This window comes from Ammospiza nelsoni, chromosome 4 (assembly GCF_027579445.1).
Source record: "Ammospiza nelsoni isolate bAmmNel1 chromosome 4, bAmmNel1.pri, whole genome shotgun sequence".
Lineage (NCBI taxonomy): Eukaryota > Metazoa > Chordata > Aves > Passeriformes > Passerellidae > Ammospiza > Ammospiza nelsoni.
In genome coordinates this window covers 32,196,028-32,432,578 of record NC_080636.1, presented here as the reverse complement: position 1 = coordinate 32,432,578, position 236,551 = coordinate 32,196,028, and the positions used below count along the sequence as shown (strand labels likewise).

Here is a 236,551-nt window from a genome sequence, read left to right as displayed (position 1 = left end):
TTGGAAGCAAAAGCAGCTGCCTTGATGCATTTGACTTTATTGCAAATTCCTCAGGATGAAGATTACCTGTCAGCCTTCTGCATATATATGATGTCAGCCACAAAGCTGAAGTCCACCGACATTGTCTTCATTTAGCTGCATTTATCCCCACTTTTGCAACATTACCGACATATTTCATCACATTCTTCCACTTGCACTCACTGTTGTCTAAAAAACACAACCTATGAAAACATGGTCTGTTATTCCCTATTTTTGGTCACTGGTCTGTGCTTCACTCACCTCCTCTGCCAATTATGTCCTCTACTGAAAACGCAATTGCAACTGAGTCTGTTTGAGGAAGCTGAGGCACACAGGGAAATGCACAATCAAAGACACCTAGATCTGCCTTTCTCTACACCTGCAGTCTTCAGACAAGAGTCAGAAGGAAATAGGAGAGAATCTGACACCCACCTTACCTTTAAATAGAATTGTTTGCAAATGGAGATAGAACAATGCCAGAATTCACTGCAGGGCAGAACATCTGCCTGTATCAATGGTGGAGGGAGATGCATTTAAGGCAGAGAAAAAAAACAGTGAGAGAAGAGGAGAAACAGGGAAAAGAGCAGAAAACCAGCATGGATTCCAGAGAGGAAGCAGAGACAGTCTTCAGGAGAGATATCAAGAGGAATGAGGTCCCTGAAAGAAAGGGTGTGACAGACACCATGATACAAACAAAATCTGATGATGGAGAAAGAAGAGCAGAGTGGGAAAAGGTGGATCATGTGCCATTTACTAGAAGAGAGCTTGCAGATAGGCAAATAAGAAAGCACAGGAAAAGACCATTTACAGATAAGAAAAACCCTAGGGATAGAAAATAAGGACATAAAAGTAGGTAAAAATAAGTAGCAGAAAAGCTAATAAAGGAAAGATAAACTTCAGATGGACACGATGAGCCAGAGACAGGAAAGAACACAGAAAGAGAAATAGAAGTCACTGGCATGCATTGGTAAACCTTGTTATTTATGGTCTCCTGTCCTGCAATCCTTCCCTGACAGAGCATCTCAGATCACTGTGGCTGCTCTTCCCTCTACATTTCAGTAATACAGTCTTTTAACTGCAGAGCAGCAAGACTGCAAGATCTGATAGCCCACCAGGACGTTCACAGCTCTCTGCCATGTGTAGGAAATTGGCCCATGTGGTATATTTAGAACCATCCCTAAGAGAAAGATCTCCATCTCCTGACAAATACAGCCCAGGCAAGCAGAAACTGGTTGACTGTACTTCTCACCCTAATGAAAAGCTTTGCGCCATTTAGGGATGGACCTGGATAAGGCATGCCTGAACTACTAACTGGTGAGTGAGCTGCTGTTCAAACTGATGGCAATAAAGAGCTGCAGGTTCATTCCCAAATGCCTCAGCTTTAAAGTTCTAATAAAAACTATTCTTGGACAGTAACACAGCATTGCTCTGACCTAGTCTTTCTACCTACCTCTCTGTTCTTCACATCACCTGTCATTTTTCTCTCCTATTCCTTGTAGCTAATCTCTCCTGTGAGTAGGAGAGCCTCCTTACTATCTGGCTTTCTGCCAGACCTTTTCTGTTCTATTGAAGCTTCACAAGGTTCAAATAACATCTGAAAAAGTAGCTCTTAAAATATTCCTTTTCCTTCTCCAACTTTTGTTTCCAATTTAACATTGTGACTATAGTATTTATTTTCCAAGACTGTTGGCAGCCAATTATTGTGAATAAAGGACCCTAAAGCTAAAAAATTAAGAAACAAATGAGGCTGTATTGAGGCTGGCTGACCTACAGATCCAGCAAGGAGTGCAGCAGGGCATAGAAACCCACTGGGTACTGTGTTGGGAGGCTATGTCTGACAACTGGGCAGGAATGAAAAATCTGTGTGTGAGAGAACAGAACACTCATCTCGTGCAGTTTGGATTTGAGGAGACTACAGGGGAAAGAAGGTTATTTTTAAAGGATGGGAGGCACCTCCTACATACAGTTTGGATTTGAGAAGACAACAGGGAAAAGAAAAGTTATTTTTAGAGGATGGGAGATTGAAGGGAACATAGAGGTTTGGAAAGGTGTTTTAACTTGTAGCTGACCTCTTGTCTTAGCTTCTTATCAGATGCAGCACTGAAAGGTGACAATCACCTTTTATCCCAGTCACTCCTGTCTGTTGTCACAAACTGTCTCTGAAATCAAGCCCAGGTTGCAGCTATCAGTGTAACTCTATAAATGATACAGCAAACTAAATGGGCATAGCTAACATGTATTTGCTCTGCAGTACAGAGAAAATTACATTTACTATTAGGTATACTAATAGGTATACTATTACACCTTTGTAGGTTTGAAACACGCCCAGCTCACTTTTCTGTAGGTGACACCATACTTCCCAATCAGCATCACCAAAAAGATGCAGCTTGTAAAAAGGCTGTGTGCAAGGCAAAATAACTTTTCTGCAGAGTCATATGGCTGTCACTTTTCACCCAAGTGACTAGGTGTCAGTGATCCTTAATGAAGCTGTCAGCTGGGACAATGGCTCACACAGTATTTTAGCACTCTAATTTCCTCTTCTTACAGAACAGCAATACATAAATTTGCCAAGGCAAGTCACTTAGGATTTTCAAAAACATTTCTTATGTAGTGCTCAATTTGAAAAGATGAAGTTTGGGAGAGGGTTTAACTACAGATTTCACTGACATTAGGGTATCTATTGAACACTTTTCAAACCCCATCCTACACAATTGGCATATATAATTTATTCCGACATGTACTGTATAAGGAATGAGCACAGTATAATATTCTTTCAAATACTGAAAGAGTCAGTTCCAGTTGTCTTACTCACAAGGCAAGAGTGACAACAAAATTCCACTGTAAGAGGCAAGGGATGAAAAGCATCATCATTAAAAATAAATCAAGAAAACTGAACTGGTCTAAACTTTTCCTTCTGTGAATATACTGTGAGAGGAAAGAGGTTGCAGGCAGAAACATTGTAACCAGTGCCTTAATTCTGCCATAACATCTCCTTTCTATTTAGTGTATGCAAACAGTGTGCTACCACAATAGTTAGAAATTTGTAGATGTGCAGTAGGAGCCAAGCTACTGAGGAACTGATGTACTGATGCACTACCCTTTCTGGGTAGTTTCCCTTTTGGAAAGGGAATGAGCAATAAATGCCCCTATAACATGGCTAATTAAAGTCTGAAGTATCCATGATTAATACCAGATGCACACATACTACAGCAGGAAGATAACCATGATATGGTCTGTGGACATCTCTTATTAGGTCAGCTGATAAAACCAGAGATAACAGAACAGCTTTGAGCACATACATCTGTTCTATTGTCTCAAAAATAATGTAGAGAATTCTCCCTCTTCCAAGAGACCTTGTCTCACTAATGGCTAATATCCCTGTGCCAAATTCTTAATAACTTTTTTCTTTATTAATCCTCTTACCATCCTTGCTAATATGAAATGCCATTACAGCATAACCAGTTAGATTTCACCATTCCTGCTATGCTAAACCTCTGTATAGTTTCTCTTTGATGGGGGACAAAAGTTCCCATATTATTCTTATTGTTTATATTCCCTCAGGCTCACAAACTATCTCCTACTTCTAGTCAATGCAATTCTTTAAGTATCCCAGTTTAAGCCCAGCCAGCATGTAAGCACCACCCCAGCCCACACCACATTAGGAGGCGGAGGAGAAAAATAAAGAAAAACCTGAGAGTTGAGATAAGAACAGTTTAATAACTGAAATAAAATAAAACTAACTTAATAACAATAAAATATCATTGCAGTGAAAAGGCAGACAACAAAAAGAGAGACAGAGGAATAAACCTTGCTTGCTGACCAACGCCCAGCCTGCCCCTGACTAGCCATCAGAAGCTCTCTGACAACTTCCCCCCAGTTTATCTCCTGAGCATGACACTCCATGTCATGGAATATCCCTCTGGCCAGTTCAGGTCAGCTGTCCTGTCCATTCTCACTCACAGCTCCTTGTACACTTCCTCACTGGCAGAGCCTGGGTGATGCCTTAGGATTTTAACTTGTATATTTTTAATATATTTGTAATCCTGTAATTCTTTAGTATATAGCTTTAAACTGCATACACAGTGCTAGCTACTCTCTTCACATTTTGGTCAGACAAAACAATTAGTCTCTAGTTTGGGTATCAAGGACACCTTACTGTCTCAGGCTCCAGAAATTGTAAACAAAAGTGAGTTGAGGCAGGGAGCAAACTTGGGGTAAAATTACTTCATTGCCTAAAGCTGTAATTGGAAGATTAATCCAAATATGCAAATGGACCAAACTTATAAAAGTGTGAAAACTCGTGCCTCATTGTCCATTTTGAGTGAAGTCCCTGGGGAGGCTTTGTCTGCCTGAAATGTACCTAAAGACCCTTCAGTAAATATACCCACTTTTTATTCCCTTTGTCTGGCCTCTGTTTTTAGGTAAGCCTGAAAGGCATCAGGGAAACTGTAAAGTCCCTGACTTGAGGTAAGCACTGCTTGGCAACAACCAAACTTCAGTGCGTTATGAACATCATTCTCATTCTGAATCCAAAACACAGCAGCACACCAGCTACTAGGAAACAAATTAACTCCATCCCAGCTGAAACTAGGACATTACGTTATCCTCTGGTTAGTGTTTATGGGACTGGGAATGAACACATGAGGCTGAGTCTCCTGTACAGTTATGATCTGTCTCAGTCCTACCTGGCTGGATAATGCATGAGGGAGACAGATGACTGTGGAAAAGAGAAAACCATCACAAGCCAATGCAGTGCCAGTTTCAGTCAGGTTTAGACCTTCAAGAATACTCCTTTCCAACCAAAGTAACATCATATTTGAAGACATAGAATGCATTTAATTTATAGCTCAATGAAGTTCCAATTAAAATGTAAAGTAAGGAAATGAAACTTCAATGCCATTCTAATGACAAATCATAGATTTCCTAAATGCTTCTTTTAACTTCTCTTTCTGTAGACATTACTTATAGATGAACGGGTACAAAAAAAAAAAAAAAAAAAAAAAGAAGCAAGATTTTTCCTTTCCTAAGAGAAGATGGGTGAGAAAGGTCCAGGGAAGTTAAAAACACTCTGAAATTATGTCTAAATTGAGACACCTAGGTGCAGGTCCAGACTCCTGGCTTGGCTGGGTACTGAGGTTACATCATATGTCAATAGTCTATCAATGCATCTCCTTCCTGCACACTGTGCTGTCAGCAGGAAGACCAGAAAGGAACCACAATATATTCCAGGCTCACACTTCACATGGAGAAACTGGAACTGTGACTCCAGGGCATGCTGAAACTCCTGCAAACTCTGTGATTTAGACGTGGCTTCAACTTACCTCAACGGAGGCTGCTTGATTTCTCTCCAGGTAAACTAGATGCCAAAACTCAGTTGAGAAGGAGCCCCCTCTCCACGTGTAGGCAGGCACACTCACAAGAATAACTCTGCAGGAGTGTGTGGTGGCTGTCTCTGGTCAGGTCCTCTCAGCCCATTAAGCAACAGAGCTTCAAGGACACAAATCAACTTGGCTACTGCAGATACATTCCTACCCTGCTGGTAGAACAGGCCCCTGCCCACCCTGAAGGGGAGAGCAGCCAATGGAAGCCAATGGAAGAAATCAGCAAGATGGTAGAAACAGCAGAGAGAAAACACTACATCCTAATCACAGCCTGCTCCCCACTGCACACTGCTCCAGTGGCTTCCTTGCTGAAGGAACTGACTGTAACTAGTGGTGGTTACAAAGAGAGGAGTCTGCACTGGAGGAGTGAAGTTGATCCTGGGAAAGGTATGGGAGAGAGTTATTTTCCCTATGAAACTGTAACTGATCTCCCTGTGTTTAGTTCAACCCACGAACTTTCTCTTTCCTATTCCTCCTACTTTCTCCTGGCATCCCACTGAGTGAGTGAGTGGTTGGATGAGAGTTTGGCTGCTGGCTGGGGCCAACCCATTTCATACAGCTGGGAATCTGAGACAGTGCCTGCAAGCAAGATTTGGGTTTATGGGAGGAAAAATGGGGGAGTGGCTGATGAAAGTGAAAATTAAATCTCAGTCCTACATTGCGTTCCCAGTTACATTCTAGTTTTGCACTAAACAAAATTGCTCCATATTAATATACAAGCAATCCAAGAGAAGCATCTGGCCTCTGGTTGTCATGATAAGACAAATGAAGGATTGCTAACTAAGCCATGCTATGAAGCCTATGGACACTCCCACTTAACCTGGGAAAAATTAGTTAATATATATAGTGCTATATAATTATTTGTTTGGATCACATTCAAGTACAGAATTATGCCACTGAAGGTCAAAAGATTCCTGTATAAACATTAACTACTTCTACACAACAGGTGTAAACTTGATTATGGTCTTTGAAATTGCAAGATTTAGTGAATTCTGAAGGTTGACTTCAGTCAAAAAAAGGTGCTATAAAGAAAGCATTTCACCAGTGAATGATCAGGTTCTATGCTGTCTATTGTGACAAAAGCCAGGCCATAACCTTAGTACCTAAAACCCCCTCCTCTCTTATTCTGAGTTTCTGATCTAACAGATTAATCTCTTTTTCCTGCAATTAAGATAGAGCACAGCTGAGTGCACAGCAAGAGGAAGGAGGTAGGGTCCAGTGTTGTGCATCTCTGTGTGTTTTATTTTTTATTCTTTCGATTTCTCAAAGGTTCGTGAGCTTTACCAGATGGCCTTTATCCTGTGTCTCTCCTCTTTACACCCTTACCATAGGACAATCAGAGAACACTCCTGGAGCTAAGACATGCCCCAGAAAATCATGCCCTACTGAACCCACAATAACCACTACCCAGTCAGAGTGCTATACTAAAGTAAAGAAATTGAGTGGAGGCATTGGCATAAAAGTAAGTGAGGAACAAGAGCCTGCCCAAACTCATTCAAGGGTTATTTGGAACACGTTTGGAGACCGCCTTGGAGAAGGCAGATTCAGAAGATCACTTATATCTCATTAATCCAAAGTCATCTCCAACTGCCTCATGTGCAAATGTGTGGACAGATGAATTCAGCCCCAAAGCTTCCTGAAGCAGGAAGACAAGGACAGAGGAAAAGAAAGAGTGAAGATGATTGACTGGAATGGGAAGGAAGATGCAATCTCATCAGGCCTGCAGTACTTAGCTGGTTTGCCACCCGAAATTCAGGAAGGTACCCCACATGGTTTCGGTACAGTGAACTCAGACTTCTAACTACCCTTGTGTGTGTGCAAACTAGATATACCCTTATCTACTAAATAACTCAGGACAGATAACTGAGCAGTCTAACCTCTATGTGCACATACAAATGTGTGAGAAAGTGCTCGAATTTCTTCTCTGGATTTCATGGGGAGAATGTCTTTCTCCAGTCCCAGATTCCACAAGTCTTTCATACATCCCAGAAATTATACTGGCTTCTGTCCTGTTATTGGCACGACAGCTTTGGGGATAGAGTTTTGATTTTTGGGTAACAATAGAATATCTTTATCTGGTCCAGTACTTTTTATTTTAATTAAACTAATTCACAGCTAGGCCTTGGAGGGGGTGTAGAGCTTCTATTAACAAATATCAGCATCTCAGAAGTATTTCAGACTATATATAGGGCATGTAAATGCTTCAAGTTCTCAAAGATATACTGAGTACATTTATTACCATTTTCTGGAAATAACTAGCTTCTATTTAGAAGTCTGACATATTTCCCAGCCTTCAGAAAACACAAAGGTTTGTTATATAACTTTGAAGTCTTTCTTCTAAAATATGTAAATAGCACGTAAAAAGCAACTAAATTACAAACAGCATACATCCACGACATCAGCTAATTTTAAATGTAAACAGCACATTCTGTGCAAGAAATATGTTATAAAGGAGCACAGTTAAGAAATGAGATTCAGTCTGGAAATGTTATGTGAGCCTTTTTGATTAAAAATAATTCTACTCACAAATGAGAAATAAAATGCATACGCTGCATACCAGGAATCAAACCTGAGCATGAACTGGGGGTATTTGACATTTCCATCTTCATCAAGGGGGATTCTGTCAAGTAGCAGCTCAAACTCTTCATCAGTAATCTCCACACCAAACCTGAAACAAACAGGAGTTAGCAGCACTTGCTTGCGGAGTTCACATTTGGGTCAACAGTACCCACAATATCCTGAGCATATGGCTGCCATTAACTCTTTGTTACTGCTTGGGCCCTCAAGATCAAGAGCACCACGTGAATATCAGAGGTTAATCAGGGTTTTGATCGCTTCAGCTTTCTCAAAGAAAGAAATTCTACCCTAGAATCCCGGCATTGGTGGGGCACAGAAATAGAAATACTAGCATATTGAACTGTGTGCAATTGTCTTCTATAAGAAGTTATTCATTACACTAAAACACTGGTATTGCTTTAACTAGTTAACTCTGAAAAGCTTTTCATTTGGACTGTTTAGCATGAAAGAAAATGTAGAGAAAAACTGTCTTTTTGGGAAACAGCTTCTTAGTGCTTTTGGAAAGCATTTCATAATGGCTTTAAAGACATTTTACATACAAATATTTAAAAGTGGCAGTGTTTATTCATCAGCAAGAAAGTGTTTTCACCTCTTCAGAACAATCAAAACATAATCCTTGAAATACTGGCATAAACAGGAATGACTTCAGCAATAATGAAGAACAAGGCACTCATTCATCATTTTGCAAAGCTGATAAACTCAGCTGACTTTTGGAGGGATATATTTTCTTTTTGACAAGGCAATTGAAATGTATAGAAAAAAAGTATTTATTTGTTGTTTTAGTTTCATCATCATGCTTTCCCATTTTACATAACGCAAGAAACCTTCCTGTGAGAGTGTAATTTGTCCTTAACTCCTCTTGGGGATTTCTGATTCAGAGGATTGGCACATGGAGAACAGCTCATTCTGTAGGATACTTTACTCTGCTTTATTTCTGAGGAAGTCTGCTGAGGAGGGCAGATACAACTGCTTTTGGATTTGCCCTCAGCTGACAGTATCTTATTTTACTAGCTTTCAACTTCACTGTCTGCAGACTCACTTATTATTTAGACACGTGCAATTAGAGAAGCTTTAGTTCAGCCAACACATATAAACCCACACAGAAATAATGCACACCTGCAGCATTTTTTACCTGTCGAAGAACATAAAACCTAATCTGGTCAGACAATGTTAGTGAGAACAATTTTCCAAGAATCCATAGCTATTTCAGGGTTACACCATTGCACAGGCCATTTGAAGACTAGCTATTTGCACATGTGATCAATGGGTAAAATCTATTTGCTTACATGATCAGTTAAACAAAATCTCAGATTGTTGCTATCTCCTAATCCTTCCCTTCATCACTTGCATCAAGGGGCATCATAACAGAAAGGAATTTAGGTTGTATATAAGGCATGAACAGTAGGAATCTATGTTGAAAACCAAGAAGTTAGGTAAATTGGCCCACTTCTAGCTCTGAAACTAGAGCAGATAGACTGTCTAGTCACTGTATTACTTCTCTCTATACACACTTGTCTGTGTGTAACCATAAAAAGGTTCTACATAAAGTAATACATGAGATCCACTGAAGAAAAAGAATAGAACTTACTGCAACATTTCAAGAAAATGCCTTTTCATATTCATCATTAGTGCCTATAAAAAGGAAGGGAAGCAACAAAGCCACAAACTGTTCAAAAAGCAAAATCAAGCTCTTTGAACAGTGTTCTGGATTTAAAGACAAAGAATTGCTGTGGTCTAAAGAATGGGAATAAGGAGAGGAACATAGGCTCATAAGATTTGAAGTTTGTCTTAATTTTTATTACCCAATTTGTCCTCTCTTAGAGTAAGACTACAAAATTCCAAAGGGAGACCCTATTTCTCTCACAATGTCATTTGCCTCACAACAACAATTTTTGTAAAGCATAGAAGCAGACAAGAAACAATATTTGAATCAGTCATTAGATTCAGTTATCTCCAGGCTCTGGCTTATACTAGTTTTTCCTCACCATAGAAAAAGATATGTCCTCTTATAGAAGTTCCAATATAAGTCTATGAAAAAAACCACAGAAACTGTAATTTTTAAATTTCTTTTTTTTTGTAAGCAAAAGAGATTCTTGATGCTAAATGAGAGAAAAATCTTCACTTCTGGTAACCAAATGAAAAAAACCCCAAACAACAAAGTGCCTTAACCTGTAAATGAGTAAGAATTTTCTTGGTGTTGGACCCAATATGACCACGATATGTTACTGAGAATAGTTCTTATTAACCTATAGAGGTTCAGTATAGCTCTGAGTAGCTGCTCATTCAATTTCACTTAAGGAAGTAATAATGATAATTCATTACTAGCTGGTAGCCTGAACTAGAGAGGCAGGTCTCTAACCTGTAGTGAACCAGGCCCCTGAACCAATCACAACAAGGGCTTCTGATCAGACTGCTTTCATAAGACGAAAAAACTGCTCTCCATATCCAGCCACATTAGGAGACCACAAAATAAAAGGTTTATCTATGTTTAATGCTCAAGAAAGTTAATGCACTGTAAACTACCAATATGGATAAATTTATACTCACTTCCTCTTTCCTGTAAATAATTTCTCATTCCCAGCATTAGCCTATAACTGTGATCTGTAATACTCAAGCAGGACAGCTGATCTGTGAAACTCCAGTCATGCACTTGACACTGTATAATAGATTTTATGAGGAAAATACTACAATCATTTAAAAATCTAATCAAATAATTTCTATAAGGAGGGTGGGTTAGAATCAAGTTCTCTTCAACACTTTGCTGTTCATCAGCCTTCAAATAGTTATAACTGAAGCATTGCCACTGACACACAACCCATCCCTGAAAGTGGCTGGGGAAAACAGCAGCCTGGAAAGAACTCAGTTTTTGGGGTGCCACATTCCTTCTTACAAGATGCCAGAAGAAATTTTAGTGTGGAAGGTCCCCAAGCTTCCCAAATGCATCCAGGAGACAGAAGCTGATCCTGAAGGTGTGGTCTGAAGAATGTCTGTATGTATTTACGTTTTTTTTAGGGTGGTCAATCCTACTGATATAGGAGAGGAATCAATGAACGGTCCTTGAGGGTTTTCTCTCCCTGCCATATACTGTGTCTGCAGGTCAGAAAATACATAGGCTGGCCTAAGCTAGTGAAGCTGGGGGAAGGGAGGAACAAGGCTGCACCAACTTTGCATACTGACATTTTCTCCATTATTAAAATTCCAAAGACCTATTTTACATTACTGATCTCGGGATTTCTGGAAACATGCTGTGACTACATTACATCCATCGTGCTCACTGGGGTGGAAACTGAAAAAGCATTGAATGAAGAGAGTGTATGGCCTATACCATTTGTTATCCCAAACACTGATATTATACCTCTCATTCTGAACTTCCCCTCAAGCTTTACAAACACTTCCATGATGTACAAAAGCAGTAAACAGGAGAATCAAGTGTTCCTGCACTCAAATGCAGCCACCTGAAACTAAGCAATGATTTAATCAAACAACAACAGCACACAACAGATGAATCACTGAGTTCTCCGGGGCACATTTTCAAAAGCAGGTGCAATAGGCAGGGCTTGAGAAAAAGATATCTATTAACTGGAGGGTTAAGCCTATTTAGACAGAAGCTGATGCAAAACACAAGGGACTGGTTAACAGCGAAGTTGAGAGAAAATGCTTTGGCAAGAAGCCCAGAACTCTGGCAGAGTGAACACCTGCAAAAAGTCACATGTGGTTTATTGTACCAATACCTATATTTGCACATGCAAACTAAGAAATTGTTATTCCCATTTTATCCTATGTTTAATATCGGCAATATCCCCAAATAGAAGTTCTTACCTCTCATATCTTACATCCAGGAGGCAGAGTAAGTTAAGGTACATTGGCTAATTCAGCAACTGTTTCAGTCAGTTACTGAAGTGTCTTTTTATTATCTACAAAGACACTACTACTGGGTACCTATGCAACAGCATGCTTTTAAAAGGTCATTATTGGAAAAGAGAAGATGCAAAAACATGTCCTCTATAAGAAAGCAACTGGGAAGAAGCACAGAAAGCAGAGGTGAAGAACTTAATAGGTGTCAAGACTAGCATGCTACAGGAGCAGAGATGGCAAGGCAAATAAGATTGCAGACCATGTCAGAGGGATAAGCAGTCTCAGACTGATGGGCATGTGAAGCAAGAATGAGGCATTTATAGTGATCTGATTGTAAAAAGAAGTAAGTGGGAGCAATTTTCAAACAGGGCATGATATACCCAGAAAGATAAGGTAAGGGTTTATTCCAGCAGTGTGACCTCAGATCTGTCCCAGGAACGAGGGCATAGCAGAGATACTTGCAGTTGATGAGAAACCACAGCAATGGCGGGGTGCACAACCCCACAGTTCCCATGCACAAACACATGCACAGGAACCCTGGTTCCTGCTGGCAGGCAGAGCATGAATTAACTACATGTTGCATTTGCTTACAAAAAACATGGCCTCTGTCAGTACCTCTTGTGCATTTTCTAAGGGATCACCTGGTATTTCACCTGTGAAAGCAACATTAACAAGTCAGTGTCACAAAGGAACCAGAAGCAATCTCTCCCATCTGGCAATTTTTAAGGAATCAGCAACGATTTGGGCAAGTACTTAAACATTTATAAAAAGCGATTTTAACAATGGACTTAAAAAAACTGGAATTATATCATATTGGCATAAATCACCAGTTCCACTTCCCTCCAGAAAACCTTTCTTTTTCCACCTCTCATGACATAAACACTGAAAGTATTGGTGAGCCCATATCTGTGGTATTAGATTTCTATTTGGCACTTCAATCCTCTCATAGATATCAAGGAAAACACCAAATGTAACTCACTGGTCTTCACCTGTCAGGCAACTTTCTTGAAGGGGAGACACCTCATATATAAAAACCAGGCTTGGAAAGCTGAACCACTGCAATCTCAGCGTAAAACAGTGGCTGGGAAAACTGACATGCAAGATTTAGAGGCAGGGAAAGGAAAATTAACCAGTTTGTTATTAATTCTTTGCTTATATACTGTTGCCCCTCTGGTTTGTAATGCTTCTAATAACCAGCTACTGCAATTCATCTCCAAGTCATGATTAGTTCCTGATATTGCAACAATATCTCTCTTGTAGGACATTTTTCCAACTAATCTCCAACATTTAACATTAAGCAGGCCTCTCCATTCTTGGCATTTATACTTACATACTGGAATGCTGTTTCAGAGCATGTTTAGTTCAAAAGTCAGATCCTTCAGCCCCTTAGGCAAGCAGCAGTACAACACAAATGTTCTCCCATTTAATCACAATCTCTCCATCAAAGCATCAGCCAGGATGATGCATACTTCAGCAGCAAGGCAGGGCTTAACCTACTGCTCCAGACAACATGGTGCTCCTATAGCCATGTCTTATCCTCCCATTCAGACCCAGCCAGGAGGTAACAATCTGCCAGGGTTGTTGGATCATGTCACAGGCTATTCAGAGCCTGATCTCCTAACTTGAGTGAGTTAGTTAAATGTCTTCCAAAATTTGGCCTGATAGTCTCTTGTTATTTAAATACAATCAAAGCAACAAAAATTTGTTCCATGAGGGCAGTGTGAAAAGGAAAGGTAGCACTAGGAGTGCCTGTCTCCCTTTTGTTTCCCTATAAAAGCCAAAGAGGTCAGTAAGCACACAGCAGAACCAGGGTGTTGATGGGAGGGGACAGAGTTTGGCCAGGGGGTTAACACAGACCACAATGCTTCAGGCTCTGGATCACTGGCAAGCCAAGATCCCCAGTGATCACTATCACTGCAGCTCTTATCCACCCTGTCACTAACACCTCAAGGAAAAGGCTCTCGTGTTGCTAATGTAAAAACCAAGAAGCAGAGAGAAAATAGTCCCCCTGTTATAATCCCCATATACATTGCAAGAAACTGTAAGCAAGTCCATACCATGCCAAACTGGATATTATTAAGGGCTAGCAATGCAGCATGTGGCATGAGTATTTTGTTGTATTGGCCAGTGTGTTGTGTGTCTTGCCCTCCTGTATCTTGGACTCTTCTATTCCTTATATACATTAACCAGGTTTCTCAGCATGCCTGGATGAGTTCTGTCATCCCCAACACCTGTGCCCTTCACAAACTGATGGACTTTATAGTTACTGACATCTGCCTGCCATAGAAGGGCCAAGGGATGCATTGTCCTGTGTCACACAATGGTAGGAAATAAAACCAGGTGTCATGAACTCTCATGCCATGCCTCTTAAACCACCCCTTAATACAACACCTTTCTACCCTTACCAAAGGAATCCCCCAGATCCCAGCTCCATGTGTCTTCCCCTCAGGCAAAGCTATTTCAATGATACCATATGTTTTTTGTGTTCCTGTAAAACTCACACTTAGAGGAGGCTTAAGCTAAGCAGTGGTTAAAAGGCTGCAAGCTGTCACCACCTATTGATACTAAATGTGCCACAGCAGCATCTCCCTTGCTGCTGAGTTAGTAGTAGAAACAACAGGAAGTGGGAGAAAATTGAAAGGGAAAAAAGTAATTGTGCTAGACTACTAAATACCCTTCCATAGTAAAACAGACACCCATAACAGCATTGTAAGGATCTGCTGCTGCTGCAAGAATTTCTTATCAGTTATGGGAAGCACAAGGCCTTTGCACCTCCTTACCATTGCTTCAACAGCAGGTAAAAAGTGGAAAAATATCTTGAGAGGCCTCATGGAGATTTTGCCAGAACATCTGATCAAGCATTATCAGAGTTCTCTTTCTTTGGGTGCTAAGCTCAGAGACGGTGTCATAAAGAAGGAACACCATTCAGGACTATAAAGCATGGGTGAAAAATCCAGGCTGAGTAACAGGCTACTAGACAAAATAAAGGATTATTTCTCACTGAAACAGTCTTCTTTCAGAAGCAGATTCCAAATCCAAGAACTGCAGTGTTTGGTATCTGGGGGGTACAAAAGCTGCCAGCTCTGAAGTTCAAACACATGGAAATGTTACAGCAGATTTCTGAAGTGAAATGTAGACACAGCAAAAGGAAGACATTCAGACAGTGAAGGTGGCAAAAGAGAGTTTTTATTATTTAAAAACCAAACCAAAACAAACAAAAAAGGCCTTATATTTAAAAGAAGAAGAGCTTTTTACCCACACAGGATGTTTTCTCTCAAAAAGGGCTTTAAAAATAACTTGGAGGAATTTTTGCTATAGCAAGCCAGAAATCTTACATTATATGGAATAAAGCAGTTGCTTCTCCATTCATTTTAACTGAGGCTGCCTGGGCAATTCCACCAGGCACCTCTCAGCAAGAAGCAGTGTACCAGCTGCAGCTCTGCCAGCACAGCCTGCTCTCCTCACAGCTGGAATCTGCATACTGCAGCTGCTCCTGCATGCCCACAAGGATGCTAAAAATATAGCATCTCCTACTGGAGCACAAGAGATACCTCATGTCTGATACCCTGGAAAAACTCATGTTCAGCTCCAGTTCAGATATGATTAGAAGTCCACCAGTTAGGTCACCCTGCTCTGACTCTGCCCTTGGGAGCAGATAAGCCAGATAAAAAGACTAAGTGAAAGCCTAGTAGTGTAGGAATAGTATGTGTGCAATGCAGGTAGCCTCAAAAGAGAGATACTCTTGTATAACAGACTAGGAATACCTTTCTTCCTGTGAAAACAAATGCAGACTGTTGCAAACTGAATGTGGGCAAAACTTGGCAAAAAAATTTACTGTATTTCATTATAGCTAAAGGAGCCAAGTCATGATTCAACAGGATTAAGTGTCATTTGTAACAAAGCTTAGCCAGTGGCAAGTACTACAAGTAAGTAACTTCTGAAACTGTGATTAAAAAACTGCACAATATGTCACACCATACACCACCTGAAAATATATTTTGCACAAGTTGAAGGACTTTGCACAAGTGTCCTGTCTGAAACAGCTTTTCACAAAATATTTGTTTCCTTGAACTTATACTTTTCATTTTGTCAACCACATTCCTCTTATAATTTAATTAATTTAAAATATTTTTCACTTTAAAAAAAATAAAGTATAAAAAGTATTCCAGAAAAAAAAAGATCAATCCATTTCAAACACCACAAAATATAAACTTGAAAATGCTGTCATTTTTGTTAAATAGTCCACTTAGTTTTGAGGACCTTTGTTAAAAGGATCATATATCCTGATAAAGTCAATGTGAACTTGTCATTATACTTATTAAATGAGTCCACTAATTTAAAAATTAGCTATTTATCTACTAAAAAGATAAAAATTCAAAATTTTGAAAATTTCCCTACAAGTTTTCTAGATGTGTTAGTAAAGAAGTGTAATGCCACAAAAACCATGACAAAGCACCCAGTTTGGTGAATCTTTTACCTTCACCCCTCAATAGCTCACAGACTTGGTGATGTGGACCTGCTCTTAGTGCGGTCATTTCAATTTAGCAAGGTTCAGAATAGAGGGGTGTTACACACAACTTCCCCAGATACAGATTTATATTTGGGATAGTAAATGTGCACAAATTCCTCATATTAATGTTCTGAATACTGTAACAATTCTACTTTAAACATAAATATGCCTATGGTTTCTTAGCACCATTACACAAGTTTCATTCAGTTGAATTTATTAGATGAAGACCTAATCCAAGATGAAATTGGTGTGAAAGAGTGAAAATTAAAGTCCTTAACTTTTCTAAATGCTAACTGGATCCTCCACCTGCAGCAAACTGACAGTCTGAACTATTTAAAGCCAGATTCCAAGGGCACAACTTGGCTAGTCTCCTCTTTTGAATTCACTTCAAGGACTGGGTACTTCAGAACTTGGCACAGTAAAAACAGCACGTGCACAAGGGGCAGAGACTTCTCCAACATATTTACTAACATATGGTTTAATTGTGGTTAAATCCAGTTTTTCTTAATTATTTTCTTGTGTCAAGCTTGGTGGACTTCAATTAGGTCTCTGTTTTACTGGGGGAAATTTAAAAATGCACGTTAGTACTGTCAAAGGGCCATAACATAACTGGAGATCTCTCCAGAGCTGTAGGCACTCCTCACTCCAGCAAAACTCTTGATAATCTCAATAAGAGGTTTGGACACTGAGAGCAAATTAGTGTCCAACAGAGCCTAGTGCTTCCTTCATCCAAAGGGCACTCTGCCATCTAGTGGCCAGGACATTGCAAAAATACCACTCTGCTTTTTCAGCAGAGGGGCTTTATAGAGAAACCCTCCCACATATGTTAGACGTATTCCAGATTTAAAGAAAAAAAAAGTTAAAAAACATGGTAATACTCCATATCTATTCTAATGATCTGTGTAGAAATCCCCTAAGAAAAAACACATGAAGTTAAACATTAATCTTCTCTGTCTCTCACTGGCATACATAATGTATATGAGTGAATTTTATCTCTAATTCTATACCATACATTAAATATTATGTTTCTTTTTCTAGTTAACTGCTAATGAGAGATCCATGCATCATAGCTCCAGAGAACCAAGTCATTGGATCCTTTTTTGCATATAGAGTTTTCTCTAGCTAAATGCTCTGAAGCTGAAGTAGGAGCTCCATACCTCATAGTGAGAGCAGGCATTTAGAGGTGGGGGAGATTAGTTACGGGGGACCTAAGAATGAAGAAGTAAAACCACTGTATAGCAACCACACAGCTATGTCACAAACTGACACATCTATTCAGAAAGGTCACTTCTATCACTTTTCCCAGCTCCCTGCCTACGAAACAGCTTTGACTCACTATTGAGGATATACTGAAAACTCAGTTTTTGTAAGAGTGCACAATTGCTAGTGCAGACGTGAGAGGAGATGGGGAACATATGATAGGAAGGGAGAAAGAGTTGAGCTGTCATTGGGTCATCAGGATCCTTATGCCATCCACGAAACTCTCCTGATCTCCAATGAATTAGTGTAAAGAAGCTGTGTTCTACCATGTCTGGCTGGAATTGAGTTAACTTCATGAAAGCCCATATGTGTTTTGGATTTGTGACTAAAACAGTGTTGTTGATAACACACCAGTCTTGTGGCTATTGCTAAACAGTGCTTGCACAGCACAGCATGGAGGCTTTCTCTCTTTCTCACGCTGAACCCCTCCAGTGAATAGGCTGGGGAGGGCAGGCACAAGAATCATAGAATAGTTTGGGTTGGAAGAGGCTTAAAGATCCTCTAGTTCCAACCTCCCTGGCATGGGCAGGGACACCTGCCTCAATTCTAGATTGCTTAAAGCCCCTCCAACTTGGCCTTGAACAGTCCCAGGGATGGTGGAATCCACAATTTCTCTAGGCAACCTCTGCCAGTGCCTCACCACCCTCACAGAAATGAATTTCTTCCCAATATCTAATGTAAACCTGCTCTTTTTCAATTTAAAGCTATTATATCTTGTTCTCTCAAGAAAATGGGAGGGAACAGTGCCAGAACAGCTGACTCAAATGGGCCAAAGGATTATTCCATACCATGTCATGCTCAGTGTTAAAAATTGGGTGTGGGACTTTCTCCCAAGGTACAGCCATTGTAGCTGTTGCTCAGAGACAGCCTGTGGAAGGTGGTGAATGATCAGTTTTGCATCCTTTTGCATTTTTTCTTTCACTTAATAAAATCCTTGCTTGAACCCAAGTGTTTTATAGCTTTTGCTCTTCCTGTTCTCTCCCCTGTCCTGCCTGGGAATGACTGAGGGGCTGTGTGGATATTTAGATGCTGATCAGGGCTAACCCATCACATCCATCCAAGCAGCTTATCACAGGAGACACCAGACAGACATTTCAGACAGTCCACTGCCTGCTCTACTGATAATGCACCAGCGTACTAAAAAGGCACCTGCAAGACAAGCAGGTCTTTAAATACATCCAAAGGAAAAGTGAGGTAGAAGGAAGCAATGAAGAATTATAGCTACTGATGACAACCAAGACAGCTGTTATTTCCTTGTTGAAATGGACCGTAGGAGTTGCAGCAGAGCCTTCTGTTCCCAGCCTGGAATAAGCAATGCAAAAAAAAAGAAATCTATTTCCAGAGGTGAACCCAGAAGAAAGCTCTCTGTGAACACCAGTTTTTAAGTTGTGTGACAGGACAGCTTCACATCCCACAGTCTTGAAGAGACTTCAGTTATATCTGTGGTAGCAGGAAGTGCTACCTGTTACTTTCAACTCATAGTGACTCCCCTCTGCTCAGGACAACACCCAGAAGTGTCCACTAGTGAAGTGGGTGACATGCCTAAAGAATCTCACTCAGTGTGAGCCATCTGCAGGCATACCTGGCTACAAAAACCGGAAGATGGGTGCAGCTGGACTTCCAGCTGAAAGGATTAAGAGGATCCTGATGTAAAGCTATCTGTTGCTGTGAAAACACTGACAGCAATAACACCTTCCATATCTGAAAAAAATGCAACTGACAGGAAAGTCAGCTGAAAAAGAAGAAAATTTGTGCTGAAGCAATATCGACTGGTGACTAATAACCACCATGAAGCTGATGTCTCCACACGTTCAGACAGACTGCAATCAAAGCATAATGAGGAGCTGTCAAACTCATTCCTGCAGTGTTGAGAGCTCCCTCTTAGAGACAGATGGCAGAAACTGCTCTCTGAACTCAGAATGAAGCACAAACAAAACATGGTAATGCAATATTCCCCTTAAGCGTACAGGATATTTGAAGTTACAGCTATGACATCATCCTGAACAAAGGACAAGAATCTCCAGCATGACTGAACTAAGAATAATGAAAAGATTTTCAGGCTTTTAGTCTTCAGGTCATCAGTATGTTGGGCACACTGAGGGTAGCAAGGTAGCAGAGGATTGTTCATTTATGGTTTGAAAATGAAAAATTGACTGGAAAAAACCATTATTTCCCTGCCCCTTAAATAATCCAGTTATTTAACATAGTTTCCCTTATACAGAAACATAAATGCCCTGAATGCATTCAGCTGTAGGCACTATGAAAAAGGGTGCTGAAGGAAACACTCCTAGGAAGTTAAAATTCTATGTCCCCACAGAGAGATGGTTTTGGATAAAGAAAATCGTTCTTACCAGTGTTCAAGTGCTTTCTGAAATTTCTGCCCATGATTCATCTTTCTCTTTTTGTCAGTTATTCCTGAGAAAAATCTTAAAAAGACAAAACAATACTAAGAAAGCATACATTCATACACATTGAAAACAAATGAGGTCTAGGTTAGTGAAAAGATTTAACGACTTTAACCAGAGTCCACCTTCCACTTGGAGAAAGGGTCCAATTCCATTTCAAGAAAGTTACCCACCCTACATCGTAAGTGAAAATTTTCTCCCTTCCCCGTCCTGGCATACAAGTTCAGCCTACACTGTTCAGGAACAGCACAGGACTTAATGGAGTTTACAAAAATACTGCATTATATAAACAACATATCAGAGATCTCAAACAACCAACTGAGCACAGTAGGGAATTATTTAGGACACTTTGCTGGCATATATGAAAATGAAAAAATTATTTCTGAACTGGTCCTCTGTGGCCAGTACTCCTCCAGAACAAAGCACTGAGAAACACACAAGTCCAGGTGAGAAGCATAAAAAAAAAAAAAAAAAAAAAAGCCAGAGCAAAGACTAAGAATTTCTCCATTTGTCACTCCTTGTGGTTAGTGTGCCTCTGTAAGGGACTGAGAGCACTCTGGTGGAAGAGGGTCTGCGCAGCTACTGAAAGTAACAAGAAACAAACAAAAAAAAAGAGATCAATCCACCCTGGTATCCAAATACCTGGGAACCATAAAAGCCACCTAATAAAAGAAGGATGATGGTCTTTGCAAGTCTCTGCAATTGTCCCTTCCTGAAATGAACTTAGTGATGCTGCCACTTTCCAAGCAATGGAGCCCACAAATTCTCAGCAAATCTTTCACTGCAGGACTGGTGCAGGCTGGAATTTACCTGTTCCAATGCAGATATTCACAGAGCCTTTATCGACATGTCAACTCCCTAACTATAAAATGAAGAACACACAAATTTAATGCTTGATTTCTTGACACATCTCAGAAGGTGCTCACATGGTAGCATCAAATTGTGGATCCCTCTCTTCTATCACAGATAATTTTTCTGTGTTTCAACTTTCACAGACTTCTTTGACTTCTGCAACTTCAGCAGTTTACACTCACAAAGGAGTCACAAATTAAATGAAATAAATATGGACAAGAGTGAAATAAAATCAGGGTGAATCAAATTTGCCAACTTTGCTTCAACTGCAGTCACACCAGATGGTGGACTGATTGTCCCATCTCCCATTTCCTTGTGAAATCTATGAAAGAAAAGACACAATCAAATTTTACCTGTTCCCACTTTTTCCAAGCCATATCCTCAAGTTCTGAGACTACAAGTAAAACTGATCTGTTTATCTTCCATTAGAATTGTTTTCTGCTGTAAATGTTAATGTGATGGAATCAAACACCAACCAACCAAACACCTGGGCTCTGTAGAAAGCAACATGATCACTTCTACTCAACAAGGTCCTCCTGCCAACTTGGCTGAGCTCTGAATACTGCTTGCACAAATCAGCATCCCAGGCAAACAATGTCTTGCTCTTCTGCTATTGGGAGCCTGGGAAATGAAGCCAAATGATTGCAAAAATGAAGAGTAAACCAAGTGGAAGGTTAAACATCCTGGTTATACTGGTTCTCTGTCTTCCCCCACACAGGCCCAGAGCTATGGCCTCAATATGGTTTACAACACAGCAGAAAAGTCCTCACCTTTAAAGTTCAGTTTGAGGTTGCAGGCTTGAATGTTAGAAAATGTTTGCTCTAACAGAATTAAAAGTATTCACTGCTGAAGGCAGGGAATGCAATAAACAGCCTCACAGCTCTACTGCTACAGCCACTTCCCAAAGTGAAATCACACCTCTAAAAATCATTAATTAACTCACCTATTTTGAAAGAAGCTTTTGTTTATTTTATTATTCATTAACTGTCTGCATAAACAAGTCATCACAAGCCTCTGCACATTGTATAACAATTTATTGAGCTGACAGGATAAATGACTACAGTTGCTTTTATTTATCACTGTACAACACTAGCTGAGTCACAAGGTTCTGATCAGTTCTGCTTTTTTTTTCAATTTTCTAGATTTTTTTTATTAGTTGTAAAATGAGAAGTTTCTTTCCTTTGAAAGGGAGCCACAGGCACATTGATAGCTAAGTCAAAATGCCACACAGTCAGGATGGGATATTTGTGACAAAGAAATTGAAGGTAAGTGTTTTAAAATCAGTATCAAGAGGTGAAACGTGCATATCACATTTAAAGATACAAGCATTAAGATAGGATCAAAGCTTAACGTTAACACCTCCTTTGTGAAGCAAAGTAATGAGTTTCTGGAATCATACACCACAAGCTCATTTACTTCATTTGGGCCATGTAATCATCCCGGCTGTTATGTTCCAGAGCAGAACCCCAAACACAGCCTTTACAGCTGCTGGGACATCTGCAATGTGCAAGTGTTCAGGGCTACATAGGCTCCAAGTCTATCAGGAGTGTATTGCATCAGGGCCAGGAAATACCCCTTAATGGCAATTTCCTCTAGTTCTGATAACATATTTGGTTACTTCCATTTTGCTTCCATGCTGCCTGATGGATTAGCTATGGTAAAAAGGTCCTAGACACCTCCAGGTGTCACATATTTAGACCAGATGGCTGTAGCTTTCTACACAACTTTGTATCAAATATGTGTAAGTAGGGAATTTAATAATTCTACATAATAAAAAGTATAGCAAAGTTTTTAATATCTGAATTACTGATAGAAGTTTCTTACTCTGCATCTCCCCTGCACACTGAAACACAATCAAGCATGTCAAAAAGCATGATTTCTGTCACAAGTTGCTTTGCAGGGCCACAAGGGCCCTACCAGAAATAAAACTGGTAAGAAAACAATTAGCCATGTTCTGTTACTCTGAACGGAACTGCCAGTGAAGATACAAGGGCACATTTCAGCCGACTGAAGCACTGCCTGCAATGCGAGCGCTTGTTCACCTGCTACAGCTTTCCTAGTTATGCTTTGTTTCGGATTTGCGGGGTTTCAGCATTGACTCTCTTTTCTCCCCCATTGCAAACAGCAGAGGGCAGCACCACAGCCTGGTTCCGCCTGGCATCAGCCCTGGAATAAGGCTCCATACGGACTTCTCTGCTGTTTATCAGAAAGGTTATTCCAGGATACTTCTCCTGCACTGGGCATTGGCCCAGCCGTTATAGGCCCTGTCTACTTAGTAGGTATCTCTGCCTTCCTGAGTCACCCCAGCTATGAAAGGCCATGTTTCCTGGCTCTGCTCCAGCCTGACCTATTCAGGGGAAAATTAATCCTGCTTCAGAATGCCAATGCTAAAATAAACCCGTGCTTGCTGGAGAGTGGAGAGGTGGCAGGGAAAAGGAGACTATGTAAATGCATGCTTCTCATCCCTTGCTGTAATCAACCTCCTCCCATCCACATCAGTGCTGCTCAGAACTGAGAACAGCCTCCCCTGCTGAGCTGTGCCCAGTAGGAGAAAGTGCACGGCTTTAGGACAGCTTTCCCAAAACTACATCAATGGGCTCTCTTCTCCTCTCAAACTGAGGATGTTTCAGAAGTGGAGGAATAAGGGGAAGAGAAGTGCTCTGCTTATGGTGCTTTGGGTTTTTTAATCTTATTTTGCAGAGGTGAGGGGCAGAGCAGGAGGTACAAAAGTATAGAATAAGCTGCTGGGTTCCTGCAACACTGCTGTCTCACGATTTTTCACTCGTTTTGTGTTAGCCCTCTCTGTCTGTGGATTATAGCAGTGAACAAGAAAGCCTGCAACTTCAAGAACACCTCAAAAAATGAAGCATGGCACTGATGAAAATGTATGGAAGCCAGATAGATATTTTAAATTGCATAAAGATCTATTTTATTTCAACTGTTTCTTCTGACCCGAGTCACTGGTCTAGTTCTATGCAGAAACAAAGGGTGCCAACCTACAACCTGTAACATCTGAAAGGCAAATCACAAACAAGCAGCAGACTCACACAGCTTCTGGGGGACCCCCCATCCCTATGATCCTGGAAGTAACTGATAAGGTCCAGATAATTTATCCCTGGCTATTTCAAGACTGTTTCATGTCTGCACCATTGTTCCTAACTTCTCAGTTTTCCTCACTATATATACTCAGAACACCCCCTGTCTTCTATCCCTTTATAGCTGTCTGGAAAATAGAAAATAGCTCAATCTCAACTTCTTCCATTACTGTACATTACTACAAAGGAAAAGAAATTAAATAGAGCAATAGGACAATTCCTTTTACAGTGTTGAACTGCAAGCCAATTTCACAGCATATATTCATTCATACCTACCTATAACTGTACATACATATATACCAATTTGAAATAATACAGCAACATTTAAGAATGTAAGTTAATACAGTATCTTCATTTATTTCTTAAGATTTATAAGAAAGTATTAAACTGAATTCCCAGTGAATCAGAAACTGATAGTCATTCTCCAGGAATGAATGAAATACAGATTTTTTTTTTAATCAAGTTGAGGTAACATACCACATAATCTAATTGTTTCCTGACTTCTGCTTTTGTCCCCATAATTTGTTCCCTTTCATATCCTGTATATCAGCTCAAGTGGAAAAATTCAAATTCAAAGGAATTTTTGGACCTGGGACTCAAAGTAGATTTTTTTCCACAGTGAGTTCTGAAGCACTGAAATATCCCATGAAGGGACATGAGTTTTTATGCCATAAAACCCATAAACTCTGGCATTTAAAGACTTTCTCACTCAGTTTTCTCACTCTTTAGCAGGGCAGTTGTCATCTTCAATATCAGCATCCCACTTGCTGGGATTCTGGCTTTTCAGCACACCTTTTTTTTCTTCATGCATTTTAATAATGTATGGCATGGAACTGACCTTAATTTGCCATTTTCTTGCAAAATATAGAAAGACCAATATTCGAATTTATTGAAAATACATTTCTGGCATTGTAATCAATACAACTAGAATTATAACAGCAATGTAATAGTGGTCTATTCAACCAGGGTAGGGTGAGAAAAACTTGATAATTCATTCACTAAGTAATACAATTTATTTCTCACTTACTTGAAAATAAGCTTGAAATTCTATTAAAACTATTGTGCTAATAGCTATTGCAAGTATGTGTAAAAATTACATCTACATTTAATGCATGAGGTTGTTTCTGTATTATAAAATTATGACCTTGTTTTGCTATTGCAGTGCAGTTATCAGATCATGTGAAAAGCTGTGATTCCATTAAATACATTCTATTGTCAGAAATCATTTCAGTTTTTCCTACAACATACAAAAATAAAATTACTGTCAGCAAGAAAATTATGAACTATTATGAACTATTTCACAGAAGAAAGACTAATCCAGAGTAAAATCACAGCATGAGAAACTCTACAAAATATCTGAAAACAGAGGCAACAATTGAGCAAGTCTAACAATACTGAGACTTTTATTAAAAAGAAAATTATTGTATTATAACCAGATGTATTGTCAGAAATAGCAGATGGAAAACAAATAAATCACTTAAATAATTTACCAATTCAAATCTGTCTGCCTGAAACAATGCTTTTAAAAATACCTAGAACAGTAAAATCACACACAGAAACAACTTAGAAAATAGAAAACAGAAGATTAACAAACAAACATAAGATCAACTTAAATAATTTTAGATACTCCAAAAAACTGCAACATGAAGGATGATAAAAAGATGTATTTAAAAGAGCTAAGACCAACTTGAATTGAATAGAGCAAAGACTTTCATTATCCCATTAAGATTTATACTAAGACAACATTTAGAAGAATAAACTTGAACAAAATAGAAAATAAAACTCTACTTAAAATGCTACATGAGATTTCCTCATATACTCTGACTTGCACCAATGTTGTATGAATGACTGAAAATGCTAATTACTGGTTTATGTGGACCTAAGAAGAAAGACCAAGTCCCTACAACTCTAAGAAGAGGCAGGCAATTGAAAACTATGCAAGAGTCACTAGAGCTATGGAAAGCTGAACACAGGAGTCATCACACAGGGGATTGCACCAATGATGTAAAGAATGCTGCGCTACGCAAAGAGGGCTGGGTGTCACACCAGACATTCTTCCAACCCAGAAGATTTTCCTGAAGAAGGGCATGTTGTAAACTTCAGGTCAGAAAAGTCTATATTTATACTTTCACTTTTTAATGGCTTTGTTTTGCCAAGCTCAGAAAACAAACCAGACCTATTTCGAGGTCATGGAACTTAAGCAGGTGCATCTGAATTCTGCATTCACACCACCCAGCATTTCTCCAGTGTGGAAACAAACATTTTAAAAAACCCCACCAGGTAACCAGGAGAACTTGGTGAAGAACCTGATTTCCTGATCAGGACATAAAACACATTTGAAATGTTACTGCTAAGATGTGTTACTCAGTAGCAGCAAGAGAAAATTGTGTCTTATGGAAAATACAGAGGGCTTCAGCCATAGCTTGGCTTTGCTGTGATCACACAGCTGCCCAGGCGTTGCTGATACTGCTGGCAGCTGTCACACCTTCCAAGAGATCTGGTGAACACCATGACAAGCATATCCCTGGCAATGAACTGGAACAAGTAGAAAAGCAAAGCACAATGCTAATTATCTCTTAGCACAACTTCTATCTCAAAAAAAATTATAGCAAACAGAATATTTCAAGTAAGCAAGTAGGAAAATGAAGCTTCAAGTATCCATCAAACATAACAATTAAGACTTTTCTTGAGATGCAAACCTTACCCTGAAGGTCACAGTTTTTGCACAGAACACAACATTCTCCAGATCTCATTTCTTCCATGCAAAATTAGTTTAAACTATAATTTAAAAAGAATAATGAATATACAAACATCAGAGATCCTTTCAGCATGTATTTTTTTCCTGGAAGCACAAAACCTGAAAGTCACTGAATCCAAGAAGGGATATACATTCCATCATGTAATGAAACATGTTTAGAAATTACTAAAGAAATTATTTTCTGCAGAGATCTACACCAAAAGGAAAAGTACAACATTGTTTTCAGCTGCAAAGGAGGCTTTCAAATTTTGCTTTATGCTTGTTTTGAATAAGTTTTAATGGTATTACTGGAACAAATACAATCCTGACTTTTAATATAATGACATGTGCAAAAGAGATCTGGCAAAACTTGGAAAACTCTATTCATGCCTTGCTCTAGGACACACTGACAAAATGACCTTGACAAAGTCCTTCGCTTTTCTTTGTCTTTTGTTCCAAAATGCAGTCTGAGGATAACGAGTTATGCTTTCTATCAAAATATATTTACCAAAGAAGAACAAGTAAATAGTAAATTAATTATTATGGAGTCTAACAAGTAATTAATTTGCTTATATACATGGCTTGCAAACTGTCCACAATACCTGTATTTTATAAGTTTACCAAAATCTGTTATGTGTACTATTATGTTTATGTCATGACTGCATTAATAATCACACAATTAATAGATATTTTAGAGTACTGTAAATGGTTATGACAGCATGTATAATCCATTAATTATTCACTGTAATGCACAACTGTGACATTAAAGATGATTTTTGTTATCAAGGTATGTTGAGACCTATGAGGAAAATCCTCTGGAATTCTGAATCTTAGCAAGACTGTTAACTTAGCATACCAAGTGTTTACTGTATAGTCCTATAGAGAAGTGAAATTAATTCAGAGTAAAGACTGTGCCATCCTTATAAATTTTCTTCCTACTTTTCCAAGTTAAATTAAGCACTTTTCAAGTGCTCTCTTCCTGAATATCTTCTGCACAAATCCTTGCCAAAGGAAATATTAATATGCTCACTTCCTACAAGTTTATTCCTTGTGTCACAGGTTGGGTATTTTTTCCCTCCTACTTCTATGTGTCATGTTTGTCCCATTACAAAAGAACTCATGGTCTATTTCATATTAATTTTTATCCACTTCCTCAGTTTCCTTCCGAAATGTTGACCCTCCTCCAACTCCTCATCCTCACAGTACAGACATGCTCTAATAAACAAACACACCTTATGTTGACTCTTACTGCTATTTCCAGCACTAACACTTCTCAATGTGCTGCTTACACTTACTGTCCAATCTTCCCTCTTTCCAGCTCAATATAAGCTCCTAAGACAGGTGACACCCAGCTAAAATAACCCTCACTAACACCTGCCCAAAACAAACTCCAAGCTCACACTACTTCGTCCTTCTTGATCATCTTTGTCATCACCAACCTCATTATTTCTCTTCAACTCTTATTCTCAATTAGCTCTGTTCTGGCTCTCTTATTCTTCTCTTTCTGACTTCAAATATGCATCAATCTTAAAAATGAGAACTTACCACAGCTCCACAAATCGTTCCTGAAAAAACCCACATATTTCTTCTTGGCATCTTCCCAATACACTGTCCATTCACCTCTGTCGAGGCTGGGGGTCAGGATGTTCTGAGTGACTCCTTGTGCTCCCCCTTGTGTCTGCCATCAGGCTCGGACTGCTGACTTTCGATGAAAAGCTTTTTTATTTTGTGTCTGGCCTAGCCTCAGTGCTAAGGTTTCCAGTGTCTTGCATTTGTAAGTAAACAAGGGTATGCACTACTTTGGAAAAGTTGATCTCTACTTTGGAAAAGCAGTGTTTCAAGCCGGCTATTCACACACCAAAGCACAATGCAGTCAGTCACTAATCTCTCTCAAAAATGTAGATCTAGGTTATTTTTAGCTCAGAATTGTTAAGAACAAAATGCAGTCTTTATGCTATGTCAGCAGTGCAGAGCACACACAAGCTCAGCCTAGAAAAAAATAATCCATCCAAAGCTGAAAAAGATCTAAGGAAGATGAAGCTTGAAAGATTGCTTTCAATAATTCAGAGAGATTGCATTTTCAGAACTGTTTTAACCATTTCTCTAGGAAAGTATCAGAATACTGAATAACAAACACCAACTAACTGTATGAAAACCAAAGGTTCTTTAGCTTTTTTAAATTACATTTCCAGCTAGTTCTGGAAATGCTTATGCTCAAGGTAGAGTTAGCAGTAAATTCCTTACAGGATATGTTTGAACTTCTACACTAAGTAGCAAACTGCCCCTCATCATCAAACACAGGAAAGATCCAAATCAGGCATTTGGAGCAAAAATCAAACAAATTAAGAATAACTCTCAAAGTAGCCAACACATGTCCTGGGCCAGCCCTGCTTTTGTCAAAACTGTTTGGAAGCAAAGTCTCTCCTGGAAATAGATATGTGGGCTCAGAGAAGGGAGAGCAGAAGCAGAAAAAGCAGCAACTCACTAGTTATGCAGTCCTTTCTTTAAATACTGGCAGTTACGGGTAAACAATATTACTGCTACAGAAATATCAGATGAAACAATCTCTGTGGATGTGATGATGATATCTAACAATAACTTCAAAAACTAACTAGAATTCTGGTGATAAAGACTTTATTAAAATGTAATTTTAAAAGCCCCAACAATTTAAATAACCTAAAAAATAATTACAACCCCCCACCAATCTAAATCAAAGACGGTGGGGAAGGGACTGGCAAACAATCCTTTCAGGCTAGACCCCCACTCCAGGCTTACTTCAGATCCCTCACTGCCTTTCCTCCCCAGCAGCATCCTACCACCACTCCCATCTCCCACTCACCATACCCCAGTCAGCAGGGCTGACACCTGAGTGCACACCCTGAGGAGACCTTATCAGTCTGGGCAGGCAGGCAGCAGCTGTGGGCATCGCTGTCTCAGGGGTCTGTGTGCAACCAGCAGCAGAAGCCTCGAAATGTTAAAGGGGTGTTTGCTTTCCTGGGAAAAGAGGAGACACCAGACCTGGTGAGTGAAGTATGAGGGGAAAAAAAGGAAAGGTTAAAGGTAGCAGGCAGCCACATATATTAAATAAAGCTCCCTTCCACTCAGCCTAATTCTAGGGATCCTCTATGCTTCCCCTATGCACCTGCTTTTGGTCCTTGCTTGGGAGAACATCTCTTTTGGGGGTGGGGGAGCTCTCTTCCCCTTTCTTAGAATCTGGGAAAAGGCTTCATTTTCTCAGGAGGCCAAGGTACAAAGGGTGCTTCTGGAAATCACAGCTGGCACCCACTTCTCACACTTGAGGCTCGTGAGAAGAGACAGCAGACCTAAGAGCACCAGAGGGCAAGAGAGACAGGGGATCAAATGTACCATCCCATTGACTCATGCTAACAAACACACTGGTGAGAAGAGATGCACTGCCCTGTAAAGAATGTCTTTTTGTGGAACAGCCAAGGTTTTAGCATCTACACTAAGATGAATTCTATCTTCATTACTGATACTATATTACAAAATCAAGAGACCCTTAGGAGTTCCTTGGTATAGCATTTTTCTGTTTGATTAGCTCTGTAGGGCAAACTCCTCGGTATGCATCTATATACCTTCCTGCATTGCCTTTTACATAACTATTCCACACGACTAAGTCACTCAACAATTAATCATAAGCTCCTGTTTTCTTATGGGGGTCAGCCAGAAAGAACTGATGAAAAACAGATAAGGATAAGAAACTAATAGGGGAGTCATTTTATCTTCAGTTGAGACCCAAACATTTTTCTAAGAACCAGATGCTGCATAAAGGCAGAGCTTCACTACAGCCTTTACTCTTCTTTCACACTTGGTGCCAGTCAAGCAATTTCAGCCTGCCCGGGCCTGCGCTTCTCAGTCTCCTCCCTTCCCTCCGTCTGTCTCAGAAAAGGGGACTGCCCGTGGGTCTTGCGAGGGTCTGACCTTGCAGGGGTGAGAAGAGGGTGTAATGCACAAAGGCATGCTGTCTCCTCCTCGGGAAGGCCGAGGCCCGGAGCATGCCGGGCTATTTAAAGACCTCGCTCCTCGCTGCCTGCGAGCTCCACACAGTGCGTACAGCACGAAGCGGCTCTCCGGCCTTGACTCGAGAGAGGCGCAGCATCAGCCTGCTCGCTGATGCCTGTGAACACAGCACCGCCTTCCAGGCCGGCAGTGCATCCCCGGGCAGCTTTGCTGTTGGTCACGAACCCATGGCGCCCCTCTCTGAGGGAATCCAGGCGCATGAGGGCAAGGCTTGAAGCACTCCCAGACCGCTCCGGGCAGGCTTTCAGCCCTCAGCGCTGCCTCTCGCCTGCACGGACCGGTTAACGCAGCCTGAAGCGCTCCTGCCAGCTCCCCATCTCTCCTCCGGTGCCTCCCGGGAGCTATAAATACAGCGGGCACATGCTCTGACACCGCGTTCCCCAGCAGGCACCAGATAACTTTAATTTGCCCTTTAAACGTCCCGGGCCCCGCGTCCCTCGCGGCCGCCGCTGGGGGGAGCGTGGCGGGGCGGGCCCGGCGGGCCGCAGCCAATGGCCGCCGCCCGGGGGGCGCCTCCTCCTATCGCGAGAGGCCGCGGGCTATAAGCGGGGCGGCGCGGGCCGCGGGGACATTTGTCCGGCGGGGTGGGGAAGTGTCCGCTCGTTGCCTCTCTCCGGGCGGGGCTGTCGGACCGGCTCGCGGCATGGGTGACCAAGCGCTCAGCTTCGTCAAGGACTTTCTGGCCGGCGGGATCGCCGCCGCCGTCTCCAAGACGGCTGTCGCCCCCATCGAGAGAGTGAAGTTGCTGCTGCAGGTGAGGGGGCGACGGGGGGCGGCGGTGCCGCGCCACAGGTGGTGCCGGCTCGGCGGGCGCAGCCCGGCGTGACTAAATATGGGAAGGAGCTCGGCCGGCTCCGGTTACGCGGGAGCTGCCCGGGACATTCAGCACCGCCTGGCGGTGCCGGGGGCAGGGCCGGCCCCGTCCGTGCCCTTCAGCGTGCGGGGTCACCCTGCGGTGCCCGTCTCTCACCGTGCCGTCCTCCTCCTTCCTCCCCGTAGGTCCAGCATGCCAGCAAACAGATCACGGCCGATAAGCAGTACAAGGGCATCGTGGACTGCATAGTCCGCATCCCCAAGGAGCAGGGCATCGCCTCCTTCTGGAGAGGCAACTTGGCCAATGTCATCCGATACTTCCCCACCCAGGCCCTTAACTTCGCCTTCAAGGACAAGTACAAGCAGATCTTCCTGGGCGGAGTGGACAAGCACAAGCAGTTCTGGCGCTACTTCGCGGGAAACCTCGCGTCCGGGGGTGCCGCGGGAGCCACCTCCCTCTGCTTCGTCTACCCGCTGGATTTTGCCAGGACCCGACTGGCGGCTGATGTGGGCAAAGGAGCCACTGAGAGGGAGTTCTCTGGCCTGGGCGACTGCATTGTCAAGATCTTTAAGTCTGATGGCCTGAAGGGCTTGTACCAAGGATTTAGCGTGTCTGTCCAGGGCATCATCATCTACAGAGCAGCCTATTTTGGGGTATACGATACGGCCAAGGGTAAGAAGTGCATGGAGGAGTGACTGCAAGGGAAGATCCTTTCAGTAAAGGCATTCTAGAGCACTTGGCAATACAAGGACAAGCAGGGCTTGGCTCAGCACCAGTTGAGTGCGGGGCTAGAAGTGTGCACAGGTGTTTCTGACATGCTTTCCTGCCTCCCTTTACTTGCTGCTCTGAAATGCCTTGGGTTTGGATTGACTCCGGGGTTGGTGGGTGATTATTTCTTCCACAGCCCTTTCCCTCTGTACTGATTCTGTTCATTTGTTCTTGATGACAGGTATGTTGCCTGATCCAAAGAATGTGCACATCATAGTGAGCTGGATGATTGCCCAGAGTGTTACTGCAGTGGCAGGGCTGGTTTCTTATCCTTTTGATACTGTGCGACGTAGGATGATGATGCAGTCTGGCCGAAAGGGAGGTAAGAATAAGTGCTCCTCTTGTTCTGGCTGCAGAAAGTTTCTCTTCATCAGGATAAGATAAGAGATACTGGGTATTATTTTGCCTTAGAGAAAATTAATAACCTTCTCATTGGAGTCTTTAAAAAAATTATGGGGAACACATTGATGGTTATTTCTATCATGTCGATCTCAAGGACTGAGAAAGTAATTGATTTCCTATGGAGAATTAATTTTTCTTTATTGATTACTAAAGTTTAAATCCTTGCTGTACTTTGCTTATTCCTTGTTGTTTTAGAGATACAACAGTTGAAACATACTTGCTGTCTAACTTCAAGCCTTGTAACCTTTGTTTGTTTCCACAGCTGATATTATGTATAAGGGCACAATTGATTGCTGGAGGAAGATAGCTAAAGACGAAGGATCCAAAGCGTTCTTCAAGGGTGCCTGGTCGAATGTGTTGAGAGGCATGGGCGGAGCTTTTGTATTAGTACTTTATGATGAAATCAAGAAGTATGTCTAAGACATAACATCATAATGCAGTAGTTCAATTGTTCTCAATCAACTTTTTTAAAAATACGAACTTGTGATGTAATGGACAACAAAATATTTCCTAGGGAAACAGAATAAAATTTGAGTAATGTATGTGGCAGAGATAAGGACACATTAATTTAAAAATTGTTCACAACATCACAGTTACATTTTCTATGAGAATTCCTCCACCATTTGTATCGGAACCTGTGTATATATTATACTTCAAATTGCAGGTAATAGATTTTGTCTAAAGACAAAATGTAAGTGATCTATACCTAATCTAAAATCGAATATTGTAAATTCTTAATATTGTCATAAATATTTATTATACTAATCAATGTCTCTAGCTACCCAACACTGTGATGACATGACTTAAAATCATGTTTTCTTCTAAAGCTCTATTTTTAATATATTATTAAGTGAAAAGTATGTCTGAAATCATAAACTATATTAAAGCACTAGGCTGAGTTCTTAACTGTAGCCTCTTCCCTGACAAACTATACAGTAATATGCTTGAAACCGTAATCTGATTTTTCAGACATACTTTGTAAAACATGGAAATACAGTGTTCCAGAAGTACCCTGTATTGTCACAAAGGAAAAAGTTGTCTGCTCTGATGTTCAATTGAACTAAAACTGAAATGAAATAAATTAATATATTAATGAATTTTTTCCTGTTGTTTTCAGTACACTGAACACATTACAAGCATGTTCTCCAAGGTGATGTGCTAATCAGAACACTGTTAGTGGCTGTATCTTGAAAGTTATTTCAACAGAACTTTAGGTAGGTGAAGTTATTGAGGTTATTGATCATTCTACAATTGCAAAATCTAATGGATTCAGTTTAAGTGTCCAGAGATCTTAGAGATAAGCTTCCACCTAGTTTTAGCTGCTTGTATAATTTGTTTATATTACCTTTCACTTTAAAGCATCTCATTGAATAGTGAAGTCATTACTGCTTAATTTACTTGAAAAATTACTTTAGGATTGAATACTCGAGAGTTATTTTAATAACTACACATTGAACCATTATGAACACCTTGCACTATTAATTACCAGTGAGATCAGAACATGCTTAATACACTTTTTAAACTTTAGATGCTGCAGGGGTGTGAATGCATGGAAGAATGAGCTGTCTGATTGGGCAGAGGAGGGAAAGTGATGTGTGGCCATTGCAGTTGTTCAGTTAGACTACATATAGACAAGCATTTGCTATGTATCCACCTAGGACAAAAACCACAGAATCAGAGCATAGTTTGTGTTGGAAGAGACCTTTGAGTCCCTCTAGATCCAACACCCTTGCTGTGGGCAGGGACTGTCTGCTACACTCAGTTCCTGGCCTTGGACACTTCCATGATTTGGGTGTCCACAATTTCTCTGGGCAACAGGGTAAGACTAAGCAAATAATAATCAAATAAACTTTTATTGCACTTCATCTTTTTGTCCTTCATATATATGGCTTACAGTCATCCTTTTCCCATCTTTGAAATATTTTTCAGATGCAGGTAAGTCCTAGCTCACTGTCACTTGGCATGAGAGGCTCTGGTTGGCTGCCATAGATTCTGAGCAGCAGCTCTGTTTTCCCTGAAGACAGGCACCAGTCTGGAAGCAATACCCACTTGAAAAAAGGAAGCATTTGGGAAATACTGGCCAAAAAAATGGCAGACGGTTTTTAAATTAACCAAATACAGAATTTTTTTGTTTTTTGTCCCAGGACAAAACATGGCCTGATAGTTTCATCTTTCTTTTTCATGGTTGCTCTCTTTAAATACTTGCTTTTATAGATATCTGGTCTCTTTCCTATGGTTAATAAGCAGGGTTGCAATCTATCAAACCATAAGTTTATGAAGATATTTCTGCTGGTTTTCAAAGCATATTAGTTTTCCTTAAAAGCTCTGCCAGTTTCTGTTCCCTGTCTTCTTTTTCCTCTGCATTTTCCTCATGGCTCCTTATAAGAAGCTAGCACAATCCAGCTATCCAGGTCTCATTTAGCTCACTGATAAGGCTGCAAGTGGCATTTGGATGTGCTAGGGAAGATCTCAGTTGGCTAGAAAGAGACACTGTACTAAGCAGATGTACAAAAACTTGGGGGAAATGTATATCTGAAGAAGATAATTAGGAGGAAGCAAAGAAACTTCAAATAAGTAAATTAAAGAAGTTACATTCCAGAGAAAAAGGCAAAATAAAATAGAAAGGCTAAGGACTATTTAAAAAGAGAGTAAGGAGTATCAATGCAGGAAAATGCCACTGGCTAAGAAGAAAGTACATGAACTAAAGCACATGGGAAACACAGGTAAATGGCTCATTTCTGCTTAAAAGCCAATGCTCAGTGTGGGAGATTGCAGGCAGTGTTCTCCATAAAGATACCTGTGGTCAGATTTCAGAACTGTCAAGGAATAATCATTCTTCTGAAAGCAGCTCTGCCCTGAGTCAGTGGCACTCAGCACAACAATTGCTGAAATTGTAACCTAAAATGCAGCCATCAGCTCTGAGAGGTTGGAAATTAGAAGAGTTTGCAGATAGTCTGCAATTTCTACTTGAACTCCCATTGTCACAGTAAATTGATAATACTTCTTTTGTACCTTTGCAAGAGCTGCTCACAGGCAAACTAAAGCCAGTGACAAAACCATTATTCCCCTACATCTAACACTTGAACAATGGAAAACCTGCATTTTTCTATGTTTTTCCTACTTACCAAGCTATTCAGCCTTCTTTGCACCTTAATACCAATTATAAACATCAAAAAGAAGCCACTGCAATGGCAATTCATGTTAAATATTTTATTTCTTATGATTTACAAATGACATACAAAATTGACACTTTCATACCAAAGTTAAATAAGATGAAGCAATTAAAAGTAATCCATTGTGTGAGTTTCTTCACAGAAAAAATTATAATATGAACATTCAGAAGTATTTAAACTGTTTCTCTGATATTCACATTGAAGGACAAAAATCTTTAAATATAGAATCATTTTCATTAGCACAATAATAGAAATAAATACAGCAGCACTATACGAAGAAATTGTTAACAGTTCTTAACCATGAATAGTAATTGCAATACAAATCTGTTTGCCACAATGCTGCTTAAAGTTAAAAGTTCCAAGTATTGTCAAACAGCTAAATTTGATCTGCAGGTCACCAAGTGAAGAAGCTCTGCCAAACTATCACAAGGACCAAGTAAAAAGTGTGTTACAATGCAGAATACCTGAAAGCCTAAGCCCTCATGCAAGCACTAGCAAAGAATAATGCACTTTTCATGTCAAAGACCCAGCATTTCCAAATACAGCTTTTTTTCCTTATCCATAATGCAGCAATTTCCTTCCTGGGAAGAAGCTGGGGAAGCAAGCAAAGTTTCAGCAATATCCACAGATAGTGGCATCACAATTTGTACTCTTTATAAGGCTACAGTCGTACAAAACAAGCTCACTGAAAGTCTGCCTTTATGCATAGAAATAAACCACACCACCTACTAATGTGATTACCACTACCATTACATTTTACTCCTCTCGTAAATGGATGTTGCTATTGGAGCTTATCTGACATTACTACAAATATTAGATAAGAACATGACATTTAAAACAGGTCAAGAAAAGTAACAACACTTTGTTTTCTATTGTCTTTTTTTCCCTAAATCCTGGTTAGAAGTCACTCAAAATCAATGTTCAAGATGTTTTCTGCAGCTCAAGCTTACATCTCTGCACTGAGAAGAGCACACATCTGCAAAGCAGGGCTGTGAACTATTTCCCTTACTTAACTTAAGTATTCTCTAGTTTGAGAAGGAACCAGAACTTACTTGTTTACACTAAATCTGAAACTGCTTTTTACTTCAGTCCTTACTGTTGTTCAGATAACATCAGATGTTTCTTTCCTACATAAAGATCCCAGTACATCTTCCAAAGTCCAGTACAACTTCCAAAATCCTTTTGATCTGGAACAGATGCAGCCTTGCATACCAAACACTCCAGGTGCTGAACATTTAACAGTGGCAAAACGTTGTCTTCTGCACCTCAGTATTCTAGCTCATTATGGAGGAATACCTAATCTGCTTTTCACCTCTTCACACTGCTGTTAAAGATTCTTTCATTCACAAGAACATGACCCACAAAATTCAGAAGGCTGTTACATAAAGCCAGGATGTAAACCAAGGACAATCCAGGAATTAAGCAAATGCTTAGAATTGTAATGCATTATTTTAAAGTATTATTAATATTTTAAAAATTTTATTTACATTTTGCACTTCTAGTGCAGCAATTCTGTCCTTCCATGTTATGGATACAAATTCCACTTATGAGCTGAGTCTAACAGTTATATTTCTATTTAATGTGTCCATTTAAATACCTCCTTCTCTTTCATAACTTCTTCCTGTCATGGAAAACACTGACAGAAGCATTTTATACAATTTTAAGACCGTTTTATAAACAATTACTTGGAATGCAATGCATTTTAATCACCGAACAATGCAGAAAATATTTTTGCACATAGATTTTACAAAAGCACTAAAAATAGAAGTTCGAGTATCATCTCAGTATACAAGGCAAAGAACACACTTATAACCAGGCAGCACAAACATTAGTAGACTTAGGTCTCTGTAATGCCCCACTGGCTGAATCAGACGTGGGTTTTTCGTTCCTCTGGCTCAGTGCACTTTGTAGAGTGGATGATCTTGAAGTTCCTCCTGTTAACACACAAACACACACAGGGAGAATGCTTATGCTCAACACAACAGAAAACTTCATGCTATGTTAGTACTCCAACACTCGTTACCCTAGCTCTCAGAATAAACCAAATCAAATCACAGTAAATTGAATACAACTGCAAAAGAGTTGATGATGAGTTGTTCACACATGATCAGGAAAAAAATTCAAGCCTTTGGTTCTTAAACCTGAAGCACATGGTTCTACTGAGATGCGTTTTCTACTTCCCATCTTACACACTGAGTTTCTGAGAAAAACAAGGCTACTATCTAAATTTTCTGAATGATCTAAATTTTCTGAATGAGAATTTGAACATTCATTGATGTTATTTTGGGGTTTTTGTTTGGGTTTCTTTTTCCCTCCTTCTTCTTTAGATAAAGGGTACTGGCAAAATGAGAAATACTTTACTACTAGGATTTCTTTCTTCTTGGAAAACAGTATTGACAAGACCATTTATTAGAAATTTAGGATGGCAACAAAGCAATGCATATAGTAATCGCTTTTGGTGACTAGAAAAATAATTTTGATGACTTCCATTTGATAAACAATCAATCTAAAGATGACAAAGAACATATTTGCTATTCTTAACAAGTAAGTGCTTCACAATTCTGAATTATAAAAAGATATTGCAAAGAAATGCAATAATCTGCAACTTCAAAGTACTTACTTGGAGGACTAAGCTGGCCGAAAGGAGATCTAGCCCTTCTTAGAGAAGGTGAAGAAGCCAGGTAGCTCATCTGGCGGTGATAGTCCCTCAGCTGTTCAGAGCGCTTCATACCAGCTGTTGGTTTCACTGCTTCCAGTCTTTTCAGGAAAGCCTTCATATTGCAGAAAAATGTCATCAAGAAAGAGAAAAAATGAACAAGGTGCTGTAAAACAGTCACAAATTGACTACTTCTTTGAGCTGGAGAACACCCCAAAATTTTTAGCAGTACACAACAGGATCTCCTCCACTGGTGACCAGCATAGACTACTCTGCTATTCAGTTCTTTTCTCAGTGCTATGACACAAATTGTTACTATCCCTTGCACATCATCAGTCCTACTCTGAGTACATCTTTAGTACCTCACAGTTCTCTGTGCTCCATGGTGATATGAAGCAATACATTTATTTGGTGACTATCACCAAAGGTAGTGAAGAAATGGGCTCCACTATTCTAATCCTGCCTTTGGTTACTCCTCCCATCTAAATTTCTAGAAGAATGAGAAGTTTGGGGTTTTTTTAAATCTTTGCTTTGCAAACAGACCATTTTATATTGTTCTATAGGAAGCCCAGACAGGATTACTGACCTCAGTTCTGTGAAACTAATTTCAAAAGCAAAGCACAAACATCTACAGGACTTCATTTTATCCATAATCTAATTTTTAGAGATTCTATTTGAAATATTTGATACAGACATCATTTCCTCTTGTTGAAATTAGCCCTAGAAATCATGTGGCAAGTGATGCATTGGAGTAACTACTTACACAGTATTTTAAAGACACAATTTCCTATTCTGCATAATTATTTCTACTTGAAACAGAACTTATGGTTTAAGACATTTCAATAATCTAAAAAAAGGACCTGATAAGAGGACAAATTGGGAAATACCCAGCTACATGCAACTTCCAATTAACAATTTCACATTTTTAATATATTGCACTTTTAGCAGTTGCCTCACATAGATCTATTTATTTTCTCTTTTAACTAATTTAAATTCATTTGATGGCTTGCAAACATGAGGCAATGACACAACCTTTGCTGGTTGTGACATGCATCCTATCAACAAGAGAATGCAAACTGTGCTTACACAAAGTCTCCAAAGTACTAAAGATAACCCTCTTACCCTCTTCATAAGATGCATTGTCTAGATATATACTTGTATGGTCAAGAAACTATCACCATTAAACTTCACACTTAGTCATGTACTGATTTTTTTTCTTTTTAGTAAGAAATAAATTTACAAGAAGTGACTTAGGAAATAGTATAGTATTCAGGATGCCAGTTGTCATTGTCTAACTATAATAGGAATCTACAAACTCTTGGTAATTTATGCATGGGCACTGGAAACCTGCAGAGTGCACAAGAGAGAAAGGACAAGTTACTTTGGCTCAGATGTAACATGTCACAAGTGCTTGCATCAAGTGCCAGCCAGTTCATGGTAAGCAGGAATACCTAAGTAAGCAAAAGTCAAAGGAAGGACTTCAGCTAGAAATAGCTCTTCACTAAAGCCAGTTACAGAACATGAAATGGTAGACTTGTCTCTAAAAGTTATAGCAAACATTTTTCTCACAACTTCATCCACATCTCCTCATACAACTATAAATGTTTAGACTTGCAGAGATCACTTATTTTACCTTCAGTATTAAAAATGGAAGCTCTCAATACATTCAGTTCCATCACAAATAGATCAGGTAAACTGTAGAAGTGACTTTCCTGTGAGAGATGAGCATGTTTCAAGTCTGCACTCAATTGTAACAGACTCATAGAATTTGCATACCTTAACACTGCAGTAATTTCAAGCTTGATTCTGAATACACTAGCTTTTATATAGACATATATAAATATATATATGCCTACTTAATTCTAATTTAAATAAAATTGTCTGCTTTTGCTTTTATGCCTGTATTTTGAAAAATATTGAGTCGCCATTAATGAAGGGGAAAAAAAAACAAGCCACAGAAAAAGCAGCTACAGATTCTGTGGTGCAGCAGTGTCTGAAGGAAAGCCTTTCTAGAGAATGAGAAAAGAGCTCCTGTGGCTCCCTGCTTTCTGCTGTGGATTGTACCAAGGGCAGGTTAACATCCATGCTATTTTCAGTTGTGAATTTTGCCATTTGGAAAACAGCCTGCTGCAGGCAGAGACGAACGCATCGGCACAGTGAAACGGCAGCCCTGACCTACTGAATCTGTAACCCTGAACTAGTCTGATTCTTATGGTTTTACTACCGACCCTACAAGCTTGAGGTCCTTATCTGAGGAGTACCTTGAGCAAGTGTTGTTTTTCAGCCATATGTACAAATCTACTAATTCTTTTTGTTGTCCTTTTGAGAAACAAACTGAAGAAAGCTGATGCTTTCCTTGTTCTCCTAAAGTACTAAATCTCTGGAGCCTTAATCCTGCATCACTGAAGTAAATAGAAATTTCATCATTGATCTCAACAATCAAAGAATCAGATTACAGAACATAACTCAGGTGTTTAGAACCAAATATATGTTCTCAATTAAATTTTAAGGAATTAAAAAACAAAGAGGAACAGACACTAACAGCAGGAATGTTATTAGTTGCTCTAAATTACATTGTAGGTGCTCAGAGCTCTTGATTCAAGCTCAAAACAGATATAGTATCATTGTATGATTGTATCACTGATGACCTCTCATCTTGTCAAAAGACTTCCCTGGCTTATATTTCCCCCATCTTCTTTTACTTTAATACTGACTTTACAGTAAAAGTAGAATATTAAAAACAGTCAAGTCACAGAAGGTGTTCCTGGCATGACTACCTTCTAGGAACAGGATAATCCTTTATAAATCTAGGCATCTGGACATAGATTAGCATCTATAAAGATACTAAAATACATATTGTCAATGATGGAAATGTCAGAAATGCCAACAATTTGAGAACAAAGAAACCCAACATAACCAAAAAACTGCTGCTATATAGTGAGCCAAAAGAAAATCTGCTAATTCAATTTTGCACACATTAGGAGAGCACTGAAGGTAATTCTAAAGCTCTGTCAGAAAAAGAAAAAAACCCCAAGCATAAGTAGCACAGACTCTTCTGCAGCTATTTTGAAAAAGGAAGGAAAAAACCCACTGAAAATGTAACACTCAAACTGAGTTCAGAGAGAAGGTTAAAAATGTTACTTTTCCTTGGTTTACTTTGTTTTTTAAAAGTATGAAGGCTTCAGTTTCACCTCCTGTGAATCCTAATCAGCTGACCAGTGTGCCTTGACAGCTGTTCAAATTTATTTATATTACACCTCCTCTAATGTCACTGATGTTAGTGATCACACTGTCCCTTTGCAGAGTCTAGGGGGAAACAGATAACTGCATTCAAGGACAGCTTTCTGTTCTTATCAATACAAGTATTTGTAATCTTCTTTAATTGCCAGTTGCATTAACTAGCTCTAACCTGACAAACTCCTAACAGTCAGACAACTCTTTAAGGTGCTCAATTTACAGAAAAGTATTTTAAACTGAACAGCTATCAAGTTTATGTGTAGCTGGCAACACCACAAGGCAAGTAGGTTAAGAGTACAGAAAAGAAAATCCCACAAAATTAAGCACTTTGCAAAGTGTTCAAAATTTTCCTTGAACATGCCAATTAGTCAGTCTTTATTATAATTACCTTAGCAGTGCTAGTCTGGGTCAGGATCTGAAGACCATAAAAATCTGACCACAAAGAGCCTATAGCCTAAATACTATCATCACAGAATTATACTACATTTGTACTGTACTCTAGCATATTTTAGCCACGCACATCTGTGTGCCAATCCCACAGCCCGACAGCTTCCTGTTATGACAAGGCCATGGAACCTTTGGCATTGCATTTTTTCATCTCAGGAACGACCAACATTTTGTCTTTTGGATTGGCATACACCACCTTTGAACTCCGTAAATGAAAATATCATACAAGATTCTGTGTACTTGAGTTTCTGAGGAGTCATCAATACAACATGAGTATTTCTGAGTTCCTAAGACCACACATGAGACTACACTGTCTTTCACAACTGCATTTTGCACAGCTTTCTCCTCCTGACTGAGATCAGTGAGACTGAACACAACCATGTAAATGTGCAGTGTCCAAGGCCTGGTGATGCTCTCTAACTCTGGGGATAGTCCTTGGGGACAGGAAAAAGGGAAGGCAGAGAAAAAGCAGAATGGATTACTTCCAGGGAGAAAAGTACAATGTGCTCAGGTGCAACCCTGATAACCCAGTGGCCCTTCTCCTACTTCTTTCCATGCTGAGAAGTTATTTCCCTTCTTGCAGCACAACACAGTTGGCAGGGCAGGCACAGTGCAGCACAGGATCAAAGGAATATTCTGGTGTCAGCCAGGTAGGGATGGCCAAAAGCACTGTCCCTCCCTTGCCCTTGACTCCCCCACCCAACTATGACAGCACATCTGTACCATGAAATCAAATGGAGACAAATAAATACACATTCATTTCTGGCAGCACAATAAACGCATTTCTAAAGGAGATTCAGAATTTCCAGCAGGACAAAGCCAGCTCTGACTGCACGAGAAGGGAAAGTCGCCCTGAAGAATCCTTGTGCTGGTAGAGGCCACTGACTGCAACAAGTGGTGGCCAGAAGCAATAATAAATCTGCAGCACAGAGAACTCAGGAAACCAAGTAAGTGAAAAAGAAAGCCCTTGCAGAGAAACACAATAAATTATTTTGTTTAAATTTGTGTGGAAGGGCCATTATACTGGAACTGGAATCAGAGCTGGATCTATTAGGACTGAGGGTGCAGTTTGTGGGAATAAGATATAAGGGAATGAGGAACATGGAGTCTTATGTGCAGTGAGCCACAACAGCATAGGTACAGGAATGCATGGAAAGACCAAATATCCACAAAAAAGGAACACCCTTATCCCTCCTGATCTGAGGTTTGAGAACTGCCCCTACCAGAGCTGCTGAGATCTTCCAGCGAAATTCCTAGGTGAACTCAAAAGGTCACTGTTCCCTAGGAATTTGGCTGAACATAGCAGCTTGGCTCACTGAGATCATCTAACAGCTAAATCCTAGTCAGAATTAATAAAAATGATGAAAAACCCATCAGAAAACACAGAGATATGAATGTCTCCTAAGTTCTGATGAAGTGACTGAAGAACTATGTAATTACTGCAAATCAGTATTTCAAGGACCCCAAACACTTCCCTGTATAGGTCAAGCATTACATTAATAATAAACCAATAAAAAACCAACAATAAACCATTAAAAGTTTCAATGACATATAGTCTTCAGTATCTTATGTACAGTGGTGAAAATGATTACTGTATCAATACAAATAGACACACATATATGCAAGACATGGGAACAAAGCAACACATCAGTCACACTGAAGTTCCTTTCCACTGAAGAGGGATTGAAATTATTTTCAAACACAAGAGTAGAATGTTTTCTGAATCAACAGCATCCTCTATTGGCAAGAGACACACTCTGATCTTGCTAGCTCTGAAAAGCAACCAAAAGTAGGTTCCATTTATGAAAGCACAGTCAAAAGCACCAATTACAAAATTCTGGCATTAATTTTAGCAGTCATCTGTTTTTGCTAATTGTGCTTATTCCCATAAATTGCTACTCAGTACTTTAAAACTACTTTTCATCAGAGCAATGCATCTTGCTAATCTGTCATTGCTCTTTCTAACACAGTCTGTGAGAACAAGATATATTTCCTGTACCTCTTGGCACCCCTTTCCAAAGCTAGGGAGCACAAAAGCACTCAGATTCCTCTCTAATTTCCTAAAATTTTACTTACTTTCCTGCATCATTTCTGATATTAAATGCCTGCAAGAGAAATCAATCTTTCTGATAACTGTAAGTATGGACATTACTCCAAGAATGTTTTGGTGGAACAAATGAACATTTCCATAGCCAAGTTGTTAACCTCATGACAAAAAATTATAAAAGCTGAGCCAACACCAGCAAAAAATAATCTCTGCATCAAAATTCTTTAATCCCCTGCAGAGACTACTATTGTAGATTTCTATTATTGAATTATTTACAAAACTCTGCATCCTTCTCCAACAAACACTTTAAAAAGGTGTATCAAACACCACATCGTCTATGCAGTACCCTCAGGTCTTGTATAAAAACAAAGATTCCCAAGAAGTAAGAGAAAAAAGATTGATAGAAAAGTTCCACAGAATTCCACCAATTCCACCTCTTTAAATTTAAGAAGGTGAGGAAAGCTGCTGATCCGAAGAAAACAGGTTCATAAAGCACATACTTTTATCCATATAAAGACAAAAAACCAACATCAATGAGCAGGGTAGGGCTGCTCTTTCATTTACAGTTTCAGAGAGAAGTATGTGACACCTCTAATCTCAAAAGGTAGTGCTACAAAAATCAGTATGTTAAACCTGTGATGCTCTAGGGGTACATACACTTCAAACATAATAAAAATATTTAAAAAATTATAGCAAAGTTAAACAAAATGGAAGAGCTACACTGATGAATCACTGATCCAAAAAGAAGAACAGAATATATCATCCTGAGTTTGGGGAAAAGAATAAACCAAATGCTTTTATAGTCTGAACTAACACAATGTCCTAACATTAATTCTCATATCAAACATGTCCACTCACATTGCTGACAACAACAACTAAACTATAAATGAATAAGTAACTGAACAATACTATTTCTTAGGCAACCACCATTCATCTCTAATGTGTACTAAAGCAGCAATATGTGAAATGACTATGCGTTTATGTCTACTGCATTTTTGATTCAAAAGTTGCAAAGTCAAGACAGTCTTGAACCAACATTGCAATATATCATAAGAGAAAGGGGTTGTGGCTTTGAGTAAAAAGAAGTGTATTTTAAAATATCCTATACATTCATTTACTGTAATCATCAATTGTTATGCAGTACAGCATATAACTCTGATATCCTGAGGCACTGTGGCACAGCACTTCCTCCCCAACACCTAAGAACAATTTAACAAGGCTCATGTCGTAGAGCAAGACCCGTTTTCAACATTTGAAATAAACACCATCAACACCCTCCTACTGACCTAAACACATTTCTTTCCCAGCCAATGACAAATATTACACATCTATAACAAAATCTTGTGCTAAATTCCTTCAGACTTTAAAGTATAATGTAAACTGCAGTCTAGTGGAGCTGAGAAGAAAGTTTCCTAATTTGCAAAGTTTGTACAATCCAGATGTCTGAAAGGTGAAAGAATGAAAGCCTAACAGATTTTCCCAAATACAGTAATCAGTCTTTCTCCATGTTGAATTTGTATCTCTCTGTGTACAGAAAAGGAAATTGCAACCTATAGTTACACAGAAGCTAAAAAGTAATATATTACTTCCAGTATACATTTTCCAATTATTTAAACTATAATTGTATGGTTTTTTCAAACACACTGATAAATACATAAGAGATAATAAAATGCTATTACATGTATGTATTTCAATTCAATTACTAAGAGTATCTTATTCAAACCAGTTTTACTTCTATTATTTGAGGATTCTGGCAATATCCCTACAAATGTGTCTAAATTTTTGTTTTCCAGTAAAGAAGCTATTGTAATTGCCATTGCATTGTGGCAATCAGAGTGCAACAAATATTCGAAGACAGAGATAGCTATGAGTCAAAAACCAGAACTGACACTGACTTTGTATCCTCTGTATTTCAAATATAATGAGTTTGATGCTATCATATTAATTATTTTATTTTATGCAAGCCTGTTTTTGAGAAACTAGCAGTCAGAATGAAGCAGAATGAACAGTCAGACTGCTGTCCAGTGTTTTGAGTGTGTTAACAATAACAGTCATTCCTCTTACATTAAACGATACCAAAGTAGAGCAAATGCATATAAACTGAAATCTACTTCCATCTGAAAAAAACCCATCATTACTCCCACCTCTCTCCCAAAAATCCAAGAAACTCACCCATAGGAACAATTATTCCAACACCACAGTAATGGAAATTTATTGAAGACTTATTGCAGTAAATGTCCATGCGTTGCCTCATTTATCTTCTAAATATTTAGCAACAGCTCATCTGACAAGAGATAGCCCCTCTCAATTTACTGATCCACAACCACACTGAAAACTCACCAGGTTTTCTCTTTCAATCCTCTGCTGCTCTTTTTGCCTGTTGAGGGCACTGTGGTACAATCTGGCTGGTGGTACAGACACCTTCTTCAGCGTGCTGCTTCTCCTTGGCCTTGCAGACTGTCTGGACAGCTCCTTCAGCAACCTCTGGTTTTCCCGATCGATCTGTCTTACTTCTTCATTTGTGAAAGAGAAATTTTTCCTTACTCCTTTAGATGGCAGATCGATGGTTAGTTTTTGTTCTTTTTTATCCAACTGTAAGAAAGCTTTAAAATAGAAAAAGGTGAAATAAACAAGGAGATCAGAAAACACAGCTTCAGGAACCCAGGAGTAAACATAAACCAGAACCAAGAATTAAAACATAAATTAGTATTTAGATGTTTGCCATAAAAAAAAATTTAAACTCTGCTCCCAAGTTTATCTAAGGTATCCATCTCAGTTAAGAGGCGGAATAGATACAATGTTTCAGACAGAAAACTTACACTGGGGAAGCCTGACACAGAGGCACAAAGTGCATTTCCTGAAGTGATTTTGTTGAAACTTAACTCCTAAAGCAATTCATCGTGTTGGTGGAGGAAATGCAAAGGGAATGATGAAAAGTAAATTGAATGGATGGAGAGAAATGAATGAGCACATATAACAAAGAAAAATTACTGGGGCATGGAAATTTTAAACAGTAAGCAAACAACAATCAAATAATGACAATAAGGTATCAAGACAAAGAATGCACACTTAAAAATACACAGCAACTTGATGAGCACAATTGCAAGATAACTGGAAAAGTTCACTCTCAGCCAGAGCCAGCTATATTTATTACAGTTCCACTGGAGCTTTGCTGTTTCTAAGCCTTTGCTTTCTAAAGCTCTGCAGCAAGTCTTCTGGCAATTGCTGTGTGAGAGTTTTGCTGTCGTGGTGTTATCCCATCAAACCACTGCATTAGCTGTGGTACAGGAATGGCAGCACCTGGTTAGATTAGACAGATTCTTGGAGCTGAGACACAGACAAAAAAAGCCTTACTTGTGCCATTCCCCACACTCCTCCAATATCACAGCGCCTTCAGAAGACATCCCTCATTCTTACCCCTAGAAGTCCCACACAGGCAAAAAAAGCATTCAAAGCAGAAAGAAAAAAAAACAAACCCAGGCAGGCAGTAATATTTCCTCAGCAAACACTTCTGCATTAGCAATCTGTTCACAAGAGATGTCTGAGGCAGCCTAACAGTGAAGAAAACTCAAAGAATGAAGAGCATTTTCTCACTTCAAGATGAAATTAAATCTTTCTTGCAGTATCTCAACTGATTTTATTTCAGAATTGATGCAAGTAAATGTTGCTACTTTCTTTGAGAAATTTAAGAACGGTATTCAAAATGTAAAACTCAAACATTTACTAATTTCTAGATGAATGGTGAAATTCATTAAAGTTGCAGTATCAGCACACTAGCCAATATAGACAAGAACTGTCCCTAGGCAGCTCTAACTGTGAGGTTGCCCACAGCAGCAAATTCTGCTATTTCTTATCAAGAGAAGATGCAAATCACCTCAAAACCAGTGTAAACTAGCGCAGATCAAGTGTGCCAACCAACAGGTTAATACAATATAAATGTCTTGAGAAACATCTCTACAGTTTAGTAAGTTATTCTCAAGGTAAAACTAGTACAGCCATCAACACCATTGGAGGAGACAAACCTGGAATGAGACTCATCTGGATAAACCTACAAGGGACAAAGAAAAATGCAAAGAAAATAACTAGAGCTGCACAATTCACATCAAGCTGCAGCATACATCTCAGTAGAAAATATTACAGGATGCCTTTATTGGAACAGGCAAAATCAGCACTGCAGGACACCGCCAGATGACAGTAAATTGAACAACTATGTGAAGAAGATATCATGTCACATAATTGATAATTGTATTATTATGGAGCTTTTGCCTTATAGCCATAGCACCTCATGGGTTAAAGAGGACTGCATGTCATATGCAAAAGTGGAAATACAGTTGAGACAAAGAACAGTTGTTAAACTCAAGTTTTGACCTAGTCTTGTGGCATCAATGCTATTGATGATGAAGTCTATTACAGGAGACATTTAAATTTCTGAATGACCGTCAGCACAAATTTCCAACAATTATTTTGCCTCTCTGGAAGGTGCCAACTAGTCAAAATCAATTTAAAGCAATTGCATTCTGGATAAAGAATTTTTCAGGTACAAATACGTGTTCCATGCCTTCACTGGTCAGTGACTTTTAATTCACTATTAGATAGCAGGTTATACTTTGGCAGAGACTTTATATCCTTTGGGTGTAACTATGAACTGTAGCCAGTAAAGAGATTAAAAATGCTTCAAGGTAATTACTTACTACCTATTTTCTGACTTGTTCACTTTTCTGGTAAACTGCTGTCAGGTGTGATGAAAAAATAAAACCAGAGCAATGACATGGAACAAAGGGCTTTCCCTTTTACTCCAAAGCTGGTCAGTAAATGCTACTAGAAACAATGATTCAAGGAACCCTGGAGCAACTGCTACACACAGGGCTCGAGAAGCACTGCTTTACTTTGTCACTCAGATCTCCTGGGGATAGTGGTATGTAACTTCTGCAGCATTAAACACCCCCTATTTTATCAGAAGCTCTCAGGCAAATAGAGTGAATACATATCTATGTACATATCCATGCATTGCTCTACTGGGTACTACTTGTATACACAAGGACAAAATGTTGCTAACTTTACTCTCATCTTCCAGCTTCTTCAGCCACATCCCCCCTCAACACACAGACTTCTCCTTTTTTCATTCATCTCTTCTTCCTTCTTCCTTTTCTTAGCCTTTTTCCTTTAAATATATATCACTTCTAGAGTGCTTCATTCACACCTTTTATCACCTCACCACAAAGATAGCCTTTCCCACCTGTGTCAGCAGGAAGAGACTCCACCCCACTTTCTTCCATATGTTGTTCATTCTTAGCCTCATTATTATTTATTTATTCTTAATGTAGAAACTGGCTTTACTACTGCAAACAGCTTTCTGGCAACTTTTGAGGTTGAGAGCTTGCTAACAGTCATAATATTGAATTTATCACAACTCAAGAGAAATATATTAATACAGAGAAAGAATTAAGAACACCCCAAAGGTTCTGTTGTGAAGTTACTCAGTGAAGCCTTAGCAGACAACTGCCAAAACCCAGTAAATGATCTATTGACAGATGGCTAAATTACAGAAGACTCATTAATTTTGCATCAGAAGTTCAGACCCAGTGCAACACATACAGCAGCAAGTGTTTTTTCAAGGGGATGGAATGAAAATACCAATCTAAAACTCTCCAGTTCCTTAAATAATCTTTTTATTATTATCCTTCTATATGACCCAAGAACCCATTTGAAACTTCACAACTAGCTTTTTGCTGCAACACTGCTGCAATACACCAAAGCATTGGATCATATAACACAGTAAAAGTACCTGGTTTGTTGTTCTTCAAACTGTTAATTAATTGGAGTTATGTTTTACTTGGTTAAGATCTATGCTCAGGAAGAATTTAATCAGAAAACACCACAGCAAAGCATACCATAACTTACTGGACCCTACCCATAAATTGTCTTTTTTAAGCCACACAAATGCAACACTGATCTGCAAAGGAACTGTGTCACAGCAGAGTCTAAAGCTTAGTAGAAAAACAAGCCAACACAATGTATACTGTGTCATTTTTGTGAAAGAGCACCACTAATACTACAGCATACATATTCCTAACCAAATAGGCAGAAGAAATCACAACTCCTTAAATGATGTTCAAATAAGTCACAGAAGCAATATAGAAAGCAGCAGGGAAAAACTTCTGTAGGTCTCCCTGAAGCAGGGTGATTCTTTCCATGGTTCAGAAAGACGCTTCTGACCTCTGAATTTCAAAGCAGCAGTAATAGTTACCACTGCTTCCAATCACCAAACTGAAAATCTGTCCAACCTGCCTCTGCAAATCACCATTTATACAGCATCATATTCCTATTCTCCACACACTTGCTATGACAGAAAAATAGATAATCCACAGCAGGAATGTATGTCCATTATGCACTGAATGCATACTACCACTCATTGGCAACACTGCTTTCATGGCAAAGACAGTAGGTGTCAAAGTGAGGTCAGCACACACCCACAAAACCAGAGACAATTCACTATCAATAAGCAAATAAAATGTAAGATTCCAAATGCTATTAAATACTGAGAGCACAGTTCATGTTATATAAGTCAGGTGTTTGAGTTTCATAGTTATTTCAATGATTTATTCATCATTCACCCACACTACTCTTTAATCACAAAGCCCAAGTGTTTGAATAGTCTGACTATTTTTGCAGTGGCCACTGACAACATGAGATAACACTACAGTTCTAAGGTTATGATTTAAGCTTCTAAAGAGTTTGTAAGTCTTGGAACAATGAAATATGATTTACCTCTCATATATGTATTCTATCAGTGGGTAATTAGTAACTTAACTAAACCACTAGTTACTTTCATTGTCAGTCAGACCTTAAATATAATTTGGGGTAGATGATAAATAAGCAGCAACATTTGCATAACAACTTGCACAGTGTAGAGCCTAGTTCTCATTTGCTGGTAAGCAGGAAAAGAAAATTCCCTGGTATTCACAGGATTTCTATGAAAGCTGGTTTCCATGGAGAGATACCTGACTTTTTTTTAAGCCATAAACAAGCTGTTTATTGCTTTCAACTTCTAAGCACTGAAATAACCTTCCAGAACGAAAAAGGCCGAACCTTATATAAAATATAATTAGCAAGTCAAATGCATTAGGACAGGATGATACAGCCATCCTAACAGAATTAAGGCTAAAATGAAAATCATGTATGTTTCAGTGTATCTTTTGCAATCCCAATATAAACTGCTTCAATGTTTACACTTGACTGGTATTTTATTTTATATTGCTACACTACCACATGTGCAAAAGGATTAAATAAATCACAGTTCTTCATCAATATCTAATAGTTTAACTATTTCCCTGTGGTATCTCTAAACAAATACTTCCTATAATATCCATTATTGCAGGCCACAGAGCCCTTTAAAAGGGATTTTGGAGAATTAAAGATTTGGAGGGTTTTTTTTAAGAAATGGACAATGTCCTTTTCAGGTACAAATTTCCCTATTTAAACATGCTTAAATAGGGCTGCTATTTATTTCTTGATATCATGAGAAAGATATCTTAGAGGTGTTGGACTTTTCCCCTCCATAATTACGAAGTTTCTCATGAATGTGGGGGAAGCCTGTATCTCTCCGTAATCTCGCAGATTTTCAATCTCTTCTGAAACTCTAAACATATGAACAAGCTAGCAATTGCTCTTCTACCTCAAAATGAGTTTCTAGGCCTGTGAAAACCCAGCATATGAATACACACAGATACAGAAAATTAGTTCAAACTCTGAACATACACACTAAAGAGAATTCCATAGAACAGCTATATATGCTTAGTTCAACTCTACAGTTTGGGTATGTGTATATTGCAGTCTACTTTAAATTTAGATACTGCTTAGCAGCTTTTCTACAAATACACTAGTTCAGCATGAATGAGCACACAGATAACATATCCCTGAAGAGAACAAAGTTTCAGTTATCAAAACTTGTTCTATTTCCTGAGTGACAAATTACATGGAAAAAAAAGTTGAAGTGATTGCTTCATGTTGAGTTGAAGTGGCTATTTAATTTTCTAAAATAGATTTTATTCAGAAACACAGAGCTTTTTACTTTTATAATCACAATATTTATATTATAGAGCTTTTCACAGAGGAACCTCTATTTTAAAAATCTAAGGCATAGTAGAGGCAAAAAGATTTATCAGCACAGAGGTCAGTGAGAGCTTCAAGGATAGAACTTCAGTCTGTGGCCAATTGCCCTACTTACCCCAGCACACCGCCTCCTCAAGTTAATAATAGCTAATACCATGGATTTACAGACTAATTCTCACAGACACTTCTGTAAAATAAGCAGGTATCAACCCCATTTTACAGAGAAGAAAACACAAAGTACTAAATTCTTTAGCACTGTATATACCTCGTGCTATCTCACTGTATTGATACCAAACAAATTTAGATAAAGAGATACAGAGCAATTTTAGCAGACAACTCTGTTCTGGACTACAGAAATCATGAGATCTGTCTAGAGACAGAGCAAATCTGTAGCAAAATGGGTTGAGATAGATGAGTGCTTAGTTCACACTCATATACTTAACCCATCTCTTTATCTGCATAATAATCAAGACATAGGATCAGGCAAAATCGCATCAGAAAATTTTCCAATTTATTTTATTCCCAGCTTTCTAACATGGTGATTTATAAAACTGCCTTCAAAGAAATAGATTGTAAAAGATTGTTTTTGCATTGTCATACTTAATTCCCTTTTTGTGTTCAGATTACTCAAGAGTACAGCAGAGGAAATAGCTCTGACATTTTTTATTAGTATAGGTTTAGAATATTTCTTTCAGTTATTACTTTTCTGAAGTATCTGTAAGGTTTATAGCAAAATGGAAACATCATGGAATCACAAAACAATTGCATACAAAGACATATATAACATCATGAAACAACAGAAAAACTGTACTTCTACCTGAAAATTTATAATCACACCTGCTATCAGCACTACCCATCTAAAAACAAAGTGCAATAAAGAGCAGGAAAACTATGAGATTTCCAACTAGAATTGTGTTGTGAGATTTTATCTTATTAAGAAATGTGTAATAGAAAATTTGGCTTTTATCAAGAACAAGCATAGCTTTAGGAGTTGTAAAGACATGACAAATATTTGTCCAATATAATTTCTTAAATGCTTACAAATGAATAATTTTCAATACGAAAACAAGTAGGTAAAGGAGACATAAAGCAAAAACTTTTTCAATTACTTTTAAATTTAACTGCAACAGTTTCTAAACGCTTCAAATTAATTCTGCTTTAAGATACAAACCACCTTGCTGCCTCTAATAACCAGACTCTTGTGCTAGTCCAAAACTTGTTCTTTGAACAAGTTTCTTTCTTGCAAAAAGAAATTTGTTCAAAGAAACAAATTTTTTGTTCTTGCAATTCTTTTTTTAATAGAAGAGATTCCAGAGCTCCCAAATGTATGCACTGATGATGTGAATAATCATACAAAATTCATTACTGTGTGCCCCATAGAAACAACATAGTAACAGATCACATGGAAATTTTTCCAAGTGTCTGGTGACTTTGGGAAATTAAACTTGTATAACTGCTGTAAATGCTTGGGTCCCGCTATATTACAAGAATATTTGAAAAAAAATTAAATAAAATGCTTCATCAGTATAAAGTACTGGAAGAATATTATGCTTTAAAACCAAATAAGGATTATTTAAGTTTTTTTCATGCACTCAGGTCTGGGCTTGCAGTGTTCTCACTTGAAGCAACATTTATGCCTATGCAGTTCTGATGAACATTTAATGGAGACTGGTGGGCGGGAGAAAATTATTTGCACTTGTTTCCCCCCTAATGTGTACAAAAAAATCTGCAAGCAATAACTCAGAATAAGATTAGCTCCTATTTTCCCAGACTAGTTACTTTCCACCATTAATAATTCTGCCCCATTTAAACTTCAAAATGCCCAAACTAATTAAGCTATGTTGTGCTTGCTGATTTAGAGAGGCACTTGGGAGTAATATACACATTAATCAGGAACATTAGCTGCTAGACCATATATGAACTCTACTCAGAACTGGTTTTCAGTTTTGATAAAAAACTGAAAACTCTGTTCCTCTCCCCAAAGGAGATTCATCTCTGAGAATACCTACTCTGAGCAATAATATCCATTTGTTTCAGGGATGAGATGAATCCATTGGTAATCACTGGTTATTAAATAGCTTCTTGCTAATGGGGAACAAATACGGACAAAGGACATCATAATTTCAATTGCCTAGCAACAATTCTTCTGACATCATGTTTTGACAACTGGTTGGAATTGTTTCTAGTATGAAAGAATGAAGCACAAGGACTGTCAGGGATGAGAAAAAGCTCTACCTTTCTTGATTGCTAGTGTTGCTTTTCTTATCATCAGAAGAATTTCCATACAAGTAAAATCCTCAGTTCTAACTCATAGGCAAGTTAAACTAAGTGTACAACACATTCTAAATCCTTCTTCACTAGAAGCTCAGTCTGGCAAGGTGCAAAGTGAAGAAACACAACACATGCAGTTGTAGTCGTGCCAGGCTTACTTCAACACAGCAAACCTGGCTTGGAATGTACCAGACCTAAACTGCAAGAGGCTTTCCTCACTTGAGATCAGAAGATTTCTTGATTCAAGCCTTTTTTATTCCACACATTTTAGTACTGAAAACTCTGAGGCATGAAAACAAATGCAAAAGCACCATGTAGACCTTAAAATGTGCACCTGAGATCATCCATAGCATTCTTAACCCACATAATAAAGGTTTGCAATGAGTGCAGGCAAAGAGATTGCAAATTTTCTTAGGCTTCATTATTAAGATTTTGAAAGTCTATTAGCCAGAAGCAACCACTCGAGTTTAAGTAAAGATTATCTGCTATTTTTCTTTTTAAAACACCTTTACTCAACCTATGGTATTTTAGAAGTCAGACACCTAGCTCAGAAAAGAACTTCAAATACTCCTGCTTAATTATCAAAAAGGTACTAGAAGTTTAAGTATATGAATACCATTTATAATGCAATGAAATTTTGATTGTCTTTCAGTCTTGGTGGATGATGATCCAGCCTTTCAACAGAAAGGCTGATGCTTTAATTTAGATATTAAATTGTGCCATAGTCCAGTACACCTTAAGACCCATGTGCAGTTTCATTGCCCAATTTATTAATATATCAGACCTTTTTTAGATTCGCCCTGTCTGTGTATCTTACATCTGGGTATATGCAAACCAATGCATGGTTCTTTTCTCTACTGCAGAATCAGTACTATTACACAGAGAAGAATTCCAAGAATTAGATCAACACCACTTAAACAGCAATCAGTTTTAAAAATACACATGGTGTATGAGAATCCCACTCTCTCTGTGTATTAGAACCCAGCTGTTCTCAACAAGTGGCAGATGCTGTATTTAGTAAAAATAAAATTTAAAAATCACCTTTCAGAAGCTGATTCAGGTCCATGGCATCATGCAATACTTTTCGACTATATCTGCGATCAAACTCGGAATCTAATGAAAAAAAATACAGATACAAGATTGAATTTGCCAGCCCCATAGGTTTTGCACACTTAGTGTTGTACTTAAATTCTCCAAATTACCATATAATTCTTGGTTCACATTTTCCTGTCTCTTTACTTTTAATTTCTTATCATTTGATGCTACAAATTCAAAGGACTGGATAGGACTGATGTCTGGAGTTGACAGAGGTGTTACGTCAGTCACTGTGTCTTCAGACTCCTCCAGGTCATCACCAAGCTTTGGTTTTCCCTCTGCTAATTTCATTGCTGACTTGAATTTTTGTTTTGGAGACAGAAGAGCATTTCTACAAGCATTCCTTTTTGGGGAAGAATGAGATAAATCTGATAAACAGCTATCAGAATCTGTGTCAGAACCATCTGTATCTGAGCTTGAGGATGATGATGATGAGGACGAGGAGGAGGAGGAAGAGGAGGAGGAGCTGATACTATATTTTTTGCTAGCCTTTTTTGTGTTTGGTTGCTTAGCTGACTTTGGTCTAACCTGTTTTTTGCCATCATCACTACTGTCTTCTTCATCTGTATAATAATCTTCTTCACCTTCTTTAACTATTTTAGGAATTCCAGCCGGAACAATCTCCTCTGCTCCTCTATTTGCTGCAGGTGTTGCTCCAGATGTACCTGCATTCTCTGCAAGTGGAGAAACTGTCAAAGAGGGAGCTTCTTCATCAGGACCGTTGCTATTTTCTGGGGACTGACCCCTTTGTAAATCTATCTGCTTTTCTTCACTTTCCTCCTCACAATACTTTTCATCCTTTGAATTAGAAACCAAATCAGTGTCTGCAAGAGCTGCCTTTGTACTTCCTTTCTCTACATGTTCACCATTTTCTTCAGCTTTCTTTTTCTCTTCCTCAAAGTCGCTGTCAAAGAAGGCATGATCCACTTCACCATCTGATATGTCTTCAAAATGGTCCATAACAAAATATGACGTGTCACCTGCAAGCATCAGAAAACATTTCCAATTATTTGTGCAAAAACAGACCCAAATACACTTTTAGTATAAGAGTTTTGCTCTTCACTCTTTTAGCTCTAGTAATCTATAATTCTGCAATTAATTTCATGAAGTTGCTAAAGATAATTTCATAGTGAGCTCAGTGAAAAAATTTAGTGCCACCTTATTGCACACAGCTCATATGTTAGACCAGACAGCTTTACTTTAGCCAACCCATCACAATTTCCAAACTATTACTTCTAAGCAAATTTGTCAAACACCCTTAGTGGCTAAAAAACCTTAACTATTACAAACAAGCAATTAACATGTCTTATTTTTTCCCTTTAAGGTAGAGCCATTTGAAGCTAGAGCCACTTAATGAGCTATCATTAGTTGGAATTTTATATTGTAAACCTTGTTAGTATGTCACCATCTTGGCTGACACAGCCATACACACTGCAGACGTTCAGTACTTAAAATTAGGAGAAATTTCAATTTACATTGAAAGATCCATGGCTCCAAGGTTAAATTGACAGATTGTGGGTGTGTGAGTGTTCATGTTTTAGTTTGGACAAGGAGCTTGCTTTGCTGCAACTCACACTCCACAGTACAGTAGGGAAACTTAATTCTTTCAAATGAACCTAGACTTTAAAAAGGGTGATCCAGGCATGAAACCAGCGCATTTAAAACAGAAGTTACCATTCAGGCCATGGGACCAGATCATGGCTAGTCCAAATACATAATATTGCAGACATCAGGACTTCAGTGTTAACCATTATGTTCTACAAATCTGCTCCTATTATGTCCTAGTTCTTACAGAATTTTATGGTGTGTGATCTTATGCATGTGGCAGGAGGATACAAAAGTTTCCACTCATTAGTAATACACATATAGTTAAAATAAAAAAATCTCAACACCCCACAACCAAACAAAATCAGCCAGTATCAAAGACTACCAGTCCCATCGAGCCAGAGGCACTTTTCTCCTACTCTTTACAACAGATTTCAGTGTTGAAATAATTTAGTAAGCTACAATCAATAAATATGTAACATTCTTTAAACCCAAGAAAATCAAACATGATGACAGTGGAAGCAACCATGCAAGGCCAGAGAACCAGAATATTTTACAGGATGGATGGTCTCCCTTAAACCACATATAGTTTGTTGCCATGGCAAACGAAGGTGGAAAAAAGGAATTTCCAGGAAAGGTTCTAGCTAAAATGTCTTCAAAATACAGAGTTTTTAAAGGTCACTCAGATATTCTGCCACTTCTCAAATAATACTGGCTTAGAGGAATTGAAAATACACTCCTCAAATCACAACATAAAACCAAAGTCTGCAATCTCCTATGGTTTTAAGAATCACAATGCCAAAGAACTGAAAAGAGACTTATTATAGTTAGATGTTGCATAAAACTGAAAACACTACTAGGCAACAGAAGCAGAGATCAATTTTCAGGACCACAAAGATAACTCTCTAAAGCACCTTACTCTTCAAAGAGCAACAAAACAAAGGAGTAAAACACTTCTGGGAATGCAGATATCCAGCAAGTTAAAGTCTCACACAAGAACAGGCACTAGCCACCATGAAACACCATCCTGCTGCTTACAGAATACTTCATCTGCCTCTCCATCCTGGCAGGGTGCTCCTTTACAGACACCCCTCGGACCGACTGCCTTACTGGCCCTGTCCCTGGCTCTCACTCACAGGCACTCAGCCATACCATCACTGTCCTTGAGCTCTACACAGCCGACACACCCCTAACACAGAGGGTCACCCCACCACCTCTCCTTCCCTGCATGTTCCTTCTGAGGAGCTTACAAGCATCCGTTGCACCACTGCAGCCATGACAATCACCCCACCACGTTTCCTGATGGCAACTACATCATGGTTTTCCCACAGCACCACAGCTTCTGGCTCCTCCTGGCTTTCACCCATCCTGTGTGCACTGGTGCGGGTGCACTACAGCTGGGCTATTGGTTCCACCCTTTGTGTCACTTCTTGTGACACCTGGCTTCAGGCAGCTTGTATAGCCTGACATGTGCAACTACCGTGTGAATTCCTGAAAGTTTTTCTCAAGCAGCTTCCTAAAAGGATAATACATGCTAATATATAAAACCATGCACAATAGAAAAATAAAAAACAATCAGAAGAGTAACACATTATTTAAATTTAATTTTCTACCTCATGTAATCTAAACCAGAAGGGAACACAACCTGTTAAGTATAGACCAAAAATATTTATTTAGCAAGTATTCTATGAAGAAAATTAGCCAATTCTATGAAGAAAATTAGGAAGCAGAATTTTAAAATAAAATAGTTTATTTTCCATTATGAAAGGCTTTTATTACTTAAGGAACTAGCATCTCTCCAGCTCATAACTAGAAATATTACAAGTGATTGGTAAAAGCAGGCATGTGGTGTACTTCACGTGTCTCAAACACAGATTTGAAATAATGTTAGTACTGTTGTATACATAAGGGCATAAGGGGCTAAGGCAAAAAGGTTTGCAGGTGGGTGCAGACAAACTAGGATAACTTAATATAGCTGAAAACTTTAGTATAGCCTAAAATACAACATTTTGTTGAGATGCAACCACATCCATGTATTTTTAGTTCATGTAATGCTATGCCTGCAAAGGAGACTGAACAAACAGTATCTCATCAGCTATAATGCCTAGTCACAGCACTTCTCAAATGACCCTTCTGAACAGCCTCTGATGTGAGGATGGGATTTAACTCAAGACAAAAGGGCAGTGTAGAGCTGGCAAAAGGTGATAAAAGATAGCAACAAGCTTGTACATTCCTTTCTATTAATGCCAGCCAGGGAGCACATATCTTCCCACTCTACATGATTCAGGAACAGCCCACCTGCCAGTGGGCTGTTTCCTAGGAAAACTGAGACACAACTGCTTTGCAGACAGCAACCACCAGGGCAGGAGAGATCGTTTAGCAGCCTGGCCCTGCCCAAGGAGCAGCAGTCATTCCACTGACAAATGCATATTCCACTCCTCTGGTGTAAGTCCCTACCAACTTTAGCCTTCATCTTAATGGAAAACCAACATGACATGTCTCTCACTGTCAATCATTCACAAACTTAAGACTAATTAATTTTTTAATTAATTTAATTGTTTAATTTAAAATAAAAACAAACAAGATGAAATAAACAAAGAGATAGTATTCTTAGATCCTATTCCACTCCTGCATCGAGAGTGTCTGCAACAGAGCTGGAATTTGCCAAGGTGATGCAATACAGAAGAGGTAACTTTGCTGATAAAGCTACTTAAATCAATAAATTGGTTCTGTTTACAATTTCACATTTATATACAACACAGAGTGTAATTTTACTTCAGTGAGAAATACAGAGTTCTGTTGTGTTGCCTGTTTTTAAAACACAGAGTCAAAAAGTGATACTCTGGAATCCCAAAAAAGCTGCCATTACAGCCAAATACTTACCATTAACTGCTAATTTTACTGACTGCTGTGTTTATTTACAAAAAAATAAAAAAGCCACATGCTTTTTGTGGCTTTCTGCCATGAAACTCTCTAACAACAAGCATGATCAACTCCAAAGAGCAGCCTGGCCATTAAATATTTGCCAGATTTTTTTTACTGTAATATTTCTTCTCCCTATGTAATTCTCTACCTCTCACCCATTTCCCTTGCAACAGTAACAATCACTCATTACCACAGCCAAGCCCACCCTTTTGTCTTTGTCTCTTCCTGACTGCAGCTCTTCCTAGTTTAGGAAGAACTAGCTTATACCACTTTTTAATCCCTTCAAGCTTGACCCATTTAAGATCAGAAAGCAGAGGCTAAGCAGCCAGGGTGAATGTGCAGTCTGACTTTCAGGGCTTTAGAGACCCACACTTTCCCACCAGAGGGCTGACACACAGAGTCTGACCACCTACCGAGAGCACACCCACACCCTCCCCAGTGAGAACAAAGACCACACGGCCCCTGCACGGGTCAGGAGCTGCTGTAGCCTGCTCTGCACTACCCAAGCAACAAGCAGCATTCTGACATCCTCCTCCATCTCAAAACACAGATCAAGACACTAATCACATAAAGCATATTGAGTGTTTTCCCCCTCCAGCTGCAAACCTGCCAACTACAGCGCTACCTGAAATATATTTGTAGGCAATGCCTAAGAGCAGCCCATTAGGATGACTGCAATTTGAAGTCTCTTCTACAAAGGTGGGATGGTACATGAAAAGTCATGAATTGAAGATACAGACTTAGATGTGGGTTTGTGTTTCAACATATCCTGCCTTTTGAAAACATTTTTCAATGTCAGAAACTAACACTTACAAAGTACATAAAGTACCCAGTGAAAGATTTGAGTTAAACTTGTTAAACCCTGAAGTTATCCACTAAATCTTCTTCACAGTCAATTGCCACCATAGTTAGAGCAAATGAAAGCACACAAGCACATAGCTGCTGGGCAAAGCCTTTCAAGTTGATGTACAAGGCAAGGAGGAGAGAGAACAGGCAGAAATGAGGGGGGAAAAAATAAAAAATATTTCCTCTTGAGCCAGAAATGAGCCATTCCTCTACTGTGAGAAGCTGCAATAATGTGGAGAGGTGTGTATCTGTAGCTCCAGACTTCGCTCATAGAAACACATTAAATATTTGCTCTTCAGGCTCTTCAGCAAAGGTCACCTTTTGACCTCTTGAGCAGAAAGGCTGGGTCAGAGAACACTGAAGTTAAATGATGGGAGTGATGATGGCCACCAGGTCTGTCCAAATAGACCATGGCTACTCACTCATTGCGGAGAATCCCAAGAAAATTACTTGCACACCCTCTAAACCCAGGCAGAAAAGAAGTAGCTTACAATTACAATCAAAAATGTAGACAACAAATCATATGTTGGTTGATAAAAGTAGCAATAGCTTCTGGAAGGTCTTCCACTTGTACAAGCACAAGTGACACCACCCACACTGAAGTCTCTTGGGGCTGCTGCCATACAATTTCTCGCTACCTGGAAGAGTCCCAACTCCAGCTACCTCAAAGACTAGCAGGCAGCAAGCTGCTAGGGAAAAACTGGTCATTGTTATTGATCTTTCCCAAAAGTGACCCATAATATATAGATAATAGAGATAATTGATAATAGAGAACAGGTACAAAAAGCCCAGAAAAGGACAGACTCTACTGCCAGGTATCAATGGTGAAGAGCAAAGTAAAGGTCCAGCTTTGTTTTCCCACTCCTTCTATACTGGTACATATCTATGAAGAGTATTTCTGTCTGATATCAAGATTTAAATTTGGGGGCCACATGTACTCAACCAGGATATCCACAACTGAAGGGTAAGAGTCTGGCACAGCAGCTCAAAACTGCATGCAAGAAAAAGGAAAACAACTGCTCTTATTAAAGCAAAGCTTCAGCATACCTGCCACGTAAGGGCTGGAGTTACATCTGCCAGTCCTGAAACAGATGGCAGGACCATAAAGGAATCAAGTACACCACAAACTACTGATGGAGGTAAACCACAGCAGATAAACCACTGCATATTTCTGAATGCCAGGCCATCTCTACCAAGTGGCACAACACGTGAACTGTCTCCCACAACAGAAATGCCCATTAAACTACAAATGTTTTCCATGCTTCTAACATTATAAATCTAGTGTGCTAAGTGACCTGACTAGACAAATAGGCGTGTCATTAGCATTTCCTTTAACTGTTTGCATAGATGTGCTTCAACACACATCAAACAGACCTGAGTTTCTGGAAGAATTTCCCTGCTAAGGCACTCCATCACAAGATGTGCTTATTATCACAGTTTAAAACACACATATCCAGTTTTATAGATGTAACAATTACATTCTCAACAACCACTGAAAATAAGATGCAATTTTTAATTTTCAGTGAATATATTTCTATATAAGAGGAACAAGCACTGCCTGGTACAGATGAGCAGGAGAAAACATAGAAATTCAGTCACTAAATCAGTATAGAAAGAGCAGCTTCAAAAAATATCACTTGGGAAGAGTCTAAATATACTTCTGTTTCCTCAGAATGCATGTAAGAGGCAAATGAGGTAAAAGCCTCTTGAGATAATCTCTTGCATTATATTTTTGTGACTTGCTCCTTTCTTCAGATGAGAAAATATCAAGCATGGAAAAGCAGGTAAGATGTTGAAACAGAGGGGTCTATTAAATTCAACATAATATGGGTTTCCTGGAATTCCAGTGTTTATTATTACAATGAAACACCTCAAGAATCAGAAATACTCATTACTGAATTGTGGCTTAAACATCAGTTGAAATTGTTGCATGGAAAATAACTCGGCCAAGGAACACAGATCATGTTTTACACCATGTCTTGGTCAAACATAACATCAGGAAGCAAAGAATAAAACAGCTGTAAGAAACAGCTCTGGTGGAAGCAGTAAGGTAACAGTCTGACTATCTCCCATGAATTTAGGGAGTACCTAGGCTCACCTAGGATTCACCTTGCTTTTGGATTCTTACATCTAAGCTTCAGGTGTAATATTGAGTCATCTGAAAGGACAGATGTTAAAAAGCTTGTAGATGATCCTGTTCCCTATGCCACAGATGGCCACACGCTACCCATCCTACAAAACTTGCACTTTTAGGTGTTCCTGGGTTGAGCCTTCCAATCAGCCAACTGCATTCCAAGTCTCAATGGGCTTAGCAGTCCTGATGGCCCTCTGAGCCCATGTAAGTCTTATGAACAAACACAGGACCTTCTGAATGCCATTCTAAAAGCAGGCAAGCACAAAATCAGAACAAAAATCCCAGTAGGTCATAACAGCTTTAAGTTCCAAAAAAAGGAATAGAATGTCCCCAAATTATTTGTCCTTTTCTCTGGTTGCTATCCTAAACCATTAGAGTATTATCTAGGTTTAGAAAACCAGAAGAACAACATATGCACTACAGAAAAAAAAAAAAAAACCAAAAAAAGCAGGAAGAAGTGTTGGAAGAACTTGAAGCATTCCAGAAGTAAGAGTCCAAAGCTCTGACATCTCTATTTTTAAATGCCAATTATTTCACAAACCCATTCTTAAGCTTACTTGTTTTTTAGCAACAACTTCATTTTAGTCTTCAATTAACTCCACTGAAGAATTTAACTTTGTGGAACTTTGTTCTCTCTCAACTGACAATTCCAGCAATTACTTTCTATCTAAAAAAAGAGAGATTAACTACTTTTTCAAAGAAGCAAAAATGTGTACAATGCATTCTATTCACTATATTGAGCACCTCACTACAGACAAAAGCAGGGATACAAAAGAAATTTAGCACTGCTATTGCTATTACATTCATTCCATCCCACATTTTTGTCCTGGTGTTTTTATGAATGCTGCATAGAAATTTTAACCACGCAATTTAAAAATATGTACATGTCCAAATGCAAACACTAGATTTTTTTTATTTCTATTATATAGTAAGACTATAAATGTGCAGGTTTTTGCATACTATAATTAAACAAGTTTTCAAAAAACTGTTTGGAAAGGAAAAACTTGCACCAGGCATAAATATTATATGTTAAAGATTATATGTTATAAATTAAGTTGTGCCATATGCCTTGCTGAACTACATTTTAAAATGCCATGAAAACCCCAGAAATGTCCAGTGTTTGACAAAGACAACATATATTGCATTTTGTTGCAGCATCTCACTGACTCTTTCAGATTAATTCAGTACTCCGCCCTGCTGCAGGAGCCCAGTTTCAGAACTACCTTATTTGTGATTTCCAACCTAATCCAGAGGGGCAAAGAGATTTGGTGGCTAGTTACCTTTCCAAACGCCAGCCCCACTTTGGGAGCCATTGCTGCAGAACACAGCCCTGTGCTGGGCAGGGGGAGTTACACGTGAGCTCTGAGGAAAATGTGGAAACGTGACTCTGGCGATGATTAACACGCTCGAGGCAAGCTATTTGCAATAATCATTCCAAATGACTTAATTCCCACCAATTAAGCCCAACCAAAACACCCCTCTGAACTCTATCTGGGCATCACTGCAACGCGTCTCCCAAAGTCCGGTAACTTCAAGGGCACCGTAACTCTCTCCCAAAGCCGACAACTGAGGCGACAACGAGGGCACCCGGTGTCTCAGAACGGAGTCGCCCACCTCTTTTCCGATCCCCCCGAGGAACACAGCGGGCAGGCACGGCACCGGTGGGGCGGAGCGCACGTCTGAGGGCGGCACGGCCAAACTCGGGCAGCTCAACGCCAGCCCAGCCCCGCACAGGCAGCGCGCACGACGCGCTCGGGGGACACCTACGTGCGCCTCGCTCGGGCAGGGGCGCGAGCAGGCACACAGCTAATTAAAACAAAATTATTTTTGAAATTATATAATGGTTAAAAATAATGCATATGTACACACGAACAAAACATGTCTCCCACCTTGTTTGGGGAAAAAATTACCGCAGACGGGGAAGGAACATGCCCGTCGTACCAAACCGCCCCCAACCGCCCTCCCGGCACCTTGCGTGGCGAGGAGGCACAGCAGGCCCCAGCACCCGGCCGGTACCCCCGGGAGGAAGCAGCAGCAGCAGCGGCCGCTGCCGTGTCTCCCCTGGCTCCCGGCTTTGTTGTGGTAACCGCGCAGGCAGCCGGGCAGATACTCACAGGCACGGGAAGAGAGAGCGAGGAGCGAGCCGGGGAGGCGGGAGCTGCGCAGCGCCGAGGCCGCTCCCTCGCTGCCGCCCCGCTCCTGCGCAGCGCCGGCCGGGCCCGCGCGCCGCCGGGCGGGGAGAGGCGGCGCCTCAGCGGGGCGGGAAGGAGCCGGGCGCCGGGACCTCCCGGGGGAGGGGCCCCTCAGACGCGGGCCCTCCACAGAATCACAGAAACCAGGAGGTTGGAGGGGATCTGTGAACCTCCAACCTCTGCCCGAACACCACCGTGTCAACCAGATCACGGCTCTAAGTGACGCGTCGAGTCTTTCCTGAAACACCTCCAGGGTCCGTGGGTCCACCACCTCCCTGACCAGCCTATTCCAGTGTCTGATCACCCTTTATGTGAAGAAATTCCTCCTCATGTCCAACCTAAGAGTCCCCTGGCGCAGTTTAAGACTGTGTCCTCACTGGCTGCCTGGGGGAAGAGGCCGATCCCCACCTGGGTACAGCCTCCTTTCAGGTTCTAGAGAGACGTAAGGTCTCTCCGGAATCTCCTCTTTTCCAGGCTAAACAACCCCAGCTGCCTCAGCTCTTCCTCTTAAGGCCAGTGCTCCAGACCTTTCACCAGCTTCATTTTCCCTTCTCTGAACTTGCTCCAGTGGTTCATGTCCTACCTGAATTGAGAGGTCCAGAACTGGACACAGTTCTCAGGTAGTGGCCTTACCAATGCCAAGTACAGGGGGAGAATTCCTTTCCTAGTCCTGCTGGCCAGGATGTCTGTATCAGATATTTCTGATGCAGACATCAGTCCCCTCCTGCCCTTATTTGTTCCGTGGGAATGAGGCAGAGAGCTGGGACTCTTACTAAGGCCTTAAGGCCCCAAGATGAGGTGACTGTGCCCCAAGTTGGGGTGATGGTCCCCAGGTTACAGCAAAGTTGCTCCAGGCTGGGGTGATGGATCTGTGTGCTCGGCTGATTGTGCCTCAAGCTGAGGCAGTGAGGTTCTGGGTTGAGACAATGGTATGCTGAGTGGAAGCAATGGGCCTCCAAGGTGATGGTGCTCCTAATTTAAGTCATGGTCTCCAGACTGAGATGCAGTGGGTCCCCAAGCTGAAGAAATAATGCCCTTAGTTGAGGTGATTGCCCCTAGATTTTGGTCATGAGGTTCCAGGGTGAGGGGACAGAATTACAGGTTGAGGTCATAGTGCCCCAGATTAAGGCAATGAAGCTCCATGCTGAGGTGACAGTTTCCCATGTTGGGATAAGTGTCCCATATCAAGTTGATGGTGCCCCAGATTGTGGTGGTGGTGCCTTGGGTTGGGATAATGGCGTTCCTGTTTGATGTGCTGGCAGTTTCCTTACTTCTGGCACTGAGTAGGTAACTGATGATTACCTGTGGTGATCTGCCCCTGAAAAGCAGTAGTTTCCTGAGTAAGGATGGGAAACTTCCAGCTCTTTCAAAGAGATCAGCTGCAATATCATATCTTAATAATAGCAAAGTTACTTTTTAAAAAAGAAGGAAAGAATTATGTGAAAATAAAGACTTCCAGATTACTGATCCACATATTCAAAATAAAAAATTCAGCTTTACTTTGGCCCCATTATTCAGCAGGAAAGAGATTTAATGACATGATCACATTTTTTGCTGAGCAAACTGAATTTTGAATTAAATCAGGGCTGTGCAGCCAAATCAACTATTGTGTCTCTTGTCCTATTCCTATTATATTTTATTTTCTTTTCACTTGGCACACACACAGAGGCACATATGTATGGATGTATGTGTGCATACACACACACACATTTTTATACATATATGTAGCAAATGTGTCAGAACACTACAAGAAAAGAAAGAACTCTCTCGAATAATACAACTGAACACGTCTAAGTTAACCAGAGTCAAGTCCTACTTGTGCTACACAGTGTTTAATGGAGGTTCTGCAAACTACATTGACTAAATTTTTATACTTGTCATGTGTTTCCCTCTTATTTTTCTGGCACCTCTCCCAGTTCACTGTTGAAATGTTGAATAATGACAACTGCAACTTAAATAAATGGAAAGCATACTTGGAAAACATGCTACAAAATGCTGAGCCTTTGCTGACCTCACCATGTGAGGTCTTAGGTTCCTTACATTGGACACTGAGTGGGTGCTTTTGTCATTTTTCTCCTGTGTGTCAAGTTCCTGACTGCGAATATGCAAAATACAACACCACTGTCTTAAAAGGTGTAGCAAAAATTTAAATCAGCTAATATTAGAGCAACTTACATATTTTGTACATTTAAGATACTGAGAAGTATAACGTCCAATTTCCATTTCTCTTGCTCTAGGATTCCTATGATTGCTTCTAACAGTGTTAGTTATGCAGGTTTTCCTGGTTTATCACCAGGTTTACAAGTTCACAAGCAGTTCTGGGTTTTGTGCTCTGAACATTAGAAATTTCTATAAACTTCTAGTATGACTGTAACTGCAATGCAGCACCACAGCAGTTACAAAAAAGCATGTAATTAATTCAAAATTGTAAGTATGCTAAAATATAAGCTACATAAGCACTATACAGACCTCTTTTTTTGCCTATAATGCAACTTTTTTATTTGTTTTAATTGAGACGTCATAACTTGTTTTAGTCCTTTTACAGCAATGGGAGAGCTAGAAAGGCTGACAAAACAGAAATCAAATGTGAAAAAGCCCACAGGAAAAGTATTTATTTTAATCTTGCCTAAATGTTTGAAAGTGCAAATTCATTGAAGTTTGCAGTACTGTGAAGGTGGAAGTTGAACAATTGTCACTAAAGGCTGCTGCAAAACTGTTCAAATCAGTGAGGTTTTTTCTAGGGTATGTTACAAAGATAAATGATACTTCTAGCTCAAAGGAAAATAGTGAAGATGCTGAATCCTCCCCCAAATCAGACATCATTTATCTTTTAAAATAAGTAATTGTCATATCTCTCTAAGAAAGATATTTGCAGTAATGCTTGGATAAGAAGAATTTGAGGAATTTGAATCTCTTATAAACTAGTTCTATGACTGAGTAAACAGTTACAGAAGGAGCCTATAGTAATCCCCAGTTCACAAAATTGACCTCATTGAAGTCCTTTTGTACAGAAAAGTAATTTTTAAAGTACAAAAGGGGAGGTTCAAATAACACTGAGGAAAACTTGAAAATTGCTATTAACTTCAGTAGAGCTAGGATATCATCCAAAATATTAGGAATTGTACCTTAGGTTGAAAAGTCATAGAAACTTACTAAGAGCTAAAAGAAAAAGAATCAAATCTTCTTCTAGCTCTATGGATACACACTTGAGTTTATTTAGACATATCTAATTCAGGATATGATGTGTAAATCCTAGCTAAAATAGGTGGGATTACTCATTCAGACAAAAAGTGGCTTTGTGCATAAGCACTGCAGGACTAAATTGTTATTGCAGGTAGGTTTGTTTTTTTTTATCTTCCTCTCCACTTCTGAGAATTAATACTGTAAGAAAATACTCTCTGTTTACACAGGACTATCAACACTGCATGCTTTGCTTCAGGTTAATTTAAAAATTCAATTGCCTTAAGTAGCTTTGACGGTGGCCCAGGCAGTTTCCTGAATGCATTTGCAGTAGGTCTCTGTCTGGTTTCTTGTGTGGATCTTTATTAAGATCCCAGAGTAGATCTTGAACTCAGTCCAAAGTCCTGGATATTCTGACATCTTTGATGAGTAAAGTGTGTGCTGGGAGATGGATATTTGTTTTCTATTTTCCACCTGATGAGAATAAAATAACTTTATAAGAAACCTTCTGGCATGTTGGGCCTTATCCAAAAGCTTTCAGACTCTGCAAAAATCTCTGCTGGTTTTAATGGTCTTATGTGTTGAAAAAAACCATGGTCCCAAAGCCCTTCAGTGCATCATCAGGATGTTTTACCACATAGTAATTCACATGGGAAAGGACTGCCATTGCAATAGCATTTTCACTATTATGATTTGATGATTTTTATCTTTAATCACATTAGACATGTTACTTAAATAATCAATTTTGGATACTCTGTGAATTGTCTGAACTAGCATTTAAAAGGATTTTGTGCAATTTAATATCCACTAAATAGAACAAACTGTAATAGAATTATATATTTTATCTTACTAAGAACTAAGTTACAGTAAGAATTTTGGATCAGATTAAGGATCAGTGTCTCCTCTCGCTCCAACAGGAGCCCTAAAATCACTTCATAACCACTTTTTGTGATTTTGAGAGGAAATACAAATGCAAACCTCTAATATGCAAACCTCTAATACACACAGGCAGGTATATATGGACACCAGCCCATCAGACACTGTGAGTTAGGTTAGAAAGGGCTTAGAAAATATTGTGATGGAGTAAAATATTTGTTGTAACCCAGAATCCTGACTAGCTCCATGCTGTTCTGTGCCCATTTCCATCACAGTCCTAAACCATGAGCTGACATGCAATTCCCTATTACAAGTGCTGCTCCAGGGCTATAACAGACTTTTGGACACCTGCACTCTTCATGCTTAGTTTCCTGCCTTGCTTAGCATTGCAGAAGCTCAGGGAAGTTTGGTGTCTGGTTTTATCAATGGTGCTTTATTGCACCGTAGAAGTTATGAGGAAATGTAAAAACTCACAAGATCAGAGCATTGATTGGCTAGTAGAGTTCATTTGACAGAAATAACTTTTTTAGAGAGCATGAATAAATAAATCACTACTCCAACCTCTGCAACAATAACTGTGTTTAAAAAGTAAAATTCAGGGCTTTGGGTTTTCCTTTTACACCTCAACGGACAGAACAGTGGGAATCTTACCAGCTGCTTACCAGTATACTTCTATCTCTAAACACTTCTATAGAGTTTACAGCTATCAGTTCTTAAAATGAAGCCCATTAGTAAATGCTTGTAAATCCACTTTGGTATAGTGTGGCTTCTGTAATGAAAGCATTGTCATTTACTCCTACTCTTGTAAAATGTGGAATATGTAAAAATTCTCTTAAGAAAGCATGCTCTTTTATGTTTATCTTTGTATACTTTCAAGACTAATCAAGAAGAAGGGAGATTTAATCCTTGAAAGAGATAGCAGCTAAAAAGCAAGCTATAAGTGATGTCCATGTGTTAGAAAAACAAATTACTTGTTGGTGGAATTGCATTATTAATGTTTAGGGCTTGATATGCTTCAGTGATCTCAGACCTAGCAGGAGGTAAACAAAGCCTGGAGAAAAGGATGTACCACTGATAGTGGACACAAAGAATGAAGAATTTATGGGGCACATGGACATTTAGCAGAACTCCCAAGGCAAGGAAGAAACCAATAAACCCAACTCAGCAATTGTGCTGAAATCAGTTCCAACTTGATAAAAGGTAATTCCTGCAAAGGGAGATCACAACCACCAATTCAAGGACCACTGACCCAAGAAATCCACCAAACTAAAAGAAGGCTGAGCATACAGACGGATTAGCATGGGAAACGAGACTCATTAGCCAATAGAGGATAAAATACTAATTAATAACAGAACTATGGAACTTGTAGACAAGGAACACTAATTCCTTTGTTTGCTAAGATATATAAATACTAATAAGTTTTGATATTTGGTGTGCTTGATTTGTTGAATACCACTGAGCACTCAGACTTGCACAACTCTGAAATAAGTAGTCAGTGTCTTTCTTGAGTGTGTAATTATTGGCTTGTTGCACACTGGGTAATGAAGCTGATTTTTGCAGACAACCCTCTGAAGAGATCAGGGCCTCCCAATTCAGCTGAGCTGACAAATTTGGTGGAGCTGTAGCTGTGCCGCACCTATAGCAAGATGAACACGCGTCCCAAGCACAGCTGAAATATGGCAAGCCTTGCACCCTCCCAGGAATTTGTTCTCAGATCTAACACAAACAGATATAAAATATACAACAGAGGGAGGGTACTGAGTGGAGGGCTGGCATGCTTCTGTTGGGGTGGTGAGGCTGTGTTTCTTTAGCATCACTGTTCAATCAACTTTTTATTTCTGAAGTCCAGTTATTTGTGACTTCCTCTGGCTGATCAGAGGGGAGCAGGCAGAGGGGTGCATAGCGCCCACACTCCGGATCTCCGAGATGCCGCTCGCCAAGGCTTTTGTCCCAAGCTCTGGTTAGGGCCTCGATGACCCGGTCTGATCATGCCGGGTCCCTCTGGGCCTAGCCCCCATGGCGGGGAGGCGTTCCGTGGCATTCCGCGCAGGCAAGCTCCGCAGTGCAGCCCGCGGGGATTGCCCTCGCTTCGTCCGAGCGTACCCGTTTCCTGACCAGCGCCCGGGGACGCCTCCAGCCCCGCCACGGCGGAGCTCCCTGACTCGCAACACGGTACCAGACGTTCCGGCCGGGCCCCGCCGTGGGGCGGTGCGGCAGGCGCACATGTCCCGGGCCCCCCCGCCCGGCAGGCACCGCCTCCGCCTCCGCCCCCTGCCCGGCCGGACACCGAGCGGCGCGGCGGGGCCTCCCTGGCTGCTGCCACGGCGCTCGCCTCCCGCCGCCCAGCGCGGGGCAGCGCTGCCGCCAGAAAGCGGCCCGGCCGCCGCGCACCCTCCTGCCGCTGGGCATGAGCTCCGGCTCCCCCGGCGGCCGCAGCGGTGCCAGTGGCGGCGGCGGGCGGCGAAGGAGGCGGCGGCGGCGGCGGAGGAGAGGGGGGGCCCCGGGAGCGGCGACCTTCGCAGGGGGCTGCCGCGGCGGGAGATGCGCTTGCTCCCAGCGGCGCCAGGAGCAGCATGTTCCCCGGTGCCGACAGCGCTAGCAGCACGGCCGGGCAGCCCGAGGCGGTGGGGGCCGCCCCCCCCGGCCCGCTGGGCTCGCACGGCCCCGGTGGCGAGGCGCGCCGCCGCAGCGCCCCGGCGGCCGCCGCTGTGGTCGGCGGCGGCGAGGAGGAGGCGGCGGAAGACGAGGAGGACGAGGATCCCGGATCATCCCGCTTCGTGCTGGCGGCGGGACTGGGGCTTCTGGCTGTGTCCGTCGTCCACCTGGGGCAGGAGCGGGCCGAGGCAGGGGGCGGCGGGCCGCCGTGCCTGGCGCTGCTGCTGCTCCGCCTCGCCCTCTACGTGGGTTGCGCCGCCGCTGCCGCCGCGCTGGGCACCCTGATCGTCCTGATGTGCCGCGGCCGCCGCCGCCTGCCGCCGCCGGACTTCGCCGCCGTGGCTCCGGTCCGGCCGGTCGCGGGGGTGAGTAGCGGGAGGGGAGCGGAGCGGGCGGTGGCCGCGGCCCTCGCTCCGCCGTGGAGCAGCGCGCCACCCGGACCCCTTGTCCTGCTGTCCTACCGCGGCCGCAGGAGCCTGCCCGCGCTCTGCCGCCCGGCGGGGCTTTAAATGGCCAAAGTTGTGTTGGACGGTAGCAGGCGCAGCGGAAAAATCAACACTTTGCTCCGGAGAGACCTCCGGATTGCGGGAATGCTCGCAAGGTGGTTCGCTGTGTTCGCTCCACAGTGGCTGTGTCTCAAATCCTTTTCTGCTCCTCCCATTGAAATGTCACTGGTAAAAGAGAGACTTGGTCGAAGAGGCAACTTAGTGTTCCTATAATGCGTTCTCTGAAGTCAGACCGCTTCAGATAGTGTTATCATAGTGCTATTTTGTACTCAAGCCGTTGCAGAGCTCTATGCAAAAGGGAAACAATTTCATTTTTTCTACATATTCCAAAATGTACTAGCGCACAAGCTCTTTGTAGATTACAGCTTAGTATTTTTCGGGTTCTTCTGAATGGGACTGATAGCACGAGGCATTTGGAAACTTTCCTCCCATCCACAGCCCTGTTCCCCATCATCCAGTGCTTGGGAGCTGATCCTAGATGAGCCTGCAAAAATACTGCTGAAATTTAGAATCTGCCCACAGTCCTGCTTTGCAGTGGGTCACAGGGATGTGCTGTTGAATGTTACAGCTGGCAGCTCCAGCCTGGAGCCCTTGGCCCCTCACGGTGACTTGTAGGTGTGTTAGCACTTGAGCTGCCGCAGCAATAAATAGACTGTACTGCGTAAGTGCTATTTCCCTTCAGTAATGTTGGGATACCTGAGAGCGCTCTGAGAAGGAAAAGGGAGGGAATTCGTGTCGCCTGGGTGTGCAGCCCGGCTGTTCTGGTAACCCAGTTTGTTACATTTGGTACACGCACCCTCCTCGGCAGTAAGTAAGTAGCGCTGTCACGTGTGCCTGGGGCTGCAGCCCGTGCCGCTGAGCTTGCAGAACACCCCGGGTGCCGGCAGGGCAGGAACCTAATACAGATCACTGGCTGAAACAGTTGTCTTTCTGTCTTTTCAGTCAAATTGCTAACAACCTGTAGTAATGGTTTATTCCTTCATTCTTTGACCTAGGGAGAGAAGCAGCCTGTGGTTGGGAGCAATGTGCTTTTCCTGTCTGCATTTAATGGAAGCCGGCAGAGTATTGTTGCCAGTAGGGATCATATGGCTGAGGGTTGTTGAATTCAGTGAATAATACAACTTGTGAAGGTGCATTCAGGATATGTGTGTGGCTCTGTCTGATACTCACTTTGTCTTATTGGTAGAATTTTTTAAACATCCTCTTTGCTTTGAACACTCAACATCATACTCAGCTTTCTGAAGGAAGGGAAGAACAAATAACGTGTATGAGCGTTACGGTGGGAAGTAAGAAGGTGTAACACACAAGTGGTAAGCAAAAGGTGGGTACAGCTAGAGATTGTTCAGGTGGTTTTTGTCAGAGGAGTGCTAGGTAACAAATGTGTGTTAGGTGCATAAGCACCTTCTAGTAAAGGACTATATGCTTTTGTTTTTAGCCATATAGCTATGTTACACCAAACAGAAAAAATATGTAAGTGGATCAATTGATTATCAAAACATCAATTCCTGTTGCTTTGAGATTTACAAGAATAGATGTTTCAGTGTCAATGCCATAGCTTCAGTGGCATTTATGTACTTCTGTACTTATCTGAGCATCAGGTGAGTTAGCTTACTTTTACATAGTACCAAACATATCTACATAAACTTAACAATCAAAATCTCCCTGCTGACACAATGAGGAGCAACATTCAGGTTTGTGAAACAGCCAATTTAATTGGGGAAGCCAAAATTTGAAGGAAAAAAAAAGATATTAATTTCTTTGTCTCCTCCTTTGTGAAAAATGTAAGCCTACTGAAAAACATAAGCCTACAGAACAGCAGTGGAAGTAGAACTGTCCAGAGACAAATAGCCACTTCTGCTACTGTACCATCTGCACTTTCTTTTTGTGATGTGTTACTGTGCATTTCTCTTGAAGATGTTTTGTTCATCTGTTGGATTTGTATGTATTAATAGTGCACACCTGCTGTTGTGTTATCTAATTTATAGCGTTTGCATTTATTGTAGCTCTATGCGATATGTTTGTTGTTTCAGAAGGGGATTGAAATTTGGTATTTAAAATTCACTGGTAAGGCACCAGTACCTGCTAGAACCCTTTTCCCGGGATTGTTTTGTTACCCTCTCCCTGACTCCATTCAATTTTTTCTTTCCTCCCTCTTTGCACTGTTCCCAAAAGTTTACTTACATGAAAGAGATGTTGAAAAAAGGAGTGAGTCATTTTACCCTATTTAGAAGATGTAATGCCAGACATCTTAATTGGGTTTCTCATACCTTCAATTTATAGTTTTATTGATTTCTTTCTGGTACCAAGTGGCTTCAGGACTGAAAAGCTTCTTGAAGAGTTTTTCTGAACATGATTTTGTATATGTGTAGCAGACTTTCTAATTGGAGTTTCAGCAAAATGTAGGTGAAGAAAATAAAATTGTCTAGATAGGCAGCCTATAGAAATGTAGGCCATTCACTAGAACTTCCTAATTTAGTCTTTTAATTTTACATCCTTTTGCATTTACGCTGCTTTTTTATCATTCATTTGTTACTCCCGTGCTTTTCATAGAGCCTTATGATCCTTTTGTCTTTTCTGGGAGCCAGTAGTAGTATGACAGTAAAGCTATAATTTTTTTCAACCTTGTGTTTTCTTTTCCTCAAGAATAAGGAAGAACTGCCTGTTGGTCTAATAATTGAAAAATGTAAGGTAAAAACCATATTATGACCGGCATATTGAAAAAATGTAAGGTAAAAACCTTATGATGACTGGCATCTAACTCTTCATGTGTTTTATGTACAAAATTTAGACAATTCAGTTTTCATTCTTTGTGTGATTTTTCACATTGGGGTTAACAAATGAGGAAACAGTAAGTATTCAGGAATAAATGTTTACTCTAGTTGTAGTCAGACTCAGCTCTTGGAAAGCTAGTGGGAGTACTCTTGACCAACTTCAAAGAGAGTTGAATGGAGTCCCTCCTGCTGAGCTGAATAAAAGGAGTTTTTTGTACATTCTCAATTCAGCAACCACTTAGCATGTGAGAGTTCAGTGCTGTTGATTTTCATGGACCTGTTTGTGCAAATAAGGAATATGAGTGAGGAAGGGCAGTGTTGCAGGTTTGGATTTCAGAAGAGCAAGGTACATATATTTTTCTTCCGTTTTGCCTGAAGTTCCAACTAGAGAAGCAATCTTCTCGAATGTAACGCTGTGCTTTGTCCATTTTTTGTGTAACTCCTTTGGGACTTGAAAGGTCAAGACTTCCTTCTGAAGTCAGGTATCTCAGAAAGAACACTTGAAATCTGCTGAGAATTGCAAAGCAAGCTGTGTGATTTATATCCCTATGATAAATTGTGCTTTCAATGTATTTTTTCTGTAGCTCTGTTCATAAAAACTATCTGGACAGTCTCCTGGCTTCCACATAAAAATCTCTCTTTTGTTGGAAGAGAGGTGTACAGGCAACTCATAATAATGTCTTACTTAATACTTTAAGTACTTCCAAGTACTGATAATATTAGTAAATAGTTTCTATTGATATTGAAATAATTGAAATGGAATGAGTCCTTGAAATTGTACATTATGTTATTGTCAGGTATTTTTCAGCACTTTGCAGGAGCTGTTTTAGGACAAGATGATTTGTGGTGGTGGAGAACAGCGAAATGCAAGGCTGCAATAAGGCATGATGACCCAATTGTATTTTAGTGAGAATGTCTGTTTTTTCTGTTTTAAACTTCACTTCTCAAGTACCAGTGGACTTGTTCATAGCAAAGATAGCCCTGGGTTAGAACATATGTAACCCTTTAAAATTCGAGTTTGCTTCCAAAACTCCTTTTACCTTGTGTGGTTGTAGAGGGAGATGACTTTGACTCACGTGAAGAGCCATGTTAACCAAGGTAGTGGGAAGGGAAACTTTTCCCACGTTCGTGTGAGTTGTTTCTCTGCCAAAAAAACTGGCAGAGATGGGGTTTTCTTTTCAGCATAATGTTTTGACTCTGATTCAAAGCAAAAGCTCCAAGTAACAGAGAGTTGGGTTATCAACTTCTTTTAAATAATGCAAAAAACTGATTAGTTTATTAGATTTAAGTACTGCATTTTAAATTCAGATTAAGTAGATGATACTCTGTATAGAGAAGGATCTACCTAATCTGTGCAGCCACTAACAGAAGGATAGTAAATGTGCTTTTTTTTCCTAATGAAAGGAGTACATGGATTTTAATGTCCTATATTTAGTTTCCTACAATTAACAGTTGTCAATTACTTTAAATTTCTTTAAAACTTGTCTCCTGACATATTTGGTCACTATTGTTTACTACAGTTTAATAGCTCTCAATTATAAGTGAGTAAAGTAACCCTCTCCCTTTCTGGCCCTAAAGCCAAATCACACTACATGTGATCATGTTTTATGTTCCTAAAGCCTTGTTCCATCCTTGAACGTGTATTTTTGTGAATTTGCCATTAGTGCAGGGGGCATGGGTAAAGGTTTTTTTCATTGGATCAGGTTGTCTTTAAAGTATCTGGATCCTGGAACATAGTACTGCTTTTTATCCAAGCTGTAGGAGGATGTATAGTGAAATGGAAATGGTCCCAATCTTTCAAATGTGATGGCAGCTTAACTGAGGTTGAGTATTTGTCATAGTAGCCAAGCTGAGTGCTTGGCCCTTTGTGAAGAACATAAGGGAAGCAGAGAGAAAGGACACAGAGTTTTATTTTCCTTCTCTGTTGGACTTTTGCCATGAGATGAAGCATGTGAAGGTAAGCTTGGAGGAGCCCCAGCAGCTGTGGAAGGTTTGCCATCTGTGGGCAAAAGTTTCCAGTGGGATGCAAAAGAATTCTTGAGGCAATAAGTAGTTTGGAGGGACTGTGAGGGAGAGGAGTTAAAATTTTGATCTGTATGCCTTAGTAAGACTTTAAAAGCATTTATGGGTTTTTCTAAATCTAAAGCCAAGCATCTTCTATGGTCTGTCTCATTCTCTGACTGCACAGGGGATATTTAGAGCTCTGATATTGCAGGATTTTTTTAAAAACAACAGCAATCTCTGGCTGTGGCACTTTTGTCACACTTTAGACTGTTTTGGGCTTGCAAGCAGATATTCTGATCTAGTGCCAGTCTTTTAATTGATGGGTTGTTTCTGGACGGAAAGGAGAAGATATGTTTAGTGTGTTTTTAACAGAAATCAGAGTCTCATGCATTTATTCTTAGTTCTGTCTCATTTATAGGCAGGTCAATAATGAGCCTTTGTTGATATGGTTGAGTTTACTACTAGGAAAGTCATGAAATCAAAATAATAAAAATATATTTTAGCAACTTCTACCAATTCCATGAATATTTTAAAATGTTAAGGGAACATTGCATGAATTGCCAGTGTTCTGCTATAGTTCAGCAAGGGCCTGTGGTTTGGACATTTCTGGTACAGTTTATTTTTAGGGATCTGTGGAACATCTGTTATAATTTGGGATTTATAAGGCTTTTCAGAATTGGAACTTTGTTAGGACTGCATATGTTGATTACCTGCAGGTGTAACTTTGGAATGATAACTTTATTACAGGAGACTGACCTCAGGAAATGAAATGTTTTTCAGACTCTGATACTCACTTCTTTGTCCCATAACTCCTTAGCAGTGAGCAGACTTAGTTTTCCACACATTTTTCATCATCATGTATGTTTAGAGATTTCTTTTATTCATCATGTATATTTAGAGATTTCTTGTTTTGTCATGCAGTCCTTTCTGATTCCTTTCATTGGATCCTTTTTTGTCAGCTCTGCTTTTTATTGTTCTTGACATTTAATTTTCTCAACTTTGTGTTGGATTGACATCTCATATTTTGCTGTGAATGGATTGTTTTTACCTTTGTAGGGACTGCTTCTCACATGAACAGTGTTCTATGATTCAAAACATAACTAGGGAGCTAGATCATCTCTCCTGATAACCAAGCTCTGCTGAGTTAATAAGGATGGATGGTGGGCTCCTAGAGATCTTACTGTCCAAGTCTCTTGCAGGGAGATCCTAAGGGTGGCTATAAAACCTCTGTAATAAGGTCAAGAGTGATGACATCCTGCATTCAAGGTATGCTTTGACATTGAAAATAGTGTAGGTGTGTACCAGAAATATTCTGAAAATCACATAAAGTTCTCTTGTATTGCCAAGTCTCGGTTTCTTGCTCTTTGCAAAGCACAGCAGCAGAAGTTACCTAAGGAAAAAGCCAGTTACATAGAATACTGTATCCTCTCCAAGCTGTTACTTCAAGTGGTAAAAAGATAAAGAAATCATGCAGCCATGAGGGGAACAGATTTGTGTTGTGTCTATAAGAGGTTTTTGTGACCAGTCATTCTATACCATTTTTCCCCTATTAAATATGCACAGTGAAACAGAACAAGTTAATGGTAATAAAATGAATGATGATGGTTCATGTGGCATGTTTTGTGGTGCTCTTGAAAACAGAACACCCTATAAAGTGTGTGTATGGTAAAAAGTCATGTACAGGGAGGGTGTAGCAATAGGCCTCTCAGGAGTTTCTCTCTGGCTGCTAAGCTGAGGCTCTGCAGCTCAAGCATGATTTTGTGCTGGCTTTTCTGGCGTGCCAGCAATTTAGTTTTCATGCCATATGGCTCTTTTGGCCTTGAAGTATAGACCATAGGTTCTTGTCATCTCTTTTTGCAGAGGAGGAGAGTGTGGAAATGTTCAGTAAATTGGGGCTATGCCTGTACCTTGAGAATTCATTTAAGGCTTTATTTTGATGGCAATATTTAAAATTCCAGCACAGGATAATGCTCCATTTCTTGCTGAGCAGTGATTTGAATGCTAACTTACCAATTATTTCTTAGCTGTACTGATAGAATGAAAGTAGTACCTGAGAAATGTTTCATTTTCATATTCTTATTCTTATCTGTCTGGTATTCTATGAAATCTCAAGTGAAGAAAGTTCTATCCTGATTACTAAGTTTTTACACTGCTGCAGTTTTACCAGTTTTAAACAGCTAAGATTGAAGATCCCCATATGATAAACAGAGTTTACATATTTCAGGAGCTACTACATTAGTAGAAATAATGAGATATAAAATAATTACCAAGATAATGATGCTTAAGATAATAGGATTAACATGCTTTAAGTATGTTGACTTTTAAATTGGTAGTTATGGTATCTGTTAATGCTGACTGTGACAGATACATATGTGCCTTGTAATCTTAAATAGACTATAAGTAAAGATTAAAAAATATCAACTCTTGTGAACATAAATTCGTTTTTGCATCATTAGTTGAAATAATGTTGGGATAATAACATCTATATGAAGTAATATGTGGATAAGAACACATCTATCCATATCTGTTAAATATGAATTTATGAAGAGTTCAGTGAAGTATTGTTTAAGGCTGTGACTCTTTGTTATCAAGGTCCAGTCTGATGTTAATGTATGTTTTACAAAGATAAGAGGAAAGTTAATAGGGCAACAGTGGGAGGAAAAAGTAACTATGAGTAACTGGTTGGTTTGTGTATGCTGAATTAGATGCAGCCTTTCCCTTTTAGATCCGTGATTAAACTGTCTCATCCACAATGCCCATTTATGTTGTGGCATCTGTTGTGATCTCTGCTCTAGTTTTGTTGTAATTGAGTTAATGTAATAGGAATAATTGTAAATTTTTCTCTGCTTCTGGCCTTAATTCCATGGCAGAGTAAGGCTGCATGTGGTGTGCCTGCAGCAGCTGCCTGGCTTTCTGCTGCTGTGTTTTAAAAATTGTATTCGATACAAAGTGTTGCAAATGAATTTCTTGATAGTGGAAGGTACTCCTGTGTTCTCTGTGCTTTGCCATTTATTGAGTATTGTTGCTGAAATAATTTCTTAATTCTTTTTCATTTAACATTTATTGTTGTCTTCAGAGCTAATTTAAAATTACTTATATAGTTTAAACAAATAAATGACATTTACTTAATTTTTGAATCTGTAGGAGACTGAACCTAGGACAAAATTTCAGGTTCAATGTCAGCCTTTTTTTTTCTTGACCAATTCAGACTGTTGTTTTCTTCATCATAAATAGTTTTCAAAAGTTTCAAACAATGAGTGTTGTTCAGAAATCTACAGGAAATGCACACATCCTTTTTTTTTTGGCCTCTAAGCAAAGTCAAAACTGAAGAAAACTTGAAGTGTTCCAGGAAACAGGCCTCCCTGTTTGTTAGCAACCTCATTCTTAGCATGTGTGTTCAAAATATTCTCCACCCCTACCCCTTCAAGTCCTTCTGTTAAGTTTTATTTATGTTTCAGTCTGATTTCTGTCATTACTTACCAATGAAATCTACAGACAGGAACCCAATTGTCTTGACACCAATTAAAAAAAGATAAATCATTGAGGGCTATGATAGTGCAAGTCAAGACTTAGAGGAACATACCAGGTTTTATTCTGCATAAAGGAGCATCTAAACTAGAGCTTTGACTGTGTTAAATCCATTTACAAATGTTTTTGGCTCAGTCAGGGTTATGCCAACTATTTCATGAAGCCTAGCACCGTTTTTCTTCAGATGAATGACATGAAGAAAAATGAGAAAACATTCAAATCTAAGCTTTCTAGCTGAAACTGTTTTCTACATATGCCCTCCATCTGACTTGAGTCAGGGGTGGGAAGAAAGCCTTTCAGTGAAATATGCTATATTTTTCATTTCTCAGCTGTTAGAGCTGAGCTTGGACTGTGAATTTTCTGAAATCCTTCTGTTACCGCAGATGTTGGTTATCAGCGTTACCAGGTTGTTACTGTTGTTTTTAAGGTGTTTGCTGCCATATGTCATCCAACTTGGGAGAGCCTGCTTATTTAATTTATTCATCACTTTTATTGTCACAGAAACAGTACTTTTTGAAAGCAAACCTAAACTAACAAGGCTTAAGTCTTGATCCTGCTAAATGCAAGTTCATAAAATGGGAAGAAAAAAGGAATTTGATCAGTTGTTTTAGACAAGGCACCTTTAGATCCGATATATTATTAATAATGAAATTAAATTAACAGCTCTCTGAAGGGTCATCAAGGATCATGAATAGTTCAGGTTGGAAGGAATATCTGGGGGACATCTAGTTCACTTTCTTGCTCAGAGTGAGGAAGATTGAGAGATGGAGACCCCATAGCCTGTCAGCACTCCTATTCTGATACTTGAGCAGCCTCATGATTAAAATAGTTTTGTCTTGTGATGGAAATTTCCTGTGTTGCAATGTTTCCTAATGTCCCGTGCATCTGCAAGAAGAGTCTGGCTCCCTTTTCTCTGTATCCTGTCATTCAGTAGATGGAGACAGCAGTAAGGTCTCCCTGAAGTTGAGTTCTTAAACCTGAAGTAACCCAACCAGAATCACAAGTTAATAGTGGAACAAGCTACTTCTTGCAACTATAGATCCCCTCTGAAGGTTGCTTTCTTTCTTTTTTTTTTTTTTTAACTTGTGTTTAAACTAGTTTTGAAAGGAATAATTTGGTGAGCACTGCATTTGAGCACTTACTGATGCTTTAGGCCATAAAAAAAATGCTTCCTGCAATGTATGTGATGCAACTGTAAGATGCCTAAGTTAGCTTGAGGTCAGTGACCTCCATGCAGGTAGGACTCAGTTCAGCAGAAGGATTAGCCTTGTAGGACACCTAAGCTGGCATGAGTGTTAAGGAAGATGGAGTGTGTTGAGCATGGATCTTGAGTCAGGATTGCTGGCTCATGTTTAGGAGTTCTTTCTTCACAGAAAGACCTGAGTGAGTTTGTTTAATTGGGTTTTCCCTTCCCCTAAGATACTTAGGGTATTTCACGTCTCTGTGAGTCTTCTCTTTTTAATTTTTTAAATAATGCATCTTCCTGCTGCAGATAAAGCAGAAAATAATTATGTGACTGGCATTAACATAGGTTTGAACAGTGTTGAGGAAGTGTGATAACGTTAGCAGCCAGAGATGATGTATTGGAGCCTTACAAATAGTGTTAGGTGACCTTACAAAGAGACAAAATACTTTTCCTTACTGTTTAGCTGGGTATGGCTGAAGCTTTTACCAGTGGTCACATCAAAAAGGGGCTTGGAAATCTATAGTGGTTCACTAAATACTCTGTTCTCACACCTCATTAACTATAGTCTTAATAGTAAGGGGGGACTGCAGATGGAGGCAAATGTGCTGAAGTCCTGCTGCCCCTGCCATTGGTAGTGTTGGGGAGGAGGGAAGAAATCAGCTGGAAGACCACAGTCATGGTCTCACAATAGTGATTGGAAGGACTCCAGGGAGTGTTGCTGCATTCATCCAAAAGGTGGAACAAATCAGCTGTGGTCAGGGGGGCACTAAAGGCATGGAAAGTACCTTTCCAAGTCACTTTGCTGTGTGATAGGTGTGAGTGAGCCTGAAAAGCTTTATTTTGCTGTTAAAAGTAGTGCATAGACTCCTTTATCTAGGTTCTATTAGATGAACTTTGTTAGACTCTCCATGCATGCATCTGAAGTAGACAAAAAACATTAAACCAAAATACAGATTATTAGCCTGCAAATTGGCTGAAATAACAGTATATTACTTTAAGAACATTAAACAGTGTTTTTACTTCACGTTTATGCTGCTGTCCTATTGTCTGTGTGGTGAATGTTGGACGGATGGGGATGTTTCTGCAGTGCTTTCCCCTTAGGAAGGAGAGTGAGCTCCAAGCTGATTGACAGTGGGAACAGTTTCTATTTCTGTTTTGAATTATACTCCTTTCTATATAAATGCATCATGAGTCACTGCTCTTTGTCTATACCCTGAAAAATGTTTCTCCATCCACCCACCTGTTTGGACACTGTGGGAGTGAATACTCCAATAAAGACAAATATTTGTGTAGAACAGCAGCTGAAAATGCAGAGGGCCAGAAGTATCTTTGAAGAAAGAAGCCCAAAAAATATGAACCAAAATTACAGTAGGAGATCTAAGGGCTTCTCTTTTGTTTTAAAAGTAGTTTACAAGGATAAATGAAGTCCATTGTCATAGCAGGCTATAAAAATGTTTTATTTGCTGTGAAAATACTGAATAAAAGAGTTCCAGTTGTTTTGTTACATGCATGTCCTATCCTCAGTGCACTGTCTTGCAAATGAATACAGCTCCTTTCTACCCAAAAAACTTCACTTAAGATAATTTTCCAAGTTGTACAATGTGTGATACATAAGTATTAATATGTGCTTAATGAACAATGTCTAATAACCTCATGGACAACTGACACTCCTCTTTTTTACCATATGAGGTGACAGTATTTGCATAAAGACCAAATGATACATTACTATTGCCTTGAATTCCAGTTTTATTCCTTCTGTAACTTTTAGTTTATTTCTTCCTCTTATGATGTATGTTCTGTTTTAATTTCAGAGTAATTGGTCTGGAAGCTCTCATGATTCAATCCAATCAAGGAGAGTGGTTATTTCTCACAATATGGATAAAGCACTGAAAGAAGGTGAGTCTTAGGAGCATTAAAGTCTGAATGTCTCTTGTCCTTTTAGCAAACCATAACTGCACAATGTTCCAAGACTTTAGAATATGACCCTGGTTTCTTCCATGATATAAAATGTAATGGCAAGGTCTTAGTCTTCTCAAGAAATCCACTGTGGTAGGTAATGTGATGTTGCTTTTGCTATTCAGCTGATATCTTGTCATTGTAGTGGCTGGTTTTTACAGAAGTAAATTGAAATACAGTCCTTAATACTTATGCACAAAGGGGTAACACTTAAAATATTCTTGACTGGGTTTTCCTGTACTGAGAAATCCTGTAGACTCTTGCGTACAGTCTTCCCATTTAGTGCAATTCTTGTCATTAAAACTGAATCTAAAATCAACATTTCTATTTCTGACTGATAGAGTATATCAATCTTTTGTAAATATTTTATCTAATTTTGAATACTTTTTCCTTTAAGATTTCTTTACGGCACTTTTTCCTGTATTTTTCATAAATTGAGAGTATCTTTGAAAATTATCATTGCTTTAAATGGGTTGGTTGTCTTGTGACACCTTATGTTTTTAAAGTTATTTTTATGAATAGCTATTACCAGGGTATGTAGAAAAATTATAAATTTAGAGCACTACCTACCTATGTCATTGAGATGGATGCATGAGGCCATCCCTACTCAGTAAGGCTGAAAGAAAGTTACTAATAATTAAATGATTCATTTTTCAGAGTTAAGTACCTTATGCTGTGACAGCTCATGCCTTTCTGCTATTTTTTTTTCAGAGCAGCTTTTACCCTCCATTCTCACACTGAATTTTGGAAAGCAAACTTGTCAGATTTTGTTTTATTTCTTCCAGGCCTAAGTGATGAAGCCAACTTCTCCGTTTTGCAGTTTGACAAAGATGAGGCTGTACTTTTTGCTCTGCCATACAAAATGTTTTTGGTTTGAAAGGTGACTGACTGAGTCATCTTCTGTTTGAGATACTGAATGCAATAATTTTGAAATACTGAATGCAATCCCAAAAGCGAGAGTTTATTTTTTATTAGCACAAAATGATCAGTCTCTATGAAAATAGACAGATCTTCTTGCCTGTGACAGTTCTGAAATTTGGAGTTGTCTTGATGTGAATGGTAGTTTTCTGTTGGGTTTTTTTTTCCCACACAAGTTTGTGGTTAAATAAAACTTTATTACTAGCAATATTAAAAATACCATCTGTATTTGTGTTTCCAATCTTGCAGTGATTAGGATTCAAGCATTTATAAATCCCAGGAATTTTGGACAACTTTTTACTGTCTAGGTGTAATGTGCTACTCAAGAAAATGCTTTAGAAAGCCTTCTTCATTTAGCTAGGAGACATTCAGTTGTAATGAAGTTTCAGTCTTGGGGACCAGTTTGGACTGTTAGTGCCTCTTGAGGTTTTGGGTTGTAGGATTTTTTGGTGTTTTTTTTTTCCCTTAACAGATTTTACTTCTTTTTATATTACCTTTGAGATGCATGGATGATGTAATCTGATTTCAGAAATGCTGTTGCTGGGTGTGAAGAGACAGCCCTTGGTTAATTCTGATTTCTTCAGCTCTGTTTCATCGTTGTAATTAAGTAATTAATCAGCTCTGTTTCATCGTAATTAAGTTGGCCTGGGGTTTACTGTTGGTTGCTAACTACCTTGCCCTGCTCCAGAACTGCTGTTGTCTCTTGGTCATGCTGTGCTTTTGCTGGTGTTATAGCCAGGCTCTGTGGTCTTTTCTCTCTGAGTGAAATGTCATTCACCTGAGGGTCTATGCCACTTCAAGCTACCCCTTGCTTTACTGTGTTTTTCCTGATGTTCCCATCACAGTCTGTTCATGTAGTTGGAAAGATCCTTGGTCATATCCTTGGTTTAACAGTAAAACAAGGTAAAACAAGGAGTCATCCATGTTTCTGTTCCCACCATCAGTCTTATTTCAATAACTAGTAGATGTTTAGATAGTTTTCCTGTGATAGTCACTGGCTGATAATAGTTGCCTGTGTCTTTTACAGCTTCTTGTCTTGCTGTACTAAAGTTGTTGGGAATCATCCTTTTACAGTGTGCCTCACACTAAACAACACCAAGAAGGAGCTCTGTATATGTTGGTTCACAGCTCTGCCCTAAATGCCTTTGTTATTTTCTATTAAGAGCAGAGCAGTGTAGCAGGTTGGTGCTTTAGAGTGCTGCTTCATTATGAATAATAGGATACTTGCTTAGCTGTAGATACAAGGTGGAGTAAAGCTGTAAATTAGCCCTGCCACAGTGTGTTGTGGTTTATGAAATCTAAGTGTTCAAAATTAGAACAAGTGCAAGGCTACAAAGAGAATTTCCTTGTTGAGTATGGCAGAAAGAAAAGGCCTTTAGTTGTCAACCCCAAGTCTCCTTTTCAGCTGAGTAGCACTTGAGTAACTAACATTGAAATATGTTTTTTTCAGTACTTTTCATGCTTTCTGTTGAGAGATTGATTTGATTTTTGTTTGACCTTCGTTTACCTTACAAAAAGAGAAGATAAGCCACTTGTACAAATGCCCTTTAGTGCTACCTGCTGCTTGTCTGGATTCCATGCACACAGTGGTGTGGTGAGAGGTCTCCTGAGAGAGGCTGTGCCCAGTCCCTCTGGTGCTGCTGTGCACACTGTGTACTGCTTGGGTTGAGGCTGCAGCTGCCAGGAGATTGATCTGCTGGGGGGTAGCTGGCCTCCCAGGAACTGAATTTCATTTTCTGCTTTTATTGCTCCAAGTCCTGCGGTCTTTTTGTTTTTCACAGTCATTGTCTCTACAGTTTTAGCAGTGCCAAGAAGAATGGTCTTCATATCACTTAGCTGCTTCACTGGGTCATTTTTGAGTAAGTAGAAAAGTACAGGCCACAGCTCAAATCCTGGCAGAGCTCTACTGGTAAAATTGTTCCGCTGTGAAAATTCACCCGTTTCTTAGATCTAAAAATATTTTCTGCTGGAGAGCCATCTCTTCTTTTGGAGTGGGTTGTCTTCCTTCAAGCCTGCCTTGAGGTGACCTTTTTGGAAATATTTTGGGTATTTAATTAGATATTTTTTATGGATTAGATCTTGCCTATCTGTGTTGACCCCTTAGGATGTAACTGTGTTGGGGATGTAAGGTTGTACTTCCTTTAGAGAAAGATTGGGAGAAATGATGTCTCATTTCCCAACTTAATATGTGCATATTGGTATTTAGAAAAAGAACTCCTGCTACTCTCTATTTGAAAAGCTAGTAGATTTTAAAAAAATTATTTATTTTAATTTTTTTAAGTTTTATTTTTTCAAAAAACAGCTTTCAAAACAATTTCTTTTTTGGCCACAATATCAGCAAACCAATTTGAATTTATGTTCTCTGTGCTGTTGGGATTCAAACATTTGAAGCTAAGAACTCTTGGCAAAAGGTGCATGTGAAAAATTATTTGGACATAAATTTGTCTGTTTTTATTTTACTACATTTCCTACATTTTTTCTCTATTGTTTATATATTTTTATGATTTTTTTCCTGCATAAAAAACCAGTAAAGACAGAAATGCCAGGAAAATTTTAATAAAAGTGGACCAAAGATTGGGGAACTGGGATACTGTCAGGGATTCCTTTTGCACAGGACCAATCCATCCATGCACAAAGATAGCATCTAGCCTACGAAACCTGTCAGTTTCATAGAATTTGAATATAGAAATAAACCAAGCAATGCTAGTGATTTTCAAAACAAAAACTTCAGAAGAGCACTGAAATCTTTAAACCACTATTGCTAGTTCACAGTCACTGAAATTTAGACATCATTTTGTCAGCCTTTTACACCATGGTCTAAGTAAAGATTTAGTAGCCATGAGAAACTTCAGTAAAGCTAATAAGCATAAAACCTCATCCTCTTGTATAGCTAAAACTTAATGAAATTTAAAATACAATAAGTGAAAAATGTCTTTCATCTCTTTCAATTTAAATCTTAGTGTCTTGGAAATTATAAAACTGAATATTCAGAGTATTTATTAGTAATTTTATTAGTAATTGTAAAGCTGCCTTTAATGTAGGGGTTTTAAATTTTCTTTCAGGTTTTTGTTGTCATTGTTCCTTGTTTTTGGGTTTTTCTTTTTTGGTCTGAATTGACTTTTGGCAGGGGCAAAAGGTAGTGGCTGTAAGAAGTAAATAAGCATTCAGCATTTACTTCTCTAGAACAGTACTTTGACAGGTACTTGGCTGTGGTATAGTCTGTCATTTTTTTCTGTTAGTTTTTTATTGAAGGTATTTTTCTAAAAGTATAGCTTATAACCCTATCATGCATGCTAGATCTAGGGTTGCAGTAGCACAGAATTCTGGTAATGATTCTTGGCTTTTTGAAGGTGGTTTCTTCCTGCAGGATCCTAACACAGTTCACATTACCATTGTATTTCTCCTTTATGAGTTGTAATGCTTGTTGCTCTAGAATAACTCAAGGCAGTGTTGTAGCTGTACCTTTTTTCATTTGTTCATACAGTCACAGGAGAGTTTTGGATTTAACTACAAATTAATGTAGTGGTTGTGGCTTCTCCAGGGTTTTCAGGAAAGGACTTTTACTTGTTGAAACTTGGGAGTCTGTCTGCATTTGCATAGAATATTTATGCTCTGTTTTTTAATACTGCTTTGAGAAAAAGAGTAGGCATTTAATCCTTGTTATTCAGATTTTTGTTATTTTTAATAAAGTTAGCAATGTAAAAACTGTCTAGTGTGAAGTTCTGCCAGTTGCAGATTTGAAACCAGTCTGACCTGCCTGGTGGTGCCACTGAACCTCTCAATGCGTGAGTGTGGAAAAAGGGATAGCAGTTACTGGAGGACATGTGCAGGAATGAGGGAAGGGTCTAGAGGGATGTCCTCACTGAACCTCCACACAAGCTTCTGGCTCTCTATGCCCAACATTGTTTTCGTTTACAGTGTTTAAAAAGAGTAGTTGAATAGGCTCAACTTCAATTTCAATGGGAATGGCATTTAATCACATTGTAATAACTTGGAACTTGGATCTTCTGAACTAATTTAGGAAACCCAGTGGAAATTTCTACAGTTTTGCACCAGACTCATTGTGGTCACTGCATTTGATTTGATCAGAAGAAATCTGTTTTATGATTGTAGTGGATGACTTAGTGGTAGCAAGGTTCTGTCCTGAATATGTTCTGCTTCTTTTTTTATTCCTTCCTTGTCTTCTGACTGTTGTTTTCAATGCTTTAGAGAACATGTAGTATAAAAATAATGAGAATAGATGCATGAGCAGATTTCTTCTCTGAAGGGAGCAAGCTGCTCTCCATAAATTTGTTATACTTGTTTTCTGTATTTCCTTAGAGTGCTGAAAAGGCACCAGCTGCATCAATGGGCATGAAATGAAAGCAGCAGCTGCACCCCAAGGCCAGGATGACACAAGGCAGTGTCTTACCCAGGCTTAAACTGGCTGCTGTCAGTGTCTGTGGCTGGTGTCCTGTTAAAATTGTATTTGTTTAAAAGCTGTCTCACTGCTCACTTGGACATACATGCTGGGCTCTAAAGAACCCTGAATTTTATAGAGAGCAGCACTGCTGTGATGCAGGAAGGGTGACAAGGAAACTACGGGAGTCATGTAAAGCCACAGAGTTGTAAAGCACAGGTGCAGAAAAATAGGGTTTAAAGCAGTGTAATCCTTTTAAGGTATTGAAAGTATGTAATTGGCAGAGTTAAACACAAATGAAATATTTCATAATTGCATGGTTGGTTTTTGATGATGATTCATGATCTTTTGTCTCTAGCTTGATATTGCCAATAGATTTTGTGGCTCTTTTGTATTGAATATGACAGAATTCATGAGTGGCTAAAAGGAACAAAAAGAATGTATTATGTAGTGTGCTGGAAACAGAGCTCATTTTGGAGTGGAGTTGCTTAAAAAGTAATAAATTATTTTATTAAGTTTATTGAATTATAATAATTCATATAATATAATATAAATTATATTATATGAATTATATAATATAAATTATATGTTATAGCTTATTTAAAAATTAATATATTAATGATCATTAGGACTAGCTTTTCTCTGAAAGACAATATGTCTGTAAGGGATCAGGATGCACATTCTGCTCTTGTGGTCTTGTTTTTTAGAGCTCTGTTGAATTGACTTCTGTAGGAGCCACTACTCCATACAATGGCTTGTCCTCTTGGGCAAAATATGCTGAAGAAAGAGCTGCTTTGCACCCTTGCAAAGGATAGAGGGGGTGTCTGTGAGAAAATCTGGATAGTCACTACCTGCCAGTGATGCTGATTAAAAAATACCACCGTGCAGTGTGCTGCAAGCACGCTTGAGAAATTATTAATCTCTTATGGATTAGATGAAAAGGAAGAATCTGTGCTGTGGTCAGCTTTCCACAGTGTTTCAGACCTTGCAACAGAAGAGGGTAACTAAGCTATAACAAAAAAGGTGGCTGCAGAAGGACATGGGGACAGCTGTGGAAAAATAGATTCTTAAAGTGTATTTTGTTGGAAGACTTGAGATAAGTAATAAAACTTCAGATTTTAAAATGCTATTTCCTCTGTTCTGTGGTGTTTTAACAGATTATTCCTCTCCTTGCTTATCAGAAGACCACTATTTTATAACTGTTTTTATCACTCTAGTATTTGTGGGTAGGAGTTTTCAGTGAAATATTTAATCTATTTTAGATGAAATATTTCACTGAAAATTTTAGAAAGGGATTTTGGAAGTTCCTATCCTGCTATTTGGCTCTGCATACTTTTTTCTCTCCTGGGTTAGGAAAAAAAATAATTAAACCTGTTATATATTTGTTTACAGAACTGTGGAATTTTTTCTGAATTATTAATTAAAAAGTCTTGAAATGACTTAGCAAAAGGCTTTTAATATTTCAGCATACTCATTGAAGTGATTCAGTTTCTTTATAAACTTGAGGAAGCTAGTTTGTGAAGCATTTGACTAGAAACTTTAATCAGTTTTAGCCATTTCTCTGGAAATGTTTTCATCAAGGTTATATTGGTCGAGGTTTGCTACTTTTGCTTGAAAAGGCAGGTGAAAATATTTAAGCTGTTGCCTATTAATATGCTATTAGTTCACTGTTGCCAGTTCCAGGGAGATTTTCATAATTTATATAATTTACCAAACAAACAGCTTCTATCAAAGTAGAAGGTAAGCAATTATGGAGTCTTATGATTACTTTGCACAGATGAGATGGGCTTTTGATATGAAAGTTTGAATCCAGATTGTTTAGTAAATAAGTTACTCAAATTACCAGGCCCATGACTTTATTCCCTCCTTTTTTATTATCTGGTAGATGCAAATTGACTCTTACAACCCCAGCTTTTCCCCCATCTTGTTGCAACTGCTAAATAGTTCATGTGTTCTCCCTGAACAGCTCCTGCTCTCTTAGACTTCCAGGGACATTTGCTGGAGTGAAACATCAGTAAAACTGGTGACACACAAATGCCAAAAAGCAAAGTCAGAATGGTAGAAGACAGTGTTGCCATGGTATTTGCAATTACAGTAATGTTGTTATTGCCTGTCAGTATGGTTTGGAATGCTTCGTCATTTTTAAGTTCATGGGGTCTCACTAATCCACTTGTTCTCTCTTAGCTCTTCTGATCCTATGATGTACTTTCTGTGGTGGTGTTCTGTGTTGTATATATCTTTGGAAATCCAAAAATATTACCATCTTCCCTTTCTAGCCATGACTTTGGAATGGAGACTGTTCAGTTCCTATGTAAAGAGAGCTGGCTTCAGCCTGCAACATTTTAGACACAGCCAAATTCATATGATAGTTCATATAACCAAAGGCACTGCTGAGAGACAGGTATTAGTCTGAGGTTTGTGTGTATCTGGTAACCTGATTGTCTCAGCAAATCCACTTTAAGGCTTTGCTTTGCAAAGTGACCTGCAGTAACCTGTTAGGTGCGGATTGCTGTAACCTTGCCAGCCTGACTTCCTTCGGTAAGAAGTGGATGTGAAGCCTGTTACCCATCCAGTGTTTGAGATGGGTCGAGGGTTACATTTTTCCTGCCTTGGTGTGCTTTGTCCTTTTGCAGTTTTTGCAATTTATTCTTTTGTTTCTCCTTTCAGTGTTTGACTACAGCTATAGAGATTACATCCTGTCCTGGTATGGGCATCTGAGCAGAGATGAGGGGCAGCTGTACCAGCTGCTCTCTGAAGACTTTTGGGAGATTGCCAAGCAGCTGCGACAGAGGCTGAGTCACATTGATGTAGTTAAAGTTGTCTGCAACGATGTAGTGAAAGCTTTACTCTCACACTTCTGTGACCTTAAAGGAGCCAATGCCAGGTAAAAACAAATTGCAGTTCTTTGGAATTTTCTGATTCTCTCTTCACTTACAAATGTACTAAATCAAAGTGATGAAGACTGTGTATAAAACTGATTAAATAGTTCAAGCTTATTACCAGTTTTAGAGATCAAGCAGGCTTCAGGATGTCTGTAAGGAAACACTTGGACTCCTTTTTCTAAGAGTTGGGATTCACTATTTTTTTCACTTTAATCCATGAATCCTTTGTTCACAGTAGGAGGTGGGCTGTGTGAGCAGTTCCTGCAAAGTGCTGTGAACATGCAATGGGAAGAAGGGCCACTGTTAGTGCAGTCAACAGACAAGATAGTTATTTGCACCTTTCCCAGAATAGCACCAGGAATAATTCCATTCAGTTTTCCATTTCTTCTAGCCCTGGGAGGCAAAGCCTCGTGATTTCTGTAGGTGGTCTGTCCTGCAGTAACAAGATTTTGCTAGTGGAAAAATTGTTGGCTGTATTTTCTTTCTCTGCTTAAGTTATCTTGCTAATTTCATAAATTTCCTGTTTGGCGAGGGTCTCTTTGTCCACTTGAAAAAGCCCTGAATACTAGAGTTCCACCCAAATTGTAATTGCAAATAGGAAATCTTAGCCTAAGCAGCTCCCACATCTGAATGCACAATTTGTCTAATTATGCATGGAACCTGGTTTTGTACCTGCACTTACCTGCATTTTGGTTATCCTAATTGGAATATGTTTTGGCCATTCAGATTTAGGCTCTACATTTTATTCTGTGAAGTTGTTTTACAGTTAGATCCACGTATTTTTGACACCCCCTCAGACAAAAAGAACAATTGTGTTCTGTCAGTGATCAATCTATTACCACTGGCACTTCTTTCTCTTCTGTATTAGAAGACACAGTTAATGTATTTGTGGTAGATCCTAGCTAATTTTTATGTAAGCTAATGCATAGATAAAGAAAAGACACTAAAGGGTGGTTACATTCAAGAAAAAAAGAAATTAAGGTGTATGTGCTTTGCAGTAGATCTTGTAGTGGGTTCTAGGTACTACTTTCTTTCAGCTCTGCAATGACGTAAAAATCTCTTAGATAAAACTCCTAAGTATGCTCCTTGATTTTTAAGTGTCATGCTTGCACTTGTCCTTGATCAGAATAAAGTGCTTGCTTTTGGGAAGAACTTGATTTAAACAGTTAAAGAATGAGGAAGTTGAATTATTTTTGTTGCTTGCTTTTTGCTTTTTTAAAATCTAAATGTTTTTCTCTTTGAAGCTGGGGATGTAGGACCTAGAATTGCAGAATTATTAAGTAGTATTAAAACTGATTGTTGGTGAGGTCTTTGTTGGATTGTTATTTCCACTATGTAGAACTAAAATTCTTTTGGTTATTTTCTGGTTAACTTTTCACTTGGAAGTAGTAAATGCATTTTAACTCTGGATAAAACTGCATTAGTATGGGAATGAAAAAAAGTCCTATCAAGATTTAGTGTAATAGCAGGTTAGAAAAAAGCCAAACAAACCAACCCAACAGCTCTAACTGAACAATTTATAGAGGCTGGAATTGGAATTAGTGACTATTTTTTGCAGACTGCATGACTGAATTCACAAGGAGAAAGGTCTGGTTTTAATGTGCTAGACAGATCAGCAGCATGATGCTGCATGATGCAAGTTGTAAAGCACTAGAATTTCCTCATGCTGCTCATCCAAACTTGTTCAGAAAGTCCAGGGAGCTGTATGGATATTGCACAGGGCTCACCATTTCTTAGCAGATGGAGAGACACCTTAAATGCTATGTACAGGCCAAGTCAGCAGAAAGGTGACATTGTGCTCATACACTACAGATGGTATTTGTGCTGCTGAGTGATGTGAGCATGCATATAATAAACCTGAAAGCACAGCAAATATTCAGATAGTGTTTTCTATTTGAGAATTTGTCATTTTAACAAGAATTTGAGTTTTGTACAAATTGCCTACTGCTATGGAGTTTACTGTGCTAGAACCTGCTGACATTTTAAGGTATAGACTGAGAACTAAAAAGTATGCTACTTCAAGCTTGGAAGCCTTTAATTATTTCCTGTATTGTCCTGATTTTCAACTGGGATAGAGTTGATTTTTGTCCTAGTAGCTGATATGGTGCTGTATTATGGATTTAGGTTGAGAGTAATGATGATAACACTGGTGTTCTAGTTGTTCCTAAGCAGTGTTATGCTAATTTAAGGACTTTAGCTTCTCATACTGCCCTGCCAGTGAGGAAGCTGAGGGGGTGGGCAACACAAGAAGCTGGCCAGTGACAGCCAGGAGAGCAGAGCCCAGCTGGCCAAAGGAATGGATATTCCATACCATATAGTGCCATGTTCAGTATATCAATTAGGTGAAAAGCTGTCTGGGATACTGCTTGGGCATCAGCCAGCAGGTGTTGAGCATTTTCATTGTGCATCACTTGGTTTATATATTCTAATTCTATTATTATTGTCATCATCATTATTATTAATTTCCTTGCCTTTTCTGTTCTATTAAACTCGCTTTGTCTCAAGTTGTAGAATGGTTTGGATGCGAAGAGACCTTAAAGGTCATGTAGTTCCAAACCCCTGCTGTGGGAAGGGGCACCATTCATTGGATCAGATTGCTCAATGCCCCATCCAGCCTGGCCTTGAGCAGTTCCAGGGATGGGACATCCATGACTTGTCTGGGGAACCTGTTCCAGTGCCTCACCACCCTCGCTGGGAAGCATTTCTTCCTAATATCTAATCTAAGCCTCCTCTCTGTTTGGAGCCATTGCCCCTTCTCCTGTCACTACAGGCTCTTGTAAATGGTCTCTCTTCACCTTTCTTTTTGGCTCCCTTGTACCTGAAGGCTGCAATTAGGTTACCCCAAAGTCAGGAATTTTACCTTTTTTTCCTATTCTCTCCCTCATCTCACTGTGGGAGGGTGAGGGAGTGAGTGAAAATCTGTGTGGTGTTCAACTGTCTACTGGGTTGAATCACAGTTGAATTGCCACAGTTCAAACACAAAAAAATTGTCTTCCTGAGGTAGGGAATGCAGATCTTCTTGATCTGCTTTGCTTTCTGTTAATGTTTTGAAGACAGTAATAAATGTAAATTGACATTCACATTTCCTTCTGTATCTCATAATGAATCCAGTTAGTTTTGGATGATAAATATAGTGGAACAGAGGCTGTAATTTAGAGAGAGGTATCTTTCCTGTTGTGATACCTCATGGAGTGCTCTATCATTTCTTGCCACTGAGTTTATACTGCAGCATGATGGCAAAGGGCATTTTGTCCATTGTGTGGCAGCTTATGAAGTTTTAAATACCTCTAATACTGTCTATGGAGAGGGTGCCACCTGAGCCACTTTGTCTTGGTTTTCCTATATAAGAGGTAATCCACTAGCACAGCAGAAAGGAGTCATCCATGCCCAGGAGGACAGATGTCCTGTTTTTTCAGAGTGAAGTTCATATGTTTTGTGACTAGGTGCATGTTGGACACAAAAATTCTTTACTTTTCTTCTTTCATTGATGAACTTCAATCTGTGATTAACCAGGATGTCTGAGGGGATGAAAATAGGCTGAGGCCCTTCAGAATGAGAAAGGGTGCTACAGTTGTTTTTTTTTGCTCCTGCTTTTCATCTGGCTTATCTGAACCATCTCAAACATTCACTTAGTAATAAACAGCTTAAGGTAAATAGCCAGTAGAGGCCAGAAATGAAGAAAAGTGCTGGCAGACCTTGTCTCCCTTCAAAGCATGGGGGAAGGCCAGGTTGGATGGGACTTTGGAGCAACCTGGTCTAGTGGAAGGTGTCCCTGTCCATGGCATGGGTTTGGGACTAGATGATCTTTAAGCCTCTTCCAGCCCAAACCATTTTATGACTCTTTGATAAGAGGAGAGGCCATTTCCATGGTGCCTGGTTGGAGACAGGTCACTGGGAGAAAGGAACCTTGTAGTGTTAGGTCTGTTTCCATTTCTTTATTCTATCCCCCGGCTTTCCATGACAGCAGCTGTCTTTCCTGTGAATGCCACACACATCCACGGAGTGAAATAAGGGCAGAGACACTTCTAGCCATGGGCAGAACTGTTTGGAGTGACGTGGAGCAATGCAAGCTGTAGGCAAGACAGTTCCCAAATTTTTTATCCTGTATGTGTCACTGGGGTGTACTTTGAGGTTCAGTTGGGATTTCAAAGGAAACTACCACTTTTCAGTGAGAAAATTTGTGGCATTTTGAATAATTTAGATAGGAAACCATTTAATTTCTAGTATTGGCTTGGTGTATAGAAATGGAATATGATAGTTTCCTGTGTCCAGCATTAGCTAGCTTATGAATTTGAGATATGGAGAAAAAGTCATACCTGGATTTATTTTTAGAAGCCACTGCTCTTTTCCCATATGTGCAGGATCAGGAACACATTTATAACAGGATTAGCCAAGTGCATCCTGCAAGGGTAAAGAGGTTAGTATTCAGTCATTCATGTTTCATAGCACCTTTTATTCCTTCATTCCTTCATATGTTGTTAAGAAGTCTTTGCTTGGTTACTTAAACTAGAATTTAAGCAAGCTGAATACTGGCAATACCATTTTATGCAATCAAGGATGGACAGTGAGCTCAGTAAGGTGGTGTATAATGATGGAAATGGTCATGTTGGTATGTGGGTGCAGTGTTGTCTGTGGTGGCAGTGTGCTTTTCAGGGGCTGAAATTATCTGCTCCCAGGAATTTAGTCTCCTTCTGGTAGCATGATATATTTGTTGAAAGCTAGAAGCAGCTATTCTTCTGGATGAAATCCTCAGTCAGTGCCAGAAGGACTTGAGCAAGATGCAGAGAAGTAGTGTCTTTCTGTGAAGCTGTCCACATGAAAGGGAGTTCCCTTTCCCTTTCTTTGGGCTGAGAATAACTGCTCTAAATAGTTACAGAACTATTGACATTTGATAAGTAAACCCCTATTTTTTGCTGGGTGCAACATAGGTAAAATAAGATTTGCCTGCATTATCTAAGTAGGTATCATGGTTTAACCTCAGCCAGCAATAGTCCCACACAAACCACTCACTCACTGCCCCACCAGCATGCTCAGATCTGGAAGTGTAAGTGCAGGAACTTGTGGGTTAAAAGTGAGAAAACTTGTGGCTTGAGATAAAGACAGTTTAATGGGTAAAGCAAAAGCTGCATACAGAGCAAAACAAGTAATTCATTGACCACTTTCCATGGGCAGGCAGGTGTTCAGCCATCTCCAGGAGAGCGGGGCCCCATCACATGTAACAGTGACTTGGGAAGGCCAACACCATCACTCCAAACATCCCCCCTTCCTCCTTCTTTCCCCAGCTTTACACACTGAGCATGATGGCCTGGAATATCCCTTTGGTCAGCTGGAGTCACCTGTCCTGGCTGTCTCTTTCCACCTCCCTGTGCACCCCCAGCAGTGGGTGATTCAGAAGCAGAAAAGGGCCTTGATGCTGTCTGAGTGCTGCTCAGCAATAGCAAAGCCATCTTTGTATTATTAACCTATGTTCAGCACCAACCAAAAAATATTTGGTCAATAGTCCAATACCATCCATTAGGAAGAAAATAATCTAAGAAAAAACAGCAGAGTAGGCAAGTGGGATTGGAAGGTAGTTAATCCTTGTGTCTTGAACCCCCTGACAAGCAGTGATTTTTTTGAACAAACACCAGCAAGAAGAGGTCAGATTACCCTGGATGATGATGATCATGATGATTATTATTATTCCCCTATATCTTTTGGTTTTGAGTGTTCTATCTTTAACATGCAGCTGGAGCACTTTTGACCCCAGAGACAGAGGAATAATTGATTTCTGCAAACATGAATATGTGGTATCACAGGCTGCTTCTGACCAGTTGTCTACTACACAACATCTGTTGGTATATGCTGAAGTGTTTTTATGTGTTTTTGTGCCCAGACTTGCAGCATAAGTTATGACTTAGCAAAATGAATGCTTGGGGTCTGCAGGCTGCTACCAGTGCTGATTCAGAACCTATAGTTAAGAGCTCAGTGCTCTTGGAAAGTGTTGTGGGGAAATGGGGAAATTGCTGCTTAAGTGATCACTATGGTAAGCTGTTTGGGGATTAAAGTTTGTATCATAACGTGTTTTGATAATATTCCTTTTGTTTTCTGTTATTACAGACAGGGTAAGGGGAGAAAATAGCTCTTAATTTTCTGTGCCCAGGTGAATACCTTGGCATGTATAGGGTATATAACTTCAATTTTTTGTGATTGCAATGTGTATTGTGATAAGATAGTGAAAAAAAAAAGAGGGCGATGTCACCACAAACTGATTAAGAGCAGACTGATACAAAGGGAGTTATAAACACTTGAGATTTAACTTGGTTAATTCTATAGATCCAAGTTATCTGGCAACTAAATGCCTCCCACAAGTCTTGTTTCTCTTTTATAATTCCATTTGCCAGAAACCAGAGATGCTAAGAGCTGGTTACCACAGTCAGCCTCTGGAAAGGTGTATCAAGGGGATTAGCATGAAGCTGTAGAGATTTGTTGCAATGGGAACAGCTGTGTATGAAAGTGCTGAGAGCAAATTAGTCATGAAAAACCAAGGCCTGAGCATGTTATTAAATTCAGCCCATAGCTAGCACCAGGTCTGAAGCTCACCATTTGTTTTCATGCTTCAGTGTGGGAAGTTAGGTTTCCTGTTAATGCTTGAGTATAACCTTGATACTAAATAAGCATTAAGACATCCTAGTGCTGATGTGGTCATACCACAATTTGTGAGCCATTCATAAGTTCTTTGCCTCAGTTACTAATATGGCTTTTTCCTGAAAGAGGTAACTGTGGCATGTATAAATGAGAGGTTTTATGCGCCATAAACATTAGTTGAAATGATTTATAAAACTTGCTGATTTATCTTGATAAAATAGCAGCTGTGGAAATTTTGGGTTTGGCTTTGTCTGCTGTTTCTATTTTTGTTGGGCTTTCTGAGGTTTATGTGATTTTCTTTTCATTGATTTTTTTTTTAAGTAGCTACTTTTTTCTAGTATATTTGTTATACTGGCTTGTAAAGGTCTAAATTTTTGTTTCTTTTATGTCTTAGAAAACTTGTATAGATCAAGCAGTTTTTACTTTGCTGTATTGTCAAGAAGCTTACAGCTCTGAGGGTGATACAGGTGAAGAGATGCAGCCTGCTTGTGGCTCTGGTGGTTCTCAGAGTCTGTTTAATGAAAATGCATGGTGAATGTTGAAAATACTGATGACACTTATTTAGAGTTGCACATCCACTTCTGCTCACAATTGTACTGATTGAGACTTAAATAGAGCTCTGCAAGGCTGTCTCTTGAAAGACTAAATAAAGAAATATTAAGGCTGAAGGAAACATTTCGTTATCCACCTATCCCTTAAGTAATTTCCTGTAGAGGAATTGTTAATTTTTTACATGGTTTTGTTGTTTGAGTTTTTTTTTTGTTTTTTTTTTTTTTTTTTGTGTTTTTCTTTTTTTTTTTTTTTTTTTTTTTTTGGGTTGTTGGCTGTTTTTTTGGGTGCATGGTTTGTGTTTTTTTGGGGGGGAGGGTATGTGTGTGTGTAAATTTGCTTCCTGCCTTAGTTTCAAAGCAAACTGACTTAGGTTTGTCAAAGATGCTTTGTGTCAGGTTCATGCATCCAACCACAAATACCAGTTTTTAATACTTCTGAGTCAGACGGTTACCAGATGATCCTTGTCAAAAATATGGATATCTAGAGTAGATTCTTGGGGAAAAAAGATTTCCATGAGGTTGCTGTATTGGGAAACGTGGAGTTCCAGGTGATAGTCTGGTCTTATGAAGTGGCCATAGGTCCTGCATTCCTGAGAAATGAGGTATTGTTGTTAAAAAGGTGTTGATATTGGCTCAGAGTTGCTTACTTATAGTATGGGAAGGAAATGATGATTCTTCTATAAGCCTGGTAATGTTTTAAGTGCTTCTCTTCAGGAATACTGCAGCAAATCTGGTCTTCTGCTTTCCTTTATGAAGTGCTGGATGAACTGTAGGCTCACAGCAGTAAGGGGTCAAGTCTTAGCCCTGCTGACACTCGGTGGGATACGCAGGCAGTAAACGCACAAAGCCACCTCCAAGCAGAGGATGGTTACAGTAGGTGTCACTTTGTTCCCAAAGAAAAGTGCAGCTTGGAACAGACCTGGTACAAAGGAACTCACTTGGGCAGGTCCTATCTATTCATCTATATTTGTACTCTGCTGCTTAATCTTCTAGTGCTTTGAGGTGCAACTGAAGGAAATCCCTTTGCTTTCTGGCACCATATAAAAGTATTGGATAGTGTTGAAAATTCAGGGAAGGCTCTTCGTAAAGTTACAGAAAAGGAATTTGGGCAAGGTTAAGGCTGGCTTTGTAGCTCATGGGGGAGAGAAGATGGGTATGATCTGTAAGAATGCTGTATAGAGCATATGTTCTGTCTACTGTTTTAAAAAAGTCACTTGCATCTTGACAGATAACTATTGTCACTATTGCTTCAGTCTTAATTGTTCAAGAAGACACAAATGAATTAAGTTGCCACTTGCCATTATTCAAATATCGTCTAAAGGAGATTAATGGAGCCTGGTTTACAGAGCTTGTATCATGCCTGTTTTGGAACTATTTTCTAGAATGCCACATTTATATTAGTTCACTGCACACAGTTGTGCTCAGAATTTATGGCTAATTGACTGGGCTTTTAAAGCTCTGTCTAAAAATATCTGCACACAGTTTTTGTTCAGTTTTCTGTGATTACCAAGGGACTGTTTGTTTGGAAAATCCAACCACACAGTGATAGATAGGAAAAGAAATAATGTCTGTGTTACTATTTGGGTTGTTTAATAGTGCTTAATAGCTTTATTGACACTGGAGAGATGTAGCAGCACTCTGCTTTGTGTACATGTTTATGGATTGCACTTACATTTCTGCTTTTCCTGTTGGTCTCTGCAAAATGAACAGTGCCACATTCTCACAGAATTGAAGATCTAGGTTTTATATTAAGCCTTAAGAATATGCCTGATCAGGACATCTTAGCTCTTGCTCCAAGGGAGTAAACAGACCTGGTTTGATGGCTGAGCAGTGGTTTAATACTTCTCTGGTTGCTCACTGCTCTCTCTTTAAATGTGTCTCAGTGGAGGGGAAGCCTGGGTTAAAAGGGCAGCTGTTTACTGGCCAGACCTCTAGTTGACACACAGTATTTCCCTGCAAGCTCATCAATGGTAATATTGAGACAAATAGAACTGCAATGCTTCCTGTATACATGCGAAGGAGGATATAAACCAGTATGTTTTGTCTTGTCTGATTTATCACTGTCATAGTGATTTATTCTTTAGCTGTTCAGCTTCCCCCGAGTTACTTCTCCTGCTTTCAGCCTTCCTTTTATTTCTCTTGCCCAACAGTGATGAATACTGCAGGATTTGTTGACAGAACTGTTTGGCACTGACAGGGAAGGCTTGTTTAGAGTTGAATTTCCTGAAGACTTTGTTTCTCTATTTTCATAAATATCTTCCCTTTTGCTTTTTAGACCACATGTAGGTACAGTTTGGCTAGGAAAACCTGTTCTAGAGAATTGTATCTTCTTAGGTAATGGAGACAACTCCAGGAAAAAATGAAGATATTCTTGAGCAGCCTGTAAACTGGAGAGTAGGCAACTCTGCTCCCCCCTTGCATTCCTGTAGGCAGGAACACATTAGACAAATTAGAAGGGTAAGAACCAAATATTTGCCTAAGTGCTTGTTTATTCTGTTCCATTTTCCATTTGTGTTCTCCTGACCGTGTGGCAGAAAAATCCTGGCATAGGTCCAGCTCAGCAAAGCTGTATGTGTTGGCTTTGACTGGGAATAAATTTTTGCAGTAGGGAGACAGTTCTCTTGCATGGGTGATACTATAGGTACTGTTAATGCTCCAGTGTGTTTGCAGTCCTAAACAGACTGGCATTCCTCAGGGGACTTGTAGATAGATATTGAAGACAAAGAAGACTAATCTCAGTTCAATGAAACTTTCTGTGCATTATGGCTCTGTTTTATGCTTTTCACGTGCTATGAAAGTATATCTTGATCTAATCACTATGCAAGATGTCTCAGAAATAAGGTGTCCAAAATAGATGGGGTTTGTTCATAGGCCAAAAAGCAGTCACCATTTGCATTTAGTTCTGTCTCTGTATTGTGGCTGTTAATACACAGGAATCATTTCCAGGGGTAGTTCTTGTACTTGGTGCTGGTGAGGCTGTATCTTGAATCCTGGGTTTAGTTTTGGGTCCTTCCCTGCAATAAAGGCATGGAAGTGCTGGGGCATGTCCAGAGGAGGGCAACAAAGCTGGAGAAAGGGTCAAGAGGATCAGCCTTATGAGGAGTGGCCAGGGGAGCTGGGATGTTTAGTGAGAGTCCTCTGGGGAAGGGGAGGCTCTTATTGCTCTCTACTGAGAGAACTGCCTTAAAGCAGGTTGTAGCCAAGTGGGGGTCTGTGTCCTTTCCCAGGTAACAAGCAACAGGACAAGAGGAAATGGTCTCAAGCTGTGCCAGGGGAAGTTTACATTGTTAGGAAAAATGTATTCACTGAAAAGATGGTCAAGCATTGAAATAGGCTGTCCAGGGAAGTGATAAAATTACTGTCCTGGGAAGTGTTAAAAATTCATGAAGGTGTGATACTTAAGGACATGGTTTAATGGTGGACTTGATGATCTAGAAGGATTTTTTTAACCTTAACTATTCTATGTTCCCTGTGAGTCACCTGTTAGCCAGCATTTTGCATATGCTTCTGGCTGTGTTTCTAAGTGGCTGACTTTAGGTGCACCAACCTGTCTGGAAGACTTTACTTCCACAATAAGAGGTGGCTGTAGGTAAATGACCCAGACTTTCTGTCAGTAATCTGCCTGGGACTTGTCTGGGTTTGGATAAATAATGAGTGCCTCTAAGGGACAACATGACAGGGGATGTTTGATGTGGTGTAGAGGAAGCTTCAGGATATGTCTGGAATAGGAAAGAAAAGTAGAAATGCACTGAGGAAAATAGCTATGCATTCAGCTGCCGCTGAGAAAAGATCCTACCAGGGCAAGATAAACAGCTTTGAGCTCAGTCAGCTGCACCACCTGGACTGGTTGATAATGGAGATTACACGTCATCTTCATAAACCACCACTCCTCAGAAAAGAGTGTTTGTATCCAAGATGTTCCAAGGGACTTGTTTTGAAATTTGTCTTGCATATAACAATTAAAACACCTTTCATGATCCATGTTTGCAAACAAAGCATTTGATTTGTGATTCAGTTAAAGGCATCAGTCAAATCAAACCCAAATGTCATCTTTACATTGGTTTTTCTGAAAATTAATTGTAAAACTATTTTTAGTCTCCTTAAGACAAATTATTGTATTACTAGAACAAAATCAGTTATTGTTACTATTCCAACTATTTTCATCCTCCTGAACTGACTAGCAAAAATTAGTTATTTTATAATCCTGCCTGTCACTATTGGCCTTATAGTGGTGTCTGACTGAAAACATTTGGTTTGACTGTATGCAGTTCTTGGTCACTTTTTCCACAAACACAGTGAGTAGCAGTCAGTTGACTAGGACAGCAACCTAACCTAGCCAGGTTGGCAGCCTCCAGCTCTGTGAAGAAAGTAGATGTTATGGAAAATAGGAGCAGGTACTGATATGAGACATGAGAGATACAAGCCTTTGTAGCCCCTTAGAGCCTTCTACTGATAACCAGTCTAGGGTGCCTCTGTAAGTTACTGTGGTGCCTCTCCAGTGACACTGTCTGTCTGTCTGGAACCACTGCCTCAGTCACCTTGTTGTTAAAGTGGATTGGAGCACATCAGGCATGTGGCCATAAATGAACTGCTAGGATACCTTGTCTCTGCTTCTGCAGCTGTTTTTGTATAAAGAAAAGGTACAGCTGTGACCTGCACTAAGGAGTTCAATCAAACATGTTCTGAAAAGTCCCGAAAACCGTTGGCACCTGCAAGGAGATAAACTAGATTGTATTGGGCACAGAATCCAGGTGAGGGAGATTTGCTCCCTGTTTCTTTCAGAGCTGTCATCCAAAAACTTGTTTGTGAGGAGTCTGCAAACAACCCAGTGTGCACCGTGGGCTTACTTACCCAGCAGCATGTTGCTGTGCACGTTCAGCACAGCTCCCACCCAGTGTCCATGCTGCAGCATTTTATCAATTAGCAACTGATGGTCATAGGTGACTTCTGATACAAGTGTATGTAAGTTCTCTAATCTGTATTCTTCTCTCTCTAGGCAGGAAGATCCACCAAGACCTTTTTTGCTGCACTCATGCTTGAGGAGCTCTGATGAAGAAGTAAGATTTCTGCAAAAATGTTCTCAAGTTCTGGTGTATTGTCTCCTACCCTCAAAGGATGTCCAGTCTGTCAGCTTGCGCATAGTCCTTGCAGAAATACTTGCAACAAAAGGTAGATCAAAGATAAGAGATGACTCACCATTTGTACATGTACAATAGTAGCAATTACGAAGTTTATTGTGTATAAGTATTGATGCTCTGCTTTTACATTCTGGAGTTTAATTTCTGTGATAGCCAGTAAGACACTATATTCACAAAATCAAGCATATACTTACTTAACTCTCATGATCTGTTGCCAGACTGTTTATCACATTTCAGGATGAAATGCAATTTGTCCTTTCTCATTCTGATTTTTTCACAGAGGAATACTTTTGAAGCTTTCTTTGGCATTATTTATAGGGATTATATGACTATTTCTGACCTTTTATATTACATTCAAATGAATAAACACATCCTTAAATCTGTGGATCCTATAACTGAATCATTATATTATATTGATGTACTTTGATTTATGCAGTGTGTTTTTTTAAATGGAGAGATTTCTACTTTGTTTTTATCAGCTACACTTTGTAAATACAGTACAAATTTTTTATGTCACTGTCAAACTCAGAAATTATGAAGTCCCAAGTATTACATGATTCAGTTTACTTTCATTTATACTGGCTATAATGTCATAGCCTTCAGAACACACAGCATAAAGAATGAAAACACTTGGAATTTTCCAGAAAGAGCTCAGCTTTGTCAATGTACATCAATTTCTCTAATAAAATAACCAGTTTTATCAAGAAAGTATATGCAATCTCAAATGTACTGTGTTGTCCAGAAGACTGGTTTTAGAATTTTTGATGTCTATAAACTTGGATATTTATTTCTGCCTTTCATCTGCAGTTTTAATTTGCAAGACAGCAGTTATTTTTCAACATAAGGATTTTGTTTTAAAATATTTTTTCTCTCCAGTACTGAAACCTGTGGTGGAACTGCTGAGTGATCCAGATTACATTAACCGGATGCTGCTCAGCCAGCTGGAGTACAGAGAACAGATGAATGAGCATCAGAAGAAAGACTACACATATGCTCCTTCTTATGAGGAGTTCATCAAGCTCATTAACAGCAGCTCTGATGTTGAGTTCCTGAAACAACTGAGGTATTTAACATTTCACTGTAGCTCATTCAAAACTAAACCTGCTTCTTTTCCAGCCCATTACTAAGATTTGAATGAATTGTGATTTTTCTTTTAAAATTTAATTTTAGATTTCTTTTTGTATGGTGAAGCAGAGATCGTAAGGATGATAAGCTACAACATTTGTTAGGTCTCTGATGTAATCAGCATTTTAGCTCAGTGGCAGAAAATGCATAAAAATTCTGCTTAGTAGTATACTGGAGATGATTTTACTGTTGAAAGAGATAAATGCTTGAAATGTGTGAAAGGCATACTAAACTCTTCTTCGCAACTTACCTCTGTGGAATTAGATGAAATATGTTGAATTTCCACTAGTGTGGATGGTTTTCTCCTCATTATCTTTATGAATTATGACTGGCCATGGTGGTCTGGTGACTGTGAACTACAGTGACCTTAGGGACACTGAGCATTCAGCTGTGGTGTGGAAAGAAGGGGTTGGAATTCCAGCACATTATACTACTGGATGAGAGGTTTTCCTGGACTATTGCAGGGAGGTGTTTCCCAATTGCATTCTTCTTAACTGTGTTAATGAACTCTACAGAGCTCGTTAAAAACATCACTGAGCTCCTACATCTCATGAGTTTGTTTGATGTTTGTTTGCCTGTTTTCTAATGCAAATGGCACCTGCTCACTTTGATACTAATTCCACTCCCTGTCTCATCTCTTTCTCCTTATATCTCTCCTCTTAATATGAGATATTGCCCGCACCTCCAGCTTGCTTGCCCAAGAACTGGTTGTTTATGCTTGTTTTTTCTTTGCAGCTGTTTCTCCTCTGATTTCTGATTTATGTGAAAGGTTAAGGAGCAACTGACTAGGAAGTGGGGAACAGAGAAGGTTCTGCTGTTATAGAAGCTCCCTAGATGTCCTTGAGTTGGTTTTGTTGAGCAGAGTAAAGCTTTGGAGGACTCCTGAAACTGTGTCTGGAGTGTTTGTCCTAAGCTCTCACCACCAGCCAGACCTGGCAAGTTTTCCTCTTCCCAACTGCCCCCTGTTGCTGCTGCAGGCCAGCTGTTTCTCTTCTCAAATGGCTGCAGAAACATCTGAAATACAAAACATGCATATTGATTACATTTGGTGCCATCTCTTGTGACCTTGAACTTCTGTTAGGCTTGGCCTGATCAGGCCAAGAGCTGGCTTATCGGGATGGAGTGTGCGGGCTGTGCAAATAATGTCATCCTTTCTCTGTTCTTCTCTTTGATTCTGAAACCACTTGCATTTCTGGGATAGGAAAATACATTTAGGTGATGGTGAAATGATTCTGTTGCTTGGCTACTTATTGTTTATCTGCTGTAAAATTTGCTCTTTACTCTAGGACAGCGTGCCTTTCCTGAGAGCAGAAATTAGTCTATATTAGACTCTGCCTAAAACCTAATTGATGTATTTATTAGCGTAATCACACTAATGGATCTGTTTGTTTCAAAAGCAGCCCAATTTTTATGTTGTTGTTGTTCAAGCACATTAATGCTCAGTGTGTTCTCTTTTTAGCTGATAGGTCACTTTAAATTGCGTTCTCTAATACCAGAGAGCAGATCTGCTTTATGAAATAATGTGGTTTTGGCTGCTCCTAGGTTTTTCCTTTCTAGTCCATGAATTCCAACTGCCGTCATCTTGAAATGTGTTCCTCTACACCCTATGAAATGTTGGTCAGTCTAACCTGATCAGTATTTTAATAGAAAATGTCTGAGAAAATGGATCGTCTTTTCAAAGAGAAATAGTATTTGATTTTGGAGGCAGTGTTCTTCCTTCCTCTGGTATAGTGATTAAAGAGCATTTCCTGTGGGAGGAGGCATTCCCATTCTCTGTCTTCTAGCACTTTGGGAGCACCCTGAGAGAGATGGGCCAACCTGCAGTCATCTCAACTTTGTGTAGTCTATTTGGCAAAGCTTTCATGATTAACGAGTGAAAGCTTGCAAATTTGTGTTAACAAACCAGAGAGTGGTCCCTATATGGATTGAAAAACAAACAAAACCAGGTGGTACTTAGCTGTAATTCACAACAGTGAACCACAGGACAAATCTATAGACAAGGAGTTAAATGGGAAGAAACAAATAAGCTGTTGAGCACTTATCCCTGAGAAGCACAGTGAGAGTCTGCTGGAGTGATGGGAGTGGGGCAAATGCTTCTCATTCTCTTACAATGAATAAATTACTGGCATGTTTTACTTAAACAGAGTTTTCCAGTTAGATGCTATTCTGGGTAATTATGCTCATCAAGAATTCCTGTTCTTGGTTTTATTTGGAAATAGTGTTTCAGTGTCTGTTCTAAGCCAGTGCATGGCATTCATGAACTCTAAGCTCCCTCCTGTTACTTACAATGTTGCCACATAACATCTTGGTAAAGAACATGTACAGGCAGTAGCAATTTTCACTGTAGGCTTAGCTTTGAGGGAAATTTATCTTAAGGTACTGCAGTTGCTGGGAGCTCATTATTTTGCATTAAACATTCCTGTCATGCTTATCTTTGCAGATTGATTATTATCTGTTTAATAAAATAAAGATAAAATACCTTGCTAAGTTCAAGAGGTTGTGGGACACTGATAAACATTTCCTCAGACTCCTGCCTGAGCACAGCCAAGCAGGCAGGGGCTCCTGGGTGTATGCACATGACAGTACAGGAGGGAGGGCTGCTGAGGCATCCTCCCAGACTAGTTTCATTTACAGAGTTTTGCTGGGCTTCCTTGTGGGTATAGCCAGGGATTCATGGTGGGGAAGGCAGGGAAAACCTCTGGCTGGTTCAGTGGAAACCTGTGGGTGAAAGGTGTGTGTTGCTCTCACACAGGAAGTCAGAAAAGGGAGAGGGAGGCTATCTGGGTCTCCTTGTAAGCAAGTGTAAAGCTCTCTGCTGTGCAAATAGCTCTCCCTGAAAGGATAATAATGGTGTTAGGATTTTCTAAATGTTGTTTCTCTCCTGGCTTAGAAGCACTACCTTAAGAAGAAATATTGTATTGATTTTCTGCATTGCTTTGATGGATTTTATTTTTGGAATGCCTTTGAATGGTGCAGTAACTACTTAATTTTGGAGAACTTTAGGATTCATAGTTTGTTGTATCTATAGTGAACCTCTAACATTTAGTCACTTAATCTCTTGGAACATAACTATTGTTTTTGTGGAAGTATTCCTTTAATTTTTGTAGGGAAATCATGGGAGGTGATATTTTCATTAAAAGGAATTTGCTGATTTCTGGGGAGCTACTTTGGGTTTGTTTGTTTTCCTATCGTACCTTTACCATCTGAAACGTTGAATTTACTGAGGGGAATGGGGTGAGAAAAACAAAGCAGCAAAGCTTTCACAGAAGGGACCATTGTATGGTTACACACTAATGTCCTTCAAACTCACTCTTTCTAATGTTTCATTTCTTTGATGTTTGTCATGAAGGGAGGCAAACTTTTATTACCAAGTTTTCACAAAGAGTGTTGTCCCTGTCTTTCAAAAAGAAATAGTGAAATTTCACCTTCATTTCCCCTCAGACTGAAGTTAGCATGGATTAATTGGAATTCTGCTACAAATAAGGAAGAAAAGATGAGTTCTTACACATCAGATGTGAAACATGCACCGTCTCTATCAGGAGAAGACTAAAGATAAAAGACCTGCTGGGTTAAAAACATAGTTGAGAGCAAATAATAAGGAAATAAGCTGGTGGATAGGTTTAATTCTGCTCTCAGGTTCAGCATTGTATTTATTCTGATATTTATCGTTACAGCAGCAAAAAGTCACAACACAGCTCACAGTAAGAAAGACCATTACTACTGGCTCTGTATCCTCTTTTACCTAAGAAATGAGAGGAGTGCAGGAATAGAACAGAGAATAGGGAAAGAGGAAGTAATATGGATGTGAAGCCATGAAGGGTCCAGTTTATCACTTCTTCAAAGTTAAATTAATACATCACATGTTAAATGTCCTTAGATGTTTAATCACCAGCACCACAGAATATCTATCAGCTGGAATATTTGGAACAGAGTTACAGGGAGAAAAGGGTCATCGTCTGGCAGTGTAGCAAGGGGTGTTTCTGCTGCAGGGTTGTACAGCACTCCCACTGAGTAGTTGCAGCAAGAGCCCAGTGCTTGGGAGGAACAGACAAAATAGCATCTTTGAGCATGTAACTCCAAGCATCTCCCATACTAAAGTAATACAAAGAACAGGAAAAAAGACATGCTGTGTTAAGTATTGGTAGTACAAACATGTGAAACTGGCAAAGTGAACAAATGGGAGGGAATCTGGATGGGAAAAAATTGCAAGATAAGCGGGAACTACCTTCCATGTGCAGTTGGTTGTCTGTACTTAGTTTGATAAATTCATGATTTCACAGTTAGCCTGCAACACCCGAGTAAGGTGAATGAATGTCGTTGCAGTGCATTTACAGATGTCATAATCAATGCATCAAAAGTCTAACTTAGTTGCCCTGAATAATTTGGGAAGTCTTTGTCTGAGTAGGGAATTAACTGTGGGACTTCCTATGCACCACAGCACCACCCTTACTATGGGGCTGTTCTTCCTCTGATGGACTGGGCAAGAATTGCTGGTGGGTGGAAACAATCAAAATACAGTAATGGCAGAAGGAAGTAGTGTTACAAAAATTACAGGTTTTCAAACAGGTTTTCAGGCTTGAATTTGATAACTGAAGAATTTGCTGCAGAAAAAAATCTGGAAATGTAGTTGAGTGTATGCTGTGTTATAAAACTGTGTATACAAAGAGCCAGAGACAATCAAAATCCTAAAAGAGTTTCAGGAGGCAAGAGAAATGGGGGGAATTGAGTGATGTTGGTGAAGAAAGTTGACATGAAAGAAGGGAAATATTTTGAGGATCACATGTTCTTTCTTAAATGGAGAATAAGTCATCACAGAAATAGCAGCCTTTCCAGGAGGCTTCAGCTTTCATCTAAGAGTTAACCTGATAGATAGCAAATTCACTGGAATACTTGCTTTCTTACCAATTAATTGCTACCAAAGTAAGTGCATTGAAAGGAATTTGAGTGTTATGACCTGGACTTTGACATTTATGAGACTTAAGTGACAGTCATTTTCTTTGCTGAGTGCATGGTATTTGTTAGTTGCAAAATCAGTTTTACTTAAAATTCAGTTTGCTAGCTGCTTAACTGTCTGCTATTGTTTAGTGTAGTTTTAGGTGATAAACATGTTTAATTATTCCTGGAGTGTAATAGTTTGGGGTTTTACATATTTCAGTGTAATTTGTTTCTTCTACAAATTTATATATGCTCCGTTTTGAGTGGATTAGCTGGAAGAACCTTACAGATGGCTCTTTTCTTTTAAACTGAACTACCATCCTGGTTTCCTATGAAAACTTATATTTAATGTTTGGAGTCTGACTTTATACTGTGACTTAATATAGTGTTGTGAATATTACCTGTCTGTGCAATGCCATCAGTTGAGAGAAGAGTGCAGCATTATTGTTAGTTGAATGTCTCATTTTCAAGATAATCTGTTTTCCCTGCTCCCTGTGCACACTGCTCCTTAGGTTTCAGGTATACTGTGAGATTATTCTGTTTCTATGTGAGGAGGAAGTAAAAGTATTTTGATTTTTATTAGTTCTTAAGTGTGCTGTATGAAGAACACATTGTAAAAAATTAATACCATGTTTTTTTCTTCTCCTCCCTCTCTTCACCCTTACTCCCTACTGTTTTTAAAATTAGGTATCAAATTGTAGTGGAAATAGTTCAGGCAACCACAATCAGCAATATTCCCCAAGTGAAGAGACAGAAAGGTAAGATTCCAACATCTGTTGTTTTCGTTTTGAAAAGCTGTTTGAACTCTTGCCATACATATGCAATCAGTGTGTGTGGGTTTTTTAGGCAGATTCTAGGAATGCTATGCCTTTAGTGTTTTGGTTCTGTTTCATTTGTCTGAATCTTCCAGAAGCTCACATGGTATGATTATCCCCCCTATCCTATGTTCATCTAAGCTGATGGATCATGAGAAAGGTCATATCTATGATACATTTATTTTCAGAACTTGCTGCAACTGGGAATTCTGACATTACAAATTCATATGCTGAGAATCATATTTCCACTTTCTTGTTCATACAATCTGTTCCTCAAAATCTCAGTCTGTCCTTTTTTCAAAACACAGAAGAAGGAATGATACAGCATAATTTGTCAGTCAGTTATTTTGACTTTTTAATGTATTACGTTTTTGAGTTGCAATAAAGAGTCCTCTTCATTTTCTGCAATGATTTGGCAATGGCTGCCTTTTAAAAAGCAGTGCATATTACAGTTGTACTTATATTTATTACATATACTACTTTTTATGGCTCTCAAAATATGTGAAAACTGAGGTATATCATCAGGAGATGATCTTAATGGCAAAATTATTGACTAAGCCATTGCATAGGGAGGTATACTTAAGTCGTATCAATGCGTAATAAAAAGGCAACAGATAGTAAAATTAATTTCTTTGTGAATAAATACAAAATATTTTAGGTTCTCATGTGATCTGAATCTCTCTAGGTTAAAAAAATCCTTTTCTAGTTCCTTATATCAAACTTTAAAAAGTATATTCAAGTGTACTGAAAAATGCAGAAACAGAAAATGAACATGCTGTGGGGTGGGGAAATTTTTGGCAATCTGAAGAGCTTGAGGTCCATGCTCAAGTTTTAGAAAGTATAAGGTTGTCAATACCAATTATACTTTTTGTTTACTCTCTAAAATAGGGCTAAATGTGCATTCCAGTAGGCTATCCTGCTTGTATTAAACCAAGATAAAAGGAAAAGTAGGCATTGGTTTTTATTCAAGTGTACATTATAGAAATAGATATTAATATTTTTCAGATAAAAGATAATTGAATGGAAAGTCTATTTCATAAAGTAATAAAATGAGGATACGGAATTTAACTCTGAGAGCACTATGAAAAATCAAATCTTGCTAAGCCTGTATTTCCATTTGTGCTACCATTGGTCTTTTTGAGACAATAATTGATTTGGGGAATATTTTGATACAGTTTATGTTCCTACAATGAATTCTTTATTAATTAATTCTCCTCTATCTCACTTGACTTTATCTGTTTAAATATCTACTGTTCTAAATCATGAACAGAAGATTTTTTTTTTTTGAAGCTACAATTGTCTGTTGCTGCAGAACAGATACAAAAATATAGAGTTGGTGGTATGTGATAAAGTTGATTCTGCATTTTTATGGGCTCTTGATTTCTACCTGTACTAAAAAAAAAAACCTAACAAATTTCACTAGGTGGTGCATTGACTTTTTTTATTATGATATGGACTTTTATTTTTGGTTTATTCCTGTGGTAACGTTTCATATAATTTAAGTGTTGATTACCACTGCTGGCTCTGTTAGCTATTGGGGCTAACCCTTTTGTTTATTAAATAGCCAGTGGTCATGCACATTGTCTGGAAAAGGTGATTTTTTTTTTTTTTCTTGACACATATGAAACAGTGTGCCCAACAGAGGCATGCCAATACAGTCTTTTTATAGTTCACACAAATTTAGGGCAGATTTTTAATTTCAGTTATTCCACTCAGGTTTTCATCTACCAAAATTTTTAAGGCTCTATGTATGCACAATAAATTCTTAAGAGGACTATCAAAATTGTAGAGGGGTAAAATTTAGTTCAGAAGACTGTTTTGTGCCTTATTTTTCCTAAAGGAGGTGGAGGCATTTTACCTAATGTGGTAATTAATATAATATGTTCCTGAATTTTAAAAACAAAAGGAAAAACTGTGATACCCTTCTTAGAACAAATGAAACCCAACAAAAAAACCCAGCACAGCTCACTGCGAACATAAAGATTGTTGAAATGTTGTAGAACAGACTGCCATGTTACTGCCATCATGTTTTGATGTTTACTTTTCTGGATGCTACAGTGTAATGCTACCCCTGGATTTAATGGTGAATAACTAAATGTAAGCTTTATGCAAAATCAAAGTGTGTCTGCACAATCTCATTCTGTCTTTCTCTTTTTAACCTTCTCCCCCAGCATGTGGTGCACACCTGCAGTGATGTGTGAGCATGGCAGCTGGATGAATAGGACAGTTCCTCCTTTGCTGCTAAATGAGCTCTTGGCTTTTGTGTCAAGGGCATCTCTTAGCTTTGACCCCACCCTGGCAAGAGAGAGTCTTACTGATAGCTATTTCCTTTTTCCTGTGGCAAAGTTGGGTCCTGAAAATGTAACTGCTTCTTTAGTGCCTGGCTGTTTAACTGGAGCAGCTGAGCTCTGGCTGGCCAGCATTCTGCTCTCAAGGTGTGAGAGTAGAGCAAGTGTAGATAGTATGTATGTGGATGTAGAATCATGGAATGGTTTGGGTTGGAAAAGGCCTTTAAAAATCCTCCACTCCAGCCCCTGTGCAATGAGCAGGTACATCTTCAACTGGACTGCTCAGAGTCCCATCCACCTGACCTTGAATGTTTCCAGGGATGGGACCACTTCTCTGGGCAGCCTGTTCCAGTGTTTTGACATCCGCATTGTAAAAGACACTCCTTTTATATAATCCAAATTGCCCGACTTTTGGTGTAAAACCATTGCCCCTTTGTCCTGTTGCAACAAGCCCTGCTACAAAGTCTGGCCCCATCTTTCTTACAGGCCTCTTTTAAGTACTGAGGGGCTGCAGTTGGGTGTCCCCAAAGCCTTCTCATCTCTGGGCTGAACAATCCCAGCTCTCTCAACCTTTCTTCTTGGGAGAGGTGTTTCATCCCTCTGATCATCTTCATGGCCCTCCTCTGTCTTTCCTGTGCTGAGGTCCCCAGAACTGGATGCAGTACTCAGCTGGGGTTCCACACAAGAGTGGTCTCAGCCTCCACCATTTGGAAATATGGGAGCTCTCCAAGGCAGTGTTTTCAATAGAAGAAGAAATAAACAAAAACCTGAGGAGCAGTTAGTGGAGCAGAGTGGCCAAAACTCTGCAGTAGTGAGTGCTTAGCTACTATTTATACTTTTAGCAAAAGAAGCGTTGTGCGACCACACCAGTTGCAATCAGTATTCCTGAGCAGGACTGTGGGCTTTTACTATTGGTTAAAGAGACATAATTAAGTCTCTAAAACTGACCAAAAATACTTATTTTTTCTAAAAAGATTAGGTGTCTATTATTAAAGGATGAATAGTCTGAGGACCAGATATCAGACTGATGACTTCTCATAGGAGCTACAGTTACCTGACCTTTTTACTATTTTGTTGGTGATGCCAAAGTATGCATTTAATGTTGGTGCCCAGTAAGGTTGGAGAGGAAGGCTTGTTGCTCAGTAAGGACAGGATTCTTTACGCTTTTAAACTAGTGCTGGTGCCACCTATTGGCAAAATATTTAGCTGTTAGGACCCTAATAAAATCAGAGAGTATTTTAAAGTACTTCTACACATGATTTTATTAAACCCTCTATAGTTAAACAATGGCATGTTGTAGGATTTATAACTTTTCAGATTTCTATGACTTGAATCTTCTGGTATGTGAACATAAGAGAGCAAACAAAAATGTACAGAAGCATCTGATTCGTGTTAAGCAGTGAGGTTTGCATTTGGCTCCCTGAGAGAGTCAAAGAGGTCAAAATGTTGGGACACAAAGTAATATGAGAGATTTGCAGTGTGATGCCAGCTGTGGGTGGATGGTGGAATTTCTGTGGCTGGGAGAATTGCTTTTGGCTGTTGCTGAAGTTGAATAAGAAAATTAACACAGCATTATTGTTTCTAGAGGGGTAGATAGTTTATTTTGGAGCACTGCAGGCCACTGTAAATAGAAGCCGTTTCCTTGCATTCTGACACTGCACTTCCCTCATTTACACTGGCACAAAAGCACAGAATCTGGTGTGTACATGTTCACTTTTCCAGCAGTATCTTCCTGTGTATCTTCTTCCAAAATGGTAATGATCACTCAAGCAGTGGCTGTAGGAGGCAGCTTGGTTTTGGTGGTAGTTTTGTTGTTGTTTTTCTTTGTTTGTTTAATTTGTTTGGTTTTTCTTCCTGTTGGTATTTTCAGATGGTACCTCTCTACAGTCACATGTGCTATGGTTCAAATAGTCACATCCTTCTACACCTTTAATTATAAACAACTCTCCTCATCTTGACTTTTGATACAGATTCATTCTAAATACTGAACCAAGTAAAATTTAAGCTACATTTTAACTATTTCAGTTGTTTGTTGGTTTGTTTTTATTTATTTTACAAAACCTATCTTATCTGCTGAAGATTTTGAAGGATTCTAACTGCTTATCTGAAAATGTTTACTGCATTTTGATCTATTAAAGCAGTTTGTAAGAGGACAAATACCTGGATTAGGCATTTTAGCATGAATGACAGATGATATGCAAGTTTCTAGAAGCAAGAATCTTAAATTTTTGTAAAGAAAAGGTATCGAAAACACCAATTGGGAAATAGCGACAAAAGTAAGTTGTTATATTAACTTGATATTTGCTGTAACATGAATAGGAAGCTGCTTAAATACACTGGTTCTAATTTTAACAGATACATTTGTTTCTTCTGATACTGATATTGTATTACAGGATCCTACCAGAATTTCAGCAAGGTTCTTTTACTAGCTGGTTTTGAAAACAAACCCCAAAAATGCAAAATGCACATACCTTGTCTTAGGGCAACACAGAGCAGGTCTCTCAATAGATTTTTTTTTTTAAGGATTTTTTTGTAAAGGGATTTGTTTGATTTGCCTTTTAATTTTCTATGCCCTCCACCTTACACATGACTTTACAGTATGAATAGAAACCACCCTTGGATGTGACTGGGTGGGGCTGTTTTGCAGACACTGCAGTGTAATCGACCCCAGGGCATCCCTGTTGAGAAAAGTGCTCGTTTTCAGGCAGGGATTGTGAGAGAGATCAAATAAGCAGCCATTTCTGTGTGGAGAGATCTGCTGCCTTGCAGCAGAAGATTTCTCCTGCTGAGCCTTCCCACTGTGTGTCTAGATATTTGCTTTTCTAAGCAAAGCTGACAAGTGGCACAGGAACAGGCCTGTCTGTGAGCAGGCCTCTCAGGTGCTGGGGTTCTGAAAGAGGCTTCAATGTTCAGCTGTAAAAAGGGACTTAAAAAAAAAAACCTGGGACTGTGGGCTAGCTTAGTTATGTGGGTTGTGATGTGTGGGTTTTGTCAAGATGATAATTTAAAGTGAAGTAAAATGGGTAATGGTTCCAGAAGATTACAGATGCCATGTAACTTAATTATGTCAAAACTCTATTATGATTCCTCCCCCTGACCTGCATCCTCCACACAGGAATAAACATTCCCACACAATTATTTTTGCACAGTTTTCTGGCAAGGCTTAAAGAGCTGACATTGTGCCTGCACGTCATGCTCAAGCAGTAAGTGTGCAGGGAATCCATGTGCTTGAGGGTAAAGACTGCAGAGTCTGTGGTACATTTATTTGCTTTTATTTGTGATTTGCAAATCAGCTTTGTAGGGGAAGTTTTTCTTTCTGTTCCCGGCATCCTTTGTGTCTGCTGGTGATGGTAATGGAGATGCTGTCCAGTGGAAGAGGGAGGGAAGAGGCTGACTGCTCAGATAGATGTGACCACAGGGGGTGCAAGGACCTGCAGACCGAGGCTCTCTGTGGTGGATTTTATTTTACTGTATGGCACATACTGACTCCCAGGCTCAGCTTTGCCTTGCTGCCACTGGAGGTTTTATTTTTCTCAGCTGTGGCTGTGAGTGGGAGGCTGTGTTGCATGACACACTGCTAATGATCAGAGCCTGACTTGTCCATGGTCTCCCTGCAAGCCCCTTTTCCCAGAGCTGTCTGTGGAAGTGGTTGGGATTTAACACTTCTTTTCCCCAGTCTTTTGTCAGACCAGAGGAGAGCTCCTCAAGGTCCTTTCCTTGGACCTTGGGCACTAGAACAACAGTGTGTGCTGTTCTTAAAGGTCATCCTGCTCTCACAGAATTGAACAAATGCTTTTCCAGGCCTATGTAGGCTTTTAAAACTTGTAATTCAAGGTTTCTAAGATATGAGGAGGTCCATAAAGACTTGTAAGTTATATATACGGTTCCAGTTACTGCTTACACAAAAATATGAAATTGATCTTCACTACTTAAATACTAAGCATGGCATTTAGGAGGCCCTGCATATCTTAACCTGGCTCTTGGAAAAAATCTTGCAAAAAAGCTTGTGATGGGGAGTATGTGTGTTGCTCCTTCAGTGACAGGTAGGGCTGGTCAGTGCTGTTGCATGTGCTGCCAGGTGTCATGGATCAGTAGTTACTGAAACTATAAAGGAACAAGAACTTGTATTCTCAGTTTTATTCATGCTTTTGCCATACATAACTTTGTAGGTAAAATGAGAAATCTCTGCCTTCTGCTAGCACTACTAAGAGGTCATGCATGTCTAAAATACCATTGTTTTTGCTTTAAGCAAATTTACATTGTTTTTGTTTATCCTCCAGTGTGCTTAAGTATAATAAAGGTTGTGTGACATTTTGTGGCATGACAATTTGGAAGGCCCCATATTCTGACTTAAAAATGGATGATGTGAATATGTACTTCAGTTTGATCTATTTAATAGATATAAACCTCCTCAAGTAGCAAAGCTGCCATAGGGGAAAAAAATAGAAGAGGAAAGAAAATTAGGTGTGAGAAATCACTTTTCAGAAATAATTTTGGTGGGTTAGGATATGCTTCTGGGAATATGCTTCTAGCTTAGCTCAAGTCAAGATAGTTATGAGTGATTTACAAGACAGCTTTGTCAGAAATCACTGCAGATATAAAAAAAATGCAGAGAATAAAACAATTTGCACAGGTAGCATAGCTTTGATTGCTTGGTAAGTTTGAGCTCATTTCAACTATTTATATTTTAATGTTGTTTGGTGCAAATTGAGTTATCTACAACTGTGGATTGATAAGCAGAGTTTGAAATTCAGCTTTTGGTACTAATTGCTTTGGGTTGCCTTTGCGAGAGCTGCACAGGACCCTTCTGGGATTTAAAATTCCTCCAAGGCAGTGCATGTCCTGTCAAAATTTCCCCAGATAAGGGGAATTATTTTGGAGGAAGTTAGTAAAAGACACTTTGCTCCTATGAAGATGGAAGCTCTGCTCAGTTGCTGTTGGTAAAGTGTATGCAGCTTGTGGGGAGGAAATCCCAAAGTAGCATCTTTCTTGTCTTGCTGATAAGGAGTGATTTTTGTTTGTTTTTAATAATATTTTTTTAGAGAAATACCCAAAGTGCAAAGTTGCTACTCTTGAAAAAAATATTACTCAAAGGATGCTTTTTTCCTCCTTGCATTGTGGTGAAAGTCTCTTAGTAGCAGAAATCTACTTCTTTTCTATTTATTGAAGCTTGCTGGAGGGTGTGTGAATACACGCAAGCCTTTCCTTCCATGCCTTTCTGGTTTTATTTGGTTTATGCAGTGATACCTGAATGTGAACATCATCTTTCCTGATGCTCAGAAATGGGGAGAATCACTCTTAATTCTGTCTCGGTATTTTGGTGATTATGGAATCAGACAAGAATATATTCAAAAGAGAAGTCTTTATAACTTACAATATTGTTTTGATAGTGCTTAATATGATAAGAGCAGAGCAGTTGAGGTCTGAAAATCTCTAAAATCTCAAAACACATTACGGTTTGGATGAAACCAGTGATCCACCTAACCTTCTCCAGTTGAGCTGAAAATGCTCCTCCTGATTTCTGCTAGTTTATCTTTCATAATTTGGAAGAGGAAAGTGTTAGTCCCCAGTTCCATGCTGTCTTTCCTGCCCTGTAGCACATCAGCCCCATCGTGTGCTGCTCTTGCTCTGCTTTTCAGCAGCCTCTTGTTTATGTGTGAAGGACGTCACTGGCCCTTTCACAGTGCCTAGTCCTGTTTACCCATGGAGCAGAAACAGCCTGGCAGCGCCAGCTTTGGAACTGCCCTGAGAGATGCTTGGCTGGAGTGGCTCCTTTTGGATATGAAGAGCTGAGGTAAATGTTTTTGAAGGGTCTCTGTTAAGACAGGGAATAATCACTGGAAATGGTGGGCTCATTAATCTCTCCTGGGGGCCTGCTGCAGTCACAGGATGATAAGATTTCAGGTGAAGTAGACATGCATGCTTTGAAAACCCTTCCAGAATGCCTTGTTCTCATCAAGAAGGGTACTTTTGTTTTAAGAAGACTGAATGATCATTGCATTGTACTGTTTGTGGGTTTTCAGGTATGCATTATGAGCCCAAAGCATTTAAACTATTGAAAGAATTGATAACTTGCAAAAATCATCTTAAAGTCAACTGCAGCAAGGAGAAGGTTGGGATTTAATCTTAAACTTTAAAGTTCTGTTCCTGTATTTGTAATAGCTGTAAATGTTTTGATTTGGGGGAGAGCATTGTTCTGTCCTTAAGGTCTTTTCCTTTCCTTTTCTCTCATTAATACTGGTACTTCTGTTTAGGGAACTGAAACACTAAATTAAAAGCTCTGTTGACTTCCCTGTGGAGATAACATGCCAGGAAAACAGATGGCTTTTTTTTTTTTTTTTTTTGGTAATTTTATCATTTGCTTCAGTGAGTATAATCTCTTTAGTTCACTATTATATGGCAGCTCAGATGCAAATGATACTCATCCGTTAAAATACTAAGAGTATTTGTATCAGGAACCATCCCTACCAACATAAAAACATAAAGGAAATCAAGTGAGATTAAAGATATGGGTGAAGATAATGGGAGACTATCTGGACTCAGTTATGTGTAGAACTTAAGGGAGCTCCATGTACCTTGAGTTGTCCTTCAGTATGCAAAAGACAACTTAGAGTTGCATCCAATGCTTACATGTGGCTTTAAGTTGGAAATATAAGGATAAAAACAGTTGTAAAAGGAGAAGTTGCCATAATGTATTGGAAACTTGCTTAAAATAGGGATTTTGAATAATTTCTGAGAGATTTCCTTTTTGCTGTTTTTGCAGTCACAAACCTATGTAGTTGTTTCTTAACAGCAACTCTTGTGAAAATCAAATGCTGTTTTTATCTAGATGATTTTGCTAGCATTTAATAGTTTGAAAACATAGTAGAATAGATCTTTACCATTTATCCCTGAGCAGTCAGATAATCCAGAGCCAAGTAAAAGCCAAGTACTTTGCTACTGAGTAATAGCTCCAGCCCAAAAAAGCATGGTTGTTATCATTGAGCAAGAGGAAAATAAAATCAGAGTATAAATGTAAATCAGTTGCATCCTGCAGATATTAAACATGATTTCTGCACAATGAGGTTTTATATCTGCTTTATCTGCTGCTCATTTTTTTAAACCCTGGTAATTAGCTGAAGGGGATGGAATGTAGAATGCACAACCATTACACTGGCTATTACTAAGTCTTATTCAGCTGACTGTCATCTTCACATTACTTTACTTTCTAACAGTACTGTGCAGTGTTGGCGTGGCATTATAAGATTTTTTTCTTAGTCATCTGACTATTGAGTGAACTTTGGTCAGTTGTCTGGAGGGGATATTGTATGATAGGCTGTTCACATCAGGCACAAGAGGTTTGGGCTTGCAAATAAGATATGTGGGAATGTGTCATGCTGGGCTGGGGGGAAGAGAGCCCAGTCCCTCGAGACTCCAGGCAGTCAATGCTGTGTTCAGTGAGGTATATTGGCCATCAGCTCCACATGTTATCATTTGCCATGGCTGTAGGTAATTTCCTTAATGCCATCTGATAAATGTACATCCTGTATAGACGTCTTGGGCTGTGTCCTCCAACAAACTATAAAGAGAGCTGGAGGGGTTGGGTTTTGCTATGCATTTGAATAAGGATTTTTTTCCTCAACTTTTTTTTCGTGTAAACCCTTGAGTTATCATTGCAGAATGTTTCAAAATCATCATCCTGTTTCAAATGCAAACTTGCCAGTATCTGTACTGATGAGCATAGCTGATTCATGGATGTCAGATGCTTTGATCAAACAGGTCACAGAAGCAGTGCTACAATATTTTCATGTCATAAAATACTGCCTCTGATTTGCTTTTCACAGAAGCAATGGTACAAGGATGTTTTCCTGTTGTAAAATACTGCCTCTGATTTGCTTTTCACAGAAGCAATGGTACAAGGATGTTTTCCTGTTGTAAAATACTGCCTCTGATTTGCTTTATTCTTAGATTCAAAAGGAAAAGAAACTGCAGCAATGAAAGCTGACCTCCTAAGGGCTCGCAATGTGAAGAGGTACATTAATCAGCTGACAGTGGCAAAGAAGCAATGTGAGAAGAGAATAAGGCTCCTGGGAGGGCCAGCTTATGATCAGCAGGAAGATGGCATTTCTGATGAAGGTGATGGCCCTCCAAGTCAGAAGGTACAAATGGTATTGTCTGAAGGTCCTTCTAAGTGTGTTACCACTGGATCGTGTTGCCTCACTGCCGTTAATCCCTCCCTTCCCCCAGGAGTCAAGTACAATTTAATTGCTGCTTGGTTTATTTACCTTGGGAAAAGGTTACTGAAGTACCTGAAAAGACACATTAATTGCTCAGCTTGGAGTATTGTGCAATGTGAAACTTCACAGAGGGCTGAGTGGCTTGTAAGCACGTGTGATTTTTCAGACATACCACCTGTAGGGAGTTAATAAGGACATGCAGCTTAGCAGCTTTTGTCAAAGTAGCAACTTGCTTTCAAATAAAAGGCTGCCAACATATGTGCAGTATGTCTTTGGCCCTCGTTATACTTACTTTAGGAAATATGTGTGGGTTTTGAAGATACTGAATTATTCAAAAGTAAACACTTATGGAAGGCAATTGACAAAACTCTGAGCAGTTGTTGCAGAAAGTCTTTGGCAAAGCTGTTGTGACTGAATGCTGGTTTTCAATACCACTGTAGTCTGGAATTAGAAGTAACTATTGTGTTGGCCAGCATCTACAAAAATAAAATAACTACTTAGTCTTGCAAATCTTTAAAAATTTTAGTGACTTTTGTAATCTGCTCTGTTCCCTTTGGGCAAAGCATAGTGGCTGATGTATTCAAATGTGAAAAGATTTTATGTTTTTCATGTAGGTAGGAAATAGCTTGTCTTTTCCAGCGGGATCTTTATTTTCATTATGGCCTTATAATAATTGTAACTTAGTAGCATATTAGAAGAAGTAGAATAATGGAGAAATAGTTCCTACTTTTTGTATTTTGTTTTTTCTTGAGTAAGGTCTGAAACACAATGATTCCTTATTCCCCACTTGTCCTTAAAGCATGATTTCAGATGGTGTGTCATAGGTTGTGCCAAGACAGTCCTATTCTCTTTCCTAAAGTTGAATGCAGGAAGTGGTGCCAAGAAGAAAAAGAGAGCTGGGAGCATGTGGCAGCACTGCATGAGCCAATGATGCCACTTTTGATGCCTGCTGAGATGTTACCAACTTTTCTGGATAGATACATGGGACATAAGATTGTTCAAGACTGGAGTCCAGCAGTGAAAGTGCACTTGATAGGGGCAGGGATTGGTCAGGAATATAATAAAATATAATATTGTAATTAAAATTAAAGGAATTCCTGAAATTCATGTTGCATGTTTCATGAACCAATAGGGTTTTTTAGTGGGAGTTGCTGGCCTGGGGTTACGTCCTGCAAATATACCAATGAGCAGTTCAATATTGATTTAATGGTACCATTAATAGAAATAATGACATCTTGCAGAAGCATTTGTTGTGGTGATGGTGTAAACAGTGGGATCTGAGGCAGTTTTACTTCTAAGCTTTTGGTGTTTCTGTGATGAAGCCCTAGAACTCCTCTAATGTCATGTCAGTATAGAAAATAGGAAAACTGCTTCCCCCTTCTCTTGTCCCTGATTCTCCATTGCCAGGAAAGAAGCTGTGGGAACCTGTTTGAGAGGTGGAGGCCATGCTGTCCCCTTTTGAGCACAAAAAAATGCTTATCTGAGGAATTAGTGTTCCTTCACTGTTGCTCCTTCTTATCCTCTCCTAGCACTGTGGTAGCTGCAGTCTGGGTACTTATTTCAGGGCAGCTGGTGTTATTTTGGATGTTGGCCCCTCCTATTTCGACAGTATTGACTGAACACTCGGGCTCTTTTCTAAGCAAAAGGGCAAGGCATTGTTTGGGATTTAGTAGGTAAGATACATTAGTAGGTTGCAGCTTGTGGCCCTTAGATATTAGAGTATGGTTGTGCTAACATTTCTGTTAAGGTAGCATCTGAATTGCAGAACTAGCTTTTGCAGAAGAAACTGCATGTTGGCCTTCCTTTCTTCAACTTGCATGAAATTGGTCAGAAATGGATATTTACTGATGGTGTTTTGAATTAATATTTTATATAAGTGTAGTGTAGAATCTTGAATGCATTATTAGCTTTGGGGAATTTTTGGTACTAGTTGAACAAAGAGCTGACTAGTGAATTAAACTTGTATTTTGATTTCACTTATGCATCCTATAGAAAGCTCCAAATAATCCATCTCCATATATAAGCTCATAATCAGAACATGCATAAAAGACTTTTTACCAGCAATGCCATTACTCCCCTACTACTGCAGTCAAGAAAAAGCTATCAGTGTTCTGTTTGATTATGTAGTCTTGTGATTTTTATTCATTTGATTTTGTACATGTTTCACTTACCTAATTTTCCTGAATCCAGGTTCTCTAGGGAAACCCTACATATGTGAATTCTAATCAAATGCTTATAAGCAAGCAAACAGACAAATAAACCACAGCTATTCTCTGAATCTGAGTTCTGTCATTACCTCTGATCCTGATTTAAACTCTGCCCACGGTGTTAGATTTTTTTTTGGAGAAAATGCAGTTTGACTAAGTGTAACATATAAAGCATGTCTTTATAGTCAGTGCTGTTTTAGTCCTTTTTCCTAGGAACTATGCCTGCACAGTACTGCAGTAATTAGTTGAATTTTTTGTCTGTGTTTATCCAGTGAATGAGGTTTTTTCCCCTCTGTTGTGCTGAGCATAACAGCCACCCCGCCTCATCTGTGAGATTTGACATATGGAGTCACAGCATCTTAGTGGAGCTGTTTTGTGGATCATGGGTTCTGGGAGGGGATCTGGGGATCTGACCCTGAACTAGCTGTGAAATAGCAAGGAAACCATCTGAGTGTATTTTGAGGTGGAATGAGCTTGTCTTCATAATTCAGCTGATGAGGACTAAGATGAAACTGCTGCAGAACATCTTCCACTGCATCTGTGGATAGATGTTGATTTAACTGGTGACTTAGCAGATTTTCACAGTGATTTCTGAGCTTCAGATTGTAAGATCATATTATGTCAGGATACATCATGGTACAGAATTTGGGGAATGTTAAGAAACCAAGCTTCAGTTGTTGTCACCTGTTTGCCTGGTGATGCGTTTTCTTATGACAGAAGTATGTTTGTGAACATGTGAGTCTCAAGGCAGGGGCTTTTACATTATTGTATGTGCAGTAAAGTAGTCAGGTACCTTATGTGGTTAGTATGTACTTTCTAATACTTATATAATCATTGCATTTAGTTCACATTGCTGTGACAGAGAGACTTTGATGACTTGTTTCTTTTTAAAGCATAACGAGATAAATATAGGCTTTAATTTTGGTCAGTATATGGAAAAAACATTAGTTAAGGGTTTTTTAAAATACAGCTTGGAAAAAGATATTTATGGTTTTTACATTTCACTTATTCCTGGCTTCTACCAATAGAAAAAAGGAAAAAATCCAAAGCAGCAACCAGTTCTGCAGTCTGACTGTATGTTGTTATCCCAGCAGAAAATTTCCTTTAGTGACCCAAATGCTGTTCATCCCAACCATCTGCAGTGCTGTTACCAGCTTTATTTGGGCTATTCATTATAGGTCAATGTGGTTGTAGTGAATGGGAATGTGGTGTGTTGCAAAGAAATACAGTACCATGCATCTAATCTGTGCCTAGTGCCTGTGCAGTCCTAAGTTACCTAGTAGTTCTCTGTTCCTGTCCAGAGGGAAGTTGTGACTGTCTTTAGGGATTTAACAAGACAAGTCTCTGCTCTGTAGGGCCAGGGACAAGTCTCCTCTGTGGGCACATGCTAGGGATGCTGGTTAAAGCATCCCACTTGAGAAAAAGAAATAGAAAAACCTAACCCTTTCCTAGTCTTAGGCAGAGTCTGTGACCAGCTGTGATATATGTTACATTCCTATTGAAGCAGGGAATTGATGTGGCAACACTAAAGCTTCTGGTTTTTCCAAACCCAGAAGCTGCTCTTGAGTTAACAGGATTTGAAGAGTTGCTGTGGAGGCTGATAATTCTGAGATTATATCTGCTAACTGGATATTAGATTTGAGTGTGTACAAATGCCCTAATGCCTGCCTATGTGCCAGCACAGCTTAGAGTTTTGTGCTCTAATCCATGGTGATACTGAATCATAAAATGATCTTTTGCTGAGGATTACAAATTACTGCAGAACTTCTTTAAATCATGAAAGGAAGTAAGATCCACAGAACAGTTGGGTACCAAAAAGGACTGTTGTGGTTTCTCCCCCTGGACCAGCCAAGCCCCATGCAGCCACTCGCTCGCTGCTCCACCAGCAGGACTGGGGAGAAGGGTAAAACCCAGAAAACTCATGGGGTTGATATAATGACAGTTTAATAGAGAAAGCAAAAGCCACACACACAAACAAAGCGAAACAAGGAATGAATTCACTGCTTCCCATGGGCAGGCAGCTGTTCAGCCATCCCCAGGAGAGCAGGGCCCCATCACATGTAACAGTGACTTGGGAGGACAAAGCCATCACTCGAAACATCCCCCCTGCACATACTGAGCAATTGGGGTCACCTGTCCTGGCTGTGTCTGCTCCCAGTCCCCCATACAGCCCCAGTCTGCTCTGCAGTGTGGCAGTACCCAAAGCAGAAAAGGCCTTGGCTCTGTGGAAGCTCTGCTTAGCATCAAAAAAGCATCTCTATGTTATCAGCCTTTTGTTTAGCACAAATCTAAAACATAGCCCCTGCCAGTCTCTTAAGAATGTTTAACTTTACCCCACCCAAAACCAGCAGATATGCGTTTATGATTTTTCACCTCAAAACTGAAACCCTCTTGTGTCTGTCATTGTTGGCGTTGCAGCTGTAACATAACGCTTTCAGTACAGGACTGGTAATATTTAATGATTCCAGAATACTCCTGACTTAAAGAAAAATCAAGAAGACATTTGAGAGGTCTCATTTCTGCAAGGGAGTAAGCTTTTCTGCCATTAATTTATTTGTTTCAGCTTGCAAGGCTATCTGTTAGGAGATTTGTGTAACCCTGTTGCTAGGCACCACTGCTTTGGTTACTGGGGGGCACTGGTGCAATGGGTCCTTTGTTAGGTGGGAGAGGTGTTTGCACTTGCCTTGCTGCCTGCAGCAGCACTTAGCCCCAGTTACTTCTGAGGGGGGTTTGTTTGTTTGTTTGCTGGTTACCCTCCTTGCTGGCAGCCAGAGTGGCATAGCTTGGGTCATGGAAGCATGGAGACCAGGGTGACCTCTCACTCAAGAAGGGACAGCACATGCCCCATGTTGTGGTTTATTAACTCTGCTATTCACAGAGCTGACAGTCCCTGAGATGGGGAAAACATCTGTTTGAGGGGCTGGAAGACCCTCTTACACTTGTATTGTAAATCATTGTCCCTGGTAGAAGGATTGAATAGAAAATATGATGATGCACAGTAATGAGGCTAAATCGCAGACTGGCCTTTAAATTGCCATGTCTGTGTTCTGTTTGACAGCCTGATCACCATTTCTGTATTAAGCTGAGCTTGAACAAGGTACTCTCTGCTTTTCAGTGAGGTTTATAGAGTAAGCTTTTAAGTGCAGATATTCATATATCTGAATAGTTTTAAACCCAAGAATAAAGTCATATCCAGAAGATATTGGGATGATAAAGAGAAGAATGGCACATGACTTTCACAGGGGAAATTTAAACATGTAAATGAGCATTTCATATGAGACAAATATAATTTGCTTAAACACTGCCCAAAATTTGGGGAAGCTGTTTCAGACAAAACACAGGGGACTGCAGTTGTTTAAGAACCATATTTAGCTTGCTTTTTAAAGGCACTGATTTTATGCCAATAATTGTGTATGTGGTTTCCTCATGTGTAGCTTGAGACAAGGAAAATGTTTTTCCTACCTATAACTTGGTTGCAGAGTTTCACAGGTGCTAGATTTAGGAAAAGGAGCAATGTTCCCAGAGAGGGAGGCATCCTGATGCTGACTAGAATTGTATCATTATTGTTAGATACAAGAAAACCCATATTACAGAAATTATTAATGCCTCAATCTCAGAGTTCACATCTTGCTCCATACCAAACAAACTTTGCTATAAAATGCAAAGTCATAGGAAGACTCATTAGTGCCTGAGGACCTTCTTTCTTTTCAAAGGGAAAAGTGTGAGTTGGTTGGTGCCTGTGAGAAACAAAGAAATTGAGACTACTCTGGGTAGTGTGTTTGGGTTCCTGGTGATAAAAGTAATGGCACTAAATAAGTGATATGAAAACTGGTTCAGCTGCAAGACTGGAGGGTTGGAGGGAAAAGGTTTCTTGGTTTTGATGAGGAAACATCAAAAAATGGTCCTATTTTTGGAAAATAGGAAAGACTTGGTCCTATTTTTCAGAGAAAAACAAGGTTATTAATTTTGTTCAGTATGGAAAGTTTTGCTCATTTTATCAGAGAAGCGTTTGTTTTCAGGTGTTTGTCTCAAAGAAAAGGCCTGGATTCACAAAAATAGTAGAGGATAAGGAAGTGATAATTGCTTTTTAATGCAACTTCTCAATGGCTGCAGCATCTACATGGGTACAGGAAGCCTGTGTTTCATTTCCTTTGCTGCCTGATGCAAACCCTCCTCATTCAGGAAAAGTCCTTAGCACTATATCACAGAACATACTCATTCCTGACTGTGTTTCTGATAGATGCTTTTCAATAACAGTGGGAACTGGGCACCAAATGCCCTGGCAGACAAGATATTACATCTTTCTCTGTGTCTCTGGGAATAATTGAGATACATCTCAAAGCTCTGTGGGCTGTGGTATGGAAACTGCCGGTGTTTGAAACAAGAACAGATTATTTAGCTTTCAGGCTCCTCTGCTTTGCAGGAGCATTGGAAGTTAAATTTTTGACAATAGCATTTCATGAGTGACTTGAAATGCGATCTTAGTCCTTTGAAATGTATCCTGATTAGAAAGATGTGGAGTATTTGCTATCTGATAGAAGCAAAGATGAATTTATCTTCCAAGTACTTAAAACTCTCTTTTTTTTAATGAAGCAAAACTATTACCGTAGGAGGTATGTGTAGTTGAATCTAAGACATGTTTGTGGGATGCATGATGAAAAGATTTTCCCTATAAGGAAAGGAGTTAGAATTAGGCACTTTTCCAGTTTTTATTCTTAGTTTTCCCTTCTTCAGATTCTTCAGTTTGAAGAGATTTTGGCCAATCCTTCATACCGAGAGCACTTCCGGATCTACATGGAGAGGATGGACAAGATGGCTTTGATTGGCTTCTGGGAGTCTGTGGAGAATCTCAAGAGTGCTAACAAGGTGGAAGAAGTTGCAAGCCTATATGGCTTTGTACATTGGTGACACTGTTTGTTGTGGTCTTGATGATAGGAAATGTCTTCATGTTTTTGAAGTATCAATAGCATAGGATGGGTTCTAAGCAATTTGGGTTTTTTTTTAGCTGCTTTGTGTCAATATTTGAGGTTAATATTGCAATTAAAATTTGTGGGCTGTTGTGATCATTTCTTGCTGGTTGGTGTAACAACATCTGTTAAAAGGAATACTTGATATGCAAAAGGAGTAGCCCCCTCCACCAGAGAAAAAACATGCAGTAAAACATGCAGGCTTATTTGTATTAATTCATATGAAATCTAGAAGAACGTTGCACTTGGATACTCTGTACATAAGTGTCTCATCTTGCCAATTACAGACAGCCCATTCCATCCAAAATAATGAAATCATGTGTATATACATTCTTAAAATCTTTTTGGAAGAGAGATGTTGCTTTAAAAGACCTCTCCCTAATCTGTAGCAGCTAAGTTTCTCCAGGAATGCCCCACTACTGATAGAGAGAAGAAACAATGCTATATCATAATTTTGGCTAAAATAAAGTAGGAGTTAGAACCCTGAAACAAAGATAGGGAACGTCACTTAAAGTTGCAACAAGCAATGGTGCCGAGGAAGAATTTGTAGAATACAAATTTGCTGTTTGTCACCAGTGTGGTGGATTTCTGGGGGAAGCAATTAAACCTTCAGGATTCATGCTAGCATGAAATACAGATTTGATTATTGATTATCAGTTAACTTTTTGTTCACTGTAATTTTATTGTTCTTACTCCAATCAATTGGAAAACAAAGCATCCTGTAAAGAGAGAGATAAATTGTAAGAGTATGAGTAGTGAACCATTAATACAGGCTGAAAAAATGACTACCAACCAACTCAAGCTAGAGAGTGTTGATAAAAATGGTTTGTCAGAGAGAAGAGAAGAGTTCTGTAAATCAGTGTTGACTTGCAAACTGCTCATGATTGGAAAAGGTACTATAAATCATTTAATGACTGCTCAGTTGTGATTTTTTGTCCTCCTGTTCAAAACAACATGCATGTACATATGGAAATGATATATCTGCCACTACAGGGCAGCTTGCACAGAGGTAGTGTCCTGCAGCCGTGTGGCTGTGGTGTTGTCAGATGAGGCAGGTAAGAACACTGTGCCATTCTGAGGGAGTGGATAAACCCTTTTTAATTCTGTCCAGTTTAGGGAGATGGTAATTTAGGGAGCTGATCATGGGCTCTGCTGCATTACTTTCTCTCTTTCCTGTTCATTAATGCAAAGTTCAATCCTGTGCACTTTACTGTGCTCAGTAAAAATACCCAGCCTCCTGTCCTGGTAAATGTCTCTTCAATTGTGCTTTTTTTCCTCTTGCATTTTTTTCTCTTTTCCTCTGCAAATGAATTATAATGATGTGTAAAGTGAATTGATTCTATTCAGCAGAAGACAGGAGAGCTGATCCAGCTGAGCTTTCCCATCTGAATTTAAAATGGTGACCACACTGTTGCTCTAGCATTTTCTTCCTTTTAATGCCAGCTTTTGGAACATGGATTTAAATGAGTGGGTGTGGAAGCTCTGGCAATTGTAGGGCACAGCTGTTCCTTCACTTAACAAACATCCATACTTAACTTGTAAAATGGATTGCTCAGCAGAGGTGCACAGGCAGGCAGCATGCTTGGGCTCAGTAAGAGGTTTACAGATGTCTTCTCATACATTTGGATGGGAAATTAGCTTGATTATGCTTCAAATTGTGCACCTGTGTCCTGAGTCATCTTGATATTTTCAGTATCTTTTCATTATTCTTTTCTCCCTCCCTCTCCCTTGCTTCCTAGGCTGAAATACCTCAACTGGTGAGTGAAATTTACCAGAATTTTTTTGTGGAAAGCAGAGAAATACCTGTGGAAAAATCCCTTTATAAGGAAATACAGCAAAGTCTTGTGGGAAATAAAGGCATTGAAGTATTCTACAGAATTCAGGCAGATGTTTATGAAACTCTAAAGGACAGATACTACCCCTCATTCATTGTCAGTGATTTATATGAGAGATCAGTCAAGCAGGAGGAAGAAAGAAGTTCTGCTCAGCTAACTCCTGAGGACAAAGATGAAGTGGTGAGTCACACAGACAATTTCTTTCACTGTTATTTAAAGTGATCTGAGAGACTGTCCTGAGAAAAGAATGTAGTAGCATCTTCTGTCCTTCAGCTTTGGACTACCCTTCTTTATTTTACTCATTTATTTATAAATATCATCACTCTTTTAGTTTCATCTGGTAAAACTTTTTGTTTACATGCTTTCAAATAAAATGGTACAAAATGACAGACTACTTAAATTTTAATTTAGTTGGAGTAGATAGTTCAGATTCCTAAGCCTTCTGTATTTCACATCTTTCGTTATGCTCCTTAGAAACAGAGAATGCAAAACACACTTTGTATAAGCTCAGCTGCTCTGCTTTTGAGTGAAAAAATTCTCACTGAAACATTGGTAGGTTTCTGTCCAGACACTGTCCCTGTCTTCCATCTATTTCCTAGATAGTAAATAGGTATTAAAATTGCACAAAAGAGAAGAAAAAGTAATGTAAAATATAACCTTAGTGGTTTTTATTGATTAATTGAATAAATTAATAGACCATGTTGGAAGATAAATCTGGCACAAGAACTCTAAGTACTGAAACAGAGCATTCTAAATGCCATAAGCAATAAGCCAATGGCAGCTCTTCTTAGGGCAGGTTTTTTCCTTGGGCTGTCTCAGTCAGTCATGTCAGGGGAACTTGTGTGTTGTGTTTATCCAAGAACAGTTTGACAAGAGCATGTCTCAGACTATTGAGTGCCTCTTTCAGTCAGGCTGCTGCTTCAGATCAGCATGCATGCCTTCATTTTACAGTGAACTTGCTCAGAACTAAATGAAATGTAACAGTTTGTCCAAAACCAGGTCTAAATAAATAAGTCCAAAAGTGCTGATCTACATTCTGCTATTTAGAAACAATTTTCTCAGAACCTGAAGCTTTTGTATTTACTCCTTAAAATGACTTTAATTTCTGTAGGTGAGGTGTTCTAGTCTTTGTAGTTTGTGTATCAGCAAATCTGCAGAGATGAATTGTTGTAAGTAAATTACTTGCAATATGTGCTTTTAGAGCTTGATGAATCTTTTCAATGTTTGCTTTCCCCTGTATGCTTTTCCTTGATAAAACATTCAAGATGTGTTTTTTAGTTTTCTCACTGCTAACTCAGCTCTGTGTTGAGAGTGGCAGGTACTTCAAAGGCTTTGTGTTCTTGTGCTTGCAGTCACTGAGGCTTTGCACAATGACTCTGAACAGTTTTGTTCAGAACTTCTTGAAGCATTAAGTGCTGTGCTTTCTAATTTCTTCATATGATTTATTCAAAGTCTTACACAGATAATGATTTCTCTGAGGAAACTGGCACAATACTTTAGGGCTAGCTGTACTGATAACATCTACTTTAGCTGCCAAAAAGTTTGATTTTTGACATCAGCGTCATCTGTCCTTCCTTTGAGTCCTTGGATATGCGTGGACCACATATGAAGTCTGTGTAAGCTGTGAAGCCTTAAAGACTAATATATTGCCAAGTCTGCTGATAACATTCAAAACAGTTTAAAAAAAATCTAACAACTAATTAAGTATGAAGTTGTATATACTGCTTGAGTATCTCTTGAATAGAGCAGTTCTTATGGTGCTGTGCCATGCTTCAGGGTTTTTGAGGTGAAAGCAAATTATAAGAGTCTTTCTGAAACTTCCCATGTTCTTTCAAATTTTGGTGAAAATGCAGTACTGGCTAATAAGTTTGTGGGTTTTTTTCTCCCCATATATTGGAAATGACAGCTGAGATATTGGATGTTTCCGAAGGGGTACATATTGTTAGGAAATACAGATTGGTTTTGTTTAGTTTGGGTTTTGGGTCTATGTCCTCACTTCCTGGGGCACTGTGGGAATCACCTGTGTTCATTTTCTATAAATTTCACTGCTATAGCTGAGTAGATAAAAGCCATCTCATGCATCTCATGCACTGCTGTAGCTGAATAGATAAAAGCCATCTCATGCACTCAAGGAGAAGAGGACAAAAGGATGAGCCCTGATCAAATGTGAGAACATCAAGTCTCAAGACAGGAGTCTGGGAAGGGCCAGACTGCTGCTTCTGCTGCAGCTGGAACAACTCTTTCTTCTTCCCAGCCTGGTACCGCTTTCTGTTTCTGGGACAAACCTCCACAAACCTCCAAGTATTTCTGCTTGGGCAAATGTCACAGGTAGAGATACAGAAGCAGGGGCACTGGCATCCAGGACTTTGAGGAGAGGATCTGGTGATGGCATTGGTGCTGCATGTGTCAGATCACTAAAATAAGGCTGACAGCTGTGTTCTACGTCACTCACAGAAATGGAAGCCATTATCAGCTTACCAATGAGGGGAAGACAGTGCAATCCATTGTGATCTCAGCTTTGAGTGAACTGGTTGGTTGTTAAATTTGATATTTTGAATACAGCTTATTTGATCTTGTGATTCTGGCTTTTTTTTATGTGATAAACCTACTGATTTAGCAGTGTTTTTTTGGCTCTAAGTATCTGAAAAGTTAATGACAGAGAAATCATGTAGCCTGCTTCTGGGAGCACAGCCTCACTGACTTGTAATTTAATTTCAATTCTTTGATTGCTAGCATTGAACTTCCTATGAAAAGTCTTCTAATTCTTCTGTGTTGAAAATAGCATTTTTGATTCATTCTTTACCTCTGTGCTTCCCCAGAAGTGTAAGGTTTGGGGTTTTTTTATGGTTCTTTACATTAGCATTTTAAATAACACCCAATATTGTTAATTATTATTATTTGTGTTATTGTAGTGCCAGAAGACAACATTCTGAGCTGAGGTCTGTGCTCATGCTTGGAGACAAGTTTCTGACCCTAGGAGTTCATAGCCCATGCAGAATAGAGAGAAGAAAGGACAGGGCATGGAGCTAATGGGTTTTTTACTTAGCCACAGAGCAGGCAAATGCAGAGCTAGAAAAGGGCATGGATTTCTCAACCTAGAACTCCTGACTTTTGCATTATGTTCGAGGATGATGCTAAGGAGATTAGTTATTGTTGCTGTTGTTATCTCTTCTCAGATTTTCTTAAATAAGATAAAAGATGGAATTTACAACAGGATTGTCTCCTCTAAAACTCACAGAATTTACAAGATAATTAGAGTTCCTTCTGTTAACTTTTTCTTTATGATATAAGGATACAGTTTACTTAATTGGAATATCATTAAATAACACAAAACCCCTCTTCAAGAGAATAGACTCAGCTTCCCACAGACAAATTTAGATATACTCAGTCACAAACAGACCTCAAAGGTCTTTGAACATAGCAGCAGTAAAAGCTGAGTGCTGCTTGCTAGATCTCAAGGTCTTCATGTCTATTTGGGGAAGTACAGTAAGAAGGGGGAGGTTGAGCTATATGTCAGAAGATATTAAGGAAAATGTCACTGAAAGGTGTGAAGTTTTCTATTTTTTTGCAGCCTGTAGTACACAAGATGGAAAAAGCTATTGGTTTGTCTGAATGAATATATGAAAATGATTTATGAATTTAGGGTAAGGCATATGTGCTTTTAACACATTTTTATTAACACTTCTAAAAACAGCAGTAAAATCTGTGTAGAAAGCTAAAGGACTTGGTTTAAATTGTTGTGCAGGATGACAAATCTGTTTTGTGAAGTTTTGTGGGAGGCAGGTCTGTTTGTTAGAAATATGGATTTTTTTTTGTTGTTTTATTCCCGGCTGCCCCATCCTCATTACCTTTCAGCTCAGTGCTAAGTATTTACTTTTCTATCTGGCTCTGAATATTCATCATGACTACTAAGCTGTTTTTGCTTTTTAAACAAACTTTAACTCTACCTCTCATTAACACTAAAGCCTTAGCTTGAAGGTCATTTTTACACTGTTGCTGTGAGTTGACAAGGAACCATTCTAGAAGTGGTAATGAGGTTTTGTCTGTTGGGGTGTTTGGTTTTGGTTTGGCTTTTTACAACAGACTGACATTTCATGTTGGATCTGAAGGCTGGAATATCTGTTATTACCTACATTTTCATCTATATCAAGAAGCAAACAATAACTCACCTCCTGCCCCATCCCTGGCAGTGTTCAAGGCCAGGCTGGATGGGCTCTGACCAGTCTGGTCTAGTGGAAAGTGTTTATGCCAATGGCAGTGAGATCAGAACTGTGTGATCTTTAAGGTCCCTTCCAGCTGAAACCATTCTGTCATTCTGTGAATAACTGTCTCTTTTCTCATATTAATGTAGCAATTACCCCCACCCTCTATTCCTAGAGCCAAGGTTGTTGTGAAGAAGCTACTGAAGAATGCAGCACAAGAATTAATGAACAGGCCAGTTATGCTGTAAATAAACTTCGCCAGCTAAATGACAAGCTTGAGTATAAGAAACAGGCTCTAAATTCCATTTGTAATTCACCAAAACCCGACAAAAAGGTACGAAACTTTAGTGTCTTCAGTTCTTTTCTTTGATTTGATTTATTTTATTTTTGGCTAAGTGTAAGTTTGTGTAATATCCAGATGTCACTTTTTGGATGGGTCAGATAGTTATTTCAGTCAACTTGTAAAACAGAAGGTGAAATCAGAACTTAGTTTTAATTGTTTAGTTACAATGGCTTTTATATATGGGGAATAAACTTGTGAATGTGATATATATTGCTTTGTTGGCCATGGAGTAAGGATCACTCTCCCGTGCTGCCTTGTCGGTGGCAAGGGGTGTTTCTCCCTTGGCTCCCTGCCCTGCCTCGGGCATCTGGCACTGCCACTGCTGCCCGGGGGCTGCCTGGCCCCTGTGCCCTGTGCCCAGCCCCTGTGTCCAGCCCCTATGCCCCGTGCCCAGCCCCTGTGCTGCCCAGGGATGCACTGCTCTGCTCCTGTGCCCTGTGCCCAGGGGATGCTCAGCTCCTGTGCCCTCTGCCCAGCCCCTGTGCTGCCAGGGGCTGTGCGCTCTGCTCCTGTGCCTCTGCTGCCGCTCGGGGGCACAGCACAGCGCCCTCGGCTGCAGCGCCAGCTCGGACAGACTTCTTCGAGCAAAGCGATGAAAAACCCCAGACCTTTAGGAGTGGCTGATTCCTTTATTAGGAGCTAGGAGAAAACATGCTGTCATCAAAGGGAGAATTCAGAGTGATACGAAACTTTAACCTCTGGACTAGGGCAAACAAAAACCAGCCTTTTGTCTTTGCAAAGTGAAACAGGTAACTAATCTGAGAATATACTCAGGAGAAGCAAGGGGCTTGCACATGGCTTGGGCCAACTTACTTGTGTTGATTTTACAGGCCTGTTGTTCAGGTGCAGTTGGGCCTGTCTTGTCAGCTGTAATGGGATTTGGCTGCAATGGTAGATGGTGGGTAAGATGAGCAAGGAGCCAAGGTGTTTTCCTAAAATCCTGCTGCTAGCGATGGCAAAAATGTACCTGGGCATTAGTCATTGCTCTAAACCTGGCTGGCTTCTTTATACATTTTTCCTTCACTCAGGGTGAGTGTAAGATGCTTGTCTGAATAGGAGTTGACGCCCCAGCTCTGGGCATGGCCACCTCCAGGAGAAAGGTGTGGGCACTAGAGTTTGTGCCACCCTGGCTGGCTTCATTCCCTCTGTCCCTTCCACATCTTCCTTCTGCCAGAGGGTACTGCAGACAACTGAAAATGCTTGCAGCTGTTCTGGGGTGTCCCCCTTCCAGACCAAGCCCTTCTATGATTCTCTATAAATAAAACTTTATATAATGTTCCATTCACAAGAATATTCTATGTTCCTTTTGCATTCTTGAAACCATAACAGCTATATTCTTTCTGTACTTAGGCTTTTGGGGAGGCAGGGATTGCACCCCTACTGAAGTTGTGGGTTTTTCCCTGGATGTTTTGTTTCTAAAATGGGCTTGGAAAATAGCTACATCTCTGAAACAGAACAGTAAAATGGATCCAGTATTATTGTAATGTCTCAGTATTCAGTTTGTAAATGTAACAGCTGTTTATTTATGATAAAATATTACCAGTTGTTCTGTATTTATTGAATGTTCTGGATGCTGCTGGAGTGAATGTAAGGTGATTGTAAAGAAGCCTCAGCATTGATAGCAAATAAAATATAAAGTTATTCTGAAGGCGAGGTATTTGCTAGAAAATTGTTATATAGCTGTCCCATACATATTTTACATCTGACATGAGACAAAAATTCTGAACAAGACAGAATTCCTGTAGCTCTGTAGAATGTACTACTTGTGACAAGTGATAGAACTGATAAATTTGGCTAAGTGGTATATCATATTTAAAAATGGAAAAATGTCATTTGCTTTTGCTGTGTTTCTAATGTCACATCTTATGTATATTTCCACCTTCTCTTGTTATACTGTCTCCTGGCAGGATGTTTGGCTACTTTTTGTGCTTTCCACAATAACAAATCATTGCCTTCTCAAAACTAGAATGAAATAAGTGATAACTTTGAGTGTTTTCTAACTTAGCTAAATTCCTAGAAATGAAATCTATTCCCAGGTTCTTCAGTCACATGATGTGTACCTGAAAATGATAAAGATGCCTTCAGTAAGGTATATTTCATTAATGGCAATTTCAAATTCTTATAAAACATACTGTGTGTAATATATAATCCTATCTCAAGTGTCTTTTATGCCGGTAGTGTGATAGTAGTTGTACTTCTAACTTGTTTTTTTTTATTTTAATGTGAGGGTTGACCTTTAAGATTGCTGTGTGCTCTACAAGTTTGAGACATCATCGATTTTCTCACTTGTAATTTATTTTTTTTTAATCCACAGAAATTGTTCTCCCTGTGCTTTTGTACCTTTTCTTCTTTCAGAAGTGTTCCTAAAGACATAAATCTTGTGTGCTGCACAAGCTTTTCCCTACCAATTGTAATGAATAAACTTTTCTTGCAGATTGTTTCTAAGCTGAAGGATGAAATTACTCTGATGGAGAGAGAGCACAGTGACCTTCAGCTGCACATTGCAAGAACAGACTGGTGGTGTGAGAATCTTGGCATGTGGAAAGCCTTCATTGTCTCAGGAGAGGTAGGGCATTTTTTTTCTGCCTCTTGACCTGCTGGGTCTATTCAAACTTGAATGAAAAGCAGAAGAAAAATGTGTAGATGCTTTCCTTATACCTGTCTATACTTAAAATTTGCTTGTGCGGGAAAGAACCCTAACATCTTCTGAGCTCCTTTTCTGTTTCCCAGTGGCTACTGTGATGCATACACAGTTTCTGTTCCTCAGACACTGTTGTAATGGAGTTATAAAAATTACCTGCATGTACATAAACGAGTTTTGGCACTGGGTACAGTAATTTGCTATCTTAGGGGCACTGTTTTTCATAAGAACTGTGTCTTCCTATATTACCATGCTATTGCACTTGGGTGCAGTTGTGTCTCTGCTGTGTCTCAAAGATGCAGTGCTTATACTTTTTGGGTTTTGTATTTAATGGCTGTACAGTTTCAAGGGGCTTGAATGCCTGGAAAGAAAGTGCTTTATATCTGTAAGTTGAAGAAATTGTTACTCTTTTTTGATCTTGTTTTGCTGTTCCATTTGGGCATAGGCAGACAATTGTAGAATCCATGCCAAAAAATGTGATGAAAACAGAAAGTATTACCATCTTCTGGCTCTCTAGTAACACTTACCATGAAAGGAACTCAGTGAATGCTGGTTATTTAGTAAGTGTAGGCTGACATACATAAGTAATCTTCTTAAAAGTATCACTACGAAGATCTAAAGATTAATTGGGTCTCTACTGCCTTCCCTCTGTGTGCCACTAAGAAAATGTTCCTGAAAAAAATACAAATAGTTTTCTTGAGGTAACTCTTTGTTGGAGCAAAAAATTATGTGCTGTGGAGTTTATTTCGTTGTGTCTTAAGCTCTTGCAAGCCAGTGATAGGTCTGTCAACTGTTAAAGTCATTGTGAAAGAAATAAATCCAACAGGTCAAAAAATGTAAGGTGCCAGTTTTAAAACCAAATTCTCCATGTGTAAACATCTGGATTTGTTTTTGTTTTAATGCTGTTTGCAGGTGGCACTTTTGAGAACTGAAAAGTTCTTAAGTTGTCTTCTTAAGAGTTATTTGTAGCTTTTGAAACCTGGTGTTAAAATCTGGTAAACTCTGGGTGCAGAATGGCAGCTTTCTGCACAAACATACATATTTATATAACATACTATACACATATTTATATATCATATTTATATTTATGTAACCATATACAACTGTCCAGTGCCTCTCTACCAGAGGAGAAGGTGCTTTGGCTAAATTAGAGAGAAGTTAGAAAAGGCTTTTAATTGCTTGCTGCCTTAGCTATAATTTATGAGTAGTACTGTATTAGGAAATTAAATACAGGCTTGCATAAATTGTGCTGTTTGCAGCTCCATTCTTCAAAGGGTAGGCTGGAGAAAACATGGGTTTTGTAGTTATCTATGGCAATTAATTTCTTGGGAATATTCCAGCTGCAGTTGATGGTTTCAGGGGGCACGAGTAGACAACATAGTCTTTCTATCTGCAAAATATATTGTTGCCAATCCTAGAATATAGCTCTGTGATTTTAGAGAGAGAAAATCTTGGCCCTGTTGTTTAGCAGAAAACTTTAGTAAAAGTAATTTTTGCTATAGATCTTGAGCTGAAAGTGTAATGGCCAGCCATTTAGCTTTTAAACTGATCTACTAAATCAGTTAACAGAGAATGCACAAAAGAAAAAAATTACTTAAGTCTTGGGAAAAACCATGTCCACACTCTTGTTTGTAATCTCTTAGCTTGAATATTTCAGTCTTTGTAGTTTTGAGTAATTAAAATATACTAAGTCTGTGTGTGAACTATATATATATAAATCAGTGTAAATAATATAATCTCTAGGTGTCTTTTGGTAGCTCATATTTTTGAAAGAGACTCAGTGTTGAAAGAGACTCAGTGGCTGACTGATAGAGGTTGAAAAATACAATAGGAAGATGCAGAATGAGGGACCTATGCTAACAACTTGTGTAATTCCATAATTACATACCTCATTACAGGTATGTAACTTAGAGCTAAATTATCTAACTTGATCTGCTTGCTTTAATTGTTTTGGCCTTGTATCATTTAATGTTTTAACAGACATTCTGTCTTCCTTGTCCAAAGAATGACTGTTTCAGAGCATAACATCTTTTAAAAACTCTATTGCTTTCAGAAGGAATTGAGTTTGTAGATCCGAATAAGGTGAGCAAATTGCAGGTTTCTTGTGGTTAGCACACTACACACCTGCACAAGGGGTGGCTGAAAAGCTGCTCAGTGGACAGGAATTTGGGGCTGCTGGTTGACAGCTGTCTGAACATGAGCCAGGAGCATGCCCGGGTGGTCAAGGAGACCAAATGCAGCCTGGCCTGTACCAGAAATAGTGTGGCCAGCAGGAACAGGGAAGTGATTTTCCCCCAGTACTCAGCACTGCACAGACAGCACCTGACACAGAGTTAGGAAGGTTGGGAAAAAGCCAGATGGTTTTTTGGGCAGGAGCATTAGAAGTGCAGTCTCATGATGTGGCATGCAAGGTTTGTGTTCTGCAGGAGCTCTGGGCTTCAGCTCTGACCCCCTGAGCACCTCTTGGCTGGAAACAGTGGAGATGCTGGTGGCTTGGCAGATGTGCAGCTCGTCTTGAGTGGGCTGCAGGTCTGTCAAGGGGAAATGCAAGCCCTGAACACATTAGGAAGGAGTTTCCACTCAGGATGAGGAAGTGTTACCATCCAGTGCAGGTGCTGGGCCGTGTCCCTTGGGAAGGGGGGATTTGAATGAGGAACTTCTCCCATGAGAAGTGGTTCTGAAAGCATTTTCAAACTTCATTTGCTTAACTTAGCAAAAGGGAGAATCAGAGGAATATGGCTCTGTAGTTTGAACTAATGCCTGATAGCAATTGTATGAGGTGGTGCCTGCTAACAGCAGAGGATGAGATCTCCTGGTTTAGAAGACCTCCTAACATTCAATTTTTCTGTTTTCCAGTTTATTCATTAATTTGGAGAAACAAATTCACAAGCACCTAAGTTGATAAAAAAAAATTGGCATTCCTAAAAAGATCCTGAAAGTTTTCAGTATTTATTTGAGGGTACTTGGAAAAAAAAAAAAAAAAAGCTGTAATGTGTCTACATCTGGTAATTGGAATTTAGAGGATTCTGCACACAGCTTGAAGCTGGAGTACTAAGTCCTCCCGTTTTGAAAATGTGCTTTCAGAGGGTCTGTGCTCTCTCCTGACAATTACAGTTCCGCTGACCTTACACATGCAAACTCCTGCCCTGGGAAGAAATTTAGCATGGAAAATCATAGGCATGACTCCAATCACCAATTTCAGCACTCATCTCCCAGTGCTGAAAAGTGACAGCCAGGAGGTGTTTGTGGGTCACCTGCAAACTCTGATCCAGTGTAGCTCAGGGTAGACAGGGCAGGGACTGTCCCAGACAATCCCAGTTGTTCTGCACCATGTCTCTCTGACCTGCACCTTGGAGGCTGTCCAAGCATCTATTTCTGCAGGAGATAGGCACTTCTCCAAATAGCTGCACTGAGAACCAGGCACATTTGCAGGCATTCAGGCTGGTGCTTTGTATTCTGTCTGAGTGCTGCTGCAGCTTTTGGACAGAGATTTGTGAAATCTGAGCTTCAGACTTGGCTTCCCAGTGGTCCTTGTGCAGCTTTATGAGGAATGCATCACAGGGAATATTATCAATGTACAGCTCTGAATAGCTTAAAAATATGAAGGTACACTTCAGCCACATGGCTTTTACAAGGGTGATGTAGGTGCTTGTCAAATTATTCATCCACAGCATTGTGTTGTCTCTACAGGCTTCTCAGAAAAGGTGTCATAATTATATGAATTTTAACATTTATTCTTATTCTAATTAGATTCGTTAAATATTCTTTTTTTTTAAACTTTAAGGTTATAACTTTGCTAAAAAAGACTGGGAATGATATTTTATAATTACCTTATCGTTATTTGCATGTATATAAAGACACAAGCATTGTAGAGTGAAATATTTTATGCATTTCTGTTATTTGTATTTCATAATCAATCTGGGTGTCTCCTCAAAATAAGTAAAAAATTTGCTACCAATAGGACATAAGGATGAAATTCTTATGCCAATTCTTATATCAAATTAAGAAACAATGTGGTCACACTGCTGCTGTAATCTCAAGAAAAATTGTTTAACTTTGCTGTAGTTTTCCCACTTGCACAATGTGGTTAATTGCTTCTCCTTCTTCTGTCTGAGGACTGTCTTTGGATTTATCAGTATTTTTGTAAAATTGTGAGTTCCTCAGAAACAGTGCATGGATACCACAAACTGTGCAAGGAGAACAGCTCAAGTGAGCAGAGAAATCACTCCATAACAGCAGCAGCTGCTGCTAGACCCAGCTGCAGAGCTGCTGTGCCTGGTGTGTGGGTGAGCCTCAGCAGAAGCACTGGGAGGGAGGGAAATGAAGGAAGAACACTCAGGTAAATGAAGATAGGAGAGATGGAGCATTGATCAGCAATCACAAAGCTACAGGGTAGGTACCTTAAAAACCAAAATAATACACTCAGCTGTTTGAAGAGGACATGTCAGGGAGACGTGGCTGCTGGTGGACAGCATTGCAAACTGAAGGTAGGGTGTGATAGTGGTTAGCTGCAGGGCTGGTTCAGGGCTGGTACAGCACTTTGGGTGATGTTACTTCATTAAGGGAATTGCTCCATATGTAGCCTTCAAATCTTAAGAGAAGTGTGGGACTGATGACTGAGTTTGTAAGCCAGTCACCTGTTCACTGTTCAGATGTTCCTGTGTTCACAGTTAAATGTTCCACCGTTTACTTTCAACAGATATTACCTTATCTGTTTTTATTTCCCCCACAAGGTTTTAGAAGAGAATGGAGAACAAGTGCCCTGTTATTCTGTCATGGTGAGTTTACAAGAAGTTGGTGGAGCTGAAACTAAGAACTGGACTGTTCCCAGGAAGCTCAATGAGTTTCAGAACCTACACCGCAAACTCAGCGAGGTATGAATCCTGGTTACGGGAGGGAAAAGATACAAACTGACAAAATTTGTCAGAATGATAACAATTTAATGCTTCCAGTTTTAATGCCAGCCTTTTGGCTTTTAGCCCTTTAGAACTAGATTTCTATCTGCATACTTCTGGTCTCTGACAAATGATTATAAAACTTGTTTTTAATTTTTTCCCCTTAATAATGTTTTACTGGACTAATCCCATTTCAAAATGGTATATGCTCTGCACTGTCATACAAGAGCCTGCTGTAAGAGTGAGGTTTTATGTCTGGCTTCTGGGGAAGTATTAGAAATGACAGCTTTTGGGGAGAGAGAAGGTTGGGATTTTTTTCACAGTGCTTTAACCTTTCTGTCTGATAAGGAATAGATAATGGTGCTGTAAAGGGGAAGGGTTCAGATGTGTCAGCCCATAGTGGTAAAGGGAAGGTGTTTTCTTGAGAGGGGTGTGGAAGTGAGATGAGAGCAAAAAAGGAGTCTCTTCATTTCCATTCTGAACTACCTGTCTTTTTCTCTGCATACATCTTAACTGAGCTCTCCTTTCTCCTACACAGTGTTTTCCATCATTAAAGAAAGTTCAGTTGCCTTCTCTCAGCAAGCTGCCCTTCAAATCTGTAGACCAGAAATTCATGGAGAAATCCAAAAACCAGCTTAATAACTTTCTACAGGTAAGAAAATAAGGACAAAACCGACAGATATCTAAACAGGAGAATTGAGAGGCTGCTGCCTCTCTATTGCCTAAAGAAAGAGCCTAGAACAAATAGGTCAAATGTGAAATTTGACACTATAAATGTCAAAGTTGTACAAAATGTCAAAGTTGAGATGAGTTTGACTGATAGTAACCATTCCTCTAGTAGTAAGTTAATTTAAACTTCAATTAATTGAAGAATCATAACGAATCCTTTAATTGCCACTTTCAGCTAAAACTCCTTCATTCACAGCATTCACAACAAATTCCTTACACGTGAGAAATTGTTATAAAACAAGAAGGTTGTAAGACTAAAAGCTTTATTCTTACTAGTTCCAGTACTTTAGAAATAGTTTCTTAAAGTATCTTTGTGAGATAGGGATTTTTTTCTCACACTACCTCCGAGCTGCAATTTAATCAGTTTTATTGGATGCCTCAATACATCTTATTCCTTAACAAGAAACATTTAATTGATGTGTTGCTGTGTTGTGATGTGTCATTATTTTTGTTTCATAGAAATTACTCTCTGATGAAAGACTCTGCCAGAGTGAAGCACTTTATGCCTTCCTGAGCCCCTCCCCAGAGCACCTCAAAGTTATTGATGTGCAAGGCAAGAAGTCATCGTTTTCACTCTCCTCATTTCTAGAACGACTTCCTGGTGATTTGTTTTCTCATCAGGAGGTAAGTGGTAGAAAAGTAATCTTCCCAAATTTAATTACTTATCCTAAGTAAGCAGCGAGAGTCATTAGTATTTGAGTGGCAGGCAATATTTCCAAAGGTCATTTGTAATTTACCGTAAGTGAACAAAGAGAAGAAAGAGCCACCTATGAATTTAAAAGATGTTTATTAATAAAACAGGTTTCCTGCCTTTTGGTACATGCATATAGGCAAATGTGTAAGCTATCACAAATAAACAAATTGCAGTTCATGTGGGATTGTTTATTTTTTTACAGCAGAATTTTCCACTTTTTGAGTTCTGGACATGCGTATTTCAGAGAGGTTTTGGCAGGTAAAAATACACTTGGAAATATTCTCTTGGCAAGAAAGAACAGCTGTGTATCCCTAATTTCAGGACAACTTCATAAGCAGAGCTAGTTTTGACAAAAAACTGTTGGCAAATAGTACAGGCTTACTGAGGGAATTTGCAAGTGCAGGCAGGAGTCTATGTAGGCAAACCAGATGGAGAATTTGTTATTAAGCCATAAAAACCCATTGTTTATCAAAATCCAATGAATAATAGATTAGTGACCAAAATAGCTCATTGACTAAATTGACCATAATTCCATGGCACTCTGTTCTGTGTTGTTCATGTTCAGATAATGCAACATTCAAGGAGATGTTTATATTCCCCCTTTTAGTTACATGTTATACAAAATTCATTTAAAACAGGTAATCTCTGACATGCTGTAGTTGTCTGGAGCGGATGGGTCTTATGCAGGACAATTTGAGATTGGGGAGCATGTATACTTCTAGGCTTTTATAGGGAGAAAGGTGGTCTTGCATCTCAGAAATAAGAAAATCCTATATACGTACCTTGCAAAAGAGTGTTGTGTTTGCATCTAGATGCTGAATGCATGTGCCTCATTTCAGAGTAAAAAATATAAAGGAAGTTTGAGAAACTAGTTTTACTTTGATAGAAGTACTGGAGTTATACAATCCAAAGTGCTTTCACTAAAATGACTAATGATAGGTAGAAGTAGCATAAGAGTATTGAAGTGTGAAGCTATTTATATTTTGCTATTTAATTGAAAAACATCCTCAAGACATTGTATTATGGGAGATAGATATTGTATTATGGGAGTGTGTAGGAGGAAAAAGTTGGGAAATACAGGAGAAGGAAAAAGAATTTTTAATACCAGTGTGTGAAAGGAGAAAGAACAAATAAACAAAGCAGAAATTATGCAGCTGTTACTGCTTCACATTTCTCTCTCTTCTCCCTTCTTTCCTTAAGCTTACACGTAACAGAATACAGATGGTGGGAACTCTTAGACCCTATGAATGAGTATGTCAAACAATTGCCCTAAAGTGAAAGTAATAAAATAAAATGGAGGAAGACAGACTGGGAGGCAGTCTGGGACTAGCTCTGCTGTTTCCTGGACTCCCATGTCTTTCAGAAAGAGCTTTGGATCAGCTCAGTCTTGCCCCACTGATAGCATCTTGGATACTTTCCTAAAGCAGTTAAACTGGGCTTAAATCATTTGGTACAAGGTCATAAATGAAGTTGGTTGTGTTTAAACCACACGTAAAGCTGGTATAATTGTGTTCTTTTTGTAACTGAGACTTCCTGGTTTAGTTTGTGTTTTGAACTTTGTAGTATAGAATGCTCTCAGATTCAGCTCTCTTTGCCCTTAATCTCATCTCACATTTTTCAAATATATGTCAGAGCAATAATATTACCTCTTGAGTGTTGTGTTCAGGATTAGATACTGCAGCAATTTCTTTATATATATAACTCCTTGGACAGGGTTAGCTTTAGAATGTATTTTTTAGCTCTCTAGACCAAAACCAAATCAGAGCAAAAATGCAGTTGATATCATCTAGAAAGAAGGGCTTTTAGGTTTATAAATCTACTGGATAGAAAATGCACTGTAGTGTAAGAACTTACAATTCTTGTTGCATTTTCTAAATGACAGGAGATTCACTGAATAGCAGAAAAATAAACCAATTATAGATGATTGAATGATGAGGAAGAAAGGAAGAGATGATTGATATCTTTGAAAACCAGGCTGAAGAAGAAAATTTGCACATTATTGTGACCATTTCTGATCCAGAGACTGGGGCATCACACCAGCCTCAGTGGAGGTCAGGTCTGCCTGTCTTTAGCTTTGCTGGAAGCAAAGGCGGGCAGGGCAAGATCCAGGAAAGCAAAGGGATGTGTTGGCTGCCATGAGCAGTGACAGGAGTTGTAGTCCTGATCCTGAAGCAATCTTCATGATAGTGAGAAACAACCTGCTGTCTGCCCTTCACTCTGAAATAGATGGTACTGCCAGAATGGAGGTGGTTCAACCCAGTCATCTTCTGGGAGTCTGTCTGAATAGCTCTTCTCCCTTTGGTGCCCTGAGCTGGGGTATCCTCAGGCTCTGGTCACTAACTATCACAATTTGTGTTTCTGGCTAGTTCCCTTTCCACTGCTGGCTTTGGCTCCCAGCTTACTTCAAGGACAACTGGTTAGGGCTTAATCCCACTGAGGGGCTTCAGCTGTGAAGGCACTGTCTGTTCTCCTGGGGAACCAGCTACCTGCTTTTCCTGGTGCAAAACCAGATTTCCCCCCTTTCTTCCCAGCTGTTTGCGTGGCAAAGAGCTCCAGCTGTCTAGCTCCCCATCCTGAATGTTTTTTATGGGTGTTGTGTCAGAGGGAGCTTTGCAATCACAAACACTGCTGAGTGCCATCTCCTGCTTACAGCTGTCACCTGTTTCCCAGCAGTACACGACTCCCACATCACCTGCTTTCTTTCATCCAGCTGGTGTTGATGGGGCAATAGAGGCAGCATTGAGGTGCTTACTGGGGCAAGGCTGCAAGCAGAAGATACAGCAGTGATGATAATTCCAGCAGTGCAGTGTCCTCATCACTTTAGTCCAATGGGAAGTTTTCAAGATCCCTAGTGAGATTCCTCTTGGCCAGATCCTGCCAGCAGCAGTGTTTGGCTCTGTTTTTTGAGAGGACTGGCTGTGCTCCTTCTGCAGAGCATGGCAGTAACTAAATCCATTCTGGAAGAAGGCTGGGGAACAGCAGCACCCACCCATGTTGTCCCTCTCTTCCTAGGAAGAAACAGAAGAGGACAGTGACCTGTCAGACTACGGAGAGGAGGTGGATGGGAAGAAGGACTCTCTTGCTGAGCCGTGTTTCATGCTGATTGGAGAGATTTTTGAACTGCGAGGAAGTAAGATGTAAACCTGCTCAGTTGCTAATGGAATCTCTTGGCTCTGGAGGGCACTTCAGAATTCAGTTTTTTTGCTGTTTCAATAAGTGCAATCTATATTGCACCTAATCTTCATTCTTCAATCTCTATGGCCAGTTTGGGACCAAGCTATTGTTCAGTAGTCATAACTTTGGAGCTTTCATTCAAAAGTGAAATTACAATATAAAATGACAATAAAAATGTAACTGGTAGGGGAGAGCATTTACACTTAATATTATTAAATTTTTCATGAAAAGATTAGAAAAAAAGGACAGTAGTATTCTCTTTGTAAATAGGCTGTTCATTAGATTGTAGGAATTCTTGAGTAAGGAAAGATGACTTTATTATAGAACATGTCTCTGACAAAGAAATATAATTTTAATATCAATTTAAAGTAAATTATATATGCATTTTAGTTCTGCAACTTCTATGACGAAAATTATACTAGAATTGTGGTATATTTAAATACTGGATTTCCCCCCCCTTTATGTAACTGAATGATCATAATAAAGTTATTTTTGTTTCTGTTTCAATGTGCAGCCACACATGATGCTCTATAAAATTATTTACAGGGTAACTATTGCAAAATGTGTCACCTTCCAAAAATGGTAGATATATCTCCCTAATATAGACTTTATTGTGATGTTGAACAGTAGGAAAGGAAGGTTTGCCAGTAATTACTAGGAAGCACTCAGTTTTGTTTCATTTATTTGTAATGGAAAGCTGACTTCTTGGTTTGAGTGAAAATGTTTTCAGAATTTTAATGGTGCTGCTGCATGTACTTTATACTAATAGTTATGAAAAAGGTGGGAAGTTTGAAAATATTTGTGTTTTTTTTTTTTTTAGTAGAAAAAGGGTTTTGAGTAGTTGTATTGCTCAATAAATTTGAAATATTCCTATATATAAAAATTTACGGTATAACCTAGAATGCATTTTATATGCATGGTTATATAATCTGCAGGGCTTAAAAACCATACAGCAAACAGTACAGGGAATGTGATCAAGAAAAGTGAAACCTCTGTACAATTAATGGAATCTTAGAAAGGGTTATAACAATGTGTTTACTGTAGGGTGGGTTGTTTGGGTTTGGTTTGGTGGGAGGTTAGGGGAAGTTTTTGTACATGGTCATGGGTTCTGTAATGTTATTAACTTTTTGGTCATTATTTTTTATAATTTTTTGTTGTTCTAGTGTTCAAGTGGGTCAGAAAAACATTAATTGCACTAGTACAAGTCACTTTTGGAAGAACCATCAACAAGTAAGTAGCTGTTGCTTTAACTGAACTTTCATCATCATTCTGTTAAAAAAAGGCTGACAGAAGAACTGTTAAAATAATCTGAACATCCTGTTGGATATGGTAATCTGCATTTGTTTTCCATAGCTCAATTTACAGCTATGTTATATTTATTAGAGAAAACACAGATATGTGAATTATCTTTATGCTTCCAGGTGAGGCCTGCCTGAGGCTATGAGCATACCTGTCTGTAAACACCTTCATATGGAAAGCTGTATCTCTGGTCAGAAACAAATTTTAGAAGTATTCTATCACCACAGCAGGCTTTTTTTTGTCCAATCAGTGACTAAATTTTGCACTTGCCAGCATGGCTTTTAAAACCTCTGATGTGTATTACGTAGCAGTAAATTGGACTGGTCTCAGACAGTATCCACTCACTGAGTTTTAAATTAATTGGTTCATTTGTTCATACCCTGCTGATAACTGGAAAATGCCTGAAGGAGGACAGAGAGGCAGAGAATTTCTGAGCATAGCTTGCATGCAAAGTTCCTGTGTAGCTTTTACATGTAGGTTGACTTTATTGATTTTAAGGGATTTGGCTGTGTGGCAAGAGCACTGACTGGAGCCTGCTCTACCTTAGACTCCTGGTGCTGAAGGCTGCACTGAGGGGTGCAGCCACAGGAAGAGGCTGCTATCTGTCTGTAATCCCTTCAGTAATGTGCTTTGCTATCTGTGAAGGAACTTACTGTGCTTCTATCAAAACTGTCTGTTTTTATCCTAGCAGGCACATCTCCACAGGCAACTAGTTTGGAATTTGCTACTATTAGTGACCTGATTTTCCTGACTTTTCCTGGTGGAGCATTTGTAGTGCTTGTCCTTGAAATGTAGCTTTGATGTATATTTCAATGTAGTACTTGTAATTTGAAATGGATGTTTGTGGATTACCTTGAAAAGCAGCCTTCTCCAGATCTAAGTGATGTATCAGGAGTGACCTAGATCCTAGAGCACCCAGACCTGAATATGACCTGCTGTTATACCAATGAAATCAACTCAGGCATACTGGCAAAATTACGTGAAAAAGAACATCTCTTGCACTACTTTGAGGAGTAAAAAAGAATAAATATGGATAAAACATGAGACTAGCTCTGATGGGCTCCCTTCTCCACTTCTTTACAGGCAGATCCGTGACACTGTACACTGGATGTTCAGTGAGCCAATGCTTGTTTACTACATTGGGGTGTTTCGAGATGCCTTCTGGCCAAATGGAAAGTTAGCTCCAGCACCGAGAGCCAAGAGCGATGAACAAAAGCAGGAGACAAAACAGAGAGCACAGCAAAAACTACTTGAAAACATTCCAGGTGAGTTCACTTTGATTCTGCTTAATCACAGAGCTAATAACTAATAAGGAAACTGGTTAATCAAATTATTTTCATGTAGACTTTTAAGTTATGATTATTTGCATAAACAAGGATTATTTTGGTGTTAGTCTTTGCCTCTCCTGCCTGTCTGGTAAAACGCATGGATTCAGATATTACTGGTGGATGCAAAATCAGAATTGCTGTATTTTTGTGCATAATGTTCATCAAGGAATCTCAGTCGAGTCTCTCTTTGCTGGTTCCCTGTGAGCAAATTTGTGGTTCTGCTACTTGGAATTACTTGTCAAACAGGGACAGTGGCACCACCCCAATTCCTCCTATATTTTGAAGTTGGAGAGCGAGGGATCTACGCATGCCATCAGTGTTGTGTGTTGTCTCTTTCTGTTAAGAGGTCTCAGGGCATGGAACATTAGAGTGACCTGCAGCCCAGGCAGAAGAAGCTCCTAGATGGAGTGGTTTTATCAGTACTTTCCTTCACCTGCCCTTATCTCCCAAGCCTGGGCAGCTGCTTTTTCAGCCAGAATGTTTTTGGGGCACTATTCTGAGATGCTCCATGCTGTCCCACTCACAGGACAGGAAATGCAGTTACAAATTTCTGACTTCTCAGAGATCATGTAAACCCAAAGGCACCTAACTGAAAAGAATCAAAATCATTACCACTAGCACTTGGAAATGCACGTCAGCATAGCTTGAATGCTTTTTCTCTGCTCTGTGTGAAGAGAATGTGCTATTTTATGGCCTCACTTAGATATCTCATATACCACCATGCATTAGGCAGTTTAATCAACTTTTGCAGCACAAAAGGAGTAGGTATGCATGGAAAATATTTGTCTTTTGATGTGTAAACAACCCTTCCATTTACTGCCTGTGTTGTATACTCATCTACTTACTTAAATAGCCTTCCATAGTTGGTTTGTGGTATTGTTTGATTTCCTGTTTGTTTCTGAGCTTGGAGCCATATGTCAAGACATAGCTAAATGCACCTTAGATTAATGATGGAACACTGAATCACTATTTATTCTCTAATTTAATCCAAAGTGTAAATAATTGACTTAGAATTCTAACTGCCTTCTTGTGGGAAGTATTCTCTGTGACAATTGAGTGGCAATTAAAGTGCTAAATTTATTTTAAATGCTGTAGAAGTTGTGTCTTTGGCTTAAGGTGTATTTAAGTGAGAAATTTAATGATGTGTGAGATGAGACTTGACTCAGTGAGGTGAACTACTGAAAAGGCATTTGATGCATCATGTTAGAACACTTAAAATGTTCTGAGATGCACACACTATTATCTAGTGGGTAACTGGAGAATAAGGGTACCTTTTCAAGCTGTGTTTTTAAAAGGTTGTTGAGTAGGGACTCTGTGTATCATGTAGTCAAGGGCCAATGAAGTGCAGTGGCTTTTTCCCCCTCCTTTTTGAGTCTTTATGGTTGAACTAGATGATCTTGAAGGTCTCTTCCAACCTTTATGATTGTGATTATGGGTAGTAAATTGATGATTCTGGCTGGAGGTTTTGCCTAGCATGAGTGAAACAACATAAACTGAAGTAATGTTTGTTGCAGATACTTTGCAGAATCTCGTTGGACAACAAAATGCCCGTCATGGTGTAGTGAAAGTGTTCAATGCATTGCAAGAGAGAAAGGCTAATAAGCATCTACTTTATGTGAGTAATCAGAAAAGTACCTTTTTAACTTCATAATCCTGTAAGTTACTGAGCTCCACTCACTCCGTATTGAAGCCTAGGGGATGTGGTTTTGCAGAGATTCATTTATTACTACAATAAGTCAGTTGCTCCATGTTTGATCACTTGACTAAGTTTAAATAACAAAAGACTGTTTAACAGCGGCGTTGTTTTTGTCTAAAAGAGATCTTCTACCACATACAATGTGCCTGACTTCCTAAGGTACAAACTAATTTCTTCATACAGCTTAGAAAAACAAACATACCTTGGAGAATCCTAGAGAAGAACTCCAGAACTGGTTCATAGTTAGGATATGATAGCCTTCCAGAAGTTCCACTCCTCAGCTGTTGGGAATAGTTGGACCATGCAGCTGGATCTAAGTATGACACCTTCACAGTCAGTCAGTCTCTTCTGGCACATTCCAGACAGCAGCCTGTCACACAATGCTGCCCCAGCACCAGAGAGAAAAGGTGCATGCCCTGCTGCTTGCTTAGGATGCTGTGGAGTCTTTGACACAACAGCACCGGTTTATACTGGGTGGGAAATCCCCATCTGAATGGAGCTGCCCTCAACACTTGCCTCCCTTCAGCCTTAAGACATTTCCCATGTAATCTGTAGGGCATGTGCTAACTTGTGGATGAAAGAAAAGTATGAATATAATCAAACCTATGTGCTTCTGTTACTTATGGTTATCTAAAAATGACAAAAAGGAAGAGGAATTTGGTTGGCACCTGCATCATTTGAACTCTTTTCTGTTTTTCAGGTTTTGCTGGAACTGCTGCTAACTGAACTGTGTCCTGAGCTGAGAGCTCATTTAGAGCAGCTTAATGCCACTTAGGTTTGAATCTGCACAATTGGACCACTAGAGAAATGTCTATGTTCAAGAATAGACATGAAACTTATTTTCCTCTTTTCCATAGAGGGCTGAGGACTATGATTATTTTTAGCATTTTTCTTTCCTCTTGAGTTTTTTGTGAAGTACAGACTTGAAAAGATCTGATGCTGTTGTAGGGTAGACAAAAAAATGCTGTATAGCTGCCAATTTTTATTTAAATTGTTCTATTTGACTACTCCTCTGTTTCAAATATAGATTAAAAAATAAATGTTCATATATGCTGAAAGAAACCAGAAGATATTTTAAACATTTATGGAAAGAAATTTTGCTTATAGTGGTAAACTAATGAATGTTGTACAGTTCTAATCTCCTCACTGAGGATCTGAGCATTCCTTTTTTTTTCTTGTGTATTGAAAAAGCCTTGTTGTGAAATACTACATGTAAAGCTATTGTGAAAATCTTATCAATTTTGGTTTTACCAAAGATTTCCTGTGGTTTGAAGCATTTGTAAGCAATAAATATCACAACTGGATTGCAGCACTTGATATGAGGCTGTACTGACAACGGATCAATGGGTTTGACAGCACTAGTTTCATAAGAAGTATCTACATTGCTTTGAAGTTTGTGTCAAAATTATGTATTGTAAACTGGTATGTCCTAACAGAATGCCTGTGTTCAATGTTAGTTCAAAGATTTGTGCTTATGAATTGCTTCTATGAATGATCAAGTAGACATTTAATTAAACCATTCTGATAACTTCCCTGATATTACTCAGGGCTGTTTTATTCAAATGCCCCAATTTCAAATAACCTTCAAATCTTTCTCTTATTTTATACAAGGAAAGAAAACTGTCTTCAGTGGTTGTTTTTTTTTTAATTTATGTAAAAATATGTAAATATGATGTTAATGCACATCTAAATAATTAAACATCATCAAAAATCCCTAGCTGACACTCATTACTGTCTTCTCAATTCAGTACAGTTGTGCTCTTAGAAAAACTGCTTGCAGTTATGACTGGCTGTATTGTAAGCTATATACAATCTGCATAATCTATATAAATCAACATTTTTAGTAACATCTAATGTTCTGTTCTAACAGTTTCAGAAGAGTTTGCAAGTCGTGGCACAGTACTAAGAAGCAAGGCAAATTCTACACTTACAAAGCTTCATAAGTAAACAGGCATTTAGAAATGTGCAAGCTGACCACAGCAATCAGTAAGTTTTCCTAGTGGTTAATCAAAGTGTCTTTTCATAAACGATCCAGCTTGACATTGCTCAGACATAAATACTCCTAGCCAAAAGATTTCCAACTATTTCTAATACAGAGGCAGTGTGAATGCAATATGGAGAATTGAGAAAAACAGGCCTTGTCTTGGGGAGGTATATTCAATATTTCCACACTAATGTTTGGGGCTTTTTTCCCACAGTTCTGTAAGTAGTGTTTATTAGTTTTAGAAGCTGGTATGGTTTGAATTGTAAAGCTTAGGGTTCTGCTGGACAGTTTCCAACTCTGAGTCTCTGCAATCCAAAAGAAATATGTATAAAGACTTTTAAGTAACTCTAGATGCTTTAGAAAGTATGTGGAAGAAAATATAAGCATCACTACATTAAAAGCATAAGTGTAAGCACCAATAACATCAAAAATGGCCGTGGCCTGTGTGTGAAAATGAGACAAGTTTGGGTTCAAGCTTTTCAGAATATTAAAATTTAAATACTATATATGCAGAGAGGAAACAAGCATCTTTCTTTTACTTTGTTTTGATTCATGTGCTATGTAGCAATATGACATGAAGAAAATACATCTGTCCCGTGAAATGTCCTTAATAAACCTTTAAATCTTCAATATTATTTTTTAAAAATCTGTCTTGGCTTATCTCGGCTTATGAGTTAGAGAGCATGAGCTTTTTACTTTCTCTTCTAGATAAAATGAATCAGTGAGTTGCTTTAAATAATAATTTATAGAAAGTTGAAAAGCAAGCAGTAAGTGATGAACAGTCTATAATTGCTGGAGATTAATGATGGTTTATTGTAGGAAATATATTTATATACCAGTCACAGTTAAAAGAAACACTAAATTCTCCCAAGATTCGCTGCCAATTCAAGGTGAGAAGCAACAACAGGATCCAGATGGCATGCCTTTAAAAACAAAGAATATCAGAGTTCTAGTTTATAGCTACAATAAAACTGTATGTTATCAATATGACAAAATCTTTAAGTGTCAAAAAAAGGGAGAGAGTCAACTTGCTAAAGTATTGAAGAGTTAACATATTTGGATTTGAATCCTTTTTCTGATGCCACATTAAAAAAAATTAGTATTAAAAATTAGCATACTGGACTATAGTGTTAGTCTTGGCCTTATTTTTTAAAAATTCTGTATGTTGGCATGGCAGATGCAGCACCACAGTGGGAAAAATAAGTCTGCTTACAGACTGGATGAGTTTCACTCACATCCATCATCTACTGCAGGACCCTTAGGGATGCCCATGTTCTCTTTCTCATCTCTTAAAAAACTGACTCGGTCTAAGAATGGTAGGCCAAAACCAGAGCTGAGCAGTCAATTAAAACAAATATGACTTCAGATAAGTATAATTGTACAGTTAACATGAGAATTTTGCAGGTACAAAAAAACTGGACACCCCCACAATTCTTTTGAAGTTACTTTTTCAGGGAGTTTTCTTGTTTATTTTATGTTGCTTCTCTTCTGCTATTGATTTAGAGACACATGACACCAGTCATAGGAACCACCTCTTTATACTGAGACATCAGTGACACTCCTAGACCAGTCTCAGGTGTAGAGCAGGTGAATAATGAGTGAAAGCTGTGGTCTCCTTTCAGCTGTGGCAGTTTTACTACACTTCAGAAGACAGCGGGAAGAGCTACACTCCTGCAATGCCATGCAGCAATTTAATCCTGATGGACCTCTTCAATGCCTCAACTAGGAATGCTCATAATACCTCAGCTTATGTTCCTTTCCTGATTGCCTGCTCATCCTAGCCTGTATCCCATTTTTACAGAACAAAATATTTAGTGTCTGTATTCAGATCACCTGCTCTGCTAAGCCTTCTCTATCAGTGACTTCCCTGAGTAAAGAGCTACAAAATTTGCTTGCTCATTTATCATTTCCATAACTCTCCATTCATTTAGATTGCACCAAGATGGACACCACAGTATTCTACCTGCAGAAACAAATGGCCACTACATGCACAGAAACCACAGAGTCTCTGAAGCACAGATGCCAACTTGCTACATTCTCTTCAGCTGGTAAAGCTACCTTGCCTTGATGCCTTTAGGCATCACTGATATTACTCAACAGATTAATCTTCCAGAGGCCATTATTATTATTTTTCCTCAAGCTTATTTTCCATCAGTCTTACTCCAAATTTAGAACTTTGGAAAAAATTTAACTGATTTTTTTTCCCTGTATATATTGAACAGATAAAGCAGTAGATCCTCAACTATCATAGAAAATGTAAATATAAAAATAAGCATGAGAACCAGTTATGGCCAATTTAATAAAGGTTGTAATTGTTACAGGCTGTAAAGTATAAGGAGTAGTTACAATTTTTCAGTTGTGCGGCAATGACAGAAAGCAAATTAATTTGGGGTAAAATTATTCAAATTGTTTAACTAATTTATCTTGCAACTTACCAAGGTCTTTGCTGCATAGATTTGTTGTTGTTGGTTATATTACTTGCTTAAGCAAGTGGGCAGATAGCATCTTTTTAAGGCTATTTTTAGTAGTTTTCAGTACATTTCTATCAGTCTACATGTTCTTGCAAATATTTTTTTAACACAGTGTTGGAGTCCTTAATGAAATAACAAGTTTAGACTAGACTCAGATCCAAGGTATCTCTCCATTTCACAAGATAAAAACCAGTCTGTAAGACTTTCTCAACTTACTTTAGAATAGTACTTCTCAGCAGCCTGCTTGTTTTTCTCTGTGCCTCTGCCTAGCTGGAGGCATCTAGCCAAGTAGAAAGCAGCCATAGCAGCCCCCTTGGCTAAATAGGTTGGATGGCAATCATTTAGCTTGGCTAGCATGTTGATGTCATCATCTGCTGTAGCCCTGTTGTGGAATTTAGAGCAATATGTTAGATAAGGATAGTTCAAGCAATAATTAAAGTTGCCAAATATGACTTTGACAATGCCTCCTTTCTGTTTACATTATTATCCAAAATAAGCTGAAATTTACATGTATTTGGCATCTTATGAAGATTCTTCTATTTTATATTTGATTTTAAGTTAGTCTTATTTGAACATTGTGGTATTGAACAGCAAACAAGTATACAACTTTTGAAGTCACTTTCACTATAATTATATTAGTTATAAAAGGCAACATATTTTATGCTAATTGTTCCCTTTAAATTATTTCATGGAAATTGTATGTGGAAGAAAGGCAAAGCTCTTACTTCCTCTTATTTCACTACATGAGCAACCTCATGTATTGGAAAATGTCCCTGCCCACAGCACAGGGGCTGGAACTAGAAGATCTTTAAAGAGCCAACCCAAACCATTCAGTGATTCTAGGATTCTAAAATTTCCAGTTCTTACAAGGATATTGGCAAACCACAGTATTCTGAAAATCTTGGACATATTGGGAGCCTCTGGTTATAAAACTCTGTTAGGAAAAAACCACTTATCACTATCTCAGCTCAATGATTTCCTTTCTTCTGCATGCTTGCTGTCATCTTAGTTTCAGCATGTTTTTACTAAAAACCATTTTAAGAATCAGAGGGACAAAGTGAATGTTGTTTTAACTATCAAGCTATAATTATCTAGTATAATCACTGTAATATTAGAAAATGCTATACCTAAGTGGGAGTTTTTTTCTGTTGTCTTAAAACAGATACCCCCAAGCCCTATACCCTTTCCAGGTAGCAAACAGTAATAATGTGCTTCTTTATACATCATTTTACTGATGTCAAAGTCACAGACTTGACAGAAGAAGGAAAAGTGCAAGTAATTTCAGTTTATAGGTACTTCCTATAAATCAGTGTTTATGAAAGATTGTTCTCAAATAATCTTCTGCATGTCAGTGCCTGCTAGATCACCTGGAAGTGCTGGGAATGCTGTTCTTCCACCTAATTTGGTCCCATTAACAAATACAGTAACACAACTGTTCTTATTTAGCAAGAACATTGAAATAAAACAACAGTAACATATTACCTCTAGTTATTCCTGATGCGTAACATTTTCCCCTTCCTTTCTGAAAGATAATCTATAGAATGCTGATGCAAATAATGAAAGCCAGTCAATTCAGGCAAAAATTCTGTTTCAGTACAGCTGACTTCAAGAACATACCACAGCAATTGGCAAGGACAACTGTGTGGGATAACTGAATTTGAAGTGAAGTATCAGTAGGTATTGTAGACTCCAAATATTAAGCAAGGTTATACCGTACGTAGTCACATAATGTTTTATGCTTGTATCTAATGTAACAAATGTAGTTGCTATGAACACAGAAGGACAAATTTTAGCAGAAAAGGTATCAGTACTTGGTATTACTGGCTGAACTGCTACGATTTTTGCCTCAAGGCTGTCTTCAATTCTAATTAAGTGTAACTGTTTCAAGCATAGCTTCAGTGTTTTATTTCAGAAATGGTCACCTCTGACAGTACTGTGGGATTTCATTGCTATTTTCTGCAATTGGAATTGCAGCTGATGAGGTGCACTCTACTTGCCTGGATAATCTACCATGCAGCATTGACTGGAGGGGATTCATTCCCAGTGAGACAGGCTAGACCAGACTAAACAGTCATCACTCCAGTTTGACAGTGCAAAAGAAAGAAAAGCAGCAGTTAAGAGAGAAACAGTCCTTCTCAGCGTGGAGTAGAGCAAACAGCATCCATAGCTGAACTACTGATTTAACCAAGCTTCTGCTACTCAGTGGCATACAGTGCAGCTTCTGAAAGATGGTAAGGCATGACATGTTTGCTGCTGTGCAGCAGCAGCTATGTAGACACACCCCAAAATGCACACACGTGATCATGTGCCACTTGTGCAAATAGTCAGTCTATCTGCATCTTATTTCCAGCAAGTCAATAATCTGATTGACAGATTGAACTTTTATCAATACACTGGTAAATGGAGGTTTGTCACAGAAATGTGCTGTTTATCAGCCACAGAACATTGTGCCAATACTGCTCTTGAACCTGAAGTGGTTGCACTTGTGCCATGTTCCAACCAACTGGGGGATAAGCCAGGCCAACCAGAGCAGCAACAAATGTTCCTTAGCTGCTTCCCAGGTGAGGAGCAGAAAACTTCCACCCCGAGTGTTGGTGTGCAGTGCACACAGCCTGGGGACCAAACAGGAGGAACTGGAGCTCTGCAGCCACTCAACCATAAGTCATACAACCATAGGAATAACTGAAGCAAGGTGGAACAACTCACATGACAGGAGGATCGTGAGGGATAGCCATAGGCTGTTTTGTAAAGACAGAAAAAGGAGGAGTCATGAATTAAGGAGAACCTTGAATGTGGAGAAACAAATAGCAGCCTTATTGAATGTCCCTAGGTCAGGAACAGAGGGATCATCTCAAGAGGGACCTTACACTAAGCATCTGTTGTTTATCTCTGAATCAAGACAGTAAGACCAATGAGATAATACTTGGGTCACTTAAGTAAGCTCTGGGTAACAAAATCTGGATCTTTTGGGTGACTAGAACTACCCAGGCATTAGATGCAATAAGAATACAGCAACTCCTAGGACATTCATGGAGTTACTGGAATGGAGCAGTGGAGTGCTGCTGCCTCAACCAAATGTCAGATGTGCCAATCAGGAATGAGGCACTGCTTGACTTGCTACTCCCAAATCAAGAAAATCTACTTTGTAGGACCTCAGTGATAGCCTTGGGTGCAGTGATCACAATATTGAGGATCTGGGATCCCATTGAGCACTCTGATGGTTGGTACTAACACAAAGGTTTCAGATTTCAGAATAGTAAACTTCAGCTCACAGCACAGTTGGGAGGGTCTCCATAGGAAGCTTCCATGGAGAATAAAGGAGCTAGTAAGGAGCTGGGAATTTTTAAAGAATGCTCTTCTGGAAGCACAATGAACTGTTTGTTCATTCCCTTTAAAGGTAAGGAAAGTAGGTAGCAAGAGACCCGCTTGACTTAATTCCAAGTTTCTGAGCCTGCTCAAAACCAAAGGAGATGCACACCAAAGATGGAAAAGCAGTAAAAGGAAGTGGTGGATTCACTGACCTTGTACACTTTTAAGATTCAGCGGGACAGGGTGCTGGGCCATTGTGTCTAGACTGTGCTTTTGCCAAGAAAGGTTGGACCAGATGATCACTGAGATGCCTTCCAACCTTGGGGGTCTTTGGCACTATGACTGTAGGGCTTAAAGGGAATGGTGAAGGCAGGAACCCAGAGGAGATAGTGCACAAGGAAGGCAGGATTGCATCTAGGCATCTGCTTTGGTTTCTAGTTCAAGGCTATTTTGCTTCATTGGATCACAAGGAAAAGTTCAATCATACAGAGGAATTGAGAACCATATAGTATTAATTTTGTCATTGGCTATTCTGTTGTTAAAGATGTTTTGCAATTCATTATCTCTTACATTTCTTGAGTTTGAAAGACACAGGACCGTAATCTAATAATAATTTAAATCTGTTTTATGTGGTCTTGCATGAAGAACCTTAATGAAGCATAGAACAAAAATTACCTTTTGGCGAGTTCAGCGGCTTTTGAGTAAAATTTTCCAGTGTAGTAATATTCCACAAGATGGCCTTGAGCATAGATATTTCCAAGTTCCGTTGCTTTTCTCAAGCACTCCAAAGCAGCTTGGCTGTTTCGACGTGTACCTTGTCCATAGAGATACATAATGCCAAGTGCTGCCTTTGATTCCAGATTTCCATTTTGACATGCTTTTGAATGCCAGAAAAAGGCCTGAACAAGAGGCACAAAGTCAGGGTATGTATTTACTTTGCTGATTTTCTTGTATACTGTTTCCACCAAAGCTTTTACACCAAGCATCCTGTAAGAAGTGCTTATACATAAAAGAAAGAAGAATCCTTGTAAGGCTTTTAAACCTGCTTCATTTACAGTCAGAGCTGTCAGTCAGTGTTACCTGCTTGAATTATGAAGGTTACCAAAGCTGGCACAACTTTAATCCATTCTATCATTCTTTCTGATACTCTCACAAAAAAAAAACCAAAAAAACAAACAAACAAAAAAAAAAACCCACCAAAAAACCTTAGCTAGCAGTGTCAAGTGAGTCAAAATGAGGAATTCTGACTATCTGTTTACACCGGCTTAAATGGATGATAATGTCTAACTACTCAAAATACAATGTTCAGAGTCAAATATACCACTGTATTATTTCTCTGAAATTAAAAATTAGTCATGACCAAAAGGTAGGGCTTTACCTTCTTCATATCTTTTAGAATTGGCATAGAATAAAGCATTCCTAAAGTGCTCTGGGCCTTTACACTTGCTTTTGGATTTCCATTGTCTGCAGCAATAAGCCACAACCTAAGAAAATGGGGACAACAAAGTTTAAGAAACACACAATCTTATAATTTTTAGGAAAATCACAGACTGCCCTTACCTTTCAGCCTCTTCAACTGAATGTTTAACACCACATCCTTCATAATATGCCCTGCCAAGATTGTATGCAGCTGCAAACTTCAAGTGACTTGCTTCTGGGGAATCAGAGTTGAATATTTTATTCATGTATTCCACTCCCTTCTCCTAAAATTGTAGGAAATATAAGTTATATAAGTTGTATATAAGTTATTATGTTCAGACTGTGAAGAGGATGAAATATATAACCTGAGAATACACTAACTTCTGCCAGACAGGTAATTTTTTCCCCTTTGAAGCAAAGCTGAGGCATACTGGCAGGACAGCTTGGAGAACAGTGTCATACCAAAGCAGAACTGACCTTTGGTTACTAGACAGTCCCTAAATTTTTGACCCCAGCATATTTTTAGTGTGAAACATTTCCTCATAAATGTTCATTTGATAATATATTACTCTTCTTCACTGACAAATTTTTTCCCAAAAATATTATTGTGCTTATGTAAATGAATGTCACATCCTACACTTGTAACATTTTTAATTTCAGAATTCTGAGAGCTTTTTAATATTGCATATTGTATTTGAAATCATAAAACAATCTTAACAAGAAGGCAAAGTGATACATAGTACAATTTGAAGTCTCTGCAATTAAAACACCTTAGACTCATAAAGGACAAAATCTGATCATGTTAAATAAGCAGATGGATAACATTGCATATGAGCAACTGGGCCTCAGAATTACTTTAGAAATAAGATTTACACTGTTAGGATTTAGCATGGACACCCTGTATAAATACACTAGAAGCAGTCCTTTATAAAAGGTTTTGCTTTTATTTAGCTTTCATATTGTAATACACGAGAAAGAAAGTAACTTTGTTAAAATGTTTATTTGCAAGTAAACAAATGTGGTAATTATGCAGACATACAGAAAAAATAAACCACCTCCAAACCCCAATCAGAATGTTTTCAGTTCTGCTGACAATGCTGTAAGAACCAGACAGGAGTCCCAATTGTTAATATACTCATTGGTTCATTTTTTTGGCCTTCTGTCTTACAATTGACCCTTTTATTCCTAATGCTTGTGTTCATTCCTTATGCCACTCTTTAAGATCATCTTCACCAACAAATGAACTCTCCTTATTGTAGCAAAGCATTCCTTTGTCTTCCTTTTTTGCAATAGAATTCTTCAGTCTGAATTCTTCAAATGCTTGCAAATGTAATTTTTCATGTGTCTAACTTAAGAATAATACTGTCAACCATTGGTAGAAGCATAACCATCTCTGGCATCTGTGCTAAAAGAATAAGAAGTACCTTAAAAAATCTTTGTGCCAGAGATCTTATACTTTGAAATATAATTGTTTGATTTCCACTTTTACTCACTTTATTTTCATGTACATAATATGCTTATTAAAAAGTAAAAAAATTAAAGCAATTTAAAACGTAGCTTCCACATGAAGTCCAACCAAGCCCTTGAAAGTTAATTTTAAAATAGAAATTACTTTCTTTTATTCTTTTATTCCTATTTTATTATAACCATTTTTGAGAACCTCCTCAACCCAGAGCCTTCATTCTTTAATGATGCTCTGTAAACATCTGCACTTTATGAAACTAAATGAACAGGCTGTTAATTTTAAACTAAATAATCATGCTTACAAAGAAGCTCCTAGTAATTATCAGCTGATATTAGAAGAAAAATAAAAAGCGTCCAGCTAAATAACTCACAGGGTCTTTTTTAGTGCCAAGTCCATCATAATACATTACACCAAGCTGATACATTGCTTGAAAATCTGTATCCTTGATTTTTTCAAATCGCTTTAACGCTTGTTTGTACAACCCCTGAGAAAGAGAAAACAAACAATAACTCTCTCCTATATACATCCTTACTATTTTTCAATCTGGTGTATTTCTCTCATGAATGAAGAACAAGAAATTGCAACCACAGAACTGTCAGAAAACAGAGTAAATAAAGAACCAAGAAAGTTGGGTAACCAAAAGCCATTCTGACAAACAGTCTCCCCTCCCACAAACTGCCACAAATCTTTCCAATTTGAGCAGATAAAGTCTAGTTCAGAGTCCCTGCCCCCTTGATCTGACATCCTTTAACTTAGGTCAGCTGTTCTTACACCTTGAGTGTTTAACAGTCTGCTTTTACATGTCTGCTAAGGGCTGGTTTCACAAAGACTGGTTGATAACCAGATGTCTGAAGACTTTCATGGACCAGATGTCTGCCACACATACCTTATGGAGGTATCACCTGCAACAACAGAGGTGCTTTTATTCCTAAGAATGAATCTCTGAGAATATTTGCTTCTGCATTGTCTGAGAAGAAACCACACTTATAAATACAGTTAAACAACTGTAATACAACAGTTAACTGAGCCTGGTGTCCTCAGTTAACTGAAATACTTTTACACATGAACAGTAAGTAAAAACAATAGAGAAATTAAAATATTCTTATCTATATTTTTACTTCAAAATTTCTGTGCGTTTTGATAAAAAAAAAGAAGACTGCAAAAACTTAGAACTGAGCAACAGTTCAACACTCAGTCAAATGTCCTCACAATGACCAATCAACCCCTATTAATACTGACCAAGCTATTACCTTAATTGTCTTGGGAACTTAACCATTTTGATTGTGGGGCTTTGTATTTTTAAAGAACTCTGGAAAAAAAAAAAAAAACCAGTTTCTTTTTGCAACTAGCTGTCATGAATATCAGAAAAAGAAGTACAGGAGGCACATTTAATCTCACCTCTCCTGAGAATTTTGTGCTATGTGAAGGAGACAAAGGGCTGTGATTAGGAAGTGGTTTTTTTTTCCCCAGTATCTAAAAGTACAGTGCTGGGAGCATGTGCATTTTTAGGCACTACAGACATATATTAAAAAATCTGAAAATTAAAACCTGCTCAAAGAATAAATTTAGGGATGTACAGCAATATCTATCATGGACATCCAAGCCAGCTTGTCAAGAAACAGAGAGGAGTCTGTTCATTCAGCTCCATGGAATTGTCTCATGGAATTATTAATGAATTCATAATTCATTAATGAAAACATTAATTCATTAACGAAATCATTAAGGACAGGGCCCAGAATGCAGGAAGCCTGAGTGAGTTAATTCTGTTCCTGCTGCAAACCGTGAGACTGATTTACACTGTGCCACTGCTGCACTGTAAACAGTACTGCACCTGTGCATGTCACATCAGGAAGTATCTGACTCATTGTTTGTACTACATTCTTTTCTATCTTCTTGAACTAAGTTCTAATTGTCACAGGAAGCTGAGGTTTACATTCACTTGCCAGCCAGTCTTACCCTGTTCCCTGAGGATTTACTTTCCAAGACTTGGATGACCAATTTTAGCCAAACTAGGCAGGGACAGAGATCTTGAAGATTATACATTTCAACAAGTTCTAGTTCCCAGGTGGGAAACAAAGATCGAAAGCTGTGTCTTAGTCAGGGCTCACTCTCACTATAACTGAAATCAAAATGTGTTGTATTTGGGCAGTCAGCTGCCAAAAAACCCAACCTGGCCTGGAAGTTAGCTATAAGGATAGGCTGCTATTTACTTATCTGCCCCTTAGGAGACCTCTGAGGGAACTGGAAGATCTCACTAGATGTCTGGGCAAAGTGCAGCTTATTTAGGGGGAAGACCAGGCAATTTTAGTAGGAAGAAAACAGGCATAAGGAAATTCCCTCTTTTAGGTTTTTTAAGGTGTCTCTTTTTTCACGGAAAAGGTGTTGAAAGCTGTCTGCTTTACATTATTTACTTAAAAGAGGGAAAGCACCTGTTCATAGTATCGTTGTCCCTTCTGAAAAGGTGATGGAGGATCTCCACGTGCCTCACTCCTCACTGGCGACTCCTCCGATTTTGCCAAGAGTGCATCCCGGCAGTGGTTCTCTGATTAAAAACAGACACACGTTGGGTTTGTCCCCTAAGAGGTGAAACCTGCCTTAATACAGTAGAGGTCTGAAGTTGGCCGGGTCCCCTTTCTAATATGGTCTTCAAGAGACTAAGATGAAAGAGAAGGCTCTGTTATAGGACCGGAAAGCTGAGCGAAGACAGCCCGAAGGAAACGTTCAGTGAATGCAGCCTGACCGCCGAGTGCGTGAGCCCGCCGTGAAGCGCTCAAACCCGCCAGCCGGGCCGGGCCGGGCGGAACGCGGCGGCTCGGGCGGTACCTGGTGGGCCGGTCCGGGCAGTACTTGGCGGGCGGGGCTCCTGCGGCAGCCGCTCGCAGCGCAGCGCCAGCCAGCACCGCCGGCCCAGCTCCCCCGGCAGCCCCGCGCCCGAAGGCGGCTCGGGCGGGGCCTGCCGCGATGGGCAGTCCCGGGACCTGGAGCTGCCGGCCGTGGATCGGCCCTTGGTGCTGTGGCGGGGCCTGCCGCCGCCCTGCCAGGCCCGTGCCGGCTCCCGGCGCCGCTCCATAGCCGGGCGTGGGGCGGCACGGCCTCCGGCAGGGCAGGAGAGGGACGGATGGGTGGATGGGGACGGAACGATGGCTTTGCCGTTCGGGCTCGGCCCCGCCTCCGGCCGTTGTCCGGAGCGAGCTGTCAACAAGCGGCACGACGGGCTGCGGATCTTCCCTGCTGCCGCCCGTGCTGTCGGAAATTAACAGCAGAAGCCCAAAATGCTCCGCAGAACACTACAGGCAAAAAGAGCAGAAACTCTGAATGCAATTCAGAGAAAAAGGCACCAGGCCGTGACACTTCAGTCCAGCAGGCGGGACTTCACGCCGCTTCCAGTGATCAGAAACTGTTTGTTGTAATGTCGTTTGTTTTGCCCATATAGATATTAAAAAACTTTAAAAGGATAATTGAGGGAAGATGCTGTTCGAGGTTTCTCCTGAAATGTAAAACATTGTTTCCACTTCTGTTGATTGCTTCTGGCTGTCTATCTTACAAAAAGGAACTAATATCAAAATGCACGAGAGTGCTTTCAAAATAATCTTTAGCTGTGCTCCCAGCTTTTTCTTTTTTTTCCAGATGATTATCATCCTTCCACTTTTGGCAGTGCGATCTGTTTCTATAGCGACAGGGACAGAGGCAACAATCAAAACGGGAGAGTGATGCCTGCAGATTTGTGTGGTTAAAACCATGGGCTCAATGTAATGTTTCCCAGCAGTCCCAAGTGACTTTAAGACCAAAAAACTGCTAAAATTAATCCTGGTTCATTTTGTGTAGAGGATATAACCAAAGAAATCTACAGGAAAGGAAACTTTTTTTTTAAAGCATCAACCCATTACTTGATTGAACAGGCAGAGTGAAGAACAGTCTGTGAAAGCAGCAGTACCCTTCAGCAAAGACAACTAACAATGGATTGCAGGCTGCTTTTGATGCAGAAGGGTGTGAGATTCACCAGCACACCTTGGTTTATCTGACTGCTTACACATTCATTAGAGCTATTTTTCCAATTTAATTTTGTTGATACATAAGCAAGATGTGTGATCTGAGATACAAAGCACAGAAGACTTTTTGCTAAGTTATTTTCCAGAACAGCTGTAGCCAGGAAGCCTTGTCCTTACCTGGCACTTGGGGCTGCCCCATACGCAAAAGATGAGAATTGTTGCTCCTGTGTTTATACAAGTACAAATACCAGTTATTCAAAAGCAGAAGAGTTTTGCAGGCGCTAATGAGATGTGCAAAATGTGACCTGAAGCTCAAGAACTAATTAATACCAGGAATTTGAAGAGTTTTGGCTGGCCGGATGCAGATGTGTGTGTAGGTGGCTAGGCTGGAAAGATGAGATTCCTCAGGTGCAGCTTGAAACCTCTGAATTGCTGAGGTAATGTGGGGAGGAAAGATCTTTAAAAGAAAAATAAAACCAAAAGCACCAAAACACAACTTCTTGGGCAATGTAAAACTATTTAGCTTTAGCTAATTCTGGATATGTGTGTTTTCAAAAGAATCTTTAAAATTGCACAAAGGTATTTCATTCCCAACAAAGCATAGGTGGAAGTGTAGGAATTTTGTTTGTTAACTAATTAGCTTGGCTAGCTGTTCAGGGACAAACCCAATACAACATTTTGTAATTACACAAGTGTACTTCTTTCCATGTAAAAGAGAAGTGAAAACGGTCACTTACTGAAACAATTCTGCTGAATTGATCACAGCCTATCTATCTGGATTTCTGCACCTTTAAAAATTGTACTGCATATGCTCATATTATACCAAAATAATTTATATTAGCTTTCCCAAAGGAGAAGCAGAAGGTAGTTTCATCATGTTTGTGAATTAATTTCAGAACTATGTATGCCCTAAAGGAATACTGTTAGGCTTCTTTTCCCCATCTCTGTTTATTAAAACCGTGCCATTATTATTTGTTTTTTAAATATGTGACTTTCAATTATTTTTTTAAATGATGGTAGTGATTATGAGGAACTTCCATAACAAACATGTAGGTATTTGAGACAGAAGGAAATACCATAATGCTAAGGGAACAGAGTTGTGCACTTTGGACACTCATCCTCTAGAATGCTTCAAGCTCATGTAAGTGACAATCAAGGTTCTGCTTTTGCAAATGTGTTTTGAGCAGAGATGTGGCAGGGGGCTGTGCGCAGATCCAGCATTGCCGATTCTAGTCCCGCTCACACTGGTGATGCTGAACTTGCTGCAATGTCTGCGCTGAAGGGCAGAGCTGGGTCTCACAGCGTGACACGTCTGCCCAGTCTCCCTGGCCTAGTGGCAGAGCTTGGGCAGGACGATTGTAAGGATTTCTTTTCATTGACTTAAGCTTTGTTTTTTTGGTAAAAAAACTCTAATCCTCTATTGTTTTCTTTCCTAGATGCAAGTCTGCCTTGGTCTAGCATTCCCAAACCAGCGTTAAGGTCGGCTGGCAGAAGCGCTGTGGCGGCTGCGCCTGGCAGCAGCACAGCCCAGCGCACACCAGGCCGCGCTCAGGGCTCCCGGGGCAGCGGCGCTTCCAGCGAGCCCGCTCCCGGGCGGTGTAGCAGCGGGTGCCGGCCTGCCCGGGGCTCCGGAGGGCGCTGCCGCGGCTGGAGAGTGTGTGCGGGACGTGCCGGCCAGCCCCGCGCCACATGGCCGCCCCCGCCGCCAGCCCCGGCCCGGCCGCGGCCCCGCGGAGCCTCGCGGCGGCCATTGGGCGGCGGCTGCCGCTGCCTACGTGCGGCCGGCGGGGCGGGCGGGGCCGCGGGCCCGGCGCTCGCAGCCCGCCGGGGAGGCGGGCACGGACGGACCCGCGCCGCGCTCCCCGGCCCCGAGAGCCCGAGCCCCGACAGACCCGAGCCCCGACAGCCCCGCGGCCAGCAAGGGGAAGCGATGCTGATGCTGGACTGCAGCTCCGAGGTGAGGTTTGGAACGCTCTGGCTGCGGTTCTGTCTTGCCGGGAGCCCGGCTGCGGAAGTGAATGAGGGGCTGTTTGCCTGGAGCTGCTGCTGTTAATGCTGGGGCACTAACCCTGTCGATCGGTATTTCTGGTTAAGAGATTAAACGCCAACAAAATCTTTCTTGCACTGCTCTTTAAAAAAGAAAATATTTAGAAGGCAGTTGCAAGGAACATGAAGGTCCAATGATTTGCATGGGGAATGTTTTTTGCTATGATGCAGTATTCTGAGACCTGCCGTGGCTTACACTGGCAGTACCATTTCTTTTGCTATCCTGTTTCAGTCTGGTAGTTTCAGCAACCTGTTTGAGACGGGAACCGCTGTGAATGCACCTGCAGATGCCTCTGGTCAGTCTCCAGCTCACTTGGCTGCTTGTGGTGGTGAAGCTTTTTTCCTACTTTGGCAACTGCAGACAGGAGCAAATTTGAACCAACAGGTAAAAAACACTATGTTTTATTCCTTCCACTTCTAATCTGGCATGTCAGTAAATTCACTTAATATTATTGACACACTTTTTATCTAAGAGAGGGTTTTTTTAAACTCAGTTGTATTGGATGAGATATCTAGGGTGGCTTATTTTAGAGTAACTTCTAGCATGAACCAGAAATGCTGTCTATATTGCATTAGCAACTTCGCTTGCAATGTATAATTTAATTTTCACACTTAAGAGTGCTGCATGCAGATGTCCAAACAACTTAATTCTTTTACACAACTTGAGTATTTATTTTTCCTCCAAAAGTTTGTCCTTAACTTCGAGTAAATGAAAGGATTCTTACTCGAGTTGCTGAGTTGAATCTCTTATACCTCTGAGCTGGTAGCAAGCTGTTGGTCACAGCAATCCCTGAATGGTGCCAAGAGATGCTGTTAATCTTGTAGAGAGTATTCTGTGTAAGTTATCTTTTAGAAGGCAAATGTTAAACAATGAGTAGTGCAGGAGACAGCACTTCTGCTTTGTGATGATGAATACATTAGACATTTTATGGTAGTTACCATTACTATCCTAGCTATATTCCTTTATTCTCCCAGCTCACAACAGACTGGTGTATATAAACAGTCATTTGTGAGAACAAGACAGCTTTATCCTACTCCTCTTCTTGCAAATGACTGTTATATATAAATTGTGTTTTTAGGATTGCCTTGGAGAAGCCCCGATACATAAAGCAGCAAAAGCTGGGAGTCTGGAATGTCTTGCTCTCCTTGTTGCTGGTGATGCTAAAATTGAGTAAGTTGAATGACATTTAGTAACTTCAGTAAGAGCATCAAAGGATGTGCATTTTACAGAGTACCTTTAACTTGCTCAGAACACACATGCTGAGGCTGCAAATATAGCATGGCTATAGCCACAGGAGTATGAAAAACTGATATAAACACCAAAGGAGCACCGACCACATGCTCACATGCTGTTGTTTAGCTATATGCCTCTGTGATAACTGAGGAGAGTAAATCCTGATCATAATCTCACCCTCTCCTTGCCTTTCTGATAGGCTAAAGCCAGTAATAGTCTGATGAAATTTTTTTTTCAAAATAATTATTCCTTTTTGTATTTAATACCAACCCCCTGTATGAGCTGTATGCTATCCTTGACAAACCTTCTTGCTATTGATTCTCAGTACTTATTTTTATACACCTGCGTAAATCACCACTTCATCAGCACTTGTTCATTATTCCAGTTTAATTGGTTATTGTTAATTCTGGATTTCAGCTTGTGCAACAACAGTGGACAGACAGCAGCAGACCTTGCACTGGATTATGGCTTTCTGGAATGTGCCAAGTTCCTCAGGACAATTCAGCACACTCAGACAATGAAACTGAGAGGACAGTCTGGATACTCACTAAGTGACAGACATGGCTTGCAGAGAGAGGATCCAACTGCACAGAAACAAGAAAGTGAAACCAGCAGATCCATAAACAGGAAGAGGAGAAGATCAGATGGTGTGTAACAGTGTTGGTTTAATACAAATCTGAATATTTTAAAATGCTTTTAGCATCTAAGTAAAACAAACGTGTGTTAGAGCAGTTAGATTTAGGAAGCCTCCTAGTAAGGATGAACTTGCATAGGTACTTAAGGTTAGGGTATTCTTGGAAATGGACAGTATATGAGGAACTTAAGAGGCTACTTCAACACAGAAAAAAAAATAAATCATTAGTACTCTTACTGATGTACTGATGAAGTAGCTACAGACTTATTTTGTCCCTATGACAGATCTTGTCTCCTAGCTGCCAGAAGAAACAGCTTGTAATTCCAACATGAAATAAGGGGAATCTAAAGTCTGAAGAACCATGACTGGATGATACACCAAGCAGTCAGATGTGTGTGCTGGGACATTGTCTCCTTCTGAGAAGGAGGAAAGCTTGTTTATTGTTACTTCTTACAGAAGCATTTTTTGAGGTTTTTTTTCCCCCCTGGAATACTTGTATTCATTCAGTTATAAATAAATGAGCATAGAAAAATTAATTCTCTTTCTGTGTAAATATGACAGAAAAATTACTAAAATTCAGTAAATACGGCCATTCTTTTCCCACTCCTAAAATGCCTCATCAAGAATCCCAACAACAAACAAAGCCTTTGAACAGATTCATAATGGACAAGACAGCTGGCTAAGTGGAACTTGAAAGGCAGAGGACACTTTATCTTTTTGTCATGAAAGAATTCCCTAAAACAATTGGATTTGGCATTTAATCTACAAAGATTCTAGCAGAAGAGGAAATACTATATCAACCTGAAGTTGTGCTATGGAAAAGTACAGAGTATTTGTTGCCTAATAGATGCATTTATAAGGAATACAGTTCAAAGCAGGTAACTCTTATTTCTAGAGGTTTCATTTTAAAAAAATAGTTTCTTAATTTAAGTCATTCAACCAACATTTCTATTTCAACTGGGTTTTGATTGACTTAAAGCATTATTTTGATAAATAACAGGAGAGTTTTATCTAGTTTAGCTACTGTTCTGTCTCAGCATATTCAGCATGAGAGTGAATTTAAATAGCCTTTGGTCGCTGAGGTAGGCACAGGTTATAATAGGCGTCCTTGTTCCAAAACTCCGGGCCCTTCCAGCCACACCAGCCCTGGAAAAGCAAGAGAGCTTTTAAATCTACTTCAAAATCTGGGTTTCCTGACAGAAATTCCAATTCTGTTTTTCCTGCTTTTTACTATTGAGTCTATTCCTATTTTACCAATTATACTAATCTGAGCTGTATGAATTATTTTCAAATGTCTGTAGAATGCAATGACAATTTTCAGAAAGTTCTCTACATGCCTGGAAACACATTAATGGAAAACACATTACAGAAAGACTCTCTCCCCCTTCCTCCCTCCCCAGCTTAATTCTTAGAAAGTATCATCTCCTCCCCATTCCCACCTCCCCACTACCTTCTGCTGCTCCTGAGAGGCTAATGTTATTCTGAAACACCATCATTCTCACAGTTTCCCTTAGTTCCTCCCTAGACACTTTTGATGAGGAAAGTGGGTTCTGCATTTATTTTATCCTCCTGGACCACTGAAACCATTCTAACAGCTAGTAGCTCTAACAGCCTTTGGTCCTACACAGCCTTTGGAAATTGTTTCTTCCTGTGTTCATTTCAAGCTCTGATCATTATAGGCCAGTAAAATGTTTCTTAAAGAGCTCCTTTGTTTTGTTTGTTGGGTTTTTTTTGTGGGATTTTGTTTGTTTGGCTTTATTTGTTAGTTTTTTGTTTGTTTGGGTTTTTTTGTTGGGCCTACACAAGGGTATCAATTAGAAATAAAAGTTACTATTTCCAACTTAATATGAAAAACAGAAAAGACATTGATTACCTAGCACTTACAGGATGATTCAGCTGCTTTAAGAGTTTACAATTCTGACACTATATTTACTGGTTTGTAACATGCTGTGTCATCCCTTTTAGTGGCTTTAAATGTGGAAATGACATTACATGCCCCTGACCACTTTGTAGTTTTTCCACATTTTCAAAACAATTCAGTACCTACCCTCTGATCATTGTTAAAGGCCTAATCTGAGAATGGTTATTGCTGGATTTTTAAAATAACTTTTAATATTTAAAATAAATTATCTTCTCTTTCATTTAGAGCATCTTACAGCCTGAACAGAATTTTCTGTTTTATTCAAAATATAAAACACATTTATGGTATATACTCCTGGGTAAAAGGGAAGATGGGTGAATTCATGTAAAATAAAGAACATTTCTTTATAGTATAACTTGCTGTAGTTTCTGATCTGATACATCTCCAAAGACACTAAGTTTCAGAAACTGCCAATACTTAATATATTGTAGTATGCAGGTTAAGCAGGGTCAGTGCTTCTTCCATAAGGAATAGAGAAGCCATAGAATGGCCACATTGTATTTGTCTGGACATTATATGTTTAATGCCAAAATACATGTATATACATAAATGTGTGAGTGTGTATGTGCATTAAGCCTCACCTTTTCCAATATAACATGCAGATCTTCTCCTCCAGTATAATGTGGGTCTAGAATCAAATATTTAATGTGCCCTGTAGTCTCATTCCAAGCCACTCCTAATATCGTGTGAGCCAAAACACCTCCACCTAAAATAGGAGAAACAGAGATTGCTGATTTTTTTTCATTGGGATTGATTTAATGTGCAAGGTCTAAATAAAAGTACATCAACACCTTCTATTTACAGATTAGCTTGTATCAAGATGATTCTGAAAGTGTTTCTTTCATAAGATTCTTGACATTATTAAACAATGTATCTTTACTACATCTAAGAAAGGTTAGTTGTAGTAACTAAAATAAGTTACTACAGAATGTATTTTCCAAATTTCTTCCAAGTCAGCAAGGCAGGTTAAATCGTCAGCACTTCCCCCAGATGAAGTCAAGAATATTTCAAATGTCTCTTTTGCACTTTTTTTTAAAGAAACCTAACTGTAGGAAAGAAACCTGCAAAATTTCATGGTTGTAAAAGGACTAAAATTAGAAGAGAAATCAGAATTCCTGGATGAAGTTTATCTGTTGTTTTCTACTGTATTACATCAATGAATATTAGGGGCAGAATACTACATTCTGATTTCCCTTTCCTCAGGTCAACTCTTGCATGTTTCTTTCAGATAACATGCAATATTTTACTTCCCCACAATATTATACTAATAACTCCACACAGCACATAGGGATTGCAAAATCCCTGGAAGAATACAAGCAAAACCAATTTCCAAACCCTACCCTCAAAAAGCCCAACTCCAGCCTTCCAATGACAACAAAAATTAAACCAACCTACAAGAGTGCAGTACAAAGGGTACTAAAAGATTTTTCAATACAGGATTTTACATTCTTGAAATTCAGACAAAAGGCTGCTGAAAGGCCAAGAATGTTTAATAGAATCATAGCATGGTTTGGGTTGTAAAGGACTTTAAGTATCCCCTAGTTCCAACCCCCCTGCCATGGGGAGGTCACCTCCCTCTAGAGCAGGTGCTTAAAGCTCCATTGATCCTGGCCTTGAGCCCTGGGCCACCCACAAAGAACTCTGGGCAGATGTTCTGGTGTCCAACAGGGAAACATTTCTTCCTAATCTCTAATCTAAACCACCACCATACAAAAAAGTCTGGACTTCTGGCACCTATGTTTTGAGAAAGTTACAATGTATTATGGAATGACAAATACAGATTGAAAAATTGCATTAATTAATGTTATTAAAGTTGAAAATAATAACATCAATATTGCTAATTTCCTAAAACACAACATGGAAAAAACAGTTCAATTAATGTTGCATTATTTTTGCAAATGGCAGTTATCATACCAATACTTCAGATTACTAAAACTGGTCTTAAAACAAATTTGGATAATACCCTCTCTTCCAAGCCAGATAAACAGTACTCTTGTCTGAGGGGAAGTTTTGGGGAACTCTATGAACTTCTGCTCCTGTAGAGAATGGAAGTCAGCTCAAGTTCTGACTTAATAGAAATTTATAAAAACACCATTTAGACTGACTTTTTTTTCCATGTTTAAAACTGAGCTTGAAGGAAATACCAAATAAAAATATACCAGCCAGACTAAACTCTATCATTTTTGAGGCTACCTTGGGAAAACCGTAATTTTTAATTTATCTACAGTTTTGATTAACTTTTGTACAGTAAATTAAATGGGTTCTAATTGGAATGAAATTCAGCACAGGGAGGCCATGCACTTTCATTAGCATTCTTCAACACTCAAGTACTTACCAATCATAATTGGAGTTCCCTCAGTCTTGAAATGATTAGCAAGCTCTCTTCCCTGCAATGCTAGTTCAGAACCCTGGCTAGGTAAGAAAAACAAAAAGAGACTTATCATTCTCACTAGACTTACTTCACTAATTGTCCATTATACTTGTTTACTGCATAGATAACTGATTAGAAAGTCACTTGGATTATTCCTTTCTAAACTTCCTGAGAAAATCTGAAAAATATTTTCTATCACAAGGTCTACTTGCTAGGCATGGATATTAATACAGACATTTTCGATATCTTGTCTTTTTATTTCTTCATATAGTGGCTAATCTTTTTAAAACCCAGTGAAAGTCTGTGTGCCTACTCCCCAAGTAGGAATGGATTAAATGCAGACAGAATACAAAACTGGGAAATGATGCATTTATTATAATTTATTATAATACTGCAGTATTATTATAATATAATTTATTATAATATTGCAGTAGCAGTGTTGCTGGTGCAGCTGTGAAGTCTTATTTCCATAAAGAATTAAAGATGCTTGCTGGAAATAAGCCCAAGACAAAAATGCTATCCACTGCCAGTGACCAGCTGAAAAAGCTGCATGATTGTTTCTTTTTCCCAGCATGGTATTGATGTTGGTTTTTTGTAACACTGAGAAAAACTGGTGCTCCCTTGTAGCAGCACTATGAGCAATTCTACCCAGTTCAGAAAGGAGTGTATTCTATATTCTCATATGCAGGTATAAAAATCTTCACGGCTGCTATAAATAATAGGTGAATCCTCTGCAAGTACAAGCTCTGGAGCAAAAAAAAGATTAAAAAATTGAAGACCTGAACTATTTTCCTACCATTAGGCATCCCCATCACTATGCTCTTTTAGAATACCTACAATGTGAATTTACTCTAAATAAATACAACATATGAAAAGCATTTTGGTTTGTATTTTCACACATACTGTTAGTGTATGTTCTTAATTTCATGACAGTATTTATTAAATGTTCAGGGTTTTATTAGTCAGCTTAATGCTTCCTAAATTATAAAAAGTATGACAGTTTTTCTTCTGATAAATGCTAAAGACTATTCTTTTTGTTCCAAATATCTTCGTAGGGTCCTTCACTGTGTATGAGAGCATGAGATTGTCAGAATGGAAACAAATTCCTTGCTTTATTTGTCACACAAATGCAAAAAGGGGAACATTATTTTCCAGACTTCTCAACAATTTGCCTTAATCCTAAACTCACAAGTTAGGTCTGTGGCTGCAGTAATAATCTATTTGTTAGTGTACATTCAGTTCTCTCTGGACATCTGACTGTGTGCCTGCATCAAAAATTGTGGTGCAAAGGCTGAATTCCATATCAGTTTGCGTATCATGAAGCAATTTATAGATTATGCAAACCCAATGGGAGCCACATTTCTTGTGGAAGCATTTGACCATAGCTTTATAAAACTGGGCAATTTGCATATTATTAAGCAATTTATAGAAAATGGAAAGTGCAACTCAAAGCTCCCAAGAAATTTAACTCTACCCTCATCTATAAGCACTTAGTACAACTAAAGGTAGGAATGGAGGGTTAATTATACCTCTTCTTTAATTATACCTCTTCTCCCACGTACTGTGATCATGATTTGCATTTTAAGGCATTCAGTCTTTCTAGCAATTACCAAGCTACTAAATAGGCAGTGATTCTTACCTGACAAACAATATTTTGGATGTTATTCCAAAAAGCTGATTCAAAACAAGCTGGACCTCAATCGAACCAATCCATTGCCGTGAGCCAACAAACGCTGCAGGCTTGTCTCCAGCATCAACCAGTGCCTGTGCAACATCACAATGAGGAAGAAACCGAAATGTCAACAACACATAGTAGGGAATTCCACCACTTTGTGTGAACAATGTTGCTTTATATATATGGACATGTGTTTTGAACCTAGCTGTTGAAAAGCAGACCGATGGATGTTGAAATCATTCACTGTGGTTCTGTTTTGGAAATGTCCCTTTGAGCAGTAATGCAGAACTGTGTCCATGAGCAGAGACTACAATCCCAGGTCCACAGGCAGACTTCAGGCTGGGAGGGGGGCCACTGAGCTCTTTAATAATGGAGTGCATTATTTGTACACTGCAGAAGCCACTTCACAGACTGGAAGGCTCGGATTTCTATTCAAAGCACTCAGGAAAGCATCCATAAAACAGTGCTCTGAGAAAGAGGCTACTGATCCATGTCAAAGGTTATGGTTTATTTTAACCTCTTCTTCATTCTGAGCCTTTTATGTTACATTCAGCACTTGAGAGGGACCTTTTCTGCTCAGGACACAAAGCCCAAAGGTCTTCTGAGGGCTACTACCCTCTTTCAGATGCCTAAATATGCTACAGGCATGCACAGATTTCAATAGCATTCAGGTGTGGATTGAGAAATGTTCAGTAAATAACTGTAACATGAAGAATTATATTTAGAAGACAGAAGGTAATTGCAGTATTCCTTGACAGGCATACCCAAGTATGGGTATTAGCTACAAGCCTACAGTTTTAATTCAGTGCTGTTAACAAAAACGAACAATTCAGGTATGCATTTAAATTCAAAACAGCAAAAGAAGTGAAGGAGAGTTCAAAAATCAGGAAAAGTGCACTACTGTCAGAGGCAAAGTTGCAAAACTTGTCAGTAAATTCCTGTGTAGCATCTGGGAACTAATCTAGCTGTCACTGAATATGACAGCCAGTTTTAAAACTGATTTTAGCATGACACATTGGGTTCTTTGTTCTTTTCATTTGACAAAAACACTGAAAATGTCATATCACAACTTCTAATATAACATTATTCCAAGGAAACATTTCATTAATGTATCTTATTCTACAGATAATGTCACCCAAAACAAACAATTCAGAACCACCAGTCCAATTTAAGGGACAAAAAATATCTTCTAAACTGTACGAATTTGATATTTAAAACATAATCCACACAAACCTTTACAGACAATAAGCATAAAATAATCTCCTTAAGTGTTCTGTACCTGTTGAATTTCCTTGTGTGTTGGTATAGGTCTATCCATGTAGCCTTGGTGCTTGAACCAAGAGCAGATTGTCTGCAGAGAGCGATAGGCACAGCCCCAGCCACTGTCATCGATGCGGTCCTGCATGTAGTGGTGGTAACTGTACACACCTTGCACTAAATACACCTGCACAGGAGGGAGAACACACAGGTAACTGTACACACCTTGCACTAAATACACCTGCACAGGAGGGAGAACACACAGGTAACTGTACACACCTTGCACTAAATACACCTGCACAGGAGGGAGAACACACAGGTAACTGTACACACCTTGCACTAAATACACCTGCACAGAGGGGAGAACACACAGGCTTCTCATCACACTTGCACCAGTTTGCAGAGAAGTCATATCACCTGGCACTTGACCTGTAAAGTTTGCAGTTGGGGACTGCAATTCTTTGGAAGATTCAAAGGGTCACTATTCACTCATGATTACTCCACCTGGTTTTGTCTCCTAAACTTCTCTGTTCCTAGTTTTAGTTTCTTGCCCTGGTTCTGAGAAAATTTTTAGAATACATGCTAAAATCATGGACATTATTTTCCCTGGAAAATCCAATTTATTATTATTTCTCAGGAAAATCCAAATTAAAGCAATGCCATTTTGTGCAGAGAAGCCCTTTTGCTTAAAAGGTCAAGCCAATTATTTCACTTTCTTATCTGCACATCATTTACTATCTAAATTACTTCTTTCAATAAAAAAATCTCAATTACAATAAAAAGGTACTTTCTGCAAAATGTTTCAATTTAAACTTACCATACCAGACTCCATGCCAGGTGAACTAAGATGTAAATGTGGATTTCTGAGATATCCATCTTTATATGGTTCATCTGGAAAATGATAAGCATTTGCTCTCTTGAAATATGGTCTGTCACAAGGCAGATTGTATAACCCATGCAATTCCTACATGCAAATTCAAATAAAAATAAGAAACACAATTCATGGTTTGGATTAAAAGAAAGACCACATTGTAAGCAGCAATAAAGATATAATTTGAATAACACAGTTTAGCAAATTATTAAAATAGGCTTAATTAAACACTCAGCAAGTATGTTTACTACCAGACCTCTCCTCTGCAGGGAAGCTCATGCAGGCTTACCTCCCTTCTAAAGGACCCACTACTTTCTGCAGTCCTGTTACATAACACCTGCTGCTGGGGCCCCACTGGAAATACCATGAGTAACAGATTTGTTACGAAAGCCTGATAAAATACACCATCATAGAAAAGGATTACAGTTTTATCTACACAGTAATGTAGATACACACACCCAATTATAATCTTAACTGATATTGGAGCACACAAATAACATGTACTGACACAAAGTAAAGATATTGGGCTTATGGTTCAAGCAGATTCAGTTTAAAATCTCTTAAGCTCTGTTTGCCACACAGCAGCCACATTTAAAGAGATATATTGTCTTATTTCACAGAGCTTAAGAGTGAAAGGCATGATGAGATCATCTAGGATAATGTGTGTAACACAGGTAATACATTTTAGGCAGATGACCCAGCACTGAGCCCAGCTAGAGGAGCTGCAGTAACACTTCCCAGCAGTGGGTTAGAGCGAACTGCAGAGAGAGAGCAGGAAACAGGCAGTGCCACCAGTGCCTGAGGCCTCTGCAAACACAAGGCTAGACTGGGTTTTATATACCCAGTAATGCTTCACACAGAAAAAGTCCCCAGTTTCTGCACCTCCAAGCTGCAGAATATTCTTTCCCTGCTCTCAGTACATGCAATTGTGTGGACCTAGACTGGTATCAGTCTCAATCTGAAAGGACTGACACATCTCAACATTCTTCCACCTCATCCATATTCTTTTTTCTAGGTACCAACCCAAAGGCAAAAACAAGCCAAAAACTAGCTAAGTCTGGCCAACTGCGAGCTACAAAAAGCAGCCCCTCCAAACAGACAAATACCCCACAATACCACAAAACCCCAAGAAAGAAACCAAAACAAACAAAACCCCCAATAAGCCTTTCAGGACATATGTAAAAAGCTGAATGTAGTAACACACCCAAAGAAAAATAATGTTCTACCATAGGAGAACAAAAAAAGGGAGAAATTCAAATAATACTTTACTGGAAGTATAATTTAGAGAAAATATTTATCAACCAAATTTTATGTACTTTTAAAGTTTCTGTTGTTCTCTCACAAAAATGAGATCTGGCACATTCTATAAAATAACTTCTAATGAATCAAGTTTCCATTCAGTATACTGCTTTGGTTATAATAAAAATGAATCTAAAATACAGCAGTATCTGCTAGTACTTGTTCTACATTGACTAAATGGAAAGCCTACCACTGCTTCAATTACAGTAATTCAAAGGAGAAGATCCAGTTCTGTTGCTGTTTGTTGGCTTTACCTTTCTGTAACTTTCCAGCTGATCATCTGAAATACCCGTAGGATATGAGACTGTCACGAGGTGATTTTTTCCTGGTAACATGAAATGAAATTGTTCTGGTACCACAATTGATGTTCCTTTCACATATTTCATGATACATCTTTCCATGTCAGTTAATTGCCCATGAATTGCTTTCACTAGGAGATTCTGTACCCTGCAAAGTACAATATTTCAAAAGTAGAGCAGTGATTGTGAATGATTTTTTCTCACAGCTGTGAGTTATACAATACCTAAATGCACATCTGACCTGGTCAGATGACTGCACTACTTCAATGCTTCTGCTCCCACAGGAAAAGGCAGAGCCCAGCTGTGCCTTACTCAAAGCTTGTCTGCACACAGAAATGAGTCCCTAGTGATTCAGTCCTCCCAAATGTGGCTACCCTGCTCTCATATCAGAAACACAATCAGTATGAGCATTTGTCAAAATAAAAATTAAACATATCACTAATAGTTTTTTTTTTTTTTGCAAATCCACACCATTTAGTGTCGTGTAGAGTCAAATCCTGTGGAAGAAATGCAAGGAAAAAATACATAGGCAGACTCAAGTGTTTTCCATCTGTACCTACCCAGCTGCACCCCCAAATGCAGGGCTGAGATTACAAAGACTCATCAAATACACCACCCCAACTCTCACTTTTATACACCTCACAGACAAAAATTTCTAGAACATTTTCCTGACTTTCTCAATTCTTTGCTAAGGAATGGTTATGAGTTATCAAATTTGTCAGACATTGATAAACTGAATTTTTTACAGACAGCAAAAGGATCATGTCTCAAGATTACTGAAGCTAACAGCTGTCTACATGAGCTTTTATTATTTACACAGTTAAAATTACATCACAAAAATACTACATACTTTTCATTAAACTGATGAATGATATAGTTTTACTTCAGTATTTCAAGAAAAAGCAGAAATGAAGCTGAAAAATTGCAAGTTCAGGATAACACTTACTTTCCCCATGGCTCTTCTGGAGAAACAGATACAACAACATCAACTGGTAATGTCATATTTATGTAGTGGTGCTCCTTCTTTTCCCTTTCTATGACTGGAGCCAGAGCAGCTAATGAAGATGTCATTTCCAACATGAGGTCTACATTGATTATCTGCTGCTGCAGAGAAAAAAGACACCAATATTACATCTCCAGCTACAAGAAGGCAAAAGTAAGAATCAAGAAATACATGAACCAAGAAGGCAAAATTAAGATTGCAGGTATTTGGTATCAAAATCAGTAATTAAATACTTGGGTTAGGAAAAAGCTGGTAATGTTGAAGACAAACTTCCATGTGCTGATCTACCTTAGGTGGACTTTTGCATTCATGTTGAGTCTCAATGCTTTAAAAGCACTCTTTAAAGTCATGTCAATGCTAATTTGTGTACAGAAAAGCCTAGGGAGAGCAAGTCTAAAAATGTTTAAATGATATTTTTTCTTATATATTAGAAACATACCGTATCCTGTAACTTTTTATCCTTTTTTTTGCCAAGTTTTCGTTTGGTCTCATCATCTTGATCAAATCTGAATTATCAACAGAAAGAGAAATTTCTATAAGATGAAATTAATCTGTTAACCATCCCCCCCAGTTTTTAAACATACTTACTGTATAAATCTTTTTATCTCCTTACATGCAGACTCATCAGTCAGCTCTGGAACTGTGCTCATACCATTGTTAGGCCACACATAGACTGAACTGTGGCAAATTCTGAATACAAGAACCTCGGAGGACAATTTGTTTTCAAGATCACTGAAAACATATCCTAATGCCTTTTTTGTTGATGCCTCTGAAACACAGTAAGGATATAATTAGCCTAGAAAATTCTCTCACCATTTTGTTGTAGCTGCTGGGCACACATTTAAGAATTTTTTTTGACTTGGAATAAAAATGCAAGCGCTGTTATGATCAGAAAAATGACTGGGTAAAGAAAACTGAGGTAAGATTTCACTTAGCAGGTCTGTCTCAAACCTTCACACACCTCCCTGAGCAAAAGTGTACTGTTTCTGTCAGATACTGTCAAACTTACAGAAGAATATTCTACTCTCCTGTCACCACATCTAATACGTCTTAACCAATCTGTGTGTATTTAGGGTTTTGAAAAAAATCCTGAAAATATTCAATCTGAGTCACTCACATGTTTCTGACCTCACATCATTGTTCAGAAATACTATCCAAACCCAGACTAATCTTTGGAAAAGCAGGGCCTACATTCCAGGTGAGGACCAAATTTTGGCCAGCATAAACCTGTACGCCACAGTCTGGTTTGCTTGAAACTTTATTACTGGTATGTACAGTTGTCTTTTAGAGCTTGTAGGGTATTTACTCACACCTTACAGCCTGAACCTACAATGGATATGACACTGCTGGATATGATAAAGTAACTTGGGCACATTAGCCACATTTTTTTCCTTACTGTGAGGGTTACAAAACATTACTTTGAATACAGTACTAACAAGTTATCACAGACTATGCTGTATCTCTCTGATGCATTAACTTAAATTTAGTCACAATTATATAACTTTTGTACTAGAAATCTGTAAAAACTACATTATTAGAAAAGTCAAAGAAAAATTGCTCCAAAAGAAAAAGCTCAGTGCCCTTCAAAGGGAACAAGGTACCATATTTACCCACCAATAGGTGTGAATACCATGCACTTGGACAATTCAACCATCACTCAGCTTCACTGTGGTTACAATTCACTACACCAGAGACAAAGTCAAATAAATAACCCTTCTCTGAGGATGCAACTCACAAAATGCTGTTTTGGATTAGGTCAATCTATTCAACAATTCTGCTCCACATCACGAACTCAAATAAGCCCAAGTTCCTTATCAAGGTTCACTAGATGGAATTCATTGTTTCAGCTAGAGACACATCCTTTTAAAATGCAGAATGACTGACAGCTGAGCTAAAAACAGCCTCCTTCCCCATCCTGCCCTGTGACACCTCAATGGCCCCTGAGAGCCCTGAGCAGGCCTCCTGAGCAGAATGGCATTTACTATGACAATGGGGCACTACAGGAGCCCCTTCATGCTTTATGGACCAGTCCCTTGCTATCACATGGAACTGCAGTAGCCAATCCTGCCTAAATTCAGTAGAGTGACCGGTTAACTTGTTCCCCTTCTCTATTTCTCCAGAAAGATTGGACCACAGTTTCAAAATTATATTACTAATACAGTCCAATTATAACAAAATTAATTGCCTAAAGTTATTCTGTTTGCTTAGAATTTCAGAGTCAACTTCAGCTTCAAGCTGAAAAATGACCCCAATAACATATCCACAAGTAAATGTATATGCAAATGAAATTATGAAAAATGTCAATGTAAAATTTATTTCAAATTAAAACAAAAAAATAGGTTGGAAAAAGAGTGTAAGAAAATTTATAGAGATAAAGAGTAATCTTTACAGGTTTGTGAAGAACACTTAACACCTGGTAAAATGCCAAGAAAATAAATATAATAGTTTCTTAATAAAAGTTAATGTAAGTATAAGATATCAGTCTTATAGACACACCATCAGTCGTTGCAAGCTGAAATGCAAGATCCAAGCCTCCTCTGATTCTGAAGAGTATATCCATAGCTTCTAGAATTACCTAAGGAGAAAAAAGAAGCAACGAAAATGAACAGCCATTTCAACATGCCTTCTCTCAAGCCACAACTGACTGCTGTTGTACCAGAGTGTGCAAGCACAGCAGCAATTACTGCAGCTGCTCAGGTTACACAAGGCCAGTGAATAAACAGGGAAGTGTGTGGTGCAGCAGTGTGCAGTTGCTGCAACCAGCACCTCAATTGCACCTTGGAACACATTTCCTATCTCTATAAAAAAAGCCATAATCTACACTTCTATCATATAGAAATACTTTAGATAAAATGTCATTGTGTCTCATTGTTTCAATCCAAATGTCATGTTTCCCATAATACACATTCACATACACATACACACACACACACACACACACATATATATATATATATATATATATATTCTTCCAGCTCAAGTAAAGCAAGGACAAAATTGAGCAGAAAGGTAATTAGCCACATCTACAAGTATGCATTCCTTAGTTAGGAAATCAGTTTCAGGGAAATAAGAAAAAAACAAAGAGGGGGGGAGTATGTGTGTGTCACACACAACCTCTAGAACTAAGGCTGAGTTTCACATTTGACAGGAGAGCAGCTTATGACACCACAGAGAGCAGCCAGCTGTTTCTTCCCCCTTCCCAAGTGCCTGCTCTGTCCCCTCCTAACTGCTCACTGTAGATATTTTAACATGAACTTCACCACACAGCTTAAGCAGATGGAAAGACACCCTTCTATTTAGAGAGGACTTTTTCAGATAGATCAATCCCCAATCAAGTTCAATGTACCAGACAAAAACAGCTGTGGCAGTACAGAGAGGAACAAAAGGTGACAGATGAGTGTGGGCACTGCTCACTGCAAAAGTCCACAGAAAGAGTGCTTAAACTGCTCAGAAAAACCCTACCAAGCACCTGTAAACATAACTATACTAGGACCCTCTGGAAGGACTTACTGCACAACTGTTTTCTCACAAGGTATGAGACACTTCCATGTGCAATGCCATTCCTACTCATGAAATAAAAAACCCACAACATAGGACTAATTTTCTTTCCATTAAAAGCATTCTAAAGAGAAATATGCAAGATATGCATGACTGTTAAAATATAATAATCTACTACAGTTTATCTGCTGGTGAAGGATTTTCATGTTTCAGTGATTCTGGAGTGCCAGAAACAGTTTGGCTCCTGAAGCATAATCCTGAATTATTTTAGAAAACACAGTTATCTGCATTAACAGGGTCTTGGGGTGTGGGACCAACAAAAGTCCCAGCCAGAACATGAAAAAAATGTTTGTCTGGGTTGATGCAAATGTTTTTATTTGAATTATTGCTATGCAAGAATAATGTTCATGAATAAAAAGATAAGCTCTGCAAAAGCAGCTGCTTTTGATAGTGGCTCATCATGGACATCACAGAATCACAGCATGGGTGAAATTGGAAAGAACCACAGTGCGGCACAGAATCACAGAATCTTCTGCGTTGGAAAGGAACCACAAGGACAAAACTTAAGTGAATGGCCCATAATGGGGATCAAACCATCAACCTTATTGTTAGGGTGATGTGTTCCAATGTCCTTGCTCAAGCAGGGTCATCCTAGAACACATTGCACAGGAGTGTGTCCAGACAGTTGCTGAGTATCTGCACTGAGGGAGACTCCACACTGTCTCTGGACAATCTGTTCCAGGGCTGTCACTGCACAGTAAAGAAGCTCTTTCTCTCTTCAGGTGTAACTTCCTGGGCATCATGTTCTGCCCGAGGCCTCTTGTTCTATTGCTCGGCACAACGGAGAAGAGCCTCGCATCATTCTGATGACCTCTTCCAAAAAATCCGTGCCTAAAGCCAGGCAAGCCGAGTCCCCCAAGGGCGATGGGAATGGCAGGGGCTATAGCGAGGCGTCAGTGCGGGAGGCGCCCCTGCCCCCCGTGTGACACAGCCTGGGCACTGCAGAAAGGGGATCGGGGGGGCTCCGCACCTCTCCCCGAGGCACCCCTGGGGCTGGAGGCCCAAACGCGACAGCCGAGCCCCCAGCGGGGTGCCCGCAGCGGGGACACCAGCCCGCCCCGCCCGGCTCGGCCCGGCCCCGCCGCCAGCTCGGCCCGGGCGGGGGCGCTCCCCTCCGCGCTGAGGACGGACACCCACCGACCCACCTACCTAGTCTCGCACCCATCCGTCCATTCCCCGGGGATGGCGGGAGGGGGCCGGGGCGGGGCGGGGCGGGCACACCGCGTCCTCAGCGCCGCCGCGGGCCCGGCCTCCCGGCGCACGCGCGCTGCCGCCGCCCGGCCCGCGCTACCGGCAGGGCCCGCCTGCCCCGGGCCCGAGCGCTCCCCGTTCGGGGAGCGAGGTTTTCACCGGAGCCACACTTCCCTTCCCTGCGGTGCTGCGGGGAGTGCGTGGGGCTGAGCGTTCTCTCCTTGGGCAGCCATGGCTGCGTTCAGCGCAGCGTGTCTGGGATGAGCGGCCTGCTGCCGAACGGTGCTGTTATTTCCTCGTCATTTCATAAATCCATTGGGAGACGCTCCGCAATCCCGCTGGCCCGGCTGCTGCCTCGCGTTACTGCTCCCTCCAGGCCAGGCTTCCACATCCGCCATCGCACTTCTCAGCCACATCGGCATGCTGAGGTCCAAAAGTCGTCCCCATGAATCCCTTGATAAATGCTCTGTGCGTTGAGAATTTAATTCCAGGGTTTTTTTTATTTATGATAAATTATTTCTGTCCTCCTCGCAAATAATGCTAACTGGCTTCCAACAGTGAACCCTTAAACCGGTTTCCCAGGGTCAGCTTTTGGTCATCTGAGGTCGTTTTTTTCTTGTCACCTGCCCTTTGGTTCCTTACCCAATGTCAAGATCTCGAAGAACAGCACTGAGGTTGCCTGATGAAGTGATGATGTGTTTTACACAGTGTGAACCAACGCGTGTTGCAAAAGCCCTCCCCCAAAATAACTAAAAAATTCTGAGCTTTTTAAAACTTAGTCATACTGTCTGTTCCACAGGCTAAGCACAAGTAAAATATGGCTCACCCTTCCATTGTACACAGTGTTCCAGCAGGTTGCTTTTCATAATAAAATGTATAAAATCTATTTAATTGGTGCTATGCTGCTGCAGTGCTGTGCTGCCACAACTTTTCTATTCTGCATCCACATGCCAGAGAAGTCTAATGTGTGATAGCCATCTCTTAGAGCTTTCTGTTGGAAATTATGGTTTCACCCCTGGCAGCCGCCAAGCCCCATCTAGCCACTCGCTCAGTCCTCCACCCAGCAGGACTGGGGAGAGAATCTGTGTATATACAGATATACAGGGGGTAAAAACCAGAAAACTCATGGGGTTGAGATAATGACAGTTCAACAGGGAAAGCAAAAGCCACACACACAAACAAAGCGAAACAAGGAATGAATTCACTGCTGCCCATGGGCAGGCAGGTGTTCAGCCATCCCCAGGAGAGCAGGGCCCCATCACATGTAACAGTGACTTGGGAGGACAAAGCCATCACTCGAAACATCCCCCCTGCACATACTGAGCAATTGGGGTCACCTGTCCTGGCTGTGTCTGCTGCAGTCCCCCATACAGCCCCAGTCTGCTCTGCAGTGTGGCAGTACCAAAAGCAGAAAAGACCTTGGCTCTGTACATATTGTTCATCTATTAGTTTTGGGTCTTTTTTTTTGAGACATCTGGCAGTATCCCACACAAGTTCTAACACTCAGAATCTGACCTTCATTTTTTATTTGGAGCTCTTAAGCAAGAACACAATCATGACCAAACAGTTCCAGTTGAAATCACAGTAATACTTTTAAGTTGTCAGAAGAATGGGACCACATTATCTTAGGTGCTATTTAAAATCCCCATTGTCCCTTTTCTTGTGTAAGTTCATAAATCTAAGAAAACTTGCAAATTTGCTTACACTGGTTTTATTTATCCTGTATATTTTCACCATATGTAGTGAAAAATGGCAGCCAGGGACATTTTTGGTCTAGGGCAAGAAAAAGATTTGAAGAAATAATTAAGCTGCCTGCAGCTGAGACAAATTCAGAGTCAAAGCTAAGCATTCAGGGCAGAAAATAAAAGCAGAGAAAAGGTGGCATAATTTCCACTGAGAATTAAAAAATGGGGAAAAAAAAGAGGAAAAGGATGAAACAGATGGGAATAAATATCTGTGAAAGTATAAGAAATAAAACCTGGATCTTGTATAAGGAATATATAAGACTTCATTAGTTGATTAGTCTCCTTTTTCTTAAAATCTAAATGGATAATATTCCATTCCACAGAGCATCTTGATACAGTTTACAGTTTTTTTTTTAAGATGCTAAATTTACACCATTCCCTTTAGACTAAACTTTAATTTCACTTTCAAATGGGTTTATGATGCATAAATATCTGTTCAGTGACTCCAGATAACTAATACAGTAACACCCCTTAATCTGTCACTTTCCAGCTCTTCAGTTTGGAGCTCTGTCATCAGTCATTTAATACTGTGCTCTGCTAACCACTGTTTTCCTTTTGTTGTGTTCTTTACTCTTGACTTACTTGATGGACATTGATTCATCTGAGGAAGATGATGAGAGCAAGGAAAATGTAACTATTTCAAAAAATGCTTACACACTTTTTACTGTGCTGGGTGGTTGGCCTCAGAGATGAAGCACCTGAGATCTTTCAGAAGGGAAATCTATTCAGAAAAGTTAACTTCTAGAAGGTCAGGCTTGTCAGGCTGACAGTACTGGTGATCCCATGGCTCCCATGGGGAGCTCCAGGCTCCCTATCCTTCCACTATGAATGCTTTTCCTTTTTGTAACATGTAGGTTACATGTACTTCCTAAGCTACTGCACATTTTCCTTCTCTGCTATATAAATTATTACAGGGAAAATTGCTTTATTTTTGATTAAACTGCTTACAGCTGCACCTCTTAGGAATGTAGCCTCAGCAGACTGGGGTTTAGCTCTACTTAGAGATTACAGAACTAATCAGATCCCTTAATGTGTTTTAACTAAAATTTGCCACTCTTGCAGTATTGGTGGATATAATGTTTGAGGAAAAGCCAATGCTGTATTCAATCCTATATGTTAGAAAGCTTATTGTCAATAATGCCCAAGCTCTGCTGTCTGTAACAATCCTTACACCACTACTGGACGTGGAGTTTACCACTGTAAACTGCAAGTGACATAGGAATTTCCTTATTTTTTGCCACAATGCAGCTCATATTAGTGTTATGTTTTTACTTTTTCTGCCATGTTTTTAAGATCCTTTCCTCAAAATCCAGACTAATGAAAGAACATTTAAAAGTAAGAATTCCTCAAAATAATGACTGAAATTTACCTTAACATTTCCTTTGGAAATTTAAGGAATATTTGAGGTTTTTATATGTATGTATATATATGTATATGTATATACACAGATGCATATGCACAGATGCATATATACACATAAAAAAGTGATGCAGTTTGCTATTCAGTATTATTACTTGCTTCTGCATAAAACCAATTTTCATTAACTCAGTTATATTGTAAATTGGCACTTGGAGAAGGTCTTTTTTTGGTCAGGTGGCATGAAAGGAGGCATATTTGATTCTTACTCAAGGCATTCTGACCCGTGTGTAATTAAAGTATAATTTAAAAATTGAAGGACGTCATAAATAATAAAGAATGACTGATTTTCTGTCATCATCCTGGACGAAAGAGCAGACCCGCTATGAGCATAATGACAACTTTAAATGTGATAAAGTAAGCTGCTCTGAGTTCTTGTTTTGTATATGCTGTCTATCAAAAGTGATTAGCACAGTTGTTCACTACTACCTGAAATAATTGGATAAATGAAGAAATTAATTATTTTTAAAAGGGAAAGAAATGTATGTAATGCCACAAGACTTGGCTTTCAAAATTTATTCCTACTCTCATCTGAAATTCAAATGATAAGGCTATATGGGTCACAGAGACCTTCAAGATCATGCTATACTGATGGCATGGAAAAATTATTATATTTTATTCTTTTCTGACTTGATAAATGTAAAAAGACCAGGAATGTTCCTTCTTAAAAATGCTTTCCCCCTATGCTTATGGAATAAAACTGGCTCCCTCTGCTGGGAGACACAACATTCGTTAATTTTAACCTCTGAAGCTTTTGGTCAATGGCACTCAAAATGAACTCCGAACTACAAACAGTGCAATGCTGGAAGACGTGTTGTACACAGTGCATATATATAGGCAGATATGCACATACTTTTTTTTTTTCTTTTTTATTCTTCTAAGCTGTTCAACCTGAGGAATGACATGACTGCTCCTTTCTCCTGCTCCGGATTGTCTGAGCCTGCTGCCGTTCCTGGCACGGGACAGGACCATCGACAGGAGCATTAGTGCTGGGAAAGGTCCCTGCGGGAGCAGTCGGGGAAGAGGCGAAGCAAACCCGGCAAAACACCAACCTGGGGGGGACTTGGGCACCCCCGCGCCGCCCAGGGGCAGGCGGAACAGCCTTTATTCCAGCCCAGGCTCTCCCCCGCTCCTTTTCCTCCCCGCCGGGGCCAGCCGTGGCCCGCCAGCCCCGGAGCCGCCCGCAGGGTGGCGGGGATGGGCAGGGAAGGGAGGGCAGGGAAGGGAAGGGAGGGCAGGGAAGGGAGGGCAGGGAAGGGAAGGGAGGGCAGGGAAGGGAAGGGAGGGCAGGGAAGGGAAGGGTGGGCGCGGGAGGCCCGGCCGCCCTCAGCGGTGGCGGCGGTCTCTTCGTGCGGCCCGCTTGGCCGCTATTGCATAAAAGCTACAGATCTGGCAGGATTTGTTGGCGAAAGAGCAAGTTCAAGCGCAACCTTTAAATTTAACGTTCAAATTAGAAAATCTGTAATCTGATGACTTAGACTCTGCAGAGCGTTTGCTGGACAAGGACTTCTCTGGCTACGAAGGCAGGCACAGGGAAGAAGTCTCTCAAGGGAACGCTGGTGGGACAGTCCCAGGCTTTTGGAATACAATTGCCTGACTAGTTCAGTGGAGGGAGAGGTTGAAGAAATTTGGGCTTTTTAATATTCAGTCGTGGGACTTGTCATTCAGTGCTGATGCTGGAGGTTTACACGTGTTTATAGCATTGGAGGATTGTAGTTCTTCAGCCTGACAGAGACATTGATAGTTGTCCATTTGAGCATCATTTTGGGGGGCAGTTGCAGTTATGTAGGTAGTCCAGGTGGGGTCATGACTCTCATTCCTTAAGAATGGTAATGCTCAAGGTTTTCAGGGTCTCTGAAGAGTTCTAATGTGTTTTTGCAGAGGTACAAAGTTAGTGAAACCACTTTACACCTGTTGAGGGACAGCTGAAGAGTTTAGTGTCTGGAATTAGGCCAGCAGTATTATATAACACCAACAAACATAAATCTTATATTTAGCTATTTACCAACTGAGAAATAATTTATTTTTATTTTTAATTTTTGTGGCATCATAAGGAGAAAAAAATTTTGGTTTATATATGCAATCCATAATTATTACAGCATAAAATCTGTTGCTGAAATCTGTCCCTTGCATAGAGTTTTGTAGAATTTTATGGATCCTATTCTAAGATTAGTGACAAAGTTGTCTCCAGACTTGTTCAGTGCTCTTCTGTTCACTAGAATTAGAACCTTTTACTGGGAATTGCTGATAGAGAAATTTGCCCTTAAAGTTTCAGGAATGGCTTTTAACAATTATTGGTCTTGATTTTTGAGTAAGGGATTTCAGCTTGTCCTTAAGCTATGCTAGCAAATCAAGTAGGATTTTTTTTTGTTGTTCTTACATTGGGCTGTTTTGTCAAAAGTAACATACAAAATGTTTGTTAAGTTGTAAACAACCTTACTGTACCATGAAAGGTCAGGGGGACAGCAGAAAGCATTTTTTCCAAGGAATGCAAGAGCAAGAAGGATTAACCAGTGATGCAAGAATAGTCTTATAATTTGAATTGAATAAATGTTAAATTAATTTAACAGTTCCTGATACAAGCCCTCAAAATTGTGGAAACTTCTCAGAATATTGTATCTTCTTTGTCAATGAGGATGCAAACATTGAGAACAGCAAGTTCTGCCACTATACATGGTATGAATTGATATACACATCAAGTTAGCATTACCAGGGTGATGTGTGAATCCCAGCCAGGGAGAGAGTTAATCCTGTGGTGTACTATCAGTTTACAGATCAAGTAAAGGTTCTAAATAATGAAATTATAGATCTACCCTGGAAGAGAACATTTACTTGGAAATTTCTTCATGATACTTTCCTGGCTGTTTGTGCTATCGTGGGGTTTGTGTGCAGTGGAGACTGTTTTTAGCTTATCTGTGTTGTGATCTTCTGGATTCCTGAAAAGCCAGTAAGACAAGGAGGGATGACAAGAAAAGCCTTCTGGAGTTGTCAGATCCTATTTGCTGTAAATAAACAAGATGAGCTCTTTGAAAATACCACAGCTTCCTAAATAAAGTGTTTAGTCCCAAATTTGAGACAAACAGGGAATGGGTATGGGGGTCTTGACCTGAAAACATATTGGAAGTCTTGGCTTGAAAACAACAGAATCATTGCAAAATTCAGATGTACATCTTTATCTGAAACAAGACCAGTACATTGTTCTGTTTAGAAATAAATGACATTGTGCACTTCATTTTCTATAAACACATCCAGATATTGACCCATGAGACACCGTTGGTATTTCTTCAACAAGAAAATAAATGAAAAAGAATGAATATTCTTTTTTGTTTTCTTATGAAATACAGGAAAATTGTCCAGTGCAGAAAGACACTCCAGGAAGTTAAACACTGCACAAAATCACAGAAAAAAACAATGGGACTCTTAGTTAATAGTCTGAAAATGAAGAATTTGTTTAGCCAGTTTTAGTTTTTTTTCTGTTTTAGCAGCCAGTGATGATTTATGTAGCTGTTTTTCCTTCTCTCATGAGCTCTTTCCCATAATACCATAGTTTTCTGTTGTTAACATTAGGACTCATCCAATTTGCAGCTCCATTACAACATGCTTCTTATTGTAAACCACCCAAAAATATTTACAGGAGATGTGGAGGGAAAAGAAACTGAAAACCAAGAACAAGAGTAGATGAAAAGCAGTAGAGCAACACTGTGCATCAAGAAATTGCCAGAAATTTAGCAGTAAGTGAACAAAATTCAAGAAGTATTGACAAATAAAATGAGGAAAAGCATAGTAAGGATTCTGAAATACATGATTTGTTTAGTGGCATGCAGTTATCTGAGTAAAGACAGGGTAGTTAGTGATGAGATTGTATTACTAATTTTGAGGAATAATATCGTGCTTGGGGAATAACCCCAACCCCCTAAAAGCCCATTTCCAAAGGGTATCAAAGTTATATAGCAGATTTAAGGTGTAAAGAATTTTTGAAATATTTTCAGGCTGTTGAGCAAGCTTGGAAGAGATTATACACACTGTAATTCAACCTCAGATTTTAATGGTGAATTGAGAGTAAAAAATGGAGGAAAAGTTGAGAAGAATAAACCTAAAGTTCACTTCAAAGATGCTCTTCTGGAATTTGCTAGACTTCATAAATTAAGTTTATCAGTAATTTATTAAAAAAAAAGGAAGAAAAAAAAATCTCCTGGAATATGCAAGGGCAAATCAAAGTTAAAATTATAGGGGAAATATGATAAAATGCCTGTAAGGATGAGGTAGGCATGGACTAAAGAGAAGTAAAGAAAAAATTGTAGTGACCAGTTAGTATGGACAAGAGCAAAAAACACCATAACAAGGCCAGCTAACAGGGACAGTAAAATCTGTGAAGAGATGATGTCCAGCACCTTGTGTGATGAAGAGTATTTTGAGAGTAACTTCCAAGGACTCCCATTTGCTTTTGTCTCTTCTGATGTGGGGCATGCAGGCTCTTCAGAGCTCTGGCCAGCTCTGGCTACCAAGGCAGGAATAGGGAAGAAATCTCTCTGCAGAGCCCTGGTGGCCCAGTCCCAGGCTTTGTGTACAAGTGGTGGAGATCCCCTGTGTGCCCCAGAAGATGGTTTTGACATCAGTTTCTGAATGGGACCATGTCGATGTTATTGTGCTCATGTGGGAACCAGAGTGGCCCACTCATCTCATTCCCCACTGCTTGCCTTAGGAGCTGTGGGCAGCTGACTGGATCACTTTTAAGCTGGAATTGCTGCAGCATTTTAGTATGAAACCTAACATTAAAGGTTTTGGTGAAAAAAAAAGTTATGGAAAGAAAGTTAATGATTCCTCATTTACTTAGGAGAAAATAATTTCTGTTTTCTGGATAACTGAATTGGATGTGAAGGTAAAACCTGATCTTGAAAAGATCACAAGTAAATAACCTTTTTTTTCTTTTTTCTTTTTAGAAGAAAAGGCCTCAGGAAGAATTTATGAACTGTAAAACAAATTTCAGAAAAGAAGAAAGATCAGTTTCAAAATGTCTTTTTTTGGGGGGGTAAGTTTATGAGTTAAGGCTTTATCTTACGTTTTGAAAGGTAATAATTTTAAGGTGGAAGAGACTTTCTCTGAAGATGAAGGTAAATTGTTTTTTTCTCAAAGATAAGAGAATTGTCTCCTTCCTTCCTTCCTTCCTTCCTTCCTTCCTTCCTTCCTTCCTTCCTTCCTTCCTTCCTTCCTTCCTTCCTTCCTTCCTTCCTTCCTTCCTTCCTTCCTTCCTTCCTTCCTTCCTTCCTTCCTTCCTTCCTTCCTTCCTTCCTTCCTTCCTTCCTTCCTTCCTTCCTTCCTTCCTTCCTTCCTTCCTTCCTTCCTTCCTTCCTTCCTTCCTTCCTTCCTTCCTTCCTTCCTTCCTTCCTTCCTTCCTTCCTTCCTTCCTTCCTTCCTTCCTTCCTTCCTTCCTTCCTTCCTTCCTTCCTTCCTTCCTTCCTTCCTTCCTTCCTTCCTTCCTTCCTTCCTTCCTTCCTTCCTTCCTTCCTTCCTTCCTTCCTTCCTTCCTTCCTTCCTTCCTTCCTTCCTTCCTTCCTTCCTTCCTTCCTTCCTTCCTTCCTTCCTTCCTTCCTTCCTTCCTTCCCTTTTTCTTTTTATTAGACGCTATTGTTAATAAAATCAAAACTGGTATATTCTTAAAAAGTGCTCAATACATTCTGAACCCTTAAAGTACTGATTTATTTTGCAAAATGCTTCAGCTTCGCCTAATGTAAAGCTTTAGGAAAATGTCTGGCATTGCTCTCTCAACATGAAGGTTCAAGAAGTGCCAAGGATGACTCCTATTTTCCTTAATTGGTGTTTGACATTGACTATTCCCTAAAGAAAGCTTTCCCAGAAAAAAACTCAGCAAGAGTTACTTGCTGATTGGTTTTAATAAAAGAAGGAAAAAAGAAAGAATAGAAGAGAGACATATTCAGAAGCAGCCCATTGTTCTCATAACTTACAGTATCAGATGGCAGTCTGCCTTGAGAGTGCATGACTCAGGTCTTTATAGCCTCATGAATCTTAAAGAAATACAGGCTAAATATGAACAGCTAGGGAACTTTGTCTACATCCCTCATTATGATAGAAATGTTAGAATCAGCTACAGGCACAGCTGCCACTTGTTGATTATTGTGAGGTGATCAGTAGACATGTTCCACCAACCTTTGAACGGGTGCAAGCTTGACAGGTTTATTGAAACATGATAGGAGTGAATGCACAAGTGTGTGAGGCATTGGGATCTGACCGGGTGATCACAGAGACAAAATCTGTTAAATACTTGGAGATGTCAGTTTGATTCTCTAGCTTGAGAGGCAGTGTATGAGTCAGAGCTCGTGGTGTAAATTGACCTCTCCAGCAATGTCTGAAGTATCAAGGGCCGAGTAATTTAAGGGATACATTCAAAACAGCATTCTGGCATCACCACTATTGGCAAACTTGCCCACTTTCAAATAGGAATCTGTATGAGTGTAAATATTCATACTGTTCTGCTCTACTAATTGTTTTGTACCATGTATCCAGCATGCTCTGTTATTGGTAAATTAAGTATAAAATTAGACACAATGTTTTTGCTTGACATTGAAATTTTGGGAAAAAAGAGATTGTCCTACTTTTCTGTATTATGTCTTGTTGTTGAGAACATGAATTTTGTTGAGAACATGAATTTGAGCCATTTCAGCATTTAGGAGGAGGCTTTGTTTCCAGGAGATTTAATTGCCATGAAAAGCCTTTTGGCAAACAGCGGTGAGATCTAGTGCAACATTGTGTTCTGAATGCCTCAAAGGTTTTGCTTTTTGTTCCTTACATGCCGCAGTAGACCCATGATTGTTTTGACAGCTTGTTATTTGCCCAGATGTTACCAGTGTAAGCACATTTTACTCAGTCCTTACTGAGCCTAGAGCAGCCTAGAGCAGGACAATAACTGCTGCAATTTTTGCTAACAGACATCAAAAGCCCCATCTGTTTTTAGGCATATTTTTCAAAGAAAAATATCATGGAGGTGACTAAAACCTCATCCTTAATATGGGAACTTACCTCGTTGGCATTTCTGTGGACATGTAAGGAAAAACAGCACTGTGTGTCAGTGTGTATTTCTGAAACATTACACTTTCATACTTTGTCAAGGGTGAGAGTAGCTCTGGATTCAGAAAGGCCAGTTGTTAATAAGCAGAGAAGAGGAAGTATGTAGGGAAGGCCATTACCAGAGCTGGGTGGTGCATGTGCTCATAAAGAAGAATTTCATAACAGGCCAGAATGGAAACAGTTGGATGAACGATGAGTCAGAGAAGTAACAAGCACATGTTTTTAGAATTATGCTCCAGTATTAGGATTAATGAATCTTCTGAAGTTCCTGAGATTGTGTAACCATACATTAATTTATACCCAAGCAGAAGTTTAAAGAACTAGTCCTGTTAATACAATGCAGGATCCTTAACTGGCTTCTCTTTTTTCCAATTCATTTTTTACTTAGGGAAGACAGAAATTGTTATGAGCCAGCCACTAATTGGATCAGCTGATAAAAGATCTTGCTGGTGTTTGGTGTATGACTAGTTTTCACACTCTATATGTTCTTTCTTTGTGCTGAGTGATTACTGTGTATTTCTCTCACTTTACAATTCTTAAAGCTTCTTTATTTCAACTTCAGTCCACTAACCTTGTGTGAAAAAATGTTTATAAGTCATCATGCCATTTTTGCTTCTGTACTGTAACTACCTTGTCTGCTTAGTCTGAATTTTAAACTGTAGGCTACCAATTATTTTTAATTCTCAATACAGTGGCTGATAGAGTTGGACCATTTCTGCTTCTGAGTAATCTTGGAATATATGCTTTCCTTGTAGGATGAGGTAAGGTAATCAGTGGAATAATTGAATTTTGAAACAAGTAGTGTTTTCCTGTGTCCTGCTTGTGTGTAGTTTTGAACTGGCTTGCTGAAAGAGGTGCAAGAGATCTGGAGCAGTGAACAGAAGCTCTCTGTAAACATGACCATGATTTGGAATATAGGGACACTCTTGCAGTGAAATTAAAATGAAATTGAGGGAATTTGCAACAGTAGAACAACAGAAAGGAATGAAATACTTGGAAAATAATAGAAAGCCAGAATAAAAGTGTCTTAGTTAAGTGTCTCATATTTGGCAGTTTTATTCCACTCTCAACTTTCTTAAATGTGCAAGATATGGAAGTAAAAATGTGAGAAGTCCAAATTGCACAAAGTAAAGAAGTGGTGAGAATTATTTGTGACACTGCTAATTATAATAGAGAAATTTCATTCAGAAACATGGTTATTAAATAGCATTAGTTTCTTAATAAAGCATTGAATGACTTCTACACAAGCGGGATAGTCAATATATGAAAAGGATATTTTGTCTGTAAGTAGAGTGAAAGACTGATTGTCATTTGTTCAGTCATAGATTCTCTTTGAGATTTACTCTCCCTCACAGAAAAGTACCTATTCCTATGCTTCCTGTGCACAGCCTGTGAGCACCTCATAATTACCCTGCAAAGCTGGTGCTGGGAAATTCAGATTCCTTTCTCATTGCAAATGAACTGGATATTTCTGTGCTTTGTGCCAGGACTGTAAAGTGTTGCTACTGACATCCTACAGGTTTTGCATAAAATCTGAACATTGTTCTTTGTTGTAATACAGAAACTTGGTTCTGGCCTAAATGTGTGGAGACAATTGGCTGCATTGTCATTGAACATATTATTCCAGTCATATCTCCTTGGATATCTGGTCTAATTAATATTTAACTTTTTATAAGCTCCTGTTTTTACAGGATAATTAAAATTTTCTCAAATCAACAATATACTATTTTTAAAAATAATTATACAGAGAATGAGTCCTCTATATAAATCTGTGTTTGAACAGTAACATGAAAAGAAAAATTGTAAAAACCTTGCAAGAGAATTTTCCTCTCAGAATCCTGTTGGTATTTGGGGAATATTTTGTTTTCTGAGTAAAAGTAATAATCTTTAACTATTCTACAGCTTCTGTGTTTTGTGATTTGTCACTCTAACACAGCTGTAATTTTGTCTACCCTGCATAAACCAGTATTTCCTTGAAGGTTCATTTTGGACAACTGTCCCCTAGTGTGCCAAAGAGAGTGGTTTTTTTCAAAGTAATATAATATAATATACAATCTTTCAAGACTCTTCCTAAAAGCTTTATTGATCTTTGGATCTTACTCTGGTATGCAGAGAGGGAGGATTAGGTAGAGTGCATGTAACTACAAACACTCACTGAGAACTCTAACCAAACATGCTTTACCATATATAGAAACAAAATCCTTAGTGAATTCATTGTGTAGATAACATTTTTTATTCAGCATATGCTGTGGAGGCAAAGATTTTAGTTGATGGTGCTGACCATAAACTGAAGACTTGCAGTTGATTTCAAAACTTCATGCACTTACAAAAAGATAAAAATAATCTGCCGGTGGAGATTTCTCATTAACAGTTTCAAAGAAGCTATCTGAATAGCTTGCTTGGATGACAAGAGCAGAAAAGAGAAACAGAAATGGATAAATCTGCAGAGTATGCTTGCCTTCAGAGAGAAAATTTGCTGGATACATGCCAGCAAACATTTTATTTCCCACCATTTCATTTATAAATTTATGAACCCACTAGGAAAATAATGGTCTTATCCTAGTGAAAAAGACCCCTAAAATGGGAGTTTAAATCAAGTACATGTCTTTTACAAGCAAGTCAGATTTTTACACAGCTGCAGAGTTATTCTCCTTGATATGGTTTATAGGAATTTGAACCAGAAGTCTTGAGCAAACAGGTCTGAGCTTTGATACATCTGAAATCAGGTCCAATTTTTGAGACTGGATAAGCAGTCAGTGATTTAATTTCTGTTAAGAAGCCTTTTCTCTATGAAACTTGCAAGCAATTCTTGAAGCTAGGTGTGTTTTAAAAGGCAGTGAGATGCAGTAGGAGCAGATCAGTTGGTATTGAGGCATCTGCCTTAACACGTGTCAGGCATAGTCTATTCAGCTCTAGTTTGATTCTATGGACCGAGTTCCCTTTAGTGGTTGGTGTGCATTAGCAGTGCTCCCAGATCACAACTTCTGGTTGAGTTTCATCCTGAAGGAAACCACTTTGTGCACTCTGAAGTTGTGTGATGTGAACCAAAATGCAGTCAGTGGGAACAGTGGGGGGTTTGCATTCAATAGCCCACTTCTGATCTGAACAGAAGTGTAAGTCTAATTTTTTAGGTGATGAAAGGTAGTTGAAAAAATGAAGGAAGCAATTTAGTTGATTAAAAAACCAGTCTCTTTTAGCTACTTTAGAGTGCTTTCTAAGATTTCAGATTTTTTGGCAAAACTGCATTACTTCAAAGAGCAAAAGCATCTGTCTTGGAAGAATTGATTCAAAAGTAGCATATAAATTAACCTATGCATTTTCAGAAGTAATTCTTGGCTTCCTCATTTGGAATACTGCAGTTTCTTATAAGTTTTTAAAATCTCCCAGAACAGCCCTGATGTTTATGTAGCAGTAGCATAGCTAGGGAAAGCTTTTCACATTTGTTGATCAACATCTGAATAGTTGAGATGAAAAGCATGTGAGGTCACATTTCCTACCTTTTTCTCCAGCTGAAAATAAATGCCCTGCCTGCCTTTGGCTTGTAATATATGAAAGAGTCCAGGCACAGCTGAAAGGTACAGTGGCATTAAGCTACAATCAGGATTGACTGGCTACACTGTTATGAACCAGAAGATAAAGTGGGTAGACCTTTAGGTGGCCACCTTGTGTGCCAGGAACCAATGACACCCCACTGAGATAAAGAATTCGACCTTGAGGATGCAATAGAGAGAATTGGTGTTATCTTGCTCTCACATTTAAAACTATATTCAGTTCTCCCTGACTGAAGTGACTGGGGTGAGATTTCCTATTTTTCTCCTCTGTCAGGATCAGAGATTTCAGAATCTTCATTAACTGAAATAAAGGTTGACTTGATGTTATAGTGTTGTACGGGTTTTCACCTAGGTCAGTACTTGCAATTAGATAGGCTTACCTTCTGATTCTATCAAAGCCACATCCAACTTCAAACCTCCCAAAACAGCACTACATGGTGATGCAATAGCACTGAACTTACCTTAGAGTTTCAGCATCAGGACATGTTCTATGACTTCTTGTGTCTGTATTTCCATGAGTTTCCTCACATTTACAATTGGTGTGTTTGGAGTGTTAAAGAGAGAAGTTTTGAGTCTTTAGTTTGGAAAGCACATGATCTCATTCTGTTTTAGAAGGCCCTGGATGTGTACTCCAATGCCTAATATAAAAATTGTCTTTCATTCTCGCCTGGGATCTGATCAATCCAAAGCACACTGCTCTCTCTGACTGAAATCCAAACCTCTGTTGTTGTCAGGTCACTTGACACTCACACTTCCTCATTTTCCATACCAGATGAAAAGAAACACAGAATATGTATCATATGCAGTAGATTTATTTGTACTTTTAGTTACCCCACAAAGACATAAAAATTAAACAAACATTTGAAATAATGAATGACATTTTAAGTTTGTAAAAATAGACATTATGCACACTTCTATTTTCAAAAGGATTTTCAGATTTATGAGCTTTATCAATGAAAAAATATTAATACTACACATTTCCTCCATGATACCTGAGGAGCATAATTATATTTTGTGCCCAAAAATAATTCAGGAACTAACCTTGAAAAGGGTCCAACACTTTTTTTTTAATCTCTGCTTTTGATATGGAAATGTAAGTAATAAATGCAGTAATAAATGCACACACATTTTAAAAATTTGAGTTCTGAAAAAATACTTTAAGACATTCTGAAAAGTCTTTGAATATGTGGACATTGTATTTAAGTCTTTGGGACCTGTGAATTTTTAAAACAAATTTACAGTATGTATAATTTATTTTGATTCCACATTCTACTTGTATTAGGCTTACATTATAGAATGGGTAAGTTACATAAGATTGTTTGTCTCTGGGTTGTTAAATTTTGCTAGTCTTGTGGACTTGATATAAATTTTGTAGATTTTTCTACTTTAGAGCATGTTCAAAATACCCCAATAAAGAATTTATGACATGGTTTGAAGTTTTCTAAAAGTGCTAAGTATGGTTTTCCCATTATGTGTGTTTATGTGGCTGGCACCTACCAGAAAACAATGAAGTCCTTGACAAGTTTCAGAAATTGATTACAAACCCATATTCCTTCAGCTTTTTGTTTTTTTATTCCTTAAGACTTCACCAGGCTTTTTAATAAAAGACCTTGCCTTTGCATATTGTAATTAACATTTTATTTTAAAGTTGTCCAAGCTTTAATTTACCAGCAATAAAGATATTGTGATGATATTTCCCCATTGTTTCTAGTATGGAAATTGAAATGTGGAGATACAAACATCCCCTATCATTTTCTGCAGAAAAGTTTTAAAATTTGTTTTCATTCTCAATTCACAATGAATTCACAATTCCTATTAGAGTATGAGGTTCTTTTTCCAAAAAACAACTTATGTGTGTGCATGCCTTAGAACAATTTTCTGCAAAGTGATGTGAAAGTTGATATAATTTCAAAATCATTAAGACAACATAGAACTTTTGCTTTGCTTCATACTAACCAGTCTTTATTATACTAACCATTTATTGTGTGACTTGACATTTATTTTTTATCACATTGCTGCATCAGAAAATTAAGGCACTATAACCCCAAATTCAGAGCAAAGTAAGCAAAACATGTTTGGGGCATACATTAATGATAGTTGAATAATAGCAGACATGAACTACTGCTTGTTTTGTACTAAACATATACAATTGATGCTTTTCTAATCTGTCAAGTTTCTACATTTATAGCAGTCCAGCCTGTAAGACTTTGATGGTGTTGGTGTTTGCACAAATACCTAATTTAAGTTAAAAGTAATGCCTTGCTTACAGCACTTATGTATATAATAGATATATGTGTGTACGTAATGCTGTAGCATTGATGTAATACCTCAGCTGATTCACTTTTTGTGTTCTGGAGAGCTTTCTTAGTTTATACTTCCTTGAGTTATATTGACAGTTTCAAAACCAATATTTTAGCAGAATTTTGCTGGTATAATAATCTATTGCTGGCTAACAAGGACTTCTGCCTGTCTCAGAATCCCACAGGGAAAGGTTTAAAAGCTGCTACTTTGGGCTTAGGCAGAAGTCCTGACACTCATACTGCAGTTCTAAGCTGGTAGAGGCTCTGTGTGTGCATGCATACATTTGTGTGTTACCCTAGGACTAGCATTTGGGGTAAACCGTGACTGTTTCGTATCCCTCTGGTGGCCTCATGCGGGCGCGGGCGTGAGCTTCACAGTAGAGCTGGCCCTCCACAAAGAAGTAGCCTTTTTGTTTCAGGTTCAGATCGCAGTCAGAGCACACAAAGCACTCCGGGTGCCGGTATTTATCACGTGCCTTCACCACTGTCCCTCTATTTGGAAACAAGGAAAAGAAAAACCCCAATCAATCAATATGAATTCGAAAAGAGAAAAAAAACTGCAGCAACCCGGACTATTAGAAGTTGTCTCTGCCCATGGCAGGGAGGTTGGAACTAGAGGATCCTCAATGTCCCTCCCAACCCAAACCATTCTGACTCTATGATACATGTTCTAGGTATTTATTTTAAGGCTTTACAGTTGTTCATCTTGTGGTTTTAGAAACTACTATATGATTTAAGGTTGGATGCTGAGTTTGAGTAGGTCACATAAAATGCTGTAGAGTTGATCACATAGTTCATGAGCACTGGAAAATGAAGAGTTTGAAGAAACATGTTGGTTTGGTTACAAGACAGAAAGCACAGCCTAACCTATCAAAAGGGTGACAAAATGACTTTCAAAACCACATTGCTTTTTCTTCATGCGTGTGTTTTTTCAGTTTATCACTGTCTGTGTTCTTTGCTGAAGAACAGTGATGTCAATCAGGTAGAAATCTGATAGTTTTAAAATAGGAGTACAGAGCTTTCTGAATACTCCCACTGGGTTGGGAAAAGGATGCTTTGCCTTAACAAGAAATTTTTGGGAATTCACAACCTGACACAGCACAGCATGGGTAGCTGCTGATTTCATTGTGTAATTGTTAATAGTTGACTTGCAAAAGGTCCTGAGAAATCTCAATTAAAACCTCAGTGGTACTTAGTCAAAACTTATAGAATCTGTATTAAAATTGTTGAAGGTACAGGTTATAATTTGACATTTGGAACAATATATTTTTATATCTCTATTCTCTAGCAGCATTATGGGAGTGCACTTCTGTAGTTTCCAGTGGTGTTTGAGGATGACATGTGCTTGAGCTGGGGATTTCTAAAACGAAAAAGAAACAACTTACAGAATCCCACTCCCACATTTGTCACACTGTGGCACTTTCTGGACACCAGGCATGGCAGTAGGTATCTTTGTTACAGGTGCTTTCACACTTCTTGTTCCCACAGGGCGCCCATCTGAGAAACAAAACAATCCTGTTATGTACAGGATAATATAAAAGCATCTGATGCAGCTGAGTACTTTTCTGCACTTTTCTGTACTTTCTGTGCTGTATGTACTCTTCTAGATGTTTTTACAGGCTTTCACTTACATGAACAAAAAATGCAGTCCCACTAGAAAAGTTTAGTAGGCCAGATTTCACCTCTTAGGAATCAGGAGAAATATTTTGTGAGCTGTAGCCAAAAGCAAGTCCAAAAGAGTTTGCAAATGCAGTGCTCTCTGCTTCATGGACATCACCTAATTCTCTGAGAGTAGGTCTTGGATGTAGCAGAGAGGGAGGAGGATTGGACTTTAACACAGAAACATGACATAATCCAGACGTATTGTCAGAAAGCTTCTTATTTATATAACTAACCGTACAACAATTTGGAAAGATTAGTAACATGATATGAATACAAAATAATAGCAAAATACAAGAAAATGCTAAGTAAAATCCCACAATAATATATATGTAGACAATTGGATGACTTTATTCCTTCTCCAGTAAATAATGATATACAAACATTAAAATTTAAAATATTATAGTTTAGATTAATTTTGGTTCTATTTTACTTTTTATGCTTACTGTAAATATAATAAACTTGCAGCCTTTAATAATTTTCTTTTCAAAACTTCTTCATTTGAAGGAAATATGACTGTAAATTATATTGTCTTCTGCAGTTTTGCTTTAGAATGAAGAGGAAATAAGTTTTAAGGGGTTTCAGGAGTTAGTTTAAGTTCCTCTTTTCCTGGATGTGGAAGAGGGTGTTTTCTTTGTTGGTGTCATGAGTATAAGCATCTTGTCCCAAAAATGCTCACAGATAAAACTTTATTGTTCAGTTGAAGTCAACTTTGGATATTAAAGATCTTAAAATCTGAGAGGAGATTCTGGAAAATGTGATCAGCACCTGCATTACATTCGCAGAGGAAACTGCTTGCTGTAGCAAGGAGGGAAAATGGCAGGAGACTGGTGTGGCAGCTATAAGGTTGGGAATTATTTGGGCTTTCAGGAATTCTTGTATCTCTAATCTTTCTTATTTTCTTCATGGATTCCCCCCTCCCACAAACATTTTGAAAGTATTTGAACAGGTAGAATATGTTGTTATTAACCACCTTCCTCGGAGACTAAATTCTGGAGCACCTTAAAGGAGCCAGACTGGCGCGGCTGACTGGGCTCCTCCTGGTTGGCGTGCAGCATCTTGTACACGTCAGACTGACACACTGAGTTGGGACATGGGTCACTGTGTTAAAGAAGGAAGAGCAGATAAAAACAGTTTATCAAACATGACTCTAAAGCAATGTCTCTACCAGGCATAGAGTATGATTGAAGAAACAAACATAAAGATGTGTTCCTACGACTATTGAGAAACTTTCTTCCCAGGTAGCATTGCTTTATATGGCCTCTTTTTGATCTAAAAAGTAATGAAAAGAATTAAATCAGTACAACTGTTACAAAAATAAATATAGAAACTCATTTACATATTTCCATAATTGCTGTTTTGGCTCTAGTGGCATTTGAGAAGAGGGCATTTAATCTCAAAGTAGTTTCATTCCAGTAATCATCTGCTGTGTTACCAGGTGCTCTCTGCTATGATATCCACAAGTTCCCTTTTTGCAGCAGCTGCTCTCAAGAATGTTGTTAAAATCACAGCTCATGCCTTTACATAAAGTCAGCCAAAACCTAACCAGTCAAATCTTTTGGGAGAACATGACTTCTAAGTTAGCTCGATTACTAGGTAATATGGTGATTATTTGGATTTGACTAAGAGAATTGTTGTTAATTAAACATACAGAGATTACAAAAAGAAGTGAAATAAGTACTGCGAAATAGGAAACACTGTAAGGTGAATACTGAAAAATGCATGTTCTATTTCTTAATTTAATAAAAATAAGACAAGGATTTCTTTTGCAATGGCAGTGTTATAATAAAAATATAAAGCAATTTATTGTCCAAACAGGAGTTCATGGTTGAATCTCAAATGACCTGTGAGAATATTTTCAGAGGCATTTTAAACTCTGCTGAATATTTCAAATTGTTCATGATAAGTGGCATCCTAAGTAGTTGAGAGGAAGAGTAGACATCTATAAGCACTGACAGGAATTAGACTGAATATGTAGCATTTGTAAATTTCATACACTTACTGGGGGTAATCAGAAGCATCCAAATTTACTTTGATAAAGTCTGTTATCTTACAGCTACACACACAGATGTCCAGCTTAAATTTCCTGTCGCAAGTGGCTTACTACTGTCCACAAAGAATTAGACAGGTTTTTCTTTAAATGGTTTGGTTTGTTTCTCCAGGTAGCATCCAAGCTGCCAAATGGCCCAGTAAGAGCAGCAGTAGTTGGACAGTGACTGCTGTTGCTTAAGTGAATTTTTTAATCTTCATCAATCAGTAGATTTCTTTGAGCCATCTTTAAGCTGGTGAAAAGCTATCAGTTTCTTCTGTCAGAAGCTTTTAATGAATAGAAGTAGTGAAGTTTTTACAATTCTTGGCAATGTTTAGTTAAACCCTTGAATTCTCTCCTCTTTACTAAAATATTTATAAATATAAAGCAAGTGATAATGCAATAACATACAGAAGGCAAAAAACCCAGACACAAATGTGTCATTTTACATTTCTTAATGCATTCATAGTGAAAGCCATCCCACAGCAAGAAACATTTCAAACCTGCATAGAGAGAGTAGGCGATGTCACAGGCAGTGTGAAATCTGGTTACTTTGGGCTTAATCCATTATTTCACAATAATGAAGCAGTAAATTTTTCTTTTATTGTTCTCTAATAGTTCTGATTGAGCATAAATATTTGAGCAATAGAGTAACTTCACTCTGAAAAGACTTCATTAACTAAAGTTTTCATTAAATAGGATGAACCTAAATACTTTTTTATAGATAATGATTTTTTGTTAGCAGCAGCCAAATTCAGCAAGGTGCTGAAGAAGGCTCATTGGTGCCAGTGATTATTCTTATTTAAAATATTAGTACTTAGCTTTATTTTATGCCATACATATTATGAATTATTAACTTAAGTACTGTTGCAAAACAGGAAAATAGGTTACTATTATGCAAAGGTGAAGATAAAGCAACCTAAGTGGTGAATTGTCTCCTAAAAAATGAATAGTGCCTTAAAACTTTTTATTGTATAATCATAATTGTTATCCATATACATAAGGCTCCTACCTGACTTTAGTTGTGTACTGAATAAATTCATAAGTCAGACATGGATTTGTAGGCTTACAGTAAATTCTGTCTCTTTTTGTACGAGATCTAGTTGTACTGAATGAGTTGTCTAGGATGGGAGTTATAACCATCTATAATATTTCCTAATCTTCATAACCTAAATTTCAACAGTAGATAAAAATTTTATTTATTATTATTTTATGAATTATTAATAATATGCAATTATTAAATCATTATTAGATAAATGTAACAGTTGATTAAAAAGTTTTAAATTTTGGAGTGGTCAGTTAGGCAATAGTCCAGGTAGTATCATAGTTTTTATTGATTAGCTGCAATTCTAAGATAATTACTTACGAAATATTTATTTGCACATTCTGATTGACTCCTTTAATACTTTGGGTTAAAACCCAGAAATGACTCATATTTTAGTGAATATTGAATGGTTTTAAGTTACTTGGTTTCTCTCTAACCGTTTCCCCCTTTTTCATAGGAACAGTGTGATACTATTTTTTTGGTATATTTTAAATTAGTGTATTCATAAATATTATAGATGCTGCTCTAATTACCTTATGACAGGTGTTTCCCCCAGAGCTGTAGAAACTTGGCCTTGCAGTGTTTCCATGATATTGTCATCTGAGTACAGCTGCATGGGTGTGTTAAACTGGGCGTGTACAATCTTGACACCGGGAAGCTCCATTTCCAGGGGCACATTGGGGGCCATCCTGGACACCGCCTTCAGCTCCGTGGGGCAGATGGAGCTGACCGTGCTAATGGAGGAGGGCGTGCTGCGCCCACTGCCACAGTCCAGCCCCGAGGGAGTGCTGCATCCGCTGTGTTCGTGGCCGCAGGGCCGGAAAGGGTGCAGTGTGCGTGCGGTTACAGAGAGTGAAGACAAAAGGACAGGGGTACGGTGATGTTAACAGCGCTGAAAAGCATAAATGGAACGAGCTCCAAAAAGCAAAAGTACAGAAAGTAGAGAAAAGCAAAAGTATGTGTGGTTATTGATGATAGTTTTCCTACAAAGAGTATCAAGGCCAGTTATAAAGCAGTCCTTAAAATTCTGGCATGCATTTTCTTTAAAGATAGTAAAAATCCTTTGATAGATGAAATAATTCTGTATATAACATTACTTAACATTTTTAATGCTAGTTTTTTTGGGGGAATAATGAAGCCTTCCTAAAATTCTCTGTTCTAAGTGAGTAATTCTTATAATCTATAAAAAGGGTAGGAGGCAAACTTTATGTAAATTGTTCATGTCAGAGACAGAATAAACACCTGCAGCACTGGAAGAATCCTAGACACATCATTCCAGTTCTGTACCTCACAATTATCTCACTACACTGCCAAAGAAGTACTATGAAGTAGTGTAATATCATGAATGTGACATTTCCTAGATTTACTTAAATTCTAGAGTAAGATATTTAGAAATATTTTAAAACTAGTTTAACAATTTTTTAAAAAAAACTATTTGTTGATCATTGCAAAGAAGAAAAGTTAATAATACATCCAGGCTTACTTTTGCTTTTCTAAATTACAGTGTTTCCAGTAGAATGTAAAGTGGTCCTCCACAAGAGCACTGGGTTAATTCAGAGAATAAATCTTATGACTTTTGAAGTAGATGTTACATATAATTTATATATAAAAAATAAGAGGTACATTAAAAAAATATTAGTGTTGCTTGACATGACTGCAGTAACTGTACACCAATTCAACATACCTGGAAAAAGATTAGCAAAAGAATGTGAATATTAGACCTGAAGTCTTTTTCAGTATCACTATTTTGAATACATCAATCTTGTCTGCATGGTACCTCAGAGGATTTCTTTGTTAAGGGGTATTTCTTTGCTGTTGCTGTGTAACAGCACATAAACAATTCTTTCTACAGTCATTGGTTACCATTTATGAGATATTCTGAGATGAGGGACAATAAATGCTTCATCTCTGTCCTCCACCCTGATATCAGGGTTGTGGGTGGTTCTTTCCAAGCTGTGTAACCTGGGACAATGCTCTGTTTCCCAGTTTGATAGTACAGAACTCTGCCCAGTAGCTACTCTTGGGTGAAGTAGAAAACCCAAAATTCTCCCTTTGATTCAAAGCAGAATTTGTGTAGGACCACTTTCTCAAAGTTTTAAAGGAAAATACACATTTTTTCATCAAAGATATGTCAAACAAAACCATTCCTGAAATAGTAGGCAAGACTTAATGCAAATATAGTTGTGCATCATCACCAAGCATGAGCCAGCCAAAAAATTCACACAGGGCAACATATATATTTGCAGTATTTTCTTTTAGAAGAAACAATACCACCCCATTAGATCCTGCAGTGGAATAAGTTCTGTCAGTGCTAATAGTGTTAGTAAATGGAATGTAGCAGGAAAAGACTAGAAAAAGCACAACTGTCACTCACTACATGAAGCCAAAGTAATATTAAAAGAGAATAAATTATAGGTAAAAAATAAACAGCATATAGTTATATATTAAAGACATTTTCCAGTTAGTTTCACCATAGTGAAGTCCCAAATTCTGTCCAATGTCCAATCCATTAGCTCAAGCCCACAGTCCACAGTCATGTCTTCTTTTAGTCAGAGTCCTATTTAGCCTCTGCTGTCTGTTCTAAAGGGATATTTAGAGCTGACGTGGTTTATTTTTTGCTGTGTTTAGCAGTGGATTAAGTCCAACTGATGAAAATTAGTAGAAAAACTGTGGCAACCAAAGTTTTGTAGATGTAACACCCTCTGTCAAAGATTCTGCAGTTTGCAAGGGCAGACCTTCCCAGTGCTAGAATTCCAGACAGACCTTGCCCAAATGAAGTTCTTAAATTTGTTGCATTGCAGTTAGGGTAGTTTTTGCAGTTTATCTTCTTCATTTTATATTCTGGTAAAAGGCCATTTACTTCAACATTGTCATTGAAAATATGACATCATTTTCATTTCTGTATTGTGAGATTAGGCTTTTGATACTCATTTGATTCTTCATAAATCTAGGCACTTGTAAAATGGTACCTAGTGGTCCCAGAACCAGCTTTGTGTGTAACCTAGTGGTCCCACATACTTCTACTGCTAGAAAAGAAAAAGGATCACATCACAATATATTTCATCCCTCAGGCCCTTTTGGGGCCTTCCTTGTGGTTTTAGCCACAGAGCATTGGTTTTGTCCCCTCTGAAATAATGAAAACAGTAGGGAGGAATTTCATCACCAGTCAAGACAGAGGTTTATTACACTAAAATAATGAATCTAAATATATAAGACTTTCTGCTTTGGAACTTTCAAATCTGTGGCATCAGTTTTACTACTTTTAGCTCAGCAGTAGGTTGTCCTGTAGAAAGAGGTCTGCTGAAATGCAAATTTGAAATCTCTGAAGGGCCTAGCTTATAACTTTCTATCTTAACTATCTTTTTTTTATATGTAGACTATCTTTTATTTATATGTAATATGCAATATATATGTACCATGTGGCTATGTTTTATTTAGCATGTTAACAAATTACAGTGTTTGGTCAGAAGAAGATATAGTGCCAAAGATCTGTAAGTGTACATTATCTGGTGCTGCGCTGTAAACTGAATCATGGCTGCAGTTACTTCAGACTCTGAGCAGTATAACTGAGATGGGAGTGTAGATCTATTTTGCTTTGGAAAGAGAAATTTGAATTTCAAGCCTGAGTTCTGAAAGACAACCATTTAATTATTTTTGTTTCTTTGCTTTTAATTTCAGCATTAGACTGTCTAATACTATAAGTGAATTTCATATGCATCAGAATGCTTAGTTAATGTCAATGGTGAGTATCCATCCATTAAAAAAAATAACACCATGCATCAAATCCAGCACAGCACTCAAAGTTTATAACCTGCTTCGGCCTGAGATTATGAAGGGTTTGGGCCGAATATTATGCTTGTGCTCAAAGTAGTTGATATCCTGTAAAGCAAAAAGAGATAAAATAGCTTTCTTTGGCCTACAAATCCTCATTCAGTCATAGTGCTTTCTAGTTTAAACGTAGCGAACAATGTTTACAAATTTTAACCATGAAGTAACCATGTTTAGTTTGTTCATTCCTGGTGCTCAAAATACAATCACTGTAGTGTTCAGAAACATGCAGAGTGAAGTGCGGTTACAGGAGAGAAGGCTGGAGGGTAGTGTTGCAGCCCAAAGCAGAGGGCAAATTGTAGCTACCTGCAAGAATGCTGAATGGATAGTTCTTGGTGTTGGAAAAAAATGTTTCTTTGATCACACTTTTTTTTGGATAATGAATAATCTCCTGAGTCTCAGAAAAAAACAGCAAGAGCTGGACTTTTAAATTGAAACCAGAACAGATAATGATAGACCAGAAATGACGATGTACCATAAGTAAATAGCAATACTCACTTTAGCGCTGAGTTAGGAATGAGACCCCTCAGTTGTCCATGAAGTGCGTCTTGAATATTGCCAGATGAATAGAGCCCAATTGGAGAGTTATAGGAGGAGCTCACTACCTGTCTTTTGTCATCAATATTTGCTGCTGCAACAAAAGGCTGGGCCCTTCTGTTGTGAGCTGTACCAATAGGCTTGAATTCCTGTACATGATAGGCAGACAAAACACACAGAGCTACAATGCACACCAAAGCTATCAATGAGTAAATCTGACAACACCAGTATTGTTAATAACTGCATTTTTACTTTTGCAACTCTGTTATTTAACTGGTGCAAGCATATTATATTTTTCCATGAATTTTGTATGTATTACTTGAGCCATACACATTAATTTGTCACCTCCAGGAAAGCAGAAAGCTTAGAAGAAATGGGAGAGATTAATATTATAGTGACCTTGCATATTGGTCACCAGATTTACATTATTCTTTTAAAACATTGCATGTATGCTTATCTTAATTTCTTTGCTTTAGTGCTCATCTCTAGCTTCTTCATTTTCATCACATAGTGATAGAGGGACTTCCAAAAGTATGATTTTATTGCAAGTGTCTTACCTAGAAAACACGTAATTTTTAATGCTTATTTTAACTGAAATAAAGTCTTGAACATACATCAGATTGAGGACATTCTTCTGAATGTATTTAATTTTTAAAGCATATCTGTGTATCAAAAATTTCACTGCTCTATAATTTAATGTGAAATCGTCATAAATAAGTAAAACCCAGAAATGGGTAAATTTGAAATAATTCTGCCTGTGTGCCCATATTCTGCCATATGTTTTTGGTCATTTACCAGGATAATTTCTTCAATTTGTGGAATTTGAAATGATAACGTCTGGAAATAAAATCTCTGATGGTTTATCAGATATCATAATATGTCCTTCTGTAGTGGTTGGCCAGGAATGATAAAGACATTTGACTGCATGAAAATTCACTTATTTGTGTTGTGCATATTTATTACAGTATGCTTTGAGGCCCTTCCAGCTCAAGTCCGCTCCTAAGCCTCTGAAATAAGGACTTCGAAAAAAACTTAAGTTTTCATCTGCCAAGGGTTTTTTTCCCTTTTTCCATAGTGAGTGAAGGACATGAACTGCTGCAGTCCATGACCTTGTCCTGATGGCATGTGGCACTCATTGGAAACAGTGCTGTGAGAGTATTTGAACTTGACTCATATGGAATAAAAAGCTTTTGTTTCTAACAAAGTTTCTGCAACCTGAATTGGTCTTTTCCTTAGAAACTTGAACTTGCAATGTTAAGATAGCAGAGGTCATTAGTACTTCAATTTTCATAGAAAGTTTTTCCAGTTCTTCAGTTTGGGTTTGGTACTGAGTACAATTGTTATACAACAGTTTAGGATCAGACTAAAGAAAAGTCGTGGATATATAGAATATGCAACCAGAAAATGCAAACAGTAAAAAGCCGTTTTATTAAATGAAAATGTTGAGCAGCATTGCACTTTAAGAGGCTACTGAAAGCAGTAATCAGATAAATGAGCACAAAGTTTTTACTTCCAATTCCTTCTTTCTGTCTGATAGAACAGAGTTGCAGTTAACAAAATGTATTAGTAAATGGAAATAATCTAATTGTTTAGGATCATGGCTACTTAATGAAAGATATTAATGTCAAAGTATTTAAAATTTATTCAAATCCATGTATGATACAAAGCAAACAAAACCAACCGTGAACATTGTAATTTCATCCCCATATTTCATTTCTTATGGAGAAATGAACAGAAGATGTGGCACCATAACAGCATGTTTACAATGTGACAGTTGTGAAACAACTTGCAGTTAGTGAGACTTAAATTCTGCTTTCTTTATAATGCATCTATTAATATAAAATGTCAGTGACAGAACATACAGCAGCAAAAATAGTCCAGCTCTTGTGTTTATTTGATATAATTGAATCTGTGAAAAGTCCTCTTTTAGTTCAAAAGCTAAATGAGAACTGGAAGTTGTTGAAATTTCAAACTAGGAATATTGGAGATATACAGTACTTAATTTATTAATTATTTTTCCCAACTGACTGATTTTTTTGCAGGTCTAGCTGTGTTTTTTCGTTGATACAGGTGTAAGGAATAGAAATAATGTAGCACCAAAAGCCTGCAGAAATGCATCTGTCACAGCTTATATGATGGCATTCCTTGGGGTAATTGCTGTGACAAAACACAAATGTGTATTTTGGAGGTATCATGTGACTAAGACCTTTATCTTTGAATGCTGTTATAAAGAGAGGTAGGTCCTCAAAACTAGCCCAGCACAATTGTATAGTTTCAAAAGTTGATTATAAATGGTAATAGACTAATAACTTCTTAGAACAAGGGGTTGTGTTTTTCTTAGATTTTTATACTTATCTACATGCATAATATATCTCCCAGGAATGCATAATCTCCTTCATGGCCAAAAGTCTAGTCAGACTGAACGTTCAGAGTTCAAAAGCAAAGGTAGAAGTAAGAAAGAAAAGTTCAAATAAAAACAATTCAAGAAATTGTGGCAGTGAACACAAAATTATTTTCAATGAGGTTAAAGGGATCATAACAGAAAACATTTACGAGTCATCATTCTTTTACATTGACAATACAGCAGAAAGCATTTTAAAAATAATTTTATGATAAAATTTGCCATGTAATGGTTTTGTTTTCTCTTTCTACTTATGTTTGTTGAGAACCTTATGTTCTAAATTGCCTTTATTCAGAATACAATGTGATTGTAGTAGTAATTCTACTATTTCCTATTATTTATCCATCACACTATAGGTTGCTCCAGTCCATGCAAATCAGGGTGGCTGTTTTTTCATGTGGGAATGTGTAGCTTTCAAGAGTGACTCTCAGTCAGCCACTCAGTGCTGTGAATTAGAATTGTTGCCTCAGTTTCCTCTTCCCAGATTTAAAAATAGTGAGAAATTTTACTGTGCTCCGACAATTGCCTGTATCAGTCTCCAGATGTTTTTTGGGATATTCTCAGGCTAATTCAGAAGCTTGATACAGTGTGAAGGTTCCTTGTTCCATACTGTGTGTGGACACAGTATTTAATTGTTTATCAGGTTTCACACAGCCATCTCCATGAATCTGTAGAATAATTGTCATTCATTGAAGCTAAAGTAAGCATTCTGTGGCCAAATATTTGGTCACATTGCGGAACAATTTAAAATAGGGTTTCCATTCATTTGTAAGTATCTTTTATTAGCTTAAAAACTTGAATTAGATACTTATTAAGAAGATTGTGGAAGTCATCATTTGTTATTGTTATTTAGTTAGCTCATAATGTATATTAAATAACTGACTTCTCTTAATGTTCTTAGTAAATTTTAAAATGTCTATTTGATGAGAGTGAAAAAATTGATGCATTTATAAGATCTATGACCTCTTGAGTAATTTTAGTTATTATATATATAGAAGTCAGTGGTTTTCCATTTCTGCACACCAGTAAATGCATGCAACACTTTTGGATAAAAGATTTCTATTTTTGAAGTAACACATTACTGCTTTTGCATTTCTCTCCATTAATCTTGGCTTCAGTGCCTGTGTTTATTTTTAGAATTCAGCAAACTCTTATAAGACTTGGACAGCACAGGTTGTAGTTGTGCAAAAATTTGTCATCTGAGATTCAAGAAACTTTTACTGTTTTCTATACTGCTGTGTCTCGTGATGTGACTAAATATGCTGTAAAATTTCATATTAAATTCCAGCAATTGTAGAAAAATAGGCTATATGTATTTTTTATTCCACAGGTAGTGGTGGACACTCAGATGGAAGAATTTAATCTAAAATGTAAAACATTCCAGGGATGGTTTAGTATATTTGCTTGCAAGCATTGCTACTTTTTGGATGCCTACTGTTTATGAAATATACTCAGTACTCCTGAACTTCCTAGGAATGAAAAGGAGATATACTAAATGAAAATTCTGGCTGTTTAATGTAGGAGAAACAGTTTTCCTGATTGCCCAATGGAGGCTGCTTTTCAATAGTCTGCCAAATAGCACTTAGTGAAATCTTGTGATCTATTTTTAAGGAACTGTCCTTTTTAGGAATGCAGCTTTCATGCAGAGGGATTGCTCTTGTGTCATGCATGCCTGCATGGTTTTCTCTATAGCTTTTTTAGTGAATTTGTTCCATTGCTAGTCATCTAATGAGTGTCCTAGCTCTTCCACAAGAATATGCATTTAAAATAGTTTTATTTCTTCGTTACAGTATTTCTGCTGCTGAAGAGGCTATATTATTTCTGATGGAGTTTGCTGTATCACTTAAAGTTTTAGATCAGAAAGAAGAGAGAGAATGTAACACTGAAATGCTGTATTCATGTTTGGGAGCATCTCCGTGAAAACAGAATTGGTGGAAGTATTTATTGCACAGGGTTTATTGAAATGGAATCTAGACTTACATTTTTTTTTTCCTAGGATAACACAGAATAAATACTTTGATATATTTGCTTTGAACCTGGCCTTCCAGGATCAGCAGAATTTTCTCCCTCCCTGCTCTTGAGATAACAGCAAATGTTTATGTAGGTTAAAGAGGAATGATGAAGAAATAAAGGATGAGTTGTAAGCAGTGGCTACCTAATTTGCTATTTGCAATATGAAGGCTTTGACTGATAGTACCTTTTCTTTTTTTGAGTTTGAAAGGAGAGATGGCTTTCAATTGATTGGATTTACTTTAGTCATATACAATGATCCTAGTCAGAAGCGGTGAGTGATTTGCTTATTGACCTGTACATGGATCTTGTGTAAATATGTAAACTTCAGTTCTGTGGCATAGTATAAAAATGTGTGGAGGTAAAGAGATCCAGGATTTAAAGATCTCTCTGTTTAACAGACTACATCAAAATGAAGTTTGTGATCTGATGAGTTCATCACATAGGTACTTGATACTTATTCTGAATGAAGAACTTCCTCATATGACAAAGAATCTCTAAAAGAGTTAAAGCAACTTGAACTGTATCAGAATAAGAGGACATCTTTTATTTCTGTGATAAAACTAGGGTGATATGTAGACTCTTAAAGGAAAATGAGAATTTGTTGTAGCTTTTAAATGTTTTGTTTTGGTTACAGCTGAAAAATCAAAAACATTGAGTCAGATAAAATGGTGTTCCTGGATGTCATAATCATGGTGGTTCATATGAGCTTAAGCTGACCAATTATGGATGAAGTTCTAGTTTTAGAAGTTCTAGAATTTTAATGACCACAAGAGAGATTTCTTTGAGTTTAAAAATGCAAATGAAAATGGTTGGGTAACTTTTCAGAGTTCATACCTGAGGTTCAGCTTCCAAATTTATCTTGAAGGGATGTGCTTTGCCATCTTCTGCAACTTGTGGGGACCATAATTTAGTTCCCGCCCTAGAAAGAAAGTGAGGCGGAATTTAAATAGTTTGAATTCCTATAGAGTTGTGTATGTCCCCATAAATTATAATGCAGCTCGTAAATCTGCAGGCCTTTTCTATGCTTTTTTAATATTTTGACATAAAAATGTCAGTGATATGTAACTGATATATATAAAATATACTTACTTTTAAAAAATTATATATGCTATTAACAATGGGAAATAGGTTGTTAATAGTTACCAAGTGCAAAAGGAAGGGGAGATTAGTGCCTTTCTGACCTGTGCTAACCAAACTTTTAGTTCTTTTCTTTTTAATGGTTGCTAGAATTAATGTTGGGTCCTCAGAGTATTTTATATGAATAATTGAATATATTAGTAATAAGCCTAAACATCAATTTCTTTTTTTTAGAAGACCATAATTTCTATGTCAAGCCTGCTTTTCAATGTTGAAGTGCAGTCTAAGTATGCAAAGTATTTGCAAGGGGAAATTGAAGTTGCACAGATGATTCTTTCACTCATGTAGGCAGAAGTAACAAACACGAAAATATCAGTTACAGTTCTGTTTTTATTGACAAAGTGAAAAGTGTCAGCTAATTTTAAAGTAGAGTAGTAGTAATGTTAAATATTAATCTGGTGCTGCTTGTAATATATACATTTATCACATCTTGAAACTGACTTCCCAGGATAATTGTTAAATGGCATATTAATCTGTAGCAGAATATTGAATTAACAGAAGGAATTTTTAACTATGATGTGTGCTCTAGTAATTCAACACTCCTTAAAAAAAAGGAAACACTTTTGTATTTCAAAAGAATTATTGAAGTCAGCTACCATAAAGAGCTGTGCTTCCTTGAGAGGCTCAGGTTAATCAGCCCTGTCTTAGTTTTGGAGACGGCTGAAAGAGTGTGCCAAGTGATTCTGATTACAGGCTGAGCAAATTCAGCTGGAGATGTGAAGCTGCAGGTTTTTTGTCTTCCTGGCTCTAGTAGAGAGAAGTGAGCACAAAAATGTCTGGATTACTGCAGTTCAGGTAAGACAGTGTTTCTCTGTTTTGTTTAGAACACTGCTTTGTGAATAATTTTTAGGCTTAATATGTTATGACCAAAGAGATTGATTGGCTTTAAACTCACTCCTTTGTCACTCCTTATGAAAGTGTGATGTTGTTTTCCCTAACTGGGATGATGCAGTGGCAGCTTCATGTGTGGTTCAGAGAAGGAGGCCGTGATGAGCACATGTGGCTGAGGGAGTGTTAGAGCAGAGAGGTCACTGAACAGCTGACACTAGATGGGGGTTTTATTATTTCCCCAAAACATGAAGAACTGCTTGCTTACTGACAGTAAACAGAAGACTTGTGCAGTCAGCAGAATTACAGAATTACATTATTACAGTGTGAATAACTTGAGGGAAGCTGTTCTTTTTGTGCCTACAAAGATGGGTTCTGGGGAGTCCTGCTTGATCTGGAGTTAAAGAGGTAGGTCTGGTTGCTTGTAATTTTAAGGATCTTGGAAACTTCCTCAAACTATTTTAAATAGTTGCACCATATAATAATTGTACTGTTGATTGAGTAATATCTTCTTTCAGAAATAGGCAGATGTGTACACGTACCTCTCTATTTTCAAAGAAAGCTGATGTGTAGCTGCTTTGATTCTCTCCTGGGCATCATTATGTGTCATGTTCTCTGTGCCTAGACCATCAATAGCTATAATAACATCACCAGGGCACAGGTTGGCAGCTGAAGCCTTGCTTCCAGGTGTAATCTGAAAAGACCAAAATGTAACTGCTTAATCACCATGCATGCCCAAAAATTGATAGAGAAAATAAACTTCATCACATTCCCCTATATCCTAGTGGACAGGGGAGGTACTTTGCCAAGGCTCTGCAGTTCTATTGTCGGGAAACCATATGAGTGTTTTACTCATCATAACTCCGAATTAAAAAGAAATTATCTTCACCTTTCTGCATTAGTCTCTACTCTGATTTCTGTAATTACTGTAACTCATCTTTAAATATTATTTCTCCACTGCCATTGTAAATGTAATTTGCTTGAAAAAAAAGTTATGTTTTCCCCTTAACAACACCAAGCGGTAAATTGTGTTGCTGAACTCCTTAAAGTGCTTAGTTTTAAATCCCATGGCATTTAAGTACCAGTGGCCCTGATCCTTCAGGGTGGTTTGTGTGGTGCAATTCATACCTTATGTTCATGTACCACTATCTGTGACATTCACAGAAATAGCCCTAAACTTATCTTTCTAGGCTTGCTTTTTTCTTTTTTTGTCTAGCTGACAAACTTCTGTATGGTTGTGAAACTAATTGAAATGCAACATAATTTTGCTTTAAAATAACTATTGTAGAGAGGCTATGACCTTAGATGTTACTGAAGCTTGTTCTAGAATTACTGGCCTCTATTTGCAAGAGGTGACTTCTCCTGCCACCACAACACTTACAAATACCACATACACAAGAGATCTTAGGTCACTGAGTGGGATTTCCGTCCCTTACGTGCGTATTGCCATTTTGGGCAACTCTTGATTACCTAGACAGCAACATGAAATTGATGCCTGTAGCACATAAACTTCTGAAATTCAGCTCTCAAAGAGCAGAAGGGACAAGTTGGGTCATGCAAAGTAACTAGGTCCCTATTTGTAAGTAAATTAATCCCAGTGTGAAGGCAAAAAAAAAAAAAAGTCAATATAGTCTTATTTCCAAATGCAATTCTTTTATCTGTGGTGTATATTAAATGAAAAAAGCTATTGGAGAGAATTTTTCTCAGTATGGATTGTGCTATAGTGAAAGTGAGTGTTGTCTTGACTACAAAATATGCTGTGGAAACATCATTCAGCTGTGCTGTTTCATGGTTTTCTAGCAAAGGAAGAGAGTAAGCTCCCCAGTGTACTTCCAGCATGTTCTGAACCTCTGCTTTGGTGAAGCTGGCAGACTTGTCTCTGAAGGGGACACTACTGTCAACATAAAAGCCAAATAGAAATTCTTTTTACTATGAATTGCGCTGTATTAGTACTGAAATAATGGTAACAATCAGTAAAGGGGAGTAATTGTCTCCTCTTTCCATCTCCACTAGGGCAGTCTGAATGATCAAGGAGATTGTTTGTTTTGTAAGCTCTTTTTCTGCATTCCCACATGTAAACTTATTTTTCAAATCACTGCAACAAACTGCAATGCATGTGCTTTTATCAAGTCAGGCAGACTTTCCAAAGGGGTGCTTATGGCCAGCTTCAGACTTTTGTACCCTTCAAAAGAATGGACTAGTATATTGTGTGCTTAACAAAGTGTTCAGATGCCTGAATAATCTGTTTGCATATGAATTAAGGAAGTTATGAAATCTAAGTCTGAAATCTTTAAAATTGTCTACTTCTCAAACTTCAACAGCTGCAAGTGTAAATGATCAGCACTGAGACCACTTATACCACTATAATAAGACAGGGGTTAGAGGTATGATCATTCTTCTTCCTTCAACATGGAATTGCTCCTGATTTGGCTCAGCACGTTGTGAATATCTCTGCAATGACAAACTGCAGCAGAATTCCTCGTGTTCCAATGTGACTGTTGATGCTTTAATACCTAACTGGGCAAACCAACCATTCTTGGTTTCCTCTCAAGAGTAACTTAGCTTGTATAACCCTTGTGGAGGTTACCCTGCAGCTTATGTGTTTTACATGTCACAACAAATCATCTGCTGTACCTGTGACATACTGCAGCAAAGCCCTGAGATAGTGATCCTGCCTTATAAAGTAGTGTGCCTGCCTAGCACGGTACGTTCCCCTGCAGCTGTGCTGCTAGCAGAACATGCCCAGCTCCCTCTTGCTCCTAAGTCCCTTGGGTTTTGTAAGTTGTCAGCAGCTGCAGTGATACCACATAGATGTTTGAATGGCGTTACCATCACTTGGTAGGAGCAAGGAGGGAAAGGCACAGGAGTCTGTATTTCCTATTCCTTGGCTGAACTGATCATTGCCAAGCTCCTGAGATGTCTCTTGGGCCTTAACACCTTGATGGGGGTTCTGAGCTCTACATGCCCAGGCCTGCTAGGCTGCAGAGCAGGCCCCTGCACTGCAGACTACATTTAGTAGGAAGGGACCACGTTGTGCAATGCAAGATATCATGGGTATGATATTGACATTGTGGGCACCTCAATAATTTAATTGGTGCTGTTTCTTAAGGACTTATTAGTGACACATTATCTGTGTATTTTCAACACTTAGAATTGTGTTGTGACAGTAGTGCTTTTGCTGGCTCACCCTGGCCTCATGAGATAGATTCTAGTCTTGCTTTGGGAAATTTTTGCCTTGCTCTTCAGGCCATGTCTGCATGGTATGCCTGTTGCTCCTGTATCCTGAGTATCTTGGATTTGGATAAATACAAAAATATGTGTTGGTCATTCAGATGTTACAGACTATTTGGCCACATGAGGGTCAAATGTCTCCAAGGAAACTCTGAAGAAAATCTCTCTGCATCTGATAATAGACTTGTAAAGCTTATCACCTTACACCATCATAAATATTTCAGGCTCTGTGTTTTTTGAAGAGAGATATGAATGTCTGCAGACAGAGTGGCTGTTGAGTTAATATGAATACTTGTACTGTGATTGGTAAAGGTCTATAAAAAAAAATAGAACTTTAATCTAGAGTTGATAATATTTTCCCATTCTCTCCAAACTGCACAAGTTTCAATTGTTCCTGTAATCAGTTTCATTAATGCAATTTACATCTGTACAAAGTTCCAAGTATTCTAATGTTTTCAGTATTTGTAGTTGATTTATTGTTTCTGACAATAATAGAATCTGAATATGTTGATTTTTACTCCTCTCCCCCAGTGATCATGATCTGTAGTTTTTCATTTCTTGAAACAGTCAAAACAACAGAACAATTTTCACATGATCATTTGAAGTGACATCTGTTCTTTAGACAGGTGGATAATGATCTTTTATGTTGTCTGTCTCTCTTGACAAATCCTGATAAAAGCTGTCTCTTGTTGAACAAGGACACAGCCAACCAATCTTAACACCTGTCCCTTTTTTTTATTCAGAAAATATTTAAAAATAATTTCTATTTATTTAGTTTTTCTTGTCAGGACAGTTAAACCTAGTGTGAATGAACTTATGATGGCTTATGATAACTTTTACAAAAGGAACACCTAGACCCCAAGAGGCAAGACTGGTGAATCTTTTGAAATGCTCTCTATTTCTTAAGGGATATTGCATGAATACTTAATGAGGGACTCTTCTAAATATATGCAATGACAACAAAGATACTAACTTTAAACAAATTTACTGTAAATATTCTTAAACCTGAGCTAAGCAAATGTAACCTTTTTTTCCTATATGTATGTATTTTTATATTATATATTTATTTGTACTACTTGAAACGTGATTTTGAGCATTTCTGCAATGGCTTATGCCTTGTGAGGCATTTGGTAGGTATGAGTCAACTGCAAAGTAATTTATTCTTTAGAAAGTTATATTTATAGTAACATCCTTTGTTATTGCAGTTTTAAACTTCATTGCACTTAATCTAAACACAAAGAAAATACAAACCAGACACCGCTAAAATATTTTTCATTAGAGATAATGGAAACTATTTTTCTTTTAGAGGCCCATAAAAGGCAAGGAAGGCCCCAAAACATCCAGAGATTTTTTTTTAAATTCAATGTTTCTGTCTCCTCTTTCTCCAAAGGCTTTGCTATATTCTATGAGTAGTTATGTAAATTCATTCAGTCAAATAATAGCTTTTAAATTTACTTCTGTTTAAAAGAAATAATGTTTTAATGCTTTTATAAATCTGGAATGAATCACTAAGTTAATTTTTACTAGTTACTATGTGAAAAGATGGTCCTTAAACTTTCTATTAATTCTTGTTTGGAAGCATATTTACTGCAAGATATCACTAGTGGTATCCATCCTTCCAGGCTTTTGACATATACTCAATACCAGGCAAAGTGTATGTAGTGAGTCGTAGTGTAGGGCTTAAAAAAAAAACCAGAAAAAATGAAACAAAAAACCCATAGCAATTAGGAGGCTTGTGGAATACATATTTGGTGTGTCTAAGGTCCTGAAAAACAGCAGAAATATAAGGAGAATGAATTCTAGTCAGCTGATCATCGAACACAATTTTAAAGATATAGAAATTCTCAAAATATGTACCCTGTATTTTGAGCACATCCCCATCTGTAGATGCAGGGCAGCTGACAGTGTGTTGTATGCTACACTGACGAGTCACTGGTTTCTTATATTGTAGCTCATATCTCAAAATCCATGAAAAAGAATCAAGGCTCAAATTCTTGCCATTTATTGGGGGAGGAAGGGCAAGGTAAATTTTAGTTTCTAAATATGGCAAAATCCACCAAATAACCCACCCTCTTTCATATGCAGGACTGGATAACTTTCTAATAACACTCTTTTAACATTCATGAAAGTGAAAACTTTTAGATGTGTAAAAACAGTTATTTCCTTTGCTGGCAATAAACAGAACTTGGTTTAATTAAATAAGAGTCAGATTAATCTGCAAAGCACAGACTGCCAGGCATGAGGAGGTGCTGCCAAGCAGTTTTCTCCCCCAGTGATCAGAGAGGCTTGTTGTGGAAAGCATAAAAGTGAGGTCTTGCTTTTAGTAGGTTTATATGTAATTTTGAAAGCCTGGGAAATAATACCAGAGTTTTTCTGCTGCCAAGGCACTTGAATTTAATTTTGAGACCTAAGTAGAAGAGTAGTTAAAGTCTCTTAGACCAATCACAGAAACATGTCACACAAAACTTGTAAAAACTCCTAGTATTCAGCTGGCTTTCCTCAGAACTAGCAGCTCCTTTTTTATCAGCTCACAGCTTTGTCTGCCTCTCTGAACTCCAGAAAAGTAAAAGACAAAAATCTACAGCAACTAATAAATAGAATAAGCAGAAAGGAAATTAAAAGAGTACATACCCTGGTTATGATTAAGGGTTGGTTAAAATCTATTCCTCCTGAGAGCCTGAATCCCCAGGGTGACGGTCCTTGGAGAACAACATTTTGTGGCATTGTGAATGGATTTTCCTTGTTACTATTCTCTTTTCCTTGGGTCTGTGTGAGGAGCTGAGCTGTAGGAGGAAGGCTGCTGTCAGCAGAGCACCTGCCAGACAGGGCAGCCGACCTTTTATACCTCCTAAGAAGTTTTACTCATTCCAAAGCTGTGGGCACTGCACTTTATCCCTACTCTTTGGGTGACGTCAGCCAGTCCCTTGGCTTCTCCACCCACAGAGGGGAGTATCAAACTCGGACAAATAAAGCTTGAATGCTGGAAAGTTTACAACAAATGAATCAACTTTATCTGCTGCTTCAGCGTCCCCCTCAGCCCGACTATCAGTAAGCTTCAGGATGCAGCGTCTTGGTTTCTTAAAGCAACCTTGTTGCTTACTTGATATCTTGCTGTTTATGTTGCTGGTGTTTGATTCAGCTTTGCAATGCAGTGCTTTGATTTTGTACATTACTCTGGTTCATGTAAACAGAAATACTAAAAAGGAGATTTCCCTCTCAAGGTCTTGTTTCACATCTTGTCTTATTTGTAATGTAATAGGGTATTGCATTAAAAAGTCCTTCCAGCCCTTCAGCTGCATTTTTTAGATAGTCACTTGAGACCATGGCATGCACCAGTCCTAATGCCTTGAAAAATCTGGACTGATGTCATACATATTTCTCATACTGTAGAAGAGAAATGCGGTATTAGGTGATGATGTCTTTTTTCCTTTGTACAAATCTCAGCTTTTTAAAGGCAGTTGTCCTTTACTTGCGACTTGATAGTAAATAGAAGTGTTCATCAGAGGTTTTTGTAACTGTGTTCTTGTCAAGAATATTTGAAAGATATACTCTGTTATTAAAGTATAATTCACATACTGATCAGAATGAAGCACATAGTAGTGACTCTTTGAAAGTAAACCATCAGAAGGGGTATCTGTATCACAAAGAGCTTGTAGGGTGTCAGTCAGCTGGTGGGGGCACAGCTTTCGGTAGGAATGTGAAGGAAGATAGGCACATTTAAAGAAATAAGGCAGGTGTTTAGGTCAGTGGTGTATCAGTCTTGGTGGCTCAAATACTTTTGTGTATTTTGAAGTTGAAGAAAAAAATCCTCTCATTCTTTCTGAGGGGTGTACATACTCTGGTACGTCCTAACATTTTGAGATTGGTTCAGTATATACCTTCAAAATATTGCCACTATATAGTTCATCCTGGCAGAGTACACTGTGTGTGTTCAAGCACAGGACTTATCACCAAGTAGTACTTCAGTTTCTTACCTTTTCTCCTCTTCCATGATTATCTGTTTTGAGTGAAAACACCTTGCATATTTGGTACTCTTTTGTTTTCACTCCTCCTCTGCTAGTGAATCCTGTGTGTGTTTTGATTTGTAGTGGGAAATGAATAAGAGATGTATTTATTGAAAGAGTTCTTTCCTGTGCAATCTACATTATCTTTTTCTCTGAACACTGGCAATCTTAGATACTTAGATTGCAAATCCTGCAATCTAAGAAAATGCTGCACTTCAATAGAAAATGATTCTGAAATATAGGAATTTCAGTGTCAGGTCAAACAGTATAATCAGGCTCTGAGTTTCCTGTGTCAAAAATTATGCTTGTATAATAACTTGTCTACTGGGGAAATTCCTTCCGAGTTCCCATTCTTAAGTTACTGATTTATATCTTAATGTGCAGGTTTACTTTTTGGGTGTGGGGTTTTTTATTTGGTTGTAGTTTATTTTTTTTAAGAAACCCAGGTTTGGCATTGCTTAAGTGTCTGTAAAGTTTGTTCATGGTTCTGTACTATACTGAAATTTGCTCATATGTCCCTTCTAATTTTGCTAGATCAATGTAAGGGCAGGGTGGTTGCTAGGCAAGTGATTGCTCTCAGTTTCAGTGGAAATCATATGCATTTATGAAGCTGAGCTCTTGCTTAAAGAATACTTTTTTTTTCTGCCTGGTTTACTGGAAGGGTGACTTGCTCTCCAAGGTGCTGTTGCTCGGGAAAGCAATTGTGAGATCTGGTTTTATTGATGTTTCCCAGGTTCAGCTTTTTTTTTTTTTTTTTTTTTTTTTTTTCTTTCCTCTCTCTAATTACAAAAAGGAAAAAAAAAAAAACCAAACCAGAAGATTTGAAAGGCAATACTGACTTGATGCTTGTCACATAAGGCTGTTTTGTAGCTCCTTTTCAATGACTGCTTTTAAGAAACTCCTTCACCCATTTACATAGTATGTGTACATTTTTTGGCTTATCTACCTAGACCACTTCTGTTTTTACATACTAGACCAAAATGACCAGCTGAGCTGGATTGAAGCCAGAGACTTTTATCCACTGGACAAAGGTATATTCCTTTCAGTAAAATAAAGAACATGTTCTTTTTTTTGTCTGGTTTTAGGGCATCATATTTTCTTTCATAATAGTTGTAACTATGAAAATAGATTTTTGTAACTATGACACAGTGTGCTATTTCCTCTTTTTCCCTCTTATATCACTGAAGCTTCTATATAATAAAACAAGTATTTTAAATAGATTTTTAATAGATTTTCTTGTTTTGTACTATAGGTTCATTGGTGTTACAACTTTTTTTACTTGCAAATTCTGCTATGAATTTATGTATCAACTATCTTCCCCAGAATAATAATGTAGTCTTTTGGTTTATAGTATGACTACCCAAATGTTTGAAGCAGGCTTTTGCTTTCCAAGTTGAGACTTCATTTGATTTTTGTGCCAAATGTTATTTTTCTATCCAATACAACCTGAAAGAGTAAAACCATCATTTTCCACCCGCCTCCTCCCCCAAAAAGGAAGGTGGGGGGAAGCTGTGTCAAATTACTTTGTGTCACTCAACTTGTGGAGATTTGGGAGCTGGGGTCTCAAATTAGGTACTGGAGTGTAGCAAGGTACACAAATCTGTCATTGCACACCGTGACACCTCTTTAGCTTTCAAACTCTAGCAATCAAACTCCTATGCCCATGGCATGCCATTGTTTTCCATTTTGCTAGCAAAAGGCAAACTTCTTACTTCACATCAGAATGTTTTGGATGCAATTTTCTTGTTTCTTCTCCCAGTATGTCCCTGCCTTGATGGAAGAAAATGTTGTTTTCCTTACAACTTGGCAGACTGAGAGTTGAAGGAAAAGGTTTTAAGGAGCAAATATTTAAAACCAATTCATCCTTCTGTAAACTCATGGAGTGCTCTGTTTCAGCTGCAGAACCAGAATAAACCTAGGTACAGGCAGAAACAAACAAAAAAACCCCAAACACTTCAGAGTCTGCATTTTATGTTATAAACCTTCTGTTTTACTTCAGAGCTTAGTTCATATCATAATAAACTATATTGGACTTCACTGTTTGTGAAGTTTAGACAGTAACAGTCTAGGATGTTAATGGAGCCTGAAAATCACTTGCACATGTGGAACAGCATGTACTGAAACTGGCTGTCCAGAGGTGAAAGGTCAGAGTGTTCCAAACAGCCTGTTTTCTATTTCAAAACTCATGGGTATATGAGAAATCTTTTTATAATAAATACTACTTATTTTAAAAGAGTTCCCAAGGCAAGAAGACTGATTGTATGCATATTTTGGTTTTTCCTAATTCCATTGTTAGGGAATGATTAATAATTTCGATCCTGGTGAACTTTTCTTATCAGCTTTTGGTTAGTGGATGTCTGACAAATTAGCAGCACCCTTAGTTTTTCCTGGCAAGGGAGAAATCCTCTCTTCTTTTCCTAGGTGATATGAGAGGCACCTCTGTTATTCTTCTCATGCATCTGGCAAGGAAGGGGGGAGTGGAGGTCTTGTACTCTACCCCTCTCCCAGGCATTAGAAATTCCTAGGCTGGAAATACAAGTGAGGTGGAGAAGGACATTCCTACAACTCCTCCCTACCTGCCCCAGCTTTATAGATGCTTTGAAGTAGTGATTTAGGTCAACTGACCTCTCATTTTAAACCTTTGGTTATCATTTTTACATAACTCTGGTACTTTTCTCTGCTGTTAAGATTCTGAGTAGTAAATGGAAACTGATAAGTATTTTCTTAAAATTTTTGTGTGCAGAGGATATGTTCTAAATTAACAAGCCAATAGGTGTAAAGTAATTTTTTTAGTGAAATAGTATGTTTCAGAGCTGTTTCATAAAATTCTAAGCAAATTGAAAATAGAAATGGAAATATTTTATTTTTAAAAGTTGTTTAATTACCGATGTGCTTGGTTTTCTTCTTAACTGATATTTGTGCACTGAATTTTTTCCCCTTGTTTTCTTTTTAATTAAAAAAAAATGTAAAGGAGGAGTTGGGGACATTTATAAAATAATGACAAGTGTTTTAAAAAAAATCTAAGGAGTATATTGAGTAGAATGAGATGCTGATGTCACATTAAGGTATTGAAGTACAGCTTACCTTAATTTTGAAAACTCACATCTATACCCTACATATGCAGCTCTGTGTTTGCAATCTATGCATGTATTGACTTTCAGTCTGTGTTGCTAAGACTCTGATTACTGTACTGGTTTTCTGAAGTGTTGCTTCTGTCATATTAATTCAATTTTGCCTGTTTTGCATGGGGTTTGATATGGTTATGACTAGGAAAGGAATTTGTTGTCCTTGATTGATTTCATTGTGAGCCTGATGTGTCAGCTCACATTTTATCATTACGGCTCCTGGCAAAAAAGTTGCAAAGCATTTCTCAGATTTTGTGCTTAATCGCCGTATTTCTCAAATTTCACTATTAATTTTAGGAATGTTTTCTGAGAGGCTGTTTTTCCTGTTGTGTATGGAAAAGTGTTTGCCCTTCTGTTCTGACAGCCTGCAGAAGTTCTGATGGAGAATCTTAAAACTGAGGAAGAATTTGTTTTTCTTTTCAGCTCATTCACTCATCTGTGGTTCTGCTCCCTTTAATAGCTGCAGTCAAACGTCATGTCCAAATTTGGCAAGCTGATGCCTTTTTTGTTAAAAGTTAAAGCCATTTTGGCATTGGAAATAAGATAAGCTCATTTCAAAGAACTGAAGTTGGAATAAGTTAGCAAGGCTCTGTGCCAGCAGATAAGTCCAGTATGCTTCATAAATTAACATGCTGGCACTTACATAATTTTTGAACATAAGTTGGCTGTTGCACAACTCTCTGATGTGTTTGCCATTCGACTTTACCTGAAAAAATAATGCACAGCAGTTGTTCGATTTATAGAACCTCTTTCATGAGGCATATTATGCTGCAGCATTTAGGAAATAGTCCAAATACTTCATTAGGTGTGCAATGACACGTACCTACAGGAAAGATAACATGCCTCTTCAGACACCCAGCACTGCCTCTGTAAAAGGCAAAGTCTCACTTTTTATTTCTACAAGAATTAGTCCTACTTCTTGATTTCATGTATGATTTTATGTGTTTAGTTATGTAATAATCTTTTATTGCTACATGGAAATTAACTGTGTCTTTTCAAGAGAAAAGCTTTTTTTTTACTAAAGGGATAGTGAAGAGATCAAGTGGCATCAAGACACTTGACTCTTGTTCTTTCCAAGCCTTAGGTGTAAAAGGTAAACATTTACCACTAGATTATTATTGCTTGTGTCTGTGTAGGCTAAAATACATCTCTGGATACTGTTAGTATGCCAGTGGTGGCCAACCATCTTTTTTTTGTGTATCATGGGTTGCATGATACAAGTCAAGTATTGGCAGGGCCCAGAAAAGAAGAGGCTGGAGGAAATGTGATTAGGACCAGGGAAATGGGCAGTGGAAGTGATGGAGGTAACATGAGGCCTTCCAGAGGGATATGTTAAATTGTAATTTAGCAGATAGTAATTTTAGATACTTAGAAGCTGTTGGCCAACTGTGTTTCAGGCATGACCCAGTCAGCTTCTCCTGTGGACATCTTTCTTAGACATTGCATCCTTTCTTTTCAGACATGTATTTTTGAATTGCTATTCAGGTCTCATTCATGGGATATGAATTACTGTATCTACACAACTCATAGACCAAAAGTGGCACAAAATGCTGTGGTATGTCCCTTCTATATTATTTATAATTAACCTTTTTCTGCTCCTTACCTAATCAAGATAAAAGGTTTCAGGCAAGGGAATGTATTGGGATTACATCTGCTGCTGCTGGAGAAGGAGCTGGTTCTATTCAGTAGCACTAGATGCAACAAAAATTTCAGAGAATTTTGCAAAACTCAAGACTAAGAATAGATCCCTAGTACAGCTTGTGTGACTAGAGGAACCCATCAGGAACAATGATTTTTTGGATTGCATTTTGTCTAAAAATTAATAGATGACAAGAGAGAGCTTGTTGTTCTTGGAGTGGTAAAATTGTCAATGAAGATCCTGTCTACAGTATATGTCCCTCTCTATGGCAACGCTTATGTGTATGTATGTTTTCTCCCTTCTAATATATTTTTGTCAGTGAAAGTTATATCTAGAAAAACATCTGAAGTGTCAGGAAAAGAACAGTGATTTCTTGGTTAAAAAGAAAATGCTTATCCTTGTATGGTTGTGATTTGTATTTTATTCCTGCTCTAAGTTTTTAATTTTTTTCCATCTATAATTTTTAAATTATTATGTTTTGACTTATTGAGAAAGTCTTATATTGTAAATAACAAGTAATAAAAGTATGGGAATACTATGACTATTTAAAAAATACCTTTAGGAAAGGAAGAAATAAAGTGGGAGGCAAAGCTGCCCATCCTGTCTGGATCTTCTTCTGAAGTTTCTCTTAGTTTTCATTCTATGCAGTTCTTTTTAACCACACCTTTATCCTTGGCTGTAAAATACGGCTTTTGTGTAGGGCTCTTTGAATATAGCAGAGCAAAGTGCCTATATGCAACTGTACTCCAAATGAGTGAATGCCACTGGGAGTGTGTCTGGCGTTTCCCTCAAGCTGGCTACAGGTTTTTTGGAGGCATGTAGGCAACAATGAACGATAAGGATTTGAACTGTGGTCCATGGTGGCTCATTCTGTATTGCTGTCTTTGGCAGGTTTTTCTGTCAACCCCTGTCTGTGAGCATTTGTGTCTATGAGAGAAAGATATCCTTGGGAACAGGTATTTAAAGTTGTTCTGTGTTAGTCTGCTGATCCAAGATCTCTATCTGGGAGGCTTGGGAAGAAGGGAAAACAAAAGTTCCTTCTGCCTTGAGCCTGAAAAAATATATGTTTTTTTTTTTCTAAGTACAGAGCAGTCAAGTTTCACATGTTTCTTCAAAGCATGTGTCAAACTTCTAGATCAATACCTTGACCTATTTTGTGGTCTCCCAAGAGATAAGACTCCATACACAAACAAATGATGAGATCACATGTGAGATCACATGTTAGGTCATAGTCACTTGTAGTCCAAGTGCCAAAACTTCTGAGTATTTTTCTCTTAGAAACAGGCATCGGAATATCTTTTAATATGCAGTTGTTATCTTATGTTCCATAAAGTACCATATTCAGCATCTATTTTTCTTTCACTTTGTGGCTTGGCTTCAGCATTTTAACAGCAGTTGCTATGGCAGAGTTAGCCACGTTTATTGGGTCATGACAAACGGCAACAGCTGAAAGACAAATATTTTATTCTGTTTTAAGTATAAGGTGGGCCCTGAGCCAGAGATTAACAGCTTCAGAATATAGCTGGCCACAAAGCTGGATCCTCGGGTCCTGACGCACACTCTAGTTACTCAAGCAGAATGCTTGAATGTGGCTAGATACTGTAAATATTTTCCCCATTACTATCTCAATTAATCTCCTTCCGCTTGTTTAAAGGACACTGGCAGCTTGTTCGTGTCCATGAATTAGTTTCTTATCAGCAAAAAAAAAAAAGCTAAATAAAAGTAATTAATTGTGTATTTCACACTTTGCTCTGACTGGAGTTTTTGCTTGATTATGTTCAGTGAATGTAGGGGTAAGTGCACAGAGTTGAGAAAACATTTGCAAAAACTGGCTGTATTGTGAAAAATGGTGAACTGCAGCGAGGATAAAAACAGCAGAAACTTAAGCAGGACAAATTTCTCATTTATCAATCACTTTATATGAAATGGTAGATGTAAAACTGTCAGATATCTACAAAGAGTCTTAAAACTGGTATTCATATACCCACTATTGCTATACTCCAGCATGTGGAGACTTAATGTAGTTCGTACCATAGCTGGGAATTTCTGTTCTTGAAGTTTGCTGGTACTGTGGAAATCCAGGCCAGAATTTGGGTGTAATTCCTTTAGGCTTTTCAAAGGGTAATCCTCATTCTACAATGTGAAGAAAATAATGGTATTTACAGGTAGTGCTTTGAAATGTGAGTAAAGTCTCCTAACAAAAATCTCTCTGGAAATAAAGACCTGAAAACCGTTTTGCTTGCAATCCTTTTTACTGACTCCCTTCAGCTAAGAAAAATCCCACCCAACAAACCAAACACCAAAACCACTGAAAACTAAAAACCTCTTCAGAAATGCAAAAAAAAAGTCTCCCTAAGACTGATTTTTTTTACCCGCTCTTGCCTGACCATTTTATTTCAACAATTTCTTTAGCATTTCTCAGAGCTTAAAAGTAACTTGCTAAAGTTCCCTTGTTTGAGGGAATGCCAGAATGTTTAAAGTCAGGATCTTCCAGCAACCTCCAGGAAATGTGCTGTGGGTGCTGTTAGCTAACTTAAGTTTTATGGCCTGATGCAGGAGACCTTCTCATCTTTGGAAGTTTTGGATTTCAGCAATGATGTCAAGTTGCTGAGGTATTTTGGTAGACATCTGGGTAAGGCAAGAACCAAAGTGTGAGAGCTTGAATGGAATAAAACAGATTTGCAGTAATTTGCAGTAGTAAAATGTTTCATATTCCATGGATGCCTTTCCCTCAATAGTAGTTTTGCCTCTGGAGCTGACAGGAAGAGGAGTGGTAGAGCAGGAGGAAAAAGTAGGGTAGGTCACTCGTATCGGGGGGGGGGGTTGAGAGAGCAGCTGCATGGTGCTTACTTTCCAGCTGGGCTTAAAACCAGGACAGTCAAATTTCCAGCTGGACTTAAAACCATGCCCTTCAGGGTGGGTAGGCCTATAGATCCTGAAGGATTCATTTGGGTTTGCTGTAGCTGTTGATCTTACTCTTGACTCTTTTTAGTCTGGTCTGACTGTAATAGTTACCTTTCTGTGGCTTTCCTGGGGAGCTATCATTCATGGAATCACAGGATGTGCGTGCTGAAGGTGATGCCTTGTGAGGACACCTAGAACAGAGGCTAGACAGTGTTAAAGGAATAAAGTGGGTATTTATTACAAGGCCTTCAGAGGATACACCTTGGGCAGTACAAGAGCCCGGCTGTGGCTCCACCCAAGATGAACACTGATTCATGAGTTTTCACACTTTTATAAGTTCTGTTCCATTTACATATAGGGGTTAATTGTCCAATTACAGCTTCAGGTTATGAAGTCCCATCCTCCCAGGTTGCTCTCCTCTTTTATCTGTTGTTTGTAGTTTTTGGGCCTGAAGCTACAACAGTGTCCTTGGTTCTGAGGCTGGAAGAGGATTGTTTTGTCCTACTAAACTGAAGAGAACTTGCTAACACTTTGTATGAAGTTCAGAGTTACATATACTAATGTATACAGAATCTGGAAAATATGAAAGCTAAAACTTAAGGCATCAAAGGAAGAAGGCTGATAAGGCTGGCTCCATAACATAGCCAGGTATCCTGTTTCTAGGGCCTGAAACAGCTCTCCCTGTTTTTTTCTGTCTCTAATGTCCCAAATACACTGCTCTTTCTTCAGTAGTAGCCACCTCACCTCTCTGGTTTTGTTGTGAATGAGGGTTTTTTTTTTATTTGTTTGGTTTGGATTTTTTGGTTTTTTTTTTTTTTTTGAGTGGAGGACATTGAAACATCATCTCTTTCTGTAACTGAGGTACAGATGGGGAATGTATGTCTGTAAGTGAAACAATTTATTTGAATTTAGTGCTGTTTTCCCTCCTGCATTAAAGCAATGGTTAAGACCTGAAAGGACCAAGGACATCTTAGCATGAATGCTGTACAAATAAGTTGCAGGTTTTCTGCCTTGAGGATTCTTGTCTTGAAGCTTGTGCTGTTTGTGACCTTGCAATGAAATAGATAAACAAAGGAAGTGTGTGTTGCAAAGAATGGAGAAAATTTGGATAGTTAGCAGTAATTTTATGATTCTGTGCACAGAATTTATCCCTGGTGTGTGCAACTGAAAAGTCAATTTTCTGTAACAGCTCAACCTGCAAAAGTTTTGTAGTTAAAGCTGCAATGGTCAGAAGTTATGTGATGCTGATGTAGGTTTGGGACAATTTCTTTCTTCCAACACTCTTCTTTAAAACTCCTTTTGACTGAAATGGTAAGTACAAATGTTTTGCACCCCTACGTAGCAGCATGCCTGTTTCAGAATGTGAGTATGCATTGGTGACTAGCAGAGGGGTTTCTTGTGCATCCTTGGTGTTTCCCTGTGGTTTTGATTGCATATGACTTTCATACTTTGTGCTTCAGATTGTCTCATGTGCTGTTTTATGTCTTGTACCTCAGAGCTGGCTGCAGGAGCAGTTGAAATGAATCTATAAATAGTTCCTTGAACTCTTCTATGGCATATAAATATTGCTATCTACTACCCCAGACGTCCTGGGCACATTCATTTGTCCTCTTTTATGGTGTAAGAAGGGAAGGGCTCATTCTCACCTGTTCAAATACTTCCAGTTACTTGTGAAAGAAACCCCTATCTTTAACAGATGAATCTGTGGTAGTGTAAGAAAAGCCTCTGGTGGGTATTAAGCCAGCTGGTATTTGTACATGTTTCACATTACAGTTCAGAGCACTAACTCAGGGAAGCATGAGTTGGGTCATTGCATGCTTGGGATTTATCTAGCAAATCACAGTGACAGAAGCGGTGCAATGACCCACTTAGAACGACATGTTCAGGCTTCTCAGTGTTCCCCATCTGAAGTGCTGGTTTCACTTGTGTGCTTAACTCAGGGGTGAGGAAGAGAATCACAGTGCAAAGGACTGAGGGCTTGGTTATTTTAATAGAGCAGTTTATTTCTTTGGTCCTTAAGTGGCACTTGTAGAAAGTCTTGAGATAAAATGACTCCATTTTATATTAATGTAAGATGGCCAAAACAATCTTAAAGGACCAGATCCTTTAAGGTATTAAAATAGCAAATTTCTCTTCCAGTCATTTGGAGCTAGAGCTTGGGCCCCAAAGTGGACATAGGTGAATACTGGGCCCTCTCTTGCAGAGGGAAACATTGGCTTGTGAGAGAGAAGTGAAACTCCTCCTTTTGGAGGGAACTATCAAGAGCCACTGCTTGTAACTCTTTGGTAATTCTTCACTGGTAGAAATAAATAATTACATTATTCTTGGGATGTTTTTAAAGTGGTTTACTGATTTATCTGATGGATGGAAAATGTAGGAGGATTACTTTGCTATTTGTTTATGGGGGTGATGAAATAATGGCTTCTAAGTTTGTTATTTGTGTTGGCAGCAAGAAACATGAATTGTTGAGATGTGAGTGTCTGTACTGAGGATAGCAACGCATTTTGTGTTGTCAGTCAACACTTCCCCCCCCTCCCTGCCCTCGTGCCACTTGTGATGTAATGCCATTCTGATCTAGTGGAACCCTCTGTGCTCCTGATTTCTAATTAGATGTGACATCATGATTCAAAGGTAGCTCAAAAAATTGGTACAGGATAGTTGTTATAGGCACTAAAGCTATTTTAGTAAGAACGCTTTCTGCTTTTTTTGTGGCATAAAACAATTGGTTACCACAAAACTTTGCTCCTTTGGGACTCCTGAGGAAAGAAAATCTAAATATCAAAAGGCATGTTTTTAACGTATTATATATGGGATTCTCATTGATGCACATGAAACAGGAGCTGGGAGTCCCGGGTGCAGCTGCATAGTGTAACTATTTGCAGCACATTTGCACTAGAAGTTGCACCTGCAGGATTGTTCAGGTTCTTCCCTGGTTTCATCACCACATAGTAACTAGAAGCTTTTGCTTTTTTTTTATGTGTCAGAAGTGACATAAAACCCATAAATGAGAGCCTAGCAGTCACCAGTATCACTGTCTTTGGCCTAGTTAGTTTGACTTATGGAAGTGGAAGCAGGGATTCATTGTGGATTTCTGTCATGTTCTGCATAGATATGTGTGAAAATATTTTTAATTTTCAAAGGAATGTGACTTCACTGTATGGATGAGAACAATAGATTCTATTGGGCAATCTTTAGCTAGGACTTGGGAACTTAACTGTCTGGCCATTACAGGGTGGATAACAGTAAAATGGCAATTTTTGCATCCAGTCAAATAAATGGCATGATGTTGATTGATTATTGATAGAGTTGCAGAAGAAAGTCTTGTTAAATTCAGCATCCCTATTTACTGTGTATGGATAAGGTACTGATTTCCATTGTGTTGGTCTGGCAGTTCCCTGCTGTGTAAAATGGATGCATTTAGGTGTTGGTCTGATTGGTATTTGCTAGTTGTAACAATGGATAAAAGAATTTTTTTAAAGTTAACTTGTCAGTTAAGTACAAAAAAAGGGAACACTCTGCTCTGCTCTGCTCTGGGTGAACGGTTAAAGAAGTGGATTCTGGCCTCTGTGTGCCCTCACACTTTTCAATATAATAAAACCAACCCAAACTGGATGTTCAGTTGTTCTAGTGAGTCTTTCTTATGCAATTTTAGTTTCATGCTAACACAGAAATTATTACCGATACTATGAGATCTCTTGACTTCAAAGGAGCTTGCTGTTAACTGGAGCAAAGGCAGGGTTTCACCCTGTAACTATTAATGCTGTAAGAGACTATACTTAGCAATGACCTAAGGTCTTTGTAGGGCTACTGACTTCATGTTTTCAGCTTCCCATGGGTTCATGCACTGCTTTTTCAAATGCACAGGAAGCACCTCGTGTTCCTGTCCGGGTTCTGTATATCAGCGTTTAAAAGGCAACTAGTAAATACCAGGCATGGCAGAATGACAGTGTGCTTTGCTTTGGCATGGGTGACAGAATGTGAGACCTGCTAGGGTGACCCTTTGCTTAGTTTGGGATATAGATCACTACCCTGAACTGCTCATGCATTAGTCTCCCTGGCTTGTTGACGTGTTATGGGCTGTCTTGTTTTAGGAAGCCTTTGCCTGGGCAGCAAATACTC

At 39.0% G+C, this 236,551-nt stretch overlaps 7 protein-coding genes across 9 annotated transcripts; 3 read left to right on the top strand and 4 right to left on the bottom strand.

Annotated features, from left to right (window-relative positions):
- The first annotated feature begins 31,304 nt into the window (after positions 1-31,304).
- Positions 31,305-33,812, top strand: SLC25A4 (solute carrier family 25 member 4). The gene is made up of 4 exons (XM_059469865.1): positions 31,305-31,485; positions 31,731-32,217; positions 32,495-32,635; positions 32,978-33,812. Exons 1-4 carry the CDS (start codon positions 31,375-31,377, stop codon positions 33,133-33,135), a joined length of 897 nt encoding a protein of 298 aa, XP_059325848.1. The 5' UTR covers positions 31,305-31,374; the 3' UTR covers positions 33,136-33,812.
- Positions 33,813-35,910: 2,098 nt separating this feature from the next.
- CFAP97 (cilia and flagella associated protein 97) lies at positions 35,911-65,524 on the bottom strand. 2 transcript variants are annotated; one of them, XM_059470818.1, is made up of 6 exons: positions 65,318-65,524; positions 55,861-56,733; positions 55,700-55,771; positions 46,616-46,878; positions 38,509-38,659; positions 35,911-37,822 (listed from the first exon to the last, which is right to left on the bottom strand). In XM_059470818.1, the coding sequence occupies exons 2-6, from the start codon at positions 56,711-56,713 to the stop codon at positions 37,695-37,697; spliced, it is 1,467 nt and encodes a 488-aa protein (XP_059326801.1). In that variant the 5' UTR covers positions 56,714-56,733; positions 65,318-65,524; the 3' UTR covers positions 35,911-37,694. The 2 variants fall into 2 exon arrangements, with proteins under 2 accessions (XP_059326801.1, XP_059326802.1); XM_059470819.1 differs by lacking the exon at positions 65,318-65,524 and adding an exon at positions 65,093-65,274.
- Positions 65,525-71,976: 6,452 nt separating this feature from the next.
- On the top strand, positions 71,977-153,689 carry SNX25 (sorting nexin 25). Its single transcript, XM_059470542.1, has 19 exons — positions 71,977-72,471; positions 83,913-83,997; positions 92,042-92,258; positions 104,431-104,603; positions 105,449-105,635; positions 111,320-111,390; positions 121,683-121,873; positions 128,893-129,024; positions 130,865-131,140; positions 135,338-135,496; positions 137,940-138,071; positions 142,880-143,020; positions 143,580-143,693; positions 144,230-144,394; positions 147,477-147,594; positions 148,802-148,868; positions 150,021-150,202; positions 151,780-151,880; positions 152,662-153,689. The coding sequence occupies exons 1-19, from the start codon at positions 72,025-72,027 to the stop codon at positions 152,734-152,736; spliced, it is 3,033 nt and encodes a 1,010-aa protein (XP_059326525.1). The 5' UTR covers positions 71,977-72,024; the 3' UTR covers positions 152,737-153,689.
- Positions 153,690-154,802: 1,113 nt separating this feature from the next.
- LRP2BP (LRP2 binding protein) lies at positions 154,803-165,679 on the bottom strand. Its single transcript, XM_059470543.1, has 8 exons — positions 165,452-165,679; positions 165,039-165,149; positions 162,980-163,093; positions 161,286-161,428; positions 161,104-161,209; positions 160,401-160,624; positions 156,633-156,798; positions 154,803-154,868 (listed from the first exon to the last, which is right to left on the bottom strand). The coding sequence occupies exons 1-8, from the start codon at positions 165,677-165,679 to the stop codon at positions 154,803-154,805; spliced, it is 1,158 nt and encodes a 385-aa protein (XP_059326526.1).
- A 2,766-nt stretch (positions 165,680-168,445) lies between these two features.
- ANKRD37 (ankyrin repeat domain 37) lies at positions 168,446-171,048 on the top strand. The gene is made up of 4 exons (XM_059470869.1): positions 168,446-168,555; positions 168,877-169,029; positions 169,724-169,815; positions 170,296-171,048. Exons 1-4 carry the CDS (start codon positions 168,529-168,531, stop codon positions 170,531-170,533), a joined length of 510 nt encoding a protein of 169 aa, XP_059326852.1. The 5' UTR covers positions 168,446-168,528; the 3' UTR covers positions 170,534-171,048.
- Positions 169,293-185,994, bottom strand: UFSP2 (UFM1 specific peptidase 2). The gene is made up of 12 exons (XM_059470868.1): positions 185,916-185,994; positions 183,705-183,783; positions 181,797-181,977; positions 181,648-181,714; positions 181,152-181,309; positions 180,161-180,353; positions 178,554-178,700; positions 177,759-177,923; positions 176,444-176,568; positions 174,769-174,845; positions 173,015-173,139; positions 169,293-171,658 (listed from the first exon to the last, which is right to left on the bottom strand). The coding sequence occupies exons 2-12, from the start codon at positions 183,766-183,768 to the stop codon at positions 171,572-171,574; spliced, it is 1,389 nt and encodes a 462-aa protein (XP_059326851.1). The 5' UTR covers positions 183,769-183,783; positions 185,916-185,994; the 3' UTR covers positions 169,293-171,571.
- Positions 185,995-200,544: 14,550 nt separating this feature from the next.
- On the bottom strand, positions 200,545-223,640 carry PDLIM3 (PDZ and LIM domain 3). Of its 2 annotated transcripts, XM_059469953.1 has the most exons (8): positions 223,392-223,640; positions 218,072-218,223; positions 216,399-216,483; positions 210,597-210,664; positions 207,319-207,582; positions 204,685-204,812; positions 203,438-203,549; positions 200,545-202,544 (listed from the first exon to the last, which is right to left on the bottom strand). In XM_059469953.1, exons 1-8 carry the CDS (start codon positions 223,482-223,484, stop codon positions 202,355-202,357), a joined length of 1,092 nt encoding a protein of 363 aa, XP_059325936.1. In that variant the 5' UTR covers positions 223,485-223,640; the 3' UTR covers positions 200,545-202,354. The 2 variants fall into 2 exon arrangements, with proteins under 2 accessions (XP_059325936.1, XP_059325937.1); XM_059469954.1 differs by lacking the exons at positions 207,319-207,582; positions 210,597-210,664 and adding an exon at positions 211,112-211,299.
- Positions 223,641-236,551: the final 12,911 nt, after the last annotated feature.

Coding starts and splice junctions, on each gene's coding strand:
- SLC25A4 (XM_059469865.1), top strand. CDS start 31,375: ATGGGTGACCAAGCGCTCAGCTTCGTCAAGGACTTTCTGGCCGGCGGG. Junction 31,486..31,730: donor GAGTGAAGTTGCTGCTGCAG/GTGAGGGGGCGA, acceptor TCCTCCCCGTAG/GTCCAGCATGCCAGCAAACA. Junction 32,218..32,494: donor GGTATACGATACGGCCAAGG/GTAAGAAGTGCA, acceptor TCTTGATGACAG/GTATGTTGCCTGATCCAAAG.
- CFAP97 (XM_059470818.1), bottom strand. CDS start 56,713: ATGGACCATTTTGAAGACATATCAGATGGTGAAGTGGATCATGCCTTC. Junction 55,772..55,860: donor TGTGAACCAAGAATTATATG/GTAATTTGGAGA, acceptor TTTTTTCATTAG/ATTCCGAGTTTGATCGCAGA. Junction 38,660..46,615: donor GGATTGAAAGAGAAAACCTG/GTGAGTTTTCAG, acceptor TGCAATATGAAG/GCTTTCCTGAAAAGACTGGA.
- SNX25 (XM_059470542.1), top strand. CDS start 72,025: ATGTTCCCCGGTGCCGACAGCGCTAGCAGCACGGCCGGGCAGCCCGAG. Junction 92,259..104,430: donor CTTAAAGGAGCCAATGCCAG/GTAAAAACAAAT, acceptor TTCTCTCTCTAG/GCAGGAAGATCCACCAAGAC. Junction 129,025..130,864: donor ATCTCAAGAGTGCTAACAAG/GTGGAAGAAGTT, acceptor CTTGCTTCCTAG/GCTGAAATACCTCAACTGGT.
- LRP2BP (XM_059470543.1), bottom strand. CDS start 165,679: ATGGAGCGGCGCCGGGAGCCGGCACGGGCCTGGCAGGGCGGCGGCAGG. Junction 161,210..161,285: donor TCAGTTGAAGAGGCTGAAAG/GTAAGGGCAGTC, acceptor CCATTTTCTTAG/GTTGTGGCTTATTGCTGCAG. Junction 154,869..156,632: donor CTGAGAAGTACTATTCTAAA/GTAAGTTGAGAA, acceptor TTGTTTTTAAAG/GCATGCCATCTGGATCCTGT.
- ANKRD37 (XM_059470869.1), top strand. CDS start 168,529: ATGCTGATGCTGGACTGCAGCTCCGAG. Junction 169,030..169,723: donor GAGCAAATTTGAACCAACAG/GTAAAAAACACT, acceptor TTGTGTTTTTAG/GATTGCCTTGGAGAAGCCCC. Junction 169,816..170,295: donor GCTGGTGATGCTAAAATTGA/GTAAGTTGAATG, acceptor TCTGGATTTCAG/CTTGTGCAACAACAGTGGAC.
- UFSP2 (XM_059470868.1), bottom strand. CDS start 183,768: ATGGATATACTCTTCAGAATCAGAGGAGGCTTGGATCTTGCATTTCAG. Junction 181,310..181,647: donor ATAAAAAGTTACAGGATACG/GTATGTTTCTAA, acceptor TTTTCTCTGCAG/CAGCAGATAATCAATGTAGA. Junction 180,354..181,151: donor CCAGAAGAGCCATGGGGAAA/GTAAGTGTTATC, acceptor TGTACTTTGCAG/GGTACAGAATCTCCTAGTGA.
- PDLIM3 (XM_059469953.1), bottom strand. CDS start 223,484: ATGCCACAAAATGTTGTTCTCCAAGGACCGTCACCCTGGGGATTCAGG. Junction 204,813..207,318: donor GGGGAAACACCTGTCATAAG/GTAATTAGAGCA, acceptor TCTTTAACACAG/TGACCCATGTCCCAACTCAG. Junction 203,550..204,684: donor GAATTTAGTCTCCGAGGAAG/GTGGTTAATAAC, acceptor TTTGTTTCTCAG/ATGGGCGCCCTGTGGGAACA.